This window comes from Schistocerca gregaria, chromosome 8 (genome assembly GCF_023897955.1).
Source record: "Schistocerca gregaria isolate iqSchGreg1 chromosome 8, iqSchGreg1.2, whole genome shotgun sequence".
Classification (NCBI taxonomy): Eukaryota; Metazoa; Arthropoda; class Insecta; order Orthoptera; family Acrididae; genus Schistocerca; species Schistocerca gregaria.
In genome coordinates this window covers 388,355,967-388,644,324 of record NC_064927.1, presented here as the reverse complement: position 1 = coordinate 388,644,324, position 288,358 = coordinate 388,355,967, and the positions used below count along the sequence as shown (strand labels likewise).

General features: G+C 40.2%; 2 protein-coding genes across 2 annotated transcripts; one reads left to right on the top strand and one right to left on the bottom strand.

The window, feature by feature from the left end:
* Positions 1 to 28,841: 28,841 nt before the first annotated feature.
* On the bottom strand, positions 28,842 to 57,923 carry LOC126284074 (actin-related protein 2/3 complex subunit 3). The gene is made up of 4 exons (XM_049982703.1): positions 57,814 to 57,923; positions 57,507 to 57,680; positions 38,774 to 38,969; positions 28,842 to 31,202 (listed from the first exon to the last, which is right to left on the bottom strand). The coding sequence occupies exons 1-4, from the start codon at positions 57,817 to 57,819 to the stop codon at positions 31,045 to 31,047; spliced, it is 534 nt and encodes a 177-aa protein (XP_049838660.1). The 5' UTR covers positions 57,820 to 57,923; the 3' UTR covers positions 28,842 to 31,044.
* Positions 57,924 to 123,967: 66,044 nt separating this feature from the next.
* LOC126284073 (leucine-zipper-like transcriptional regulator 1) lies at positions 123,968 to 261,300 on the top strand. Its single transcript, XM_049982702.1, has 15 exons — positions 123,968 to 124,321; positions 124,443 to 124,582; positions 140,066 to 140,237; positions 140,314 to 140,450; positions 140,552 to 140,666; positions 161,584 to 161,747; positions 172,881 to 173,082; positions 175,870 to 175,980; positions 194,249 to 194,449; positions 207,762 to 207,894; positions 210,082 to 210,146; positions 238,710 to 238,986; positions 240,461 to 240,639; positions 254,833 to 255,117; positions 261,108 to 261,300. The coding sequence occupies exons 2-15, from the start codon at positions 124,446 to 124,448 to the stop codon at positions 261,240 to 261,242; spliced, it is 2,313 nt and encodes a 770-aa protein (XP_049838659.1). The 5' UTR covers positions 123,968 to 124,321; positions 124,443 to 124,445; the 3' UTR covers positions 261,243 to 261,300.
* Positions 261,301 to 288,358: the final 27,058 nt, after the last annotated feature.

Genomic DNA, 288,358 nt, shown 5'->3' with positions numbered 1-288,358 from the left:
AATGCTACACCAGACACTGACTCATAAGATATCCAGCTCTCGCCACCTAGCAGTTCAAAGATCTACTACTCCTACTTTCCAGATGGCAGCACCAGTCCCGAAAATTTTGGATTCTACCTCGCATGGTGTTCCCTTGGATATTACTAAAGGCAGGACATGGTTATGAATCAGGTGTGTGATCGCCACTGACAGCTATACACACTGGGCAACATGCACCCATGCTGACCACAAGGTTGGTAAAGTGTTCTTGCAGTTGGGCGTTCCTCTCATCAGCGGAGTTAACAATAGCTGGCTGACCGTTGGTGCATGTGGACAAGCTGCAGTACATCTTTCCAATGCGTACCACACATGCTCAATAGGATTTAAGTCAGGAAAATGAAATCAGGGCCGAATGCACACCTTAATAATTTTTCCAGGAGCATTAGGTGTTCCCATCTCCCACCATATGAAGGTATACCCAGAATTGTTAAACACGATCATTTTGATGGTGGGGTCTTATGGTGTTTGGATGCACAATGTTCATATATGTGTACTGATCTTCAAATCTCTGAATACAGTACACTCACTGGTCAGCATTATTGTAAAACCATACGCCTATCTTTCCAATGGTGATTTCGGCACTGACTTTTTTTCGGAATGACAGTATGCAAACACATTGACCATTGCACATGGGAAGCTCTTGGAACGAGAGAATATTCGGAGTATGCACTGGTCTATCCATTTCGCCTATTTAAAGCCAATTTAGCACTTAAGGCATGCATTGCCAAGCATCTACATATGCATCAACGACCATTTAGTCATTGTCAACCCTGCCGGTGAAGGAATAAAACACCCCACACAAGAACTCTGTATCAATCTTCTGGGCAGCATGGGGGCACATTGAAGAGTATGCATTGCCATTCAAGGTGATCACACACCCTATTAACAGACCATGTACCTCCTTTTGTAATGTCCAAGGCACCATCACGAATTATGGAACTACAGAGTAATTATTGCCTTTGAACAAAAATATCATTTCTGTTTGTATCATTGCATACTACTTCAGGTACCTCCTGTACTATGCTGCAGCTGTTCTTTCAATGTATGGTCCCAGTTTCGCTAAGCTATGTTACTTGGCAATGGTACATCATGTGAAAGTTTTCTTTTTGCACATCAGTGTACCTTACACCACTTTTCAACAAAGATGAGTGGGAATAAGTAATGCACCCAATAACTTCTCTGGTTTCTCATCACAATATTTTATTTAATGTATCGACAAATAAGTTTCATTTTGTAGTATCATACTAGTCCAGAGACATTAGCTCAAAAAAAAATCACATGGTCAATAACTTCCTGGCAGTGGAACTACCTGGCAGATTGAAACTGTGTGCTGGACCGAGACTTGAACTCGCGATTTTTGCTTCTCACAGCCAAGTGATCTATTGAATGGGCTACTGATGCACAATCAAGCCCCTCTTGCAGCTTTATTACCACCAGTACCTCATCTCCTACCTTCTAAACTTCACAGAAGTTTTGCAAAACTTGCAAGACTTGAACTCGGGGAACAAAGGATAGTGCAGACACACAACTTAGCCGCAGCCAGGGATATGTTTCCAGAGCGAGATTTTTACAACACAGCTGAATATGTGCTACTATGAAATTTCTGAGAGATTAAAACTGTGTAGAAAAACTCATTCTGGAAACATGCCACAAGGTGTGGCTAAGCTGTTTCTTCTCAATATCCTTTCTTCCAAGAGCACTAGACTGCAAACACAGAAGGAGAGCTTCTGTGACATTCGGTAGGTACAAAATGAGGTACTGGTGGAAGTAAAGCTGTATCTGAGGAGGGGTGCTGAGAGCAGTAGGGCAACAGGGACACCACTCCACACTGCATTGTTACCAAATTTATTCAAGATGGCGGCCACAGATGTGGCAACTATGCAGTGATGTCATGGTGGAAAGTTCTAATTTTGGAAGGAAAACAGGTCAATTGGGCTACCTCCACTAACTTAACTAACTCCCCTCCCCCCACCCCACCATTCCTCTTCTCCATCTGGAAATTAGTGGGAAAAGCATTCAATCTGTGATGGGCTGCTGGATAGGATGGATGTAAGTCCTTAATTTGTATGCATTGTATATTTAAACGATTTGGGGTTGTCATATAAAGTAGCTCAGGCCAGTGAGTTCACATTAGGGCCAGAGTCCAACTGACCTAGTTCACAACACCGCCAACAGAGGACCTGTAGGCCACCCTCCTCTCATGTAATCCAAGGTGCTGCACTGCTGAACAAATGGCAGCAAAAGTACTAAGTCTGTGTCTAGCTGGTGAACTGGGTGGACGAACATGGTTGTTTACTGTGTTCGATGGGGGGGGGGGGGGGAGGGGGCGGCTCTGATCACTATGGGACTTAACTTCTGAGGTCATCATCCCCTAGAACTTAGAACTACTTAAACCTAACTAACCTAAAGACATCACACATATCCATGCCAGAGGCAGGAATCGAACCTGCAACCGTACGGTCCCGCGGTTTCAGACTGTAGCGCCTAGAACTGCTCGGCCACCCCGGCTGGCTATGTTCAATGGATGAGATGTCTGAGCTGGAGAAGAAGGAGTTTAATAGATATACTGGCTGCAACCATGCACATGTGGACTATATCAATAGCAGTGATATTTGGTGAAGACAAATACGCTTCATCAAATAATGAAGATGCTGTAGGATGGGGCTAAGTCACAATTCGTAACTCATGTTGATAAATGCGGGTGCTGAAATTGTAGATCATTCGATAAAAGTTAAGTCACTCTTTCGAAGTGCAAGAACCAAGATTTTCACTCCAGTGCGTGTGCTCTGCTGGAAGAGAGGCCATGTGCTGGCTTACCTCATGGCCACACAGTAGCTGCAGGAACAGCTGTATACTTTCTGTCACGTTGGAAATACCATAAGCCTTCCTCTTTCCCACTGCCCGGCGCACAGATACCTTTTGTCATTGAACAAGAACTGCTTCAGGAGTTATCACAGCTGGTGTTGCAAAATATTGTCACATACATAACTTGAAGATGTCACAATAATTAAATGCACCACTGCACAAAGACAGAGAGAGAGCCTTAGCCAGCCACTGTGGCCGAGCGATTCTAGGCGCATCAGTCTGGAACCATGCTGCTGCTGCAGTCGCAGGTTAGAATCCTGCCTTGGGCATGGATTGTCTGATGTAATTAGGTTAGTTAGGTTTAGGTTTTTCTAAGTCTAGGGGACTGATGACCTCAGATGTTAAGTCCCATAGTGCTTAGAGCGAGAGCCTAATATTTACACAACTACACATTTTATAATGAGGAATACCACTACTGTCACACTTCAACATGGCTTCTAAAAAGATCTCTGCCCACATGTGAATCCATTCCAAAGACACTTTGTATGCCTTTGTGACAAATAACTCTGTCTTGAACGCGGGTATTTCAGGTGTTACTAAGTCCTACTGAACATGTCTCTAGGTACAATTTGAAAAAGACCACTGCACAGTAATTTGGTTTAATTTTGTAGTGTATACCACCACACTTGAACATTCACTCTAAAAAAGATGGTGGCACGCTTGTGAAATCATCTCAGAGACACTTCACTCGCTTTTGTGGGAAAGACACTTGTCTTTGAGAACAGGCTGCTTCAGGAATCACTAAAACCAGCTGAATATGTCTCTAAATACACTGTCAAAAAAGATTGTGGCACAGTAGTTTGCGTCAATTGTGCGGTTTATACCGCCACACTAGAACATGGCCTCTAAAAAGATAGCCGTACACATGGGAAAACTCCCTAAGACACTTCACATGCTTTTGTGGGAAACAAATACCGAAACCGATATCACCTGCAATATCTGATTTTACACGTTAAAACGGCGATATTTCTAAAAAAAATCTCTGTAACTCAAAACAACAAGACGCTTACCACTTTTCGAGTTTTAGCTGCTTGCTTGAACGCACTGCCAAAGAGAGAGAAAATGTTCTGAATCCTATAGCTCTTCTAGCGTTCATCACTTTTCTTAAACGGTGAGTGGGCTTAATTTTATATTTGCTGTTGCTGGAGTCAGGGACGTTATTTTTCTCATTTCTCGATGCACAAACTGGGGTCCAAGCATAGACGGGAAAATCAGAACAATTACACAAAGAGAATTCGAAGCACCGTCCAACACACGAGAAAAATGGCTAGAATTTTCAGTGTTCTACAGCTGCTGGTCTTGAAATGTTCCAAAGCCACAATGGTGAATAAGGGAGAGCATCCCACCAGAGGTGGGTGATCTGCTTGGACGTGTCTCTGAACACATGAACAAAGAATACATCCCCCCATTTTGTTTGAACCAGTCTGAAAAGGCTCCTGTGCCCTGCACAAAGGATGTCTCGTGAACGAAGCATTCTGATTGGCTCTTGCTGAATGTACCAGCCAAACTGCTGCCGCTGGTGTGTGAGCACTGTCCACCTTTTCCTGCTGACAGACAAATTACAAGACCTTCAGAGGCTAAAATGTTTTGTACAGATCGGACTGTCATACTGCACTGGCATTTAAACCCTTCAAAAGTGGTCTACACATCATGAAATACGGAAACTACTGCCAAAGACACTTTCTCAATTACACTGCTCTGTTACAGTCTAGGAAAGCTTGAACTTTTCAGCGCAGAGCCAATCTCCAATCAGGGTATACCACTACATACCATATCCATGTAGTAAAAACAATTCGTATCCTGCACCATACAAAATCATCTCTTCTGCATCCTGCGTACGGCTATCGACCACCAGAAACTTGTACATATACCAAGAATACAGACAGATCCCAAAAATCAGAACTTGTACTGTACATACACTACTGGCCATTAAAATTGCTACACCATCAAGATGATGTGCTACAGACGCGAAATTTAACCGACAGGAAGAAGAAGCTGTGATATGCAAATTATAAGTTTTTCAGAGCATTCACACAAAGATGGCGCTGGTGGCGACACCTCCAATGTGCTGACATGAGGAAATTTTCCAACTGATTTCTCATACACAAACAGCAGTCGACCGGCGTTGCCTCGTGAAACATTGTTGTGATGCCTCGTGTAAGGAGGAGAAATGCGTGCCATCATGTTTCCAACTTTGAAAAAGGTCAGATTGTAGCCTATCACGATTGCAGGTTATCGTATCGCGACATTGCTGCTCACGTTGGTCGAGATCTGATGACTGTTAGCAGGATATGGAATCAGTGGGTTCAGGAGAGTAATACGGAATGACGTGGTGGATCCCAACGACCTCGTTTCACTAGCAGTCGAGATGACAGACATCTTATCTGCATGGCTGTAACGAATCGTGCAGCCACGTCTCGCTCTCTGAGTCAACAGATGCGGACGTTTGCAACAGAACAACCATTTGCACGAACAGTTTGACGACGTTTGCAGCAGCATGGACTATCAGCTCAGATACCATGGCTGTGGTTACCCTTGACGGTGCATCACAGACGGGAGCACCAGCAATGGTGTACTCAATGATGAACATGGGTGCACAAATGGCAAAACGTTATTTTTTCGTATGAATCCAGGTTCTGTTTACAGCATCATGATGGTCGCATTCGTGTTTAGCAACATCACAGTGAACGCACAATTGAAGCGTGTTTTCAGTATCGCCATACTGGCAAAACACCCAGCGTGATGGTATGGGGTGCCATTGGTTACATGTCTCGGTCACCTCTTGTTTGCATTGACAGCACTTTGAACAGTGGACGTTACATTTCTGGTGTGTTACAAGCCGTGGCTCTACCCTTCATTCAATCCCTGTGAAACCCTACATTTCAACAGGGTAATGCATGACCACATGTTGCAGGTCCTGTACGGGCCTTTCTGGATACAGAAAATGTTCGACTGCCGCCCTAGCCAGCACATTCTCCAGATCTCTCACCAATTGAAAACGTCTGGTCAATGGTTGCTAAGCAACTGGCTCGTCACAATACACCAGTCACTACACTTGATGAACTGTGGTATCGTGTTGAAGCTGCATAGGCAATTGTACCTGTACACTCCATCCAAGCTCTGTTTGACTAAATGCTCAGGTGTATCAAGGCCGTTATTATGGCCAGAGGTGGTTGTTCTGGGTACTGACTTCTCAGGATCTATGCACCCAAACAATGTGAAAATGTAATCAAATGTTAGTTCTAGTATAATATATTTGTCCAATGAATACCCGATTATCATCTGCATTTCTTCTTAGTGTAACGATTTTAATGGTCAGTAGTGTATATTTACAACACTCTATATTTCCCATGAGATCAATCGGTCATCCACTGAGGCCATTGCTCACGAGTCAATTGCCCCTGCACACATGCTGTCCTGATGTGCAATCAGAGTGCCTGCCACAGACAGCAGTCGCCCTCTGAAGTGTTAAACAAAGGCTCAGCTAGTCCCCTTCCCTCCCCCTCCCTGCACAGAGACTTTCCTGTTTCCAGCCCCAATCTGCTTGCTCGCTGCCATGCTTTCTACACCCATTTCCATGTTCTCGGATTACAAGAACATATGTATTTTCATGTGGTTTGCCAGTATATCATACCATTTACGCGATAGTTCTCGATATCGAGCACATAGCAGTATTGCTTGTGCAGTATAATACCAAATATAAAGAGTGGAAATTATTTCTCTAGAGACGTGAACCTTCAGCGAGGTGAAACGTGCTGCAAACCACTGTGTAATTAGAAACTTATGTCGTCTGTGAAGAACATCAGGGGAAACAAAAAAATGTTAGAGGAAACCGATAGTTCTACTCATACTTTCGTAGAGAATACCAATGTCAATGATATAACAGATTGCAAATCATGTTTCTACTTTCAAAAGTCAAATAAGGTGTTTCTCATGTCTTGAGAACTCTCAAACATCTCTTACACCTGTCTTTCACCGTCTAGATCAGGGGTCTTCAAACTACGGCCCACGGGCTGAAACCGGCCCACAAGAGCCGGCAAACTGGCCCGTGTTAGCTGACCGGATATCCCCAGTATCCGGCCCGCCAAATATTTGAGGTGGTATCTATACTGCCAACAATTGAGTTTCAAGGTCTATCGCGATATTGTTGGAGCTCTATCTTTACAAAGCAGAAGGTCTTGGTTAAACTTATGGATATCCACAATAGACAGACAGACCATTCTCCGTGCGACAGTGAAAAAAAAAGACCTGTTAACAGACTAGTTTGGCGAGTAAAAAAATTCTTTGCATTTTATTCTACTCAAGAGTTTGGTGCAAGTCTTTCAAATGGACACAACTTCGGCGACTAGGCTTAGTAATTAATCATTATGGAAGATACTTCATAAGCAAGGTTTCACTTTCTTTTGATTACGTTGTAAAATACATCTAGCAAGTAAATCGTATAAAATATTTTTATTTAAAGGCAATTTAAAGAAAATACAATACCTGGTGTAGCCTACATAATGATATTGGATATTTTAGTTGTAACTGATGTATAAAAATAACTGTAATTAATTTATATCTTGAAAACTCACAGTGTTAGAGGATTCACGTAAAGAAATTTAACATCTTAGTGATAATTAGTGACTTTTATGTAGCTGTAACTTTCCTTTCATAATTACCTCCAGTTGTCGATCAAGTTTACTGGTAGAGATAATTATCAGCAACTTCAAATGCTCATCACTTACTTTTGATCTGTAAATACTTTTTGCATGTTTCATTTTGGAGAAAGTTTTTTCACAGAACTTAGTAGTGCCAAAAGTGGAAAAAAAGCCACGGTCAAATTTCTGTAAATTTGGAAACTGTGTGGATGGAAGACACATAAAATTCCAGTAATGTTGACTTTGAATGTTATTTTTAAAAATTCGCTGCATTTGCAAATCCATAATTTCAAACTGAAGTTCTGCAGGTAACGCTTCTATATCGACGTCAAAGGGATTTTGAAATATCTTGATATCGTTTGAATTTGCATCGAAACCTGAAAAACGTGATTCAAAATTAATTTTTAAATCGCCCAAAGCTCCAATTCTGATAGTTACAGGAAACGGAAACTCAGTTTGCTGACTGAATGTTTGGCATGTATTAAAATGCAAGAAGCATACTTTGTTCAACTGAGATTGAAACAAAGCAATCTTTTGTCGAAAGGACTTAACATGCGTATATAAATCAGGCAGAAGCTGGTTTTCACCTTGCAATTTTAAATTAAGGTCATTCATATATTTAGTTAAGTCCGTATAAAATGCTAGCTTCCATAACCACTCACCGTTCCTAACTCAGCCAGAGTTCGTTCAAAAAAATTTCAGTTACTGCTCGGAGTTTAAAAAAACGGGTCAGAACTTTACCGCAGCTAAGCCAGCTCACTGCAGTATAATATGGCAAGTCGCTTTTCTCAGTATCTTCAAGAAACTCGCGGAACTGGCGATGACTGAGTGCATGGGATCTGATATAATAAACAACTGAAATAACTGGCTTTAAAACGTCTGACATATCTAAATGTTTTCCACACAAAGACTGTTGGTGAATAATACAGTGCATTACTAATGCTTTTGAGCCACTGTCATTTTCTACGGCGTTAGAATGGAGAGCAACAACACCTTTATTTTTCCCACACATGTTTTTGACACCATCAGTTGTAATACATTTCAATTTATTCCACTGAAGATTGTTTTTCTGAACTGCCCTTTCAACTCCTTTAAAAATATCTTCACCAGTGGTCGTCCCTTGAATACTTTGAACATCAAGGAGCTCTTCATAATTTTTGTCAATCCCTCGAATAAAAAGTAGTACTTGAGCAGTATCTGATACATCTGTTGACTCATCCACGGCCAAAGAGAACCACTCTAAGTCTTGATTTTTGTCAAGCAGTTATGCTGATATATGTTGTGTAATGTCATCTATTCTTCGAGCCCCAGTGTTTGCCGACAAACTTATGTTTTTCGATGAATTAACTTTTACTGGACACATTTCTTCTGCTGTTGCAATATTGCAGTTCTTAATTAATTCATGGTCGGTAAATGGCTTACACTGTTTCGCTACTAAATGAGCTACACGAAAACTCGCACGAGTTGCTGCATGTTGTTCAGCATTTACTTTCTTAAACAGCGACTGCTGGGTTTTTAGCTGGCGTTTCAGAGACTCATACATTTCTAATCGTTTGCATCCTGTAAACTTGGAGTAATTTTGAGAGTGCTTAGTCTCATAATGACGTTTTATATTGTATTCTTTGAAGACTGATATTGTTTCATTGCAAATAATACACATTGGTTTGTTGCTTGACTCCACCACAAAATATCGACATCCCCCTGCTCTTTAAATATTCTACATTCACTGTCAACCTTTCATTTCTTTTCGATATTGGTACAGAACTTCACAAAAGATTGTAACCTGAAAATAAAATTGTGCTATTTAATACTAATAATACTAAGGAATAGTCTGCCTAAATAAAATGCAATGGATTTATTTTAAGGTACTTTAATTACTGAATTAAATACTCACAATTACACCGTAGTTCCACTAAAAATGCAGTGAAAAAATACTCAAGTCGCGCTATACGTGTTTCTCTCTTCGAATTGTCCCACATTTCGTCGTCTCACCTACTAGTACAGCACATAAAACACTAAAAACTCTTGAGACACTCGCAACATAGACACAATCACGCAACAGAACTATCAAATATATGCTCTGGCTCTGCTACTCGCTACAAGACTACATAACTAAACTTATTGTTGCCCCGCTTGAAATAACAATGAGTTGACATACTCTACCTCTGTTCCGTCTTGCAGTAATAGTGTTGCTAACAATAATTTTTAGATTTCGTTAACTTTGCAGGACGCTTTCGTGAAGAATGTGCAGTGGCCTACTTCTTTGTCGGTGAAATTCGTCAGAATTTCGGTGAGGTACGTCCACCAATCAAAATTATGTAATTAAATAAAAATCGTACTTCGTTTCAGTGCTAGCTATTCCCACAACCTTACATTTTTGCGATTTCATCTTTCCTTTAGCCTTACATTACGGTGATCATGGAGTGCTAGGGTGCTTTAATCCCACTAGATAGATCTTGGCCCTTATGACTTCGTGGAGGAGTAAATGTGGCCTGCAGACTAAAAAGTTTGGAGACCCCTAGTCTAGATGAACACACCACAAACGATGTTCTCTCAACCAAATAAAGATGGTAAATGTGTCAGTCAACCACATAATTTTCATGGAAGGAAATAACTGACCCGTGCAAATACATGCCCATATTGAAGCTTCTCAAATTTTCACACACCACACAAGCGATCGTGGGGGCTGCCCAACACATATTGCATATTAGTGCGCTATTCACCCACCTAAAGGGAGACACAGTTAGGTCAGCTGCAACATTGTACTCCGCACTCCCGCATCCAAGAGAGAATGGTCCAAGGAAATGTGATTGGGAAAAAGAGATAATGGTCCTAGGAAATATGATTGGCAAAAACGTGATTTTAGTCCAGCACTCATCTTCAGGACATAAATACCAAGTAGTGCCTGATTCAAGCATTCTTTCCATTTTTATGCTATTTCTATCAGAAGATTTGTTGAAATTTATAGCACTTGAAACGGACAGATTTTTCAGTTTCACCATGGCAAATACGTCAGAATCGGTTCATTGTCGACTGTCCACCTGGAAAGATACAGGTTTTGAGAAAATCTATAGCTTCATTGGTATTTGGATTCTCATGTCTCATGTTAAAAAGTTGAGAATAAAAGTATATTGGTCCAGAGACGTACTTATGAGTACTCCAATTTTTGGCAACGTTATGTCCTGTGAACATTTTATGTTACTTTTGAGAATGTTGCATTTTAGTGATAAATCGGCCAATCGTGGAGATGACAGTTTGATTAAAATTAGTAAAATAATTGATACAGTTCATGTAGGTTTCCGCAGTGTATTTAATCCACACAGAAAACTTTGTGTCGATGAACGCCTATTATTGTTCAAAGGTCACTTATCTTTTAAACAATACATTCCTTCGAAACGAAGTACATTTGGAATCAAAACATTCGTGTTGTGCGACTGTAAAACTGGATACGCCTTGGATTTCATTGTATACACAGGCACAACAACAGAAACTGAAGTCCATAATTTGGGGAAATCTGGTGATATTGTGGCAACACTAATGAAGCTGTACCCTGAACGTGGACATACTCTGTATGTTGACAATTGGTATACAAGTCCATCCTTGTTCCTCTGGCTTCACAACCAGAGAACAGCAGCATGCAGTACTGTACGTAGGAACAGGCGCAACTTCCTGAAGCTACAAAAGAAACTGAAACGATGAGAAGCTGAGTTTATGTCATCAGACGCAATGATTGCCATCTAGTGGTGTGACAAGAGAGAAGTGTTCATGTTGACTACCTGCAACACTACAGAAATGTTTGACATAGGAAAGACAACCTCCCCCCATGAACCATGGACATTGCCATTGGTGGGGAGGCTTGCGTGCCTCGGTGATACAGATAACCGTACCGTAGGTGCAACCACAACGGAGGGGTGTCTGTTGAGAGGCCAGACAAACGTGTGCTTCCTGAAGAGCAGCCTTTTCAGTACTTGCAAGGGCAACAGTCGGGATGATTGACTGATCTGGCCTTGTAACAATAACCAAAACGGCCTTGCTGTGCTGGTACTGCGAATGGCTGAAAGCAAGGGGAAACTACAGCCGTAATTTTTCCCGAGGGCATGCAGCTTTACTGTATGATTAAATGATGATGACGTCCTCTTGGGTGAAATATTCCGGAGGTAAAATATTCACCATTTGCATCTTCGGGCGGGGACTACTCAAGAGGATGTCGTTATCAGGAGAAAGAAAACTGGCGTTCTACGGATCGGAGCGTGGAATGTCAGATCCCTTAATCGGGCAGGTAGGTTAGAAAATTTAAAAAGGGAAATGGATAGGTTAAAGTTAGGTGTAGTGGGAATTAGTGAAGTTCGGTGGCAGGAGGAACTAGACTTCTGGTCAGGTGACTACAGGGTTATAAACACAAAGTCAAATAGGGGTAATGCAGGAGTAGGTTTAATAATGAATAGGAAAATAGGAATGCGGGTAAGCTACTACAAACAGCATAGTAAACGCATTGTTGTGGCCAAGATACACACGAAGCCCACACATACTACAGTAGTACAAGTTTATATGCCAACTAGCTCTGCAGATGACGAAGAAATTGAAGAAATGTATGATCAAATAAAAGAAATTATTCAGATAGTGAAGAGTGACGAAAATTTAATAGTCATGGGTGACTGGAATTCGGTAGTAGGAAAAGGGAGAGAAGGAAACGTAGTAGGTGAATATGGATTGGGGCTAAGAAATGAAAGAGGAAGCAGCCTGGTAGAATTTTGCACAGAGCACAACTTTATCATAGCTAATACTTGGTTCAAGAATGATAAACGAAGGCTGTATAGATGGAAAAACCCTGGAGATACTAAAAGGTATCAGATAGATAATATAATGGTAAGACAGAGATTTAGGAACCAGGTTTTAAATTGTAAGACATTTCTAGGGGCAGATGTGGACTCTGAACACAATATATTGGTTATGACCTGTAGATTAAAACTGAAGAAACTGCAAAAAGGTGGGAATTTAAGGAGATGGAACCTGGATAATTGACAGGAATGGGGGAAAGAAATACAGTAGAAAAAGAATGGGAAGCTTGAGGGATGAAGTAGTGAAGGCAGCAGAGGATGTAGTAGGTAAAAAGACGAGGGCTAGTAGAAATACTTGGGTAACAGAAGAAATATTGAATTTAATTGATGAAAGGAGAAAATATAAAAATGCAGTAAATGAAGCAGGCCAAAAGAAATACAAATGTCTCAAAAATGAGATCGACAGGAAGTGCAAAATGGCTAAGCAGGGATGGCTAGAGGACAAATGTAAGGATGTAGAGGCTTATTTCACTAGGGGTAAGATAGATACTGCCTATAGGAAAATTAAAGAGACCTTTGGAGATAAGAGAACCACTTGTATGAACATCAAGAGCTCAGATGGAAACCCAGTTCTAGGCAAAGAAGGGAAAGCGGAAAGGTGGAAGGAATATACAGAGGGTCTATACAAGGGCGATGTACTTGAGGACAATATTATGAAAATGGAAGGGGATGTAGATGAAGATGAAATGGGAGATACAATACTGTGTGAAGAGTTTGACAGAGCACTGAAAGATCTGAGTCGAAACAAGGCCCCCGGAGTAGACAACAGTCCATTGGAACTACTGACGGCCTCGGGAGAGCTAGTCCTGACAAAACTCTACCATCTGCTGAGCAAGATGTATAAGACAGGTGAAATACCCTCAGACTTAAAGAAGAATATATTAATTCCAATCCCAAAGAAAGTAGTTGTTGACAGATGTGAAAATTACCGAACAATCAGTTTAATAAGCCACAGATGCAAAATACTAACACGAATTCTTTACAGACGAATGGAAAAACTAGTCGAATCCGACCTCGGGGAAGATCAGTTTGGATTCCGTAGAAATACTGGAACACGTGAGGCAATACTGACCTTACGACTTATCTTAGAAGAAAGATTAAGAAAAGGCAAACCTACGTTTCTAGCATTTGTAGACTTAGAGAAAGCTTTTGACAATGTTGACTGGAATACTCTCTTTCAAATTCTAAAGGTGGCAGGGGTAAAATAAAGGGAGCGAAAGGCTATTTACAATTTGAACAGAAACCAGATGGCAGTTATTAGAGTCGAGGGACATGAAAGGGAAGCAGTTGTTGGGAAGGGAGTAAGACAGGGTTGTAGCCTCTCCCTGATGTTATTCAATCTGTATATTGAGCAAGCAGTAAAGGAAACAAAAGAAAAATTTGGAGTAGGTATTAAAATTCATGGAGAAGAAATAAAAACTTTGAGGTTTGCCGATGACATTGTAATTCTGTCAGACACAGCAAAGGACTTGGAAGAGCAGTTGAATGGAATGAACATCAACAAAAGCAAAACGAGGATAATGGATTGTAGTCGAATTAAGTGTGGTGATGCTGAGGGAATTAGATTAGGAAATGAGACACTTAAAGTAGTAAATGAGTTTTGCTATTTGGGGAGCAAAATAACTGATGATGGCCAAAGTAGAGAGGATATAAAATGTAGATTGGCAATGGCAAGGAAAGCATTTCTGAAGAAGAGAAATTTGTTACATCGAGTATAGATTTAAGTGTCAGAAAGTCGTTTCTGAAAGTATTTGTATGGAGTGTAGCCATGTAAGGAAGTGAAACATAGATGATAAATAGTTTCGACAAGAAGAGAAGAGAAGCTTTCGAAATGTGGTGCTACAGAAGAATGCTGAAGATTGGATGGGTAGATCACATAACTAATGAGGAGGTATTGAATAGAATTGGGGAGAAGAGTTTGTGGCACAACTTGACTAGAAGAAAGGATCGGTTGGTAGGACACGTTCTGAGGCATCAAGGGATCACCAATTTAGTATAGGAGGGCAGCGTGGAGGGTAAAAATCATAGAGGGAGACCAAGAAATGAATATACTTCGCAGATTCAGAAGGATGTAGGTTGCAGTAAGTACTGGGAGATGAAGAAGCTTGCACAGGATAGGGTAGCATGGAGAGCTGCATCAAACCAGTCTCAGGACTGAAGACCACAACAACAACAACAGGAAAGACAAATAGGACAACTGGCGAAAAAGTAATGAAGCCACAATGTGTTGTTGATTAAAATGCAAATATGGGAGCAGTAGACCACTCCAATATGCTATGAAGCTCTTTTGCATCTGTGTGTAAATCTATTAAATGGTCCAAATTTTTTTTTTTTTTTTTTTTCATGTTGTGGACCTTTGTGTTTTGATGCTCACACTCTTCATAGATCAGTGACAGGGAGTAAAATATCATTAGCAAATTTTCATTATTTCTGGTAAGAGAACTTGTGGAAAATTTTGCTACAGAACGGAGAAGAGATATGAAAGGAAGACACACTGATGATGAGAATGGAGGAGGAGGAGACCAGTGTTTAACGTCCCGTCGACAACGAGGTCATTAGAGACGGAGCGCAAGCTCGGGTGAGGGAAGGATGAGGAAGGAAATTGGCTGTGCCCTTTCAAAGGAACCATCCCGGCATTTGCCTGAAGCTATTTAGGGAAATTACGGGAAACCTAAATCAGAATGGCCGGAGACGGGATTGAACCGTCGTCCTCCCGACTGTGAGTCCAGTGTGGATGATGAGAATCCTCTCCGCTTTACTGGGAGGCACTTTCCACATGTCATTCCAAGTGACCAGTCCAAGAAAGGTGGACAATGGCGTAGATGTGCAGTCTGTTCGAAACAGAATGTCTGTCAAGAAACGAAATATGAATGCAAAACATGCAATGTACCTTTTTGTGTTGACCCATGTTTTCAAACATACCACAGAAAGAAGAACTTTCAGCCAAGTTGAAACAGCTGGAAGATGAAATGAAGCCCTTACTTCTGAAAAAAATTACGTAAAAATTTAAAAAAATTAAAATTATTACAAAAATTAAAATAATTACAAAAATTAAAAAAAATATTTTTAACTTTACCGTTGCTGGTCCAAAGGCCAGATGAAAAAGAAGGATGGGAAATATCACAGTGCAAAAAAAAAATATCGGCGAATTATCTGAGCTTGAAGAACCTCTCCAGATGAAATACTCTGCTGACAAACTCCTTGTGTGCAAACAAGTGAAATATTCAGTCTGTGCTGACAAACACAGACTGGATGCTTTAAATGTTCAACGGAAGGTGCAAAATTAAAAACTTAGTACAAATTTATGGATTCTTCCATAACTTCTTGGTACAAGTTAAACCTTAAACTTGGTGCAAATATCATTCATTAAACAAAAAATTCTAGCATTATTATTACGACAAAATTGTAGCCTGGGTTGTGGCAAAAGATACTTATTTAAGCAGCAACTAGTTTCGAGCGAATCCCATTTTCAAACCACCAAGTAAAACAAAGACTGCGACAACCACATTATAGCTGTTAATAAAACCATAGAAGATGGATAGCTATCGATATTCTATGGTTTTATTAAAAGCTGTCACATTCCTTTTTGACATGGTTGTTTGAAAATGGGCTTTGCCAGAAACTAGACGCGGCTTAATTTTATCGCAATCCAGGCTACAATTTTCTGGAAACATTCAGTAACGGATTGTTGTCCTATTTTTCCAGGACACTGGATTTGTGAAAAAATTCTAGTCCTACACTTGGAAAGGGCATCTTGGCACACTTTGGCCAGTTGCACACACTCACCTGTTTGTGAAGCACAAAAGGTCATTAGGAATTAAAGGTGACATTTAATTAGATAGTTTAGAAACATGAGTATTTCCTTATCTAATTCTTAAACAAAAGTTATAAATCATTGTTTATTTCTACTGTACAATAAAAATTGCATCCCGTATGAAAATAATTCAGAATTGATTTTTTGATTTTGTTGTTTCCTTGGGGATAATTTATTGGGTTAATGGTCTCAAAATATAGTGATTAGCTTCAAAAGTGTGTCTCAGCATCCAGACACTTCCCTTGAAAGTTGTTTGTGGGCGAATTATTGCGCTAGTACAGAAGAATGTCAATGTTTGGTCATTGCAGATTCTACAGCATTTACATTATAAGTTTTGTACAAAAATCTTATAATTGAGTATCAGTATGCCAAATAAAACACAGATGTATACTGGAACCTTATGACGATTCTAAAGAACTAATTACAAATGAAAGAAAGCATTTGATGAGGAGTTACATGTTAGCAGCATAAGCAGATTCAGTGTACATTAGGTCCGTCGAGCAATTCATCTCCAGATTCAAAGCTATGGAATAAGTATCCAGATATCCTGCATCTATTTGTAATGCCGGTGATCACATTAACTGCAAGACTGTTATGACCACCGTGGTTCCAGAAATACTCAGGCCAGGTTGAGGACGGCCAAGTGGAGAGCTCAGGCACACACAGTAGTCCGCGGAAGTGACTGACAGCGCAGGGACAGAGATTAGGGAGCCCCAAGGGCAGGCTTGACACGCACGGCCAGCTGCATGTGCTGGTGCAGCAGTCATAGGGTTAACTGGAAGGTCCTCCATGTTGTGGTTAGGTGGCAGTCACTGTCCATGTTGTGGCTGTTGTTCTGCTGACATGCTAGGCGGCGACCATGTTGGACCGGGTAAGGTTAGGCGGCTGCCAGTACGAACTGGCGTAAATGACTGTCCACTTTATAACCAAATTCGAAGGAGGTACACTTGTCCACACATGGTCACAATCAGTAGAAAAATGGGGCCCATTACACTTCCACCAAATGTCACAGGTAGATCCATTGTGGTGTAAACAATGCAGCCTGGCATGCATTGTGAGTGAATGATGAAAACAAGTAAAAATAACACTGGATGAGACATCGATGGTGTCGGGATCACAACTGTGATTATCACGGAAGATTGAGAGATAACACACTTCAGTATAAAATACACATTTATTGATCATTCGTACATATAACAATTATGGCTGTTACACTTCTTAAGCACCAAAAGTTCACACAAGAATAAACTAGTCCAAAGAAGAAAAGTGCAAAAGATAGCGGGCACTCTGTGTCACAGATGTGTAACTGGGTAACCTCTTTTGACGCTAGTCAATTGTCAGGATGAGCATTACTGCAAATGGCATTTGATTCTAAAGCATTATGTCAGGGTGAGAAATACTAAATAAATTACTTTTTTCCCCTTAACAACATGTGGGCAGGGTGGGTTCTTCCTTGGCTCAGGTATGAGGTAGAATGAAGCAGCATTTTTACATAAGATAACTTTTATTGAAGATTTGTACAATGGTTTCCTTACTGGATTTTCTGGTTGGGAGAGCGACAGCTGTGTCAATTAAGAAGCCTCTGCTGGGTGAGCGGCGGCAGCTGATTACGCCTGGCGGTGTGTATCTCGCGTCGCCGTTTCGCCCAGTTGACTGGAGACGCACACCGTGCGGGGTGGCCCGTTTAATTATTGAGAACGAAGTCGTGAATCGGATGGTGACACCTTGGATGTGGCGTCCCAGTGTTTCTTTTCTCTATGAGGCTGCATGTGACAGTGTTGTGCGTTGGCCAGCGGAGCGGCGCGGTGGGGGAACGGCAGTGTCCCGGACTCGAACAACAGACTCCAGCTTGCAAGTCTTTGGCTGTCAGATCTTCATCCCAGCTCACAGGTGACTGCTGATGTGAGGCCTCCTCCTTCCAGTCCTCACGAGTCACCGGGTACGAAAAAATCAGACTTCAAATACCTTCTAACTTCTGTCTTCTGGCAGCAAGGCTGCTGCTTGCTATTCCATTACAGCGGCAGACTTGGTGCTTCTGTGTACGATGTAGTCTCTTCATGCATGACTGTCTTCTGCACCAATTTAACTGTACTGGAATTGAACTGAAAAACTACTCTGCCGGGCCCACTGTGTCTCGCGTATTTATTTACTTCAGTTCACTGGACGTGAACGACTTCACGGTCATTGCCGCTTCTGTCACATTGAAAAGCTTCTCGAAGAATCTTCTTAATGTCGGTCATTGGCTCTTGGAATGTAGGCGAGAGCTTTTGATCACATGTGACAAACACGTGAGTCGGTCGGGCGATGCCCTGACGGCTGAATCGATAGTGTCCACTTATGTGGGGAGGGCGATGGCGTCTCCTGAATGTGCTGACTTCACAGTCATTGCCTCTTCTGCTCTGGCTGCTGTCTGTCAGTGTGTAACTATTCTAAACTAAACTAAGTTTTTCATTAATATTCTAATTTCTACTTCACTTTGATTTCACTAATTTATTTACTTAAGCACCACTCCACATTCCTCCAACCTTCGGAGAAATTCGCCCTCAAATTTACCACTCAACATTCCTCCACTCTTCACACGGCATAAGCACTAACACAAGCAATGAAAACTCTAGACTTAGACGATTATGCACAGTTCACATTAAGTATGTTGAAAATACTTCATCACTTTACTAAAGCACTGTACGGTCATGCATCACATAGTGTACACACAAATCGTTGTAGTAAGTGTAATAATCTTTATGACAATGAATAAAACAAAATAGATATTTCACTTAGAAAATTACATAGCAACACCTGTTTAATCTACCCTATATTAATGCAAGAATATCTATTCTACAGTATTGTTTATTTTAATATGAGACTGTTTTATAAAGACTGAAGTACAATAAACAAAATTAATACACTAATGCTCAAAAGTAACCAGTGAAGTACACCAGTTAAGAGAGTGGTATCCAACTAACAGGGATTTGATGAAGTGGTATATTATTATTTGGCTTATTTTTTTTTTTTTTTTTTCTTAAATTAAACAAACTTTACAAAGCAGAAACAGCTACACAAAGGTTCCAGATATGCCCATTCCAAGCATTATAATTTTAGTTGTGTGTTCACTTTTTAACTTTAAAACATGTTGCATCTTAACATTGACATCAGTTTTGCCTTGCTGTCAGTTTATGAACATATCTAATGACTTCAGAAGGGAACTGTCAAGGGAGTCGAGGTAGGATAGGTTTTGTGTAGGAAATGTTTGCATGGCGTTTTCTGCCCAATAAATCAGAGGTTATGGACCTACCAATCTAGTAAAAACAAAAAACAAAAAAAAGAAGGGATACATTGTTAACTAAAAGATCTACATGTTTCTATGTTCAACTTTTTTTCTTAAATAATAAACCATTATCATTTATTAATTATTTACATTTGTATACTATCCACAGCCTATTATGATTCAACTAGGACATTCACACCCTTGGTTGAAGATTGTATGGTGCCATGTCTGTATGTTGTGCTGGTGTGGCCACTCTTTTTCCTTTTCGGGCACTTTCTCCACCCTTCGGAAAAGCAGACACTTTTGTTGAAGGAATTACATCTGGAGCGCCCTTAAAAGGTTTTAAATGACCTGCATGGACAATAGTAGTTTCAGTGGGCAGTTGCAGTTTCTTGCTGACTGGTGACGTGATCTCAATATTTTGATAAGAACCTCTGTAGTTTGTTACTAATTTCTTCGTTTTTCCTTTCGCAATGTATGGGGTTGACAGCATCACCCGCTGGCCGATTTTATAATTTGGAAATTTAGCTGGGGCATTACCTAATCTTTCCTGTCGTTCCAAAGCCTTGGTATTAGATTTTTCAACCCTTTTACATACATCCTTCATCATTGGACAGAAATCTTTTACTGTTTCTCCGACTTTTACGTTTTTCTGCCTGATGACATCAAAAGGGGATGGCATTTTTCTCTCATTGACCACTTCATAGGGTGACATGCCAGTTGCTTCATGCGTTTTGGCGTTGTATACTGACACGATTATTGGTAAATAGGTATCCCAATTAGAATGTTTTTCGTCAGTATAATAACTAAGCATCTTGCCAATTGTCCGATGAACTCTTTCTGTGTGTCCATTGCACATAGGGTGTAACGGAGTTGTGCGTAATTTACGTATTTTTTCTAAGTGGCACAGCTGTTTAATTCAGACATAAAATTAGATCCCTGATCTGTGATAACAGCTTCAGGTACACAAAATTTAAGTATCCAGTTGTTAACTAAAGATTGGGCAACTGTATTTGCTTGCTGATCTGGGAGACTCTGCATATGCTAGATTGTGTGAAAAGTGATCTATAATCATAAGAACATATGTATTACCAGCAAGTGTTTTATGAAATGGTCTGTAGATATCTACTCCACAGATTTGAAACGGACATGAAGCCTCAGCGAATCTCTGTAAGAGTATTTTTAAACGAGAAAGTTGAGCTCGTTGTGCGCACAAAATGCAATTAGGAATGTACTGCACAACGTCATGCTTTCTGGTTTGCCACCAAAATCGGTCTGCTATGTGTCTTTCGGTTGTCCGCTGTCCACCGTGTCCTGCAGGGATATGATAGTGGGCCTCTGCCATTATTTCTTGTCCAAGGTGTTGGGGAACAACAATTCGCGGTCCAGGTTTTGTTTTACCGCATAATACACCAACTTCAAAGCAAAATCGTTTTTGAGTTGCGCATTTTTTGCATTCTGTATCCTCATCTTGTGCCTTTCTCCAGTCCTCAGTATCTTGGCCTGTTGCTTCCATAAGTGCTACTTTCTGACTTAGGAAATCTGCATTCGTGTGTTTTTTGCCTGGTTTATGGATAACTTCGAAATCCATTTCGGAAAGACATAGGGCCCTTGAATTTCCTACCATACAAATAGCATTTAAAGTATTTGATGCCATAAATAACACTTAACAGTTCTTTCTCCGTTGTGAAATAATTTCTTTCTCCGTTGTGAAATAATTTCTTTCTGCCGTTGTTAGTTGTCTCAAAGTGTAGACTATGGGGCGTTCCACGCCATTAATATTCTCATTCAAAATAGCTCCTACTGAATGACCACTTGCATCACAGGATAAAATAAATTCTTTATTACAATCTGGGTAGGTTAATACTGGCTAATACTGAAATGCTGATTCACAATCTTCAGACCAATGAAATTTTCCACCCTTTTTTAATAGTTGGGTTAAGGGTCGGGGAATTTCAGCAAAATTTTGAATATATTTTCGGTAAGACAATGCGAGACCAATGAAACTTTGTACTTCCTTAATGCGTTGTGGTGTTGGAAAGTCCTTAACTGCCGAAATCAATCGAGGATCTATTTTAATTCCTTTTTCACTAATGACATTCCCTAGGTATGTAACCTCTGTCAATGCAAAACTACATTTTTCCATATTTAATGTTAATTTAGCTTTTATAAGTCTCTGAAAAATGTTACGCAGGCGCACACCATGTTCATTAATGTCTTTGTAGAATACAAACATATCGTCTGGATATACACAGCATTGCTGAGTTTTTAGTCCTTGCAATACTCCATCGAGTAGTCTTTGAAAAGTTGCTGGTGCGTTTTTCAAACCGAAAAGCATTCTTTTAAATTGCCAGAGGCCTTCAGGGATAGAAAATGCTGTTTTATGCCTATCCTCAGGTGCAACTTCCAATTGATGATATCCGCTACGTAAATCGATTGTTGAAAAGTATTTACTGTTACCCAAACTGTCAATGATATTTGTAATGTTTGGAAGAGGATAAACATCTGAGATAGTTTGTTTGTTAAGGTGTCTGTAGTCACAACAAAATCTATATTGTTTCATACTGTCAGGAGACTTCTTTGGAATAATTACAATATTTGAATTATAAGGCAAATCAGAATATTCTATAATTCCATCTTTTAGATGCTGTTCTAAAAATTCATCCAGTACTGGCTGTAAGTGATGCGGAACTCAATAAGGCTTCCTATAAACTGGGGGGCTATTTCATGTTGGGATCCTATGCTGTGTGATATCTGTTGCTGGCAGTGGACCTTCTGCATTAAATAAATCTTGGAACTCAACCATAACTGCGTGTACCGTGTCTCTATCATTTCCTTTCGGAAGCTCAATCTTCTGGCATAATGTGGTTTTATAGACGTCTGGTTTCTGACTATCAGTAATATCTTACCAAATGAAATAATCATCTTCAAAAGTACTGACTGTAGCTACTAATATTCCCTTATTCAACTCTTTGTCCTCCACTCTGAAATTGTCAATATGTACCGGTACTTCTCCTACTCCCTCAACTTCTTGAACCCATACAACACTTCTACGTACAAAACAATGTGATACATCTAATTCCTCATTTGCCTCTAGTGGCTCTATTAAGACACACTGTATCTGTAGGTACCTCGGGGTCAATGGTCATCCAGAAAAGTTTTCCTGAGCCAAATGGTATCTTATCCCGTGAGTCAACCTTCAAGTATGTTGCACACAGTGTAGTTGATTTCGCCTTCTGGTTGGGGAAATCTTGCAGCAGCAGTGTCACCTAGCTGAAACACTATTCCACTAAGTTCTACAGTTTGCTGACTGAGGTCGACTTTAGCATGATGTTTATTAAGGAAATCCAGCCCTAGGATCGCGTCGTACCCGTCAGTTACCTTTGTTACCACTTCTACATCATCTTCAAATTGTACACCGTGAATATAGAAAATCAATTATGTACATCCTAATGACTTCACTGTACCTCTTCATACCCCACTCAATGTATACCTTGGAGGGTCATATTTCTTTTCTCCAATGCATTCATTGCTCACTATTGATACGTTTGCGTCTGTATCCACCAGTATCATTGCCTCATTATTCTGTATGGTAGCAGATAACCAGCATTCCACCTTCACATTTGCCGTAATGGCATGAAATTTTATTGGGAACGCCTCGCGGTGGCTCCGAGATTCCCGTTTCAGTTTAACTGATTTCTATTTCCAAAAACTTTCTTAGACCTACATTCCTTGAATGTGTGAGATATTCTTTGACAATTAGTGCATTGAGGTTGTCTGCAGTTTTTTGCTATATGTCCCTGTCGATCGCACCTAAAACATCGTACTCCTGCCGAAAATACATTTCGCTTCTCCTTGTATCTGGTAGCAATGTCTATTTCTTCGAAAACCGTCGCCATAGATACAGCTTCTGCTAAATTTTTAGGAAACTCCGCCCTGACACAATGGGACGTTTCACGAGGTAACCAACTTAAAAATGTATCCAGAGCTCTATCTTCTGCCTCTTGTAAAGTAACTTTATTTGCTTCATCACTAGTTGTCAACTTTCTAATCCTATCTACAAAGCTTTCTAACGACTCGTTTTGCCTCTGAGTGATAGTGTTTAATTTTTCCCGATAAAATCTACAGCTGTTCTGTTTCTGAAAACATTTAAGTAATCCTTTATTCAAATCCTCAAATGTTGGAGCATTCAGTAGTTCTTCATGGTATAATACTTGTACTTTAGCCTCTCCTATCAATCTTAACTTCATCATTTGTAAGAGCTGTTCATCTGACGATGATCCTATCTTTGCAGCTGCTACTAAATCATCAAAAAAGGCTGTTATCTCCTCGCCAGGTTTCCCTGAAAATGGAGTTACCAAGGCTCCTGCTGAGGGATCTACGGTGGGAGGGATTGAACCGGTTTACCTAACCTCAGACAACTGTTTAAATAATGTATTATTATCATTTTTAAGCTGTGCTATTTGATTAACTAAGCTCTGAATAGATTCCTCAGTAGAAACCGCTTGTGGTGCTGACTCTGACTTGTTCGATTTCGCGTCACCATTTCACACACTATTAGTTACACAATCTTACTACACTGAATTAAAAAGATGTTTAAATATTTTCGACAAACTCTTAAAATTATGAGAGAAAATACACTTCTAAATAAAGAAAATATTACAACTGCTATGCAAACCTCTATCCTTCCACACCTTAAACATTACTAGCTGTGGACCTTTAGTGACTGTCATTCACACCTCATATTGAGCCCAGGGTTTTTGCTCTGACACCAAATATAACTGTTTTTTCATTTGATGCTAGTCAATTGTCAGGATGAGCATTACTGCAAAGGGTATTTGATTCTAAAGCATTATGTCAGGGTGAGAAATACTAAATAAATTACTTTTTCTCTCTTTTCTCTCTTGGTGCTTCTGTGTACGATGTAGTCTCTTCCTGCATGACTGTCTTCAGCACCAATTTAACTCTACTGGAATTGAACTGAAAAACTACTCTGCTGGGCCCACTGTGTCTCGCGTATTTATTTACTTCAGTTCACTGGACGTGAACGACTTCACGATCATTGCCGCTTCTGTCACATTGAAAAGCTTCTCGAAGAATCTTCTTAATGTCGGTCATTGGCTCTTGGAATGCAGGCGAGGGCTTTTTATCACATGTGACAATTGAGAAACACGTGAGCCGGTCGAGCGATGCCCTGACAGCTGAATCGACAGCGTCCGCTTATGTAGGGAGGGCGATGGCTTCTCCTGAATGTGCTGACTTCACGGTCATTGCCTCTTCTGCTCTGCCCGCTGATTGTCAGTGTGTAATTCTAAACTAAGTTTTTCTTTTATTTTCTAATTTCTACTTCACATTGATTTAACTCATTTATTTACCTATCGTAAGTACCACTCACCAGATGCAACAAGTACAAGTTTATACACCAACTAGCTCCACAGATTATGCAGAGATTGAAAGAATTTATTATGAGATAATAGGAATTATAGTTAAAGGGAATGAAAATTTAATTGTGATGGGAGACTGGAATTTTAGAATGTAAAAAGGAACAGAAGGAGAGTACAGGAACATGGATTGGGGGACAGAATGAAAGAGGCAGCCTCCTGGTAGATTTTTGTGCAGAGCATAATTTAACTATCACTAATACTTAGTTTACAAAGCATGAATAAAGGTTGTATACTTGAGAAAAACTTGAAGACAAAGAAAGACTTCAAATAGATTACATAATAAAAGACAAGAGGTTTGAGAGATTTTTAACGGCAAAACATTTCCCAAGGACAGATTTGACAATGACAATAATTTATTGGGTATGAACTGCAGATTCTGCAGATTACAGCTGAATAAATTGCAGAAAGGTAACAAATTAATTAGATAGGACTTAGATAAGATTAATGAACCATGGGTTGATGACAGTTTCAAAAGGAGTGTTAGGCAATGATAAGTTGAAAAAGAAGTAATAACACAAAATAACATGGCTGGCTAGCTTTGAAAGAAGAAATAGTGAAGGCAGTAGAGGATCAAATATGAATAAAGACAAAGCCTAGTAGTAATCCTTGGATATCACAGGAGATATTGAATTTATTGATGATTTAAGGAAATAGATATATAAAAAAAACAGCAAATGAAGCAGATGAAAGGGATATGAGACTGACAGAAAAGAGAAGGTGCCAGCAGCCTTGCCAAAGTGGTAACACTGGTTCCCATCAGGTCACCAAAGTTAAGTGCTGTCAGCTGGATTAGCACTTAGACGGGTGGCCATCCAGTCTGACAAGTGCTGTTGGCAAGTGGGGTACACTCAGCCCTTGTGAGGCAAACTGAGGTGCTACTTGATTGATGAGTAGCAGCTCCAGTCTCAAACTGACACATGGCTGGAAGAGCTGACCACATACCACTCCATATCGCCATCCAGTCATGCCTGGGGCTGAGGATGATAATCAGTACAAAGCAAAGAAGGGAATGCTGAAACATGGAAGGAGTGTATAGAAAGGATATACAATGGAAATGAACTTGAAAATAATATTATGGAAAGGAAAGATAAAGTACATGAAGAGGAGTTGGGAGATGTGATACTGCAAAGAGAAAATTTTATGGCGTACTGATAGAACTAAGTCGAAACAGGGCTCCTGTAGTAGATGACATTCCCTCAGAATTAGTGTGATCCTCAGAAGAACCAGCCGTGACAAAAGTATTCCACGTGGTGTGCAGAATACTAGGATACACTAGGCAGGCAAAATATCCTGAAACTTTAAGAATAGTGTAATAACTCCAACTCCAAAGAAGGTAGGTACTGACAGATGAGAATATTTTCAGACTATTAGGAGTGCTAGTTCTGCAAGGTTTGCAGGAGAGCTTCTGTAAAGTTGGGAAGGTGGAGGCAAGGTACTGGCAGAAGTAAATCTGTGAGGATGGGGCGCGAGTCATGCTTGGGTAGCTCAGTCGGTAGAGCACTTGCCCGCAAAAGGCAACAGTCCAGAGTTCGAGTCTCGGTCCGGCACACAGTTTTAATCTACCAGGAAGTTTCATATCAGCACACACTCCACTGCAGAGTGAAAACCTCATTCTATAATTCTGCTCTTTCATTGAGTCTCTGATATTTAGCACTTGCTTAGGCGGTTCTGGAAGAGCTGCAGATATAATAACTGCTGTCAGTAACCAAAATTCTTCGTTTGTTGCATTTGGTTGTCGTCTAGGCTGACTGATTTTCCAATTTTTACTCTCCTTAATTAGCAGTTTTGTTCTGTCACTTGGGCTAGTAATATCATTTCTTTCTATTAAGAAATGATCAAAAACTGTTTGGGGAAGTTAGAAACTGCTTGAACATTTGATACTGAAAGTGCTCACATCTGTAACTGACCCGTAACTTATATTTATGTGTACATCTACATTGACATCCCACAAATCACTGTGAAATGAGTGGCTGAGTTCTTCCCACGTAACTGTTTTGGGCCTTCCTCTCATTCAGTTCACTTATGGAGTGTGGAGAGAATGACTGCTTCATGATACCTATGACTGAGATATATTTGGAGCTGTAGTGTATTTCTACATTCCTTGATTAATACTGATTCTTGAAACTTTGTAAGTAGATTTCCATGGGATAGTTGGTGTCTATCTTTAAGTATTTACCATTCCACATTTTTCAGCAATGGTCACTGTCCTGCCAATGAAATTAAGTCTTTCACCTACCTTATATACTTATGAGCTTATGTATTCATTCTATCCCTACAAATTGTTATGTCTAGGTATTGTCTTACTATTGTTATAGTCATAGGACATTACATTTCTGCGGTTTGTTAGATGCACAGTTTTACATTTTTTTACATTTGACACAAGTTGCCATCTTTACCCAATCTTAAAATCTTATCAAGATCTTCCACATCAATGCTGAACATCAACATACGTTGGATGGTATTCCCCTCACAGCCACATGTGTTGCCATTGCAACCATGTGACATGTCCTCCTCCATGTAATCCAAGGCTGGTGCCATTATCTCTCTCACTGACAGAGCACTAATCTTGGAAACAGCTTTTTCACCACCTCTCAGTTGTGGATGGTGTCATAAAAAGACAGATGCACTTCAAGTTGTTATTCTGGCGGAACTTCATCATTGCCTATTGACTTAGCTCCACCAGGGATCTTGAGTTCTGTTCCGCATGAATCCACTGGTACACCACGATGAGTAATGGCCCAGAATCAATGGTGAGATCAAAAAGACAGTCTAAAGTTGTGCAGCATGTGTCTGGCACCAGGTAGCACCCCCTCAGTCCTTTGCCCACAGGCCTACTCCTCGCCTCCCCTGAGACCACAACCAATTAACAATCATGGTCCCACGGAGCTCCTCCATGGTCACTAGCCTTGGACTATGCTTCATCTGCTGACACTGTCACCTTCACAACCTCGCTCACATCCCTCCCGACATTACCTCTGGCACGGCGGTATGTGTAATACATGCACCTTGGCTGGTCAGAAATGGTATTCGAATGTGTGGTAAAAACTTTCAATGGGAAATCCGTCTGTTCAATCTTGGTCTTCAAATTTTATATTTTTTCTGAATTGCTTATTTACAAACCACATGTATTTTTTTTCCTTTTTTCCCCTCCCAGGGATCTTGTTGAAAACTTATATATGTGAAATCAGATGTTTTGATAGATCCCCAAAAGAGCCAGGTGCATTTATTCCTTCAATCTTACTTCCTATAGATTCTCGGATCACCATGCTCATGTAAAAATAAGAACAGTGAGCATGTAATATGTAGTTTTGACAAGGGTGTCCAAACCCCCTCTTGTAAGTTACTTCCTACTAGGAGTTCAACAATGTAGGGGACAATTTTTCAATCAAGTCTTATGTAAAGGTATGTTGCTTTCATTGCATGCTATTAGTTTGGTTTGGACTGCATGGAAAATTTCTACATCACAGCTATGGTTTTTAAATGTAGTGTTAGGAAATAGGCCACCCTTACCAGTCTTATTTCCATGCTCTCATCTTCAACCAGTGTAGATTTTCACAAATTCCCAACTTCCACATTTATCTCTTGTTTTTTTTTCTAAAGCCAGTCTTCTGCCACATAATCCCTGGCTACTGAGACAAGTCCGATGGACTAATTATGCACCTTATGTCAACTAATCTGCTCGTAAGTAAGTATGAGGTTATTCCTACCTGCATCAAATACTGTGCCTATCAGGTTACAGTTATTAAAATATAGCTACCATTGACACAGATCATACAACATCTGACACAAAATAGTACATTGTGTAATTATGTCACAGTGAACTGCTTTTCACTTGGCAATAATTACTATAAAGTTTAATGAAAAAAAAAATGAAAGTCATCAAGAACATTACTGAGAGTGTGATTGCCAAAACTTGTTACAAAAATTACACAACACTATGACTGAGAAACTCACCTTTAATAACTCAGAACTCTTAAATTTTCAAACATATATCACAAATTTATAAAAAATTTACAAATGATTAACCTTACTCTAGAACTCTGCACATATTTTGGGATGACAGGACACAGTCTTATCAGGCACTCTGTACAGATACTCTGTAACCAAATCCCAAAATCCATGTGATGCATACATCATTAAGTAGATTTAAACAGCAAACTAATACACAACTTACTAAACTTGATGATAGGTCAGCCACACAAATATGAGGATGGTTTGAAAAGTTCTCCGAATCACTATGAGAGGTCAGCAATAGCGCAACTACTTGTTCACATGATATTCATCGGAATGTTGTTTCTAAACATGTGCCACGTCAGCATTCTTGGAAAAGAGCTGTGGTGGTGACGTGGCTCTGTTGTTGTCCCTGTGTAGTGATTTGCAAAGATAGGAAAAAAAAATTTAGATTCAAGCAGTGACTTAAGTACTTCACAAAGAAAGGTATGAAAGCAAAGGACATTCATGCCGATTGGCAACTTGGGTGCACCGCTATACCCCAGGGACGAAACAACAGTCAAGTGGAAGCATACTTATTCCCCACCATCAAAGAAAGCAAAGACAATTCCTTTGGTGGGAAATGTCATGGCATCAGTGTCCTGGGATGCGATGGTGATTCTGTTTGTAGATTATCTCCCCACTGGGTAAACAGTAGTGGAGAATACTATGCTAACCTCCTGGACAAATTTCAACAAAAGATATACAAAACAGGCCATGTTTAAAAAGGAAGAAAGTCGTCTTCCATCAAGACAATGCGTGCCTGCACACGTGCCTTCACCATGGCGAAATTACATGAACTAAGGGATGAATTGTTGCCACACCAGCCTTATTCACCTGATGTGGCTCTGTCAGACTTCCATCTCTTCCCAAAACTGAAAATTTTTCTTGGTGGACGAAGATTTATTTCGAACGAAGAACTGATAGTTGGAGTTGGCAACTATTTTGCAGGCCTGGAGGAATCTCATTTTCGAGATGGGATCAAGGCACTGGAACATCATTGGACCAAGTGCATTAATCTACAAGGAGACTAAACTGAAAAATAAAAAAAGTTTCAGTGACATAAGTACTTTTTTTCTGTTCCATTCCAAAACTTTTCGAACCACCCTTGTACTTTCAATGGTACATTTAAATACTGGCAATGAATATGAAACTACACTACTTTGATTAAAATATTTAGCATCAAATAAACTCAGGAACAAGTATATAAAATCTTTCATTTAAATGAAGATTACAAAACGAAAATGTTAAAAACAAATAAGTGATTTAATGCACAAATGGCGGCAATGGTAGGAGTAAGATAAAATGCAGAGGCAATATAAATAACTTGAAGAGTTAATCAGATGGAAAACGAAGTAGGATAATATAAAATAAGATATTGTGAAGATGGCCAACTGAAAATGGAACCAAAAATGAAAAAGACTGAATGAGAAATGAAATGGTATCAAATAAGTATCTTTTTTTTCCTTTTTTAGATTTTCATGATCATATACATGTATGTTGACATTTTTCCAGAGCTACAAAAAAAAAATAGAAAATAAAAAAAAAATCACAGCACAGAGCACTATAGCTAATGCCCAACAAAGAATACAAGGCAAAATTGAAATAAATAATCTTAAACTCACGGTCACATCTGATATACTTTTTTTTAACTATTAGTCATAAAATAGCAATTTATTCAGAATACAATATGATGCACACTTTTGTACAAATTAATATTTTTGAATAAGATCTGACAGAAAACTGATAGTTACAAAATAATATTGACACATACAGCCAGGAATGCATAATATGGTATTTACTGTTGTATGACGATAATGTAAACTAATGATCCAAGTGACAACACAAAATATAAAAATGAATGCCACAAAAGTATGGTATTCAATGTGCAGCAACAAGAACTTCTGTTCCACCACACACTGTGTTTACCAACAAATTTAATTACCAACATAAATTTAATAACTGATGACCAAACAAACTGAAGCTTGCTACAGTGTGTGCAATTGTACTTTTTTTGTTACTACTTCTGCAACAAGGTCGTTACAGAAGTAAGATACAGGAGAGTACGATAATTAGTTAAAAAGCATACTTAATCAAATGCATTGCTGTCACGGAGCACCTCAAATATGGATCTCATCATGTTCTCTCATCACTGCCCAGGACCAGAAAGGGACTTGTCCATGAACTTCTTCTTTGCGAAGCACAGCCACCACTTTGATGGTTTCCCATCATCACTAGAGAAAACTTTTTCACATACTCTTACACCAGTCTCTTGACGAAGTTGCTGTATATACTGCCTCATCAGGTCTGAAATGGAAATAAACATCTATTGTCCTACATCCAAAATTATATACATGGAAAACTACCGAGTTCTGAATGTAATGACATAGAGTAAAACCTTTCAAAATATAATATGTTTAAAACCTGTTATCTAATAAGTAAGTTCAAGGACAAAGTGATTTACATGCAAACTTGACCAGAACACAGTCTCTCAAAATCTTTCAAGTGCTTAGAGAACGACAATGCCAGTTGTAAATATGAGTGGTTTACTGTTTCCACAGCAAGAATTGCAAGGCAAATTAGAACCAAAAATAAAAATGGACTGTTTAGTTGCAAAAATCTTGTAATCGACTCATCAAAATCTGGAAAAATGGGAAAGAATAATTTTCAACATTTCATTCAAAATGTGTTTCTACCAGATGAAGAAACTATTTCATTACTTTTGTTGAATTCATGGTCTGGACATAACAACACCTCTGGTTTTGTGGAGGATGATGAAAAAATCTGTAGATGTGATGTGGATTCTACCTGGAACTACTAGTGCAATTCAAACTCCTCAGTGGAAAGCATTTTCCAGGAAATTATCAGACAACATAATTTCCGATACCCCCATTTCAGGTTCATCAGTGGAACAGTATTCTTAAGCTCCAGTCATATGTGCATTATCAGTTTTCTTCAGCACGCTTTACGAATTTTATCAAGTATGCCTGGCATGCAGTGCAATATGCAGAACAACGGCCAGGACCATTTCTGACTCCATCCTAATTCTAACTAAATAAAACTAGTGGTTATGTGAAGTGCCAGACTGCATCAATGTTTCCTATGTCCAGTATGCCTGGTGCAAGAAAAATGTTTGTTTTTGTCATTCAATAGACACTTCAAATTTTTGTGATGACTACAGGGAATAGACATTGAACTGTTTCACTGATAGTAAAATGTACAACATTCAAACATATAATTATAAGAAATGGCCTACAGGAATTTTTATAAAATGTAGTGCTGCAGACACATTTTATTTCAACAAATTACAAGTCCTCACTGATGGAAGTAATCTGTGACATCAAACACTGCCATGATTTTATTTTCTCTGCTAGCCACTTTTTTCAGAATTACATGTGCAAGAATTGCAATGTCGATACGAATTTATTCAAACAAATGTTTGTATAGTTTAATCCAGGTTTTCACTGGAGCAAACAAGCTAATAAGCATGAGCAAAAGAGAATTCTGTCTGGTGTACCCGGTAGGCCTCTCACAAGTCTTTCAACTGGATGCCAAGGCAACTACTTGTGTGTCTCTAACCTACCCCAGTTACCTAATTGAACAATGGAGACAGGCAGCTTAACATGGAATTTGAACCACATGTCTTTTGTGGCCACTGCAACATCTGTGAGAAGTGAATCCTCAGTTAAAAATCATAGTGAAAAAGTTGTGGTCTGAACAGGATTTGATCCCATGTTCACTGGATCACAAAGTGTGCGCTTCGCCACTAAATCATCCCCCCCCCCCCCCCAAAAAAAAAAGAATATGTCCATTAGACCTTACACCCATAGTGGAAACGCCAGCTGCGTCACCTCTCGAGATGATGTTCAATGTCAGTAATTAGTGTTCTGTTTATAAATTTCCCTCAATGATAATGAGAGGCCAGGGAAAAATGGCAGCTGACATACAAGGAAAATTTTGGACCAGTTGTAAAGTGCACAATCTCCATGCATGTCACGCTTCCATACAAACAGACACACTTAAATTCTTCCTTCCCTGCACCATTTTGCATACTCTATCACGAACAATGCGCTCTCCATGCAAAATAATCCCAATTGTATAGCAAAATTTTGCATTGCAGCTCTAATGAGATAGAATGCAGAATATTAGCTCCAAAAACTGGAAATTAATAACACAGTGTTCATCGGCGATGTTTGCTATCTCATATTCTCTTCCGTATAAACGATTATACCCCTATACAAGTGAATGATAGTGCATTTTCTGCAAACGCTCACTCGCAAGTGTTCGCTTCCATTCGCTCGATTGTAAACAGGCTTTAGGTGCTTAAAATTGGTGTCTGTGAACTCTGGATAATTCCACTATGTGGCACTGCGTTAGTGATTCACCAAGCCGTATGCTAGGTGGGCGGGGCTGTACAAACCGCTGTTATAAGCTGTTCTTCGAGTGGTAAAAATTTGTAATTTCAACATTTTTTACAAAATACTGGCAGTGTCTCTTAGCAGCTGAAATTTTTACAGTGCATTTCTTCCACTGTCTCCTTCTTGAGTAAAAAATTTCAGTGTAGTTTTCAACATGTCTTATTGGACCATTCCCTTATTAATAGATTATCTTCATTTTCTTGAATTATTATTTGATAACCTGTTTATAGCATTGTATTAAAAGATCTTCTCCGTTGCTCTTTATGCCATAGGTGATATTTTGCTCCCAATCTATGACTAGGATATCTATGCAGATAAGGACACATTCTTGCCCAACTATCAGTGCTGCCAATTGCTTAAACAAGTTATCTCCATCTTCGATTATAATTTTTGTATCTTTAAAAAGAGCTCTTACAGCGTTAATTAGATGAGGTGGGAAGCTTCTTTTGCCATAATCTGCTGCGATAGGTGTCTGTTTGCTTTGTCAAAAGATTTTTCACAACCTACAAACGCTATATGCATCTCTAAGTTAAATTCTTTCCTTTTTATTTATCAGTTGTTGTAGACTAAATGTAGCGAATTTGAAGGAGCATCCTTTTTTTTAAAACCTATATGCTCTTATGATCAAAATGTACTGGAGATAGCGCACAATCTAACAATGGTAAATCCATTATGTAATAATGATGAACATTGAGTGCGGTTTGGAAGGCAACAAGCGAAAGAAGGGAAAGAAGAATGGACATGGAGTATAGTGCGAATGGCCTCTGACAAACTGTGGATAAGAAACAGCTTGACCACACAGTTGCTGAGCATGCTGCACAACACAATGTTCTTCAGTTTCATAACCTGGGCCATCTGGGTCCTTCCTACCAATGCCAGCTTTTCTGGATTGCACGTGTGGAAACTCTCCGCACAATATATCCCGCATTTCCGTAACTCTCCTGGCCTCGAACTTCATTAGTCATTGTCCTCCATGCACCTGTATCATTCCCTGTTCCCGCTTCAACACTACACAGCCTTCTATTCCACATGCTTTTTAACCCTCTCCTTTCTCTCCTCCCCCTCCCCTCCTCTTTTCCAACTGCACCTAGTTGCCCTACACTCTCTCCTCTTCATCACTGTATGCTCCCAAAAGCAGCACTTTATCATCCCCCAATCAAAAATCCTGCTATGCCTCCCCTTTCCCGTCTCAGTCTCCTCCTTCCCTCCACCATCCAGATTGCTTCTCCCAACACGCACAGCTGCTTGCAGTCTGGCTTCAGCAGCCAGACACTGTGACCGTGTGTGTGTGTGTGTGTGTGTGTGTGTGTGTAATCTAATTTGGATGAAGGACTTTCCAGCCAAAGCTTACTTGTTTGATCATCTTTTTGTTGAATCTATCTGTGACTCAATATCTCCACTATATGGTGAGTAGCAATCTAATACTGCCATAGAGCACAGTCTCCTATTGAAGATAATGTTATAGATTTTACAGCCTACATTAATGAGGCTAATTCTTCAAAAGTTGTTTGGGCTGCTTCTGTTGCCTCTCTTTAACATGGGGAAAATTTTAGCCGGATTTCACTCCTCAGGTACCTTACCCATAGTCCAACATATGTTAATGACAGGATAAAGTATCACTGTATACTTAAAATCTTTATATAGGATTCTAAGCAGTACAGAGGTCTTTAACACGATGCTGGCAGATATGAAGCTATAAATTGGTAATTACATAAATTAATAAACTACTGCATTAGCAGCCCTTCATAAAATTTATCTGGTTACCTACATACCCAAACCGAACATTTCATAAACATAATGACAAGTTGCAACGTTGCTTTTCAAACATGCCTGTCAAATATTAAAGTATGGTAGTAGACAAGAAGCAGCTATTCGGTATTTTTTAGAAAGGAACAAAGAGCCTTATCATCAATTGAGGCTCTGCTGTAAATTTTAGTATGTTCACTTTGGTTAGGATGAAGGCAAATGGCATGTAACTGTTCTGTGACTGTAAATTACTAATACACTACACACAATTAGTTTTCAACAGCTGCATCTCTTTGTAAGAGTACACCCTGGTTCATCCCTGATGCCTGAAGGCACTCCAAGGTGAGATCTATGGAATATATTATGTTGGTGGACAAGTTCATAGCATTCTTCCACTAGTTTAATAACCACACAGATACACATACCACAGAATTTAGTCATCAATAACATTTTCTCCTTCACTGTTTACAACAGTCTACCAATGCTGGGGTAACTTCTCAATTCCGCAGTTGAAGAAATCATATGGTTTTGAGGCAAAGAACTTATCATGCCATGTTCAGAGAGCATTTTCATCTGGAAACGAAGTTTCTTTGAAGGTTGTTCAATAGAAAGCAGAAACGTTGGAAATCTGAAGGTGCTCAATTGGAACTATCAATATTCAAACCCTCTGTAGGACTGGAAAACTTAAGCAATTGACTGATATCCTGAATAAACACAAAATTTCAATAACAGCTGTCCAAGAAACCAGATTCACTGATGATATGGCTTTTGAGTTGGAAGGTTATAGAATAATTAAAGGGTAGCTGGCATCTAAGAACACATATGGCTCCAGCGCTTTTGGAACTGCCTTTTTAATAAGACATGATATGATATATTCTGTCATTGGATTCACATCAACTAGCAAACGCATCTCTCTGTTATCCCTAAGATGCAGCAACAAGGGATACTCTATTGTAAATGCACACACTCCAGTTAATAATAACACGAACAACCCTGAAAAGGTACAAAGTTTCTGGCAGATGCTAGAAGACGAGATTAGTAAGATCCCCGATCATCAGGTCAGACTACTGGTAGATGACTTTACCGCTCAACTGGGGAAAGAGCAACAGTGCCAAGACATACGGGGGCCTTACACAACACATAAATGAACAAAGGCTAACGGAAAACTGTGAAGGTTGCATCAGTTGGAGATCATGTCCACAGTATTCCCTTGAAAGGCAAGATACCAGACGACTTGGCAGTCACCAAACACTGCTATTGGATCATTTCAAATCAATCATGTTGCAACCAGTGTAAAGAGTAGGAAAGATATCATGAATGTCGGAGTATGCAAAGGTTTGAATGTTGTCTCTGACCACTTCTTCACACAAATAAAGACCAGACTACTACCTAATCAAAAGGTACCTCCTACCACAATGCTACCAAGGATTGATCTCCAATTCTTTACAGAGTATAAATAACACTTTAAAACTGACATCACGCAAAAAGAAACGAAAGACTGGAACCAACTGAGGTCCACTTTAAGCCAGGCAACCAATACCCTCGGACATCCTCAAAGGAAGCGACATCATAGATGGTGGAATTCTGAATGTGACCTTGCAGATGATGAGTGTGCCACAGCCTGGAGGAAGTGGAACTCAACTGAATGACAAAAAGACTGGGAGAATTTCACAATGCTGCAGAAACTGACAAGCAAGACCATCAGCATTCCTCTGTAACAACACATTTCAAAAGCTGCACTGTTATCAACCATCATTCACTTCCATATAATGTTGCATTACAGAAAAATACATTCAGAAAAGGTAACATTTATATTCATTGTTAACAAAGTTCTCTTCTTCAGGAACACTTACCTTCCTCTTAGCAGATGGCATTTCATGTCCTCTCTACATCAATCATCACCAGTTATTTTTCTGTCCAAACAGCAAAACTCATCTATTACTTTTAGTGCCTACTTTCTAATAATTCCCTCAGCATAACCCTATTTAGTTCATTTTATTTCTGTTGATCTTCAACTCACAATCTCTTTTCATGACATTATCCAACCCAGTCAATCACTCTTGCAATTCCTTTGCAGTCTCTAACAGAGTTACAGTCACTGGCTAGCCTCCTTGGACTTTATTTTCCTTTTCAGATTTCTTCTTGGTTTTCTTTACACCTTGCTCAGTGTGCAGATTGAATAACATGGGCCACAGTCTACAAGCCTGCCTCACTCCCTTCTCAACTACTGACTGTCTCTCGCTCTCATGTCCTTAACTTTTATAAATGCAGCCTGGTTTATCTGTTGAAGTTGGGTATAAACTCCCCCCCCCCCCCCCAATATTTGATCCCTGATAACTTTTTGCTTACCATAAATTTTGTCAACCACTTTCTCTAAATATACAGATGTTATAAATGTGGGTTAGTCTTTATTTAATCTATATTCTAATGCAAGTCATGCTGCTTTAATGTTTTTAAATCTTTCTGAAACCCAAACCAATTTTCTCCAGATTGGCCTTTACTAGTCATTTCATTCTTCTGTACTTCATTTGTTTCAAGTATTTTGCAATCATGACTTATTAAACTGGTGGCTTGTAATACACTTGTGAGCACCTATCAGCCTGGTATTTAGATTAGTGCATTCTTCTTGAAGTCTGATAATGTATTTAACGTGTACATATCTCATGTATGCCAGGTAGAACAGTTATGTCATGGCTCGTTCTCGTAACAGATTTTAATGTTCTGAGGGAATAGTGCATCCATCTCACTGCCGGTCACTTTCTTTTTCCTCTCCATAATGTTGTTGTCAACTTTCTTTCCTTTATTCCTTTCAGCATTTTTCTTCTTTTTTGGTGTTGGTTTGTCATCTGACCTCTTGATGTTATGTTAACTGTTTTTCCTCCCTACAAATGTTCCTTTAATTTTCGATAAACAGCATCTATCTTCCCTAAAGTCATGCAATCTTTTGCAGCTTTGCAGTTTTCCTCCAGTCATTTCTGCTTTGCCATTTTCTACTTTCAGAAAATTTCATTTTTATTACCCTTTTTCCTTGCTTTATTTTTACATTTTCTTCTCTGATCTGTTAAATTTAACATATTGTGTGTTACTATAATATTTCTGCTGGGCCGAATCCTTTTGTCTTGTTTCTCCTCAACTACCCTCAGCCATTTTCAAGAGAATATTATCGTCATTAAACAATGCCGTATATCTTCAAGGAAAATAATGGCTGTAGTTTCTCCTTGGATACCACTCTTCAGAAACCATGCTAGTTTAGCCTCCCTGCAGATGCCTAATAGACATAGTTGAATCAGCAGTTTGCTGTCTCTATCACTGATGCGTGCAAGCCGCCCACTGCACAAAGGAATTCAGCTTGTGTGGATTTAAATACATATACAGTGAAAAGAAAGACAAATATTGGAAAAACAAATAACACTGTTTTGCAGATTCCAACTCCGATATATATTTCACATTTTTATCTGCTTTTCTTTTCATACTATCCTGAACACCTGCGAACTATGTGAGTCATTCTCTGCAACAATATCCTTTATTTCTGGTGATCTGTCTCTAAATGAGAGCTTGTGGACTTCAACCTTAGGAGTGCACATAACTACAGATCACTTAAAGTAAACTTTTCTTTTTAACTGATGCCGATTTATATCAGACAGCAAAATTAATTGAAAATTATGTTAAAACTAATACACTACACAGTTTCATATTGTTGCCGTGTGTACTTACCTGCCTCACTAGGACTGCTAGGTTTGGCATATACAGAATTAAGAGGAAATCCTGGCTCACCAGGGATGTCAAACTTAGATATTGCCAATGCATACATTTCCTGCATCCCTTGCGCTTTAGTACTACATTTTTGTAGCTTCTTCAAACACTCCGTTATATACAAGGTAATGTAAATAAGCACTCTATCAGCTTCATTCTAAATAAGTGAAAAAGAAAAGACATAACTTTAGGTGAAATATATAGTTATTGTACAATTTATGCAAGAGCAAGAAATACTGGCATTAATTTTGAATCATAAAATATCTGAAAGTTATAATTACAGGCACTAAATACTGGTAAGTCAGATTAATGTGGAAATTCCCCAATGTTGACATCATTCGTGAATATCATGATTGATTACATTCAAAAAGTCACGAAAAGCATGATTACAAAATGCAGCAATCCAAGTAAAACATTTTAAATGTTATTTTGTTATGAAGTGGTATATCACCTCAATCCATAGACAACTTCCATTAAGATCTAAACACTAGTTAGCGTTAATGTACCACTGTACAATATTTCAAATATATTCATTATTCTAACAGCAGTTCACAGCAGATTTCTTTACATTCAATACAACAGTTGGCATTTTGGCACAAATGCTTTTGAATGATGTTCAATATTCACGCACTATAAAAAAGGGATAAAAAATTTACACTAAAACACACGGACTGTGTGTGTGTGTGTGTGTGTGTGTGTGTGTGTGTGTGTGTGTGTGTGTGTGTGCGTGCGTGCGTGCGTGCGTGCTCTCAGTCAACCTAACATTGGCCTCGAGCCACACTACAGATCATTATTTTGCCACAATAAAGAGTTCATGTTTATATTCATGTTCTAACCTAACCTAACCTAACCTAACCTAACCTTCCAACTCACAAACAAATGTCACCTTTCAGCTTGATCTATAACTCAGGCTGCACTAGAGATACATCTCACATTCCAAAATATAAGAGGGACACAAGGAAAAAAGTTACTGTCATCATTCTGTTCTCTTCCTGTTTGCACATGTACAACATTACATGCCATATTGTTGTAATGAGATGATGAAAATTTTCAGTATCATTAGGATCAGTTGACCTGAGAGGGAAACATGTAAGCTGCCCATCCAAATCCCACAATCAGCCATCCTGATATCATCTGATTCAGATGACGAGTAGTCATTTGGCTATGGTTGCAAAAATTGGTTGCATGGAGTCAATTGTTGTTGTTGGCTTTGACTCTTGACATAACCGTGTTGTGTTATGTGATGTCTCGGTTGCAGCATTGTATTTGAAATGGACAGTGTTTGAAGTGGATACATGGTGGAGCTCTCTGGGAGTGAGTGTCAAGGTCTTAATGTTGCATTTGAGCATTGCTTTTGAGTGATTGGACTGGTCCAGTGTTGTTTGTCAGGTGTTGTGCAACTGGGATGACTCAAGTCATAGGTTAGTGACACACACATACACGGATAGTGGTAGTATTGCTTACACAGGGTACAGAACAGCAGTGCATTGGTGGAGCTGTCATTTGTACTCAGATGATTCATGTGAAAAGGTGTATGATGTGATTATGGCTGCACAATGCAATTCCATTTGAAAAATCATTAGGAAATTCAATATTCTGAGATCCACAGTGTCAAGAGTGTCTTGAGACTACCAAATTATAGGCATTAACTCTCACCACAGACAATGCAGTGGCCAATTACCTTCACTTAGTGACCAAGAACAGCAGCAGAGTGTATACGCAGACAAGGAAGAAAAATTCCCGGATTACCCGGTTAAAAATACACTTTCTCCCGGGTGAAAACCTATGTCCGTGTTAAGTGACAGTATATTTTCCCTTATCAATCCTTTGAAAGGTTTAAGGTTTTATAAACAGCGTAGAATTTCCCAGCACTTTAGAAAACGAAACTCATAGAAAAAGACACGTTTTGGAAATATCTTTTATATGTTGCGTATTTTCATATTATGAAAGTATAGATTGGAATTCCACCAAACACCGCATCTTACTTTCCAAATCATTCAAATCGAGACTGCGATGCATTTCCATAAGCCAGTCATAGTTCATGTCATGTGATCTCGGCAGCCGATAAGAGCGGATATTCAGAGCATAGGACATGAGATGTAGTCAGCCAACAGGAACATCACTGTTACGTAGCACGAACACAAACAGGGAAAGTTAATAGTTTAAATTAATATACACAGTGTTGCTACAAGAAAAGCAAAGCTTTCAGATACAATATTGGTCTCTGAGGTTAATAAGCTGCAAGAGAAGTTAAGATTTCATATATAATGTTGATCTTTTTGCGAGTTTAAGAATCACACCAATGTGCCAGTAAAATTGTTAATAATGACAAACGTCTGATCTTTAGGGTTTGAAATTCTTCGAAATGGCTCATCATCAAATAGCTGATTTTCAAACGCTCTGTGATTTAAGAAATTCATGGTACATTCTCACACATAGTTCAACTTACATAAAAGGATATTTACTTTGAAAGTAACGCTTTTCAAACCACCATTCGCAATATTTTCCCGTTACCTGTTAGAAATAGGTTCGTTTCAGCAATTGCCAGAGAGCGCAGATAACAGGTGACACAGTGCTTGCACAGCTACCATGACATAGAAAGCCCGTATGTACGTATGTGTAAAAAATTGAAAGATCATACATTATGTCATAAAAGAAACAAGACATCAGAGGATACTCCAAGAGCCTCGGAATTTTGTGAACCATACTAAAATGTGCACATTTAAAGTGCATACTTAAAGTACACATTCGTATGTCCAGATTCCCAATCAAGCAGACCTCGACCTGATATTGAGCTTTTCAGTGTGGTTTTCGGGATGTAAATTTTCTTTGAGCACCAGTACTGTATTATATCATGTTTGGTTCTCTATTATGGCATAATGCCATACGTGCTAGAAGACGAAGATGTGCACTTGTAATGCAGCGAACAGTTGAAACTCGCCAGTACTGTGGAATTAAACATTTCGTTTCAGATACGTTGTTTCAAATACACTGACAGGTTAATAAAAGTCAAATTTCTTTAGCAAACAGACAAAAATAACTTCATTGTTCTGCAGGGTGATTAATGCTCGACAGTCAGAAAGGTGGAAATAAAATAAAATCTGAAACTAATGACATATTTTGGCCTTCCATAATTATGTGAATGTATTTTAATTCACCTGATAGCTCCCGACCACAGATACGTGTTTTGTTTTCATTTGACGTGAGAATAAATGAAGGGTAAACAGCAAAATTGCTAAATGTAAACATGGGCCACATGGAGACTATCCACTGTAACTCAGACTGCTCTGCGCATCAGCCTCGGATCTACGATGTTTGCAAACCGGGTCAATACTAAAAAAAACAACGAATTTTCAAAAATATGTTCATCTTGTAGCACACATCTTTCTGAAAAATCTGAAACATAAAACGTGTGTTCAAGGAAATGTAAGACATGTTATTTGATCTTAAGTGTGCCAAAGTGCAGTGTCACACCTCTTCATAAATCATTCTTCCATCACATGTCGCTGTATTTCGCTCTGTGAAATTGAAACATGTATATTTTGTAATGGATGCCATCAAACTATATTCAGAACAGTGGAAACCGAAATGTACTGTGGTGCCTCTCCTGCTCCCAGTCAGCCAGTTTGACAGCCTGCCCATCTTGTAAAAAAAATAAATCATTCTTCCATCACATGTCGCTGTATTTCGCTCTGTGAAATTGAAACATGTATATTTTGTAATGGATGCCATCAAACTATATTCAGAACAGTGGAAACTGAAATGTACTGTGGTGCCTCTCCTGCTCCCAGTCAGCCAGTTTGACAGCCTGCCCATCTTGTAAAAAAAAAAAAAAAAAATTTTAAAAAAAACCACGCGATTAATAGCGGATGGGATCATTTGTAATCGGGAGAACAAGAACTCTTCAGAAAATTTGCACTCTTTATTGCCTATTAGCTAATAACTTGCTGTTTTGTGTGGCATAAAATTAAATATAGGATATTTCCAGAATGAGATTTTCACTCTGCAGCGGAGTGTGCGCTGATATGAAACTTCCTGGCAGATTAAAACTGTGTGCCCGACCGAGACTCGAACTCGGGACCTTTAACCTTTCGCGGGCAAGTGCTCTACCAACTGAGCTACCGAAGCACAACTCATGCCCGGTACTCACAGCTTTACTTCTGCCAGTATCCGTCTCCTACCTTCCAAACTTTACAGAAGCTCTTCTGCGAACCTTGCAGAACTAGCACTCCTGAAAGAAAGGACACTGTGGATCTGCCAGGAAGTTTCATATCAGCGCACACTCCGCTGCAGAGTGAAAATCTCATTCTGGAAACATCCCCCAGGCTGTGGCTAAGCCATGTCTCCACAGTATCCTTTCTTTCAGGAATGCTAGTTCTGCAAGGTTCGCAGAAGAGCTTCTGTAAAGTTTGGAAGGTAGGAGACGGATACTGGCAGAAGTAAAGCTGTGAGTACCGGGCATGAGTCGTGCTTCGGTAGCTCAGTTGGTAGAGCACTTGCCCGCGAAAGGCAAAAGGTCCCGAGTTCGAGTCTCGGTCGGGCACACAGTTTTAATCTGCCAGGAAGTTTCAAATATAGGATACATAAAACCAATAAAGAAAAGAGACAAGCAAGAAAATACACATTTCTTCAATCCTTAGCTCCTAGCACTTTTTTCCTCTCTAATCTTGCTACAGCTTTACATGGCACACTTACCTTTCTGCAAGAGAATTTATCACCATATCAAAGTTTGTCAAACAATTTGCTACATGAAAAATTGAAATGTCGTTATCTAATACCGAAAAAGCTGTTAAACACAAATAATACCCAAGACCGGTGTCGTTTCTCGACCTGATTATGTCTATTTTATCACTGTCTACTAGATAAAACAAAAGAGGCATTTCTAATATTGGAACAATTTTATAAGACACACCAAATAAACGAGACTGTTTTGGCACAAATGGTCATTTTTATAACACGACAGGGTATATAATTCACGAAGTGCCAATATCAAATGCCTATTAAGCCTATTATAAGCAAAGAGCTTTATGTAAGGAAATAGTTTCACATTTTATTCACACACACCAGCTTCTCAAGCATGAGATCAAAACGTAGTATTAAGAAATTTTTATATAAATTTGGAATCATCTTATTCTTCCATAATTTGTGTGACGTCCCCGTTTCTTCTCCTTCCTCGTTCTAACAAACAATCTTATCATCAATTATACAGCAATTCCTGCCATTGTCAAAATTTGCCGATTAATTTCACTAACCCTGCCAGAAAAAGGTTTAGTTATCCCGCGATTGTTTTATGGTTAAGTGTTATTACGTGTTCGTACAACACGTTTTCCGCGTTACTCCTGGAATAGAACTTAAGCGGCAGCTAGCCGAGGACTGTACAATCTGGTCCTTACTAGTATAGTGACCTGGACAAAAATTTGTCAAAACTTCATTTTCTTCGGTGTACATAATCTTTCTCACCTGTTATTCCTGTCAGTCATTTATTTCTATTCTGGTAGTCTGAATCTATGGATTTCGCTAGTAATTATAACAACGCTGATCATTCGCAAAACCAATCAACCACATAATCAGACAGTGATTGGCATTCATCTGTTCGGCTTTACTCTGCTCAGCTTGTATAGCCCTGTCCCCTTTCGTCTGCAGAAAGTTTATTTCTACATGCGACGAAGATTCTGCTGACAGACATCACATACACTATGCACACTTTCAAAAATGAACTTATGATTAATTCAGTAATCAGCTTAAATTTGTTCAAAAATGTTCAAAAACCAACAGGGATGCATTTCAAAATCATATGAATAATTGATAGACAAACGTGCGCTGGATGCGTAACCAACATGGAGTTGATCCTCTATATCTTGAACAGGGTTTTATTCACCCCTTTTTCAAAGAGAGAAAAACCACTTTATGTTTATCTCATGCTAACTCACTAATGGTATGACTACATCCTGAGTATTATTGACACATTTGACGAATTGGCTTGACTGTACCCCAAAACAACGAGTTCAACAAAATTGCTTGGCATGAGCCAAAAGGATATGCCGACATCATCAGGAACGACGTCATAGCCATATACTCATGTTTCATCAACCTTTGTACACTTCTTTATAAATTCTGGATCACTGTCAACTTCATTCAGCAATTCCCCTTCTCGACCCTCTTTGAAATGTTTATACCACTCAAACTCTTGCCTTACCTATAGTAGATTTGCCAAAAGCCACAATCCACATTTCGAATGTGGTGCTGCACTTTATTCCATTTCTCAAGCAAAGTTTAATGGTAATTCTTTAATCCATATTTTGCTAAAGTAAAAATTTACCAAGCACTGGAAAACACATATAAGAATTAAAACATTCCCATTACTTTTTGATCACACCTTGCATAATTGTGATGTGAGGCTTAATCTGTGTATGGATCTTAACTAAATGGAAGCATGGTATTTTCCCAACATTTCTGTGGTATAGTGAATTAGAGATATGTTGAACTGATAGTGCTGTTTTGTACCATTGTCTGTGTTTTCATCTTTGTCATTGTGATCGTTTCGAAGCTTTTGTTACTGATAATAACTTTACACTAGTGCCTACGAGTTTTAATTTGTACGCTACAGCACTGAAGATGATCTTTATGTGATCGGAAGTCGATTTTGCTGTCAATAAATCATCAAAATTACGGCCAACGCTGACCTTCCTTCTAATTTAACAAATAAATGTTTCAATTTCAACATAAGTCTCAACATACTTCTAAAACATCCGACTGTGAGTTTTCCCAAATTGTGTCAAGATCATATCCGTACCCCACAATCTTAGAACATCCATTACCTTGTAGTTAGTTATGTTGATCTTCAGAGTCAATGAGCACCTTCTCCTCTTGACTGCACTATTGAGCTTTTTTAAACATACAACTGGTGACCCTCTTCTTAACATCATTAACATCTCTTTTTGGATTCTTAGTTTGATTCCTTTCCTTCGTGCATTCAGGCAAGACATGGCCAAATTCACTGCAATTACAGCATCTCTTGCCCTTACTTCTGAGGTTGCAATAACTTTATTTACGGCTGCTTGCACAATAACTGAAACACTACTAGTTCCAAATCAAACTGCACTTTCAGTACTCGTATCAACTGAGTCTTCAGCCTCTTGGTCGCTGATGTCCCTTATAGTTTGATTCCCATAACTACTGTCATTTCCTCATGCAATGACTTCACACTACTTCCATAGTGTCTTCTTTATTTCCTTGCATTTTTTGTTGTGCCACAAAGTATTACGTTGGTGCATCAGTTTGTGGCACTTTTTGTTTTGCCTGTTGGTTCAAATGGCTCTAAGCACTATGGGGCTTAACATCTGAGGTCATCAGTCCCCTAGACTTAGAACTACTTAAACCTAACTAACCTAAGGACATCACACACATCCATGCCCAAGGCAGGATTTGAACCTGCGACCATAGCAGCAACAATGTTCCGGACTGAAGTGCCTAGAACTGTTCGGCCACAGTGGCTGGCTGCGTGTTGGTATTCTGGTTGCTATGGGTTTATTTATTATCATATTTATTTGCAGTTCACTGGCACTACTTGAGTTTACATATTGTCATTTTGTACTTTGAAGATTGTGAGTGGAGCTGTGGGCACTAGAAAAACGGGTGTCAAATGTAGAAATCTGAACATTTCCGACATATTCTTCTGCTCAAGTTCAATAGAGCGGTTACAGCAGCGGAGGTGGCCAGAATCATTTGTGCCATGTACGGGTACAATGCCATTCGACGGAGCACAGCAAAACAATGGTTTACTAGTTTTTAGGAGGACCATTCTGACCTTAGCGACTCGCCACATTCAGGAAGACATTTGGGATTTAACGAAGATTGTTTAAACACATTCATCCACACTAATTCATCGCTGGCAAATGTGACAGTAATCAATCCATGAGTAAGTGATATTTGCATGCAATGAGGAAGATTCAAAATTTGGGCATAAGGTTGAAATTTGGGCGTAAGGTTATTGCATGCTCTAGGTCAAAAATCACAAAAATCAGCAGGTGGCCATATATGTATCTCTGCTTGTTTGTCATTAATTAGCTCGTGAACAATACTGACCATTCCTATCCGATATCATCACTGGTGATGAGAAAACTTATATTGGGCTGGTGCATAAGTTCATAGTGTTTTCTATGAATTTCATAACACAACAGATACACGTAACAAAGACTTTAGTCATTCAATAATATATTCTTCTTCACTATTTACAACAGCCTTCTTGCAGAGGCAACAGACTTCCTGCAGAGGCAATCCAAGAACAGTGACCAGGAAGACTGCATGAAGTGATGCTACGCCACTATAACACCTGCCCTTATTATGCTAGACTGAGAAAAAATGCTATACAGGAGTCGAGTTGGAAATTCCTTCTGCACCCACCTTATTCATCTGATCTAGTGCCCTCAGATTTTCACCTTCTCTGCTCTCTATCAAAAAACCTGCAAGGAAGTTCCTTTCAGATGAAAATGCACTTCGAGTATGGCTTAACAAGTTCTTCACCTCAAAACCACATGATTTCTGCAATCACAGAATTGAAATGGTAGCGCAGCATTGGTAGGCTGTTGTAAATAGTGAAGAAGAATATATTATTGAATGACTAAAGTATTTGTTAAGTGTATCTGTTGGGTTATGAAATTCATAGAAAACACTATGAACTTATGCACCAGCCCAATATAAGTTTTGTGGCTGCATGGTCTCCTACCTCATCTATCATGTAAACGAATGATAAGCCATTATCAATATCTTTTACGTTGGATATCTCTCAGATTATGACAAAATACTTGTGAAGAGAAAGTTCCACCTTTTTCTTTCATTGAGGCAGTTGTTAGTGTATCTCTGTAGCATTGGTCTTCGCATCAATCCTGTGGATGCCACAGGGATAAATAGGTAATAGTAGGAAATTTTACCCAAGAAAGCCTGAAGTTCATGGCAACAACAAGAGACAGGGCAAGTCCTTAATGGCCTTGACGAGACTCACCAGGGGTTGGACACCCTGCCACGATATGGTGTGTACCACGTACTCAAGAGAGGGTTGGAAAAATTTAGACTGCAATGCAGAGCCACGGACTGAAGTGTTTTGAAAAGGGTCCAGAGATTGTGCAGGTGGTAGCTCATAGTACATTCAGTAGCGACAATATCATTTAGATAACTGAAATAGTCTGGAATAGTCAATGTGACTTGTTCTGAACAGCACTGAAATACTGTGGGGCATTTGCCATGGCAAACATTAACTGTAGGTATTGATACAGGCCAAATGGTGTATTAAGAACCATGACATGCTTGAACTCCTCTACAAAGGTAACTCGTGATATGCTTCAGGAAGATCAAATTTGGAGAAGAATTGACCCCTGCTAAGAGTGTGAATAGCTCTTCTGAGCATGGCAATGGGTATGTGTTGAGCACAGACAGTGAATTCATGGTGACCTTAAAATCATCGCAAAGTCACAGTCTACCAGAGGGTTTCATCACAATGACAAGGGGTGTGGCCCATTCAGTAGAGGGAATGGGAACCACAATCCTGAGAGATGCTTGTCAGTCCAGCTCCACCTTGACTTGGGAGTGCAGGGCTACCAGAATCTGCCGAGCAATTCAAAGTTTGTGTGCACCCTACTGCTTCTGCAAAAATATCTTGAAATTTGGAGCACACAGATTCAATTGAGTGATAGAGGACATCTGCAGATAGCAACTGTATGGAGTTCATGACTGAAGAGCCGAAGGCCTGAAAGGCATCAAACTTGAAAAGGTTTGCTGAACTAGCATTGTGAAAAACAATAAAGATAATAAGCAGAATTACTGATCTATAGGTAACATCACTGTACGTTGGTGAAGCAGCGTGATATAGGGGAAGACTGTGGAGGATGTGCAGTGGGTTGACCCAACTGATACTGGACCTCAGCTTTGACATATGACGTAGTGATAAAGTGTCATTTGACATAGTACGAGCACTAACAGATGTCAAATAAAACCATGAGAATATTCTTTTTCCAACTACATTATCATTTAGCATAGAGTGTAGGAGCCCACCAGAAGCACTTCCATATGTGAATATCAGATAGACAAGGAGGTGCATTACAGAAGAGCATTGTGTCTGCTCTGCACAATTGTCTATGTGGTGAATCAGGTGTTCCTGATGTTCTCTCTCATACTATATGATGTAATAAACTCTATGTCTGTTTGTACTTTAGTTCTTCCAAGTCTTGACATTGGTTATGCCACTGTCAGATACTTGGCAGTTGTGTTCCACTCACAGCTGCACCAGCCAGTTCAAAGAAAATTTATTCCCACACTTAATTACTATTCTGCTGTGCAACACTAGGCAGTTCTTGTTGTAGACTAATCTGGAGCACAGCCTGAGGTCCAGGTTACATTGGAATGTGGCACTTCAGTTGTACACTGGCGAAGTCAATCAATGTGGATTGAGACTCTTAGGCGGTGGTAAAGTACTGATCTTCTACTAGATTTAATAATGATGTACAATGCACCTAGCATAACTGTTTTCTGAATGCTGTTCAGAGACAATCTCTGTGGCATAAGGAATATGAGATCAACAACATTTTGATTCGAATTTCAGGGCATACAAAAGACTGGGAAGAACCATTACAATGACATCTAAATCAGTTTTACAGTGTTTATTTGGTGGCACATAAACTAGGCATATAACAAATTTTACACAAATAACTATAGTAACCAGAACTGCTTTAGTTAACACAATATACAAGAACAGACGCCCCTCATATCTTCTGATACAATTTGCTCATACCATGAAAGAGATGTATATGTCTTCAGTAAGCATAAGCAAACAAGGTTGTTTTAACATATTCCAGTCTAAAGAACGATTTCACTCACCAGTGTATTTTTTAAATGTGGCATCATATGTTACATAACTGGAGTCTGCAATGTTTGGCTAAAGAGTGGATTAGGGCCAGTTACAGTGATGTTTCTCTACTGCTTACACGTTGGCAACGCTTGTTTCCTATACCCAATGCAATGTTACTTTCATATAACCAATGAGTGGCAAGAAAGGGGGCAATGAAAGTCTACTGCCAAACTAGGAACCATTCTCTGTCATCATCATCATCATCATTTACGACTGATTATGCCTTTCAGCGCTCAGTCTGGAGCACAGCCCCCTTATAAAATTCCTCCACGATCCCCTATTCAGTGCTAACATTGGTGCCTCTTCTGATGTTAAACCTATTACTTTAAAATCATTCTTAACCGAATCCAGGTACCTTCTCCTTGGTCTGCCCCGACTCCTCCCACCCTCTACTGCTGAACCCATGAGTCTCTTGTGTAACCTTGTTTCTCGCATGTGTGTAACATGACCCCACCATCTAAGACTGTTTGCCCTGACTGCTACATCTATAGAGTTCATTCCCAGTTTTTCTTTGATTTCCTCATTGTGGACACCCTCCTGCCATTGTTCCCATCTACTAGTACCTGCAATCATCCTAGCTACTTTCATATCCATAACCTCAACCTTGGTGATAAGGTAACCTGAATCCACCACCCAGCTTTCGCTCCCAAACAACAAAGTTGGTCGAAAGATTGAACGGTGCACAGATAACTTAGTCTAGGTACTGACTTCCTTCTTGCAGAAGAGAGTAGATTGTAGCTGAGTGCTCACTGCATTAGCTTTGCTACACCTCGCTTCCAGTTCTTTCACTATGTTGCCATCCTGTGAGAATATGCATCCTAAGTACTTGAAAACGTCCACCTGTTCTAACTTTGTTCCTCCTATTTGGCACTCAATCCGTTTATGTTTCTTTCCCATTACTTTCGTTATGGAGATGCTAATCTTCATACCATAGTTCTTACATTTCTGATCTAGCTCTGAAATATTACTTTGCAAACTTTCAATCGAATCTGCCATCACAACTAAGTCATCCGCATAAGCAACACTGCTTATTTTGTGTTCACATATCTTAATCTCACCCAGCCAGTCTATTGTTTTCAACATATGATCCATAAATAATATGAACAACAGTGGAGACAGGTTGTAGCCTTGTCTTACCCCTGAAACTACTCTGAACCATGAACTCAATTTACCATCAACTCTAACTGCTGCCTGACTACCCATGTAAAGACCTTTAATTGCTTGCAAAAGTTTGCCTCCTATTCCATAATCTCGTAGAACAGACAATAACTTCCTCTTAGGAACCTGATCATATGCCTTTTCTAGATCTATAAAGAATAGATACAATTCCTTGTTCCACTCATAACACTTCTCCATTATTTGCCGTAAGCTAAAGATCTGGTCTTGACAACCTCTAAGAGGCCTAAACCCACACTGATTTTCATCCAATTGGTCCTCAACTAATACTCGCACTTTCCTTTCAACAATACCTGAAAAGATTTTACCCACAACGCTGATTTAAGAGATACCTCTGTAGTTGTTACAATCTTTTCTGTTTCCATGTTTAAAGATTGGTGTGGTTACTGCTTTTGTCCAGTCTGATGGAACCTGTCCCAACTCCCAGGCCAATTCAATTATCCTGTGTAGCCATTTAAAACCTGACATTCCACTGTATTTGATGAGTTACGACTTAATTTCATCCACCCCAGCTGCTTTATTGCACTGCAATCTATTGACCGTTTTCTCCACTTCCTCAAATGTGATCCTATTTCCATCATCATTCCTATCCCATTCCACCTCGAAATCTAAAACATTGTTTTCATCTACATTGAGCAACTCTTCAAAATATTGCCTCCATCTGCCCAAGGCATCTGCAGGATTCACCAGCAGTTTTCCTGACCTGTCCAAAATACTTGTCATTCCCTTCTTAGCTCCCTTTCGAAGACTGCTAATTACACTCCAGAATGGTTTTCCAGCAGCTTGACCCATAGTCTCCAGCCTGTTTCCAAAGTCTTCCCAAGATTTCTTCTTGGATGCTGCAATTATCTGTTTGGCTTTGTTTCTTTCTTCAACATAACTTTCTCTGCCTACCTGATTTCTAGTATGTAGCCATTTTTGATATGCCTTCTTTTCCTTTTACAGGCTGCCTTGACTGTGTCATTCCACCAAGCTGTTTGCTTCATCCTACTTTTACAAACTACTGTTCCAAGACACTCTTTAGCCACTTCTAGTACTGCGTCCCTGTACCTTGTCCATTCCTTTTCCAATGACTGTAACTGACTACATTCAACTAATTGGTACCTTTCTGAGATCACTGTTATGTACTTGTGCCAGATTTCCTTATCCTGAAGTTCTCCACTCTTATCCTCCTACATATGGACCTGACCTCCTGCACTTTTGGCCTCGCAATCCCAATTTCACTGCAGATTAAATAGTGATCAATGTCATCAAAGAATCCCCTGAATACACCTGTGTCCCTCACAGCCTTCCTGAATTCCTGATCGGTTATTATATAGTCAATGACACATATGGTTCCCCTGCCTTCCCAAGTATACCGGCGAATGTTCTTATGTTTAAAAAAGGAGTTTGTGATTACTAAGCCCATACTGGCACAGAAATCCAAGAGTTGTTTCCCATTCCTGTTGGCCTCTATATCCTCTCCAAATTTACCCATAACCTTTTCATACCCTTCTGTTCGATTTCCAATCCTGGCATTAAAATCCCCCATTAGCAGAACACTGTCCTTGTCCTTTACTCTAACAACTACATCACTGAGTGCCTCATAAAAACTATCCATCTTATCTTGATCTGTCCCTTCACAATGCGAATATACTGACACAATCCTAATTTTCTTGCTAGACACTGTCAAATCTATCCACATCAGTCGTTCGTTTACATACCTTATTGCAACTACGCTGGGTTCCATCTCTTTCCTGATGTAAAGCCCTACACCCCATTGTGCTGTTCCTGCTTTGACTCCTGACAGGTAGACATTATATTCTCCCACTTCCTCTTCTTTCTCACCCCTTACCCGAATGTCACAAACAGCTAAAATGTCCAGCCCCATCTTACTTGCAGCCTCTGACAGCTTTACCTTCTTCCCAGAGTAGCCCCCATTGATATTAATAGCTCCCCATCTCATTACCATTTGTTTGCCAAGTCGTATCTTAGGAGTCCCTGGTTTGTCAGTTAGAGGTGGGACTCCGTCAACTCCAAAGGTCCGAGGCATTTTGCTCTGATTGTTGCCAGCATCATATTTAAAGTACCAGGGAAGCAGGTTGCTAGCCTTACTTGCCCCAAGTCCCATTGGGTTTTACCCCTAATGGCTGAGGGACTAACCGGTGGATTTGGTAGTCTTTGCCGTATGAGCACAAAGGTGGCCATGACTCAGAATATGTCCGAGATGCCCAGCCTTATTCCAGAGTAACTGGTATCCCGACTGTCGGGACCATTTACTTGGCCACTCATACGTTTCCGTGGTTCATGAACTAGGACATGACTACAGGAAACCATACCATGAACCACCCATTCTCTGTGTTCTTTCTGAAAATTGTAAGGTGGTTGTTATGATAGGATTTAATAGCACAGCTTATATTGCTGCAAGTGACACTAGCAGCAAATTAAACTTTCTATCTTAGTCGACTGTTTCTTCTGAATGTGTTATAATTTCCGAGGCTGTGATTTACTGACATGTGGAAGCCATACTATTCTTTTGACTCTTGTTTCAAAACATGCCACTAGTCAACTGCTCTCATACTGCTTGCTGCACAAAATATTAAGTACTCCAATGACCATGAACTAGACTTTTGATTTGTTTGTATGTCTTAGGTTACAATCACAATTACTCCTACATCAATGGATTCCGCTGCCGACCGACATCGGCCGGAGACGGACGATCTCTTCAAATCAGTATGCCACTATGTGCAAGGCCATAGTACAGCTGGTCTTATCACCTGAACATATGTACTTTGGATGAGTATCAGTGAAATACATTTTTTTTTTTTTTTTTTAATCAGCACACATTCTCGCGCATTAAGTATGAAGTGTGAGAAACTGGTAAGTGTAGTCCAAGAAAGAGTGAGATTGTGGCATCCTGAGGATGAAAATATCAAAATCAGGATATAGCTCAGAATCAAAGGACAGAAATTGCAGGTTTATTCAAAACCTCAAATAGGTAAAATTTTTGGCGTAAATTATAACCTCAAAAAATAATTTGTTCAATGAAAAGGGTGGTGGATCTTACAAGCTTATAGCTACTATAGAAGATTTTTTATTGTGGTAGGTTATCATTAGTTGTCCACAATTATTATTACTGATTACTGGCATTTTATGCCAGCAGTTTAGTGACTCTGTTAATACGAAATGGTTTGGAAATTTAGTGTATGGCACATATTACCATTTCTTTCAGAGTGGTTTGGAAAGATCAGCAGCCCACAGCCAATGTCAGTCATCGGCAGAATCCATCAATATTGGAGCCACTGTGATTGCACCCTTAATTGTAATGTCATTCGTGTCCTTTAACAATATGTAGTTTATTTACTATGGGTGGCAGTTTATATTGTGTCATATACTACACCTGTCAGTATAGGGGTATGGTGGACATGATGTGTGTATTGAAGACTATGATACTGTCATTACGCTTTGCATTTATATTTAATGGATGTTGAGGTGACAGGCTGAACGAGTGCACAGTCTGATGTTTTGGTAAGTTTGGAAGGTGATAGTTAGTTGTTAATTGGTGAAGCTAATAAGTGTGGTGCATTTATTTTATTCGTTTATTTCTTTAATGAAGGCACTGGTGACAGACTGCTTTGCAACTTTTGTTCTTTGTATATACATCACTGTTTCATAGTTACAATAATGTCCATGCTCAAAAACAGTTTTTCCACTTTGGTCTGATATTTTCACTTTTATAATATGTTTCAAGGTCTGTTAGTTCACTGATTTTTGTTTTAATATTGTAGTGACATCACCTATTGGTTGTTTCTTGAGGGTCTTACCTTCACATCTTAAAGAGGTCACTGGTATGTCAGTGCAGTATCACATTATTTACTAATACCACAAAACACACTCGTATCTTCTAACATAATTAAAATAATTCACTTTTTCCACATCGGAGCTGAAGTTACATCAAATAACCACAAGAAGTTGGATAATTCATACCAGGATGACTTACATGAATGCAGAAATTTCTAGAAATAATTTAATTTGTAAAATAATTTTCACAAGGCAATAAATAACCTGGCACTGAAAATCACTCAAACTAGTATATCCTTAAATGAGGTATAGATAGCGTTATTTCTTGGCAGAGGGCATCACAGAGAAGTAACTGTCACACTGTGAAAGTATTACATAAGGTCACCAGATAACAATATTCATATATTAGAAACAACTACTGCTTGATCAAGTAGTGTCTGCCAATGAGCAAAAAAGTTTAAAAAAGAAGGAAAGGAAAGCTAGTGTTACATCTCATTTAAGTCAAAGTTGTTAGGTTTGTGGGACCATCCTATCAGAAAAAGGGAAGTATTCGTGGTCTAGCTGAATAAACAACTATCATTTATTCACAATGATATAACGAAGCCCTGTGTGAGACCCGTGCCTTTATAAGTTAAGACTTGAACCGCACTCCCCAAAACAGTAGTTGCTGTACTGACTTCTGCAATATCTAATTCAAGTATTATCGTAATATACGACTCCAAAAGGATACTGTGGAATTCTTGAAGTGTGTTTCTATCCTGAATATAAAAAGACAATTTACATCAAATGACGTCACATCTACAATAGATTAATGTAGAAGCACCATTCTTTGAAAATATAATGAGGATATTTATGTATTTCCTATAAGGCTTTCAACCTACTGCTTGAAACATTTCATAATCTAAAGCTTCCTTAGAGTTTTACTGAACATCCTAAAACTGTTTACATTATTTATTCCAAACCATTCTATGGTAAGTAGACTATGGAAAAGTGCATAAACAGAATATTAGATAAATAACGCATTTTATTAATGCAATACAAACATTGTTTGACTGGTTGCAATAAACAACTATGAACAGACAAAAGAAACATAGGCCTACATAAAAAACAACAGGAATCACACATTTAGCTGCCATGAGAATTTTTCGGAAGTAACACATTATTTCAAGCCTTTTCAAATATATCCACACAAATGTTTCAAATATATCCACACAAATGAGAAACTAGTATTTTAGTCTTGCTCATGCAGACAAGAGAACAGGTCCTGTTAATTTGTGGAAGACTGAGTCTGTTTCACTACACTGACATTCAGTTGTCCATTGGCTGTAAAATAAACAATGCAATAAGCACTATTCACTTTCTTTATAGGTATTCTCCATGTCCGTGGTACAATGTTAGTTATTATACCAGGACTCCTCTCATACGACAAAACAATCATAGGAAGAGCAAGCTTAGCAGCAGCATTTGCTGTTGCAAGTCAGATTCTCTTACTTATCTTTCCCAACGGAATATACAGATATATTCCTCTTACATGCAATCACTTTTTCCTTTAAGCAGGAGAGGGGAAGGGGGGATATCCAACTTTGTTGCTCACAGACATTTTCATGGGAAGATAAGTTCCATGTTATTCTCTCACTTGAAACTGAATGCCTTTTAATAATTAATGTATATTATTTTCTGCCTTGTCTCCCAGCAGTAATTGGTTCTATTACTACATTTCACTTCTTCCCTCGTGTACACTGTCCAGCAACATGTATTTTACGACTGGATAGTGCAATTTTCAAGCTGAGGAAAGCTGCTGGACTACAATATTTTGTTCATCCTCAGTCAGCGTAGTGGAAGGACCAAACTTGCATGATTTGAGACCTTTCCTGCTTATTTTGTAACACAGTATCACATTTGGCACATCAAACTATTTTGCTGCAAAAGCCATTACAATGCCTGCCTGGACGACTTCTACCCCTTTTGCCATTTGTTCAGGCTTGTAATTTCTCTTGTGCCTCATATCTGGAACAAGATGCTTGTCATTAGAAGCCAGCTGTTCCAGTGACTGACTTCCACTGGAACCACGATGTACAGAAAAAAATTCCAAAAGAGGAACTCATGATTTAATTAATTTTTGCTACTGATAATCTGTTCTGAACTCATTGTAAAAATAAAATCGTTCTACCAGTCACTGATAAGGAGTATCAAAGACCAGATCATGATAAAAACATAATGTAACAGTCTTATAATCCAACCTTAAAATCACCAGGTACAGTTGATTTTTTTTTTAACAGGTTGCTTTACTTCATGCAATATCATGGGTCAGTTCCATGTAATACTATTGCTAAACTTAACTTGTAAATTTCACACACCAGGCAATAAAGAAGAGCTTTACCTTAACATTTGTCTTCATGAAAGTAGGGTAAAATTGCTCTCAACACATCATAAATCATTTTACAATTTATTCTCCCTACAACAAAATATGGTGTTCACGATTTCCTAACCTGCAATGATGCCACATATAGTAAGACATAAAATGTCCTGTAGGGGCTATGTGTATATCAAGGAGGCAGGTTTTACTTTCCTTACTTCACACACCTGAGGTAAGTGTCAATTACAGGAATACTGTCAAAGACTCATTCTTCTACCCCTCTCAGTTTCAGATTTATCACAATTACACACATGAATGAGCTCAGGAATACCTAATTTTCCATTGCAGAATTAGATTGTCACTTTTGATAAATCATAGAATCAAAGGCAGATATGCGATCTATATTTACGTTTATTATTATGCTGTGGATCCCTTTGTTCTTATAACATGTCAACTATTTTAATATTTAAGACTTGGCTTACCTTTATTTCGTACGTCCTAAAAAATACATTTGCTTTGAAGTAGTACAGAGCTTCATCAATGATGTCTGTATCCTTTGTGAATGTAGGCGCTGGTCCTCTAAATTGTGTTTTAAAAGGTAAAATTGCCATATTACCCACGACTTGGCTAAATTCCGTAAAGCCTGAATGATACGCCTGAAAAGTGACAACAACATTGATAAGGTGTCACACCCATTTCTTGAAACAAAAATAAAACGTCGGTTTCATCAAGTATTAATGATGTTGAACATATCGTTAAAGCAGAACAGGAAACAAATTTTTAGTTTACCGGCATTGTGGTGACTACGACTTCAAAATTGCTTTTCAAACTACACAACACACTTCAAAACACACACCTCTTCCGCACATCAACACAATATTCTATATTGATGATCTTTGGCGACGACTTTTGTCTACTCAAAGGTAACAGTGGTAGAGAACAAACAGTGATCTCTGAGAACAAACGATAGGAATTCTGCTGTGAGAAATGAACTGCAGCAGTGACAATGGTTCCCTGAATGTCGATTAATACTTGCAACAGGATAATTTTCAAAAAACTAAGAGTTGAATATTATTAAAAGTGTTGCAACAGTTTTTGGGAACTGGACGCTGTGTTACAGAATACTCTATATTTGGACTGGCACTAACAGTTTTGTGCCTGTAGGCCTACTTCGCAAATATAATTTATGGTAAGTGGTTACAGAGAAATGTTACATCAATCGTATAAAACATCGCTCTGGAAAGAAAATTTGAACAGTAAAAGTGAAGAGGGCTATTCAAGGAAAAATGTGTTGGAAACTATAAGTAAGTGTATTTAAGTCTTCATTCCTAATGCAATGGAACATGAACGGCCAAGATGCAACATATCCTAACGACAAAACCACAAAAATTGACGAGCTGCAAATTATTCTTTTACAAGGAAGAAATATCAACGGACGTTGCCTATACGAAAACTAGCTCACGAAATATTCAATCACAGTTTTAAAGAAGTTAGAAAACTTTTGTTGGAGGAAACGTACTCGTGGAGGCTCCTGTATGTTGATTAACAATTTGTAGGAATATAAAGAAAGAGACGATTTTAAATTTCTAAATGAAGAGCTTGGTTTGAAAGTTGTTGTATAGAGCTAGAACAAGTGAACATCATCATCATCTCTATATACAGAATTCCAGTTAGTGATCTAAATACATTTACAGTGTCTCCTATATAAATCCACTAAAGAAAATAGAGAAAAAATTGTAATTGCCACTGATTTCAACATAGACGCAGCAAACAAAACAAGCGTGTCAACTAAGTTTTTTGACATAATTCAAGAATATGGATTTAGACTAAATTTGACTGACTTCACCAGAGTGAATGAGCGAACAGCAACATGCATAGACAATATTTAAAAAAATTATACTTTTGAGAACACTGCCATATTCTCTTTAAACCTAGGTATCTCAGATAACTCTGCTCTGCTTTTAGAATTAAACTTACAAAAAATAAATAGCAAAAAATGGGAGGAGATGCTTCATGAAAAGACAGTTCACCGAAGAAAACAGATACTTGTTCTTATATCAAGTGTTCACGGGTTGTCAGCCTAGTAGTGTCGTTGTCTCGTAGCAACGTTTCAATGGAATGCGTCTCCATCATCTTCAGGCGAAGTGTCGGGATATCGGCTGCTGCTCTCATCTATTACTTTCCCCTCTTTGGGGAAGTGTGAGGGGAGTTTGTAGCCTTGCGGCTTTTACTCCCCTGTGTACTTGTGTGTGTGATTATGTTTGTACTTTTTGGTGCCTGTAAAATGTGATGATTGTTCTGTGTGTGTCTGGTACTTGCCTGAGGTTTGGCGAGATAATTGTGGTTATTTGGGTAGGAGCAGGATTTGGGAAAGGATATTGGGATTTTCTCTTCGACTTAGTCGTCGAAGATCGTCCTGGGGCGATTGTGCTTATCGCGGGACATGTCATACCGACCTAAAGAGTGGATGAGGGCGTTTCCTGACCTGGAAGAACCTTCATAGAAGGCCCTTGCCAGGTCTTGAAAACGCTCTTTCAGGAGTGGGATTTCAGCAGCGGCATGCAAATCGTCAATGGGGAATCCGAGAGGTAGACGCAGTGCCCTCCTGAGGGCGCGGTTCTGCAGCCTCTGGAGTTTGTCCAGGTGCTGCTTCGCAGCGTATATCCAGAGAGGACACGCGTATTCCATGACTGGCCAGATCAGGGCCTGGTATACGTTCACTTCTACTGAGTAGAGAAGGGAGCTGGATGAGTTGAGGATTGGGTACAGGATGGACATTCTAGCGCAGACCTTCCTGTGGACCTCGCCTATGTGGGGTTTCCACGTAAGGCGAGAGTCCAAGGTTACGCCAAGATACTTGGCGGCTCTGCGCCAGGGGAGTTGGTTTCCATTTAGGTGAAGGTGGAGGGGGGGAGGCCGTTGAGGAGGTTCGCGCCTTCCGAGCCTACGGGTGATCAGCATAACCTGCATCTTTTCGGAGTTGATGGTGATTCGCCAGCGATGGGCCCAAGTTTCTGTGTCATCTAAAACCCTTTGTAGCCTAGGGATGACCAGGTCCTTGTTCGCATTTCTTGTGTAGAAGGCTGTATCCTCAGCGTACTGTGTGGTGTGCACCAGGGGGGGCGTTGGTGTGTCCGCAGTGTAAAGACTGTACAAAACGGGCCCCAGGATCGATCCCTGCGGCACCCCAGCACGAATACGCCTCTTGGTGGAGGCGGCTGTTTCTACTTTGACAGAGAAAGCTCTATTCGAGAGATAGCTTTTGATCTGCCTAACTATGCTCCCGGGGAACCCTTGTGTGTACAGCTTGTAGAGTAGCCCTCTATGCCATACTGAGTCAAAGGCTTTGGCTACGTCTAGTAGCACTATACCGCAGTAGCCTCTGTGCAGTGGCGGCATCCTAGCGCGTATTTTTGTGAATTGTTTGGTTGCTTGCCAAAGTGTGTGATCGTCTACTTTGAGGGCTGTGAGGCGGTTTTGCCATTGCTGGTTTCTGTGCTCATTGAGCGCTACCTTCAACTCTCTCTGTAGACGATTGAGCAGTCTCCTTGTGGCCTGGTTTCTGGTTATCTTCTACTCTTTTGCCACTCTGTTCTTATGTCGAATTTGAGCTAGCAAGTGTTCTGGGACTTGTATTTGAAGCGGCAGGCCATCCCTTTGTGGAGGGGTGGCCTCTTCTGCTGCCTGGAGGAGGGTACCTGTCAGGTCTTGTAGCGCTTGTTCTACTGTTTCGGCAGTAGGTGGCGGAATGCGAGCGATATCAGAGGTGACGGTTTCTCGGTATCGCTCCCAGTTTGTACGTTTGTAAGACGTCTGGTACGGTGGGAGTGCTACCCATTCTCCCACGTCGACCTCTAGAATCACTGGGTTGTGGTCGGAGGACATTCTGTTGATTGTCCTCGCGGTCACATACCCCATAATCCTCCTGGTGAGAGCTATGTCTAACACGTCTGGCCTGCCTCCATTTTTGGAAAATGTGTGGGCTCGACTGGACACCATGTTTCGAAATGATGGTTGCGCGCTAGTTGTTTCAATCTGGCGCCTGCTCTGGAGGCTACTCTAGAATTCCAATCAGGATGTTTGGCATTGAAGTCGCCCCCTATTACGAGTTTGCCTTCGATTTGCCCTAGAGTAGCTATGTCTCCCTCATCTATCTGGTCTTGTGGGGGTCGGTAGATTGCAACGATTGTTAGGGGTCCAGTGGCAGTGGCTACTTCCACCGCCACAGCTTCGATTTTATTGGTAGCTGGTAAGAATACCTGGTGGTGGGGGATCCCTCTTTTTACGTATATGGCCACTCCTCCGCCTTGGGTTGGCCTGTCTTTGCGGTAGCTAACGTAGTTGGGAACTGTCGCTTTTATTCCCGGTTTTAGGTGGGTTTCCCCCATCATGCATATGTCGATGGAGAACTCCTTCATGAGTTCTCTGAACTCGACCTCCCGGTTAACAATGCCATCTGCGTTAAAGACGCACATTACAGGCCTTGGATGTTTGGTCGTCTATCCATAATGGGGTTTTGAAACTACTGAGGAAGTTGCAAAGGGAGCGACCGCTGGACTGCTGCCTGAAGGGCAACGAGGATCTGTGTGCTCTGCTTCTGGGATTCCCTGAAATCCCTCATCATTTCCATGACGAGGTTCATGGTCTGCACCATAACGCCTAACAACTGATCTGAGGGGGGGACTGTGTGTGGGGTTCCCTAGAGCTTCCTCTGTCTTGGTGGACCTGGTCGTTGTTGTTGTGTGTATCCCAGTGTTGTTCTTGTGACGGTGATTGGTGTTGTGGCGACAGGGCCGCGTTTTCATGGTTTCTCAGGGGAGAAACCACTTCTGCGTATGTTGCCCTGGGTGTGTCCGATCTTGGTTTTACCCAGGCCTTGTCTGTGTGTGTTGTTGTATTTTGTTTCCTTGTGTGACTGGTTGGGATTGTCGTGTTTTGTTTACGTGTGTGGGGAGGCGGCCTTTGCGCCCTTTGCCTGCTGTGAGTGTCTTTTGTGGACCTCACAACCTTGGTAACCCGCTGTGTGGTTTTTGCCACACAGCGCGCACCTTATTTGTGGGTCCATACGTTTTAGTATGCATGTCCTAGTGTCGTGGGCCTCGGCGCACTTCCTGCATCTCACTGGCATTGTGCAGTGTGCAGCGATGTGGTTCAGGCCTTACACCTGAAGCACTGCACCGTCTTGTTTTTACGGCGCAGCGGCTCCGTGGTGACAGACACAGCCAGGACCATCTTAATCTCCCTCTTGTTCTGTGGTATGTCAGGGAGTGTTACCTGGTACAGTGGCCACTTGCTGTCGATGCTGCCCATCTGCTGGACCGCCTTGACGACGTACCCCTGGGCAGTCAAGTCAGTTTTGATTGCCTGGGGAGACAGTCGGTTTGGGAGGTCTCTAATAACTATGTTTCTGTTTCGTGTTTTTGTTGTGGGGAATGTGTAGTGAGCTATTTTTTTGTGTTGAATAGCGTTTTGACTGTGTTGTAGTGTTCGAGTGTGTGTACAGTGACTTTTATTTTGCCTGGAAACTGCCTCCCCCGATTTCTGTCTTGAGCAACTCGAAGAGCTCCTCGTAGTTTTGAAGAAACTCTGCGACAGTCTGGGTGGTGGTGGTGGGTGGCTTGTATTTGTGTGTCTGTTGTGTCACGTGTTGTCTCCGGTTCATCAACCACCGCCTGGAGTCTGTTCGGGGTGGGTTCCACTCCCCGGGCCGCCGGTAGCCTCGGCTGGCGAAAGGTCTTTTCGGCCAGCACGAAACCGTCCGAGTCCTGTCCGGTTAAGCAGTTCCCTTCCAGGTCAGTTGATTCCTGGTCCCATTCCAGAGCGACTACAGGTGCTGTCGGGGGCGCAGATTCCTCAGAGAGTGAGGAAGTGGTTGGAGCAGGGGTGGTGGAGTGATTCTTGCTCTTTATTTGCCTCTCCTTGTGGTCCTTCCTTGCACGTCGCTGCTTGGATGAGGTGGACTTGTGTGAGGAGGGGGGGGGGGGATTTTAGGTATTTGGATCGGGTGGAGGGCTGGGTCGAGGTGGTGGGTTTGGGGAGGATTGCGATCGGCTGACGGGTCGTCTGCTTGCCTTTGTTCAGGGAAGCAATGGTGTTAGCAAGCAGGAGCGGACTTAGGAGAGGGGAGGGAGAGGTGGGATTACAAGTACTGACGATGTATGAGGTTGTTGGTGTTCTGTGTAGGATGGCATTATTTGCTGTGTTATATGGCATGTCCGGAGCGGAGAGGGGGGGCGCTGCCAGGGGGGCGCCAGTTACAGCCTTCGTTGACACCGTTAGGTTTCCCAGCTGCATTGCTGGCCCTACTGTATTCGTGGACGTGGAGGTCTGGACGGCGGCGGCGGAAACCCTTCCTGCGGTTCCGCGGTCGGCTTCCAGGTCCTGGCCCTCAATTTCCCTACTCTTGGGGGGAGCAGAACCTGGCTCTGCGGCAGCTGGGGTGACCGAGACGGCCGACGACGCGGCCCGCGGCAACAACAAGACGCGCTTTTTGTCGACAGCGGTTGACCGCTTCGACCCCAAAGCACCACTGGAACTCGACATCCCACAAAACGGAAAGAAACACGACAATTCTGCTGTCGGGCGTCACAAAGTTATGAATCCTGCCCGCCGTTGCTTGCTGTAGACCTGTACGCGAGTTACGCCAATGCTTTAATAAAAGCAGAGCCGAATAAACTCCTGTTTTGTCAGCCGTGCAAGCAGGGGCCTATGGCTGACGGTAAGCGAGTGAGAGGAGCGATTCTCAACCCTCAACTGCTACTCAGCGAGTGTCGGAATATCGGCGGCGCTTCGCACTAAAAATTCCTCTTCTCGAGGGTGTTAAGGAGGAGTTTGTTGTCGTTAGACATTTATTCCACTTAGATGGGTTGAGGTTTGCTGGGACGTTTGGGAATAACTGGGACGTTTGTGCATATTGGATATGTATGATTGCCGGTCGGAGACAGGTGGTAGATCACGTGAATTGACAGGTATGCGTCTGTTAGGGTCCTTTACTTGACTGACCCTGTCGACGAACTGGGACTGTCAGTCAGCGACTGACAGAGAGGATATTTGATGGTGATGATGATGGTGATGGGTGTCGGGTGCGGTGAGGAGGGTCTTCTAAGTCCTCCTGCCGTCAGGGTGCCTCTTCTTGTTGTCCTTCTTCTTCTTCTTGTGGTATGTGTCTGCTTCAGACATTTTTGGATGTGTCACATCCTCCCAGTTGGCAGCTTCGGCGTCTTCGGCGGTCCTCGCCCCTTGTTCTTGACTTGCGTTCTCTTCTTCTTCTTCTTCTTGTTCTATTGAGATGAAGAGAGCGTCCCACTGTGAGAGGAGGGCGGGTGTTGTAGGACCTGAGAGTATCCAAGTGAATGGACACTACCTTCTGCAACTGTGTCTTGGAGAGGGGGCAAGGTGCCTCCTCCATGATGACGATTGTCTGAGCGGCTGCGTCTTGTGTTTCCACCCTCGTGGCTTCCTGTATTACTACAGGTTCAATGGGGGCTGCAGTCTGCGTGTCAGCATCCTTCTTCTGTGCTGGGTGGGGCTGGCTGGCCAATGCATCACGGAGACTGTGCACCAGCAGCCGAGCCTCGGCTAGCTCAGCTTGTAGTGTTGCCCTCCCTTCCGCCATTGCGGCTTTGAGGGCAGTAATTTCTTCATCGGTGAAGGCGCGGACACTGGCGCATGCCTCGCTGACTGCGTCCGGTGGTACAGCCACGTCATCGGCCACCATGGATCCGCCAAAGGCGGGGGGTGGCGAGGACGCAACGGCCTCGGTTGTATCCGCCTTCTTGGTGGTCTAGTGTCTCCGTCTAGCTTTGTCACCGCGGCTCCAGTTCTTGATGTAGCTGCAGCCGCGGTAATTCGCGGCATGAGGGCAGCCACAATTGGCGCAGCAGCGTGTGGCGTCTTTCTTGGAGCAGTGGCGCGAATTGTGTGCTTGCGCACAACGAAGGCATGCCACTGCATTACGGCAATACTTGACAACATGGCCAAGTTTTTGGCAGCGATAGCACTGCTCCTTCCGCTCCGCCGTCTTCTTGCGTTCCCTGTCTTCTGATGCGCCGAGCACGTTGCCCAGCAATTGCAGCAGGGAAGCAGCTTTGCCTCCCTTTCCGCGTCGTCCGTACATGCTGGGGATCTAGCGCCAACATGCAGCGATGAGTTCACCTCCGCAGCCTGAACGGGAATGTCGGGATATCGTCGGTCGCAGGCTGATATCTCTGCTGGAGCGCTCTCCGCTTCTCGCCGCCGGCCAATCACGTGCCTGCATAAACTCCCAATGCGCCTGGAGATGCCGGTGGTGGTGGGGGGGGGGGGGGACGCGTGTGTCGAGTTCGTGTCCCGGCGTCCGTCTCAGTCTGCTCTGTCCGTGGCCCTTGGTGGAACGGAACGTTCTTCTCTGATTTTCCTGGTTGAAGACTCCCAGGCTGTGCTGATATGGTAGCCACTGTCGCAGTTGATTAGGTTGTCGTGTAACCGTATTTCTATGGGTTCTTTGATTACTGAGTCCCCAAAATCCGTTTGTACTGTATATTTTCTTCGTGTCCTCGAAATCGAAGTTGCGCTTCTCATCAATACTATGTTCTGCCACACTAGATGTGTTGGTCTGACCCAAGCCCACGTGCCTCATGTGTTCATTGCAGCGCTGTGAGATGCAATGCTGCGTCTGTCCTATATATTGCATCCCACATTCGCATTTGGCCTTCTACACACCAGGTGCCGTCAGACCTAGTGGATCCTTGGTTGAACTGAGAAGGTCTTTGATTTTTCCTGCTGCACACATACGGTCCTCACTTTATGTTTCTTGAGAATTTTTGCCATCTTGACCGTTGGAGGACCCGCGTATGACAAGAGCGCACAGCCCATTGCTTCGTCATCATCTGGTCGCTCTTCTCTCTTCTTGTGGTCTGTCTTCAGAGCTCTCCTTATTTGTGTCTCACTGTATCCATTTTTCTTGAAGGTGTCCTTGAGGTGTTGCAATTCTCCTGGCAAACTTCCCTTATCGTAGATGGACCTGGGCCTCTGCACTAAGGTGTTGAGTACAGAATTGCAGTGCGCAGTTGTTGGCATTACAATAGAGGTCCGTGTGTCTTTTCTTTGGTTCAAATGGCTCTGAGCACTATGCGACTTAACATCTGTGGTCATCAGTCGCCTAGAACTTAGAACTAATTAAACCTAACTAATCTACGGACATCACACACATCCATGCCCGAGGCAGGATTCGAACCTGCGACTGTAGCAGTCGCGCGGTTCCCGACTGTGCGCCTAGAACCGCGAGACCACCGCGGTCGGCTGTCTTTTCTTTCTGTATACTGTGTGTCCCAGCGTGCCGTCCATGTTTCTTGTGATCAGGATATGCAGAAAGGGTAAGATCTGTTCTCTTCTATCTCCATGGTAAATTTGATATTTCCATGTATACCACTGTGGTGTTGATGGAACTCAAGCAGTTTGTCCCTGCTGTGTGGCCAAACTACAAAAGTATCGTCAATGTACTGTAAAAGGCTTTTCTCTTGTGTTTAGCAGTGCCCAGTGCCTGCTTTTCGAAGTGCGCCATGTATAGGTCGTCTATGCCTGGTGCTAGGGGTGAGCTCATAGCTACATCATCTATCTCTTTATAGAATTTCCCAGCACATTTGAAATAGGTGGCGGTTAGCACATGGCGAAAAAGCTTGATTATGTCCTCCTCACAGTGTTCTTTGAGTAAATCCAGAGAGTCTTCTATTGGTACTCATGTGAATAAGGGTGTCACATCGAAGCTGACTAGTAGGTCTTCATTTTCTAGCCGCATGCCCTGTAGTACCTTCACAAACTCAGCCGAGTTTTTCACATGGTGTGAACCATAACCCACCAAGGGTTTTAGCATCTGTGATCAATTCTTAGCAATACTAACCCAGCACACGCGTCTCCCCCGCCATCGGCCGCTCCAGGCGCATAGGGAGATTCCGCGGGCATGTGATTGGCCGGCGGTGGGAAGCGGACAGTGGTCCAGCAGAGATAACACTCCGTGACCGACGATATCCCGACACTTCGCCTGAAGATGATGGAGACGCATTCCATCGAAACGCTGCTACGAGACGAGGACGCTACTCGGCTGAAAACCTGTGAATACTTCATATATGAAATTCACCGAGAAAGCCTGCACTCATATATAACATACCTCTTTGGGGAGGATATACCTCGCAGTTACAAGAGGCTTCAGAAGCTACAGAGCAAGAAGGGGAAGCTGCTCAGCAAGTTGGCTTTCTTACTCCGATGTCAGGACAAAGAAGTGAGTCCTAAGTTTGCCAACTAGCGGCATCTCGTCAATACCAACAGGACGAGACACATCTTACGACAGCCGAGCGCGTCCCTAGTACGAGGACACAGAGGGTCTCAAGACTGGGACTCGACAAGAACGCTAGACGCTTGCTTCCTTTACACTTCCTATTGGCTTCCTGTCTCCCATAACACACCTGGGACTGGACAGAAAGCAATACCTTTTCCAATGGCGAATGATCCAAGAAGAAAGCCACCAAAAGGCAGTGTAAGAAATTCCTTCGACTTCAGAAAGAAAACAGAAAGAAAAACCGTCTTCCAACAAGGTGGTCATTAATCTAACAAACAAGGAACTGTATGGGCCAACACAAGAGTTGCCGTCCAAGGGCCTAATCTTCGCACCGGTTCCGAAAACCCTGCCGAAACGGGACATCGTAAGTGGGGTAGAGCAAGCCATAAGGAGACTACCTGACGAGGCTGCAGAAGAAGTAAGAAGAGGCGTCTGCAAAGTACTAGGCAAAGCAAAGATGCCGAAGAATAACATTTCGGCGGCAGAACGCGAGGCACTACAGGCACTCAGGGAGGACCAGGACACCGTGGTCTTGGCAGTGGACAATGGGAACGTGAAAGTGCAGCTCAAATCAGAATACTATTGTCAAAAAATCGACATCCTCCTGCAGGATCCTGCCTACAAACGACTAGCGAAGGAGCCCACCACCACAGTGACTTGCAAGACCGTTGAGATGGTCAACAACTCGGGACTAGAGAACAATATCATCAGGAAGCTGTACCCGATGGCACCGGCACCAGCACCACCACGTCTCCTTGGGCACCCAAAGGTCCACAAAGAAGGCGCGCCGTTACGACCTATTTTGAACACTATTAACTCGCCGGCATATACTATTGCTAAGCATTTATCACAGATGCTAAAACCCTTGGCTAGTTACGGTCCACACCATGTGAAAAACTCAGCTGAGTTTGTGATGGTACTACAGGGCATGCAGCTGGAAAATGAAGACCTACTAGTCAGCTTCGATGTGACATCCTTATTTGTACGAGTACTAATAGAAAACTCGCTGGCTTTACTCGAAGAACACTTACGTGAGGACATCATCAAGCTTTTCACCATGTGCTAACCACCACTTATTTCAAATGTGGTGGGAAGTTCTACAAACAGATAGGTGATGTAGCTATGGGCTCCCCCCATAGCACCAGGCATACCTGCCCTATACATGGAGCACTTCGAGAAGCTAGCACTGGACACTGCTAAACACAAGCCAAAAGCCTTCTATAGGTATGTTGATGGTGCTTTTGTAGTTTGCCCACATGGCAGGGACAAACTGCTAGAGGTCCATCAACACCTCAATGATTGTTGTTGTCGTGGTCTTCAGTCCTGAGACAGGTTTGATGCAGCTCTCCATGCTACTATTTCCTGTGCAAGCTTCTTCATCTCCCAGTACCTACTGCAACCTACATCCTTCTGAATCTGCTTAGTGTATTCATCTCTTAGTCTCCCTCTAAGATTTTTACCCTCCACACTTCCCTCCAATACTAAATTGGTGATCCATTGATGCCCCAGAACATGTCCTACCAATCGATCCCTTCTTCTAGTCAAGTTGTGCCACAAACTTCTCTTCTCCCCAATCCTATTCAATACTTCCTCATTAGTTAAGTGATCTACCCATCTAAACTTTACCATTCTTCTGTAGCACCATTTTTCGAAAGCTTCTATTCTCTTCTTGTCCAAACTATTTATTGTCCTTGTTTCACTTCCATACATGGCTACACAGCATACAAATACTTTCAGAAACGACTTCCTTACACCTAAATCTATATTCGATGTTAACAAATTTCTCTTCTTCAGAAACGTTTTCCTTGCCATTGCCAGTCTACATTTTATATCCTCTCTACATCGACCATCATCAGTTATCTTGCTCAATATACAGATTGAATAGCAACGGGGAGAGGCTACAACCCTGTCTCACTCCCTTCCCAACCACTGCTTCCCTTTCATGTCCCTCGACTCTTATAACTGCCATCTGGTTTCTGTACAAATTGTAAATAGCCTTTCACCCCCCCTCCCCGTATTTTACCCCTGCCAGCTTCAGAATTTGAAAGAGAGCATTCCAGTCAACATTGTCAAAAGCTTTCTCCAAGTCTACAAATGCTAGAAACGTAGGTTTGCCTTTCCTTAATCTATCTTCTAAGATACGTAGTAGGGTCAGTATTGCATCACATGTTCCAATATTTCCACGAAATCCAAACCGATCTTCCCCTAGGTCGGCTTCTACCAGATTTTCCATTCATCTCTAAAGAATTCGGGTTAGTATTTTGCTGCTGTGACTTATTAAGTTGATATTTCGGTAATTTTCACATCTGTCAACACCTGTTTTCTTTGAAATTGGAATTATTATATTTTTCTTGAAGTCTGAGGGTATTTCGCCTATCTCATACATCTTGCTCACCAGATGGTAGAGTTGTGTCTGGACTGGCTCTCCCAAAGCTGTCAGTAGTTCTAATGGAATGTTGTCTAGTCCTGGGGCCTTGTTTCGACTTAGGTCTTTCAGTGCTGTCTCAAACTCTTCACACAGTATCATATCTTCCATTTCATCTTCATCTAATAATATTCCATAATATTATTATCCTCAAATACATCGCCCGTGTATATACTTGGAAATATCCAACTTACCGTGTAGATAGAAAGAACAGAAGCTTACCCTTTCTGAACATCCTGATCACAAGAAACATGGACAGCACACTGGGACACACAGTGTGTAGAAAGAAAACACACTCAGAACTCTGCTTTAATACCAACACTACCACCACCCTGTGCAATGCAATTCTGTACTCAACACCTTAGTGCACAGGGCCAGATCTATCTGCGATAAGGCAAGTTTTCCAGGAGAAATGCAACAGCTCATGGACACCTTCAAGAAAAATGGATACAGTGAGACACAAATAAGGAGAGCCCTGAAGACCGGCCACAAGAAGAGAGAAGAGAGACCAGATGATGACGAAGCAATGGACTGTGTGCTCTTGTCATACTCGGGACCTCCAATGGCCAAGATGGCGAAAATTCTCAAGAAACAATATATAGGACAGACGCAGCATTGCATTTCACAGCGCTGCAATGAACACATGAGGCACGTAGGCTTGGGTCAGACCAACACATCTAATGTGGCGGAACATAGTATTGATGAGAATCACAACTTCGACTTCGAAGAAACAAAGAAAATATGCAGTACAAACGGATTTTTGGGACTCAGTAATCAAAGAGTTCATAGAAATACGGTTAAACGACAACCTAATCAACAGCGACAGTGGCTACCATATCAGCACAGCCTGGGAATCTTCAACCAGGAAAATCAGAGAAGAACGTTCCGTTCCACCAAGGGCCACGGACAGAGCAGACAGAGACGGACGCTGGGACACGAACCCTACACATGCGTCCCCCCCACCACCCGCCGCTCCAGGCGCATCGGGAGATTCCGTGGCACGTGATTGGCCGGCGGTGGGAAAACGTGAGCGCTCCAGCATCGATATCAGCCTGCGACCGACGATATCCCGACACCCGCCTGAAGAAGATGGATACGGATTCAATCGAAACGTTGCTACGAGACGACGACGCTACTAGGCTGACGATCTGTGAAGACTTCATATACAAAATTCGTCGAGAACGCCTGCACTCACATATAAACTTTTTCTGTTATAGATTAAATGAGGTAGACTGGTCATTACAGCAAGAGAACTAATGTTCAGTAGAATTTGGTAAGTTTTTAAACAGCTTTCTATGTGTCTTCTATGAAACATTTCCACCTATTGCCTGTCCAAGAAGGCAAACAAATAAACTGAAGTGTATTAGCACTGCATAAAAATATCTAGTAATAGAAAGAGAGAGCTACATGCTTAGCTGAAATCAAATAAGATTTCTGAGTTCAATAATTATATTAAACTGTATAAAAATCTATTTAAGAAGGTTGCAAAACCAGCAAAGGAAAAGGCAAACACCAAATTCATTAAAAACACACACACATAAATCCAAAGCAGTATGGACAGTAGTCAAATCTGAACTTGGAATGAAACCTAGCGACCAGGAAATCTCTAAAATAAAGGTACAAGACAAAGTAATTGTACATCCTACTCAGATATCAGAACATTTTAATAAATTCTTCATAAATGTAGCAAAATCTGCTGTTGATGTATTCTCTTATCAAGATAATATACATTTGTTTGGCTCAACTCAGAGCAAGAAAGAGAGCCTAATTAAATTTAACAAAGCAACAGCAAAAGACGCACAAAAAATATACTAAACCTAAAAATATAAAAATCCTGTGTCCTGCCAATAAAACACAGTCTTTAGTCACCTTCCCCACAACATTTTCTGTGTGTTCCTTCCAATTTAAGTTGTATGTAATTGTAATACCTAGGCATTTAGTTGAATCTACGGATTTTAGATTAGACTGATTTATTGTGTAACCGAAGTTTAACGAGTTCCTTTTAGCACTCATGTGGATGACCTCACAGTTTTCGTTACTTAGGGTCAACTGCCACTTTTCGCACCATTCAGATATCTTTTCTAAATCGTTTTGCAGTTTGTTTTGGACCTGTGATGACTTTATTAGTCGATAAACAACAGTGTCATCTACAAACAACTGAAGACGGCTGCTCAGATTGTCTCCAAAATCGTTAATATAGGTAAGGAACACCAAAGGGCCTATACCCTACCTTGGGAAACGCCAGAAATCACTTCTGCTTTACTCGATGACTTTCCGTCAATTATTACGAACTGTGACCTCTCTGACACGAAATCACAAATCCAGTCACATAACTGAGACGACATTCCATAAGCACGCAATTTCACTATGAGCCTCTTGTGTGGTACAGTGTCAAAAGCCTTCTGGAAATCCAAAAATACTGAATCGATCTGAAATCCCTTGTCAATAGCACTCAACACTTCATGTGACAATCCTTCTTTCCACAAATAATACGAGACTGGAATAGAAGAGAGAACGGATAGAGGTACTCAAGGTACCCTCCGCCACACACCGCCAGGTGGCTTGTGGAGTACGGATGTAGCTTTAGATATAGATGCTCCGATTTCGAGTAATTTTGTAGTGTAGCATGTTTTCCCTGCTTTATGGCTTCTGATAGTGTGGAGTTTAATGTGTTTCAACTGAACATTTCCCTTGATAGTAATTTCATGTTTTTGGTCTCCAGTGGGGACCTGTTCTTGAAAGCAGACTGTTGTATGTTCGTTTCTGGGGTGGTTGTGCCTGGTGTTGTGCCAGTGCAGGATGTGTCTCTCTGTTCAGCTACCTTACTGTTTTGTTTTTCATAGTGACTATGTGTGCTACACCTGTAGACAAAGCAAACTGGTGTAAATAGTGTCTACATTTTGTTGTATCATATTCTACTTGTTGTGCGGGTAGCGTGCAGTAGTCTTCGTTTGTGTTTGCCTATGGTGTACTTTGACACCTTCATTCTCAAGATGTTCAAGAACGTCATTACATTTCTCTGTAATATCTCGTAGTATTTTGTCGTCCACTTCCTCAGCTCGGAGAAGCAGACTATCCTGGAAGACGGCCCAACCAAACGTGATGTTTCGAGTGCCTGACCATTTCATATTCAATTGCACCCTGCAGGCACATATTGTCTATGTAGTGGGTAATGGTGAAGTACCTAAATTGTATTGTCACCCAGAACTGAGGTATTACATTAGTGTTAATATCTGCATTTGGGTGTTTTAATAGCCCAGGAAACAGTTCACCTCTGTCATGGTGTTGATCATCTGTGTGGGCTTGGCATTGTGAGCTTGCTAGACACTGATCTCTGATCACTTGCAGGGGAGCTTGACATGTAGGTAAATCAAGCAATGATTAGAGAGAGGAACAGTCAGGAAGTACAGACAGGACTGTGTCACAGATGTGAATAAAGAGCTAGTTGTGTTTCACAGGAACGATGTTTTCTAATCCCATGTTGACTGTGTGTCAATAGATCGTTTTCTTCAAGGTAATTCATAATGTTCAAACACAATATATGTTCTAAAATCCTGCTGCATATCGAAGTTAACGATATCGGTTTGTAATTTAGTCGACTATTCCTACTACCTTACTTGAATATTGGTGTGACTTGTGCAACTTCCCGTCTTTGGGTACGGATCTTTCGTCGTTCGAACGGTTGTATACAGTCTGGACCAGAAGACTTGGTTTTATTGAGTGATTTAAGTTGCTTCACTACTCTGAGGATATTTACTTCTACGTTAGTCATGTTCGCAGTTGTTCTCGATTCGAATTCTGGGATATTTACTTCGTCTTCTTTTGTGAAGACATTTCGGAAGACTGTGTTTAGTAACTCTGGTTTGGAAGTACTGTCTTCGATATGGTCTCCATTGCTATCGTGCAGAGAAGGCATTGATTGTTTCTTACCGTTAACGTACTTCACATACGACCAGAATCTCTTTGGATTTTTTGCAAGGTTTCGAGACAAAGTTTCGTTGTGGAGACTGTTACACCTTCATTCTCAAGATGTTCAAGAACGTCATTACATTTCTCTGTAATATCTCGTAGTATTTTGACGTCCACTTCTTCAGCTCAGAGAAGTCCGTGCCAAATTTCGAGCTTCTGTAAAAGATTGCCAATCTTGCGGATTTTGCGTCTGTTTAAATTTGGTATTTTTGTTTCGTTGTTGCTGCAATAGTGTTGCAATGTGTTTGTGTACCAAGGAGGATCAGCTCCGTCGTTTGTTAATTTGTTTGGTATAAATCTCTCAATTGCTGCTGGTACTATTTCTTTGAATTTAAGCCACATCAGGTCTACACTTATAGTATTGATTTGGAATGAGTGGAGATTGTCTCTCAGGAAGGCGTCAAGTGAATTTTTATCTGTTTTCTTGAATATCTATATTTTTCGAGGATTTGGGGATTACAGCATTCAATCCCGCTACGACAACTCTGTGTTCACTAATCCCTGAATCGGTTTTGATGCTTGTAATTAACTCAGTTGTTGTATCTATAGCCAGCCAAACTCTGTTCAGCTTAATTAAACCAACGGGAAAGCAAACTTGTGCTCTGCCTTTGGTTGTGGGATAAACTGTTCAAACATCTGCTGTCATAATACCACTTTCCTTTGAGTCACCATCAGTCTTCTGACTTGTTTGCTGCTTGAAGCGGCCCACCATGTATTCCTCTTTTGTGCCAACCTCTTCGTTTCAGAATAACACTTGCAACCAATGTCCTCAAGTGTTTGCTGGATGTATTCCAGTCTCTACCTTCCTCTGCAGTTTTTGCCCTGTACAACTCTCTCTAGAGCCACAGAAGTCAGTCCCTCACGTCTTAATAGATATCCTGTCATCCTGTGTCTTCACCTTGTCAGTATTTTTCGCACACTCCTTCTCTCTCAGATTCTGAACAGAATCTTCTCATTACTTACCTTATCAGTGCACCTAATTTTCAATATTTATCTGTAGCATCACATCTCAAATGCTTCTATTCTCTTCTGTTCCGGTTTTCCCACAGTTCATGTTTCACTACCACACAATACTGTGCCACAAACGTGCATTCTCAGAAATTTCTTCCTCAAATTAAGACCTATGTTTAATACTAGTAGACTCCTCTTGGTCATGAATGCCCTTTTTACCAGTGCTTTTTGCTCAGTCGTCATGGGTTATTTTGCTGTCTGAGTAGTAGAATACCTTAACTTCATCAACTTCCTGAGCATTTGTCATAATGTTAAGCTTCTCGCAGTTCTTATTTCTGCTAATTCTCATTACTTTCACCTTTCTTCAATCTACTCTTAGTCCATATTCCATATTGTTCACTCCATTCAACAGATCATGTAATTCTTCTTCACTTTCACTCATGATAGTAATATCATCAGCGAATTGTATCACTGATACCCTTTCACTCCTGAGCCTTTCTTTTATTTCAATTATTGCTTCTTCCATATACAGATTGAAGAGCAGGGGTGAAAGAATAAATGCCTGTCTTACACTCTTTTTAATCCGAGCACTTTGTTCTTTGTCATCCACCCTCCTTATTTCCTCTTGGCTCTTATACATATTGTATATTACCCATCTCTCCTTATACCTTACACCTATTTTTCCTAGAATTTCGAACATATTGCACCATTTGCATTGTTGAACGTCTTTTCTATGTCGATAAATCCTATGACTATGTCTTGATTTTTCTTTAGTCTTGCTTCCATTATCAATCACAAGGTCAGAATTGCCTCTCTGGTTTCTTCACCTTTCCTAAAGTCAAAGCTGACAAGTGTGATAATTACCACACAATCAGCATCAAAGCTCATGAATCCATTAGACCAGCTAATTATGTCTTCAGTATTTTGTCACTGCGTAGTGTGAATGAAACCTCGACAAATCCTAAACTATCAAGTCATGTTTCTTTGTTAATGATTGTGCCAAACGTTTGACCCATGCATTTCTTATATGAAAATTTACTGGACAGTTAGTTTCACTGTGCCTGAAAGTCATGTCCATGTGAACATGTCATTCATATGTGAGCATCAAAGTGATCTGTGGTATGAAGGCAGCATCATTTTAGTTGAAATACACTGCTAATTTTTGTTTAATAACAAAATATATTTGAGGGGATGTATAACAATGCCAACAAGGAGCCTATCTGCAGCCTGTGACTGTAAAGGCACACTTTGTCATATTGTCATTCCTAGACATTCATTTCATCCAAGTAACTTCATACAGAAACGAAACTATGAATGTAGTTTCAGATATTTAAAGATGAAGAAACTAGCTACTTCAGATCAAATATGGGTGAAAGTCGAATCTCAAATTTAGGTATCTTGTCGACAATGACATAGTCAAAAAGTTTACTTGGTCAGGCCCAGGAAATTCAAAGTAAAACTGCAATAAAACACAATTGCTGGAAAACAATATTTTGTCATCTAACAGGTCTCTTCCTTTTACTTCTATTGACAACTGAAGCATTATTAATCATTTATGAGGAGCCAAAAAATTCTGCTCTTTAATATGGGCCTATATCACACTAAAATCAAAGCACAGTAGCTGTCATTAACATTAAGACAGATTTTTCCTTGAGTTTTTTTTAGAAATTATATATAGTTTGTAATTAATTTATTAAAAATATTTATTTGGTACAAACATGTCTAAGCCAAAATCGTATCAAAATTTCTTTGTTTTCAGCAAGCGGCTTTGACAGTGTTTACTGTCATCTTCAGATCTTCAAAACTTTTGTTACAAAATGTGTTCATTTTGAGTTGTAATCTCATCCACACTGTCATGTTAGTTGATAAAATGTAGCATATTATACAAAAAAGTTTGTCGGAGTGTGTTACATCTTCTGCTCTAAGATGATAATTTGGCATGAGGTTACAACTCGCAACGGACAAGTTTTGTAAAAAAAAAAAGTGAAGACCTGAAAATAATATCAATGTCCTTCAAAACTAGTTGTGGAATATAAAGGAAAATTTATACTATTTCGTCCATTGGAAAGTTTTTACCAAGTGTAACAGATCGAGCCTTCTCATTTCACAACACGATAAAATTCAAAGATTTTTTTTATTGTGTGCAGTATTTTTAATCAATATAATTAATTTCAATAATTTTTTCAGTTGTGCCTCATTTTTTAAAATCTACCCACTCACACTCAACTCGTGTTCTAGCATCCTGTTGCGGTTCTCTTTCTAATTCTCTAACAAACTGAAAGCTTGAACACCCACTTCAAATAACTCACAAATATACCTGTATCAACAATCTGAAATTGCTCTGAACTACACTACACTCGAAACACAGTTTGCAAACTCAGTCTGATGGTAGCATTGTGGCGCTTAACTCTCTTTGGTGTGCAGTTACCTCTGGATCTATTGGCTTCACTATCAGTTGGCACCATGAAAAACTGCAAGCAACATTTGTATCCACTTTAATCGCATTTTTTTGGTTCCTTTCGTGTTCGATACACTCATGATGCAATTATATGGTTCAGATGTAGGGTTTGCATATGTTACAGATATATTATTCATTCTTAGGTACAGATACGACTTTATGGTCAGATTACTACATAAGTAATTATCATGACAAATGCAATAATAATAATCAGGTACCATGTTAATAACACTCACAAACCCTTTCACTGAACACTGTGAAAATTCACTTCCATCATGATACAAGTGCTAAGATATTACATTGCTGACATATACAGGATATTACAGTGACAGCAAGTGGTATCTACAAGTGTCTCATTATTTCAAAATGTGTACAAGTACTCACCTATTGTATTAAGAGAATTCATAGGTTTTTAACTTGTAGTAAGCAGTTCGTTAGTGGTATCACATAATTTGTATTGATTATATGATGCCAAAAAAGTCGAGTAGAAGAACGTTTATAAAGTGTAGTGTTTAAGATGCTTTACAAATCCAGATACATCATTACTATCAGATTTGACATTAGCAAATGTGGATTGTTCACTTTGATTTTTCAGTAACACAGTCCTTTGTGTACATGCTATGCTTTTGTTACTCTCTATATAAACCTTGCTAATTTTGTGTATCAGTTTCATAGCACACACTATTAAATTTGTGTAATTTTTTATTTTTAAAGCGTGGTATTGTGTGATTATAATTAAAGTTAAACTTTCAAACCGCTGTAGAAGTAACACCGCTGGTCACAATGACATCAAATTGCAACGGAATATTATCAGAGAATGGGGAAAATGTATGGCAGAAGAAAAATAAATAGCTACAAAATGTAGCAGTAGATGGCGCTGTAAGCATCATAATTTAATAGTGGTCGACTACAAATGACAAATGAATCATACAACAATGCCTAAGGTGTTCGTTTAAGAATAAACAAACTGTACTACTCAGTGTGCATGGGTGTACAGGTGTGATACTGTTAGTTACGTATGCCCGTCCACCATGGCAAGGTCGTATCACAGCAGATGGGAAAAATCTGTATTTTATTGTTCTGAGGCCAAAAACCGCAGAGAAAGCACTATTCTCATCGGTTTTTAATTGTCCTCACGCCAAAAACTGCATAAAAAGCATCAGTCACATCGGTTTTTAATTTTCCTGAAGCCAAAAATCGCAATAAAAAGGACCAATCAAAATCAATTCGGATTATTAATTTCCCTGTGATTGGCGCCAAACATGTTCAATATGCTGTTCACCGTTTTCTGCGACAAGTTGAAATCGAAACAGTATGTTCAACAACTGATTGAAGTGTTTCCAGCGTTAAGCTCAGAATGTGTTGCACGATGCGTGCCTGCAATGTAACTAAGTTTGCAATTGGAACACTGAACACATCATCTTTCATGTTGCCCACAGTCAGAAGTCACATGGATTAAGTGATAAGGATGGCCAGGATGTAGGGAAAGGGTGGCATTCAAGAAATAGCGCTTCAGTAACTGCTTAACTGGATTTGCAATGTGCGGAGGTGCGCTATCTTGCATAAAAATGATCCCATCCACACATCCACACTGTTGGACAGCTGGAATGGCGTGGTTGCGCAAGAGATTCTTATAACGTGTTCAGCTGTGGTGCTTTGTGTAATCTATGCTGACTTTTTCTTAAGGATTTTATGGTTGTTAATGTGTTCCATACTCTTATTTAGATCACGTTTTCATGAACTTTATAAATATTTCTGCTAGAGACAATGGACAGTGCTTGGAGGCCTACATATAATAACCTTTCTTAAAATGTAATTTAATGGTAACGTATTTGAGTCCATATAGGACCAATCCTTGATTCAGTTACTCACTTAATATATCATACACAACTTGGATTACACATTTATAGCAATGTTTCAGAGTTTCGATAGCTACTCTGGTATCCAAAATTAAAACAACAAACTGCTGTTTCCCCATCCTATGTCTAGTTCACAGCATAGTCATAAAAACTGTCAAAAGATGTCCTTACGCTCGTCTTGTGCACACAATATAGCATTTTGGTCAATGGACAACCACAACAAAGATGGTGTCAGGGCACCTATCAAACATATTAGAGTTTCCTGGGTAGTCTCAGATACACAATCGTTGTGTACACAGTCCCAGACGGTGCAGTATGCCACAGAGAAGACTCCTACCATATTCAGTGTGGTGGAGGGACACAGGAAGAATGGATGCAGGCAGTCGCAAAATGATGTGGCCTGATAGCTTAATGTGAATCAGGCTGGTGTTTCTTGGTTGAGGTGTCAGTTTATATAGACCGAAACTGTATCCTAAAGACCAGGGCAGGCCTTATTATGTGTTGCATAAGAAAGAGAGGACCGTTACTTGGCTGTAAGGGAATGATGGTGTACCCTCAGTACTGTATGGTAACTGGCATCTGACCTCGCAGCATTCACTGGACATGTTGTATCGAGGCAGACGATCTAACCCTGTTTTAAACAATCCGCCTACTAGTAAGAAAGCAATACCATTAAATTCAAACTAATTAAAACCTGTGCACAATAATGACAAATTAGAGGTAAGTACATTCAGATCTACTCGATCTTACTACAGTCTTGTAAATCACAATAAGAACAAAAGTGGTCCCTGTGCGAAAATCCATAAACAGTGTGAAATAAATTTCTTACCTCGCACTGGTGTCACCTTGGATAACATGTTTTTCTGCTCTCAGGACAACTAAACTAACTACAGTTGCAAAAGCCAAAATCCAAGATATTTGACTGAGACATATTTAGAATTTGTTTAAATAAAAACGACTTGAAGGTCTTACTATACTGTGAAACTGACTTGCAATTGTTAAACCATACTGTATCATAAAAATTACATTTACACAAACAAATGATCTTTACAAAAAATACATTAAAAACGTGGGGCTACATACAAACATAGCCACATTTAAATTAGTTCTATAGCAAAAGTGCACAAATACATGACTATTGATTACTTCACAGTAGGCTGGTGTAACAAATGCAGAGAGATTATTCATCATAATAATATTTGTAGCAGTTTGTTAAATAATTTTTACTCCAAATCTTATTTGTTCCATAAAGCATTAATACACAACACTGAAATCATTGCAATGAATATTTAATGTTAAGTGATTGCCCTCTCTGGATCATCACAATAGACACTTCCAGTCTCTGCTACTCCTGAGCAGCCACTGCCCACCTGTGCAACCTAACATAAGATATTTGTTACAAATACTCTGGCTCGGCAATAGCTGCCTCACAGCGTTCTTTCACACCTACATTTTCGTAATCGATATATCGCTTATGTTATTGGATAATATGATAAAAATTATAATTTTTATTATATGCACTTATTTAAACATCTTCACAGAAGGGAAAATCTAGAGTGGAGTCGTCAAAATGTCACCTGGACGATTGAACAGTGGGCCAATGTTCTTTTCACAGATGAGTCCCGATTTGGTCTGGAAAGTGATTCAAGGCCAATTCGCATCTGCAGAGAACTTTGGACACGATTTTGGGACCAAAACATTCTGGAAATAGACTGATATCGAGGATGATCCCTTATCATGTTGGCATGAATCATGTTGACTATTCGAACACCTCTTCATGAACTTGTACGGATTTTAAGCTTTAACTGCTATCATGTATCATGATGAAAACTTTGGACTTGATGTGCAGTTGCTACGAGGTGCTGTAGGCCCAGACTTCGTTTAGTGATGGACGATAATGCTCGATTTCATAGAGCACAGTTGGCTGATGTTTTCTTGGGGCCGATAGTTATTGCATGCATGGTATGATCTGCTCGCTCTCCCAATTTGAATCCGACAGACCACGTCTGTGATGCTCTATGGAGATGGATTTGGAATGCGTCATCATCCGCCAACCACTCTCCAAGACTTGCGAGCAGTTTTGCAGGAAAAATGAGCATTATTGCCTCAGTGCAAGATTGATAGCTTCATCCATAGCATGCCCTGCGGTTATCAGGCCTGTATTGCAGTCAGAAGTGGTCTCACTCCATACTCAACACATCAACCAGTTGTCAGAATGTGTGTGCAAACCTGTTAAGTTGAGAAAACCGAAGAACATTTTTGTCCACCATTACCCATTTTGCAGTTGTTTACATTATTCATTATTTTTGTACTTTACTAAACCTGTTTATAATGTTTTGTGACAAATAGACGCAACCTTGCAAAATTTCCGTTTGTTTATTTAATTTTGGACACCAGTGTATATTGTTCATGCTAGTGGACTTGATGTTTCTCATTTGTTCGATGAATTTTTCTACTTCAGTTCTTGTGATTGAGAGTATACAAATTAAGTTAATTATGTACTGTATTTAATTTGCATAAGGTTAATGGCACTGCCAACCTATTACAAATTTAACCAGTTGCTGCAAACAATGCTTTTTGAAAATAGTAGCAACAATCTCATTCTGGAACATTAACAACAGTTGATCATGCCTCTATTTTTCTATCATCATAACACACTTGTATTTTGTCTGTGGCTTCTGATTCTTTTACCAATCTCCCTGTTTGTTTGCTACCTTCCAAACAGATTTCATTTTATTCTTTGAACTGTCAACTTCAGGGGTAATGAACAAATTCTTTGAGTTTTTAATCCAATTTATTTAGCATATTGCAGTGTCTTTTATAGAGTAACCTGTCCACAAGGTTACTGGAGGTTCTGAGTATATCAGACAACATCCTTTGCTTATAATGAATTTCACTCTGCAGCAGAATGTGTGATAGTTTGAAATTACCTGTCCGATTAAAACTGTGTGCCAGTCTGTGGTTCAAACCTGTGATGTTTGTTTTTCACAAGCCAGCGCTCTATTGATACAGCTATCTAAGCAGAACTCATAACTAACCCACATGGCATTACTTCCGCCATGTACCTCTCTCCTCTCTCACAATCTTCACAGAAACTCTCCTGCATACCTGGTGGAACCAGCACTCCCTGAAGAAAGGTTTGCATGGAGAAATGGCTTAGTCATAGCCTAGGGGGCTGTTTGCAGAATGAATTTTCATTCTGCTCTGTAATGCGCACTGTTTTGAAACTTCCTCGTGTTTTCTTTCATTCCAGGTAGGCGAATAAATAAATAAATAAATGAAAAGAACAACAAAATAATTAGGATTCAGTTTGTAAGGTGGGCATGTCATTTTAATTATTGTAAGTTATTGATGTGCACATCAGATAGAGACAAAGTTATGTTACTTTTAAATAACGTTTGACCTTTTTGTGGCACAGTCTTTGCCTCTGCGCTGTCTGAAACATTCTTAGTTGAAATGTGGTATGTGATGGACGTGTGCAGTAGCGCTGTGTTGGCTTGTGATTTTATCTGTTAGACGATGAAAGATTAATTGTTGTATAGGACAGCAAGGATGAATATATGTATTGCAAGGCAAGAAGAATTATATTTTGAATAATTTTTTTTAAAGAGAGGCAATGTGAGGTAATACTGCAGCATTCTGCAGTTAGTTTGTCAGAATGATTATTGTCAACTAGTTAACTTGCTCATAGCTGAAAGAAAGACCAACCTACTCCCCTGAGTCATGCATTACAATACCAACTGATTAAGCTGTTTCGTTTTTATAGAAATTCTTTATTAACACTGTACCCTTTACAAATCATTATTGACTTTGTAAACATGGTATTGTTCACACCAATGCTATGTGTGAATGTCATGTGAAACTTTACTCTGTCTTTTTGAATGAATACTTCACTCTAAAACCGTTTTCTTTGGATATCATTTTATATGAGTAGCTACCATCCCCATCCCACTGTTTAAAGATTATGCGTTATCACTTGGCACCACATGGTATGCAACAGTTCAAATATTGTTTGGAAATTTTATTTAAAAATAGAAATCTAGCTTTGCCACTGCCTGCTTGCTGTTTACCATTACATTTTCTAGAAATTGGCGACAGTGTTGTTAAGGTATGAGGTAAGTGGAAATTTTGCTTAGGGACAGATAATTGTTTTACTTCAGTTGGGCATTTAATACGAAGACAAGTTGTATTCAGACCAGTACAGTTCAGTTCAGTTTAGGTTTTGAGTAGTCAAAGATTAGTATATGGGTTTGAGTTGGACAACAGTTTTTGGGTACATAGTTTCGGTAATATGTATATTTTTATAGAGTTGGAGGTAAATTTGGGCTTAATTTCATACAGAAACATTTAATGGGGGTTTAAAAGTTTACAAAATTTACAAATGTCCGTACTTGCTAATTTCTAACAAAGAATTACTAGATTTGATCATACCTTTTGTTTGTATAGCTGATGCATGGACGATACTAGTGAAACTGTCCTGCATCTTTGGCTATCAGTACAAATTGTGGTTTCCTCAAGTGATCAGTTTTTGTCGATTGTTAATAGTTATCATAGACTATATAGGGGACAGCACCAGCATTCATTATCTGTGAGTGATCACTATCATGTTCAAAAACGTTGATATTGGGTTGGGTTGTTTTGGGGGAGGAGACCAGACAGCAAGGTCATCGGTCTCATCAGGTTAGGGAAGGATGGGGAAGGATGTGCCCTTTCAAAGGAGCCATCCCGGCAACGCTGATATTCTTGGTAGCAGCAGCAGCATGTAGAATTTGATTAATAGTTTTTTCTTTCAGCTGCTTAAGGTGACCTGCGCTTTCGTTACTACTCTTACTGAGATTTTTTTGAATGAATAGCTGTAGTAGTTTGAGTTGGACAACAGTTTTTGGGTACATAGTTTCGGTAATATGTATATTTTTATAGAGTTGGAGGTAAATTTGGGCTTTATTCATTTCCTTTCTAGGGAGGGTCCAATTTTGCTAATGGAAAGTGGCATTTATATGTTAATGCATACATTCAATTCAAAATTACTGCAATAATATCATCTTTACTGTCTTACTTGTTAAATTTAATAGTTAAATCGTCTCTGGTACATCGAGTGCAAAAACCAAATATTTCGTTTGAACAGACGATTATGTAATTAAAAATTATAACAAGATGTACAATTTATGGAGATTTCTTGCAGTGACATAAATTTGACACTTCACTTTCTAGACACTGTGAGGTCTCCTCATCACAGTACAATTTACTACCTAATGAACTGAAGGTCTATGGAGGCACACAAGAGAATGTTTTAAATTTGTGATTCTCCATCCAGCACATGACTGCAAAATCTTAGTGTAAGACCTAAATAAATGCCCCACTCCCTACAAAGAAGTGACGATTAAATACTGGTGATAAACTGTGAAGCAATCACAACAAAGTTGCAGAGTTTCAGCTACTCCTAAAAAGGAGTGAAGGTCACATAACAGTAGGCACAAAAGTCAGGCTAAACCCATATTTCAGAGCAGCTGACAATTGTAATGTTATAGCAGTAAGACTGTTGTGTCGTTGGGGCTCTTTGGACTACATTTAGCTAGGTTAAATCTAGTGTGGTGACTGGAGTAATGAGTGATTATTTGAGTGTGGAAAGTAGCCAGAGTGCTAAGTAAAGGAGAAGGAGAAAAGCAGGCATGTTTGTTAATAATAAGAAATAAGTGTTCCAGTGAAATAAAATTTTTTGAGTTATCTGTTGTTTCATAGTGTTATGGCTCCCATATTTAAAGTATTAATCAGTGACAGGGCACATGACGATCCAGTTACTGTTACCCCATACCAATAACTTACAAATGCAAATTGAAATCATAATATTACACTTAAAAGTGATCATGCATAAACTGTAGTCTGATACATGAACGATGGAGGTTCACACAGGTCGTGGCATGGATAGGGACTGCATTGTTGCTGGATCGAAGTGACAACTGCAGTTTGTGGGCATTTCTTTAGGTCTTACACTAAGATTTTGCAGTCATGTGCTGGATGGAGAATCACAAATTTAAAACATTCTCTTGTGTGCCTCCATAGACCTTCAGCCCATTGGGTAGTAAATTGTACTGTGCTGAGGAGACCTCACAGTATCTAGAAAGTGAAGTGTCAAATTTATGTCACTGCAAGAAACCTCCATAAATTGTACATCTTGCTTGAAAAAGCATGCAAGCTGCAAACTATCTCTCTCACCTACTTATAAAGAATTTGTGACTTACAATCAACATCAGCGATGACAACTCACAATAACTCATAACAACCAAATTTAATGTTGGCAGTGACTGTGACATACACAGCAGTATGTTCAAAACACTATTGAACACTCATTTGCTGACATAGAAACATGATGTAAGTGTACAGGACAAGCCTAACCTCGACCGCTATCGTTCGTCATTCCAAATATAGAGTTAGGCTCGTTTTACACATATACATGTGCTAGGAGAATAGTGGATGGTACGTAGGTGCCAGTAAGGCATTTTTCTCATTAGGCAGGCTGCCATGTAATGGCGGTGGTAGCTTGTGTAGGCAGTGTCCTACAAGCTGCAGCGATAGTAGCACATCAGATGTCTACTTGTACCTGTATTCCTGAAGTTTGACATAGAATGATGCAAATGGATCACAATAAATTACTACTGTGGGTGGCTTTTATAGATGCATGAAGAAAAGAAGAAGATGTAGGATGTAGTGGATTCATCCAATCAGCATGAGAAGTGACGATGTTGGGGCTTTCTTTACACGTTTTGAGAACTTGAAAAATGTGGGTAATAAATTAGTCAGCAGCTTTAGGACAAGTATGCAAATTTTTGATGACCTGAGTGTAAGAATGCAGGATTCAATCCAAAGCCATAACACATCGATTAGAGAATGTATCCGACCTGTACACGTGTTTGAGTCACTTTCAGATTAGCGAAAAGTGAAACATTTTAAATTTTGTTGTAATTTTTTCCCTGTTCGAACGAAATTTAATAATATTATGTATTTGAAACTTATTCGTACAATAAAATATACAGAAAATAAAAGCTTTAAATATTTAATTTAGAAATTGAATGAATTCAGTGATGAGATTTCGGATTGTTCTGAGACAGTATGAGATGTGCAAAATGTTCCTGTGAAGTGTCAGTAACAGGATACAAAGTATGGTGTTGGCTACCCAGTGCTGAATGGTATTCATGGGATATGCTAGGAGAAGCAAACAGACTTGTATCTATTGATGGTTTTTTGCGTTTTTTAATTTGGGAAACGATTAGTAACACTCTCAGCTGGAACTCTACTACTTCATCGTCTTCAAAACCCACTAACGTCGGAATTAACCCATTGAAAAACGAAATATGGGGCTATGGCATTTGTTTCATTCCCTAATAGTTCACATTCAAATAGGTTTGGTTTCCTTTTTTTCGTTGTAAGTTTTGTCACTTTTTTAAATGTTTCAAATTCTTCCCTGAACATATCGCTTGTAGTAGGAAGATTTGTTTCTTCGGTGTCGTTTTCTAGAAGTGTAACAGGTGGTCTGGTATCGCCTGGAATGTCATCTTCAGTGAGATGGCGGTCCATAGTCCTTTTTAAAAAAAATTCTAGATGTTTCCTCAAAATGTAAGTTTTGGGTAGCTTCTTTGCCCTTCTAAAAAACTTTTTTTTACTGCCCTTTGCTTCATCTCGCGTTTCTGGAATGAGTCAAGAATATTCATAGACTTCTTCATCACGTCTTTCCCCGAGAGAAAATTACTCGTTGTTAGTTTAGACGTGTGATGAAAATGTGTTTTGTTTTGATTTTAATACAGTGATAGCATAGTACTATTATACAAACATTATACATTGCCAAAGTTGGGCAAATTTCATTTCCAGTTGATTTGGAGCGATTGTTTCAGATATGTGGCTGTGGTTGTACACTACTGGTCATTAAAATTGCTACACAAAGAAGAAATGCATACGATAAACGGGTATTCATTGGACAAATATATTATACTAGAACTGACATGTGATTACATTTTCACTCAATTTGGGTGCATAGTTCCTTAGAAATCAGTACCCAGAACAACCACCTCTGGCCGTAATGACAGCCTTGATACGCCTGGGCATTGAGTTATACAGAATTCGGATGGCGTGTACAGGTACAGCCTCGATACTATACCACAGTTCATCAAGAGTAGTGACTGGCGTATTGTGAAGAGCCAGTTGCTCGGCCACCATTGACCAGACGTTTTTAGTTGGTGAGAGATGTGGAGAATGTACAGGCCATGGCAGCAGTCGAACACTTTCTGTATCCAGAAGGGCCCATACAGGCCCTGCAACATGCGGTCGTGCATTATTCTGCTGAAATGTAGGGTTTTGCAGGGATCAAATGAAGGGTAGAGCCACAGGTCGTAACACATCTGAAATGTAATGTCCACTGTTCAGAGTGCCATCAGTGCGAACAAGAGATGACGAATACACGCTTCCAATGTGTGATCACCGCGATGTCGCTAAACACGGATGCGACCATCATGATGCTCTAAACAGAACCTGGATTCATCAGAAAAAAATGACGTTTTGCCATTTGTGCACCCAGGTTCGTCGTTGAGTACACCATTGCAGGCGCTCCTGTCTGTGATGCAGCGTCAAAGGTAACCGCAGACATGGTCTCCGAGCTGATAGTCCATGCTCCTGCAAACGTCGTCCAACTGTTCGTGCAGATGGCTTTTGTCTTGCAAACGTCCCCATCTGTTGACTCAGGGATCGAGACGTGGCTGCACGATCCGTTACAGCCATGCGGATAAGATGCCTGTCATCTCGACTGACAGTGATATGAGGCCGTTGGGATCCAGCAAGGCGTTCCATATTACCCTCCTGAACCCACCGATTCCATATGCTGCTAACAGTCATTGGATCTCGAGCAACGTGAGCAGCAATGTCGAGATACGATACGCCGCAATCGCGATAGGCTACAATCCAACCTTTATCAAAGTCGGAAACGTGATGGTACGCATTTCTCCTCCTTAAACGAGGCATCACTACAACGTTTCACCAGGCAACGCCGATCAACTGCTGTTTGTGTATGAGAAATCGGTTGGAAACTTTCGCCATGTCGGCACGTTGTATTTACATATCACAGAATCTTCTTCGTGTCGGTTAAATTTCGCGTCTGTAGCACGTCATCTTCGTGGTGTAGCAATTTAGTGACCAGTAGTGTACATTCACAGATCTTCACTACTATTACAGACTTGGCATTTTAACCATCAGAAAAACTGTCAGACATATAAGAGGTCCGTTCTAAAAGTACCGGAACTTTGCCCAGAAAATTTTTCTGCACTTACGTTTTATTATTGTGCATGGTATTCTGCAAAACATTCTGCTCTAAAATTGATACTCAAAAGCAGTCTCGGTACGCGTCTTGCTGGGTCATTCAAAGCGCCATCTGCGAATTTTCTTCTTTCTCGTCTATCGTTGCAAATATTCTTCCGCATAGGCCAGGTCTGGAGAGTACACAGTATGAGGCAGCACAATGATTTCGTTTTTTGTGCTCTTCACAGATTGTAAGAAGGAGGTCTATCTGGCCTTGACTCATGAACTGTGGGACGAACTTGGTAGCAACACAGTGGATTCCAAGATACTGTGTCAAGATTTCATGACATGATCCAACTGAAATATTATATTCTTCTGCAATCTCTAGGACAGTAAGTCTTCGATTGGTAAACACAATTTTGTTGACGTTCCTGACATGGGTGCCTTCGATAGACACCGAAGGACATTCTGAATGACGACCATTTTTTAAACCATGCGAATCATTCGTAACACTGAGTACGTCATAAGCACTCATCACAGTAGGCTTCCCGCATCATTTGGTGTGTCTCTGTAAAGATTTCCTTCAGTTTCAAGCAAAATTTAATGCAGATGCATTCCTCCTCTAACTCTGCCATCTCTAAATTCGCAAAATGTGCGACACAAGGTTCTACCCAATAGATCACTGAACAATGACTAACAGACATACAGCAAAGAAGCCTCCGGAAGTTACACATTAAATACAGGTGTGTGCAGGGATGTGAATGGCATTTTGCTGCAACACACTATTGTCGAGAAATTACGAATGTTCTTTAATTTTTCGAAGTGACCTCCTATGTCAGGGTATTAGTCTCTACAGCACTAATGTATCCCAGTACTCACATTTTATCTCTAGAACGAAACTGCAGAAAAAATTTGAACAAGGAGCTAGTTTCCCTCTCTTCAGTGGAGCTGTCGATAAAAAAATATTTTCACTGTCCATCAGAGTAATTCGTCGTATTACAACTACAAGGGATTTTCGTCTGTAGTACTAATGGTTGTAGCAGATTTACAATACAATTTATTTGTATTGATGTTGGCAATTATGAAAAACATAGCGACTCGGTCATATTTTAAGAACACTCTTGTAGATATCGCTCCTGAAGATCTGACATAGACAACCTGAAGATAAAGAAAAGTCTCAAGGTAACATTTTGTTGTTGCTGGTGAACCTTTTGGGCTTCACAAACACCTTCTCCAACCATTTGCTGGATACCATTTGATGACTGCAGAAAGGATCTGTAAGTATTGCCACTCAAGGAGCTAAAGGAATGTAGAATGTCTAGCTGGAATAATAAAAAAATGGAAGATTTTCCACAGAAAAATAAAATTGTATCCCAATCTTGCCATTGATATTGTTAAGGCCTGTGTTGTTTTAATAATTTTGTTATTGAAAGAGACTCTTACAACACAGAGGACACTCTGTGGATGACTGGGCTTCCACATATAAATAGAAGCGAAAGTGTGTGTGTCGGAATTTCAGCAAATAACGTTCGAAAAGTGATGAAGCATTGTTCATTAACACCAATAGGTTCAATTAAATGACACTATTGTAGTATTTCATGTGTCAACAAACCATGTCAATAATTCATTGTATTTAAGACAATATACATACTCATCATATTTGTTTCTTTTGTTTCTATCATTCTCTTCAAAACAGTCGCATAGTTCTTGGAATATTTATAGCCAGGCATTCATTGTCTTTTCTCGTTATAACAATCTTGAGTTTTGTCCCATAAAATGGGCCGATCATGTACTAACGTAATTACTGCTTTCAGTTCTGCTTCCAGCATGATAAAACAAGGTAAGGACTGTTTGAAAAAGTATAGTTTCACAAAACCTAAGAAGCAGTGAAGACTAGAACAACAAATATCAAATGTCAAAAGATGTGAACGCCAACAATGCACCACAGCCGCTGCTACACTGGCTGGCATGGTTTGCCATCGCTGGCAGCCAGCTGTGGCGGTGGGGGCTGCCAGCTTCCGCAGCAGCAGCCTGGCAGCTAGTATCCCATTTAGGTGGCGCCGGTCTATAATGACATGTCTCATACAATGTACCTCCCAACAATCGTGTAATGTCGCCATTTGCCTGGCAGCAGGATAAGTGAAAAACCAATGTTACTCATCAACAAAGGAACTGACTGTAAGGAAGAGGGTACATATTGTTGACTGACAAGTAGCAAATAGCAAGTAGCATAGCCCACCACACAGGCACACCGATGTGTTGAACGAACTATGAAGTGAAAAATGGAATAAATTTTGGCCAAGAAATCACCAAACAGTTTTAAACATTGTGTAGCTTACTACGATGCAAAGCCACAGCAGTTCAAGACAACAAGAAATAAGTGTCAGAAGAATGAAAGTCATAGTTTTATTTAGGTTTGTTGCCATATAATTTCTGGCGGTTACAGAAGTATTTTGGGTGCTAAATAACGTGTGAAGATTTAGAGTTAACTGTTTTGGAGCTGCATTTTACATATGTACTCAAGTTGAGTGGTGACTGTTTTTAAGCTTGTACTGTTACAAAGTACCATTATGGCCGAAACAGGAGAAATCTTTGTGGTATCGCCAAGGACCAAGGTGACAACAAAATGGTGCACTGGGATAAACCTAAGGACTCATGACTTTGAGGTAGTAGTGAAATCAGAGTGGTGGAATAATAGTAGATACAGCAGTATAATATATTAAGGATCTTGTAAAGACCAACAAAAGGAAATAAATGAATAGTTGCGAACTGGGACTCCAAAGCCAACTCAGTGTATTAATAAGTTTAACAATATGGAAAAGAAATACTTCAAAAATTTTTTGAGTCAATATTTCTTAAGTTAGGATACTATATAGCCAAATGTGAGGTCTTAGGAATAAAGAGTCAGGACAGAACTTTTTAATTAGCAGCAGTACTTCAAAACCAATTTGGAACAGCTGCAGCATGTGGAGATAGAAAAACAATAAAAAATATCAATTTCTGGTGCTCTACGTTGCCTTGTAATAGCTTAGCACCCTAGAGTAACGTGAGTAAGATATTCAGTTTGTCACCAAACTGATATTCATACTATAGTTTTTGTTTATTAATTAATCCTGTTTTTATTAACTGCCACGATTCTTGATGAATATATCCTGACTTCCATGTGTTGGATTGATCTGTTTCATGCACTTATATATACAACTGGTGCGTGATCATGAGGTAAGCCATTACAACAGATTTAATTTGTGTGATTTACATCATCATTACCTGAAGAACTTCTCTTTCCCTTTTTTCCAAACTACTGGATAAGTTGGGAAAATATTTAGTGGGGGAACGTAGGGTTATGATAGGAAGATTGCTCTTTCTTTTGAGCTCTACGATTTATGTTTAGTTGAGCTGAAGGTAGCGTGGCAAGTGAAGTAATGTGGTTTGTTTGGGTAAGAAAATTAGCCAAAGTGCTAAGTAAAGGAGAAGGAGAAAAGCAGATGTATTATTAATCATCTGCCATAAGAAACAAATGTTCCTGCTGCGAAATAAATATTTCTGATTTATCTGTTGTCATTTATATGTTTAATGGTTACAGTCTTTAAAGTAGTAATGAGTGCCATGGCACATGACAATTCAGTATCTACTTCTCTGCATTGATACCTCACCCAGGAAACTCAATTTTACAAAAAAAAAAAGTAACGTAAGATCCTTGAGTGAGCATCTGGGTAAGACTGAGCATCAAGGATGGTGATATACTTACTATTCAGTGTGCATATACATCACCAGACCCGCCCCCAAATGTAACATAAAACTTACAGGAAATGGCATCTTGCTAATGCTGGCTCAGTAAGAAGGACAACAAGTTATGTTAGGAGTGCACGAATATCATATGTGAATTAAATTTTATGAGTGGATAGAAAGAATTGTCAAATCTATCAAAAACCCTGAAGTTGGTGGTATCTGTATCATTGCACAAATTCAAGTTGGAGACTTCGACGAATATGTTATTACACTGTTAAATGTAACAACGTTTTTTGTGTTTCAAACCAATGTGCCCAGCTGCATTTCATCGCAGTTAATGAATACAAGTGCAGTATCACAAAAACAAGTTTATTCTCTTGCCAGAATTTTGATAAAGGTAGAAAAGATATGAGATATGGGCAAAGATATGAGAGATGAACAGCTCGAGCATGTCCACCTTTCACCTTTCATTACAACTTGTGCCATATTGAAGTGTTGACTGAAGTCAGTCACAACTTTCATGAAAGGCAGATTATACACAGACTTGGGCTATGACGTCATTTCTTGGGAAATGAAAGCTCACGCCTACATTCTTCTAAATGAGGAAAGGTGATTGTGAAGTTAAGTTATCATTGTGTTTTAAAATTAAGGCAAGAACAGCCGATTGTGTGGGAAATGGTATGCAGTTATGTGCAGCTGGGAAAATGACGAATGGGATGGCTTCACTTGCTGGAGTTGGTTGCCGCCTACTCTCAAAACATGCCTCCCAAAGATGTATTATTGCCTGGAATGCCAGCCACGATTAATGCGCAAAAAGTTATCAAGACAGTGGAAATTATGTTATTCTGTTATTATTAATAAATTGCATAACAGAGGATGAGATCTCATCTTCTAAATAAGATATAAATATGTAAGGGATAGGGTATACCTACATAAGGAGAAAATATATGGACAGTTAATTGAAGAAAGGCTTTTGTCATTTAGCTTTTTCTTTTAGCTTCAGAGTGACGCCTTAACTGCCAGGAGAAGTATGATGTGACATGGCCCTTCAGAACAGAGTAGTTGGTCCGAAGGAGAAGAATTACAATATAGGGGTGGTCAATTTTATTTAATTCAGAACAAAGGCGAGAAAACTAAAGTCTAGACTTACTCCACACCAGAAGTGAGACAGGAGCAGCTTATCTTGGTGTCTGTGGCAGGAACAGGATAAGGCTGTGCCATTAAGAGAGCAAAATTATATTAAGTAGAAGATTTTTATGAAAATGTTGCAAAAATATGCATGGGAGGCACGTTTTTGTCCTTGTTGTTGTTGTGGTCTTCAGTCCTGAGCAGCTCTCCATGCTACTCTATCCTGTGCAAGCTTCTTCATCTCCCAGTACCTACTGCAACCTACATCCTTCTGAATCTGTTTAGTGTATTCACCTCTTGGTCTCCCTCTACGACTTTTACCCTCCACGCTGCCCTCCAATACTAAACTGGTGATCTCTTGATGCCTCAGAACATGTCCTACCATCAATCCCTTCTCTAGTCAAGTTGTGAGACAAACTTCTCTTCTCCCCAATCCTATTCAATACTTCCTCATTAGTTATGTGATCCACCCATCTAATCTTCAGCATTCTTCTATAGCACCACATTTCGAAAGCTTCTATTCTCTTTTTGTACAAACTATTTATCGTCCATGTTTCACTTCCATACATGGATACACTCCATACAAATACTTTCAGAAAAGACTTCCTGCCACTTAAATCTATACTCGATGCTGACAAATTTCTCTTCTTCAGAAACGCCTTCCTTGCCATTGCCAGTCTACATTTTATATCCTCTCTACTTCGGCCATCATCAGTTATTTTGCTCTCCAAATAGGAAAAATTCTTTACTACTTTAAGTGTCCTATTTTCTAATCTAATTCCCTCAGCATCGCCCGATTTAATTCGACTACATTCCATTATCCTCGTTTTGCTTTTGTTGATGTTCATCTTATATACTCCTCTCAAGACACTGTCCATTCCATTCAACTGCTCTTCCAAGTCCTTTGCTGTCTCTGACAGAACTACAATGTCATCGGCGAACCTCAAAGTTCTTATTTCTTCTCCATGGATTTTAATACCTACACCGAATTTTTCTTTTGTTTCCTTTACTGCTTGCTCAATATACAGATTGAATAACATCGGTGAGAGGCTACAACCCTGTCTCACTCCCTTCCCAACCACTGCTTCCCTTTCATGTTCCTCGACTCTTATAACTGCCATCTGGTTTCTGTACAAATTGCAAATAGCCTTTCGCTCCCTGTATTTTACCCCTGCCACCTTTAGAATTTGAAAGAGAGTCAACATTGTCAAAAGCTTTCTCTAAGTCTACGAATGCTAGAAACGTAGGTTTGCCTTTCCTTAATCTTTCTTCTAAGATAAGTTGTAAGGTCAGTATTGCCTCACGTGTTCCATTATTTCTACGGAATCCAAACTGATCTTCCCCGAGGTCAGCTTCTACTAGTTTTTCCATTCGTCTGTAAAGAATTCGTGTTAGTATTTTGCAGCTGTGGCTTATTAAACTGAATGTTTGGTAATTTTCACATCTGTCAACACCTGCTTTCTTTGGGATTGGAATTATTATATTCTTCTTGAAGTCTGCGGGTATTTCGCCTGTTTCATACATCTTGCTCACCAGATGGTAGAGTTTTGTCAGGACTGGCTCTCCCAAGGCCGTCAGTAGTTCCAATGGAATGTTGTCTACTCCGAGGGCCTTGTTTCGACTCTGGTCTTTCAGTGCTCTGTCAAACTCTTCACGCAGTATTGTATCTCCCATTTCATCTTCATCTACATCCTCTTCCATTTCCATAATATTGTCCTCAAGTATATCGCCCTTGTATAGACCCTCTATATACTCCCTCCACCTTTCTGCTTTCCCTTCTTTGCTTAGAACTGGGTTTCCATCTGAGCTCTTGATGTTCATACAAGTGGTTCTCTTATGGCCAAAAGTCTCTTTAATTTTCCTGTAGGCAGTATCTATCTTACCCCTAGTGTGATAAGCCTCTAGATCCTTACATTTGTCATCTTGCCATCCCTGCTTAGCCATTTTGCACTTCCTGTCGATCTCATTTTTGAGACGTCTGTATCCTTTTTTTGCCTCCTTCAGTTATTGCATTTTTATATTTTCTCCTTTCAGCAATTAAATTCAATATTTCTTCTGTTGCCCAACGATTCCTACTAGCCCTCGTCTTTTTACCTACTTGATCCTCTACTGCCTTCACTACTTCATCCCTCAAAGCTACCCATTCTTCTTCTACTGTATTTCTTTCCCCCATTCCTGTCAATTGTTCCCTTATGCTTTTCTGAAACTCTGTACAACCCCAGGGTCTTTCAGTTTATCCAGGTCCCATCTCCTCAAATTCCCACCTTTTTGCAGTTTCTTCAGTTTTAATCTACAGGTCATAACCAATAGATTGTGGTCAGAGTGCACATCTGCCCCTGGAAATGTGTTACAATTTAAAACCTGGTTCCTAAATCTCTGTCTTACCATTATATAATCTATCTGATATCTTTTAGTATCTCATGTTGTCCTTGACAACGTGACATGACAATGTCAGTAATGCGCAGCATGAACATTATCAAATTAAACTGCCAATTCCTGCAGACAGACTATATTTGAGTTGAGCACTAAACTTTATTTTTACTCATCATCATCATTATCATTTAAGACTGATTATGCCTTTCAGTGTTCGGTCTGGGGCATAGTCCACTTACAAAATTCCTCCATGATCCCCTATTCAGTGCTAGCATTGGCGTCTTTTCTGATGTTAAACCTATTACATCAAAATCATTCTCAGCCGAATCGAGGTATCTTCTCCTTGGTCTACCCCGACTCCTCCTACCCTCTACTGCTGAACCCATGAGTCTCTTGGGTAACCTTGCTTCTCCCACGCGTGTAACATGACCCCACCATCGAAGCCTGTTCGCGCTGACTGCTACATCTACAGAGTTCATTCCCAGATTTTCTATGATTTCCTCATTGTGGATACCCTCCTGCCATTGTTCCCACCTACTAGTACCTGCAATCATCCTGGCTACTTTCATATCCGTAACCTCAACCTTGTTGATAAGGTAACCTGAATCCACCACCCAGCTTTCGCTCCCAAACAACAAAGTTGGTCGAAAGATTGAACGGTGCACAGATAACTTAGTCTAGGTACTGACTTCCTTCTTGCAGAAGAGAGTAGATTGTAGCTGAGTGCTCACTGCATTAGCTTTGCTACACCTCGCTTCCAGTTCTTTCACTGTGTTTCCATCCTGTGAGAATATGCATCCTAAGTACTTGAAAACGTCTACCTGTTCTAACTTTGTTCCTCCTCAATCCGTTTATATCTCTTTCCCACTGCCATTACTTTCTTTTTGGAGATGTTAATCTTCATACCATAGTCCTTACATTTCTGATCTAGCTCTGAAATATTACTTTGCAAACTTTCAATCGAATCTGCCATCACAACTAAGTTACCTGCACATGCGTGACTGCTTATTTTGTGTTCACATATCTTAATCTCACTCAGCCAGTTTATTGTTTTCAACATATGATCCATAAATAATATGAACAACAGTGGAGACAGGTTGCAGCCTTGTCTTACCCCTGAAACTACTCTGAACCATGAACTCAATTTACCATCAACTCTAACTGCTGCCTGACTATCCATGTAAAGACCTTTAATTGCTTGCAAAAGTTTGCCTCCTAGAACAGACAATAACTTCCTTCTAGCAACCCGGTCATATGCCTTTTCTAGATATATAAAGCATAGATACAATTCCCTGTTCCACTCATAACACTTCTCCATTACTTGTCGTAAGCTAAAGATCTGGCCCTGACAACCTCTAAGAGGCCTAAACCCACACTGATTTTCATCCAATTTGTCTTCAACTAATAGTCACACTTTCCTTTCAACAATACGTGAGAAGATTTTACCCACAACGCTGATTAAAGAGATACCTCTGTAGTTGTTACAATCTTTTCTGCTTCCATGTTTAAAGGTTGGTGTGATTACTGCTTTCGTCCAGTCTGATGGAACCTCTCCCGACTCCCACGACATTTCAATTATCCTGTGTAGACCTGACATTCCACTGTATTTGATGACTTCCGACTTAATTTCATCCACCCCAGTCGCTTTATTGCACTGCAGTATATTGACCATTTTCTCCACTTCTTCAAACGTGATCCTATTTCCAACATCATTCCTGTCCCATTGTACATCGAAATCTGAAACATTACTGATCGTATTTTCACCTACATTGAGCAACTCTTCAAAATATTGCCTCCATCTGCCCAAGGCTTCGACAGGATTCACCAGAAGTTTTCCTGACCTGTCCAAAATACTTGTAATTTCGTTCTTACCTCCCTTTCGAAGACAGCTAATTACACTCCAGAATGGTTTTCCAGCAGCTTGACCCATAGTCTCCAACCTGTTTCCAAAGTCTTCCCAAGATTTCTTCTTGGATGCTGCAATTATCTGTTTGGCTTTGTTTCTTTCTTCAACATAACTTTCTCTGCCTACCTGAGTTCTAGTATGTAGCCATTTTTGATACGCCATCTTTTTCCATTTACAGGCTGCCTTGACTGTGTCATTCCACCAAGCTGCTTGCTTCATCCTACTTTTACACACTACTGTTCCAAGACATTCCTTAGCCACTTCTAGTGCTGTGTCCCTGTACTTTGTCCATTCATTTTCAAATGACTGTAATTGCCTACATTCAACTAACTGGTATCTTTCTGAAATCACTGCTACGTACTTGTGTCTGATTTCCTTATCCTGAAGTTTCTCCACTCTTATCCTCCTACATATGGACCCAACCTGCTGCACTTTTGGCCTCACAATACCAATTTCACTGCGGATTAAATAGTGATTAGTGTCATCAAAGAATCCCCTGAATACAACTGTGTCCCTAACAGCCTTCCTGAATTCCTGATCTGTTATTATATAGTCAATGACAGATATGGTTCCCCTGCCTTCCCAAGTATACCAGTGAATGTTCTTACGTTTAAAAAATGAGTTTGTGATTACTAAGCCCATATTGGCACAGAAAATCAAGAGTTGTTTTCCATTCCTGTTGGCCTCCATGTTGTTCTTGTTGTTGTGGTCTTCAATCCTGAGAACATGTCCTACCAACCAATCCCTTCTCTAGTCAAGTTGTGCCACAAACTTCTCTTCTCCCCAATCCTATTCAGTACTTCCTCATTAGTTATGTGATCTACCCATCTAATCTTCAGCATTCTTCTGTAGCACCACATTTCGAAAGCTTCTATTCTCTTCTTGTCCAAAATATTTATCGTCCATGTTTCACTTCCATACCATACAACTACTTTCAGAAATGACTTCCTGACATTTAAATCTATACTCGATGTTAACAAATTTCTCTTTTTCAGAAACGCTTTCCTTGACATTGCCAGTCTACATTTTATATCCTCTCTACTTCGACCATCATCAGTTATTTTGCTCCCCAAATACCAAAACTCCTTTACTCCTTTAAGTGTCTCATTTCCTAATCTAATTCCCTCCGCAGCACCCGACTTAATTCGACTACATTCCATATTCCTCGTTTTGCTTTTGCTGATGTTCATCTTATATCCTCCTTTCAAGACAGTATCCATTCCATTCAACTGCTCTTCCAAGTCCTTTGCTGTCTCTGACAGAATTACAATGTCATCGGCGAACCTCAAAGTTCTTATTTCTTCTCCATGGATTTTAATGCCTACCCTTAATTTTTCTTTTGCTTCCTTTACTGCTTGTTCTATATACAGATTGAATAACATCGGGGAAAGGCTACAACCCTGTCTTACTCCCTTCCCAACAACTGCTTCCCTTTCATGTCCCTTGACTCTTATAACTGTCATCTGGTTTCTGTACAAATTGTAAATAGCCTTTCGCTCCCCGTATTTTACCCCTGCCACCTTTAGAATTTGAAAGAGAGTATTCCAGTCAACATTGTCAAAAGCTTTCTCTAAGTCTACGAATGCTAGAAACATAGGTTTGCCTTTCCTTAATATTTCTTCTAAGATAAGTCGTAAGGTCAGTATTGCCTCACGTGTTCCAACATTTCTACGGAATCCTAACTGATCTTCCCCGAGGTCGGCTTCTACTAGTTTTTCCATTCGTCTGTAAAGAATTCGTGTTAGTATTTTTTAGCTGTGGCTTATTAAACTGATTGTTCGGTAATATCACATCTGTCAACACCTGCTTTCTTTGGGATTGGAATTATTATATTCTTCTTGAAGTCTGAGGGTATTTCGCCTGTTTCATACATCTTGTTCACCAGATGGTACAGTTTTGTCAGGACTGGCTCTCCCAAGGCTGTCAGTGGTTGTAATGGAATGTTGTCTACTCCCGGGGCCTTGTTTTGACTTAGATCTTTCAGTGCTCTGTCAAACTGTTCACGCAGTATCTTATCTCCCATTTCATCTTCATCTACCTCCTCTTCCATTTCCATAATATTGTCCTCAAGAACATCGCCCCCGTATAGACCCTCTATATACTCCTTCCACCTTTATGCTTTCCCTTCTTTGCTTAGAACTGGGTTTCCATCTGAGCACTTGATATTCATGCAAGTGTTTCTCTTATCTCCAAAGGTCTCTTTAATTTTACTGTAGGCAGTATCTATCTTACCCCTAGTGAGATAAGCCTCTACATCCTTACATTTGTCCTCTAGGCATCCCTGCTTAGCCATTATGCACTTCCTGTCAATCTCATTTTTGAGACGATTGTATTCCTTTTTGCCTGCTTCATTTACTGCATTTTTATATTTTCTCCTTTCATATATTAAATTCAATATTTCTTCTGTTGCCCAACGATTCCTACTAGCCCTCGTCTTTTTACCTACTTGATCCTCTGCTGCCTTCACTACTTCATAACTCAAAGCTACCCATTCTTCTTCTACTGTATTTGTTTCCCCCATTCCTGTCAATTGTTCCCTTACGCTCTCCCTGAAACTCTGTACAACCTCTGGTTCTTTCAGTTTATCCAGGTCATATCTCCTTAAGTTCCCCCCTTTTCACAGTTTCTTCAGTTGCGGACAGAGTCCACATCTGCCCCTGGAAATGTGTTACAATTTAAAACCTGGTTCCTAAATCTCTGTCTTACCATTCCAGATTGTATACCGATTAGGTTCCTTTCAGATTACGCTGATACTATAGCTCCCTACTTAGCACTCATATACAACCGCTCGCTCACCGATAGATCTGTACCTACAGATTGGAAAATTGCGCAGGTCGCACCAGTGTTCAAGAAGGGTAGTAGTAGTAATCCATTTAACTACAGACCTATATCATTGACGTCGGTTTGCAGTAGGGTTTTGGAGCATATACTGTATTCAAACATTATGAATCACCTCGAAGGGAACGATCTATTGACACGGTATCAGCATGGCTTCAGAAAACATCGCTCTTGTGCAACGCAGCTAGCTCTTTCTTCACACGAAGTAATGGCCGCTATCGACAGGGGATCTCAAGTTGATTCCGTATTTCTAGATTTACGGAAAGCTTTTGACACCGTTCCTCATAAGCGACTTCTAATCAAGATGCGGAGCTATGGGGTATCGTCTCAGTTGTGTGACTGGATTCGTGATTTCCTATCAGGAAGGTCGCAGTTCGTAGTAATAGACGGCAAATCATCGAATAAAACTGAAGTGATATCAGGTGTTCCCCAGGGAAGCGTCCTGGGACCTCTACTGTTCCTGATCTATATAAATGACCTGGGTGACAATCTGAGCAGTTCTCTTAGACTGTTCGCAGATGATGCTGTTAATTTACCGTCTAGTAAGGTTATCCGAAGACCAGTATCAGTTGCAAAGCGATTTAGAAAAGATTGCTGTATGGTGTGTCAGGTGGCAGTTGACGCTAAATAACGAAAAGTGTGAGATGATCCACATGAGTTCCAAAAGAAATCCGTTGGAATTCGATTACTCGATAAATAGTACAATTCTCAAGGCTGTCAATTCAACTAAGTACCTGGGTGTTAAAATTACGAACAACTTCAGTTGGAAGGACCACATAGATAATATTGTCGGGAAGGCGAGCCAAAGGTTGCGTTTCATTGGCAGGACACTTAGAAGATGCAACAAGTCCACTAAAGAGACAGCTTACACTACACTCGTTCGTCCTCTGTTAGAATATTGCTGCGCGGTGTGGGATCCTTACCAGGTGGGATTGACGGAGGACATCGAAAGGGTGCAAAGAAGGGCAGCTCGTTTTGTATTATCACGTTATAGGGGAGAGAGTGTGGCAGATATGATACACGAGTTGGGATGGAAGTCATTACAGCACAGACGTTTTTCGTCGCGGCGAGACCTTTTTACGAAATTTCAGTCACCAACTTTCTCTTCCGAATGCGAAAATATTTTGTTGAACCCAACCTACGAAGGTAGGAATGATCATCAAAATAAAATAAGAGAAATCAGAGCTCGAACAGAAAGGTTTAGGTGTTCGTTTTTCCCTCTCGCTGTTCGGGAGTGGAATAGTAGAGAGATAGTATGATTGTGGTTCGATGAACCCTCTGCCAAGCACTTAAATGTGAATTGGAGAGCAGTCATGTAGATGTAGAAGTAGATATAATCTATCTGATACCTTTTAGTATCTCCAGGGTTCTTCCATGTATACAACCTTCTTTCATGATTCTTAAACCAAGTATTAGCTATGATTAAGTTGTGCTCTGTGCAAAATTCTACCATGCGGGTTCCTCTTTCATTTCTTAGCCCCAATCCATATTCACCTACTATTTTTCGTTCTCTCCCTTTTCCTACTGCCGAATTCCAGTCACCCATGACTATTAAATTTTCATCACCCTTTACTATCTGAAAAATTTCTTTTATTTCATCATACATTTCTTCAATTTCTTCGTCATCTGCAGAGCTAATTGGCATATAAACTTGTACTACTGTAGTAGGTGTGGGCTTCGTATCTATCTTGGCCACAATAATGTGTTCACTATGCTGTTTGTAGTAGCTTACCCGCATTCCTATTTTCCTATTCATTATTAAACCTACTTCTGCATTACCCCTATTTGATTTTGTGTTTATAACCCTGTAGTCACCTGACCAGAAGTCTTGTTCCTCCTGCCCCCAAACTTCACTAATTCCCACTATATCTAACTTCAACCTATCCATTTCCCTTTTTAAATTTTCTAACCTACCTGCCCGATTAAGGGATCCGACATTCCACACTCCAATCCGTAGAACGCCAGTTTTCTTTCTGCTGATAACGACATCCTCTTGAGTGGTCCCCGCCCGGAGATCCGAATGGGGGAATATTTTACCTCCGGAATATTTTACCCAAGAGGACGCGATCATCATTTAATCATACAATAAAGCTGCATGCCCTCGGGAAAAATTACGGCTGTAGTTTCCCCTTGCTTTCAGCTGTTCGCAGTACTAGCACAGCAAGGCCGTTTTGGTTATTGTTACAAGGCCAGATCAGTCAATCATCCAGACTGTTGCCCTTGCAACTACTGAAAAGGCTGCTGCCCCTCTTCAGGAAGCACATGTTTGTCTGGCCTCTCAACAGATACCCCTCGGTTGTGGTTGAACCTACGGTACGGCTATCTGTATCGCTGAGGCACGCAAGCCTCCCCACCAACGGCAAGGTCCATGGTTAATGGGGGGGGGGGGGGTTGGCCTCCATATCCTCTCCAAATCTACCCATAACTTTTTCATACCCTTCTTTTCGATTTCCAATCCTGGCATTAAAATCACCCATGAGCAGAACACTGTCCTTGTCCTTTACTCTAACAACTATGTCAGTGAGTGCATCATAAAAACTATCCATCTTAGCTTGATATGTCCCTTCACAATGCGAATATACTGACACAATCCTAATTTTCTTGTTAGACACTGTCAAATCTATCCACATCAGTCGTTCGTTTACATACCTTGTTGCAACTATGCTTGGTTCCATTTCTTTCCTGATGTAAAGTCCTACACCCCATTGTGCTCTAACAGCTAAAACGTCAAACCCCATCTTACTTGCAGCCTCTGCCAACTCTACATTCTTCCCAGAGTGGCTCCCATTGATATTAATAGCTCCCCATCTCGTTACCATTCGTTTGCCGAGTCGTATCTTAGGAGTCCCTGGTTTGTCAATTGGAGGTGGGGCTCCGTCACCTCCAAAGGTCCGAGGCACTTTGCTCTGATTGTTGCCAGCATCATATTTAAAGTACCAGGGAAGCAGGTTGCTATCCTTACTTGCCCCGGGTCCCATTGGGTTTTACCTCTAATGGTTGAGGGACTAACTGGTGGATTTGGAAGTCTTTGCTGTCTGACCACAAAGGTGACGACGACTCAGAATATGTCCGAGATGTCCAGCCTTATTCCAAAGTAACTGGTATCCTGACTGTCAGGACCACTTACTTGACCGTTTTAAATTACAACTTTCAAGAATTTAACAGTTTATGATTTGGAAGGGAGAGATAATGCAGTTCATACACCTTACGACTTCACTATGGGGCGACTGACTGCACAGGTACGACACAACCCGACAACACTACAGCCTTGAGAGCAGCTTCCACAACACACATCGTGACGTTACCACGCGAGCACAGCAGCAGACGACATAATCACATATATCGATCCCATAAACTGTACCAGCGATGAGTCATTTATTTCTTTTCTAATTTTTTTTTTTGACGTTATGTGGTGTGCATTATCAGTCTGGAGTGATTTATAGAAATAGTTACCTTATTTTGGTGGATGCTGCACCATAGTGATTTAGGGACTATATTGAAAAATCAAATAAGCAGTTTTAGGGGTCGAAGGATAACATACAAGCTGTTAAAAGTAGTATCGAAGCACAAAGAATAGCACTGATGCCATAATAAGAAGATTGCAGCACTACATTGATACCAGTGTTCATCACTTCGAACACCTTCTGTAAATGGTCGTTCATGCCACCTTTTTGACCTTTGTTGACAATCCAAAAACCTTACTGTTACACATCATTTGATTCGTCTCGATAGCCGCTATCAGAAAATAAGTTCCAAACTATAGCATCCCATTAAAAAAAAAGAAACAAATTTGACCTTCATATCTCTGAAGCGACCCTACCCAGTCACAAAAAACCAAAATCATATTATGTGTCCTATTATCCCACGCAACACCTGTTCCAACAACTTTTCAGGTCATATCATACTTTCAGAATTAGTCTAGGCGACAATAGCTAAATATACACTCCTGGAAATGGAAAAAAGAACACATTGACACCGGTGCGTCAGACCCACCATACTTGCTCCGGACACTGCGAGAGGGCTGTACAAGCAATGCTCACACGCACGGCACAGTGGACACACCAGGAACCGCGGTGTTGGCCGTCGAATGGCGCTAGCTGCGCAGCATTTGTGCACCGCCGCCGTCAGTGTCAGCCAGTTTGCCGTGGCATACGGAGTTCCATCGCAGTCTTTAACACTGGTAGAATGCCGCGACAGCTTGGGCGTGAACCGTATGTGCAGTTGACGGACTTTGAGCGTGGGCGTATAGTGGGCATGCGGGAGGCTGGGTGGACGTACTGCCGAATTGCTCAACACGTGGAGCGTGAGGTCTCCACAGTACATCGATGTTGTCGCCAGTGGTCGGCGGAAGGTGCACGTGCCCGTCGACCTGGGACCGGACAGCAGTGACGCACGGATGCACGCCAAGACCGTAGGATCGTACGCAGTGCCGTAGGGGACCGCACCACCACTTCCCAGCAAATTAGGGACACTGATGCTCCTGGGGTATCGGCGAGGACCATTCGCAACCGTCTCGATGAAGCTGGGCTACGGTCCCGCACACTGTTAGGTCGTCTTCCGCTCACGCCCCAACATCGTGCAGCCCGCCTCCAGTGGTGTCGCGACAGGCGTGAATGGAGGGACGAATGGAGACGTGTCGTCTTCAGCGATGAGAGTCGCTTCTGCCTTGGTGCCAATGATGGTCGTATGCGTGTTTGGCGCCGAGCAGATGAGCGCCACAATCAGGATTGCATACGACTGAGGTACTCAGGGCCAACACCTGGCATCATGGTGTGGGGAGCGATCTCCTACACTGGCCGTACACCTCTGGTGATCGTCGAGGGGACACTGAATAGTGCACGGTACATCCAAACCGTCATCGAACCCATCGTTCTACCATTCCTAGACTGGCAAGGGAACTTGCTGTTCCAACAGGACAATGCACGTCCGCATGTATCCCATGCCACCCAACGTGCTCTAGAAGGTGTAAGTCAACTACCCTGGCCAGCAAGATCTCCGGATCTGTCCCCCATTGAGCATGTTTGGGACTGGATGAAGCGTCGTCTCACGCGGTCTGCGCGTCCAGCACAAACGCTGGTCCAACTGAGGCGCCAGGTGGAAATGGCATGGCAAGCCGTTCCACAGGACTACATCCAGCATCTCTACGATCGTCTCCATGGGAGAATAGCAGCCTGCATTGCTGCGAAAGGTGGATATACACTGTACTAGTGCCGACATTGTGCATGCTCTCTTGCCTGTGTCTATGTGCCTGTGGTTCTGTCAGTGTGATCATGTGATGTATCTGCCCCAGGAATGTGTGAATAAAGTTTCTCCTTCCTGGGACAATGAATTCATGGTGTTCTTATTTCAATTTCCAGGAGTATATATATATATATATATATATATATATATATATATATATGTGTGTGTGTGTGTGTGTGTGTGTGTGTGTGTGTGTGTGTGTGAGACCCACACAAAAAGTTGGGACTGAGAAAATACATGCAAGGGCACTATATCTGTCAGTAGTATCTGAGACAGCGTTGATTCAATCTCTGAGGAAAGGGTGTATCTGATTATTCCTACAGATGCAGGTAAATGTGAGTTTTGAGGCATGCTCCAAAGTGACAAAGTAGATAAATCATGTGGATTGCATAATCACTTTTATATGTTATTTAATTAAATATACAGGGTGTTAGAAAAAGGTACGGACAAACTTTCAGGAAACATTCCTCACACACAAAGAAAGAAAATATGTTATGTGGACATGTGTCTGGAAACGCTTACTTTCGATGTTAGAGCTCATTTTATTACTTCTCTTCGAATCACATTAATCATGGAATGGAAACACACAGCAACAGAATGTACCAGCGTGATTTCAAACACTTTGTTACAGGAAATGTTCAAAATGTCCTCCGTTAGCGAGGATACATGCATCCACCCTCCATCGCATGGAATCCCTGATGCGCTGATGCAGCCATGGAGAATGGCGTATTGTATCACAGCCGTCCACAATACGATCATGAAGAGTCTCTACATTTCTTACCGAGGTTGCATAGACAAGAGCTTTCAAGTGCCCCCATAAATGAAAGGCAAGAGGGTTGAGGTCAGGAGAGCGTGGAGACCATGGAATTGGTCCGCCTCTACCAATCCATTGGTCACCGAATCTGTTGTTGAGAAGTGTACGAACACTTCAACTGAAATGTGCAGGAGCTCCATCATGCATGAACCACATGTTGTGTCCTACATGTAAAGGCACATGTTCTAGCAGCACAGGTAGAGTATCCCATATGAAATCAAGATAACGTGCTCCATTGAGCGTAGGTTGACGAAACTAAAATGAGCTCTAGCTCTGGACACATGTCCACATAACATCTTTTCTTTATTTGTGTTTGAGGACTGTTTCCTGAAAGTTTGGTCGTACCTTTTTGAAACACCCTGTATAATAAAGAACCAAATATCTGAGCTTTGTATTCTAGTAATGAGTTATGGGGGGGGGGTTAAATAAATATAGGAAGACATACAGTAAGCTGTTAAATTTAACTCTTAAGTAACTCTTCTGGTTAGGGCAAAAGTCCTGAAAGAATGAAGTTGTTAAGTTTTTTAAACAATTATATTAGATGTATTTGTATTTTTAGTAACTTTCACTATATTGTTGGGATTAGAGGAGATGTGTAAAGAAGGTTAGCTTTGCTTGAGAGGTCCTAACAAAACTCCCTTCCTAACCTACAATATCTTGTTTTGTGAGATCAATGCAGAGGTAAGATGATAAAAAGACACTAAATGTTGTAGAAGTACAATGAAGCCTGCATTTTACATTTTCCATAAATGCGATTTTCTGAGGCTAAGAGACACAATAGATTCCAATATATTAATAAAGTGATCATGCAAAGACATTTTAGGCTATTCAGGTAAGACTCAAGTCAGATGTTAATGAATTATGTAATAGTTGAAGATTAAGTTAGCTTTCATACAAAATACAAGATGCTGATGCAAAATTTGTAGTGGCAAGAATTGATTGAAGTTAACAAGGAAGAGACAGTTATGTTGATTTAATTTAAATGTATTATGGGGAAAGTTTTAAAAACTATTCAAAATGCTATAACTGTTTTATTCTATAATGTTAACTTTCATTACATCTTTCCACTTCGTGGGGAAATCTAAGGTGTGAAATGTCATTTCAGGGAAAATGATAGGTCACGTCTATGTTTCTCTAAATAAGGAGAGATGATCATGAAGTTTAGTCATCAATGTATTTGAGAACTAAGGCAAGAACATCCCAATGTGTGGGAAATGGTATGCTGTTATGTGAAGATGTCACAGGCTTCATGGGTAAAGCATATCGGCTAATAAAATTGACAAATGGGGTGGCACCACTTGCTAGAGTGGGTGCCGCCTACTTTTGGAATGTGTATCCCAGAAATGTGCTATGGCCATGGAATGCCAGTCACAAATAATCCACAAGAAATTATCGACACAGTGGAAATTATGTCATTCTGTTATTATTAATGAACTGTGTAGCAGAAGATGAGTTCTTGTCTTGTGAACTAAGATATGCCTACGTAATGAATAAGATATACCTATATATGGAGGAAATATGTGGACAGATAACTGAAGAACTTTCATCATCTAGTTGGTTCCAGAAGATAAAAGTCTTTAACTTTTAGCTTTAGAGTGCAGCCTATTAAACTTCCAAGAGAAGAATTTGTTGTAAGGTGGCATATTGTAACAGAGTTTCTGGTATGAAGGATGAGACTTACAAGATAGAGACAGCCGAGTTTAATAACTTCCATTAAGGAACATAAGCCAGAAGACTACAAAACTAGACTTATTTCACAATAGGAGCAGGACAGAAATAGTTTAGACTCATCGTATCCATTGGCAATAAATGGGTTTACACCACAATATTAGGTTAGTGGAAAACATGTAGTCCCTGGGTATTGGGGAAACTTTCAGATGAGAATAAAGCAGGGTGAACGGCATGGTCTCTCCAGTACTTAACGCAGTATCAGACCAAGGGAGTACCACTCCTTTCAACGTATACTAACAGAAAACGAAACATGGGTTCAACATTATACATTGGGATCAAGAAAGCATCATTGTCATGGAAACTGCCCTCATCCCAACCCCAAAACAGTAGCATTCGCAAAGAAAGTTTTGTCACAGTCTTTTGGCCAAACAGTGTGTGCTGCTATGTCTTTTCCTCTTCAATAGAGAGATCATGAATGATATCAGTTGTTTTCGCTCGATGGAACCGTTTCAGTTGACCATTAGGAGGAAATGACTGGAAATCCTTTTGAAAGTCTTATTGCATGAAAATGTTGCTTCTGATGCACTGTATTGAGACACAAACCACACAGTTTGGATCGCGCACCAAGCGATTTTGGCCTCTTTGGACCATTAAGGAACGTTAGCTGAAAGACACAGTGGTTCTTTGTTTTGAAGGTGTTAATACATCAAAAGTCGCTAAACTCGTACTCTGTTATTGGTAGGCATTTATATCAAACGTTCTGTGTGCCAGTGAACAAAGTCCGCAGCTCGTGTTCGTGCGGTAGCGTTCTCGCTTCCCACGCACGGGTTCCTGGGTTCGATTCCCGGCGGGGTCAGTGATTTTCTCTGCCTCGTGATGACTGGGTGTTGTGTGATGTCCTTAGATTAATTAGGTTTAAGTAGTTCTAAGTTCTAGGGGACTGCTGACCATAGATGTTAAGTCCCATAGTGCTCAGAGACATTTTGAACCAATGAACAAAATGAGGAAGCAAGGTTGGCTCATTTTTTGTGTTGTCCATTTTATTGGGGTATTTGAACAATAATTTCATACGTGAATGTGTATGAGGCAAAGTGTAGTGCACATAGAGTAATAGACCTCTATGACTGCATTGTAAACTGTGTGGCATTGCCTTAACTACCCACTGTAAATGCACTATTTTCTAATGGATGTTAATAGCTTCCCTTATTCCTGTATTTTTTCGTGTTCAGAATTACTTATTTCGCTGCTCTATTTCCAGCAGGTTATGGGCTCAGCCACCAGTGAAGGCCTTCACAGTAAGTATTCTGACATATAGAAGAAAATATCGTCGTAATAGTCCTGAAGTATGTAGTGGGAGCTACCCCCAACGAGCCGACTGCGACGTAGTTTAATATTGTCTTTAATACCAGTAAAAGTAATTATGAAAAAGTGTGTGGCACAAATATAGCAAATAGAGAGACTTGTAGGTCGCGAGGACTACGCTACATGGAAATTTGCTGTGGAAGCATACATACACTTTGACGATTTATGGAACATAGTGAGTGGTACACCAAAGCCCATTGAGAAGTTTGGGACAACTGATAGAGACGATTTGGAGACAATCGTCTTACAAAAAAGTCGGATTACTACGTGAACTTATAACCACTTGACTGGATAACTGCAAGAACATGGACGAGTATATCAACAACATATTATCCACATCGAATCGATTGAGGAACATTGGGTTCGAGATTGGCGATGAGTGAGTAGGCACATTATTGTTAGCCTGTCTGTCCGAAAAATATGCGTCTATGATTAAGAGGTCTGAAACTTCAAGGCATACCAATTACGAGAGACAGCATACAAGTGAAGATCATGGAGGTCATGAAAACAGTACGTCAGAGTGTCTTACTTCAGAGAAGGAAACAGTTATAGCACTTTGTTCAAAGCAGAAAAATAAGAAACAAGTCAAATATTACAGTTGCTAGAAGATGAGTCACATCGCCTTCCAATGCCGCCAAAGGACAAGTACAAAGGAAAAAAAGGTATGACGCAAATAGTCTACAGAGGAGAACTACTGATCAAGGTAATGCACTCTCCATTTATTACCCATTTGGAGTAACAAGTAACAGAGAAGCAGAATGGATATCAGATTCAGGAGTACCAGTACATATTATTAGAGACAAAAAAGCTCTTTATAATTTTACTAATAAAACGCATATGGGTATGTATACCTACAGTGGATGGTTCTAAGTTACAGTGCGAGTTTCTGGGAAAGGTGCTCTTAAGATAACTGTTAATGGAGAACAAGAAAATATTGTTGCACATGACGTTAACTATGTAAAAGATGTTGCAGCTAACTTGTTATTTGTAAGAGAAATAGTCAAGAATGGAAAGGAAGTAACCTTCGACGTAAATGGAGCAAAAATAGTTAACCAATATGGGGAAGTTATAGCTATGGTGACAGATGAAAGGGGAATTTTCAAGTTAGATAGTACTTAGGATGTAGATGAATTTGTAAACCATTCTATATACTCTGCAAAAGGTTTCTTATAGCACAGAAAACTTGAGCACCCAAACAGAAAAGGCATATCATTATTAAAGGAAATGTTGACAGGATTGAAAGATTGCAGTAAAGGTAAAGAAATCTGTGAAATATGTGTACAAGGGAAACAGACTAGACTGCCCTTTAAGCCTACCAAAAGCAGAAGTACAGACGTCTTGCAGTTACTGGTAAAATAATACTAGAACAGCTAAATGAAGCAAGAAAGCAGAAATGGATGGACCTGACGTCTAGTTTAAATTTCACTCATTCATGCAGAAAGGCATGGGGATTATTAAGAAAACGTGGCATTGCAAACAACGTCTGCAATCAGCAACTGGAAAAAACGCAATGAGGACTGGCACCACACATAAAATCACAATTCCTGTAGACACAACCATGAAATAAAAAGTAAAGAACGAACTGAATGAAGTCAATAGGAACCTTCATGATAACACAACACTATCAGACCCCTTTTGTGAAAGAGATGTAAATGAGGCCATTAAAACATTGAAAATGTGAAAAGCTGCAGGACTGAATGGCACATTCCCTGAATTTATAAAACGCATAGAGGAACATGGAAGAGCTTGGCTGAACAAGTTCTACAAGACCAGAAGGGTGCCTCAACAGTTCAAGATTGCACACACATTAGCAATATTCAAATCTGGAAAGCCAGTACATGACCTTTCAAGTTACTGGCCAACTGCGCTGCTGAGCAAGTGCTTCAAAGTACTAGGACGACTCATCCATAACAGAATACAAGGAATAATAAACAATATAGCCTCAACATATCAAGCTAGGTTCAGAAGCAAGTGGAGATGCTGTGAGCAGGTAAGAGCCTTGACATCCTACATTGAGGCTGGTTCCAAAAGAAATTAAAGCCATCAGTGGCGTTTGTTGATCTGTCAGCAGCATATGACACTGTGTGGCTAGATGGACTCCTGCTGGAGTTAAAAAAGCATGTCCCAAGTAAGAAACTGATGACGCTTGTGGGAAATATCTTAACCAATCATTACTTCAAGGTTAGTGTTGTACAAAAACAGAGCAAGCAATTTACCTTGAAAACGGGGCTCCCCCTAGGGTCCATCTTAGCATCCCTACTTTTCAATCTGTACACCATTCACATGCCAAATACTGCTAGTGAAACGTTTTCATATGCCGACGACCTTGCCATAGCCGTACAAACCAGCACACTTCAGTAAGGAGAAGCTATGTTGTCTATAGACTTAGAAATTCTCAATACATACTACAATGCATGGAGACTCCATCCAAATGCAGCAAAGACAGAAATCTGCGCATTTGATGTAAACAACAAAATTGCAAACCAGCAGCTGAATATGAGCTTCTGCGGACAAAAGATTAGACATAATTTTCAGCTTAAATACCTTGGTGTCACACAAGATCGGTATCAGACATATAAAAAAACACTTATAAAAAAGCAAGCCAAAAACTAAAGACCTGAAACAACATTGTAAAGAAACTAGCTGGTGCAAAATGGGGAACTAGTGCCTAGATTCTACATACTGCAGTACTTATGCTGGTGTACTCAGTTGTCAATTACTGTCCTCCAGTGTGGCAAAATAGTGGAGGAAGCTGGATGTACACCTGAAAGAGTCAATAAGAATTATCATGGGCACATTAAAATCTGCCCCCAATCACCTGCCTGCACACTATCAGCAACATCTCACTACCTCAAATACGACGCCAAGAAGCAATAAATCGAGAATGGAGGAAACTACACCACCCCGACTACCCTAAAGACTCCCCAATTTATATAGTCATAAACAACCCTCCCTCAGACCGCTTAAAATCTCGCAATCCTCTGTGGTTTAATGGAAGGAACGATAAGAAGTTTGACATTAAAGAAGAGTGGCGCAAGAGGTGGAATGCTGCAAGTATAGCACATCAAGGTGTCCAAGACACAGCTGCCAGCCTACCAGGATTTCATCTGCAGAGAAGTGAGTGGACAAGGCTGAACAGAATAAGAACTAGCCACACCAGGTGCAATGCTGTGGTGCACAATTGGGGACTCCGAGATCCTCCAGCCTGTGATTGTGGGGCACAAGAACAAACTGTTCAACATATTGCTAGAGACTTTCCTCAGAGGAAGTATCCTGGACCATATAAAATGACTTTATTAATGCTACTCCCACTGCTGTTAGTTGACTTCAATCATTAGATATTGAACTATGATTAAATGTATCTGCCTTTTGCAATTATATCAGTTAAAGTAGTCAGTAATATTAAATTAGTAATTTTCACAATTTAAAAAGGTCAGTAGAATCTGTGCCAAAAAGTAAAACTAAACTGTACATAAATATTTAACAAGATATACAGGTAAAAATAAACTTTATGTACCTGTCAATGTTTGCTGTTGTTGCCATACATTAAATAAATAAATAAACTTGCAATTAATACATACATTTGTTTGTGGAACAATGAAGTGTGAATCTATAAAAGGAAGCCTTATTTTGTTACATTTATATACGACTAGGCAAGATATAACCAAGTTCATTTTTTAAGTTCTAAAGATAGAGTAAGTGATAATTTTGAAAACTTTCGTAATGCGGTAGAAACAGAAACGGAAAGAAGGTTAAAATTGTCAGATCTGGTAATGGGACAGAGTATAACAATGAAAATGTTTGGAGGAAATAGGAATTAGACTCCAAACAACCATCAGATACAGTCCAGACGAGAATGGAACTGCAGAGATAGAGCAAATAGGACTACTGTTGAAAGAACAAGAAGTATGTTTTTGTGATGCTGGGTTACCTAAATGTTTGTGGGCAGAATCGGTATCGACGATCAATCGATTGCCTACCAAAGTGGTAAAAATGGAACACTGTGCTAAGTGTGAACAGGGCAGAGGCCAAATCTAAGCAACTTAAAAGTTTTTAGATGTGAAGCTACAGTACAGATCCCAAAATAACTGAAGGGGAAAATGGGACCCAAAGTCTAAGAAACATATTTTTGTAGATTTTTGTGAAGACTTGAAGGGTTACCAACTTATGAAGCCTATGAATAAGGAGTTACTGACTAGTAGAGATGATGGATTTCTTGAGAATAAAACCAACGAAATAAAAGAGGATCATCAAGAGAATACAACCACTTCATTAACATCGTCAAGTTCAAGAAATACTAATTCTGGAAAAGAAACAGAAAAGATGAAGGGGAAGAAGAAGATGGCGATGAACACTTCTACATTCTATGAAGACGAAGTTCTAGAGGATTAACAACAAGAAGAAAATGGTTTTTTTCTTTTTGTGTACTTAAACCTAATGAATACGCTGATTATGAAATGTATACAGCCCAATCTTTTAATGATGAACCTACAATAATGTCGGAAAGGAAAAAATCTTTACAATCACGATGGGTGTTAAGGATAAAAAATCGTGACTGTGCAACACCAAAATATAAAGCACGACTTATAGGCACCTTTCAGCCCTGGCAATGTACATAAAGACATCTTACTTAAATGGGAAATAAGATGAAGAAATATATATGATCCCACCAGAAGAAGTTAGAAAAATTCGTCTAGAAAAATGGAAGATTTGATGATTGAAGGAAACTATTTAAATTGAAACAGAGTGGCTGTTGCTGGAACAGATGTCTGCATGGAACCTTATTAAATAAGGGTATGAAACAGTCTAAGGCAGAGCCTGAACTCTACTATAAAAAGAAGTAATGAAGAGGTCATAATAATGGCTATGTGGATGGATGATTTCTTCATTCTATCTGAAACTGAAGAACAGATGAACAATTTTAAAAACACTTAAAAACCAAATTTAACATGCACGACTAGGGAGAGGTAAAACAGTACTTGGGTATGAAGATTTTAAAAAATAAAAAGACAGAAGAGTTATGGATAGATCAATCGTCATACATGAAGAAAATTTTGGAAGTTTGGGATGAGTGACTGTAAGCATATTTCTACACCACTGGAACTAGAAGCCATGGGAATGACCAATGAAGAAGATGTACTGTGGAATAAAAATATACTATATTTGGAGATGATAGGGAGCCTTTGTATTTGTCACAAACATCAAGGCCTGATACTGCTTTCACCACAAATGCTGCAAGCAGATTCTGCAAAAGCCAAAGAGAAAAACACTGGAGAGCCATTCAAAGGATGTTTCGATATCTAAATGGAGCAACAGACTACACATTAAGATATTGTAAAAAGGGAAATATAAAGCTCGAGGTCTATAGTGATGCAGATTGGGAAAGTGAGTTGAAGTGCTGACATTCCATTACTGGATATTGATTTAGATTAAGGGGAACGACTTATATCCTGGTCCTGTGAAAGACAGAAAACAGTAGCCTTGAGCACTGTAGGAGCTGAGTATATGGCTCTGTCACACACAATAAAAGATGCATTATGGATCACGACTCTAATGATTGATATAGAGCCTAATATTTGTATGGGACCCACGAGGATATTCTGTGACAACAAAGGAGCTATAAATTTAGCCAAAATTAATTTTACTAGCGCCAGAACTAAACACACTGACGTAAAGCACCATTTTATAAGGCTTCATGTAGGTCAAGGGAACACTGAAGTAGATGATTTATGCATAAGGAGAAATATCGGAAGGTAGTGGGATAATACGATTTGACTTGTGAAAGTGACACCCAAAATGTCTATTCAGATTTCGTACTTGAATGTATATGCAGCAAAGTGGAGACCACGGAAGGTAATAGACCTCTATGACTGCTTGGTTTACTCTGTGACATTACTTTAACTACCGACTGTAAATATGCTGTTGTATGCAATGGATGTTAAAATATAGCTTGCCTTATTTCTGCAACCAGTCACTGTGGCCGAGCGCTTATACGTGTTTCAGTCTGGAACCATAAAACTGCTATGGTCGCAGGTTCGAATCCTGCCTCGGGCATGGATGTGTGTGATGTCCTTAGGTTAGTTAGGCTCAAGTAGTTCTAAGTTCTAGGTAACTGATGACCTCAGATGTTAAGTACCATAGTGTTCAGAGCCATTTGAACCATTTATTCCTGCATTTTTCGTGTTCAGTATTACTTATTTCGCTGCAATAGTTCCATCAATTTTAGGTATGACTTTAGACTTGCCAGTAAGTTCCTTGTATTGCATGTGTATCAAATAGCGTTTGTTAATGCTTTTAATGGTATTATTATTGATTTCATTGCCCTGTTATTCTTTGCATAACTTCTCCTTCGTAACAAACTGCACAGGAGGGTGAAATGACATACCATGAGTAAGGATAAATTTAGCCTGATAAACTGATCTAATAAAATCATCTAAAATGTTTAAAAATACATTTCAGTAACATTGCTAAGACCAAAACCACAGAATTTGGCAATGAATACTCATCAGCTGCACTATTTGTTTTTACAGATGGTCGGGACTTAAGTCAGAAAGACTACATACCTCTCGTGGGATGAGACAGCCGTGGAAAGGGCCACAGTAAACAAGAAGGAAATGGGCTGGTTAAGAGCAGCCAAACAGTTTGGTGTAACGTAAGCAACGTTAAAAAGCCTTGCCACAAATGGAAATAAATTATGAGTGTTCAAAAAGGCTTTGGCAGGTTTCATTGTACATTTAACCAGGGATTCGAGCACGAAGTAGTCACTCATTTAAAGCTACTTGGGTCTCACCTGTTTGGTGTGACTTATACTGACCTAATGAAACTAGCTTACCATGCTGCAGAACAAAATAATATACCTCACAGACGTAATATGGAAAAGAAATTGGCTGGCTGGGACTAGCTGAAAGGATTTCGGACACCCAATCTCTACTTGTCTTTAAGGAAGCCGGAAGCTACTTCTTTGGCTCATGCAGCAGGATTCAATAAAGTTCAAGATGATAAATTTTACATGATGTGTGAGATATCCTCAGTAAAGACGGAATTACGAATGCAAGAATTTACAATGCGAATGAAACTAAACTTTCAATGGTGCATAACCCTCAGAAAGTATTCACAATGACTCAGAAAAACAGGTCGGTATACTTACAAGTGCTGAAAGGTGGTCGCATGTTACATTGGCTCTGGAAAAACTGGAAAAGGGAATTAACTGATATTGCGCATATGGGATCTCCAGATGTACTGCTAGAAAGTGGATGGATGACTGGAGAAATTTTTCTCAAGTGACTGCATCATTTTATTAGTTTCGTTAAGGCAAGTAAAGACGATAAAGGGTTGCTCATTGCTCATGACCACTAGAGTCACAAACATGTTGACATACTGAACCACAGCAAGGCAGATGGAGTTTTACTATTCTGCTTACCCCCATTTTAACCATTAGACATTTCCTTTATGGGTCCATGAAGATCTGTATAATCAAGAAGTTTCAAAGTTGCTGAAACACAGAGGGCTAATGGTCACACAGCACCAAGTAAATGAGACTTTTGAATTATTTTTTTTACACGGCGTCTCGTATAGAAGTAAATTCTGTGCGTCTGTAAAGTGTATGTTGTGCAGCGGAATTGTTCGTAAAGGGAGCAGAATTTGTTCTACATTCAAAAAATGGTACCATACAGAATGTTTCGGCGTTAGTACCTTTAGAAACTCTATTAGCGAGTGTGGTGTGTTGTCGTGCAACGGTCGTCAGGCGACAGTCAAAATGCTTACCGAGGGACAAAATGAAAGTGTTTGGACTTCTCTGCAACGTGATATGGAAATGTGTGAACGGTATTCAGATATATTTAAAAAAATATGATGAAAACCCTTCATAGTAATTACGACAATATGAGAGACGGTAACAACTGTGAATATGTTAATACAAATGACACCAGCAACTTTCAGCATATTAGGCATTATACAGTAGTAAACAGTCATCTCGGTGCACGCGAAACAGAAATAAGTGCACAGAAGACTGAAACATATACTGATAACTTCGCAAACTCCCAGACATAATGTGACTATACACTCTGATAGCCATGGACGTGGCGTTGCTGAAATCTTACGCGATGATTATTGTGTAAACGCTTCTACCATTGTAAAACCAAGGGCACCCATGGCGGAAATCACAAGGAACATAAATGATGAAAAATTCTCCAGTTCGAGTCAATACGCAGTCATCATTAGGGCCGCTAATGATGTGTACATGAACGAGTTATTCAAAGCCACTAAAAATTTGAAAAAAACTTTGAGCACTGCAAGAATAATACCAGCAATTATTGTTGTTGTAATTCCACATAGGAACGACCTTATGAATGCTTCTATCGTGAGTAAAGAGATCACCAAGGCCAATCGACAGTTTGGGAAGATCTGCAAAGCATTCCAGAATTCACGTTTCTTGTCTATAGATTCCCTGGAGTGAGAATATTTCACACAGCATGGTCTACATCTTAACGGCAAGGGAAAACACTACTAGGACGGAAAATTCAAAACTTACTTCACTCATTAAACAGATGCATGAACAGTAAACCTTTAGCTGTTCTGCCTCTGATCGACCAGTCCACAGTATCTTCTGCAACACAAAAATTGTCATCAGAAACGGAACAGGCTATACCAGCAGTATCAGCAATGACAGTATCTACTACACCTCCAGAAGTTTTAGAAATCACCTGCCCTTTGAGCACCAGGCCTATCTGAAGGATTTTTTATTCAAGATAGGCAGCAACCAAACGATGAGGTGAGCAGTGTGAGGGATTCGAAAGACAACATATAATTAGCTATATTATATCAAAATGTCCAGGGTCTAATTAGTAATATTACTGAACTATATGTGCTTTTGATGGATCAATTAAAGGATGTTTCGGTTTTATGTATATGTGAGCACTGGCTAAAAGGAAACAGGCTTGTACAGCCAGAATAACAGGATTCGAAATGATCAGTAGCTCTTGTAGAGAGGGAGGAACATGTACAAATGTGAAGCAAGGAATTGAATATAAATAAATTAAACTCAGTAAGATAAAACACACTGAAAAAGAGTTCGAATACAGTATGTGAAAACTTATAGAATCCAATATAATTATTGTGTGCATATATCGTTATGACATTTTTAGACAGTGTTGAAAGACTTTTTAGTGAATTAAGACATTTTAGAGAGAGCATTATTGTACGTAGTGATTTCAGTGTCAACTTTAAAATGAACTGTCAAAAACTATCAAAACTAAACCATTTGTTATATTCACCATCTGTCTATGAATTCACTAGATGTGGAAAACACTCTCAAACGATAATAGATCAAATATTTTTTGACTTGAAAAAGCTAGATCATGTTATTGAAGTAACTTACACAGGGTTCTTGGACCACAGAGCAATAAAACTCTATATAAATAATGTACTGGGCACAAATTCTAGAGTATGTGAGAAATTTATCTACAGAAGATGTATCAATGAGGAAAATATTAGGGATTTTGATTATTTATTAAAAAACTGAGACTGGGATTTAGACCAACTCGACACTGTGGATATGAAATTTGAGTCATTTTAACTTGTTATAAACATAACTATGAAACTGCATTCCCTCTCAAGAAATTAAAATAAAAAGCAAGCCTAATACTTGGGTAACGCAGGGGATACTGAAATCTGGAGAGCGACTTAGAAAGTCAGGCTAAATCCAGCTCTGAAACAGTATGTCATTAATGCAGCAAAAAAAGTTACATAATGACTCATACATCAGTAGAAGCAATGGTAAGAAGAAAATGAAATCAGTTTGGACTGTGATAAATACAACTGTAGGCAGAAGTAAGAGACAGCAGCTTGTTATTAAAAGTGAGGACAAAACTATAAGTGGTCCTTTACGTATTGCCAATATATTCAACCTTCATTATGCAAGAATTGTACAAAGCCTCATAAAAACCCAATGACAAACAAAGATTAAACATAACATCTCCACAAATCCTAAAACTATGTTCTTATACCCCGTAAGTGTACAAGAAGTACAGATTGCAATCAACACACTAAAAAATTAATTGTCATGTGGCATTCATGGCATTCCAGATAAAGTTGTACACACATCAGCAATATTACTCATTCCCTTGTAGACATAATTAATGCCTCTTTCAGCACTGGCACTTTCCCCAAAGAACTAAAGCTGCCATAATAAAACCATTATACAAAAATGGTGATCCTCATAATGTAAAAAGAACTACAGACCCATATCCTTGATATCCTGCTTCTCAAAAGTTATTGAAAGAATGATGCATCAAAGACTCTCTGCTTTCCTGAACACAAGTAGAATATTAGTCAGTGAGCAAAATGGCTTCAGAAAAAATAGGTCAACTGAAACAGCTGTATATAATTTCTTAAAACTTCTCCTGATCTCTATAGATCATAAGGAAGTAAACTGTGGGGTGTTTTTAGATTTATCAAAGGCATTTGATGTTATTGATCATGAATTATTGCTATGGTGTATGTGGTACTGTTCACAGCTGGTTTAAATCTTACCTGTCAGACATATACCAGAAAGAAGAAATAGTTCATGAAGGAACCTCTTAATTTTCAGAATATAAGGAAGTTAGCAATGGAGTGCCACAAGGTTCTGTGCTGGGACCCCTCTTGTTCTTGATTTTCATAAATGATCTACCAAACTGTTTAACACTAGCTAATGCTGTATTGTATGTGGCCGATACAAGTCTTTTTATTAAAGCTCAAAATCAGACTGACTTGTAAGACAAAGTAGAAACAACAAAAGAAGAAGCAGGAAAATGATTTAGAGTTAACTGTTCATTTGTAAATGAGAAAAAAACAGTATCGTTGAATTTCAGCCATGTATCGAATAAAGTAAAGTCCAATATAGTTTTGAAACTGGGTGAACAGAAGATTTTACAAACTTCAAACACAAAATTTTTAGGTATCTGGTTTGAAGAGCATCTAAAGTGGGATAAACATATTAAAATGCTCAATAAAAAGCTAAGTAAATGCTGCTATATATTCAGAATGCTGAGAAACTGCTGTAGTGAAAAAACAGTAATATGTGGTTATTATGCTCTTATGCATAGTCTCTTGCAGTATGGTGTCTTATTTTGGGGTAATTCAAGTCTGGAAACCGGTCATTCATTATTAAAAAGACGAGCATTAAGAATAATGAATGGGGCTGCACAAGAGAGCCCTGCAGGGAAATTTTCAAAGAATTTCAAATAATGTCACTTCCATGTTTATGTATCTCCGAAAGTATCTGCTTTTTCAAATCTCACCCCCAATTTTATTCTTTAAATAGTGAATGCCATGGCTACCCAACAAGACACACGAATGATTTCCACAGAGAAACACACAAAACAACCGAATATCACAAAAGTGGAATATATCACCCCAAAATCCTTTTTAGTGCTCTTCTGTTAAGCACAAAAAAGATAGAAAAGTTTTACATTTTTAAAAATTAGCTTAAAAATGTTATTAAGAGAATGTTTTTACAGTGTTACAAAGTACATGGATTTTCAGAGCATAGTGGCATAGTGGTCAATGATAATGATAATTCATATTTGAACAAATGTATGAAATACTCTGCCTGTACACACTCTAATTAATTAATTATTGTTTTCTCTGTTATTCTCTACTATAGTGGTCAATGATAATGATAAGTCATATCTGAAAAACAAATGTATGAAAATAGTATGCACTATAAAGAATTCATTATTGTTTGTTTTGTTATTCTCTACAATACACCGCATGAGATATATATTTATATATGTTTTACCACCGTAGACCTATGTTATTAATTTACTGTGTAATTATAAACTAATACACTCCTGGAAATTGAAAAAAGAACACATTGACACCGGTGAGTCAGATCCACCATACTTGCTCCGGACACTGCGAGAGGGCTGTACAAGCAATGATCACACGCACGGCACAGCGGACACACCAGGAACCGCGGTTTTGGCCGTCGAATGGCGCTAGCTGCGCAGCATTTGTGCACCGCCGTCGTCAGTGTCAGCCAGTTTGCCGTGGCATACGGAGCTCCATCGCAGTCTTTAACACTGGTAGCATGCCGCGACAGCGTGGACGTGAACCTTATGTGCAGTTGACGGACTTTGAGCGAGGGCGTATAGTGGGCTTGCGGGAGGCCGGGTGGACGTACCGCCTAATTGCTCAACACGTGGGGCGTGAGGTCTCCACAGTACATCGATGTTGTCGCCAGTGGTCGGCGGAAGGTGCACGTGCCCGTCGACCTGGGTCCGGACCGCACCGACGCACGGATGCACGCCAAGACCGTAGGATCCTACGCAGTGCCGTAGGGGACCGCACCGCCACTTCCCAGCAAATTAGGGACACTGTTTCTCCTGGGGTATCGGCGAGGACCATTCGCAACCGTCTCCATGAAGCTGGGCTACGGTCCCGCACACCGTTAGGCCGTCTTCCGCTCACGCCCCAACATCGTGCAGCCCGCCTCCAGTGGTGTCGCGACAGGCGTGAATGGAGGGACGAATGGAGACGTGTCGTCTTCAGCGATGAGAGTCGCTTCTGCCTTGGTGCCAATGATGGTCGTATGAGTGTTGGCGCCGTGCAGGTGAGCGCCACAATCAGGACTGCATACGACCGAGGCACACAGGGCCAACACCCGGCATCGTGGTGTGGGGAGCGATCTCCTACACTGGCCGTGCACCTCTGGTGATCGTCGAGGGGACACTGAATAGCGCACGGTACATCCAAACCGTCATCGAACCCATCGTTCTACCATTCCTAGACCGGCAAGGGAACTTGCTGTTCCAACATGACAATGCACGTCCGCATGTATCCCGTGCCACCCAGCGTGCTATAGAAGGTGTAAGTCAACTACCCTGGCCAGCAAGATCTCCCCATCTGTCCCCCATTGAGCACGTTTGGGACTGGATGAAGCGTCGTCTCACGCGGTCTGCACGTCCAGCACGAACGCTGGTCCAACTGAGGCGCCAGGTGGAAATGGCATGGCAAGCCGTTCCACAGGACTACATCCAGCATCTCTACGATCGTCTCCATGGGATAATAGCAACCTGCATTGCTGCGAAAGGTGGATATACTCTCTATTAGTGCCGACATTGTGCATGCTCTGTTGCCTGTGTCTATGTGCCTGTGGTTCTGTCAGTGTGATCATGTGATGTATCTGACCCCAGGAATGTGTCAATAAAGTTTCCCCTTCCTGGGACAATGAATTCACGGTGTTCTTATTTCAATTTCCAGGAGTGTATAATGTAACATGACAACTCCTATATCATTGTATATGATAAAATGGATGCTCAATAAATAACAATAACAATAACAATGCACACAGTAAAGCTATGGTAAGGCTAATGCTAAGAATAGATGTGCTAAGTTGGCCCTTTGGCCATTTAATCACAGATGCTATTGAGATACATCGGTTTGCTCTTGCTTAGACTACCAACAAAACAGATGCGAACCTGTAGATACTGAACAAAATTCGCCTGCTACTAGAATGAGTGCGAAGAGGGTGTTTCCCTGGATTTTCACACGTTTTACAAGAATTTCACCACCTGCAGAGAAATCTGCTCCCACATCCAGCTTTCAGAGTCCTAGAAGAGCTAGTCCTAAATGACAGAAGACATCTGTCGATGAAATGTTTCTAGTTCCTTTAACAAGGTCATGCTCTTCAAGAAGCATAAAACAATTCAAGGTTCTTCAGGCCTTCTGAACGCCATCCCAGCATCAAGCTTCTAGAAGAGAAAGTGCATCATAAAAAAGTAACTGAGGAATACTGGTCACCTAGACAAGGACAGAAAAACGTTAGAGTTCAGCAATGGAGAAGCCTAGAACTCAGATCACAGTGCAGATGAAGTTGACTGTGTTTTTTTTATACTGCAGTGATACATTCTGGCATTCAAGGCAAGGGAAATATGGATTAAGTGTACTAGATGTAAGATTTGAGCTCGCAGTGTGCGTAATGATGTCCAAGCAAGGAGAATTTTGTGTGGGGTCTTTGTGAACCATAGAAACATGTGAGAGGGCTCAAAATTTTTGCATAGTGTATCACGTTTTTCTGAAAGTTATGAATTGGCTTGTTTTACCCACATAGTAAATATAAACTGACATTGGCATAGCTTCTTTTTTAATTTTTTTAAGAGTTTAGTGTGTTTTCGAATCGTTTATGCGCGCATACAACGTCCAGCTTTTACAAGCATACTCGCAATAAAATTAAGGAATAAAACATAGAAGAAAAAGCAAAAAATACAAGTCTTCTGTCATGTTAGGCACTTTTCCCCTATTGGGTTACAATTAATGGTAGCGTGTTAATACTATAATCATAAAGTGAAGTAATTTCATTTTACTGCAATCGAGTGAAATGTACATACCGCTACAGTACTTTTCTCCACATCCCAGGGATCCGCCTCCGTGGGCTGCATAAACACTATACATTGGATGTAATTATGCTGGCCTCAGGCGCACACTTGGCTTGGCCAATAAAGCCACTAAATACGCTAGCCACAATGAAATAAACTGTAAAAGCAAGTACAGCTGATTAATAAGCAAAGGGAGCTAAGACAATTTAATTAAGATTTGTGTATCAGACTAACGAATTTAGTGAAAATATGAATGTCGATATGTCAGAGATTATAGTTCAAACGACAGTGATTTTAATATAAAGTGCCGTGTCGGTGTTATCCTGTTTGAGCTTTGACAGGAGCGTTGTTGTGTACGTCGAGAAGAAGGAAAACTTGAATGAATGAATGAAGAAATGCTTGTGTATAATTGTCATATAGCTATTTGATAGGGCTAAAGATAGTGTATATACGCTATTGTCCTCGGAGATGGACACTATCATAGCGTACGCAAACAACTTTAATTAAGGATGTAAAAGTTATAGTATGGCAGCCAGTCCTAGCTCGCATATATATCACGAAAAATCATTAAAATACCTTTCTGTTTACTAGACAGCCATTGATATGATTTTACTGAAGCGGGAAGGTGAGTACTGGGCAGCCCTAGATATGCCAGTGTTTCCCACCTAGATGGATTGTTTCATTTGGGGCGTAGATATGTGCTTCAGGAAATTGTAAGTAATCTCACAGAGCACATGTTTTCCCAGGACATGGCTGTAGCGCAACCTGTGAATATTGACCATTCTTATCCGGAAGCAGCTGAAGCCCTCACTCTTGACTTTGGCCCTTTTGAGACCGTGCACAGATGGGTTCGTATGCCCGAATGTGACGAGTTTGTAGGAGCAAGGTACGTCTTCGCTCTATTCGTTAACATACCAGCTTTGATAAAAGAATATTATAAAAAAAAAGACAATGCTACAGGGTATAGGTTTAATATTTTCGAGATTAGTTGTACGAAGTGGAAACATTCCCTTCCGTAAGCTGCTGGTGCAGCGATTTGCATAAGCGAAATGTAAACATTTAGTTATTCATAAACATATTTTGCAGCATGTGTGATAACAAAAGTGCTACTTTGTATTTTTTACTGTAATTACCATATGGTATTTGCTGCTGTAGCTGGTTTCGTGGTAGTACCCGTATTTTCCTGGGCAGCCTTGTGTGGAAATGTGTATGACTGAAAATTTTATTGCAGACATGTTAACTGTTGTATCAGTTCTGGAAGGTAGTAAATATGGTGATTCTTCTTCATAAAAAACCAAGAAATATTGTTTCTGCTTGTGTCTAGATACCAACTGGTGGGGTTTATAAGAAAGTTTGATAGTACAATTCCTCATCTTACAAAGTATAAGAAAGTAAATGAACATTTTCTGGAAATGTTGTATGTAATCCAGAAGTTCCATCACGGAGTGTGGATCCTGCCACAATTGGATGGCTTGTGTGCTGTAGCAATACAGCCTACTGTAGCACAGATCCAAATAAATTGGCATTGCTGGCTTACAGCCGAAGCGTCACAAGCTGCCACTTGGGACAACAAACTAAGAGGGGCACTAGAGATGCCATGACTCTTAAGATTTTTACGCAGGTTATATGACAATTAGCAATGGCTGTTTGGGGTGCCAAGCTGAGAAGGGTGCCCACTTGCAAGATTTGTGTGTGTTGTTCACCACAGTGAAGAGTGGAAACTGACATGAGGTTGTTTATGTGATAAGATGTTCTCGAATGGGCTCTAAACATTGGAGACGTAATGTATTAATCACTACATGCATAATAACTATGTCCTCAGGAACACAAAATCAACACGGAGTAAAAAAAAAAGAAAGGCCCTTGACATGCCCCCTTACACTGGCATCAGCACACAGTACGAAGTCTAAATGTACAATCACTCCTTCACTTATTTCACTAGGGCACAGTTTCTTACACATGTTTCATGTCTGGCACTGCTAAGTGCTTTTGTGAAAGCATCGATTAACATTCCTTCAGAAAATAAGAAGGCAGAGCTTCAACATTAATAACACCTGACTTAGAAAATAATACTTTGTCTCTATGCTTGGATCTAGAGTTTGTCACCAGATTCTTGGATAACTGAATATCTCCTTTATCATCACAATGTACTGTAACTGTCTTTATGGCACTGCTTGTTCGTAGAGTTATAAAATTACTTGGAGAATGTAAAAATACACAGCACATATTCAAACAGTTTGATTACTTGCAAAAGCAGAATAAATGGAGGCAAGCACAGTTGTGAAATGAAATGAAATGAGTAAACATTGAAGTTGAAAGCAAAATCATTTGCAACAAGTAGTTTGAATTTTCCTGGGAATTTTGAGACCATTAGTATTGTCCGTGCACTCCTTTGATACTGAAACTGAAATCTAAGATGATAAAGTGAAGGCCAAAATAGAGAACTGTATTTTCTGAAATTGTTAAATTGAAAATGATTGTACTGCAGTTCCTCCTTTATCAACACACATACAGAAATGGCAAATGATTTATGGTGGAATAAAAAAGCAGCTGACATTTCTCAGTTGAGAGAAGGGCAGTGGTCTTGGAGGGAGTACCGGATTATTAATTATGCATGCAAACTGTCCTCCTAGCAGCAGTCTGTTGTATATTTCTGGTTCAAGATAGCATACCATGGAATAGCAGAAGAATGCAAATTGACTTTTTTTTAAATGTTGACAGAGGCAAAGAATACAGATATCTGTTGCTACTTCACGTGTTGTTGTAAAATTGTGGAGCATGCGTGACATTCATGTAAGACACCTTCCTTGGAGGCTAAACAACTATGATGGAAGAATTCATACACATTGTGCAAACATCAATCATGTGAAAACAAGCTTTTACTCGCAACACAAAAAATGCTCTAGATAACAGTCCAACTTGATATAATGTTTCTTAACTTGTGAAAAGCCTCTCTCTCGTCTTGGAAATGCAAAATAATACACCATGTAACAGTTGGATTAAAGACTTCTTTGGATGCGGAATTTAATCTACCATTCTCAGTGGTCAGGTATAGTGAGAAGTGAAAGTAACTTTGGACTTGTCATAGTCCTGATAGTGTTACTTTTATTGGAATCTGGCTCAACTATGTAGAGGTATTAATTTAGAATGGTTCAAAGTGCTATGGGAATGAAGTTGGGTAACAAAGTTAAGAGTTTACATTTATATCTACACTCTGCAAATGACTGTGAAGTGGACTCATACCTGTCATGTCACCTTACATTGTATGGCGGAGGGTACACTATATCACTACTTGTCAGTTCCTTCCCTGTTCCAGTCAAAAATTGAGAGAGGGGAAAAAGACTATCTATATGCCTCCTTACTTTCTATTACCTTGTTGTCACTGCTCTTAGGCAAAATGTATTTTGGCAGAAGTAAAGTCATTCTGCTGTCAGCGGCAAATGCTGTTTCTTACAAGTAACAAAGTTAGCAGAATGCGTCGTAATTGGTTCTCTGTATTCCTGTAATGTGACCTAGTATGGCTCCCAAACACTTGAGTAGTACTCAAGAACTGGTTGCGCTAAGGTACTCTGTGGTCACCCTTACAGATAAGCTAAGCTTTTCAAGAATTAACTCAGTAAACAGAAGTCTTCCCCCTATCAACCTTATGCGTGTGTTCCATTTCATGTCACTTCGCAACTTTACACCTAGCTATTAAACACTGCAACTGTCTAGCAGCACCCACTAATATTGTATTTGAATATTACAGGATTCTTTTATTTTTTTAATTTTATTTTTTTGCATTAACTTACATTTTTAGCAGGCTGCTGTTTATCACATCAAATAAAAATTCTATGTATGTCATCCTTTACTGTTCTGGTGACTCAACAACTTTCTGTTACACTATGTCATCAACAACAAATAGTCACAAAGTTCTGCTCACTCTATCCATCAGATTATTCATGTAAACAGGGAATGAATAATCCTGCCACAATTCCCTGGAGCACTCGTGGTGATACCCTTTGTTTCTGATGAACTCTCATTTGAGAAGAAAATGATGAGTTTGCTACTTCGAGAGTTCTTCGAGCTACTCAAATATTAGGGGACTTATTCCTTATGCTTGGCCCTTCGTCAGGTCTGCAGTGGGGCACCGCTTTCTGGAAATGTAGGAGTATGGAATCAGATTATTGCTCCCCCTTTATGATATTAAGGATATGGATCTGTAATTTTGCAGGTCTGTTCTTTTATCCTAATTATATAGCAGAATTATAGAATATATAGTAGAAGAAGAATGGGTAGCTTTGAGGAATGAAATAGTGAAGGCAGCAGAGGATCAAGTAGGTAAAAAGACAAGGGCTAGTAGAAATCCTTGGGTAACAGAAGAGATACTGAATTTAGTTTATGAAAGGAGAAAATACAAAAATGCAGTAAGTGAAGCAGGCAAAAAGGAATACAAACGTCTCAAAAATGAGATCGACAGGATGTCACAAATGGTTTAATTCATACTTAACTGGAAGAATGCAGAAAGTTGAAATAAGTGGTTCATGTAATGTTAATACAACAGCTGATTCCTCAAACTGGGGGCCTATCAAGCACGGGGTCCCACAGGGTTTGGTCTTAGGTCCTTTACTGTTCTTGATATACATTAATGACTTACCATTCCATATTGATGAAGATGCAAAGTTAGTTCTTTTTGCTGATGATACAAGTATAGTAATAACATCCAAAAACCAAGAACTAAGTGATGTAATTGTAAATTATGTTTTTCACGAAATTATTAAGTGGTTCTCAGCAAAGAGACTCTCTTTAAATTTTGATAAAACACAGTATATACAGTTCCGTACAGTAAATGGCACAACTCCAGTAATAAATATAGACTTTGAACAGAAGTCTGTAGCTAAGGTAGAATTTTCAAAATTTTAAGGTATGTCCATTGATGAGAGGTTAAACTGGAAGTAACACATTGATGGTCTGCTGAAACGTCTGAGTTCGGCTACGTATGCTATTAGGGTTATTGCAAATTTTGGTGATAAGAATCTCAGTAAATTAGCTTACTATGCCTACTTTCATTCACTGCTTTCGTATGGTATCATATTCTGGGGTAATTCATCGTTGAGTAGAAAAGTATTCATTGCTCAAAAACGTGTAATCAGAATAATTGCTGGAGCCCACCCACAGTCATCTTGCAGACATCTATTCAAGGATCTATGGATCCTCACAATAACCTCACAGTATATATATTCACTTATGAAATTTGTTGTTCATAATCCAGCCCAGTTCAAAAGTAATAGCAGTGTGCATAGCTATAACACCAGAAGAAAGGATGATCTTCACTATGCAGGGTTAAATCTGACTTGGGCACAGAAGGGGATAAATTATGCTGCCACAAAAGTCTTTGGTCACCTACCAAACAGCATCAAAAGCCTGACAGATAGTCAACCAACATTTAAAAATAAATTAAAAGAATTTCTAGATGACAACTCCTTCTACTCATTGGCTGAATTTTTAGATATAAATTAAGGGAGGGAAAAAAACTAACTTAAGCATTAGTGTCATGCAATATTTTGTGTAATGTAATATCTTGTACAGACATCTTTCATTAACCTGACACGTTCCACATCATTACGAAGTGTCGTATTCATGATCTATGGAACAAGTATTAATCTAATCTAATCTGTGCAAAATGGCTAAGCAGGGATGGCTAGAGGACAAATGTAAGGATGTAGAGGCTTATCTCACAAGGGGTAAGATAGATACTGCCTACAGGAAAATTAAAGAGACCCTTGGAGAAAAGAGAAACACTTGCATGAATATCAAGAGCTCAGATGGAAACCCAGTTTTAACAAAGAAGGGAAAGCAGAAAGGTGGAAGGAGTATATAGAGGGTCTATACAGGGGCGATGTTCTCGAGGACAATATTATGGAAATGGAAGAGAAGGTAGATGAAGATGAAATGGGAGATATGATACTGCGTGAAGAATTTGACAGAGCACTGAAAGACCTAAGTCGAAACAAGACCCCAGGAGTAGACAACATTCCATTAGAACTACTGACAGCCTTGGGAGAGCCCGGCATAACAAATCTCTACCATCTGGTGAGCAAGATGTATGAGACAGGCGAAATTCCCTCAGACTTCAAGAAGAATATAGTAATTCCAATCCCCAAGAAAGCAGGTGTTGGCAGATGTGAAAATTACCGAACTATCAGTTTAATAAGTCACAGCTGCAAAATACTAATGCAAATTCTTTACAGACAAATGGAAAAACTCGTAGAAGCTGACCTCGGGGAAGATCAGTTTGGATTCCGTAGAATTGTTGGAACACGTGAGGCAATACTGACCCTACAACTCATCTTAGAAGAAAGATTAAGGAAAGCCAAACCTACGTTTCTAGAATTTGTGGACTTAGAGAAAACTTTTGGCAATGTTGACTGGAATACTCTCTTTCAAATTCTAAAGGTGGCAGGGATAAAATACAGGGAGCGAAAGGCTATTTACAATTTGTACAGAAAGCAGATGGCAGTTATAAGAGTTGAGGGGCATGAAAGGGAAGCAGTGGTGGGGAAGGGAGTGAGACAGGGTTGTAGCCTCTTCTCGATGTAATTCAATCTGTATATTGAGCAAGCAGTAAACTAAACAAAAGGAAAATTTGGAGTAGGTATTAATATCCGTGGAGAAGAAATAAAAGCTTTGAGGTTTGCCGGTAACATCGCAGTTCTGTCAGCCACACCAAAGGACTTGGAACAGTAGTTGAAGGGAATGGACAGTGTCTTGAAAGTAGGGTAGAACATGAACATTAACAAAAGCAAAACGAGGATAATGGAATGTAGTCGAATTAAGTCGAGTGATGCTGAGGGAATTAGATTAGGAAATGAGACACTTAACTTAGTAAAGGAGTGTTGCTATCTGGGGAGCAAAATAACTGATGATGGTCGAAGTAGAGAGGATATAAAATGTAGACTGGCAATGGCAAGGAAAGCGTTTCTGAAGAAGAGAAATTTGTCAACATCGAGTATTGATTTAAATGTCAGGAAGTCGTTTCTGATAGTATTTGTGTGGAGTGTAGCCATGAATGGAAGTGAAACATGGACGATAAATAGTTTAGACAAGAAGAGAATAGAAGCTTTTGAAATGTGGTGCTACAGAAGAATACTGAAGATTAGATGGGTAGATCACATAACTAATGAGGAGGTATTGAATATAATTTGGGAGAAGAGCAGTTTGTGGCACAACTTGACTAGAAGAAGGGATCGGTTGGTAGGACATTTTCTGAAGCATCAAGGGATCACCAATTTGGTACTGGAGGGCAGCGTGGAGGGTAAAAATCATAGAGGGAGACCAAGAGATGAATACACTAAGCAGATTCAGAAGGATGTTGGCTGCAGTAAGTACAGGGAGATGAAGCTTGCACGGGATAGAGTAGCATGGAGGGGTGCATCAAACCAGTCTCAGGACTGAAGACCACATCATCATCATAATCATCATCTGTTGATTCTTGATGCTAAGGATATCTCTTACAATTTCCTCCATACAAGATTTTTTGCAACGGTCAAATGATGGTAAATTTTTGTGGTCCTGTGTGAACAACTATTTAAATATTAAAAATGTAATACTGCAGCCTTTCAAACAGTGGAAACCCCCAGGTAGGAATTTTCTGCGTAACATAAAGATGACATGCTAAGTAGCAGACAGGCCCAATTAAAGTACACTTAAACAAATGCTTTCGGGTACAGCATTCATTGGAAACAGAGAGAGAGAGAGAGAGAGAGAGAGAGAGAGAGAGAGAGAGAGACCATTCATTCACACAAGTAAGCACACGTCGTGCACAACTGACTGCCAACTTCGGCAGCTCCAGTCAGAATCTGGCAAGAGCTGGCGCTCATCTGTACATGAGGTGTGCTTGCTTGTGTGAATGAATGGTGTGTTTTTCTCTTTTTCTGACAACACTGTGGCTGAAAACTTATGTGTAAGTGTCTTTTAATTGTATCTGTCTGCAACTTAGTGCCATCTTTATGGTTCTGCAACTTTGAGTGTCATTTTTATGGTAATTAGTGCTCTATCTTTTCCTATATTGTTGAAACTTGAGCTTTTATTGAGCTGTCTCCTATTACCACAACATACTAGTTCACAAATGACTGGATAGATTCTTTTGGCCACCTTAATAATTTTACTTAGGACAAGAATTTACTCAGGTTCTAGGCAAGATCTTTTATACAGGTATGGCTGTGGAATTTCTCGTGTACTTCACACATTTATATTTTTATAGATGCATGATTTCCATTGCTTTTTGCTTTTTGACATTTCTGCATTCTTTTTTGAACCAGGAGAAACAATCTCTGTTTCCTCAGCAAACCATAGTGGGTCTTTTCTATCACTAGTCCACTTACTTGGCACATACTTTTCCACTGCACAGTGTACTATCTGTTGAAACTTTACTCATAATTTCTTAGTTTCCATCATATTCTAACTCAATGACATCCATTCATTGACAAAGTAGAATGCTAACACCTGGTTATATGCTCTCTCCAGTATAAATATTCTCCTAAAATTCTTGATGGATTTGTTAGCTATGGTAACTATTGTGGCTATATCATTATGATCACTGACACGTCTCTCTGTATGCTGACACTGTCCATAAAGTACTTCCTATTGTCCCACATTGTAGGATTCTATCCCATTCCATCTGTGTCTGGAGTGTGTGAGGAATAGCTGTTGACTTGTCTGCGTGTGCTGTAATCAGTCTAATCTTGAAATGTCTTAGTAGGTTAAAACTATTTGCTGGACTGGGAACTGATCTCTGGAACCTTGCCTTTCAAGGGTGATTCTAGAAACAGTCCCTTAGGCCATGGCTAAACCATTGCTCTTCAGTATCCTTTGTACTGTGAGTACTAGATGAACTAGTTATGCAGGAGAGTGTCTGAGATTTAGGGGTCAAGAGTAATGTTAGATATGTGTCGTATGCTTTCATCAGTGACATAATGCTAATGGATGTTGTCACATCCCTTTTTTGTGTGTACATTTACAGTTGTGTTGTTAGCTTGTGTAGCCAACGAGTATGAAGGAAGGAAAAAACTGGTTGTAGTAACAGATCAACTTGTAGCTTTGCCTGAGGTCTAGGTTAAGTTTGAAGGTGATAGTTTGGTTGCAAGTTGGCAAAGCCATCAAATGTAATATTTAAAAAAAAAAAAAAAAAAAAAAAAAAAACTTGATTGTGGTGACAGACTGAAGTGTAGGGTAGCCCATTTGAAAAAATTGCCAATAACACCACGCTACATTTGCCATAATCATGGCATTTGTCGCATATTTCCCATCTAAGCATCTATATCGAATATTCTTGTATATCCAAGTTTGAAAGGTAAGACAGAAGTATTGGCGTAAGTAAAGCTGTGAGGGTAAATTATGAGGCATGGCAGTATGTCACACAAGTCTTGTACTAGCATTCTCTCTTGTAGACTTATTTCATATTTCCGGACTCCTACCAATGAATCAAAGTTTGCCACCTGCTTTAATTACTGCTGAGCCAGTACGATCATTTAATACCATATCCTCACAAATTGTTGCATCCAGGTATTTCCAGGAGTTGTGATTCCAGTTGTGTGTCATTGATATTGTAGTTTTAGGATAGCAAATGTTTGTGTTTTTTGAAGTGTGCAATTTCGTAATTGTGAATATTTAGAGCGAGTTGCTGGTCTCCACGTCTCTTTTGAAATACTGAGGTGTTGCAACGCTTTTTGTGTTGCTCATTAGATTAATATTTGGGCAGAGCACTTCATCCACAAAGTTTGCTCACAGAACTCTTGTGGCCAGTTCTTGACTATTGCTTGTCAGCTTTAGTCTATCCCACATGCACTTTATCACATGTTCATTTAGTCACAGAAATAGTGGGCAGACTGCTGTTGTGTATGCTGCTAGAAAGACATTATGTACCACAGAGAGGTTTACTCTTAAAATTCAGGGGGTAGATCTAGATTGGTCACGAAATATATTACTTCCTTTTTACAAATATTTTCTATAGTTATCAAAATACTAAAATTAGAAAATTTAGGCTCAGTTAGATATGTGCTGTCAGTTGTTCTTAACACTCCAGTACTAAGTTAGTTGGAAGGAAGAGATGTACATGACACTATGTATTGTCCACCATAAATCTTAATATTTTGCAGAGTATAAAAGTAGGTGTTAACAATGTCTATTGGCTGTTTATAACACATATCCACACCCATTCTTTTGAATAAAGATAACCACAAAATTATGCCAAAGATCAGCTCACTGCCCTTATGCAATAAGGAGAAAGAAGAAAAATATTAAGGTAATGAGCAACATCAGTGTGTGGTAAATTGTATGTAATTTATTTATTTATTTTTATTTTATGCATCTAATTCTGTAGGACCAAATTGAGGAACAAATCTCCATGACCATGGAATGTATCAGTATGTGAAATTGCAATAGAAAAGTAATAACAGATTAAGAAAATCTTTATTAATCCTAAAAAGACATCAAGCTATAACTTTATTTAAATGCAGTCAACAATGCAACACAGGATTCAGCTTAATTTTTCGAGGAACTCCTCGACAGAATAGGAGTGACACATGAGGAAACTCTTCAGTTTAGATTTGAAAGCCCATGGATGACTGGTAAGATTTTTTAATTCCATGGTGGGTTATTGAAAATGGATGCAGCAGAATACCGCATGTCTTTCTGCATGGGAGCCAAGGAAGAAGTGTGATCCAAATACAGATTGAATTTCTGTGTTGTATTGACTGAGTGAAAGCTGCTAATTATTTAGAGTAAGATGACATTGTCAATAAGAAATGATAGTGAAGAATATTTATATTGAGAGGCCAGTGTCAGAATACCGCGACTAATGAACAGGGGTCAACAAGAGGTTCACAAACTTGCACCACTTATTGCCCGAACATTCCGTTCCTATAGACCTTGAACATGATCATTCCATAACAGTTTACTGTGTATCTGAACACCTATAAATTGGAATTGTTCAGTCTCACTAATCATATTTCCATTCGGTGTCATTAAAATATCTGGTTTTGTTGAATTGTTTGTTAAAAGCTGCAAAAATTGAGTCTTATTGTGATTTAGTGGTGGTTTATTTTCTACGTGCTATGAACTTATGCCTTGAACTGCACTATTCGCAACAGTGCGAAAATTGTATGCAGCAATCTTTACTATCAAGCTAATGTCATTAACAGGCAGAAATATTTTAGAATCACCTGTAATGCTAGAAGACATATCATTTATGTAGATAAGGAACGCGGGTGGCCCCAGCACTGATCCCTGGGCACCCTCTCACCCCAATTTAACCGTGCCTCACATGGACCCCACATCACTATCATTCTCAATACTGTGTGAAATGACCTTTCGTTGCCTGTTCTTCATGCAAGAGGTGAACCAGTTGAGAGCTACTCCCCATATTCGATAAGTCCAACTTCTATAGCAATATTTTGTGATAAACACAAACAAACACCATAGGTAAAAAAAAAAAAAAGCCTAGTGTTCGAAATCTTTTGTTTAATCCATCCAGTACCTTACAGAGTGAGGAGATAGCAGCATTTTCAGTTGTTAAACGACTTCTAAAACTAAACTGTTCATTTGACAGCAAATTTTGAGAAATGAGATGATCAGTTATCCTTATATACACAGCCTTCCTAATGACTTTCGCAAACACTGATGGCATGGAAATAGGTCTAAAATTGTGTATATTATCCCTTTCTCCATTTTTATAAAATGGCTTTACTACTGAGTACTTTAATCATCCAGGAAACTGACCATTCATAAAGGAAAAATTACGAATTGGCTAACATGTGCAGCACAGGACTTAAGTATTCTGCTAGATACTCCATTGTATCCACGAGAGTCTTTAGTCTTCAATGCTTTAATTATGACTCACTCTCCCCCTTGTCAGTATCACAGAAGAGTATTTCAGATATCAGTCTCGGAAAGGCATTTTCCAAGGGAGTTACATGATTCACTGTTAGAAACTAAGTTCTTAATTAATTCACCGGCTATGTTCAGAAAGTGATTGGTCAAATCTGTTGCTAATATACAAAGTACAACTGTCTGAATATCTCCTCCTAGCTCTCTTCTTACCAACTGACAATTCCCATTCCCCAGCACTCTTCTCCCTCCTCATCCTATCTAGTTCCTCCCTTGTGTTTTGCAACTGCACCTGTACGCTCCTGCTAGTCTATTAATTTATTTCTGCTACAAATTCTGGATTTGCAAGAGAGGATAATGCTAGAATGCCCAATGGCTTTCCCGCTACATCACTACAACCCCCCCCCCCCCCCAAAAAAAAAGAAAATATTTTGAACAAATCTCACACCATGACCCACCACTCACAAACCTTCGACAAAGCCCACACTTCTCACTCATGGTAAAGTGTGAATTACTGAAAAAACACCAATCATATACATTACCTAGTTACTACAGTAGAAGGGTTTAAAGAACTAACAATAGTGATCCTGAATTTCCCCTCTACTAAGAAAGCAACTACAGTGGAACTTTGATTTTAAATTCTCCGATTTTACATTTTTCACGATTCTACACCCTATTTTTGTAGCCCCTGTGAAAAACTCATAAGGTCAATGCTAAAAATGTCCTGATTTTGCATTTCTTCCTAGTAATGTTTAACTTGATTCTAAATTCTTACTCAACGTTTTGCTTGACTCCATCCCACTTTCTTCCTACTGCCATGTGGTGTGACTGATCAAGTTGGAAACAGCTCAAAAGACAGATGGTTCACACTATGGGGTGTGGCAGAATTAAGATAATATTTTAGGCCATTGTGGAGAGGGGAGATGTGAGAGAGGAAATGCTGATTTAGTCCACGATCTTTGTTGCCAGCACATCTTGCAACATTTAGCTTCACCATGCAGTTATGATAAAACTACTGCTAGGTTGCAGCAGCAATGGAAAAACAAGACAGCCGACATGAAATGTTCCATACTGAGCCAGTATATGATGAAGCGACCTAGCCACCACTTTTTCTTGTACCACTTATAACTCAGTCTCATCTTTTTGCTTGTATTTCCGATGTACTGTCCATAGTGGCAATATGTCGCTGGCCTGTTAAATTCAAACAATGGGCCTTGAAGAATATGCTCAGTCATAATCAAGAAAATGTCACCCATTTCTGGCTGGCTAGTGAACTCTTATTGATTGGCGACTTAATAAGTCACCCAATACTCAATGCAGCCTCTAACACCACAATAGCACATGTAACCTGAGCTCACCTGTTGGACGTGTGGAGAAGGGAAGTGGCCCTTCAGCGAGAGAAGTGCAGGTAGGGGCGAAAGCATTTTGTGAAATGCTGAAAATAAACTTTTTGCGCAGATGATGCCCTGTGACAGAGGTGTGACGTGGAAATAGAACAAGGGTTTTGCGATAACACATTTTAAAGACTTTAGTGTTCAAATCTGACATGATAGAGTTGCAACAACAACATGCACTACTCACGTATTTACTTTGCAGCAGACACTGTAGATCGTAAAGATTGGCAGAAGTGATAAAGGGCATGAAGCAAAACTTAGCACCTGAGCTTTCTTTCAGATTTACTTTTTACACCATGTACAGAAATTCACTGAGACAACTTCTAATAAGCTTGTGACGTCAATTGGAGAAGTAAACTCATTTTTTCACGTCTCTGTTTCTCTCATCATGTGTAAAATAACACTTTAACAGTGGTGAGCATATCAAATGCTGCTCGTAAGAAAAGGATTAAACAATAACAGCAATGCTGACAGAGTATGTCATTAAGCAGGTGCCTGCATTTATGCTCATGCTTTAACCCCTTAGCTGCTGCTTTTGGTTTAATTCAACATGTTCATCAATTTTTGCTTTTTTCTGTGTGAGCACAAAGGATGATCTCCCAAAAATGCGTGTTTTATATGTACAATTTGTACTCGTATCATGTCTGGAAGCAGCACAATTACCTTGTACCCAGATACCAATTTCAGTTTTTTGATGAGTTTTTACTTGCTGTTACACATCTGTCACTTTTTAAGAATAGATGAAATACATTACCACAAATTATTGTGTGGACATCGTATTATACATTTAATTTCCTTCACTTCAACAGATTTTATACAAAGTATTGGAGAGGATTGCGAAGTTTAATCATATATGCCAATTGTGTGTTTTTGCTTATACCTTGGAGGTTTTCAATATTTTCCTCAATTCTGCACTTCATTTCCTCAATTCTGTTCTGTACTTTCATCAATTCTGCACTTTCCTCAATTCTGCATTTTTTAAATGTGGACTCCAAGAAAACGTAAAATAGAGGTTTCACTGCAGTTCCGTTAATACTAATAAACTACAGTTAATACCAATACCACAAAACTTCATACAATTTTTAATCTAAAACCGAAAATTCAAGTGTCAACTGGAACACTGTATGAAACTAAACTCAGTGAATTAAAGTTTTTACTGAAACAGTAATAAATGTCAGCTGAAAACTTCTGTATCAAATTTAATAAATGACTACAATACACAATGCACAATCAACTTTATAAAACACAGTGAGCAAAAGTCTATTTTACTGTTATTTCACCAGAAGCAGCATGTGACACCATTGAAAACTACTAAATTCAGCAACTGAATAACAGTACACAAACATCTTGGTCAATACTTAAGAACCACTACAGCTGCAAGCGCATGCCGCAAAATGTAAACAAACTGTTAATATTTGGATGAATATTTGAAGACAACTAAACTTAATAACCAAATAAAGTGCACAAACATCCTTGTCAGTAATCGACCTTATAACCACTACAGCTGCAAGAGCACGCTGTGAAATATAAACACATCATTGAGACTTCGATGAACAATATAAGCACACTCAAGAATAACAGACCACTCAAATCTATAACATAAAAAGCAAGTCTGAAATGACTGAAAATCCACTTATAAATTACTTTTACAGCAAATTTTAACAGTGATAGTCATTAAAATAAGTATTTGAAATCTAAAACTTTATAAAATATTGGTGAGCGATTTGAACAGCAATCCAGCACATATTATTTGGCCAGCATCAGATTTTTGTCATTCATTTCCCATGGTCACACACCAGCAGTTGTTCAAGCTGTTTCCCAGTAATGCATTTGCCTGACATTCAAAAAACATAGTCGCCTGTCATTCTGAATGAAGATATTTTCCAGGAGTTTTACTTGTTGATAATGTTGACATGTGACAATGGTCATATGCTGTAATGTAGTATCCACAGCATGTTTTTTTCTGGGTTCCTCCTGCTCCTGAAGCTCTTGCCAATTTTTTCCTCGCAGCAAGTGCTCAGTATTGAATGATATCCCTTTTCCCCGGCTTGAGTCTCTTTTAACATCTAGCATACACAACAGGTAGTATTTTTATCAAACAACAGAATATCCATGATGGAATAATGACAGTATTACAGAAAGGATAGATTCATACTCTCCATATAGATGAGTGTTTCTCATAATATTGTAACTATTTTTATTTAACAATATTATGACAAGGAAAGTTGCTACTCAGCATATAGGGGAGACTCTGAGTCACAGATAGGTACAACAACAACAACAAAAAAAGACTTTCACAAAATAAGCTTTCAGCCAACAAGGTCTTTGTCAAAAATAGACGATCGACACACTCATGTGAACTCAACTTGCACACACGACTATAGCCTCTGGCAGCTGAAGCAGTGCATAATGAGAGAGTTGTGCACTGATGATGCTGCTGGTGCAGCAGCAGCAGCAGCTGTGTGTTTGTGTATGTGTGTGTCAGTCATCTATTTTTGACAAAGGCCTTGTTGGCTGGAAACTTATTTCGTCACAGTTTGTTTGTTGGGCCTATCTGCGACTCAGCATCTCCACTTTATGGTGCGCAGCAACTGTCCTTTTCATAATATTGTTACATTCCATTCTGGATTTCCATTGTTTAAATATTTTAACAGTTCAACAAATACATTGTAATGAAAAGTCCTGCCACCAGAATGAGCTTGGTGGAGTCATAGTCACATTCCAATACCATGTACCTGCTGCCACTCCCTTCCAGATGTCAGCTGCTCTTTCCATTCCCCTCTCCTCCTCCCTGTCTCCTTTCTCTTGGCACTCCCTATGTGTTCAACTAATCTTCTGTTTAGTGTAAGTGTCAAAATGAAAGTAAAGTTTTTTGTTGTTTTTTTTCACATGTTGTGAATGGGGGTCCATTTCCATTTGTTATGGCTTTATTTTATTAATATATCCATAAATTAATATGTGACTACTTAACTTACTTCACTAAAAATTTTCAGTGAAGAGCAAATGGGTGTAAGTTATACATACATGTCTAATACTTTGAGTACTGTGGAGAGAAATTCAAAGGCTTTAATATTTGTGACAAACAGCAATATTCTTTTGTAATATTTCAGGCGAAGTAAACACACAGTTGTAGCATATTCAGATGCAATTTATGTATTTGGAGGAGACAACGGAAAGAGTATGCTTAATGATTTGCTCAGGTTTGATGTAAAAGAAAAGTCTTGGGGACGTGCCTTCTCTACTGGAACACCACCTGCTCCTAGATACCATCATTCAGCTGTAGTAAGTTATTGTTTATTTACTTCCTTAGATGTTTTAAAGGGTGATTTTTAAAGTTAATTGTTGGTTTCGCTTTCAGGTACACGAGTCATCCATGTTTGTTTTTGGAGGTTATACCGGTGACATCCATTCAAACTCAAATCTTACAAATAAGAATGATTTATTTGAGTACAGGTTTGGCAGTGGACAGTGGATAGAATGGAAGTTCTTTGGCAAGTAAGTTTGAAGACAGTATTTGTTGTACAGAGAAAGAAGCCAACTAACCTGTGACAGGTAGTGTGCAAAAGCTATATATATTATTGTTTTGACTGTTTGAGGACACCTGTACCGCGGTCAGCCCATGGGGCCGCTGTATATGATGGAAAGTTATGGATCTTTGCTGGTTATGATGGAAATGCGAGACTAAATGACATGTGGACTATATCACTTGTGGTGAGATATTCACATTCACTCTGCTGTACGTAACTGAAACATACTTCATATAATTGGACAGTGGGTACCTAGAAAGAAATACATAATTAATGTAAGTTGCTAATTGACTGCTAACTGAAGGTTATATGAACCAGTCATTCCATCCCAGTAAATGGAATATTCAAATATAAAACATAACTAAAGCTTTTATTGTGTACTGTAGTTTCCCTGGTAATTAGGACCCGTGAGAATTTTTACTAGTATTGTTAATACTCATAAGGCACTTTGAAGTGATTTCATCTAGCACAATTTCATAAAACCTTTCTTTCTTGGCTTGATTTACTTTGCTCATTATCATTTTAAAGCAGATTATTTCCTGTTCTTAAATTGATTGCCCATTTAATTTGTGGAGTTCTTACTGTCACTGAATTTGCCCTATTTTTCCTTCACAATGAAAACTGTGTTGTGGAGTACAATAGTATTGTGCTGATAGCTCCTTAGATATTATAATATTTTGAACATTAATTATTTCATTGTGTTCTGTAGGTTTTGTAAAAAGTGAACCTTGAGGAACAGGTCAAGGTACAGATTAACAAAAGATGGGCAAATTGCAGAAAACTGACCTGTGCACAGCATTAGAAATAAACTGTCGTTATAGTGTTTTCTGTTTACCTGTATGCACAGTCCTGCAGCATTTTAGAAACAGAACTGGTATTAAATGTATTTATTTACTGTAATCATGCTTTTGATGTATTATGCCATTTTATAGTGGTAGCTGTAACAACATAAATTGCTTAGTCCAGTTCAATTTTAAGAACACATTTTCCTCAAAATTTATATAAAAGCAAACTCTTTCAAAAATTATTGTCATTGTGCCTATAGGTCTTTCAAAAAATTATAGCTCTTCCTACTTTATTATGATTGACCCAAGAAGAGTGTCCTCTTTAAAGGAATGATGCACTGATGCACTTCTGGTGTAGATAGGTCACATCAACCATGTAAAGCATGATCTTTGAACTTTTAATTGCTCTGACGAGCCACCAGCCTTTGTACCTTGTACAGTGCAAACGTGTATCTTTCTTTGTGCTGAATGATGTATGTATAGACAATGATGGGAACAGTTTGTTGCATATACAGTTATCCATATTCCCATTTCCCATATTGGTGACCCGACGTTTCTACATTTTCCGCAATTACCGCAATGGCTGTGTGGAAGCAACAGGTTTTACGTTCATTACCATGGCTGCTTCACTCAATGTTTTATACGAGGATTTGGAGGCTCAGCTACTACTACCAGGCCACTCTAAACCCCTGCCAAAGGTTGTTTCACCACTAACGGACAGTGATTCGCGATCTCAAACAAAGTTAACCTCAAACTTTGCAGCTCTAAAATGGCCGAGTGTTACGCCATTACCTCAATGGACACAGGTTTCATGTCGCCAGACTGTGCACACCAACGTGTGAAAGATGAAGTGGGTGATTTCCAGAATCTTGTAATGATTTATCGCTCATGTAGTATTCAAAGGGATCCAAATTTTCGCACACGTGCTTTGATCCTGTACGTGCCACAGCGTCAGTTACAGTAGGGCCATGTGCAACGCCACCATTTGTGCAAAACGCATAATCGGTCAATTGCTATCAAGCTATGCCTGTTTTGCTTTCCTCACAATTTAATAATGGACATTTTTATAAATCATGTTCGCCAGGCTCAACCACCAGATATGTTGCCCAGTTTCTCGACCACATGGGTTTGAGCATACCCAACGGCGCTTCGCCATCCAGGAATGTTGTACCATGACAATTTGACCACCAGCAGGTTTCACCAGTGATTCATTGTCCTACCACTCAGGGTGCATCTCCGATGTGCACAGAAAACTCTCGCTGTTGTCACACCAAGTACCAACCCCCTCCCCCCCCCCCCCCCCCCCCCCCCAAATCCCCCCTTCCCCTCACTGACAGGGGCCCCGATTCTAACCATACAGCTGCTCGCTCCTTCCGCAGTACCATCTGCGCCTGCCGTCCCGGCCTTCTGCCTCATTTCCAAGGTGGACAATTTAAGTTCTGTGCCTTTAACCTCCGGTCCAGTTTACAGGTCTATCTCACATGCCACTCACCCGTTCATTCTCACGGTACCGATCGTGCATGCCACATTGTGCTTGCGTGACTCATCAGAGACATTGTAACTGGCTGTTGTTCGGGATGTGTTTGCTAGTAACACGCCCACACCAGTAGTGCTGCGTCACAGTACAGCCTATCCTACCACGGGACAGCAGGCCTTCCAACATACGCTGACCCCTCCCCCCTCCCCTCCCACCCCTCCGGCTGCCTGCCGAAGCTACCTCCTTTATACGAGGACAACCCAGTTTCATGGTTTACACTTGTGAAGCACCTTTTAAAGTTACATCAGGTGACCGACGACAACTCTAAATTTCTATGTCTCGTCATGCACCTCCATGACCACTCAGATTTAATTTGTGACCACCTCCTTTTGCCACTGCCGCTGCCAAAATACAAATTCGCCAAGAAGACAATATTGGACCAACTCGCCTGCTTGCCACAGGAATTAATAATCAACATCCTGTACACGGAACACTTGGGGGACTGCACTCTGTCACAACTCTGGTGCTGCCTTTGGCTACTTGTGAGTGAACACACGATGCCGGATGTTACCCTGTGGATGGTATGGTCTGCCAAGTTACCTACCAACTTGCAGATACACCTGCTACTGCACTCCTTTGAGTCTATCAGCTCTTGCCTTTGCATCGTAGATCAGCTGTATGCACTACTGCGACAAAAGCAACCAGCTCACCTCTCATCGCTGGTTGGCACTATGCCGCCTGTTTACTGGCTGTCTGTGGACAGAGACAGGGCTTGTTCCGCCTCCCTGCCATCTACACCACCAGGCAGAACTCATCTGCTCTCTTCTCTTTTTGAACATTCAAGAACTGCGCATGCACCATACATCCCAGTCTACCTTCCAGAACAGATTGAGGACAAACCTCATCCACTGTCACAATCACTGCCACTACCACATCCAGCTCATCCGTATTGTTGGTACCACAAGATTTTCAGGGATGAGGCCAAGAAGTGCAGATTACCTTGCCAGCACCCAAATGTCGACCGCAGGATCTAAAAGATGCCAAGTTCTGCAGGGAACTTCACAGGTGTCGTCAAACATTGCACTCCATCCACTCATCCTCTCAGCCGAGTGGTTGTTTATACGTGACCGACATTTCGTTGTGACACAGATGCTGACGTGTCCATCGTGCCTACATCGTTGGCTCCTCCCATTTTTTCACCGATGAAGTCGCTTCTGTGTGCTGTCAATGAATCAACACTACAAACTGTCAGCTCTGCTAAAGTTATTGTGCATTTATCTCCTTCTCTACATTTCCCATGGACTTTTTACATTCCCAACGTTGACGAACCAGTTCTCGGTATGGATTTCTTGTCCCATTACAAACTCACCCTGAACATAGTCCAAGGTTCAGTGCTACTGTCAAACCTGGGCATGCAGCTGCATTTCCTGTCAACGCAACAAAATTGCAACCCCCCCCCCCCCCCCCCCCCCCAAGGACGTTTTCGTCATGTACATATTGACCTTATCGGATCTCTGCCGCCGTGTCAGAGGGCAGGGCTACAGATATATCCTCTCCTCTCCAAAATCGGCCACATGTTTCATTCTGTGGAAGCTGTTCCTTTACCCAACATCACAGCAGAAACCGTGGCCAAGGGATTCATCTCATCATGGATCACTAGGTTCAGTTGCTCGTTCATCATTACCCCTGACCAGGGTCGACATTTCGAGTCTGCACTTTCCATGATTCTATATAACCTTTGCGGTATTAAAAAAATTCATACAACAGCCTACCACCCGCAAAGCATTGGTTTAGTGGAACGATGGCACCCCACCCTTAAAACAGCACTCAGGTGCCATGACTGCCTCTGGTCTGAGATGCTTCCATGGGTGTTACTCGGTCTCCGTTCGACCTTTAAACCTGACTTACAGGGAACCATCTCTGAATTCGTTTTCAGTGAGAACCTGGTTCTACCTGGGGAACTTACCCTGCCTCAAGCACCCGAGGTTTTCCCCACCTCCCCAGACTTTATTAGTAGAATGCACACCCACTTTAGACAAGCACGGCTACACCTGCCTGTCAGTCATTCCCTGCCGGACACTTACATGCCAACCGCACTCAACACATGTTCCCACGTTATGCTCAGGAACGATTCCCTGCAACCCCCATACCTCGGCCCCTTTGAAGTACTCCGGAGGGGCGAGATGGCGTTCGACATGATGGTTAAAGATTGCCCGCAGACCGTTTTGCTACACAGGCTCAAGCCTGCTTTCGTGGACTCCGATGCCCCTCTGCCATCCCAGTCGGACCATCTGGAAGAATTTTCCATTGCCGAGCCCAATAATGAGTTAGCTCATTCCATGGTAGGGTCTTCTCCTTCTGATGATTCGTCACCACAGTTCGCAGGTTTCCGAAACATGTCGTCATCATCCCCAGTTAGTTAGTTAGTTAGTTAGTTAGTTAGTTAGTTAGTTATATTACTTGTTCCATGGATCATGAACACGATTCTTTCGTAATGATGTGGAACGTGTCAAAGTACAAAAGATTCATTTATCCCAAATAATCTTTGTTAGTCTTATATACAGTACAATTGTTAATACTTACTGTATTTCTTTAGCCTATGTCTAAAAATTCATCTATGGAGTAGAAGGAGTTGTCATTCTGGAATTCCCTCAACTTACTTTTGAGTGCCGATTGGTTGTCTGTCAGACTTTTGATATTGTTTGGCAAGTAACCAAAAATCTTTGTGGCAGTATAATTCACCCCCTTTTGTGCCAATTTCAAATTCAGTGAACGGTAGTGAAGGTCACCCTGTCTCGTAGTATTGTAGCTGTGGACTGTGCTATTAATTCTGAAGTGATCTGGGTTACTAACAACAAATTTCATTAGGCTGTATATATATTGTGAAGCTACTGGCAATATCCCTAATTCTTTAAATAATTGTCTACAAGATGATCTTGGATGAGCCCCAGACATTATTCTGATAACACGTTTTTGTGCAATAAATACGTTCTTTCTTAGTGATGGATTGCCCCAAAAGATGATTCCGTAAGAGAGCAACGAATGAAAATATGCATGGTAAGCTAACTTACTGATATGCTTGTCTCCAAAATTTGCAATGACACTAATAGCATAGGTAGCTGAGCTCAATCGTTTCAGTAGATTGTCAATGTGTGTCTTCCAGTTTAAATTCTGATCAATACAGACACCCAGAAATTTTGAACAATCTGCTTTAGCTAAAGATTTTCCCCCACACTCCGGTGTTATGCCTTTCCCTGTACTGAACTGTATGTACAGTGTTTTTCCAAAGTTCAATGAAAGTCCATTTGCGGAAAACCACCTAATAACTCTTTGAAAAACATTATTTGCATTTTCCTCAGCTGATTCTTACTTTTTAGGCTTGATTACAATACTTGTGTCATCTGCAAAGAGAACCAAGTTTGCATCTTCATGAATATAATTAGGCAAGTCATTAACATATATTAAAAACAATAAAGGCCCCCGAGACAGAACCCTGTGGTACCCCATTCTTGATACATCCCCAGTCTGAATAATCTGATGCCCTTTGTGTACTATGTGGGTTTACTGTTTCAACCTTCTCCATTCTACCAGTTAAATATGAAGTGAACCATCTGTGTATTGAACCATTCATTCCATAGTACTTCAGCTTATCTAAGAGGATTTCATGATCCACACAATCAAAAGCCTTAGAGAGATCACAGAAAATCCCAATTGGTGATGTTCTACTATCCAGAGCATTTAAAATTTGATCAGTGAAAGCATGTATAGCACTATCTGTTGAAACACCTTTCTGAAAACCGAACTGACATTTTGTTAAAACGTTATTCCCACTGATGTGTAAAGTTACTCTTGAGTACATTACTTTTTCAAACACTTTTGAGAAGGATGTCAGAAGTGAAATAGGACGATAATTGTTGACGTCTGTCTTGTCACCTTTTTTTATACAAGGGTTTAACTATGGCATATTTCAATCTGTCAGGAAATATTCCCTGATTCAATGAGCTATTACATATGTGGCTAAGAACTCGACTTATCAGGTGTGGACCCATGTGCAGGTTTTGATGATTCATCTACTGGAGGCACTTGCTCAGGCACTTGCTCTCCAACTTTCAACTTGCGCTGCAGCATACTACCTAACTGCGTCAACGACGTGTCAATTGTTGCTTTCAACGACCATGTGCTTGTGCTCCTTACGGACACTGCAGACTCGGCACTCAATGAGGAACTAGATGTCAAGATAGTGCATAACCTGCCCCTGCCCCAAGAGTGCGATCCATCAAGAGTTCGTGTGTTCATCTCCTCGGATGGCTCAATCTGCATTAGGGACAAGCACGCTCGTATGCCACACCCCTCCCCACACCTCTACTGCTGGGCCGGGCGACCCATCATCCGCCCCCGCTGGCTGTCTGATTATGATGTGGACCTGCAGCTCGTCACCGCACCTTCGCCCGCTGCCCTGACTGAGGTGGAGCTTCCAGTTGTGCGCTTGTCGCCTCTCACTACTCACTCTGAAGCCAACGCCCATACGACCTCCTCACAGGCCGTACTGCGGAGGGGGGAGGGGTTCTGTGTGGCGTTGATAGGTCACATTGATCGCGTAAAGCATGATCTTTGAGCTCTGACTGCTCTGACGAACCACATTGTTAATGTTACAGTCAGCCTTTGTACCTTGTGCAGTGTACATGTGTTTGATGCATATACAGTTACCCATATTCCCGTTTCTTATACACTTCATAATCAGGTAAAAAGAATTATATTTTTTTATAAAATAATTTGAGAGCACAATGTATTTTTAAAGTTGAACTGGTCATTAAGCAATTTATATTGTTGTGGTTACCACTTTAAAATTGTATAGTAAGTCGTAATCATGATCACAGTGAATAAATTCATTTAACAAGAGACCAGGTGGAAAATGTCTTCATTGGAATTCACTACAAGGCCCACTGCTCACTGTTGTTCACACTTGTACTAGCTAAATGTAACTAAGTAAAAAGAAAGCCGCTACTCTGAAAAAAGCTACAGGTTCTTCAGTTATATTTTACCTGATGCTTTATGTCCTATTGATAGTTTAATATTTACTTGATTGCGTAACAACCTACACGTGTAAATACAGAATCCTGTGTTTCTACTTGTTATGCACTTTTACAGTGAACGCTACTACCTAGCTTTTGGCTAACAAACCTTTTCAATTCTTGGATCTCAATATTCAGATATTTTTGTAGATTTATGTATTTAGTTTGTGGTGCTCTTTGACAGTCGTAAATATCATCACATTAATGACTAGTAGTTATAGTAATAGTTCTGTTTACCTGTGAAACACTTGTACGAGGATATTGGGCATGCTGTGGTATGAAAATTTAAGAACAAGAAAGAAAAGTATAATTCATGTACAAGGCATGGGAATAAAGAAACCATACTGGTTGTTCTGCACATTTCCAGCTATGCCGATGACAAGGAGACACGTGTACAAAATTTCATGCCACTTTGTTGGTTAGTCTGACTGTGAGCAGACTTAGAAGTGGGTTGTGTGTGTGAGCTCCATTGGAATTATGCTATGCTCTAAAGTGGAACAATGCGTTAACATCAGATCTATCACAAAACTTGGAAAATTTGCTACAAAAGCTTACAATTTGTTGAACCAAGTTGACGGTGGTCAGTATCTATCTCGTACACAATTTTTTGTGTGGGTTAAGAGGTTTGAGGATGGTAGAGAAGATATCAAAGGTGTTCCAAAATTGGGCCATCCTTCCACTCTGAAAACTGAAGAGAATGTGGAGGTGGTCAGTAGAATTGTTCGAGGAGACAGCCACTTGAGCATTCGAGCAATTTCAGAATTTGCCTGCATGAATATGAGAACGATTAGACAGATTTTGCATGATGATCTCACCATGACAAAGTTTGTGCTAGAGTGGTGCCAAGAATCGTCACAAATCAGCAAAAGCAACATCAGTGAACTGGTGTGCTGAAAGTCATGAAGACATTGAAAATGATGCTGATTACCATAGTGAAGTAATTATGTGATATGAAATATGAATATTCCAATATAATCCAGAGACTAAGTGACAGTCCATGCATTGGAAGAGCTGTCAATGCCCTAGGAAGAAGAAAGCGTATGTGAGCAAATTAAAATTCAAAGCAACGGTGATTGTTTTTTTCGATATCCAAGGGGTTGTCTATATTGATTGGGTGCCTGAAGGTCAGACAGTCAATCAAGCTTATTATTTAACTGTTCTGAAGACCCTCCATGAATGTATGCGATGAAGGAGACCAGATCTGTGGAAGAATCGCTCACAGATTCTTTGTCGGGACAACATGCTAGCCTGTAATCCAATGTCCGTGAAGAAGATTTTGGCAAAAATCAACATTCCAATGGTGGAAAATCCACTGTATTCGCCTGATTGAGCACCATGTGACTTCTTTCCCTTTCCAAAACTAAAGTGTGCTCTCTAGGAACCAGGTTAGAGTCCAAGGATGTAGTTAAGGAAAAATCAACAAGCCTCCTCAGCTGCATAATGGAAAAAGACTTGCAGCACTGCTTCCAACACTGGAAAATTTACATGAAACAATGCAGAGATCAGGGAGGGGCTAATTGAAGGGGACAACATTTCAGTTGTGTGACGTTTTTTAATAAAGTTAGAGTATGAGTCCAGTTTCTTTATTGCCACAACTCGTATGCAGGCATTTACATAGTTCCAGGATTAGTTTGACAAGGAAGAGACAGGTAGTCAGCAGTAGTCTCATAATAGGAACCGTCCCAGTGTTTGTCTGAAGTAATTTAACGAAACCAACGAAAACTTAAATCAGGATAACAGCTGGAGGCTGGAGCATCTATATTTGTAAATAAGAGGTGTTTCTCTTTAAAACAGCACTATCTCCTTTGGTTTATCCGTACTGTATGATACAGGTTTGCAAAGAAGTTATAGAATAAAGTATAAAGCTAGTACCACACTGTTTGTACCTCACTGCCAAACACTATACATTCATTTTCGTAATGTAACATTGCCCTCACACAGAGTTGCCTGACATCAGAACCATTAATAACGATGTTGGGACCAATTTTGTATATCACAACTTCCCATTTACTTACCAGAAAAATTGAGTCAGCATCCCTCTACAATGAGTGAGATACTGAAATCAGAAAGAGGCTAAGGTGTTAGTCTTTACACTGCAAAGCTTTGAGAGAGGGTTTTCCAGGATAGAAAAAAAGCATTATAGTGCAAAAGTGTTTGATGAAATGATAGATATTATTATTATTATTATTATTATTATTATTATTATTATTAACTTCGTTACATTTTTTATCAAACCCCTATTCCTTGTTAGTTAAGTAATCTTTCACTATACAGAACATAGTGATTAACAGGCGTTATTCACTGCATTTTTAAATGTGTTTGTTTTGGTAATATCTTTACTTTCCTTGGACAATTTATTGTAAAATTTATCCCTTGGTGGAAACTGCTGTTCTGAATTCTATGTTTATTCTTTCTTGGCAAACATATGTTCAGTCTAGCTATTGTCCCATGACTGTGGATAGAGCTGTTATCTTGGTAATTATCAAGGTCATTTTTGATTTGCATAACTAATTGGTCAGTGTATTCACATGGTATAGTTAAAATTCCACATGTTTTGGAAAAAAGTTTTACAATAAGCTCAATTGCTGTTGCTGATTAATATTCTTATGATTATTTTGTATAGTTTGAAAACTGTACATTTACATTCCAGAAAAGAATTTCATAAGTAAGTGTTGTAATTAGGTATAAGTACAACATGACCAGCAGACTGAACACAACTTTAGTCCACAGAAGCATTAACAACTTGAACACAGTGTTTAAGTAACATTCTGCAGGATCCAATTAACTACACAAAGAGCTATAGCAACACAAATAGAGGACTGAGATTCAGTGTGGCTCAGCTAACCTTAAATAACTGGGGCCCATGGCGAGCTCTGATGATGGTGATTCTCTCTCTCTCTCTCTCTCTCTCTCTCTCTCTCTCTCTCTCTCTGCAGATGATACAGGACTGACACACACACACACACACACACACACACACACACACACACAGCCTTTTGAAGGTAAACACACTTCACCGCATTCCTCCTGTCTTTGGGAGATCGTGGGTTCTCAAGACATCCATGCTGTCCTCCTTGTCCTCTGGGCTCTGGTTACAGTGGATTGCTGCAACGTCAGTGTACAGTCTCTAGTGCTTCGGGCACAGGCACATTCTGTGCCTGCCTTCCCATTTCAAACCATACGGTGATACTGGGCTGTTTCCATGTCAACCTCAGGCATCGCCTATGGTGATGGTGCTTGCAGTGCTGCGGATACTAGTTTCAGCAGTTCCTCAGAACTGGGTGCTGGAATCCCTTGTGATGGTGTCAGAAGCAATAGAGGAACTGCTGGTTTGTCCACTGAGAACAGATTCCCTGGCCCATGTGGAGCTGGGGAACTGGCACAGTAGGTAATGTGACACTGAATGTGAACAGGCTGAGGTGAATGTGTAACATCAGGGGGTGCCTGGCCATCCATGCGAAGGTCAAGCTGTTAAGCAGAGGACATCCTCTGTGTGGATGTTACAGAAATGCTGCCCCTCGAATCTGGTGATGTGAGCTGGAATCCGTTTAGGGTGATATCCAAAACTGCACTATGCATACTCTGCCTCAGCGTTATATTGTGGATGGAACAGCAGTGCAATGATGTGACGAAGACCATGGGAATCACAAAATGCTGCAAACACGTGATGAAAATTGTGGGCAATTGTCAGACACTAACATTGTGGGCAAGTGTTACAGTGAAAATTTTGGACAAGCCTGCAACGGTGCCAGCTGTGGATGTGGAAACCACAATGAATGACATACACAAAAGGAGGAGATGTTTCAACAACCAACAGGCAATAAGTATTGAGAAAGGGGCAGCAAAATCCACATGTATCTGGTCCCATGCGTGCGACGGCATCAGCCAAGGAGACGACTATGCCCAGGGAGCTGGTTGGTGTGTCGCACTCTGTGAACAGGAGGAACATGGCTGGTTACATCTCCGTCCAAGCCAGTCCAAAACGTGTTGATGGGCCAATGCTTTTGTGCGAGATAAACCCCGGTGATCTGCATGTAATAAATGCAGAAACTCTGAACGAAGTGCTGAGGGGATCACTACTGCTGGAGAGGGCAAGTAATCTGTGCCTAAAAGCAAAACACCATCGACAACAGAGACTCTGTGGTGAGAGATGTAGTAATTACAGAGGGGCCGGACGCACGAGAAGGTGGTGAATAAGACCAACTATGTTGTACAAATGGTAGGACCTTCTGCAAAATGGGATCCGAAGCTACAGCCTTCTCAATCCTTCTGCGAGTTACAGGAGAACTATCAACCATCCACTGTGCAGTGATGTCAATCTCAAAACAAAGCAATTCCTCATCATCAAATCCTCGGTCTGAATCTGCTGGAAGACAATTTGGCATTTGCATATTGGTTTGTAGGACGGAAATGAATCTTGTAGGTGTAACACAAAAGGGGAAGTAGCCCAACGTTGAATGTGATGTGCTGCTTTATCTGGTAATGATACAGGAGAATTGAATAAGGAAACCAATGATTTGTGATCGGTGACTGTGTGGAATTTAGTACCATAGAGAAAAACATGAAATTTCTTCACAGCATATACAATGACCAATGCTTCATTTTCTATCTGAGAGTACCTAGTTTGATCAGGAGTCAGCATTTTTGAGGCATCAGCAGTTTACCACTTAGCACCATCAGGATATCTATGAGCCAGTACCGCCTTCAGTCCGCACTGTGAAGCATCTGTTGCAAGGATCAAGTGAAGGGGCTGGTTGGCACACACTAAGCAGGCCACAGATTGCAGCATGGTCTTCAGAGTGGAAAAAAATGGTTTCACTAACTGATGACCAGCAAAATTGGGTTCCTTTGCACAGCAACATATGTAACAGCTGCATGATTTTCATCACCCTACGTAAAAATTTATGGTAGTAGGCAACTTTGCCTAAAAAAACTGAAGTTCTTTGGCTGACGTAGGGCATGGAAGTGAAACATGTTTGAGACCCTTGTGAGGAACTTCAAACCCAAGGTAAATGATAGAAGGTTGAAAAATTGACATTTTTGTAAATCACACTTCAATCTGGCCACTTGGAGAACAGAAAAAGAGTACAGAGATTTTGTAAATGTTCCTCAGTGGAGGCACTAGAAACTACAATTTAATTCAAATAGTTTGCATAACCCGGCAAAAAAAGTTGAAAAAATAGCAACTCCAAAAGGCAATGGCAAGTATTGGTACATTCCAACAACTAACATGTGTCATGGCTCTGTATCTAAAGGGAGATGTAAAAAGACATCTGAGAGGTCAGTTTTTGAGAAATATTGACCTCCTGATAACTTTGCAAAGAGTTTGTCCAGGCATGGTATTGGGTATTTATCCACTACAGATCATGCATTCACAGAAACTTTAAAATTGTCATAGAGGCAGGACCAGCCTGTGTGTTTCTGTACTGTAATTAAAGGGGTAGACCATTCACTTGATACAGTAGGCTGAACAATACTGGATTCCATGAGGTGATATAATTCATCTTTGACTTGTTCCCTGAGTGCCTTGGGAACCAGACAGGTTCAGAAAAAACAAATCTGGGTGGAAAGTTTCGTGGTAATGTGCACTTGAAAATTGTTGACACACCACAATCCAGGAAAGAATAAAGTGGAAAGCTAGGGACATAATACATCTGTGTATATGGCACTTGTTCAGTTACTACATTCATTTAATTAGAAATGGTGAAACCAAACAACTTAAAAAGATTCTCTGTTAGTGTGTTATCTATAACAAGAAATGTATGTGACAGGACTACTGACTTGTCGGTCACTGGGGCAGAGTATTTGCCAAGAATAGGAATAGTCCATTTATTGTAATTTACTAACTGTTGTGATGTAGAGAGAAGCAGAGGGAAGTCAAAATCCATATAAGTTTGTTAGTTTAACAATGTTACCACAGCTCCTGTATCCATTTGCATGTGCAGAACTTTACGAAAAACCAAAACATCAATGAAAATCTTGTTTGGCACAACAGAAATAGCTGATAAAATGTTTACATCCATATCCCCATCAAGATCATTGTGTTGAATTTTTGCCTTACAAAGCAGAAGCAATCTGACCTTGTTGTTGGAATTATGACAGGTAGCCCAGCATTTTGGGCAGTCTGGGTACTTATGGTTAATGAAACAATAAAGCAGGATGGAACATGGAACACATGCATTCCTGTTTACTGACTTGTTTACTTTGTTTGTGTGGCTGCTGCTGGGAGCGAGGCCGGCCACCTTGAAGATGTGATCATGTGCAGACCGCCATGATCATGTCGTCCCCCCTGCGAACTGTCTGAAGCTTGGTGTGGAAGAGAGGGTTGGATTGCTGAAACCTTATACCATGACTCCATTTGGTTACCTGCAGCTCATGACACCTTGAATGACTGTGCAGTATTTAAAACATCAGAGAGGGGTGGTTTTTCATACTGGAGGTAATGATATCGCACCACACAATCTGGAGCGAAAGAATTTGATAGCATCTCTCACCATCTGATCAGCATGTGGTTTTTTTGCATACCTTGGCCACTAAATGACGACAATGACAACTTAACTCATGGAGTTAAGCCAGCCATGCTCAATAGGATTGATTGTGGTTGCTTCCTACAGTCATAAAATTCAGCCCAGGATGTGATAACATTGGTGTGCTTACAGTAATATTTTGAAAGGAGGTCACACATTGGGTCAAACAGTAAAATAGATTGATTCTGCAAAAGGGTGAGTTGACAGAGGACATGATACATCCTTGGCAATATCCAGGTAAAGAACAAAGCACAACATAAAATAGCATTAGTAATCCCAATTGTCACAGACATTTCTTGTATGCATCCCATTCCTCAACAAATTCAATGTATGTAGAAAAAGGCGGTAGATAAACCATGGGGCCTCGGAGAACAAAATAGCAGGAGACAAAGACAGAGGAGCATGCTGACTAGACAAAACAGTAGCCAATAATTGGTGGGGCAATGCCATGGTGAAAGATTTTTGCTGTTTGTCCAACCAACATCAAATGTCCTCCATAATACCATCAGCCATTGTGAGGATAAACGGAGAACCAGAGAACAGGACCACACTTATTGTGAATCGTGTTGTAATTAGGTATAAGTACAATATGACCAGTAGACTGAACACAACTTTATTCCACAAAAGCATAAGATTGTGGCTCATGGTGGACTGTGATGTCTCTCTCTCTCTCTCTCTCTCTCTCTCTCTCTCTCTCTCTACACACACACACACACACACACACACACACACACACACACACACACACACACATCTGAGGCACCCTTTGCGGACAAGGTAACACTGTCGTATGTGTGGCCTTTTGAAAGTATGCGCCTGTGTCACTGCAGTAAGCATTGGCTGTTCATACAAACAGCAAGTAACTAAAAAGCACTGGCTATTAAACACTTATTATAAGACTCAGAAAGCATAAAATGCTTGCAGGTATCTTTAGGCGTCCACAACATTTCAACTGAAAAATCAATATTTATTTGTAGAAATTTTATGCTTGTAACACAGTCTATGGATGCACTTTATACACTTATTTTTGCAGTGTCATTTTCTAAAACTTAAATTCATGGCATATGTTTTCTTTATGTTGACTGTAACTTTATTGCCTATTGGCCCATCATAGACTTCCTTGAGCATTTCATTTGTTTTCTCTGCAAGGACTTCTTTTTTGTCTGTGTCTTTAATTCTTTCTCCATGACTGACATAATCAAGAAACTCATTGATGTACATCATGAACAGTACTGCCCCTAATTTGTTATTCTGGGGAATTATAATAGTAATGTATTTCTGTTCTTATTAGTGTTTCATTAAAAATTTAATCTTATTTGAGGTTAGTGCTATTGCTAGTCTTTGTGCACTGCATGCTACCTATGATCAGAATCAGTCATTAGCTATGCCTCTTGTTCCTAATGATTCTACTTTGGTTAGCTGTATGAAAAGCCTTAGGAAGGTATAATTATGTACCTGTTGCACACACTCATTCCTTGTCAAGAGCACAGATTACCAAATTCATGAATTTTACTATTACTGAACCTGTACTTCTACCACTTCAAAACCCAAACTGTACCTCTGTTAAAAGGTTGTATTTATTCAAGCAATTAATCAATCTTTCACAATTTATTTTACTATTTTTGAGCTGATCACAGCATGGAAATGGGGCTGTAATTTCATGTTTTCTGCAATAACTTTCCTTAGCGGCATCACAACTCTTGCCTGTTTCAAATGTTCTTGAAAGTTATGTGATGTGTGTGACTCATGTATTGTGTTTGGAAGGGGAGCTGGTATGCTCTGTATGCATTGTTTCAGTGCAAATATTAATACCTCATCTAGGACACGTGGCTTTATTTTTTTAGGTTGTGTGTAGTTTTACTGACTTCATGCTCTATAGTTGGTAATATTGTCATTGTACGTAGTGTATAATTATTGGAAGAAATTTGTTTCAATGTCTCTGCAACATCTGAATGCTAATTTACTAAGTTTGTTGGCTGGTGAGCATAACTTATTCACCCTTATCTGCTTGCTTTCTTATTGTTATGGCCTCCCCCTCCTCTTCCCCTCTCCCCCTCTCCCCCTCCCCCACTCCCCCACTCCCTCACCTCTCCCCTCCCCTCCCCTCCCCTCTCCCCACTCCCCCTCCTCCTCCCTCTCCCCCCTCCTCCTCCCTCTCCTCCTCCTCCTCCTCCTCCTCCCCCCCCCTCTCCCTCTCCCCCTCCTCCCTCATGTGCTCAGCTGCCACTTTTGTCATGCTTGGCCTCCCAGACCCCAGTCCGTGCAATTATTGGCTTTGGGGTTACCTGAAGTTGCAAGTGTATCATGATCAACTGACATCTCTAGGGATGCTGTAAGACAACATCCGACGCCAATGCCTCTCCATAACTCCGGACACGCTTTACAGTGCTGTTTGCAACATTCCTCGACTACAGCTATTGTTGAGAAATGATGGTGGACATCTTGAGCATTTCCTGTAAAGAGCATCATCTTTGCTTTGTCTTACTTTCTCATGCTAATTATTGCTATTCTGATCAGATGAAGCACCATCTTTCGGACATTTTTTGAACCACACACACTTGCTTCACCTACCTATGATGGCAGGTATTTAATACTATGTTGCCCAAGTTTACTCCCTAGTGGGTTGGTTAGTTTCATGTTTCACAGATTATTTTGTATGATAAATTGTAATGTATGGAATGAGACATTTTACATTCGCTTTACAAATTAATTTGTAAATATCTTCTGGTGAAGATGATGGGTAAAAAAACTCATTGAAACGTTATGACAAGACAACGCCACCATTCGGCTGATAACCCGAGAAGAATTCATCAGAAAAGGAATAGTTGTCAAGGAAAAACTTTTTCAATTAGTTTTCAAATTTCACTTTACCGTCTATTAGACATTTTATATCCCTTATTAAGCAATCAAAAAATTAATTGTGGCATTGTGCACCCCATCTTTGTGGTAAAGACAACCTTGAGGTGAAATAATGAATGACATTTTTCGTTTTGTTATTGTTATTATGTGTGTAATGGTTCCTTCTGAACCGCAGTGGATTGTTTACAAAAAACTACACGATGGAATATATACTGTGAAGCAGTAGTCAGTCCTTAAACAGGTGTCTACAAGAAGATCATGGGTGAGCACCACATATTATTCTTACAGCACTTTTTAAGCTATGAAGATTTCCATTCCATGACTTGAGTTGTTCTCGGAGTTCAAATTCTCATCAGCATCTACACCTAAAAATTTTGAAGTTTCCACACTATTATTTGCTCATTGTGTGTTACACTTATCATTGGTGTAGATACCTCCAGATGTACAGAACGGAATGTGTTGTGTCTTTCTAAAATTGAGAGTGAAACATTCACACACGACCAGTCGAAGATACTCATAAGAACATTGTTTGTCTTTTCTTCTGTTGCTATATGTATGTTTGGATTGATTACAATATTAGTGTCATCTGCAAAAAGAAATAATTCTGCTTGTTGTATGTATTAGTCAGAAGTGCATTCACATATGTGAAGAACAATAGAGGACCTAAGACTAAGCTTTGGGGAAGCCCATGTGTGATTTCTCCTCAGTCAGAGGAATGTCCCTGGACAATGTTAGTTGAATTATTAAGTACTACTTCCTGTATTCTTTTTATGAGATATGAGATTATCCATTGATTGGCTATACCAGCAGTTCCAAAAAACTTCAGTTTATCTAGGAAAATACTGATCACACAATCAAATACCTTAGATAGGTTACAGACAATACCATTCGGCAAAACTTTATTATTCAGTGTTTGTAAAATTTGGTGAGTGAACATATAAATGGTGTTCTCAGTACAGCAATACTTCTGAAATCCAACCTGTGTTTTACTTGGGATGTTATTGTTGCTCAGGTGGAATACTATCCCATCACCTTCTCAAAAATTTTCGAAAATGTCAGCAGTGAAACAGTAACATCTCTCCTATCACCTTTCATAGACAGGTGTTTAACAATGGCATATTTCAGTCTCCCTGGAAAAATGCCTTCAGTTAGTGATGCATTAACTATTATACTCTCATGAAGCAGTTGTATCAATCTTCCCTTGCCAGTCCTGTGTAGCTGTAGGTTGTGCATAGTGAAACTCCAGCCGATAGTCCAGACTGGTACCAAAGCAACATGTACAAAGTCTTTTTAAAAGAATGGACTGTGTATTATTATATTTATCTTTTGTACTCTCGAGATTTTGGATTTTATGTCATTATCAAGTACATTGTTAAAAGTTGTTAGACCATTATTAAATCACGTCTGTTAAGACAGTTGAAGCAGGTAAACCAACTGCCTTAACTGACACGACTTAATAATGGCCTAACAACTTTCAGCATTGTACTTGATAATGTCATAAAAGCTGAAATCTGGATAGTATAGAAGATACATTTAATAATACACAGTCAAATGGCGGTTTACTCTTTTAAAAAGTATGACTGTGCCCAATGCCATCAAAAACTTTTTATGTACAGAGTCAGCTACCACCAATGCTATTTCCAACACCAAAAAAGTAATTATAAACAACCATTTCTTCATAGAAAGATTGACTAATAAGGTATGTTTCAAATTTTCTTTCAAGTTGGGTGGGATTTGCAGTTTATTTTTTAGTACTGGGTAAGATTTTATTGAGACCTTTGCACTAGAGTATGTAACTCCACTCTGAACTGTAGACAAGGAGGGCAAAGTAAACATGAAAATTATTCTGGTGTCTTATACTGTAATTATCTAGATCATTGTTGAGCTGAAACTGATTTTTATTTGCAGAAACAAAAACCATCAAGAATTGAGTGTAAGAACTCTAAGATCTGTAGAAAAATATATGCAGTATGTAGTTTTCTACTTTACAACATACTCTTGCTGTTCACTTCTGCTGAAAAATCACTTTATCTACTTTAGATGCACTGAATTATTCCATAAGATAGCAGGCAGTGCAAATATACAGAATAAACCAACTCACCTGTCTTTAGGTCAGCAAATGACAAAGCACAAAATATGCTGAAATCAGCTTCCTTATTAGTTTATCTGTGTGTTTGGCTCCATTTTAACTTTGTATCCAGCTGGATTCCAAGCAGTTTTACTTATGGTGTTTCATTTAGTGTATGTCCATTAATGTCAACTTCTGCTGCTAGCAGGTCATTCTGTGAGCCATGCATACAACACATTGTTAGCAGTTCTCTTTAAATGCCAGTTATATTTATTATGTAATAAGAATTATTAGTGAAAGTCTTGTTTATAACATTAATAATTGCCTTTACCATTTAGTCACCTGTTTCCACCCACAGCAATGAGTTTCTGACAGCTGTTCTTTGACAGCTTCATAGTATTTGTGCTCTGGCATTCATTCGAATTGAGCTGCACAGGCACAAATGACATGTTTTGTTGTGTACAGCATATTTATTGTTAGAGTATTTAAGACTGGAGGTATATGTGCAAAGCAAAAGAAATACGTCAACTTAAAATTAGATGTTTAGGAAGAAGTAGCAGATCATTATTCTTTGTCTGAGCAAAATTTAAAACTGAACGGGCTTTACCTGGTACTGTCCCTTCATTAAATTATCTTAGCATTCTTTGAGATGGATTTAAATGTGTTGTTCATTGGAGAGAGATTGATTTCATTCTGTGCTCATTAATAATCTTTATCTGGAACATCCATCCATTTGATTTTTCTGATATTGATCCAGGCATTAATAGAAAAAATAGTGACTCATGAAGAGTTCAAACCAAGCTGAGAAATAATATTAGATGTTTTAGCATTGATTAGAACCCATTAAATTGTTATTGATGCTTCATTTGGGTTCACACTGTAGTGCATAAAGGCAGATTTCATTCTGGAATTGTAATGGTGTTAGTGCTTATCTTAAAAACCTCACGAAGCACTGAGACCTGACACTGCAACCATCTTCAGATGTTGGAATTGATACTTGACTAAGGTTTGGACAAGTCAGTGTAGCAAACTAAATTTAAAATTGTGCCCACAGAATTGAAATAGGTGTCAAGAAGTGATGATATCAAAAGAATGTGTATACTTTCAGAATTCTGAAATTTTGGTATTGCTCTCTGTTACACATCTTATTACAAAACTTATTAATGATAGATCCCAAAACAATGGAAAAGCATTGTGGAGAGTCACATATACTTGACATTATCAAGTTAGGGGGCAATCTAGATTAATGTGGAAACAGAAGTACATTTCAGACAGCCAAGATCTCTATTTTACGGCATTTATTGTGATGACCAGTTTCAGCAGACTATGTAACCATCATCAGATCTTCTGCAGTACATTCAGTTAAATGTACTGCAGAAGATCTGATTATAGCAACGTAGTTCCCTTGAACCAGTCATCACGGTAACTGCTGTGCAATAGTAATCATGGCTGTTTGAAGTTGTACTTCCATTTCTAGGTTAGATGAGTGATGCATCGTACTAGACATGGCAGATGTCCAATACATTTGCATGGTCCTGGTAAATGCCAGCTGAATGTTACTCATCAGATAGTGTTGATACCATGGTGGAATTTGCTGGAACTGTTTGTAGGTGAGTCTGTCTGATTTGATAATCCTTGACAAGTTGTGATTCTTCAAACTGTTGGTAGAGAAATATGTTTGGAAATATTGGATGCTGCATAAAAAAGTTGAAACTGGCCACTTTTATTTTCAACATGACAGAGCTCTCATTCATACAATTAATGCCACTGCTGTAAAACTGTACAAATAGGAGAAAAATGAAATAATGAAGCCAGAGCACTATTCTCGAGGCTCTTCGAAACGAGTTTCAGCACCAGTTGACAGCCAGTTGACACTGCCATAACATGGTACAAAAAAGTTAAGCATGTGTTGAAAAGAATGGCATGGAGTAGTTGTACATATCTACCACCATTAAATGGAAAGTGTTTGTGAAATGGTAAATGGTGCAATAGCAATTAAGGGTGTACCTACAAAAATATATCAGCTTCAAGCAAGCATTTTGAAGTGGGACCCAGTAATTACTGTCATTGTAGAGTTTGTTGCTCACCTTCTCTGTTTTGCTGTGGAGGTGGCAACCTACCTGTGTGGATCTTATTTACACACAACTCTATTTGAATAAGATGGTAGAAAACAAAACATAACACTGAACATACTATGTAATTGTGTTTTATTTTCATGTTGCCTGTATTTGACTGAAAATGAATTGCACATATTACAGTGTAATCGCAAGTCATAACATGTGTTTTCTGTAAATGTATACTCTTTTCTTTTAGGGAGACACAAAGCTTTGGGAAGAAGTAGCACAAATTGGAGACTGTCCACCTACTTGCTGCAATTTTCCTGTGGCCGTAGCTCGTGAGTCCATGTTTGTATTCAGTGGCCAGAGTGGGGCAAAAATCACTAACAGCCTTTTCCAGTTTCATTTCAAAGAAAAATGGTGAGGCAAGAAGTTAATCGTAAATTTATTTGTCACAGACAAGTTTAATGCTTAATGTAAACATTTAATACAAACCACATAAAGGTGTTGTAATTCTCCTTTGCACTACTACATGGCCCTCTCCATTGATCATCTTTTTTATAACTCCATTTTCAGATGATATTTTAAAACTATTTTTCTGATTTCAAAATTTTACAGCAATTATCAATTTGTGTGGAAATTACTTGTATCTAATGCATAGTGTTGTGATTTGTCAATTTGTGATGGCATGTTTGTTTTTGTCTACAGCTCCCAGTGACTTGTCCTTCCCTTTGGCAAATTTTTGTTTTTTGTCTTTTCCTTTCTTTATTTCTTAGAAATATCAACAATTAAATGTATAATCATCAAACCACTATGAAGTACATGGCAGAAGGTATGTTCCAGTGTACCAGTCATTAGGGTTTTTTCATGACTCCATTTACATATGGAGCATTGGAAGAATGATTGTTTAAATGCCTCTGTGCATGCTATAATTAAACTATTATTATCCTCAGGATCTCTGTGTGAACAATACACAGGGGTTGTAGTACACTGATTAGCGAGAGCATTATGACCAACTACTTCATAGCCGGTATGTTCACCTTTGGCTTGGATAACAGCATTGGTGAGTTGTGGCATGGGAGCACGAGACCTCGATAGGTCACTGGAGGGAGCTGGCACAACATCTTCGCGCGCACACACACACACACACGTCAATTAATTCCCACATTCAATCAAATCTCAGATGTGTTTGGTCTCAGATCTGGCAGGTGGGGGGTCAGCACATCAAACAGAAATCACCACTGTGTTCCTCGAACCACTCCATCACACTCCTGGCATTGTGACATGGCATATTATCTTGAAAAATGCTACTACCATCAGGAAACATGGTCGTTATAAACAGTGTACGTGGTCTGCATCCAGTGTACAATAATCCTTGGCCATCATGGTGACCTGCACAAGCTCCAGTGGATCCGTGGATGCCCTTATGTATGTTCCCCAGAGCATAATGGAGCTGCCACCAGCTTGTTTCTGTCTCTCAGTGCAGGTGTCAGTGACTTGTTTCCCTGGCAGACGACGGATTTGTGCCCTGCCATTGGCATGAAGGAGGTGGTATCAGGATTCATCAGACCACACAACGCTCTGCCACTGTGCCAATGTCTCATGACCATTTCAGCTGTAGTAGCCAATGTTGTGGTGTTAACATTGGCACACATATGAGTCATTGGCTGAGGCGGCCCATTGTTAGGCATGTTCGGTGCACTGTGTATTCAGATACACTTGCACTCTGCCCAGCATTAAGATCTGATGTTAGTTCTGCCACAGTTCACCACCTGTCTTGTTTTACCATTCTGCCCGTCCTACATCATCTGACATCTGGAATGAGGGGTGGCCCTCTGGATGTGGTTTCACCTTGGCTTTGTCACGTGTTGAAGACATTCTCCACAGAACTTCTCGAACAGCCGACAAGTTGTGAGTTTCCAAAATGCTTGTGCCAAGCCTCTGGGCCATTACAATCAGCCGTCAGTCAAACTCAGATAGATTGCTCGCCTTTCCCATCCTAAGCATGGACAACACACTCACTGATACTACAATCACTGTGCATGGGCCTGACTAGCAGTCATTCCTCCTCAAGCGATGTTGCAATCGCCTGTATGAGTGTATATCAACAGTAGGTCGGTGGTAATAATGTTCTGGCTGATCAGTGTATACTCATAGAGTCATCATTTATGGCTGCTTCTTGAAACTTTATAAGTAGGCTTTCTTAAAATAGTTTTTGTCGATCTTTAAGAGTCTTCCACTTCAGTTTCTTCAGCATCTCTTTGACACTTTCCCATGGGTCAAACAAATCTCTGGAAATTCATGCTGCCCATCTCTGTAAGTGTTCACTTTCCCCTTAGTCATATTTGGTACAGGTCCCACACACTTAAGCAGTATTGTAAAATGGTTTGTACAAGTGATATGTAAACATTTCCTTTGTTGATTAATTGCATTTCCTCAATATTCTACTAATAAACCAGTCTTCCACCTGCTTTGCCCACCACTAAGCCTCTGTGATCATTCCAGTTCAAGTCCCTACAATGTGTTACACTCGGGTATTTGTAGGAGTTGGCTGAATCCAACTGTGACCCATTGGTATTATAGTCACAGGAGACTACATTTTTTCACTTTGTGAAGTGAAGTGCCCAATATTACATCAAGTTGCCAATCAGTCAACCACTTTGAAATCTTATCAACATCTGATTGAGCCTGCTGCATGCGCTCTCTCTCTCTCTCTCTCTCTCTCTCTCTCTCTCTCTCTCTCTCTCTCTCTCTCTCTCTCTCTCTCTCACACACACACACACACAAATTGGTCTATCTGCGCCCTTACGTAAGTAGTTATTCGGCTTGGCATTGACTGACAAGGTTGTTGGACATCCTCCTCAGGGATATTGTGCCAAATTCTGTCAAATTGAAGCATTAGACCGTCAAAATCCCAGGCTGGTTGGAGTCCTACCCATAATGTTCCCCATTGGGGAGAGATCCGGCAACCATGCTGGCCAAGGCAGGGTTAGGAAAACACGAAGACAAGCAGTAGGAACTCACCCCATGCGTAATACTTTTTGGAAATGAAGAAATTCTGCATCTGCCTGACTACCTTGATCCATAGTTTTCAGTATGTCACATGAGAAAAATGTGGTTCGCGTTCTGCATGACCAGTATTTTCAGAATTCGTGCCAATTAACATGGAAGAGATCATTCTATTAGAGATACCTTATTGTTTGAGTTATACTGAGAGAAAAACTTCAAGGCTGGGTGTTCAGGACCAAATGTTATCTCTCGCCTTTTGCTTATTTTTATTAACTGTCTGAATGGCAACCTTAACTTATTTAAAATGCAAAAGTCTTGTATGAAGATTGGCTGCGTGCGAGTCACTGCAACTGAATCAAATAGAGTATTGCAGGTGGCAACACAGCAACTGCCTTGTTCCCAACATGGGGAATTTATGCCATATCTCTTTGAATACAAGCTGGAGATTGCACTAAAATTAAGCCATTTCTTTTTGAATGTGTGCTACTGCACAAACAAAATGGACAAAAACATGTTTTGTAGCACTCTCTCCACAGTAACTAGAGACCAGTGCCATGTGCTGAAATGATGGTCAGCCGTGACATGATCAGCTCAAGAGAAGGGATGGAGCTGTCTGTTTTGGACTGCCCATGCTCTGATGTGAGGTCATCACTTCCAGCACTGAATGCCACATTGCCACATCCCCAAGTCAGTAGTTTTCTAAGAAAGTTCATCTAATTTATTAAGCAAGTGTAGAGAGTGGAGGACTTTTGAGGAGCACTTTATGTAACAGTGCTGTGGCAGAGTGGTCAAGTACACTGACTGGCAATCCGTTGGCCCTGGTTCAGATACTGCTGCTACCATCATCTTATCTGTCACAATGTTAAATGACTGATTGATTGATTGATTGTTGTTGTTGTTGTTCTTGTGGTCTTCAGCCCAAAGACTGGTTTGATGCAGCTCTTCATGATGCTCTATTCTGTGCATGCCTCATCTCCGAATAACTACTGCAACCTACATCAAAAATGGTTCAAATGGCTCTGAGCACTATGGGACTTAACATCTGTGGTCATCAGTCTCCTAGAACTTAGAACTACTTAAACCTAACTAACTTAAGGACATCACACAACACCCACAACCTACATCCCGCTGAATCTGCCTAGTGTATTCATCTCTTTGTCTCCCTCTATGATTTTTACCCTCCATGCTTCCCTTCAACACTAAATTGGTGATCCCTTGATGCATCAGAATGTGTCTTACCAACTGATCCATTCTTCTAGTCAGGATCTACCACAAATTCCTCTTCTCCCCAATTCTGTTCAGCTAAGCTTCTATTCTCTTCTTGTCTCAACTATGTATCGTCCATGTTTACTTCTGTACATGGGTACACTCCATATGAATACTTTCAGAAAGAACTTCCTGACACTTAAATCTATACTCAGTGTTAACAAATTTTCTTCAGAAACGCTTTCCTTGCCACTGCCAATCTACACTTTATATTCTCTCTTCTTTGACCATAATCAGTTACTTTGCTCCTCAAATAGCAAAACTCATTTACTACTTTAAGTTTTTCATTTCCTAATCTAATTCCCTCAGCATCACCTGATTTAATGCGACTACATTCCATTATCCTCGTGTTGTTTTTGTTTATGTTCATCTTATATCTTCCTTTCAAGACACCGTGTATTCTGTTCAACTTCTCTTCCAGGTACTTTGCTGTCCCTGACAGAATAACAATGTCATCAGCAAACCTCAAAGTTTTTATTTCTTCTCCATGGATTTTAATTCCTACTCCAAAATTTTCTTTTGTTTCCTTCAGTGCTTGATTGATAAAATTTAATTATATTTCAACAGTTCAGTTTACATATGTAAAATTAATATATTCAGTTTAGTTAATATTACTGCACTTGTAAGTCAAAAGGTTATAGACTACCACATTATAGAAAACCGGTAAAATTTTGCACAAGCTGCCACTGCCACTGCTCATTTGACAAGAGAGGTGAAACAAAAAGCTAAGAAAAGATAGCCTGTTAGTGGTAGAAGATAAACGTCTCTGGGACTGTGAATAAGAGAGCATAAAAGAAAGTAAAACTAATGGTTGAATTTAATATTTAAACAATTTCATAGTTACAGACATTCTGACAGAGAGCTGCAGGTGCTTGTAATTGAAGTGTAATATGACTAAAGTGTTTAGCTTAAACTTTTCCTGAGAAGTAAAATTTCTGTCTTCTCTATGCTGATATTCTGTACTTTGACATGTAGCTTGCATGTATAAAGTGACTTTGAAACTTCATTATAAAATGAGGTAAAAATCGTCAATATGCCATTTAGTTGGTATTACCACCACTCCCTGAAGGTTGTTGGGATTTCTTTTACTCCTCTGGGTATTTTTGTTGACACATCAATTACCAAAGAGTCCAGTCATTCCAGAATGAAATTTTCACTCTGAAATGAAGTATTCATGCATATGAGACTTCGTAGCACATTAAAACTATGTTCTGAACCGAGACTCAATTCGGGACCTTTTTCTTTCAATTTGGGACCTTTTTCTTCAACGAGCGAGTGCCCCACCGACAGAGCTACTCAAGTACAACTCATAACCCATCCTCACAGCTTTATTCCTGCCAGTACCTTGTCTCTTACCTTCCAAATTTCTTAGAAGTTCTTCTGCAAAACGTGTAAGACTAGCACTCCTAGACAAAAGGATACTGTGGGGACACGATATAGCCAAAGCATTTGTGATCTTTCCAGAAAGAAACTTTCACTTGGGAGCAGAGTGTGTGCCTGTCTGAAATTTCTGGTTAGGAGTCATGTTGGGTGGATCAGTTGGTTGAGCACTTGCCTGTGAAAGTTAGAGTTTCGGACTGCACACAGTTTTAATTGGCCAGAAAGTTCCAGTCCAGTCAATATAAGAAGTTATCAAAATAACTGAAAAATCTAGGGTTATGGCATTGTTGTTGTACAAGGTGTGGCTATAAAATAATGGGACTGTTGCTGCAAAACATTGTATTTCAACTCATACATACTAAGTTATTGTCACCCTCAGCATACTCCCCTCCTTTATCCCTAAAACACTTCATGTGAATTTTCCATTGGTGGAAACAGTGCTGGAAGTCTTCCTTTGTGAGCTCCTTGATGATGCCAACTGAGTTTTCGTTTACTGCTTCAAAAGACTGAAATCTTGTTGCTTTTATTGCAGATTTAACCTTTTTCTCATCTTTCCTTCTCATCACATCTGGTAAGTCTTCCCTGACACGAGGTTCTGGGTGACTTTTCTGAACTGTACCCCTTTCCCTAATCCTCTCCAGTCCTTTTCCTTCACCCCTTTCCCTCCCCCTTCAACTCTCCTGCCAGGAGAAGGAGCCACTGACTCCAAAAGCTTGTAAAAGTTAAATCCTTTTGTGTGTGTGTGTGTGTGTGTGTGTGTGTGTGTGTGTGTGTGTGTTTCCCTGCCATCACTTGGTGAGTAGATTTCTTTTATCTACCTATTTACATTAGATTTGATCTTTGTGAATAAATAATCATATGGTGCTAGGTTAGGAAAATAAGGTGAGTGGTCTTAACATTGGGATGCTGTATTTTGCTAGAAACTTCTTAACAGACAATGAGGTATGAGCTAGTGTGTTGTCTTGATACAGAACCCGTAATTTGTTCTTCCACAATTCAGGTCTTTTTTTTTTCTTATTATCTCACTGATTTGAGCAATAACCTTGACTAATCGTTTAACATTCACGAACCCTGTGAAGATAGGCAGTTCCCTGAGTACTGGAAAAAAATAACAGTCATTGTGTCTTTGAATCTTGATTTGCTCATTCAACCCTTTTTTGCTCTTGGTGAAGTTGGGCCATTCCAGTGCATGTGGTGGGGCTTAGTTTCTGCATCATAACTGAAAAACAAAGATTTGTCACGTGTTGTCATTCTTTCCAAGAAATTGGGATCAGTGGTAATCCAAGTGTAAGTACAAACATTTTCACAAACTTCATTTGCTTGATCGTGAGAGTTTTTGGCACCAGTTTCTCACACACTTTTCTCATGTTAAATTGGATACGTAAAATTTGCCGTATGAATTCTTTGTCAGTTCCTACAGCTCAGCAATCAGATACTCCATCAACAGTCAAATTAAATCAGAATTCCATACTTTTTGATATTTTCATCTGTTTATGTCTTTTTCAACTTCTCGGCCATCTTCAAAATGCCTGAACCACAGAAAAACTTGTGTATGCGATAAACTGTCTAGACACATTTCTTTTAGTGACAAACATTTTTCAGAAGCTGTTTTTCCAAGTTTCACATGAAACTTCTTGACAGTTTGCAGCTCTGTTATACTTATCATTTTTCCAGCAATACAAAATAACAGCTCTTACTCAAATGAAGGCAATGTCCATACTGATTTGTCTACAGACATCAGAGATGCTGCATTTGGCTGAGAAGGCATCATGCTTCACAGCTATTAGCCATTTATCTTTGACACATGCATACTTACCCTGCGACAGCATCAGTCCCATTATTTTCTTGACTCAATTCCTATACCTTAATTGTATCATACTAAAATATAATTTTGGAGATGCTGAGTCGCAGATAGGCACAACAAGAAGACACTCTCAGTTAAAGCTTTCAGCCATTAAGGCCTTCATCAACAATAGACACAAACTCACTCACCTACAAGACCAAGCTGATTGTTGGTGTAGCATCTTATGACCCACATTACTCCTGCCAATCTAATTAAACATATACTTTCAAATTGATCACTCTCCCTGCATCATTTCCCACATGTTTGCTTGTTGGTTGCCACACCTTTCTGGTGTCAAATGATCTTGTATCTCATCATACAAACGCCTCACCCCCCCCCCCCCCCCCACTCTTTCTCTGTTCTATCCCAGTTCACACCCACTAATTCCACCATCCAGTCACATCTGCCATTCCCCTTCTTCACACTTATCTACTACCCTCAGACCTGCTACCCACAATAAAATACTTTTATTTGCTATTTATTCTTTACTTTGATTCTTGTGACTTCTCACCATTTTTAGTGAGTTTTCGCCCTTCACTATCGTTGACTCTCTCAGATTTCATCTTGTTCCCCCCTTTTGTGTCCAATTCTTCCTTCTCATGTATTTTCACATGTATTGGATGTAATTTTGCAAAATTTTCAGACGTAATTCTACATTATTTGCGTAATTTTTCACATTTTTTTCCGCCACCATGGCACCTTGCTCCTTCCATCTGCATCAGTATAGAAAAGTTTCCTTATCCCTATCCAGTTCCCAGTCCCACATACTTTTTCTGCATTGTTACTTGGCTCATGGAATCCCCCCTAATGGCCTTGCCATCAAACTACCCATCTCTGACTGCCACCCCTCTTTCCATAATGACCTCCACCTGTTCAGATTCTGCCAATCCTTAGCCCTCACCAACATAGTCCTGCAAAACCATATCAACCAAGCACAAACCTCCGTGCATTACCTTCTCTCCATCTGCAAAATTCTCCTGCTATGCAATACCAAATTCCTGGAACCTTAAACACACATTGAAACTCTTGCCTTGGAGGAACTTGAGCAACATGCACACCACCACCTCAAGAAGCTCTTCATCCTGCTCACTTCCTACTCCCACCTTGGAGTACCACTGTCCACCACCTCTACAACAACCTCCAAATCTCCCCCACATCCACTGATAGCTGACAAACCCTGTCTTGCAGACCTGCTACTCTTATCCCACCCTCCAAAACTCACTCCCACCACCACCACACAGAACCCAGAACCTAAACAGATCCACAACACATTCATGAACGTATCCTCCAGAAGCCTTAGCCCCACAGAAATATCAGTCCTTCCAAAGATCTCACTTTTTGCTCCACTCCAAAATTCAATCATGCAGGACTTTTGAAAGACCTTGTCTCCTTCTCCCGTTCCCTACAGTGGAAACACTTTTTCGCCACCAACCCTACTAATCAGTTCAACCAAAGACCAATATTGAACCTTGCCTACATTCAGTCCTCCAGCCAACTGCGATCCACCCCCACTGCCCCCATATCACCCCCTCTTAACTTTCCAAAATATCTTAACCTCAAACCTTGCCTCACCATCATTACCCAAACCCTTCAATGTGCAAACTAACTTACATCTACAGAAAGAACCGCTGTCCACCATCTAAAAACTGATCCCGACCTTATAATCCTACATGTGGACAAAGAGTCCACCTCTGTTGTTTTGAACCGCAAGGCTTACCTGGCGGAAGGACTCCACCAGCTGTTAGATACTTCCACCTAAAAACCTTGCCACAATGATCCCATTCAAGAAATCCAGCAGGATCTCCAGTCAGTACCCAAATCCTTAGGCCCATTCCAGAACCTCTCCACAGAGTCCACCTTTCTACTCACTCCTCCTACTCCCTACATTCCCACCTTCTACATGCTTCCTAAAATCCATAAACGTAACCACCCAGGACGCCCCATTGTGGCCAGTTACTGTGCCTCCAACTAGAGAATCTCTGCTCTCGTAGACCAACACCTTCAACCTATTACCCGGAACCTACCCTCCTATATAAAAGATGCCAACCATTTTCTCCACCAACTCTCCACAGTTCCTGTCCCTTTACCACACTGTGCCCTACTCGCCACTATTGATGCCACCTCCCTGTACAGTAACATTCCTAATGCCCATGGCCTTACCGCTATTGAACACTAACTTTCCCAACGCCGTACGGATTCCAAACCAACAACCTCCTTCCTAGTCACCATGACCAACTATATCCTCACCCACAATTACTTCTCCATTGAAGGCATTACCTACAAACAAATCCAGGGTATGGCTATGGGCACCCGCACGACATCATCCTATGCCAACCTATGCATAGGCCATCTAGAGGAATCCTTCCTAGAAGCCCAGAATCATAAACCCCTCACCTGGTTCACATTCATTGATGACATCTTTGCTATTTGAGTTGAAGTTGAGGACACCCTATCCACATTCCTCCAGGACCTCAACAACTTTTCCCCCAATTACATCACCTGGTCTTACTCAACCTATCAAACCACCATTCTAGATGTGACCTCCACTTTCAAGATGAATTTTTTTTTTCTACATCAATATCTCCGGCCATATCAAACCTACTAACCACCATCAATATCTCCACTTTGACAGTTGCCACCCATTCCATATCAAGAAGTCCCTTCTATACAGCCTAGCCACTCTTGGTCGTCGCATCTGCAGTGACAAGCAGTCCCTCCCGAAACATGTCGAGGGTCTCACTGAAGCCTTCATTGAGTGTAATTATCCTCCTAACCTTGTGAAAAACAAATCTCCCATGGCTGATCCTTCCAGTCTCCCACAACCTCCCAAAGTCCGGCCACAGAGGAGCCTTCCCCTCCTAACTCAGTACCACTCAGGACTAGAGCAGCTGAATTACATTATCTGCCAGGGTTACTGCTTCACAGTCTGTGCCATATGGATCCTTGACACCAACACCAGCTGTTCTGAATTGCACAGGTGAGAACTTTCCCTGCAATACGTCCTTTGTTCCTGTAACCCTCTTGGCCTCAACGTTCATCACTCACTGCTCTCACCCATCCAGTCCCTTCCCTGTTCCCATTCCAGCACTACACAGCTGTCACTCCACCATCACACACTGTCTTTTTATTTCTGTCGTTTTCTGCTACTTCCCTCTCCTCCCCTCCCCACCTCTCCCCTACCTTCCAACTAACCTGCAGCACTTCACTGTCCACCACACTCACCGCACTATCCCTCCCTCTCCCTGACTCAGCCTCCTCCTTACTCCCACTTAGTCGCCACTCTCATCATGCACTGGTGCTGCTGCTTGCAGTGTGGTTTCAGTTGCCTCAGACTGCAGTTGTGTGTGCGAGGGGTATTTGTGTGTGTGTGTGGGGGGGGGGGGGGGGGGGGGGCGCGTGGGGTGGCTTGGTGTGTGTGTGTGTGTGTGTGTGTGTGTGTGTGTGTGTGTGTGTGTGTGTGTGTGTGTGTGTGTGTGTGTGTGTGCGCGTGCGTGCACGTGGCGTGTGTGCGTGCACGTGGCGTGTGTGCGTGCACGTGGCGTGTGCGTGTGTGCGTGTGTGCGTGTGTGCATGTGTGCGTGTGTGCTTGGCGTGCGCGTGGCGTGCGTGTGTGCGTGGCGTGCGCGTGTCATCTATTGTTGACGGAGGCCTTAATGGCTGCAAGCTTTAATTCTGAGAGTCTTTTTGTTGTGCCTATCTGCAACTCAACATATCCACTATATGGGGAGCAGCAACTTTCACAATATTGTTACATCCCAACCTGGATTTTCCATTGTTTGATTAAAAAATAATTTTGTATTAAGAATTGTAATTAGGCAGTATTAGTGATGGTTATTTATCGTTATAATATGGACTCTCTCCAGTATTCTATTCAACTCAGTCTTATTTTAGTCACTTTTAAATAACCTGTTATACTGCAATGGCAACAAAGATACTGTGGTTAAGGTGTTAAGAGACTTTCAATAATTCATAGCTTCAATTCATACTAACAGATGAAGTATGCTATATTTATTAGTAACTGGGAAACAGTTTGTCACATTATATTTCTTCCTCAGCTGGACTCGTATATCAACAGAGCACATACTACGTGGTGCACCTCCACCTCCTGCCCGTCGGTATGGCCACACCATGGTTGCATATGACAGACACCTGTATGTCTTTGGAGGAGCTGCTGACAGCACTTTACCAAATGATCTGCATTGTTATGATCTGGATACTCAGACATGGTCTGTTGTAATGCCAGCTTCAGATTCACAGGTATGTAAATTGTACCCTTTTCTGAAGAGCCCTTGATGTAAAATGTCAGTATCGATTGGAAAAATGTGTGTAGTGACACATTCTATAGACGTATTTTTTTAAAAGATATTAAAAGTGGCTGTGAATTATTTTAAGGGGGTATAATTACTTTGGCATAGCCCTGCACCTGTCCCTCTCCCTCACCTCCTGCTCCCCTCCCCCATTCCCCTCTTCCAGCTCCCGCCAGTTCCAACCAGCTCCCGCCTCCCGCAACCCCCCCCCTCCCCCCCGGCACGCCCCCATTTGCTGCTTGCTGCCCTTCCCCCTTCCCGCTCGCTGCCCCTCTTCCTCCCCCTCTCCATCTCCCTCCTCTCCCACCCCAATCTCCAGCCCCCTCTCCCTTCCCTCCTCCCCTTTTCTTTTATCTCTGGAACTTTGATTTCTTGAGACTGCAGTCGTGTGTGTGTGTGTGTGTGTGTGTGTGTGTGTGTGTGTGTGTGTTTTTCTTCTAATTTTGAGAAAGGCCATACTGGCCGAAAGCTATATTCAGGACAGTCTTTTCCTTGTGCCTATCTGCAACTCAGTGTCTCCACTATACAGAGTGAGTCACTAACTACTGCCACATAGGCCACCTAGAATAACTCCGAAAGTATGATAGTAGCTGAAAATTTTGTGGGGCAGAAGTTGCATGGGACAGCAGGGGCCATAATATGATGGTGGTTTTTGTTGCTAGGTGGGATTGCTTCAGAGATATGTAGGTCAACTTTTTTTTAAATGCGATGCTCTAGTTTGGTACTTATATTCTGATAGCAGCTATCAAGGCGAATCCAATTATGTGTAACAGTAAGGTCAACAAAGGTCACAAAGGTGGCATGAACATCCATTTACAGAAGGTGTTCGACGTGATGACCTTTGGTATCAATTCAGTGCTGCAATCTTCTTAGCATGGATTGAGTGGTATTCCTTATCACTTCGGCACTTATCGAAGCACATGCTCTGACAATTCTCTCTCATATATTGTGCAAATAGTAAATACTTTCCGAATACGGCGTATCCATCTAACGTTCCATTGATATGTAAACGTCATTTGACAGTTTTGCAAGACAACACTAATAGGAGCGGTAATACTAGTATTGTCGAATCAAGTGAATGTGAATGACGTATTCCTCCGAAGAACAAGTCAATATGCTTCTCATTTATAGTGAATGCCAACGAAATTCAGTGAGAGCTAGAGACTTTTATGCTGAAAGATATCCTCAATGTACTCACCCTACATGTAGTACATTTAAATATCTGCATGACAAATTGAGAACAACTGGATCTTTAATGCATCGGAAACATATCCGCCAAAGGAAAATTACTAATGAGGAAACGGAAATTGGTACTCTTGACACTGTGGTTCGAGATCTTTGTGTTAGTTCGCGTCAAATAGCAAGGGAATCTGGAATGAGCCAGAGTAGTGTTGTTCGTGTTCTGCATCACCATAAATTTCACCCTTACCATATCAGTCTCCACCATGAATTAACTGGTACGGATTGTATGCGTCGCATTGAATTCCGCCGATGGGCTTAACTTTAGCTTCAGATGGATGACACAGTTATTAATTTGATTTTATTTACTGACGAGGCTACATTCACGAACCATGGAAATGTTAATTTATATAACATGCGTTATTGGGCAACTGAAAATCCTTGTTGGCTGTGGCAAGTTGCATAACAAAAACCGTGCTCGGTGAATGTATGGTGTGGGATTCTGGAAGATAGAATTATAGGCCCCTACTTCATCGAAGGAAAACTTAATGATAGGAAGCACACCACATTCCTGGAAAAAACATTAGGTCTGTTATTGGAAGAAATACCTTTAGGAACAAGGAACAGAATGTGGTATCAATATGATGAGTGTCCAGCACATTTTTCGTTGATGGCTAGAAATGAATTGCAAAGACAGTTCCCAAATCATTGGATTGGACGCCGAGGAGTTGTCGTGGCCGACTTGTTCGCCAGATTTGACGTCTCTGGATTTTTTCTTGTGGAGATTTGTAAAAGACATTGTCTATAAAGGTGTTCCAACTACATCTGAAGATATGCAAGAGAGAATTGTAAGAGCATGGGCTTCGATAAGTGTTGAAGTGATAAGGAATACCACTCAGTCCATGATAAGATTGCAGCACTGTTTTGATACCAATGGTCATCACTTGGAGCACCTGCTGTAAATGGATGTTCATGCCACCTTTGTGGCTTTCGTTGACCTTCAAAGACCTTACTGTTACACATCATCGGATTCATCTCAGTAGCTGCTATCAGAAAAAAGTAACAAACTATAGCATCCCATTAAAAAAAAAGTTCACCTTCATATCTCTGAAGTGACCCCACCCAGCAACAAAAAACCAGTGTCAAATTATGGCCCCCATTGTCCCATGCAACTTTTGTCCTGCAAACTTTTCAGCTTGTATCACACTTTTGGAGTTATTCTTGGTGGCAATAGTTACTGACTCACCCTGGATAGCGAGTAGCAATTTTCCTTTTCACAATATTGAAACTTTATATTTTGTTACGTGATGTTCAGGTGGTGCTCCGTAGCTCTTAAATATGTAAAAGTGATACGACAAGCTTGCGACTGTCTGGATGTGAATTATTCATGGATAGTTTAGTCAGTGTTGAGAAAATAAAAAATGAAGCCTAAAGTATTATGTTCAGTTTGAATAAATGTTTTCATTTAGAGTACAAATTTCTGGTTGTGAATACATAGATGATGAAAACATTTGTAAATGTCAAATATTACAATTAGTCTTATTTTCTGCTGTTGTAGGTTCCTTCGGGACGATTATTCCATGCTGCTGCTGTTATTGGTGATGCGATGTATATTTTTGGAGGAACTGTTGACAATAATGTACGCAGTGGTGAGATGTATAGGTTTCAGGTAAGCACCAAATAATTATTTTATTATGACATAATTATAGATCCCTCATTCAGTCTCTTAAAGATATTGACAGAAGATAAGTAATTATGCGCAAAAGATTTTTCATTATTTGGTTGTTTTCATACATACTACCAAATTCTTTAGATGTCTTGTGAGAAAGTTCAAAATTATATTCACAGAATTCCATAATTGGGATTTATTTTACCTTCTTCAGATGATTGCTATTATGTCTTCATCAAAACAGAAGTATTATCCATCCAAACAAATGACAGATGGGGTGATAAAAGGTTTCAACATTCTATTGAGATCTCAACAATCATACAAGCAAATTAAGCTTTAATTTATCAAATAATATACTCAGTGTAAAGGAGAGCATAGTTGATTCACTTAATCTGTGCAATATTACTGTTAGAAATTCGCCACAATCGCTGCAGTGTAACTTTGATCATGTTTTCCCATAATTTATCATTCATGTCTATGTGTTTGAACAAAACTTCAACATCAGAATGCCATGAACAAACAGAAAGGTATTTCATCCTCTCTCACTTGGGAATTTTTTGCTGACAGTTTCAGACTAACTTGGTTTAGCCCAGTCAAACAATGGGAAGACCACAATTTTTTTTTAATGATTCCCGAGTTGCTATCAGTCACCTCACAATAGTCTTCTTCTTCTTCTTCTTCTTCTTCTTCTTCCTCTTCCTTCTTCTTTTAGACATGTTCCTCGGAAGTTTTGACAGCACATGGTTAATTAAGACATTTAGGTGAGTCATACATTGCATAGTACCCTGTACACCAATATTTTTATTAGACATGGTAGTTACCCTTGAAAGTTCCCAAAAGTTTTTATTTATTGCAGCTGGAAGTCTCAATAAACATGTAAATAAGCTTCAACTACAATCCTAAACAATTATGCTAAGCCTTGTACCCATGCTGGTATTACAGATACAAAATAAAAATGTAATACTTTTTGTGTGCACTGTATATTAGGTAAGATTTACACTTAACACTGTCATAATGTGCATAAAATATTTCATTATGGACAGTAGATGCAAACCTTGCTACGAAAATATAATTTATTTATTTTATGGGGTGGCTGATGAAAGTTTTAGGTCACTGTGAATGTATTAATGTTCTTATTATTGTCTGAATTGTTCTGATTTCTGGCTGTATGCAATGCAAAGTAATTGTGGAAAATTAGTAGGCACCTACATTATCTGGCTAGCTGCAGTGAAAATTTAAAATAAAAATAAAATAAAGTCACCTAAAAATTTTTTAAAAAAATGCCACTATCTACATACTGCTTCCCGTGGAGTGCATTCTTCATTCATATGAAAAGATGGAAGTCAGAAAGTGCAAAATCTGGATTGCAGGGTGGATGAGGAGCTTTTGTGATCTCCTCTTGGGTGTGCAGACTTGTGTGAGGCCTTCTGTCATGGAAGAGGAGAAGTTTGTTTGCATTTCTGTGGTTCTTCAGTTTCCTGAGGGTAATGCAGTACACTTCGAAGTTGATCATTGCAGCATGAGGGAAGACATCAAACAGAATAGCCCATTCAGAGTCCAGAGGACCATTGGCATGACTTTCCAGCTGAGGGTGGAACTTCGAACTTTTTTTTCGTAGGGGTGATGTGACAGCATTTGATGACTTACTGGTTTGTTTCATAACCTTTGACAATTTTTGGCAGAATCTTGTCATGATCAGCCTTGTTGGCACTTTGTTGTTCTTTATGGTCTTGTGTTAAGTGGCGAGGAACCCAGCAGGCACACACTTTTGAGTATCCCAACTGGTGGATGAGTGTCAGCTCTGTCAACAGAGATGTCCAATTGTGCAGTGAGGTGCTGGACTTGACTCACTGATTGCTGCAAATGAGCATGTCTGCACATTCCAAACCTTTAGGAGTCACAACTATGTGCAGTTGGTCAGCATGTGGGAGATTGGACAGGTTTCCGTGACCTTGTTGCGATGGTGACAGACATCTCGCCCAGTGACTTTCAATACTTCTGTTCACTGCCAGGTCTCTGTAGACATTCTGCAAGTACCTGTCAGTATCAGTGATGCTCTGGTTTTCTGCCAATAGAAACTTAATGACAGCTCTCTGCTTGGAATGCAGCTCTATTACAGGTGCCATTTTTGAAGGAAACATAATGCTCCATGATCTGTTGGGACTACATGAAGCTATAGGGACCGAAGCAGGAATATTCTGTGATATCATACAAGTTCCACATTTTTTCAGCTGAAATAGGCCAAGAAAAAAAGTGTTGCATTAATTATTGAATAATAATAAAATAATAAAGCACTCTGTCTTCAGGCCACAAGTGGCCCATCAGGGCCATCCGACCACTGTGTCATCCTCAGTTGAGGATGTGGATAGGAGGGGCATGTGGTCAGCACACCGCTCTCCTGGTTGTTATGATGGCTTTCTTTGACCGGAGCTGCTACAGTTTGGTCGAGTAGCTTCTCAATTGACATCACGAGGCTGAGTGCACCCCGAAAACTGGTAACAGCGCATGGCGGCTGGATGGTCATCTGCCCAAGTGCCGGCCACGCCCTACAGCACTTAAATTTGGTGATCTCATGGGAACCGGTATATCTACTGCGGCACGGCCGTTGCCATTAATTATTGAATGACCTTCATATTTACGATACCGGTTTTTTAAGTAAGGTCCGTTTGAACATAAGTACCCAACAAAAGGTTATTTCAAAAAAGTAAAATTATTTTTAGAAAGTACATATTTCACTCTATTTTTCAATACAGTTGCCAAGTTTGTTGAAACAAGTATCATACCTCTCAACCAATTTTAAAATACTCTCTTCATGAAAACTTGCCAGGAGTTCACTGCCGTTTTCACATTGTCGTCATTGTAACAGTTGCCACTGAGGTGTTGCTTGTAGTGGAGCAACTGACGGTAATCGCTCGTTGCAAAATCAGGATTGTAGAGTGGGTGGTCTAAAACTTCCCAGCCAAAACTGTCTAATAAATCGCTGGTCTGACCTGCAGAGTGAGGTTTTGCATTGTTATGGAGAAGAACTATTCCATTTGTCAGCAAGCTGCGTCTTCTGTTTTGAATTGCTCTGCATAGCTTTCTCAGGGTTTGGCAGTATGCTTCTGCATTGATAGTGTTTCCACGTTGCATGAAGTTGACCAACAAAACACCATGCTTATCCCAAAACACTGAGGCCATGATTTTGTGCTGGGACAGAGTCTGTTTGGCCTTCACCTTTACATGCAGGTGTGTGTGTCTCCATTCCATGTTCTGTTGCTTCAATTGGGGTGTGATATGCAAAACCCATGTTTCGTCTCCAGTTACTATCTGACTCATGAAGCCGTCACCTTCTTCATGATAATGAGTCAAGAACTTCATCGCACACTCAAATCTTTGGTTTTTGTTAGGAGTTACGGGACCCAACAGGAACACAGCTTCCTAAACTTAAGGTGTTCAGAAACAATGTTGTAAAGCACTGATCTTGACACATCAGGAAATTCATTTGAGAGACCTGTTATTGTGAAGTGCCTGTTCTCACGAATTCTTGCTCCAACTGAAGCCACCAAATTGTCTGTAATCAGAGAAGGCGACCGGAGCAGTCCTCATCATGGACGTTGTCATGGCCATCTTTGTATTCTCGTACCCAATTACGCACTTTGCTTCCACTCATAACAGTATCACCATACACTTTGAAAATCTGTCGAATTTCTGCAGCAGACAGGTTCTTTGCTGACAAAAACTGTATCACTGAGTGAACGTCACGCGCAGTGAGCGAGTTGATAGTTTTAAACATTTTGAAAGCACAGAACAGAACCGTACAGGTTAGCTACAGAGCTGAAACTGGGCACAGTTGATTCCGAGGCATGCTGGTACATGACGCACATGCTTGTTGCAGTATGTGTGTGAACTACTAGTGTCTACAGCAATATGGACTTTACTTAAAAAGCACACCTCTCAGACATCAGTATTCATAATGAGAGATGTTCATAAATTATTTCCATAGCAGATGGTATGGAAGTAACTTACAAACTAAACAATAAATATGGCTACATTGAAAAAATCTGAACAGTAATAAGATAAATACTTAATAATTTTACCAATATTATGAAACGGAGGGATTGCTGCTTACCAAATAGTGGAGATGTTGAGTCACAAACAGGTATAACAAAAGACCACTAAACATGTCAACATTCACTCAAGGAAAGGTCATACACGCATGACCACTGTCTCTAGCCACCAAGCCCAGACTGCACACAATGGGAGAAGCAGTCTGGGTGGTAGGGGGAAGGAGGCGGCTGGGGCAGAGAGGGGGAGGATAGTAGAGGGGTGGTCGGTGTCCATAAAGTGCTGCTTGTGGAAGCATTAAGGGACATGTTGGGGACTGGAGGCAATGTAGGACAGCTAGATACAGTAGGGACTGGGAGCAAGGAAGGGGATAGGTGGGTGAAGTACAGTGACTATCGAAGGCTGAAGCCAGCAGGGTTATGGGAAAGTAGGATGTATTGCACAATTCAGAAAAGCTGGTGTCGGAAGGAAGGATCCAGATGGTGCAGACTGTCAAGCAGTCATTGGAGTGAAGAACGTTGCGTTGGGCAGCATGCTCAGCAGCTAGGTGGTCCAGCTGTCTCTTAGCCATAGTCTATTGGTGGTCATTCATGTGAACAGACAGCTTGTTGGTTGTCATGCCCATGTAGAATGCAGTACAGTGATTGCACCTTAGCTTGTAGATCACATGAATGGTTTCACAGGTAGCCATGCCTCTGATGGGATAGGTGATGCTTGTGACCATACTGGAGCAGATGGTGGTGAGAGGATGTAAGGAACAGATATTGCATCTAGACCTATTACATGGATGTGAGCCATGAGGAAAGGGGTTGGAAGAAGGGATGGACAAGGATATTGTGTAGGTTCGCTGGTCAGTGGTCTACCACTGTGGGAGAGATTGGAAGGATGTTGTTGTTGTTGTTGTTGTTGTTGTTGTTGTGGTCTTCAATCCAGAGACTGTTTGATGCAGCTCTCCATGCTACTCTATCCTGTGCAAGATTCTTCATCTCCCAGTACCTACTGCAACCTACATCCTTCTGAATCTGTTTAGTGTATTCATCTCTTGGTCTCCCTCTATGATTTTTACCCTTCACACTGCCCTCCAATACTAAATTGGTGATCCCTTGATGCCTCAGAACATGTCCTACCAACCAATCCCTTTTCTAGTCAAGTTGTGCCACAAACTTCTCTTCGCCCCAATCCTATTCAATACTTCCTCATTAGTTATGTGATCTACCCATCTAATCTTCAGCATTCTTTTGTAGCACCACATTTCAAAAGCTTTTATTCTCTTCTTGTCTAAACTATTTATTGTCCATGTTTCACTTCTGTACATGGCTACACTCCATACAAATACTTTCAGAAACAACTTCCTGACACTTAAATCAATACTCGATGTCAACAAATTTCTCTTCTTCAGAAACGCTTTCCTTGCCATTGCAAGTCTACATTTTATATCCTTTCTACTTCAACCATCATAAGTTATTTTGCTCTCCAAATAGCAAAACTCATTTACTACTTTAAGTGTCTCATTTCCTAATCTAATTCCCTCAGCATCACTCGACTTAATTCGACTACATTCCATTATTCTCGTTTTGCTTTTATTGATGTTCATCTTATATACTCCTCCCAAGACACTGTCCATTCCATTCAACTGCTCTTCCAAGTCCTTTGCTGTCTCTGACAAAATTACAATGTCATCGGCGAACCTCAAAGTCTTTATTTCTTCTCCATGGATTTTAATACCTACTCCGAATTTTTCTTTTGTTTCCTTTACTGCTTGCTCAATATACAGATTGAATAACATCGGGGAGAGACTACAACCCTGTCTTACTCCCTTTCCAACCACTGCTTCCCTTTCATGCCCCTCAACTCTTATAACTGCCATCTTGTTTCTGTACAAATTGTAAATAGTATTTCCCTCCCTGTATTTTATCCCTGCCAACTTCAGAAATTGAAAGAGAGTATTCCAGCCAACATTGTCAAAAGCTTTCTCTAAGTCTATAAATGCTAGAAACATAGGTTCGCGTTTCCTTAATCTAGATTCTAAGATAAGTCGTAGGGTCAGTATTGCATCACATGTTCCAATATTTCTACAGAATCCAAACTGATCTTCCCAGAGGTCGGCTTCTACTAGTTTTTCCATTCGTCTGTAAAGAATTTACATTAGTATTTTGCAGCCGTGACTTATTACACTGATAGTTCGGTAATTTTCACATCTGTCAACACCTTCTTTCTTTGGGATTGGAATTATTATATTCTGCTTGAAGTCTGAGGGTATTTCGCCTGTTTCAGACATCTTGCTCACCAGATGGTAGAGTTTTGTCAGGACTGGCTCTCCCAAGGTTGTCAGTAGTTCTAATGGAATGTTGTCTACTCTCGGGGCCTAGTTTCGACTCAGGTCTTATCTCCCCTTTCATCTTCATCCACATCCTCTTCCATTTCCATAATATTTTCATCAAGTACATTGCCCTTGTATAGACCCTCTATATAATCCTTCTGCCTTTCTGATTTCTCTTCTTTGTTTAGAACTGGGTTTTCATCTGAGCTCTTGATACCCATACAAGTAGCTCTCTTTTCTCCAAAGGTATCTCTAATTTTCGTGTAGGTAGTATGTACGCCTCTACATCCGTACATTTGTCCTCTAGCCATTCCTGCTTAGCCATTTTGCACTTCCTTTGGATATCATTATTGAGACATTCGTATTCCTTTTTTCCTGCTTCATTTACTTCATTTTTATATTTTCTCCTTTCATCAGATAAATTCAATATATCTTCTGTTACCCAAGGATTTCTACTAGCCCTTGTCTTTTTACCTACTTGATCCCCTGCTGCCTTCACTAATTCATCCCTCAAAGCTACCCATTCTCCTTCTACTGTATTTCTTCCCCCAATTCCTGTCAATTTTTCTCTTATCCTCTCCCTGTAACTCTGTACAACCTCTGGTTTAGTCAGTTTATCCAGGTCCCATCTCCTTAAATTCCCACCTTTTTGCAGTTTCTTCAGATTTAATCTACAGTTCATAACCAATAGATTGTGGTCAGAGTCCACATCTGCCCCTGGAAATGTCTTACTATTTAAAACCTGGTTCCTAAATCTCTGTCTTACCATTATATAATCTATCTGAAACCTGTCAGTATCTCCAGGCTCCTTCCATGTATACAACCTTCTTTTATGATTCTTGAACCGAGTGTTAGCCATGATTAAGTTACGCTCTGTGCAAAATTCTACCAGGCGGCTTCTTCTTTCATTTCTTAGCCCCAATCGATATTCACCTACTTCGTTTCCTTCTCTTCCTTTTCCTACTACCGAATTCCAGTCACCCACAACTATTAAATTTTTGTCTCCCTTCACTATCTGAATAATTTCTTTTTTTCAATATACATTTCTTCAATTTCTTCGTCATTTGCAGAGCTAGTTGGCATATAAACTTGTACTACTGTAGTATGCGTGGGCTTCGTGTCTATCTTGGCGACATTATGCGTTCACTATGCTGTGCATAGTAGCTTACATGCACTCCTATTTTTTTTAATTCATTATTTAACCTACTCCTGCATTACCCCCATTTGATTTTGTATTTATAACCCTGTATTCGCCTGACCAAAAGTCTTGTTCCTGCTGCCACGGAACTTCACTAATCCCCAATATATCTAAATTTAGCCTATCCATTTCCCTTTTTAAATTTTCTAGCCTACCTGCCCGATTTAGGGATCTGACATTCCACACTCCAATCCGTAGAATGCCAGTTTTCTTTCTCCTGATAACGACGTCCTCCTGAGTAGTCCCCGCCCGGAAATCCGAATGGGGGACTATTTTACCTCCGAAATATTTTACCCAAGAGGACGCCTTCATCATTTAACCATACAGTAAAGCTGCATACTCTCGGGAAAAATTACGGCTGTAGTTTCCCCTTGCTTTCAGCCGTTCACAGTACCATCACAGCAAGGCCGTTTTGGTTAGTGTTACAAGGCCAGATCAGTCAATGATCCAGACTGTTGCCCCTGCAACTACTGAAAACGCTGCTACCCCTCTTTAGGAACCACACATTTGTCTGGTCTCTCAACAGATACCCCTCCATTCTGGTTGCACCTACGGTACGGCTATCTGTATGGGACTTGGGGCAAGTAAGGCTAGCAACCTGCTTCCCTGGTACTTTAAATATGATGCTGGCAACAATCACAGCAAAATGCCTCGGACCTTTGTAGGTGACGCAGTCCCACCTGTAACTGACAAACCAGGGACTCCTAAGATACGACTTGGCAAACAAATGGTAATGAGATGGGGAGTTATTAATATCAATGGGGGCTACTCTGGGAAGAAGGTAGAGCTGGCAGAGGCTGCAAGTAAGATGGGGCTGGACATTTTAGCTGTTTGTGACATTCGGGTAAGGGGTCAGAAAGAAGTGGAAGTGGGAGAATACAAGGCCTACCTGTCAGGAGTCAAAGCAGGAATAGCACAATGGGGTGTAGGGCTTTATATCGGAAAGAAATGGAACCCAGTGTAGTTGCAATAAGGTATGTAAACGACCGACTGATGTGGGTAGATTTGACAGTGTCTACGAAGAAAATTAGGATTGTGTCAGTATATTCGCATTGCGAAGGGACAGATCAAGATAAGATGGATAGTTTTTATGAAGCACTCAGTGATGTAGTTGTTAGAGTAAAGACAAGGACAGTGTTCTGCTAATGGGGGATTTTAATGCCAGGATTGGAAATCGAACGGAAGGGTATGTAAAGGTTATGGGTAAATTTGGAGAGGATATAGAGGCCAACAGGAACGGGAAACAACTGTTGGATTTCTGTGCCAGTATGGGCTTAGTAATCACAAACTCCTTTTTTTAAACATAAGAACATTCGCCGGTATACTTGGGAAGGCAGGGGAACCAGATCTGTCATTGACTATATAATAACAGATCAGGAATTCAGGAAGGCTGTTAGGGACACACATGTATTCAGGGGATTCTTTGATGACACTGATCATTATTTAATCTGCAGTGAAATTGGGATTGTGAGGCCAAAAGTGCAGGAGGTCAGGTCCATATGTAGGAGGATAAGAGTGGAGAAACTACAGGATAAGGAAATCTGGCACAAGTACATAACAGCGATCTCAGAAAGGTACCAGTTAGTTGAATGTAGTCAATTACAGTCATTGGAAAAGGAATGGACAAGGTACAGGAACACAGCACTAGAAGTGGCTAAAGAATGTCTTGGAACAGTAGTATAAAGTAGGATGAAGCAAATAGCTTGGTGGAATGACACAGTCAAGCCAGTCTGTAAAAGGAAAAAGAAGGCGTATCAAAAATGGCTACATACTAGAACTCAGGTAGGCAGAGAAAGTTATGTTGAAGAAAGAAACAAAGCCAAACAGATAATTGCAGCATCCAAGAAGAAATCTTGGGAAGACTTTGGAAACAGGTTGGAGACTATGGGTCAAGCTGCTGGAAAACCATTCTGGAGTGTAATTAGCAGTCTTCGAAAGGGAGGTAAGAAGGTAATGACAAGTATTTTGGACAGGTCAGGAAAACTGCTGGTGTGAATCCAGTGGGTGCCTTGGGCAGATGGAGGGAATATTTTGAAGAGTTGCTCAATATAGCTGAAAATACGATCAGTAATGTTTCAGATTTCGAGGTAGAATGGGATAGGAATGATGATGGAAATAGGATCAAATTTGAGGAAGTGGAGAAAATGGTCAATAGATTGCAGTGCAATAAAGCAGGTGGGGTGGATGAAACTAAGTTGGAACTCATCAAATACAGTGGAATGTAAGGTCTTAAATGGCTACACAGGATAATTGAAATGGCTTGGGAGTCAGGACAGGTTCCATCAGACTTGACAAAAGCAGTAATCACACCAATCTTTAAACATGGAAACAGAAAAGATTGTAACAACTACAGAGGTATCTCTGTAATCAGTGTTGTGGGTAAAATCTTCTCAGTTATTGCTGAAAGGAAAGTGCGAGTATTAGTTGAGGACCAATTGGATGAAAATCAGTGTCAGTTTAGGCCTCTTAGAGGTTGACGGGACCAGATCTTTAGCTTACGGCAAATAATGGAGAAGTGTTATGAGTGGAACAAGGAATTATATCTGTTCTTTATAGATCTAGAAAAGGCATATGATCAGGTTCCTAAGAGGAAGTTATTGTCTGTTCTACAAGATTATGGAATAGGAGGCAAACTTTTGCAAGCAATTACATGGGTAGTCAGGCAACAGTTAAAGTTGACGGTAAATTGAGTTCATGATTCAGAGTAGTTTCAGGGGTAAGACAAGGCTGCAACCTGTCTCCACTGTTGTTCATATTATTTGTGTGTCATATGTTGAAAACAATAGACTGGCTGGGTGAGATTAAGATATGTGAACACAAAATAAGCAGTCTTGCATATGCGGATGACTTAGTTGTGATGGCAGATTTGATTGAAAGTTTGTAAAGTAATATTTCAGAGCTAGATCAGAAATGTAAGGACTATGGTATGAAGATTAGCATCTCCAAAACTAAAGTAATGTCAGTGGGAAAGAAATATAAACTGATTGAGTGCCAAGTAGGAGGAACAAAGTTAGAACAGGCGGACAGTTTCAAGTACTTAGGATGCCTATTCTCACAGGATGGCAACATAATGAAAGAACTGGAAGCGAGGTGTAGCAAAGCTAATGCAGTGAGCGCTCAGCTACGATCTACTCTCTTCTGCAAGAAGGAAGTCAGTACCTAGACTAAGTTATCTGTGCACCGTTCAATCTTTCGACCAACTTTGTTGTGTGGGAGCGAAAGCTGGGTGGATTCAGGTTACCTTATCAACAAGGTTGAGGTTACGGATATGAAAGTAGCTAGGATGATTGCAGGTAACTAGTAGATGGGAACAATGGCAGGAGGGTGTCCACAATGAGGAAATCAAAGAAAAACTGGGAATGAACTCTATAGATGGAGCAGTCAGAGCGAACAGGCTTAGATGGTGGGGTCATGTTACACGCATGGGAGAAGCGAAGTTACCCAAGAGACTCATGGGTTCAGCAGTAGAGGGTAGGAGGAGTCGGGGCAGACCAAGGAGGAGGTACCTGGATTCGGTTGAGAACGATTTTGAAGTAATAGGTTTAACATCAGAAGAGGCACCAATGTTAGCACTGAATAGGGGATCATGGAGGAATTTTTTAAGGGGGCTATGCTCCAGACTGAATGCTGAAAGGTATAATCAGTCTTAAATGATGATGATGATGATGATGATGATGATGATCTTGATGATCATGATCATGATGATCATGATCATGATCATCATCATCAAATGGTATTTAATTTATTTGTAATGTAATTTGTATGTTTGATCCATCTTAGATGTTCTTGGATCCATATCCCAAGAAACTTTGTAGAGCTTACATTTTTGAGCAGATTCAGAAGGGTGTAGGTTGCAGTAGGTATTAGGAGATGAAGCAGCTTGCACAGGATAGAGTAGCATGGAGAGCTGCATCAAACCAGTCTCAGGACTGAAGACCACAACAACAACAACAACAACAACAACAATAACAACATTTTGAGGGTTCTAGAAACAACTCTGTCTGGTGCTAGTGGACATTTATTTTGCACTGTGTGTATATGTATTGTAACAGACAACAGCTTAAACTTAATCTTACACTCACTCATCTTATGCAATTCCAGACAAATAAAATTGACTTAAAGGAACCAAAAGTAGGGATCATTAAGTTCACACTAGATGAGGTTCGATGTGTGCAGTTTCTGTACGTCCAGGTGGATAATAAATTGAGGTAGCATCAACATAAAGAGAAGTTAACCAAAAAGTCCAGTTCTGCCTGCCATGCACTGTAGACTTGTATTGTATTGAACCGCAGACTTGGTTGCTAGCATTCTTTGTCTGCTGTTACTCGGTTTTGTCCTATGTTATAATCTTCTAGGGTTCTGGAGCTGAAACAAAGAAAGTATTTATTCTACCGAAGTGTTTGACAAAAATATTGTGTAAAATTGATAACCAAAAATCTTGCAGAGACCGCTTCAGGACCCTTAATTCTTATGCTTAGACATTCCTTAATGGTATTTGTGATTAATAAAAAAGTGAATTTAGGATGAAAACAACTTACAACCACAATAGTAGATGTAGAAATAATTTCCATATAGACTATGCGTACCTCTCTAGGGTTCAGACTGCAGTATTCTATTTGGGTGCAAAAGGCTATAACAGGTTGCCAATGGATATCAAACAAGAAACTGGAAATCTCAAAATATTTATAACAAAATAAAAGATTGCCTCATCAAGCAATACTTCTAAAATTTATCAGACTGCTTGGACTCAGAAATGTAAATTTCATGCAGCTTTAATACTTGGATGATAGATACTGTCTTGGTCAATATATGGACAATCAATAATGTAAAATTACCTAAATGCTTGGTTGTAAATAGTAGATAAAAACATCAGCTGAGTAGTGTGTGAGGAGCAACAGCCTGTTTCAGAGTAACTGTTTTCCTCATAACATAAGTACATTCCTGGAAATGGAAAAAAGAACACATTGACACCGGTGTGTCAGACCCACCATACTTGCTCCGGACACTGCGAGAGGGCTGTACAAGCAATGATCACACGCACGGCACAGCGGACACACCAGGAACCGCGGTGTTGGCCGTCGAATGGCACTAGCTGCGCAGCATTTGTGCACCGCCGCCGTCAGTGTCAGCCAGTTTGACGTGGCATACGGAGCTCCATCGCAGTCTTTAACACTGGTAGCATGCCGCGACAGCGTGGACGTGAACCGTATGTGCAGTTGACGGACTTTGAGTGAGGGTGTATAGTGGGCATGCGGGAGGCTGGGTGGATGTACCGCCGAATTGCTCAACACGTGGGGCGTGAGGTCTCCACAGTACATCGATGTTGTCGCCAGTGGTCGGCGGAAGGTGCACGTGCCCGTCGACCTGGGACCGGACCGCAGCGACGCACGGATGCACGCCAAGACGTAGGATCCTACGCAGTGCCGTAGGGGACCGCACCGCCACTTCCCAGCAAATTAGGGACACTGTTGCTCCTGGGGTATCGGCGAGGACCATTCGCAACCATCTCCATGAAGCTGGGCTACGGTCTCGCACACCGTTAGGCCGTCTTCCGCTCATGCCCCAACATCATGCAGCCCGCCTCCAGTGGTGTCGCGACAGGCGTGAATGGAGGGACGAATGGAGACGTGTCGTCTTCAGCGATGAGAGTCGCTTCTGCCTTGGTGCCAATGATGGTTGTATGCGTGTTTGGCGCCGTGCAGGTGAGCGCCACAATCAGGACTGCATACGGCCGAGGCACACAGGGCCAACACCCGGCATCATGGTGTGGGGAGCGATCTCCTACACTGGCCGTACACCTCTGGTGATCGTCGAGGGGACACTGAATAGTGCACGGTACATCCAAACCATCATCGAACCCATCGTTCTACCATTCCTAGACCGGCAAGGGAACTTGCTGTTCCAACAGGACAATGCACGTCCGCATGTATCCCGTGCCACCCAACGTGCTCTAGAAGGTGTAAGTCAACTACCCTGGCCAGCAAGATCTCCAGATCTGTCCCCCATTGAGAATGTTTGGGACTGGATGAAGCGTCGTCTCACGCGGTCTGCGCGTCCAGCACGAACGCTGGTCCAACTGAGGCGCCAGGTGGAAATGGCATGGCAAGCCGTTCCACGGGACTACATCCAGCATCTCCACGATCGTCTCCATGGGAGAATAGCAGCCTGCATTGCTGCGAAAGGTGGATATACACTGTACTAGTGCCGACATTGTGCATGCTCTGTTGCCTGTGTCTATGTGCCTGTGGTCCTGTCAGTGTGATCATGTGATGTATCTGACCCCAGGAATGTGTCAATAAAGTTTCCCCTTCCTGGGACAATGAATTCACGGTGTTCTTATTTCAATTTCCAGGAGTGTATTTGAGAAGTAATGTCAATAATTATAAAATTGAGTAGATAAGTACTAGTCATAATTTGTTGTTATTAGTATACCTTACAGAAGTAGCCAACAATGCTTGCTTCTGCATGTTTATGTATAAATTGACTCACGCCACATCTGTCCATTAGTGAATTAACAAAACAGTGTGTGAATGGATAAACAAATATAATCGTACAGAAATAAAATGAATACAGTCATGACAGTATACAAACCAGCATAATCCTGAAATAATTGTAGTCACATTACACACTGTTTATGACAACAATTCAGAAACCGGAGTTCATTATAATGATACATTATCTGTCAAACTCAAATTTACAAACTCATCAACCAAATAAAAAGAATAATATGACAAAACTACTGTAATTTAGACAGGAAAAAGAATTTCTTGTTTCCCAGGCTTTTGAACCCTGTGTGAAGCAAGTTCAAGATTTTGATGCATTAGTGCATTAATGACAAGTTTTTTAATTATAATGGAGGTTGTTCTTGTATCTGGTGTCATTACTGGACTTTTAAATTATTGTCATAGAGTTTTAGGTTTTTTATTACAAAACACACGAGGGAGCAGCACGAAAGCAGCAGTAGTATTCCCAAATTCTGAACATTTTGAAGCAAGAGGTTCTTGGAATTAGTCTACATATCATTCTAATTACCTCATTCTGTACAATGAATACTTATTAAGAAGACAGTTTCTTCAGAAAATGATTCATACCATACTGCAGAGAGAGAATAAGCTGATTTTGTTACAGATTGATTTTAATATGTGGCATTGTTTTTATTTCAAAAACAGCCAAGTTTAATCACTTAACAGACTGCAGTATATTTTGTGTTTTATACTCAGTGCTTTTTTAGTAAGATTGTGTCATTTGGCACATACAAAATGGGCACAAAATCTTTGCTCTTAACATTTGAACTCACTGCTCAGTGAATTTGACAGAAGTTGATCAAATAAGTGTTACACCTTGTGAGTATTTCCATGACAACATTCACTCCTAGCTACAGTAAGTGTGTGTGTGTGTGTGTGTGTGTGTGTGTGTGTGTGTGTCAAGAATCTGCAGTCTTTCTTTCTAATCAACTCTTGTACATGCACTGCTGTCTCCTCTCATCCTGCAGAAGTTTTACATGTCTATGATACTTCTCTAACTAAAGAAACCTACATTCCTGCCACTCCTGTTTTCTTTCCACATTACAAGTGTAATGTGATGCTATTATGTCTGTGTAGAAAGAAGGGTATCTTCTAGCACTATGTACCATGTTTAGCATTCTGTAAGATACATTTTGAAATTGACAGTTAAAAAAGAATTAAAATAAAAAAGCATGTCCATTAGAAAGGTCATGCAGTAAGTTGTGATAAATATTGTTTTGTGATTTACTTTGACGGTATTCATTACTTGCTATCCTTGCCTTCAGCCAGTATACATGCATAGCACCAAATGTGTTTTGACTCCAGAGTGAGGATAATAGGCTACTCATATCTAGAAACACTGTAATCATTGACAATCCATTCACTTTACATAAACTAGCATTTGATTTTGTACTCAACAGCCAGAACATCTTTATTGCCTACCAATTAGCACAGTGAGTGCACAGCAGACACTTAATAATGCACCATCATTCAACGGAATCAGTTCACTGCAGTCTTCAAACAACTGTGGTACATTTTGATCTTTTGGCACAAACAGTTGTCCTATTAGAAAACACTTCATTTAGTGAGAACACAACAACATGAAGGGATACTGATGATCAGAAATAATAGTGACTAAATCTAAAGCTTTGAGTGTCATCTATAATAACCACAGATACTAGTGGGACCCAGGGCATTTTCACAATAATGTTAAACTACAGTACCTGACAAAAAAAAAATTGAAGTACCCAGAAGTCAGTCAGATGTCAGTGTAATGTCATACACATACATGTCATTCACACTAATCCAGATTACCATCACCAGTAAGTGCGGTGGCAACCTGGGAGAGGTCCCATTTTCCAGTGATTTGGAGAGGCAAAGCAGTGATACTCCTGATTTCATAGTGTGGGGGGCACCATTGGGTACAATTTCAGATCACAGCTGGTAGCAACTAAGGGAACTCTGTCGGCATAATACGTCATGTATCCTAATGTGCTACTTTTCATGCAACAGTATTGTGGTGCCAATTTTCAACAGGACTGTGTTTTTCCACACACAGTGCATGTGATGGAATGTCTGCAGGATGTTGAGGTACTCACATGGTCAGCAAATTCATAAGATCTGTCCCCAGTGGAACATGCTCGACAACAGCTCATACATCAACTCTGTCCCGGTGCCAGTAGCCAGGATATCAATGTCCAGTTGAGAGAGTTGTGGGCCAGCTGGTCTCAGGAGAGGATACAGCAGTTTTATGATACCTTTCCAAGCCATTAACACATGCGTCCAGGCAACAGGGGTTGCAACATCCTACTGATAACTGGATTCAATTTTTTTTTATAAATTTGACTTGATTTTGTAATCACTGCAGTGAGGTTCCATTTTGTTTCTTCCCCCACTTCTGAGTGCTTCCCTTTTTTATCAGGCATTGTATATTTATCAGCAGTGTACATTCCATGTAAATTAACCAAACCGTCATATAGAAGGTGACGTACCTTTGCAAGACCACTGGCCAAGAATATTTCTCCATTTACATGTTCACAGTAACATAAGTGAACAGGAACTATGACAGCATCTAGAAAGAGTAAAATGGTATTGGGCAATTTGCAGTCAAAGGTGTATGTAGTAGCTGACACTGTAATCTATCACTAGGAAGACTATAGCATATTTCGCTGTGAAAAAGCCTTCTGACTGAAATACCCACATTTTTCTAAAAGCTGTCCAATTGTCAATATGAAAACAAATTTCTTAGGAATATTTGGGGCATTTTAAAAAGAACCCAAATAATTTTTTACACTCATTTGAGTCTGTGATTGATATGAGTCAATCACTTCATACTAGATATGAAAGCACAATCAAGATAGTGTGTGGAAACTCCTGGCCTTGCATTAAAAAACAAACAGTTGATTTATAGATTTCATCTGGTGCAATGGTTATGCCATTCATTTTCAGAGGCACAAAAGGCATTATTCATATTTGTTTCATCTTTGCAAAGTAATAGTTATTGGAGAATATCGCACAAATTTTGAGGGTGGTCTAGACGAAAATATATGTGAAAAAAAAAGTCTAAATTGCAAAAGTAAAGAGAATTGTCTTCCTTCAGATTAATGCATCTGCCCACACAGGTTTTTTGTCATGGGGAATCTGAGATGCCTGAAGTATGAATTGCTGGAACCATCCATCTTCTTTACCAAATTTAACATTATGGCTTCCAGCCAGTCCACATCTAAAGAAACTTGCCATTGTGAAATATATAGATTCCAATGAAGAGGCTGTCACAGCAATTTCTAGGCCTTTCGGAATAATATTTAAGCAATGGAATCCATTAATTGGAAAAAAATGTTGGACAGAGTTCATTGATCTAAAAGACATTGCTAACTGAAAATTTTCTCAAAAATGTTTTTTATCATCAGGCTGTGACTCTTTATTATCCTTGTAAAAGAAAACTTGATTTACCTGACCAAGCAATTGATCTTGATTCAATTACCATGTCTCCATCCACTCTGCAGTCATTATTGATCATATTGTTGGATTAGTGAGGCCACATGTTAACTCATTTGGGCAAAAGCTAGTGTGCGATAATTAATGGTGTACATTATGCAGCTGTGCTCTGATCTTTGTTATGGTTAATGGCCAGACTGAAAAATACCCAATGATAGACAAGCATGCTTCTTAAGTACAGTTTTTTTATGTTTTGAATTTACACAAAAAGTTTTCCTGTTATGTAACTCACCACTGTCTCCACAACTGTTACCATTTGGTTAAGTTCTAGCTGCTTACTGCTGTGCTCTGTCCTCATCTTTGGCTACATAGATCCATAGGTACTCGTGTCTCCCCCTGAAAGACTCAATGAATTTTTGGTTCAGAGTCTTGTCTAATTTAGGTCCACTTCCTTCTTTATGCCTTGTTAATATCAAATAATCACCCACTGTTATGGTAGGGGCAAGATTAGCTGGATTTCAGGAAAAATTTTAATGGCAGATTTTCACGTCATATGACATTGACAGTACATGGGGACAGTTCACAAAAAAACAATCTTTTGTTCCATAAACTAACATTCTAAAAATGTGACTACAGGGTGAATGTATTTGTTGACTGGTGGGGAAATAATTATGAAAGGTATCAAATATGTTAATGCAAATACAGTCATGTATATTCTATTAATGCTAAATTTCTCCATTAATGTAATTTATATGCTTACAGTTCTCATGTTACCCGAAGTGCACACTTCATGAAGACTTTGGTAAGCTGCTAGAAAGTCGACAGTTTTGTGATGTTGAGTTTGTTGTTGGGACAGAAGAAGTGAAGATTCCTGCTCACCTTGCAATGGTAGCTGCACGTTCCCAGTGGCTGAGGGCCCGTATCAGACAGGCTCGTGAAGCCCGTGACAAACACCTTGAAAAGGTAACAACTTTTGTGTACTGAATAAATAAGGTGGGGATAAAAAAGGAAAAGGGTATTTTTTTATAAACTATGTATTTTAATTTTTTTACAAAACCTATCTTTCCAGTAATTTATTAATTAAGGTTTCTGCCAGATTGAAACAATATTTTTATTTTTGACTAGTTTCGAACATTTTCTTTCATTCTCAAATAATTGCCTACATTAGAAGGTACAGTGTTATCAACGAAACATGAAATACAAAATGTTTGGTTACATAAATAATTTTTTGAGCATTTTGTGTGAACAAATTACAGTAGTGCACTAAATCTTGTATGACATTCCTACAATTGTAATGTTTGACTGAACATAATAGATCTTCTTTTACAATACGTCGAGTTGCTGATCTTGGTGCCAACAGAGTTGAAATTACATGACTATCCTATTAACTTAGAAGTAGTTCCCATCATATACAGCATATCTAACTAATCTGTGAATCCATTGTTGGAAACATTTTTTATATTCTTATACAGTGACTATTGACAGCTCTTACCCCATTCTTTCCTAGTCCACTTACCCATAACCAAATCAATGTCCTCTCATGCCTGTATTCAGGTGAAAGCACAAGAAACTAAACGGAACTACACCAATGGGCCAGAACATTATGACCACTACCCATTGTCAGAAATGAATGCCACCTGACAGCATTATGGGCACGTGACGTGGTAAGGAGAGGATATGAACGGAACAGAGATGATGGGGAATCATTCCAGTGATGATAGGGGCTGCAAATGGGTAAATCCTCTAACATCAGCAATTTTGACAAAGAGCAAATTGTTATGTCCCTGCCCCTGGGGACAAGCATCGCAGAAATGGAGAAGCTGTTTGCATGCTACTGTCATCAGCATGTATGGAAACGGATTGAAGGACAGTGGCAAGGTGTTGGATATTCACTCTTCATCGCAGAATGTGAAGGTTTGATGCTTGCCAGCTCTGTAAAATGGGATAGGTGGTGGTCTATGGCATCTTACAATATTGGTGCAGGCTCAAGTGTATTGGAGCACACCATTCGGTGTACATTGTTGAATGCGGGTCTCCACACTGGATGACCCCATACATCCCATGTTGACCCAGTTTGTAATTGCAGTGGGCACAATATAACTGATAATGGACCATGGATCACTGGAAACATATCGCCTTGTCAGATGAATGATGTTTCTTGTTACAACTGGTCAATGGTAAGTCCAGATACTCCATCATCCTTCCGGGTCTGTGCACCCACGTCTCCCTGGTGTATGCCCCGGCCGTCCATCCACCTGGACTTGGCACGGGAACCCAAGGACTCGGTTCTGCCTGTGGCCCTCTGTCGCCGTTTCCTTGCGCTCCTCGCCTCATTTTCAGGCTGTGAGCCTGTCTACACTGATGATTCCCTGGTGGATGGTCGTACTGCCTACGCTTTTGCTCACGCTGCCCATGTTGAACAGTGCTCCTTGCCGGCTGGCTGCAGTATTTTTACTGCAGAGCTGGTGGCCATATTGCGCACTCTTGAGCATATGCGTTCCTGCTCAAGTATGTCCATCGTCATCTACATTGACTCCCTGAGCAGCCTCCAGGCTATCGACTGCTGCTATACCTCTTCTCCTCTGGTATCTTTTATTCAGGAGTCTGTTTTTGCCATTACCCGCTCTGGTCGTTCGGTGGTCTTTGTTTGGATGCCAGGTCATGTTGGCATCCCGGGGAACGAACGTGTCGACAGGCTGGCCAAAGGGGCAATCGACACCCCCACTTTGGAAATCGGCCTCCTGGCTCGTGATCTGCAGCTGGCATTGTGTCTTAAGGTGCTTGGGATGTGGCATGATGAGTGGCGTAGCCTGACTTCGCCAAATAAACTGCGGGCTGTTAAGGAGACGACAGATGTGTGGCGGTCCTCCCTGTGGGCTTCTCGCAGGGACTCTGTCATCCTGTGTCGGCTCCGCATCGGCCATACCTACCTGACGCACAGACATCTTTTGTGTCAGGAGGATCCCCCCCCCCCCTGTGTCAGTGTGGAGTGTCCCCGACTGCACACCCTCCGGCAGTCTTTTAATCTCCTGGGCACGTTGCCTTTGGTTTTAAGCGACGATGCCTCCATGGCTGACGACGTTTTAAATTTTATCCATGGTAGTCCTTTTTATGGTTCCATTTAGGGGGGTCCTGCCCCTTTCCCTTTCTGTGTCTCTTGTCCTCGAGTCTCTCATTGGTTGCAGATTTTAGTGTGTATTCGGATGGTTGACTCTTTCCCTTTTTTTTGTTCTCATGGTCAGTCAACCAGTCTCCGGCCCTCTTCTTTTCTTCCATTTCTTTCTGTCCGGTGTTCGTCTGTACTCTTCTTGTCTCTAGCGTTCGCTGCCACATTAGTGTTCTTTCAGTGACTGGGGGGAGGGGCGTCTCCTCCCCCCTTGGGGTTTCACCTGCTCCATAAATTTTCGTCTCGCCTGTTTTTGGAATGGGAGACTGATGACCTTAGCTGTTTTGTCCCCTTTAAACATCCCAACAACCACCACCACCACCATCCAAATGAACAGCTGCTTGAACCATACACCATTCCATGGGCAAAGACCGATGGAGGTAGTGTTATGCTATGGCGGACATCCTGATAGTAACCAAAGGCACTGGACAGCTGTGGATTATGTGCATCCCTTAATGCTTGATGTCTTCCCAAGTGTGATGCCATTTTGCAGCAGTATAACTGTCCAGTTCCCAATGCTAGGATCAAGCTACAGTGGTTTGAGGAATATGATTGAAAACTCATGTTGATTTCTTGGCCATCAGATTTGCCTGATCTGGACCCAATGCAATAAATCTGGTATGTTATCAAGAATCGACTCCACACCCACAAACTATTGATGCTTAATTTATAGTAATTGTGTGATCTGTGCATACACATCTTGTGCCACGTATCTCTGGCAACCAACCAAGGACTTTGTGAATACATGCCACACAGAATAACCGCCATATTGCATTCCAAAGTGTACCAACATGCTATTAAGCAGGTGGATGTAATGTTTTAGTTCATTATTTCAGATCAGATGAATAAGCTGTGTAGGGTAAAGTAGTCGTGCAGTTTCTGGCTAGAAAGGGACACTCTGAGAGGGGTATGTGACTGAGAATTGTCATGGTGGCAGAACCAGTTTATCATGTGCCATAGATTGAGCCTTTTTTTTTCAGCACACAGTAATGCAATTTTCTCATAGCTCCAAGTAAAAAACTTTATTAACAATCTGATCTATTGAAAGCAACTATGAATGCCGTATCCCCTCTCACATAATCAAATATATTGGCAAATCAATGGAACATGTTTTTTATGAGTTTTCAGCAGCCCATAAAGCTGTGGTGTGGTAGCACAACTGAATGGGTTCACCACCCATTCCAGTGCTAAGGTCTTGACAACACTACTATGACCACATGTGAGCCAATAAAATTTACATCAAGAATGTGGCACATTTCATTAGTAAATTAAATGGCATAGTTGTTCACCAGAGGACATGGTTCTTAATTTTCATGTGCTATCACTGTTTACCACAGTTTTGCTTAATGAGGATGTGTTAGAACAGTTGAATCGAATTTTGCCTCCTTAACTATTCAAGTATTGTATCATGATCTCATACTACAAATAGAACATTAGGTTCTGTGGGCAGACTCGTGGCATAGCTACGGGGTGTGCCTTCAGCCTGGTGATTGCAAGTTTTTACATGGAGTAATTCGAGAAACTGCCAACAATATGTGGTTGTGGAAACGCAGCAGAAAGGAACTATATAATTTTCATGCACATCTGAATGAGATTAATCTGATGTTTCAGTTTACTGTGAAAGAGAAGGTACATAGAAGATTAAATCTTCTTGATACACTAGTCTTCAAGAAAGAGGGTGGTTGCTTATGTCACATGATGTTCAAAAAACCCACGCACATATACTGTTACACCAGAATTCAAATTACCGCCCACAACAAAAGCAGGGTGTTATAAAACTGATAGAGCCAGGATCATATGTCAACTAGAACTGCCAGACACAGAATTGGAATGTTGTACCAGTGCAGTGCTCAAGAATGGGTGTTCTTCCACTGAGACACAGAGTGTTAAGACAACCACAAATAGATTACAAGGGTGTAAGATATTTTTGAAAGCTAAGCTTTTCTTGCCAGTAGTGACTGCATAGAAAGGAACTTGATGTAACAGATTATCACTGTAATCTACAAACCCACCTGGAAGATACAGGAACACCTAAAGTCAGTCAAGGCAGCTTGCAAACCATCGAAAAAACACAAATTTACAATATTCTATATAGTTCTGGAGATTTTTACATGGGTACTAACAACAGAATAGTCGAAAAATGAATATGAGAACAAAGGGCAACCGTAGAAGGGGAGAAACAGACACATGAGCTATTGCAGAATGTACTTTGCATCCAAGTGATTGCCGGATTCTATTTGATAAAACTCAAGTACTGGTAGCCACAAACTGTAATGTGACCATTCAGGTGGGCCATAGAAAATGCTGAATAACCCAGTAATTGTAATCAGAAAGAATATGTAAAACTGAATGATATCATGGTTCTGGTGCTGAAAAAGATGTACATTAGTCTTCCACCATGGGGTGATTGCAACAGCAGGTGATGACAATCAACAAAGGCCTGCTGTGGTTAAGTAGTCAAAATACAGTGTATTTCAAAACGAGTGACCTGATTTTAGATGGTAATAGATACAAAAATTGGGACATGCTGGCAAGGAAATATGGGTTGTTCCTATGGGCGTGGTCTGCAGTTTCAGAAAATCGCAAATAGACATCAATCAGTGCATCTTCTCAGTTTTCAGTCAGTCAAAAGTAAGATGGCATGCACTACAAAGAGTGTAGTTTGGAAAGAGTGAGCCAGTGTGCTTGTCCAGTGTGCTTTTTGGCAGCATTTTGGCATTGATCCTCCTGCTCCCAAAAAAACTTTCATCATTGGTATCACCAATTTGAAGAGACAGGATGCTTGTGCAAAGGTAAGTGTCCAGGTCAATCTCACGCTTCTGATGACACGGTGGACAGAATTAGGCGAACGTTTGAGCAGAGTCCACAAAAGTCTACTCATCATGCTAGCAGAGAACTGGCAGTGCCTTACACGATTTTCTGGCGAATGTTAAGGCATTGTTTGGTCTATAAACTATACAGACGACAATTAGCACAAGCTCTTCAGTTTAGCGACAAAAGGAAATGGGTTGACTTCAGTAATTCTCTGCTGGAGGACTTAGGAGATGATACGTTTTTACCATAGTAAATTTTCTGTAAGCAACATTTTATGTTAGTTGTAAAGTAAACCAACATAACATGAACAAGATGATGTGGGTGCAGGACGACGTAGGTCACCATCGCCGCAAGCTAACTGCTGGAGAGGACACTCCCCAACACACCGATCAGGGTCTCCATCGCTGTTTAGAAGCTCCAGCTGATCACCTAGCTGCCGCAACATGGAAAACTAAAGGGTGCGACCTTCCTTGGAGGTAGGGCCACCGAAGAGAGTTATCCTCTGCCATCAATCACAACAAAAATGATAGGAAACGACATAGATATCCTCATGGATGGTCTGCCAGCCCAAGCTCTTGTGGACTCTGGAGCATTGTATTCAGTTATTTTGGAGAAGTACCATTGCCAGTTGAAGAAAACCTTATTCATCAATAGCTAAACATCTCTGCTGAAGATGGCTAATGGGAAATATGTAAAACATACAGGAAAATGTCATTCATGTGGACATAATTGGCCATACACAACCCATAGAATTCATCATCTTACAAGAGTATAGTCATGATGTCATTCTCGGATGGGAGTTTTTGAAAGCTTCTCAGATAATTATAGAGTGTGGTTGCTCAAAGATTATTCTAGACGAGATGAGATACTGTGCCCAGGAAGATGCGCATCCGAGTGTGTTGAGACTGTGTGCTGGATGAAGTAATCATTCCTGCAGTCAGCGCTAGAAAGGTAACTGTCACGTGTCATGCCATACATCAACCCATGGATCTTGTAGTGGAATGTAAGAGAAGCATACCACTGAAGAATAAGTTGGTCATCCCAGCCTCTGTTGTCTCATTTAAGAACAGATTAAGTGAATTGTGGATAGTTAACTGTGACCGAGAACTGCAGATCCTTCCAAGATGCATGTGTGTAGCAAATGCTGAGCCATTACTTGAAGGACAGCTGAGCATCATAGGAATCTCCCATGCCGAGTTTGTGGGCGAAATTAGTGCTGCCATGATGAAACAAAATCTTCTAGCTTGACTATCACCAGATCTCACTAAGGAGCAACAGAAGAAGCTACTTGCCATTCTTCAAGAGTTCTCTGAATGCTTCAATCCACAGGTGAAGAGAAAATTAGACAAATTGATGGAGAAGCACCAGATTAGCACGGGAGACAATCAACCAATAAGCCAGAGAGCATACCGTGTATCAGCAATGGAATGTTGAATAATTCACAACTAGGTAGAGAAAATGAAGAAGAATGACATCATTCAGCCTTCGCAGAGCCCTTGGTCACCACCAGTGCTCCTCGCCAGGAAGAAGAATGGCAGTTGGCGCTTTTGTGTTGATTACAGGAAGCTTACTAAGATAACTAAAAAGGGCGTTTACCCTCTTCCACAAATTGACAATACACTAGATTGTCTGAAGGGGGCTAAGTTTTTCTCAACCATGGACATGTACTCGGGATTCTGGCATATTGAAGTAGGTGAGGCTAATCGTGAGAAAACTGCATTCATCACCCCTGAGGGCCTGTATGAGTTTAAGGTAATGTCGTTTGGTTTATGTAGTGCACTAGTAACTTTTGAACAGATGATGGATAATCTTCTAAGTCACTTGAAGTGGAAGATGTGTCTTTGTTATTCAGATGACATTTTAGTGTTCTCAGAGACATTTGATGAACACGTAAAAAGACTGAGGGCCGTTCTTAAGTGTCTCTAACAAGGCGGACTGAAACTTAATCCAAGAAAGTGTCTCTTTGGAGCAAAAGAAATCAAAACACTTGGACACATTGTGTCAAACGAAGTCTATATTAGATTTCCTTATTCCTAAAAGTATCAGAGATGTGAGAAGCTTCCTTGGATTAAGTTCTTATACCGTTTTATCAAAGACTTTTGTGTCAGAGCCAGGCCACTCTAGTTGTTAAAAGCTGATGCTAAATTTATCTAGGTTGGTGCTCAACAAGATTCTTTCAATGTGCTGTGAAAAGCTCTGACTACTGACCCTTTACTTGGTCTGTGTGATGAGAGAGCACCTACAGAACTACACACAGTTGCCGGCAGGTATGGGATCGGTACTGTTCTGGTGCAAATTACAGATGGAAAAAAGGAGGTTATAGCCTATGCTTCTAGGACACTTACAAAAGCCAAGAAAAACTACTCAACTACAGAAAGAAAAGGCCTTGCTGTGATCTGGGCCATGTGCAAGTTTCGGCATTGTCTCTATGGAAGGCCATTCACAGTTGTTACAGACCATCATTCACTTTGTTGGTTGACAGGTCTTAAGGATCCAATAGGATGACTTGCCAGGTGGGCACTATGTCTTCAAGAGTATGACATAACAATAGTGTACAAAAGTGGAAGAAAACAACAGGATGCTGACTGTTTCTCAAGAAACCCTGAGCAAGACCATCAAGACTTTGATGAAGACATTGACTGTCTCACTGCACTCTATGATCTCTCAGCGGAGCAGGAGGACGCCAAGGTATCTCAAATTATGCTTGCCTTAAATTGGTCAGAGGATGTGAAAAGACAATTTAATGTAGCTAATGGATTACTCTGCAAGAAAAACTTTGATTCCTGTGGAGGCTACCACTGATTCCTAAACACATGCGCTTAGATGTTCTACAGATATTCCCTGACACACCTGAGGCTGGGTATGTAGGTTTATTAAGACATATGACTGGATCCGCATGAGATTTTTCTTGTCAGTTTTATTTAGGAGAGTCCATCACTATGTGTCACACTGTTGAGAGTACCAGAGGAGAAAGGCAGTTCCTCAGAAACCACCAGGCCGACTCATACCATTTCCACCAGCTGAAATGCATTTCCAGCGTGTTCGGACTGACCGTGGAAGATTTCCAATGTCTGCTAGTGGCAATCAATGGATTATTGTTTGCACTGATTATCTGATGCGCTACGCCATTACAAAAGCCGTGAAAACATCTGAAGCATTCGAGGTAGCTAAATTCATTGTGGACGACATTGTATTGAAACACGGTGGCCCAAGATCGTTAATTATGGATAAAGGGAAAGATTTTCAATCGAATTTTGTGACAGACATAAACCGTCGGTGCAACATTACTCATCACATGACGACTGCCTACCGTCTGCAAACTAACGGGCATACTGAATGCCTTAATAAGACCTTGGCCGACATGTTATCGATATTCACCAATGTTGAGCAGTGCAACTGGAATGAGGTGCTACCTTTTGTGACATTTGCCTACAACACCACCAAAACGATACACCACAGGATTTATGCCATTTTCCCTGGTGCATGGGTGTGTGGAGACTATGATGATGGACACTGTTTCTGTCAAATCCTGATGACGTGGATGATGACTACATCGGCCAGGCGTTAACCAGAGCTGAGGAAACTCAGCAGTTAGCTCGACTCCGCACGCTGCAGGCTCAAGAAAACAAATGCCAAAGGTACGACGCGAGCCAATGCCCTGTTGTGTACCAGCCTGGTGACCTCGTCTGGATCTTCACTCCTGTTCGGAAGGTTGGTCTCTCTGAGAAGCTCCTTAGGCACTACTGTGGACCTTGTAAGGTAGTAAGACAGTTGCCTGATGTTACTTACAAAGTCGAAGATTTCGACCCCGACAGAAGATGACGAAAGATCAGAGATACGGTCTACATCCTTCGAATGAAGCCCTATAAAGATCCTGAAACCTAGGGTAAATTTGAAGGTCCAGCAACAGGCAACATGCGGAAAGGTGATGAAGAGTGTAGCCGCAAAAGAAGTTCTAAAAAGATCACCGCCAGGGCAAGAATCAGTCACGAGGAGTTTGAGTGTGCAGGACCGATGACTTGTTCCCGGACTAGGAGGATGTAACATTGAGGCACTGTTCACTTAAGGAGGGAGCAATGTCGCAGAAGAAGCTGAATAGCACCGTGATGTAGTGGTTATAATACTAAAGTGTTGCATGAAGGGTTTGTGAGTTCAAAACTCAACTGGACTCCACAATTTTAATTTCTATATTTGGTTCGAGTACATTCTAGAAGTATCCACAAATGTCAAGAATCATTGTACTGGAATGTTCTGTAGCTGTATATATACTGTGTGTGTTCTGGCCAGAGACAGTTCACTCCGCGCTCTTGTATGTGCAAGTGGTGAATAAACCTTCGTTAAGTGAAGTTAGTGTTCATCATTCATCTAATTACACCTCCTTCTACATGACAATATGACAGCCTAAACAGGAATAAGATTCTCCAAAGTTTGAAGGATTTTAGAATCTCACTAAAATTAGTGAGGTGGACCAAAATGACAATGAAAGAAACAGTTTGCAAGGTTGGAATAGAGGGGAGGAGGCTGCAGCTGGGATATGTGGTGTCATTGCTGCTCTTTACCTTAGCACTACAGAAGGTAATTCAACAAATGACAACAAACCCAGAGGGAACAATATTTAACCAGCACGTCCAGGTGGCAGCACACACTGATGATGTAGCATTAATTGCAAGGAATATCAGAGCTTTGAAGTATAGTTGTGCTGCAATTGAGGCAGCACCATGGAAGTTAGGACTGAAAGTGATTATAGGCAAAACAAAGTGTATGATGGCGGGAGATATTGGTGGGGTAGAGGAGAGACATCAGTAAAAGTAAATGGGAAAGAGTACCAAAGACTGAAAATTTGAAATATCTAAATTCTATAGTAACAGAAGAGATAACACTGCAGTAGAAATTCAAAAAAGGATAGAAAGTGGAAACCAGTGCTATTATTCATTGCAGAATGTATTCAAGGCAAGAAATGTTAGTTGGAATACAAAATTCCAAATACATTTGACTGTATTATGACATATAATAATGTATGGATCACAAGGCTGGTTGATTATTGGAAAGGAGGGAGACTGGTTATTAATGTGGACAAGGAAGATTTTGAGAAAAGTATGTGGAGTAGTGACAACAGATGAATATTGTACTGAAAATCTAGCAAGGAAGAGTAAGATGCTCTGGTCACTTATGAAGAATGCCAGAAACTCAGTGTTTCACAGAGGAAGACTACACTCTAGTTCCTTCTCTAGATTGTCGCACAGACGACAAAATGGTAGATATCGAAATAGACGACAGAGGGATAGAGAAACAATTAAAATCGCTCAAAAGAGGAAAGGCCGCTGGACCTGATAGGATACCAGTTCGATTTTACACAGAGTACGCGAAGAAACTTGCCCCCCTTCTTGCAGCGGTGTACCGTAGGTCTCTAGAAGAGCGTAGCGTTCCAAAGGATTGGAAAAGGGCACAGGTCATCCCAGTTTTCAAGAAGGGATGTCGAACAGATGTGCAGATCTATAGACCTATATCTCTAATGTTGATCAGTTGTAGAATTTTGGAACATGTATTATGTTTGAGTATAATGACTTTTCTGGAGTCTAGAAATCTGCTCTGTGGAAATCAGCATTGGTTGCAAAAAGACAGTCATGTGAAACCCAGCTCGCGCTATTCGTCCACGAGACTCAGAGGGCCATAGACACGGGTTCACAGGTAGATACCATGTTTCTTGGCTTCCGCAAGGCATTCGATACAGTTCCCCACAGTCGTTTAATGAACAAAGTAAGAGCATATGGACCATCAGACCAATTGTGTGAATGGATTGAAGAGTTCCTAGATAACAGAAAGCAGCATGTCATTCTCAATGGAGAGAAGTCTTCCGAAGTAAGAGTGATTTCAGATGTGCCGCAGGGGAATGTCGTAGGACCATTGCTATTCACAATATACATAAATGACCTTGTGGCTGACATCAGAAGTTCACTGAAGCTTTTTGCGGATGATGCTGTGGTATATCGAGAGGTTGTAACATTGGAAAATTGTACTGAAATGCAGGAGGATCTGCAGCGAATTGAAGCATGGTGCAGGGAATGGCAATTGAATCTCACTGTAGACAAGTGTAATGTGCTGCAAATACATAGAAAGAAAGATCCCTTATCATTTAGCTACAATATAGCAGGTCAGCAACTGGAAGCAGTTAATTCCATAAATTATCTGGGAGTAGGCATTAGGAGTGATTTAAAACGGAATGACCGTATAAAGTTGATCGTCGGTAAAGCAGATGCCAGACTGAGATTCATTGGAAGAATCCTAAGGAAATGCAATCCGAAAACAAAGGAAATAGGTTACAGTACGCTTGTTCACCCACTGCTTGAATACTGCTCAGCAGTGTGGGATCCGTACCAGATAGGGTTGGTAGAAAAGATAGAGAAGATCCAACGGAGAGCAGCGCGCTTCGTTACAGGATCATTTAGTAATTGCGAAAGCGTTACGGAGATGATAGATAAACTCTAGTGGAAGACTCTGCAGGAGAGACACTCAATAGCTCGGTACGGGCTTTTGTTGAAGTTTCGAGTACATACCTTCAACGAAGAGTCAAGCAGTATATTGCTCCCTCCTACGTATATCTCGCGAAGAGACATGAGGATAAAATCAGAGAGATTAGAGCCCACACAGAAGCATACCGACAATCCTTCTTTACTCGAACAATACGAGATTGGAATAGAAGGGAGAACCGATAGAGGTACTCAAAGTACCCTCTGCCACACACTGTCAGGTGGCTTGCGGAGTATGGATGTAGATGTAGATGCAGATGTTAAGAAAGTGTCTGTAGGAAAGTGCAAAGAGAGAAGGGAAAGATAATAACACAGAAAAAGGTGGCTTGAAGATATGGAGAAGTATCTCAAAGCTATGGGAGTCAGGATTTGAGAAGGCAAGTTGTGGACAGAGAGGAATGGAGGTAGGTGATAAAGGATCCCAAGATTCTGCAAGGACTGTCATGCCAACGAGTTGAGTTGATTCAAAATATGTGCCATCATATCTCTACTCGTATGCAGGTATAAACAGAATTTCATTTCAGTTAGTGGCAAGGCAGGGAGTGAATTGGACCTTGAGTAAGTTTTGTGAAAGTAGATAGGTACCGATTTCATAGTTATTAAGAAAACACTTGATTTAAATGTGTGTTCATGTGGCAATAATATGTTATTGTGTGATTCTGCGTTACAAAAATTTTAGATAAAAAAAAGGAGACTGGTCAGGCTTTGTTCTCCTTCTTGTTAATATCTGTCTCGTGAAAGGTTTCAACTGAAGGCTCATTATTATGTTCTGAACATCTTCCTTTGACTGTTTGTGTGTTCATCCATGTATAATCTTGTCCATCATTCCAATTCTTTTCCTATCTCTTCCTCCCATTCCTTCCATTTTTGCCTCTATAATTCTTTGTTGTAGACAATTCATATGCAGTATACATCTCAGCCAGGTTTTCCTCTTTCTGGCCACTGCTAAATAATCTTATTTCTTCTTCTGTTTTCTTCATTACTTCTTCATTCCTAACTCTTTCTGTCCACTTCACCTTAAGCATTCTTCATAGCTACATTTCAAAACATTGTAAATCTCTTTCTTCTTCCTTTTTGATGGTTCATGATTCACTATCCCTAGGCTCAAGACATAAAATATAGCAAATCTTATCCTCTGCTCAATTTGAATTATTCTGTTGGAAATTGGTTCACATTTTTAAATGCCTTCTTTCCCATATATATCATCCTTATTTCTTCTTCTACATGTCATTAAACTTACCAGGTACAGAAATGATATTATCTCACTTCTGTCTACAAATATGTTAACTGATTCTTCCTTAGAGCCTGTTCCCTTCACTTTTGTCTTTCCTATTTTTATCTTCATTCCATACCCCTAACCCTTGCTTGCAGTACCCAAAAACATGTACGTTAGCTCCTCTTCTGATTCCATCAGTGTGTTACTTAATCATCTGGATATTTTACAGTTCGTATCCCTTTTCCTCCAGTTACACTGCCTCCTGTCCTCTTTGGCCTTACCTATCAGTTCTTATTCAAGTATGTCAGTCTTATTCAGTTTTCAAGGCTCAATGCCTTTACTGTTTGCTGATTTATTAACTTTACTCCTTACATTATTTTCTTTACATCAGACATATTCACTACCATATTTATATTCAGTTTTGTTTTTTGAGTATAATCCTATCACCCGGCTTATATATTATGCACTTGCATTCTAACATTTGAAATATGGAATTATCTCATAAAAAATTATTTTAAATATTCCAGCATATTAATTTTTACGTGATTGCAGGTTTTTGGCACAACACAAGTATCATTTAAAGACTTACCACTTCTGGAAGTGAGACTGCGTGATGCAGTTCCTGAAGCTTTCGAAATGGTCTTAAATTACATATACACAGATAGAATTGATCCAACCAAGAAAAGTGAGTAGATTTAAATAATAAAAAGCTTAACTGTTATGAATACCAATGATTGATATGTGATAATAAGGACACAAGCATTTGCAGTACATCATGAACATCTCTGTCACTCATGTGTTTGGTGGTTATTTTATGCTTTATGTAAAATACGAGTTTTCTTATCAAATGCAATACAAAGCATTACTGTTACACCTTTATGATATGACAACTCAGAAACAGATGAGTACAATTCAAAGAAAATAAAAGTACTGGCATGTCATCATGTGGTCTCCAGCATAAAGGCTGGTTTGATTCAACTCTCCATGTTAATCTGTCTTTGCAAGTGTCTTCAGTACTGTCTAACTATTGAAACCTACATCCACTGGAATCTGCTAGTAAATAGCAATTTTGGTTTCACTCTGTAATTCCCCTCTCATTTCCTTCTCTCCTATAACCCCCCCCCCCTCCACGATGTACTTTATCCCGACTCTATATCCTTCACCCCCCTCTATGTCCACTCCCCCACCCATGTCCTTTAACACACACTCTCCCCCATCTCCCTCACACCCATCTATCTCCCCCCCTCCTTCCCTCCATCTATCACACCCACCCACCCACCCACCCACCCACCCACCCTCCCTCCATTTAGCTACATCTTCCTCCTTTCACCCTCCTCTCTTTTCCATCACTCCTCCTCCTCCTCCTCCTCCTCCTCCTCCTCCTCCTCCTCCTCCTCCATTCCCCCCCTCCTCCTCCTCCATTCCTTCCTCATTCTCCTCCATTCCCCTCTCCTCCTCCTCCTCCTCCTCCTCCTCCTCCTCCTCCTCCTCCATTCCTTCCTCATTCTCCTCCATTCCCCCCTCCTTCATTCCCCTCCTCCTCCTACTGCTCCACGTCCACCTCCTCCTCCTTTCCCGCCCTCCTCCTCCTTTCCCGCCCTCCTCCTCCTTTCCCGCCCTCCTCCTCCTTTCCCGCCCAGCTCCTCCTTTCCCCGCCCAGCTCCTCCTTTCCCCGCCCAGCTCCTCCTTTCCCCGCCCAGCTCCTCCTTTCCCCGCCCAGCTCCTCCTTTCCCCGCCCAGCTCCTCCTTTCCCCGCCCAGCTCCCCCTTTCCCCGCCCAGCTCCCCCTTTCCCTGCCCAGCTCCCCCTTTCCCCGCCCTGCTCCCCCTTTCCCCGTCCTGCTCCCCTTTCCCCACCCTGCTCCCCCCTTCCCCACCCTGCTCCCCCCTTCCCCGCCCTGCTCCCCCCTTCCCCGCCCTGCTCCCCCCTTCCCCGCCCTGCTCCCCCCTTCCCCGCCCTGCTCCCCCCTTCCCCGCCCTGCTCCCCCCTTCCCCGCCCTGCTCCCCCCTTCCCCGCCGTGCTCCCCCCTTCCCCGCCGTGCTCCCCCCTTCCCCGCCGTGCTCCCCCCTTCCCCGCCGTGCTCCCCCCTTCCCCGCCGTGCTCCCCCCTTCCCCGCCGTGCTCCCCCCTTCCCCGCCGTGCTCCCCCCTTCCCCGCCGTGCTCCCCCCTTCCCCGCCGTGCTCCCCCCTTCCCCGCCGTGCTCCCCCCTTCCCCGCCGTGCTCCCCCCTTCCCCGCCGTGCTCCCCCCTTCCCCGCCGTGCTCCCCCCTTCCCCGCCCTGCTCATCCCCTCCCCCCACTACTTCTTTTGCGCCAGGGCTCCTCCGATTCCCCCAAGCCCCCTCCTCTGTCTCTTCCCCGTGCCGCACCTGCTCTGTCTCTTCCCCGTGCCGCACCTGCTCTGTCTCTTCCCCGTGCCGCACCTGCTCTGTCTCTTCCTCGTGCCGCCCCAGCTCTCTCTCTTCCCCATGCCGCCCCAGATCTGGTTCCCCCCCCCCCCCCCCCTGGCATGTCGCCCCAGCTCTGTCTCTCGCCCCTATGCCCCCTCCTCTCCCCTCCCCCTTGATGCCAGTTCCCATGCTCCCTACTCCTTTTCTGCACATACGCAAAATTAATTAGTAAAAGTTTGATTGAAATTATACTCTTGTGTTGCTATCTGCAACATCTGGTGCAACCCTATTTTTTCCCAAGAATTGTGCATATTGTCAGCTGTATCATAATTATTTGCTGGCTGTGTTCTTTAGAAGTGAGCTTATAATCAGATCAATGGACGTTTATTTACACACATTTCTTGTCAGCTTTACTGCATAAAACGGAAAAAATAATAATAAGTGTTATGTTGTATGACTGCTTACTTTTCTTTTTCATTTTGCAGTTGAGGATCCAGTTTGCAACAGAGTTGTTTTGTTGATGATGGACGTGTACAGACTTGCAGTGCAGGTAAACACTTCAACAACTGTGTCCATGGCACTATTTCTATGATGCTATGCTAGTTAACCTTTTCATAAATTCTTCATAGCATTAATATATTAGAGTCCTGAGTATCAGAAAGATTAAGTTACAGAATCATTTAAAAAAAATATGTGGTTCAAAAATGAAAATGTATGTGTATCAGATCTAATATATTGTCTTCACACTGCCATTACAAATACTTAGGCTGGAGAAGACTGAAATTAAACATGTCATGCATGATGTGTTATGCTGTTTGTCTTGATTTTAAAGTGACGTAATCGCCTCAAAGCCTCTTCATTCTCTCATCCCTTTTTCATGTGCACAAAATATTTTTATTTACACTGCAAGAAATGAAGAACAAGACCATCCAGAAATGGAAATGATTAATATCATGGATCTTGTCGCACTTGCTATTTATCTTGAAACTTCACTCAACAATTTTTTGTGCATGAAATCATCATTGAGTTTCAGATAAGTGTGCAGCAGTTTATTTCCTGTCTTTCCCCAGAGTCCACTCTATGCTTTGCACCTGGTTTGGGAAAACTGCATTCTCATCTACTAAAATTATTTAGCTTTCAGTGTTGAAGTATCTGTCAGCAAACATAAATGACCTGTTTAACGTATAAACTTCCTATGTGTGTAAATGCTTTGGGCATCTCTGAGAAAGATTTTCAGATATCATGTATTAATACTGTAAGTTATGCTGGCTGCTTGAATATAAAAATGGCATTTTAAATCTCACGGTTTCATGGACAGTAGAAATTAATGGATAGCAAGTTCATGTAAATTTTTGACCTTGTGCAGTATCATATGAAGCTTACCTACTATAGGCAGATCTCTGTGATGATGATGATGATGATGATTATGATGATGATGATGATGATGATGAAATATGTGATTTCAATTCTAGAAATGCAAAATAAAAGGGCCAGACTCAGGATTCAGGATCCAAACACATAAAGAAAAATGACATACAAGCAGTTGGAAATAAACTGACTATTTGTTGTGGCAGTTTGGTAATTGCAAACAGTTCAGGCAGGATGTTGAGTGCTCTGATCGGAGGTAGACAGCTCCAATGTGTGTCAAATAACAAGTAATTTTAATGAGATTGTAGCAACATGACTTGTAACGCAACTAAATACTCAAATGTGCACAGCCTGTTGGGTAGGAATGCCATTATTATAGGTGAGGTGTGCATTTATGTGTTATGTTAATGTCTGCAGATACAGAGACGGTATGTGTAATGTGTCTGCAAACATAGAACTATGCAGAAAACCTGTAATTTTCAAAGGTATTGTAATGTGAAGATGAACAAACAATTCACAGGCAGATGTTATTTTGTGCCCCCATACACAACTTGCACTATGCTGAGAGAATAAATAATTAACTTGTTTTTGCTTGCTTCATTCTCTGATGTCTTATTATGGAGGAGCACTAGCTAAAGATAGAGCACCAGAATTGGATAATCAGTGCTTAGAATATACCAGTATATGGAATAGCAGCTTATGCAGTATACATTATCATGCAGGATATTTGTGTGATACCATCCCTTTGCACATTAAGACTGTAAAGATTGAATTATACCCATTAGAATGTGAATGAGATGGATATTGTACTTATACTATCTGTCCTAAAAATCTATATTTTAGACTTTCCTCTCAAAACTTTTTGTCCATTTGGAGGCCTGTACTTTCTGGTCAGTGTGCAATTTGTTGAGAGACACTGAGCATCCAGACACACAATCCTTGCACTTTTATGTATTTTGGGCACAAAAAAAATTCCATTCACTCCTGTAGAACTGTAGTCTCTATTAATCGTACATGCATTCACCAACTGCTTTAATATAGAAAAATGCCATGGTGCTATGAATCAAACTTTACACTCACAAAATACTAAAATAAGTGCTGCAGTGGTGGTGCACAGAGATATTCCATTATAGAATCACATTCAATAGGTGTATAAAGAGAAAGAAAACACTGTGGCAGCACCTGCACAGCTGTTGGATCTAGAACTATGCACAGTTGTATACCTTTCAGACTGCATTGTCTACATTAGACTGTTCCAACTCACATGCCCATGGGTAGGCAAATGGGTGACATGCAGGCAGTCTTGCAGCCGGGCTGTTTTATAGGTGATTGTTCTCCACTAACCACACACTTTGGGTGGGGATGGCCAAGCACCCCCTCCAGGGGATTCACATCTCTTATCTCTTTCGTATGTGCTTGCCCACCACGGGACAGCCACCCGTATAGCATTACTTCCCTCTCAGTGCTGCAAGTCTATCCTTCTACTGTTCTCTTTTCCTTGCTGCCTTTGTGCCGATTGTGCTTGGATCTGTTTGTGATTTTGCTCACTCGTTTTCTTCCCATCCAGCATTCTAAAAGTTTTCAATTTTGACTTATGGTCTTGGGTCTTGAGTTTGACTTACTACTCCATTTCCAAATTTTATAGAAGTGTGGATTGTGCAGTGTATATTCTACCCTTTCTGCTATTCTCTCTTTGCATCCTTCCTTACTTGCAAATGTACTATGCCTCAATCCTAGCAGGGTAGCAGTTCCATTATTTGGTGGGGGCAGGAGGAAGGGGGAGGGGGGGGGGGGTGTTCAGGTGCATGCTCGTTGGAAGCCCCCTGACCATACAGTGATCATACTGTTGGTGGATGGGCTGGAAACTCCCCACACAAGCCAAGGAGTATATGCCCTTCATGTCTGGGTCACGGGGATGCCAGATAACAGTTTACAGGCCAGATAACCATTGCTGTGGCTGCGTGGCACATGTGGGGAGAGCTCCCATTCAGAGTATGTGGTACCACAGCAGAAGATTTACACAGGAAATGAATTAAACTTACTTCTGCTGGTGGCTGCATGGCTCCAGCAGTTTCTTCAGATGGGAAAGAGAGATGTGCCACCACGATGTTTCCTCCTCTTCTCCATGGGAAGAGGGCAAGCCAGATGTCTGAATGCGAAACACATTATCCAATACTTTGTTTGTACTTGGGCTGATGGGGATACTTTTATTGCAATGAAACCATTATTTTTTTGGAAACCATCAAAGACATTTTCTGAGAAAAATGCAAAGTGGTTCTTTATTAATTAAAACTTCCTCTGCTGGCCAATCTGCAGTTCTTCAGGAATGTGATCATGTATGTGACACATTTGTGCCCACTGCACCACACAAAACTTTGAACATGGTCCAAGGAATCTTGTTCCACAGAGAGTTTACACTCCAAACAGATCAGCAGCAGCTCTGAACTAAGCTTCACTGGCAAGGCATACATTTTATCAGACATGTGCAGAAAGGGCCCAGGCATGATTGTATGGATGTAGGCAGCTTTAGCTTAATCTTTGAAGGGAATGTTGGCCCAGAGAAAGTTAAGGTCATGGTGTACAGGTAGGATGTGAAACCTTATGTCCCACCACCTATTGTATGTTTCATATGGTTTTACATTGGGCCTAAATCATCTCGCTACACGGCAGACCCAGAATATCACTTCCAAGGAAGATCACTTCATGAAAGTAGTCCTTGGGAACATCGATCTTTTTGTGTCAACAAGGCAGAACACCACACTTGTCCGCCAGTCTGCCACTTTACAAGAAAGAGGTGACTCTATTGACCGCCTGTCTTATGCAAAGGCATAGAAGAGATATGAATGCCTACATTTCATGATTATGATGACCATTGCATTAATGTCATGACTATTGCACCCCCCTCCCCCTCCAAGAAATCAACTACCTAATCAAAATCACACCCTCCTCTCATCACGTGGTTACTGTGGTGCTTTCTTTGAAAACCACTTCCTGCACCAGGTTAGAGAAGCATTCTCATTCCTTGGTGTGTGCTGGTGACAGGGCTTCCTCTCAGGATCCCTCTGCCCAGCAACCCTCAGACTGGAGTCCTGACATCAAATACTGGCTGAAGGAGCCCCAGCTTGTGGGTCCCCGTGCTTCATTTGTCCCCATGCTCAATGCAGGTGCCCCCTTGGATGAACCTTTCCCTCAAAAGATTATGAAGAGGAGGAGGAGGAGGAGGAGGAGGAAGAAGAAGAAGAAGAAGAAGAAGAACTGTGACAAGAGTTCTCCATTTCCCCCAGACATCAAATCCCCTCACGCAGTCAGATTCTGAGCTGATGTTTGTGGATGTGGTTCCATCACAAGCAGTGACCCCGTGGTGTGGCCAGTCCTTCTGGCCCCTTCACACCTAACTATCAGTCACATGATCATTCGGTGGAATTCTAATGGGTATTATCATCACCTGCCAAAACACCACCACCTTGTTTCCTCTTCTGCAGTTTGCATTGCTTTCCAAGAAATGCACTTTGATACTATTCTCCAACACTTCATGGTTATTGTGTGTTGTGCTGGAACTGTGCTGGTCCCAGGTGGGCATCTGAAGGGTCTGTAGTTTGTTTTGTACAGATGTCATCAGTGAATGGAGTCCCTTTCATACCTCGTTAGAGGCAATAGCTGTGCAGGTGCACATAACCTCAGTGATTACCGTTTGCAGTGATTACCTACCTCCAGACAGGCCACTTACTTACGTTGAATTGATCACATTAACCCAACAATCCCTCCCCTCCCCTCCCCTCCCCTCCCCTCCCCTCCCCTCCCCTCCCCCCTCCTCTCCCCTCCCTTTGTTCCTACTTCGGGTCTTAATACACACCACCCCCTCTAGGGGGGCGGGGGGGGGGGGGGGGAGTACCACTTCATTTGGTAGGAACCTTCTAATTGATGAGCTTGTCACAGACTGTGATACATGCCACCTCAACAAAGGTTCTCCAACCCATTTCAGTGCCACCTATGCCACCTTTTCGGCTATCAATCTAATGATCTCTTCTGCTAATCTTTGGCTTTGCTATATTGGTCACTACACAGTGACCTTTGTTTCACAGAGCTATCAGGCCTTTGTATGCCTCTGCTGTTACATGTTACATTTGCTGCCTCTCTGTTGGATAGTACTGATGAGGTTGTGCGAAGCATCTCAGATGCAATCATTCACACTGCTGGAACTGCCATTGCCCTTTCTATAGCTTCCGTCTGCCATCAATTGATGCTGTGGTGGATTAAAGACATTGTAATAGCTCTTTAAGGTTGCCAATGAGCCCTGCAATGGTTCAAATGACACTCCTTGCCGACCAACTTGACCATGTTTAAGTGACTTCTTGCTAAAGGTCACACCCACAGTAAGAAGGAACACTGGCAGTGCTATGTCTCCTCCCTGGGGATGTATTTCTCTTCATCTCAGGTGTGAGCCAAGCTCTGTGGTTTTACAGGCCACCGACGACTGTCAGCTGTTCTGGGTCTTGTTCTACAATCTCCTTTTTTTTTTTTTTTTTTTTTTTTTTTACTCGTTTATCAGTTGTTGCAGAACACCTTGTGACCCACTCTGCGAAAGCATTGGTGTGCTTTTCCTATCTGGCTACCTTTGAAGTTAAAGGCATCCCCGTATGTTTCACTCCCCACCAAGTTAAATCCTGTAATGAACCCTTCACTGACTGGCAACTTCAGTCTCATTCAATTCAGCCAGATGATCCATCACCTAAATATTCCCCAAAGGCAACATCTCCTCTGGGTTTTCAACTGTCTTTGCCTCTAAGATGCCATCCCTTCATGATGGAGAGATAGCATAATTGTCCCAATCCTTAAGCCAGGCAAGAACTCAACACCTCTTTACAGTTACCGACTGATTAGTCTGACTACCATACTCTGTAAGCTGCTTGAAAGGATGGTTTCCCACAGATGATGCCAGTTTTTGAATTGTGGGGCATTCCCCCTCCATCATCCCCCCCCCCCCCCCCTATCAATGTGGTTTCTGGAAGGTATGTTCCACAACTGACCATCTGCTTAAGTTGGAAACAGCAATCCAACAGGTTTTTTCCTAAATGTCAACACTTTATCACAGTCTTAAGACACCTCTTGGCATCACCACATTTTACATATCTCTATGACTGGGGCTTTCAAGGCCCCCTACTGATTTTTATTCATCAGCTTTTATCCCACCGGTTGTATCAGGTTACAGTCGGCACTTCACTCAGCTCCTCTCAGATCCAAGAGAACAGCATCCCACAGTGTCTCACACCCTTTCTCATCACCATCAGTGGGTTAGTTACCTCTGTTGGGCAACATGTCACCCCTATGTTGTATGTCAATTATTTTTGCATTTCGTATAGCTCCCATTTGGTAGCCTCTGCTGATTGCTGTCTCCAAGGTGCCATTCAGTGGGCCTTTCCATGGACTTTTTACCATGGTTTCCAGTTCTGTGCTGCAAAAACTCAGGTCACCCCTTTCTGCCATTGCACAATGGTCCATCCTGAACCATAACTCTACTTAAGTGCCCAGCACCTGGGCATTGTAGCACAGTCCCATTTCTTGAGTCCCCTTTTTAATAAAAAGCTGGTTTGGCTGCCCCATGTTCATCATCTGAAGACAAGCATGCAGAAGCTTAATTCTTGTTGCTTCCTTGCCCACACATCTTGGGGTGGGGATTGTGCTAGACGTATCTGTATTTACCCGGCCTTTGTTTTGTCCCGATTGGGCTATGTTTGCCAGATTTACGGCTCAGCAGCTCCTTCAGCCATGAGGCTGTTAGACCCGGTCCATTATCATGGCATGCATACTTCCTGTAGTAATACATTTTATGACACAACACATAACAAGTGTTCAATAACATTTATCACAATAATAATGTAAGCAAGATACTGATTGTAAGGCTGCCAAATTGTGTAGGAGGTACAATATTTGGTGTGGTGACTACCATGTGTAATACCTAGTCTTTGTTAAAAAATGGTCAGAATCAAATAGAATCTCTACGTAACATTGTGCCAGTAATAATAACTGATGTGACAGTGATTGGAAAATATTTCACACAAATTTACTGTCTGCTGTGAAGTTCTGTACAGTAGCGTAAAAATTGAAAAATGTGGCAATAATATTAACTTTCACAAACTTGGCTACAGCTTGAATTCACTTCACTTTATAAATCGAACAGTTACCGTCTGTTGCAGTGTAATTCCTGTAGCTTCGTATACGTATATGAGACAGTTTCAAGTGAACAACACTTCGGTTCAATGTTTGTTAAAGGTCTGTAGGCAATGGATGATATAAATCATTGGTTTAATATTCATCAAGTTAACATGATTAGCTGTAGAATGTTATGATTCAAAACAGCACAAAGGATACTACTTTGTAAGTGTGGATTATGAAAAGAAATGACCACATGAAAATTCATAGCACAGTTTTCGCTTAGTAGTATTCCAAATAACCACATAATTCAGAAAGAGCATTTGGCTCTGCTAATCATATAACTACTTATCTTAGGTTGTAGTATACCGTTAATCACTTTGTCAATAACTGCTTGAAAGAACCCAAGATGAATCTTGCCGTAAAAGCTATCTTTCCTGCTGGTTCACTGATACAGAATAACCATTGCCTAAACTATTTCCTCCCCACTTCAAACTGTTTTTCTTGTAAAGAGTTGCAAGTTAGCCAGTACAACTGGTTCCATTTTTCCAGATGTCTCAAGCCAGCAGTATAATTTGCCACTGTGTTTTCCTTATGGTGTGTAGAAATGACTCCAGAACTCGAGAACAGTCTGAGATTAGCTTTTCACTGTAGTTTTACTCTATCAGTGGGCCAGTGCTTGCAATAGCATCAGAACTCTCTTCTGCTTGACTCAACTGAACTCACTTAAGTGAAGGCAGCTCTGTAAAACTCTTGCTCATGGACTTCTGTAGTTGGTCATAAATGTTTGGTGTACAAAATTATTGTTACAATACACACTACAAATTTTTATATGACGACTCCATTGTACATATAATGTTAAGTGTTTACAAATGTATTACCTGTACACATTCTACTCATTAATTGTTAATGAATATTACATACAGTTAACAGTATTTCAGCAGTGAGTGAGCAGTGCTGCTGCACAACAGACAGGCAGTGCTCAAACTGCTGGACTACTGGTTATTCGTCATGTTATGTTGTCCCTGTTAATACATATTGATAAAATAGATACGGTATTGCACTTGACTGGTCTGGGACCTCTCTATCAAACAAGAACATAAAACTCCACTTTAAAAATTAATTTTGATTGTAATGGGGATCAAATGAACCCTTTCCGTTAGCACTGGACGTTGAATGAAAGACGTGATGAGTAGTATTTGTTTGAGCTGATTCCAGCTACACACTGCAAAATGAAATTGCAAATATCTGCCAAAATACTATAGAAAATGCACCTGGTGACTCTTCAGATGGTCACGTTGTACACAGTAAGTGCATGTTACAGATGTATTTAAATATGGTATCTGAGGTATTAAGAGTCCTTTTATATTAGCCTCTATGGCCTGACCACAAGTTACAAGCTTTCACCCCATGACAATAGTGTCCAACACAACCAAGAATTGTGATGGTTCAGCATTTGACAACTATAACACATTTAAGCAACAACCTGTGTACCACACAGATAAGACACACAATGCACCCTATGGTGATCACATATATTTGATTATAATTAGACTTTAAATATCCATGGAGTTTTTTAGATCTACTCAGTTTTCACATGATTAAGATACACAAAACATGTAAGTATTCTTATATTTCTACTGTAATATATAAATGGTTCTTATGTTCAAAGATTGATATGTATACATTTATGTTTTTGTACTCTGAATCAAATGCCACTGACGGTTGGCTGTATGATCAAATACTGGTCTGTCAATTAAATATTTTTATGTGAAGGTTGTGGTGTACAGCAATATGTCTTCTTATGAAGTTGTAAGGTTTTGTAAGCACAAAAAAAGGCTTTTCTCTGATTAGTAACAAGCAGTCAGTTGTAAGACATGTCATGGAAAAACTTGTATCCTTGACAATTCATACCCTGCTTTTCCCTTACTATGATCTGTATCTGCCATCTTATGCTGCATTGGTTCACTCAGCTCTATCAGTCTCTGTCAGGCCTGGCCAAGATTTGCACTTCCAGAGTGCACTCGCGTCCTGCAAGTCAAGCTGTATCTGCGCAACACTCTGGCTTTCCCCACCCCTGCAGGATTATGAGCAGGTATATGTGTGAATGAATATAATAAACTGCATGTATGAGAAACTTGGAAGATTTGTTTGCAACACAGTGTGAGTGCTGTTGAAAGGTGAATAATGCAGCATACCTTTAGAAGCAGGATTTTATCACTAGTGTTTATTTCTAACCTGTTATTTTTCTATCAAAGCAGTAACTTTACTGGTTAATTCAGTAATAACAGGAGGCAGTGCTTGCACAGTGAGCGGATCTATAATAAACTTGACTGATGACCATAGTGCTCATAGCCATTTAACGAACTTCACTTACACATATTTGTGATTTTTAATATATCTGGAACTATGGCTTGTGATACAGTCAAACTTGTGGAATTTTGTAGATTAAAATCTCTTAACCTTGAACATTGGTGAGACTTTGTTAGCTATAAACAGAAAAAAATTGTTTGCAAACATTGAAAAAACTTCAGTGATTTGTCTCTGCACTTGAGGCTAATACTCTTGAGGGTAACATTTTATAACAGTCTTGTAAATTCCAAGATTAGACAAACAAATCAGTCAATTAATTGCTACACTTTACATCTATCTGCTCAATTTTGAGATAATGAGGAGGTACATCAGTAGCAAAAAGTGTGAACAGTCAGTCAGATAAATTAGAATTGGTCTTCAGACTGGGTATGTATCAAGAATGGGGTACCACAGGGTTCTGTCTCGGGGGCCTTTATTGTTTTTAATATATGTTAATGACTTGCCTAATTATATTCATGAAGATGCAAACTTGGTTCTCTTTGCAGATGACACAAGTATTGTAATCAAGCCTAAAAAGCAAGAATCAGCTGAGGAAAATGCAAATAATGTTTTTCAAAGAGTTATTAGGTGGTTTTCCACAAATGGACTTTCATTGAACTTTGAAAAAACACTGTACATACAGTTCAGTACAGGGAAAGGCATAACACCGGAGTGTGGGGGAAAATCTTTAGCTAAAGCAGATTGTTCAAAATTTCTGGGTGTCTGTATTGATCAGAATTTAAACTGGAAGACACACATTGACAATCTACTGAAACGATTGAGCTCAGCTACCTATGCTATTAGTGTCATTGCAAATTTTGGAGACAAGCATATCAGTAAGTTAGCTTACCATGCATATTTTCATTCGTTGCTCTCTTACGGAATCATCTTTTGGGGCAATCCATCACTAAGAAAGAACGTATTTATTGCACAAAAACGTATTATCAGAATAATGTCTGGGGCTCATCCAAGATCATCTTGTAGACAATTATTTGAAGAATTAGGGATATTGCCAGTAGCTTCACAATATATATACAGCCTAATGAAATTTGTTGTTAGTAACCCAGATCACTTCAGAATTAATAGCACAGTCCACAGCTACAATACTAGGAGACAGGGTGACCTTCACTACCGTTCATTGAATTTGACATTGGCACAAAAGGGGGTGAATTATACTGCCACAAAGATTTTTGGTCACTTGCCAAACAATATCAAAAGTCTAACAGACAACCAATCGGCATTCAAAAGTAAGTTAAGGGAATTTCTGAATGACAACTCCTTCTACTCCATAGATGAATTTTTAGACATAGGCCAAAGAAATACAGTAAGCATTAACAATTGTAGTGTATATAAGACTAACAATGATGATTAGGGATAAATGAATCTTGTGTACTTTGACACGTTCCACATCATTGTGAAAGAATCGTGTTCATGATCCATGAAACAAGTAATATAACTAACTAACTAACTAACTAAACTTCAGTGTACAAAGACTTGGAAAATTTGTGAGAACTCATGATGAAATGTCACTTACTGACATATAGTCAGTCGTGTCTGGTCCACAAATGACTGGCTTGAGTTTTGGGAAATGTACCATGCCTCCAAGAAGCAGATTTTTTTAAACAGAAACAGCCTTCATTAAATTATTGACAATATAATGTAAATAGACTGATAAAAAAATCTACTCACCAAGCAGTGCCAGAGGTACACACACACACACACACACACACACACACACACACACACACACCAGAAAAAAAAGGACTGAACTTTCAACTAACTGATGATGGTTACCATAAAAGATTTTGTCACTGCTCTGTTTACCCTTAACTTGGTTTTTACCTATTGGTTGCCATAAGTCCAGCCAGCATTCACTCTCACTCCAGAAGACAAGTGCATCATATCATCTTTGTGGCTGATGTTGTAATGATGATTCATTGAATGTATGTCCAGCACATAATAGTACGATGGCATATTAAGCACTACACACAACCTTCAAACTGTTGTTGTTGTTGTCGTCATCTTCAGTCCAGAGACTGGTTTGATGCACCTGTCCATGCTACTTTATCCTGTGCAAGCTTCTTCATCTCCCATTACCTACTGCAACGTACATCCTTCTGAATCTGCTTAGTGTATATTCCTCTGTGGGTCTCCTTCTATGATTTTTACCCTCCACACTGCCCTCCAAAACTAAATTGATGATCCCTTGATGCCTCAGAACATGTCCACCAACCGATCCTCTATTCTAGTCAAGTTGCGTCACAAATTTCTCTTCTCCCCAATTCTATTCAGCACCTTGTCATTACTTATGTGATCTAGCCATCTAATCTTCAGCATTCTTCTGTAACACCACATTTCGAAAGCTGCTATTTTCTTCTTGCCCAAACTATTTATCGCTTCCATACATGGCTACACTCCACACAAATACTTTGAGAAAAGACTTCCTGACACTTAAATCTATACTCAGTGTCAACAAACTTCTCTTCTTGTGATAATTCACAAGTTGAAAGTATTTTTAACAATCACTTTCTGAATGTAGCAGCAAAAATATGGTTCAGGGGTTCAGTTGGAGAAGCAAAAAAATATGTTAAAAATGTCATTCCCCAGGACTTTAGGCCTTTAGAAATAGTGCCAACATCCCCCACTGAAATTAAGGGATTTATAAATATACTGAAAAACAGGAGCTCATGTGGTGTTGATGGAAAGTCTAACAGAATTTTTAAGTGTTGTTCTAATTTAATAAGTGGAGTCCTTAGCGATGTATGTAATGCTTCGCTGTCATAGGGAATTTTTCCAGACAAATTGAAATACGCAATTGTCAAACCTCTTCATAAGAAAGGGGACAAGAGTGACTTAAATAATTATAGACCAATCTCATTGCTGACTTCATTTTCTAAAATATTCAAAAAAGCTATGTATTCAAGAGTAGTCTCAAATTTAAGTGGAAATAATGTACTCAGCATGTCACAGTACGGATTCCGGAAGGTTTACTTGACTGAGAATGCTATCTACACATTTACCCATCAAATAGTACAAGCCCTAAATAACAAATTACCACCAGTTGGTATTTTTTGTGATCTCTCCAAGGCATTTGACTATGTGTGTCTTGTCACACTCTTAGAAAAACTCAGGTTTTTTGGAATTGAAGGCTATACACACAATTGCTTTGAATCATACTTAATGAACAAAAAGCAAAAAAGTTGTGCTGAATAGCACAAATAATGTTGGGAGGGTGGTAAATTCCAGTTAATGGGGAGTTATCACAAAGGGAGTCCTACAGGGTTCAATTTTGGGTCATTCATTGTTCTTTATTCATGTGAATGACCTCTCACTTAACGTTCAGTGGAATTAGTACTTTTTGCAAATGACATGAGTGTTATGATAAATCCCATTCCAGAAAAAGCTGCTGAAGATATTATTAAGGATGTCTTTCAAAGAATTATTAAGTGGTTCTCAGAAAATGGACTCTACCTTAATTTTGAAAAAACTCAATATATCCAGTTCTGTACACCGAATAGAGTCATACCAGCAATTGACGTAGCAAATGAACAGGGTAGATTTCTCCAAATTTTTGGCTGTTCACATTGATGACAACTTGAACTGGAAGAAACATATTACTGAGCTTCTCAAACAATTAAGTTCAGCTTCTTTCATTCTTCGTATTATCGCTAGTCTTGGTAATAAACAGCACAGTCTCCTAACTCACTTTGCATATTTCCACTCAATAATGTCTTACGGAATAGTTTTCTGGGCTAACTCACCACTTAGACACAAAATATTGATTGCACAAAAGAGAGCAGTGAGAATAATTAGTGGGGTTCACCCAAGGACGTCATGTAGGTACCTTTTCATGCAGTTAGGTATTTTAACTGCACCATCAGAGTACATAGATTCGGTAATGAAATTCATTACAAATGTGTTGTGGTTGTGGTCTTCAGTCCTGAGACTGGTTTGATGCAGCTCCCCATGCTACTCTATCCTCTGCAAGCTTCTTCATCTCCCAGTACTTACTGCAACCTACATCCTTCTGAATCTACGTAGTGTATTCATCTCTTGGTGTCCTCCTACGATTTTTAGCCTCCATGCTGCCCTCAAATGCTAAATTTGTGATACCCTGATGCCTCAGAACATGTCCTACCAACCGGTCCCTTCTTCTTGTCAAGTTGTGCCACAAACTCCTCTTCTCCCCAATTCTGTTCAATACCTCCTCATTAGTTATGTGATCTACCCATCTAATCTTCAGCATTCTTCTGTAGCACCACATTTCGAAAGCTTCTATTCTCTTCTTGTCCAAACTATTTATCGTCCATGTTTCACTTCCATACGTGGCTACACTCCATACAAATACTTTCAGAAACGACTTCCTGACACTTAAATCTATACTTGATGTTAACAAATTTCTGTTCTTCAAAAACACCTTCCTTGCCATTGCCAGTCTGCGTTTTATATCCTCTCTACTTTGACCATCATTAGTTACTTTGTTCCCCAAATAGCAAAACTCCTTTACTACTTTAAGTGTCACATTCCCTAGTCTAATTCCCTCAGCATCACCTGACTTAATTCGACTACGTTCCATTATCCTCATTTTGCTTTTCTTGATGTTCATCTTATATCCTCCTTTCAAGACACTGTCCATTCCCTTCACCTGCTCTTCGAAGTCCTTTGGTGTGTCTGACAGAATTGCAATGTCATCGGCAATTCTCAAAGTTTTTATTTCTTCTCCATGGATTTTAATACCTACTCCAAATTTTTCTTTTGTTTCCTTTACTGCTTGCTCAATATACAGAGTGAATAACATCAGGGAGAGGCTACAACCCTGTCTCACTACCTTCCCAACCACTGCCTCCCTTTCATGCCCCTTGACTCCTATGAGTGCTCCCGCATCCGGCCATCCTGATTTAGGTTTTCTGTGATTTCCCTAAATCACTCCAGGCAAATGCCAGGATGGTTCCTCTGAAAGGGCACGGCCGACTTCCTTCCCCATCCTTCCCTAATCTGATGAGACCGATGACCACGCTGTCTGGTCTCCTTCCCCAAACAACCAACCAAATCCTATGACCGCCATCTAGTTTCTGTACAAATTGTAAATACCGTTTTGCTCCCTGTATTTTACCCCTGCCACCTTCAGAATTTGAGAGTATTCCAGTCAACATTGTCAAAAGCTTTCTCTAAGTCTAAAAATGCTAGAAACGTAGGTTTGCCTTTCCTGAATCTAGCTTCTAAGATAAGTTGTAGCGTCAATATTGCCTTACGTGTTCCAGTATTTCTACAGAATCCAAACTGATCTTCCCCCTGTCGGCTTCTACCAGTTTTTTCCATTCATCTGTAAAGAATTCGCTTTAGTGTTTTGCAGCCGTTCAGTAATTTTCATCATCATCATCATTTAAGACTGATTATGCCTTTCAGCGTTCAGTCTGGAGCATAGCCCCCTTATAAAATTCCACATGTTCCCCTATTCAGTGCTAACATTGGTGCCTCTTCTGATGTTAAACCTATTACTTCAAAATCATTCTTAACCGAATCCAGATACCTTCTCCTTGGTCTTCCCAGACTCCTCCTACCCTCTACTGCTGAACCCATGAGTCTCTTGGGTAACCTTGCTTCTCCCATGCGTGTAACATGACCCCCACCATCTAAGCCTGTTCGCCCTGACTGCTACATCTATAGAGTTCGTTCCTAGTTTTTCTTTGATTTCCTCATTGTGGACACCCTCCTGCCATTGTTCCCATCTACTAGTACCTGCAATCATCATAGCTACTTTCATATCCGTAACCTCAACCCTGTTGATAAGGTAACCTGAATCCACCCAGCTTTCGCTCCATACAACAAAGTTGGTCGAAAGATTGAACGGTGCACAGATAACTTAGTCTAGGTACTGACTTCCTTCTTGCAGAAGAGAGTAGATCGTAGCTGAGCGCTCACTGCATTAGCTTTGCTACACCTCGCTTCCAGTTCTTTCATTATGTTGCCATCCTGTGAGAATAGGCATCCTAAGTACTTGAAACTGTCCGCCTGTTCTAACTTTGTTCCTCCTACTTGGCACTCAATCAGTTTATATTTCTTTCCCACTGACATTACTTTAGTTTTGGAGATGCTAATCTTTATACCATAGTCCTTACATTTCTGATCTAGCTCTGAAATATTACTTTACAAACTTTCAATCAAATCTGCCATCACAACTAAGTCATCCGCATATGCAAGACTGCTTATTTTGTGTTCACATATCTTGATCTCACTCAGCCAGTCTATTGTTTTCAACATATGATCCATAAATAACATGAACAACAGTGGCGACAGGTTGCAGCCTTGTCTTACCCCTGAAACTACTCTGAACCATGAACTCAATTTACCGTCAACTCTAACTGCTGCCTGACTATCCATGTAAAGACCTTTAATTGCTTGCAAAAGTTTGCCTCCTATTCCATAATCTCATAGAACAGACAATAACTTCCTCCTAGGAACCCGGTCATATGCCTTTTCTAGATGTATAAAGCATAGATACAGTTCCCTGTTCCACTCATAACACTTCTCCATTATTTGCCGTAAGCTAAAGATCTGGTCCGGACAACTTCTAAGAGGCCTAAACCGACACTGATTTTCATCCAATTGGTCCTCAACTAATACTCGCACTTTCCTTTCAGCAATAACTGAGAAGATTTTACCCACAATGCTGATTACAGAGATACCTCTGTAGTTGTTACAATCTTTTCTGTTTCCATGTTTAAAGATTGGTGTGATTACTGCTTTTGTCAAGTCTGATGGAACCTGTGCTGACTCCCAAGCCATTTCAATTATCCTGTGTAGCCATTTAAGACCTTACATTCCACTGTATTTGATGAGTTCCAACTTAATTTCATCCACCCAAGCTGCTTTATTGCACTGCAATCTATTGACCATTTTCTCCACTTCCTCAAATGTGATCCTATTTCCATCATCATTCCTATCCCATTCTACCTCGAAATCTGAAACATTACTGATCGTATTTTCACCTATATTGAGCAACTCTTCAAAATATTCCCTCCATCTGCCCAAGGCACCCACAGGATTCACACCAGCAGTTTTCCTGACCTGTTCAAAATACTTGTCATTTCCTTCTTACCTCCCTTTCGAAGACTGCTAATTACACTCCAGAATGGTTTTCCAGCAGCTTGACCCATAGTCTCCAACCTGTTTCCAAAGTCTTCCCAAGATTTCTTCTCGGATGCTGCAATTATCTGTTTGGCTTTGTTTCTTTCTTCAACATAACTTTCTCTGCCTACCTGAGTTCTAGTATGTAGCCATTTTTGATACGCCTTCTTTTTCCTTTCACAGGCTGGCTTGACTGTGTCATTCCACCAAGCTGTTTGCTTCATTCTACTTTATACTACTGTTCCAAGACATTCTTTAGCCACTTCTAGTGCTGTGTTCCTGTACCTTGTCCATTCCTTTTCCAATGACTGTAATTGACTACATTCAACTAACTGGTACCTTTCTGAGATCGCTGTTATGTACTTGTGCCAGATTTCCTTATCCTGTAGTTTCTCCACTCTTATCCTCCTACATATGGACCTGACCTCCTGCAGCTTTGGCCTCACAATCCCAATTTCACTGCAGATTAAATAATGATCAGTGTCATCAAAGAATCCCCTGAATACATGTGTGTCCCTAACAGCCTTCCTGAATTCCTGATCTGTTATTATATAGTCAATGACAGATCTGGTTCCCCTGCCTTCCCAAGTATACCGGTGAATGTTCTTGTGTTTAAAAAAAGGAGTTTGTGATTACTAAGCCCATACTGGCACAGAAACCCAACAGTTGTTTCCCGTTCCTGTTGGCCTCTATATCCTCTCCAAATTTACCCATAACCTTTACATACCCTTCCGTTCGATTTCCAATCCTGGCATTAAAATCCCCCATTAGCAGAACACTGTCCTTGTCCTTTACTCTAACAACTACATCACTGAGTGCCTCATAAAAACTATCCATCTTATCTTGATCTGTCCCTTCGCAATGCGAATATACTGACACAATCCTAATTTTCTTCGTAGACACTGTCAAATCTACCCACATCAGTCGGTCGTTTACATACCTTATTGCAACTACGCTGGGTTCCATTTCTTTCCGATGTAAAGCCCTACACCCCATTGTGCTATTCCTGCTTTGACTCCTGACAGGTAGGCCTTGTATTCTCCCACTTCCACTTCTTTCTGACCCCTTACCTGAATGTCACAAACAGCTAAAATGTCCAGCCCCATCTTACTTGCAGCTTCTGCCAGCTCTACCTTCTTCCCAGAGTAGCCCCCATTGATATTAATAGCTCCCCATCTCATTGCCATTTGTTTGCCAAGTCGTATCTTAGGAGTCCCTGGTTTGTCAATTGGAGGTGGGGCTCCGTCATCTCCAAAGGTCCGAGGCATTTTGTTCTGATTGTTGCCAGCATCATATTTAAAGTACCAGGGAAGCAGGTTGCTAGCCTTACTTGCCCCAAGTCCCATTGGTTTTACTCCTAATGGCTGAGGGACTAACCGGTGGATTTGGTAGTCTTTGCCGTATGAGCACAAAGGTGACCACAACTCAGAATATGTCCGAGATGCCCAGCCTTATTCCAAAGTAACTGGTATCCCAACTGTCGGGACCACTTACTTGGCCACTTATACATTGCCTGTGGTTCATGAACTAAGACATGAATACAGGAACCCACACCATGAACCACAACTGTCAAAACCAGTTTACTTTGGGATTGGAATTATTATATTTATTCTTGAAGTATGAGGGTATTTCGCCTGCCTCATACATCTTGCTCACCAGACGGGACAGTTTTTTGAGGGCTGGCTCTCCCAAGGGTATCAGTAGTTCTGATGGAATGTTGTCTACTCCTGGGGCCTTGTTTTGACTTAGGTCTTTCAGTGCTCTGCCAAACTCTTCATGCAGTATCATATCTCCCATTTCATCTTCATCTATGTGCTCTTCCATTTCCATAATATTGTCCTCAACTACATCGTCCTTGTATAGACCCTCTATATACTCCTTCCACCTTCCTGCTTTCTCTTCTCTTCTTTTCTTAGAACTGGGTATCCACCTGACCTCTTGATATTCATAAAAGTGGTTCTCTTTTCTCCAAAAGTCTCTTTAATTTTCCTGTAGGCAGTATCTATCTTACCCCTAGTGAGATAAGCCTCTACATCTTTACATTTGTCCTCTAGCCATCCCTGCTTAGCCATTTTGCACTTCCTGTCAATCTCATTTTTGAGACGTCTGTATTCCTTTTTGCCTGCTCCATTTACTGCATCTTTATATTTTCTCCTTTCATCAGTTAAATTCAATATTTTTCCTGTTCCCCAAGGATTTCTGCTAGCTCTCATCTTTTTACCTACTTGATCCTCTGCTGTCTTCACTAATTTCGTCCCTCAAAGCTATCCGTTCTTCTTCTACTGTATCTCTTTCCCTTATTCCTGTCAATCATTCCCTTCCCTAATGCTCTCCCTGAAAACTCTCTACAACCTCTGGTTCTGTCAGTTTATCCAGCTCCTTAAATTCCCACCTTTTTACAGTTTTTTCAGTTGTAGTTTAGAGTTCATAATCAATAGATTGTGGTCAGAGTCCACATCTGCCCCTGGATATGTCTTACAATTTAAAACTTGGTTCCTGAATCTCTGTAATCTCTGTCTTACCATTATGTAATCTATCTTAAACCTTCCAGTATCACCAGGCCTCTTCCATGTATACAGCCTTCTTTCATGATTCTTGAACCAAGTATTAGCTATGATTAAGTTATATTCTGTGCAAAGTTCTACCAGACGGCTGCCTCTTTCGTTTCTTACCCCAATTCCATATTCATCTACTATATTTCATTCTCTTCCTTTTCCTACTATCGAATTCCAGTCACCCATGACTATTAAGTTTTCGTCTCCCTTCACTATCTGAATAATTTTGAATAATTTCTTTTATCTCATCATATGTTTCATCAATCTCTTCGTCATCTGTGGAGCTAGTTGGCAAATAAACTTGTACTACTGTGGTAGGCACATGCTCCGTGTCTATCTTGGCCACTATAATGCATTCACTATGCTGTTGGTAGTAGCTTACCAGCACTCCAATTTTTTTTATTCATTATTCGACCTACTCCTGCATTACCTCTATTTGATTTTGTGTTGATAACCCTGTATTCACCTGACCAGAAGTCTTGTTCCTCCTGCCACCGAACTTCACTAATTCCCACTATATCTAACTTTAACCTATCAATTTCCCTTTTTAAATTTTCTAACCTACTTGTCCTATTTAAGGGATCTGACATTCCACACACTATTCCGTAGATCACCAGTTTCCTTTCTCTTGATAATGACATCCTCCTGAGTAGTCCCCACCCAGAGATCCGAATGGGGGACTATTTTACATGTGGAATATTTTACCCAAGAGGACACCACCATCATTTAACCATACAGTTAAGATGCATGCCCTCGGGAAAAATTACGGCTGTAGTTTCCCTTGATTTCAGCCATTCACAATACAAGCACAGCAAGGCCTTTTTGGTTAGTGTTACAAGGCCAGATCAGTCAATGATCCAAACTGTTGCCCCTGCAACTACTGAAAAGGCTGCTGCCCCTCTTCAAGAATCACACGTTTGTCTGGCCTCTCATCAGATACCCCTCCGTTGTGGTTGCACCTACGGTACGGCTATCTGTATCACTGAGGCACGCAAGCCTCCCCACCAATGGTAAGGTCTGTGGTTCTCTGTTTATGAAAAGAGAAGCAATTCCCATTCAGCACAGAATGACATGGCTTCTCCACTTTTTCTTTATTTTGGACAAATGTGTAAATGCCATTGTGTTCCTCATGCAGAATGTAAATCTAATTTATCAGAATTGGTATTGTTCACAAACTGTGACAAGCTGACTGTTTCCCTGTAGCAGCATCCAACTGCAGTCTTTTCCTGTTTCACCTCAACCCTACTCTCCACGGAGCTCAGAACAGTAGGGAGGAGTTCCGTTTGAGCACTCTCAGAGTACTGTTTGGGCAGGCATGGGCTAAGTTATGTATTTTGTGACTCTATATCACATAAGCTAAGAAACAGCTGCATCTTCTGCAGGTTGTTCAAACTGTTGTTTCTCTTGATGAAGATGTGTGGATTTTGTTATTTTGCTGAATGCTTTGATTTTGATTTCACACTTATTCTTGCACAAGAGCATAGTAATTATGAGCATATTGCTGGATCATGGTGTAAAATCATAGTAAAGATGATTGGTGCCAGACATTCATGAGCTTGTTTGACATAATCTGTTGAGAATGTATTGCACATGGATAAGTCAGTACTGTAAGTGGAGGTGGAGTGGCAGTTGAATCTGTCTTCTGCCTGTTACCAATAGAATATTCCAGTAAAACCATCAGATCATTCCTACATTGTTAAGTGCAATATGAAACCAGTTGTGTTTCCAGCAAATATGTGATATAAATTATTATAGGATTTTGTTTGGATATTTGACTTGCATTCTGCAATGAGACTGTCTTATGTTTTCAGCTGACTGATGATGAATAATGATCTGCTGTAACAAACTTTTTCACAATTACACATCTTCATAGTAGCCATCATTGTGGAAAACTGTGGGCATACTCCAGTCACTTACTCGTTGCTCCATCTACACTGATTTCAGGTCCAGCTCCATGTTTTGCCTTCCATATGTCAAATGGAATGTCTCACATAATTAATTAATTAATTAACACATTAAGGAGAAACTTCAGGGATGTGGAACATGTCAAGTTTCCCATCAACAGACAGAACCAGTCACTGCAGGCTATTTCTGTAGAATGCACTAGTAACAAATTATAAGTAAATTAGCACTATACTCATCATGATAATTATGGGCATTGTTTGTAATTACTTTATATATGTTTATATACACTGATGAGCCAAAGTATTATGATCAGTGTCCATCATGAGATTTAATGGCACCTGGTAGCATTGCAGCCGTATACACAATGCGGAAAATATATAGGCAGAGCAGAGATGAATATAAAATCATTCTAGAGACAATAAAGGCTGCAAATGAAGAACTCCATTGAAATAAGCAACTTTGGCAAAGCACAGATTGCTATGGCATAAATACTCAGAAATGAGCTACTTGGGAATGGCAAAACTGGTTGGTGGTTCTGTGAAAGGAGATGAAACCGCTTGCAGTTGACAGTGTTGGATTTCCAGATCTCATTGCAGAACACTGAGGCTGGAGGCATGCCCACTCTGTAAAGCAGAATAGGCTGTTATCTGTGGCAGATAAGATGACAGTGGACAGTGTTCGTACAGGCATAAGTGTTTAGTGAACATGGGTCTCTGCAATAGGCAACCCCTACATGTCCCTTGTTTACCCAATGACGTTGTCAGTTAAGAATACAGTTGCCATTAGCACCTGGGCTTCCATGGAATCTTTGATGGTAATCAAAGGCACCATGACAGCTGCTGAGTACATGAACATTATTGCAAAACACTGAAATCTCTTCATAAGTAATGTCTTCCTTGGTGGCAATGGCATCTTCTTCCATCAGGATAACTGTCTCTGCCGCACCACCAGAATTGTGTTACAGTGGTTTGAAGAGCATGACAGTAATCTGAGCTGTGTAGATTTGGCCATACAAAAAGCAACTGACACTTAAGATCCACACTCGCAACATGCAGCGTCTAGCTTTGTGCTTTGTTTATGGTCGTAGTATAACGTAAGCTTGCTGGGACTTGTACACGTTTGAAGTGAAATGATACATTGTTAGGAATAAAGGGGATTCGGAGTATAAAAACTCACTCGTCTGTGCCACTTACCATCCAAATTTACACTTACATGATATTACATTTGAGAGAAGTTACTGTAAGCCTCTGTGAGTGAAGGATTCTGAGGAGTGAGATAATGCGTGATGATCTTGACCAGAATTAAGTCACTCCTCACTTACAGGAGCGAGTTAAAGCCCGAAGCTCTCAAGCAGCAACAAGTCTTCATTGGAGTTTGGAGACAGTGTAGTCCTCAGTCTTTTAGCCATTCTACATCTACATCTACATGACTACTCTGCAATTCACATTTAAGTGCTTGGCAGAGGGTTCATCGAACCACAATCATACTATCTCTCTACTATTCTGGTGTATTCAGAAAGATTAAAACATTTTCTATCCATTTTTATTTGTAAACAAACCAAAATCAAAATATAATGTGTAGGTACTAGAATCACAAAGCAAACTCAGTAATGTGAGATTTAACACAAACTCAGTAAAGTCATTTTTCGTAACAGAGAATATAAATAGAACAAAGTGCAATCAATAAATCCATATACCCTAATCAGGGAAATTCTCTGTTGGCTTGTATTCATAAAGATTGCAGAACTTAATTCTGTGTGTGTGTGTGTGTGTGTGTGTGTGTGTGTGTGTGTGTGTGTGTGTGTGTGTACTACACTGTGATGATTAAACATCCAAACTAGTAAGCTGAGCAGATTGTTTTAGATAAATCTTTAAATTATATCTTTTTTCCCCATATTCCAATTTTGATAAAATGACTACTGTATGTTGTCCCAAGCTATGCTCAAGATACCTATGAAAACCATATGGAAGTTTTTCTAGCAGGTTTGGAGATTAGTATGTTCAAATAGATGGACACAACCGTTCCACTGTTTCATTATAAGGATAGATGAGGAAACATAGGAAGCCACCAATCAAAACAGAACTAAACCAAAATGTAATAAGGTGAAATATCCCCTTCGCTCCAGGTTTAGTAGCACGCCGTCATCATCCAGATTCAGTGACCTTATTTTTTGCAGTATGTGGAAAATGGATGCCTAATATAAATAGAAAAAAGTGTATTTTCGTGGCACCAAGAGTACACCTCTTTACTTTTACCATCTGCACTCTCAGACAGAAGGCAAAAGGCTATTTGCTTTACACCATGGTGCACAGTTTGCACAGAATCCTGGAAAAATATACTTCAGTGCAGAAGTGTATTACATAAATGGGGCAAATGTGCAGTAACTGTTTGAAGTATTCATTGGCTCACAAGAAGTTATAACTAGCAGAAAAATAATCTGCAAACTCTGTGTATAATTACCCATTTCTCACATACTTGTTCGATTCTAGTACCTGTGTAAATGCATGTACAGGGTGATTGAAAAAGAAAGAATAGATTTTAGGTGTTTATCACAAACAAACTATAAGATTTATACACAGTGCACATGTCACTGGATAGAGGAAGATTGAAAGTTCTGACACAGCTATACTGTTGTTCGTTTGTAGCAACACAGAGACTACACCATGAGAAATCATTTATGTTGGAATTTGTGTGAAATCAATCCATTGTTTGAGTGCAGTGTACATTCTGCTGTCGATTCAGCAAGAAGCTGCCTCTGCATAAACAGATGTATGACTGGCATAAAAAATTCTTGGAAGTTGGTTCCATATACAAAGGGAAGAGTGCTGGTTGGCCGTGCATCTCTCACGAAAATGTCTAGTATATCCGGGATGCATTCACTGGGTACTAGGAACTTCAGCTTCCTCAAAGAACAGTGTGGTATGATGCCTGTATATGAAGCCTTACAATTTGCACTTACTTCAGCAATGACCACAACAGAAGTTCTCCAGGATATGACAAAGGAAATTTTTTCTGAACAGCTCATCTTCTTGGATGAATCAACATATCATCCCATCTTCAATGATGAAAGAGATTCACCAAACTAAACATGTTTTGTGCCATTTCTGTTTAGAGAATTTATGGACCTCTCTTTTTTGTGGAGGAAACTATGATAGGAATGTCATAGTTGGACAATGATTTCACTTTTATCCATGATGGCACCCTGCCTCACTTTCACTTGAGGTGTGATGTTATCTTAACAAAACCATCCCACAATGTTGGATTGAATACATTGGCGACAAGATCTTGTTTATTGCTTTTGGCCTGCCAGGTCAACACACCTCACACTTAGACTTTTTTCTATGGGGAGTGCATAAACGATAGTCTTTGTCCCACCAGTTGGAGCATCCACATCCACATCTGCACCTACATGGATACTCTGCAAATCACATTTAAGTGTCTGACAGAGGATCATCAAACCAAGTTCAGAATTCTTTATATTCCAATCTCATACAGCACGGAAAAAATGAACACACACATCTTTATGTGTGAGCTCTGATTTCCCTTATTTTATTACGGGGATCGTTTCTCCATATGTATGTTGGCATTAACAAAATATTTTCACATTTGAAGGAGAAAGTTGGTGATTGAAATTTCGTGAGATTATTATGCTGCATTGAAAAACACCTTTGTTTTAATGATGTCCACCCCAGATCCCGTATCATTTCATTGACACCCTCTCCCCTATTTTGTGATAATATAAAATGTGCCACCCTTCTTTAAGCTTTTTTGATGTACTTTGTCAGTCCTGTGTGGTAAAGATCCACATTGTGTATTCTAAAAGAGGACAGATGAGCATAGTTTAGGCAGTCTCTTTAGTAGATCTGTTAAATTTTCTAAGTGTCCTGCCAATAAAACGCAGTCATCGGGTAGCCTACCCCCACAACATTTTCTGTGTGTTCCTTCCAGTTTAAGTTATTGGTAATTGCAATTCCTAGGTATTTAGTTGAATTTACGGCCTTTAGATTTGACTGTTTTATGGTGTCATTGAAATTTAACGGATTCCTTTTAACACTCATTTTGATGACCTCACACTTTGTTATTTAGGGTCATTGCCAATTTTCACACCATACAGATATCTTTTCTAAATCGTTTTGCAATTTATTTTGATCTTCTGATGACTTTATTAGTCGATAAACGACAGTGTCATCTACACCCACCGAAGGTGGCTGCTTAGATTGTCTCTCAAACCATTTATATCGATAAGGAACAGAAAAGGGCCTATAACACTATCTTGGGGAATGTCAGAAATCACTTCTGTTTTACGCAATGGCTTTCCATCAGTTACTACGAACTATGACCCCTCTGAAAGGAAATCACGAATCCAGTCACATAACTGAGATGATATTCCATAAGCATGCATCTTCTCTACAAGCTGCTTGTGTGTTAAGTGTTGAAAGCCTTCCGGAAATCCAGAAATATGGAATCAATTTGAAATCCCTTGCTAATAGCACTCAACACTTCATGCAAGTAAAGAGCTAATTGTGTTTCACAAGATCGATGTTTTCTAAATCCATGTTGGCTGTGTGTCAATAGACTATTTTCTTCGAGGTAATTCATAATGTCTGAACACAATATATGTTCCAAAATCCCCTGTTTATTGACGTTAACAATATGTGCCTGTAATTTAGTGGATTACTCCTACCAGCTGTCTTGACTTTGGTGTGACCTGTTCAACTCTCCATTCTTTGGATTCAGATCTTTCGTTGAGCAAATTTTTGTATAAGAGTGGTGAGTATGGAGCTATTGTATCAACATACTCTGAAAGGAGCCTAACAGTGTGGAACAGAAGAGTTGCTTTTGTTAAGTGATTTAAGTTGCTTCACTACTCCAAGGATATTTACTTCTATGTCACTCATGATGGCAGCTGCTTTTGATTCGCATTACTTTGTCCTCTTTGTTTAAGGAATTGTGGAAGGCTGTGTTTAGTAACTCTGCTTTGGCAGCACTGTCTTTGATAGTATCTCTATTGCTACTGCACAGAGAAGGCATTGATTGTGTCTTGCTGCTAACATACCTCACATATGACCAGAAGTTCTTTGGATTTTCTGCCAGGTTTCGAGACAAAAGTTTCATTGTGAGACTATTATAACATCTCGCATTGAAGTCCGTGCTTTATTTTGATATCTTTATGATTTTGAGAAATCAAATTGTTGAATCTGTTGATTCAGAAAGGACCTGCTTAGTCATGTGTGGAATGAAGAGGCTGCCTGTTTTGATGTTGCTTGAGCAATCCGTGGTGCTCATGTCAAGTGCATGGTGTAGTGTTTGTGCAAACATAAAACTCTGAACCTTCCTCTACTCAGTAACATCCACAATGTATTTATCTTTCTCAGTTTTTCTATAATTAACAACTGAAATCTGTTCTTTCTTTTTGACTCTCACTTTATTATATTTAAACATATATGTCTAATGTAATGTGGAGTGTAATACGCAACAAAGATGATCTACTTTGTTGTGTATTGCTCGATTTTGCTCTTCAGGTATGTAAAACAGTTTCCTGAGTCTTTAGAGTAATACATATCATGAAATATTTATGAGCTTTCAGATGAGAACATATTTTATACAACAGTAACAAAATGGAAAGGGAAGGAGCATTTGTATTACAGTGTTCTCCATTTTCATCTCAACTTGTAAAGTCCTTTCCACAAGTCAGATACATGTGTGAAACAGCAGACATTTCCTTGAAAGATATCAGTGTTTCATTTAAGAATAGTCTATGTGATACTTGCAGATTACATGTTGAATTATACTACCAGATGTTTTCCTGCATGAAAAAGTGTAAAATTGTGATTAGGTAAGGAGGCCATTCTTTAAAACAGACTTCTAATTGCAGGTGGTCTGTATACTGGTACCTGAACAGGTAGGTTGAAACTTAGTATTGGATATTTTTCCAAAATTTCGGGTGTCCCTGTAATCAAACCTTCAGATCGTATGTGTGTCATTGGACATTACCTTATCTTTATTTTTACTGTAGGGTGCAATAATTTCCACAGTACAAATATTAGTTAGGGGATGCTGTCACTGTATACAATAAAATTCTAAATGATGAAATGTGGAAAGAAAATGATAAAATTATGAAATAGGAAACTGTGATTCTTCAGTTTCTCCTGGCGTATTTCCTGCTCGAACAGTCCACGGGTGTACTGCCGTTCCATAGTGTCCGACGGGCACTGTTGGACACTGTGGGCCGACTGTACACCTTTGGACTGTTCGAGATATAGGAAACTGTTTCTTATAAAGCATTAAGCAATGAAGGTATTTTCAAAAAATAGAAATGTATTTATTTTTGTTAAATAGAAGTTCATTCAAAAGAGAATTGCTAAGGAAGTAAAACCATTCCAGAAGCTGTCTTAATGGCCAGATTTTTCTGTTCTCTGTTTTGAAACAGTTTTTCTGCTTTGCTGCTTGCTTGTATCTTTTGTTCCTTCTCTTTTAGTGATAATAGTAATAGTAATGATAATAATAATAATAATAATAATAATAATAATAATAATAATAATAATAATAATAATGTCAGTAGGATTAATTTTAATCAAGAATGTTTTGGAATTTTTTTAAATGTCATAATGCCAATTTTGTTTCAAATATAGCACAGTTACTTTTAACGTCAATCAAGTAGGGCATCTTAATCTTTCTTATACTCATCCTTAGTATTATTTTTCCTTTACCGCTTCATCTGGTGATATTCTAATTTATTGTTTATCAGCTTTAAATAATTAGTTATTTGATATAGATATGTTGAAGGCGGTGACAATTTTAATTCATAAGACAACATCCAGTGTGTTACTATCCCCGGTATTACACAGTAAACCTGTTCAATTAAAGCCCTAGTATATTTTTAAATGTGCACAGTTCATTTTTCTAAGACATTGTAATTGCATCAGGTGATAAGGTACTTCATTGTATTGGGAAGCGTGACAGTTCAGATCTGCATATGGCCATAAAATTTGAAGTTTTTACATAGGTTCCAGAAATCCCATAAGGCAGGTGCCAATGTGGTTCCTTTGAAAATACATGATCAGTTTCCTTGCCCTACCTCACCTTTGTGCTCTATTACCAATAATCTCATAATCAAGATGGTAAAGCCTAACATTAGTTTTTTCTGACATTGTGTTTAGAGTCAGATTAAATCTGAAGTTTTGACTTGCTTTCATTTTTGGGGAGGGGTTCAAAATTTCCCTGCAATGAGAAGTTGAAATTCTTTCTGTACATTTTCATTGCATATACTGGAATGTATTCTCCCCCCATTCCACAATCAATTGAGGTAAATTTTGTGCTGTGTGGTATATTTCTAGGAAGCTATGCTTCAAAAAACATATTTTATTGATTAAAACCATGCGACAGAAGTTTGATGTCTAGGATGATTATTTTTCTTTCATAATTTCTGTTCATTCAAGATGTCTGATATTCAGAATGTCGTAGCATTGATTTTTTGGTTTACTTTTCATATGACCACCTCTTTATTCATTTTGTTTGTACTTTATTTTCACTTTTCCCGTTGATCATAATACGTGTTGCTCTACTTTTTATTTATTTTTTTAACTAGTTGTTATTTTCAGTTTTCTCCTTATCTACAATATTAGTGCCTTAATAACTTTTTGAATTTTTCGTAGTTTCATATGCGTAGACTTGAGCAGCTCTGTGTGCAGTACCTGGAAGCGACTATCAATCATCGGAATGTTCTTGAAGCTCTTCATAATGCATCTGCTCTGAAGCTATACTTCATAAAAGAATTCTGCCTCAAATTTGTAGTGAAGGAGAGCAACTACAATCAGATTGTGATGAGCAAAGAATTTGAGAATTTAGACAAATCTCTCATGGTTGAAATCATACGCCGAAGACAAATGCCTCAATCAAGGCCACAGCTTGACCAGCCTTTTGATAATTCAGGTCCGTATTTATCATTATTTTTTGAGAAATGTAGTTTGATGAGTTTACTTTAAAAATAAATTTTTGCCACATATTTTGTATTTTTGTAATCATTGGTTTCTGTATATAATGTTAGTATATCAGTGAAAAGACAAACAATTAGATACTGTTAAAAAATAAATAATAAATTGCTACTCACCATAAAGATGACCCATTTTGTTGCAGACAAGCACAACAAAAAGACTTCTACACATTATAGCTTTTGACCTAGGCATTCTTCAGCAAAGAATGTGCATGTTCTCCCTCTCCCTCTCCCTCTCCCTCTCCCTCTCCCTCTCCCTCTCCCTCTCGCTCTCGCTCTCGCTCTCGCTCTCACACACACACACACACACACACACACACACACACACACACACACACACACACAAACCAAGCATACCTCACACACACATATGACTGCTACCATCAGCAGCTTCTGCTGGAATGCAACTGTCACATGAATAGCTGTATGGATTGGCTCAGGAAATGGCAGGGATAGCAGGGTATGGGTGGGTGGAAAGAAATGCTCTGTGTGGCGGGCGCACGGGAACTAGATTGTCAGGCACAGGGTTGAGAAGTGGGATGTAGGGGAAAAGGAGGGGGGCAGAAAATGGGAAAGGACAGGTGGATACATTGGCAGTGGGTGATACACAGTGGGTGAGGGAATGTGGAAAGGGAGGAAGTGATAGGACGTGGGGGTAGAATCTGTCTGGTGGAGGGTGTGTGGATGGTAGGTTGTCGTAGGTTGAAGCTGGGATAATTTCAGCAGTATAGAATATGTTTCTTACCCACACTCCATCTCCCAATACTGTGCCTGGCAGTCTCTAGTCCATCTACATGCCACCAGACAATGCTTTTCTCTACCCCATCCAGCACCCTGCTGTCCCTCCCCCTTCCCTGCCCCACTCCACATTACTATTCAAGTGGCTGTTGGATTCAGTTAGAGCTGGTGGTGGTAGTGGTCATGGGTGCTTCCTGTGTGTGTGTGTGTGTGTGTGTGTGTGTGTGTGTGTCTGGCTTTGCTGAAGAAGGCTTTGGCCAAAAGCTATAATGCCTTTTCATTGTTTCTGTCTGTAGGTCAATGGGTCATCTTTATGGTGTGTAGTAATCTACCTTTTCATTATTGCTGTCTGCAGGTCAAGGAGTCATCTTTATGGTGTGTGGTAATCTATTTTTCCTAATACTGTTGGTATTCCAGCCTGGAGTTTCCATTGTTTGAGAAACTATTAAAAGTAATTCATGCTGACAAAAATGTCAAGGTTCTCTTACATTGTAATCTTTATTATTTGATGTACTTAACTCGGAAAAGCTGCTTCATTTGGTTAAAAATGTCTTCACAGTTCTCATGAAATTTAAAATATTTCATTGCACTGTGGAACATACTTAATTTCTATTTTATTTTTTGTGTTGAGGACTAAGAGTATGTGTGTTTTCTTTTTGATAATTTTCCACACAGGTACTACACTAGAACAGGATATGGAAATGTTTCTGAAAACAGGTGGCAGAGAGTTCTGCGACATCATTCTCATGTTAGATGGATTACCCATACCCGTTCACAAAGCTGTGCTTGCTGCTCGCTGCAGTTACTTTGAAGCTATGTTCCGTTCATTTATGCCTGAAGACAATGTTGTACAGGTAAATATCGATAAAACTTAAAGTTTGAGGCACCAGATTGTTATTTAATAGCATTTTCCACATAATTGAGTTCAAAGCAATTGATTGCGAACATCAAAATGAAGTACTTCAGTAATTCAGTGCATCACTATACAGTATACCTCTGAAAAAGGAATAGGCAATGTGATAATATTCTGTTGTAAGAGAGGTAGTGAGACAGAGGCAAATCCAATGGCCCATTAGTGACAGTTTTGTGTGTTTCACTCACAGCACTTGCATCTTTGGTCATACATAGTAATACTTGTAAGAAAAGCTGCTTTTAATTACAAAGTTGTTCCCAGTTTGTGCTGAAGAGTCCCCAGATGCCCCACATATTTCCTGTCAAGTGTATGTCAGTGGATGTGCATTGTACAGGGGAAATGTGTAAGATTTCAGAAGTTTTACATATTGAAAAGTACACCATTAGTAGTTTTATTTTGAAAATTGTGTCAGATTTCAGAAGTTTTACATATTGAAAAGTACACCATTAGTAGTTTTACTTTGAAGTGGAAATTCAGGAAATAACTAAAACAAACCATCATTTTCATATGCTTAAGAAGTTAACTGCCATAGACAGCTAAACTCTACAGTGTACTGTGTGTACCATTCTTCAGACACCCTTCTGAACTATCATAAAAAACTTTTATTGCAGCTAAAGTGCAGAGATCATAACAGAATGATATGTTATGTGATGAAAGGCCTTCATTTAGATGATTGTGCTGCTGTCCATAAACCATAGTTGCTCAAAACATGTTAATAGTATAGTAGTGTCCCGTGTTACAAGCTATACACTGCGTTAAACATAAATGTTAGAATTATTTCTTTCACTGGAAATAGTTATCTAGGGGCTGAAACAATCTTTGAGTTTCCAATAATGAGATCCAGGTTTTTCTTCATTTTAGACTGAAACAATTATTCTGTTTTTCATTCCACAGTTTATTTTGACATTTCCATCCAGAATCATGTTACAGAATAACATTAATTATTCATAAAGCATTTCCCAGAAAGAAGACACATTTTCATAGCAACTCATTCAAAGTACTGTATACAAACAAGTTGACTCAGAGACTAAACAAACTTTTGACACTCTGGCTCACCAAATTTACAAACTTGTTTGGGGTGCTTCGCATAAATGTAAATAATCGTATCACATGCTGGACATTCCATAGGACATAGCTTCTGAAGTTTTTTAGAAAGAGTAGATACAAATTATTTGAAGTGCATGTGTGTCTTTTTCTGATATTAAAATTTATAATTACAAAATAGGGGTATTTTTATTTTAATTTAACTTTGGTTTTTGTCATCAAACTTTATCAAGTGAATGGCTGTTTCGATATTTATTTACAATTGTATATTTTGTGTCTAGCTTTAAACATGTTATTTGTCACATTAATGTGGAAAACGTAAGCTACTCAAAAAGCTAGTACCTATAAAAACATTTTTAAAATGATAATATTGCCCTACTATTTATAATAAGGGCTCTTCTCTCTCTCTCTCTCTCTCTCTCTCTCTCTCTCTCTATGGGAAAAATATATTAAAAATAAAAGATTCGAAGACTTACGAAGTGGGAAAGCGCCGGTAGACAGGCACAATAAATAAAAAAAAACACACACACATACACACACACAGCATTTCTAGCTTTCATAACCGACAGTTGCTTCTTCAGGAAAGAGGGAAGGAGAGGGAAAGACGAAAGGATGTGGGTTTTAAGGGAGAGGGTAAGGAGTCATTCCAATCCCGGGAGCGGAAAGACTTACCTTATGGGGGGAAAAAGGACAGGTGTACACTCACGCGCACACACACACACATGCGCACATACACAGACACAAGCAGACATTTGTAAAGGCAAAGAGTTCGGGCAGAGATGTCAGTCGAGGCAGAAGTACAGAGGTAAAGAAGTTGTTGAAAGACAGGTGTGGTATGAGCGGCGGCAAATTGAAATTAGGGGAGATTGAGGCCTGGCGGATAACGAGAGGAGAGGATATACTGAAGGGCGAGTTCCCATCTCCGGAGTTCTGACAGGTTGGTGTTAGTGGGAAGTATCCAGATAACCCGGACGGTGTAACACTGTGCCAAGATGTGCTGACCGTGCACCAAGGCATGTTTAGCCACAGGGTGATCCTCATTACCAACAAACACTGTCTGTCTGTGTCCATTCATGCGAATGGACAGTTTGTTGCTGGTCATTCCCACATAGAAAGCGTCACAGTGTAGGCAGGTCAGTTGGTAAATCACGTGGGTGCTTTCACACGTGGCTCTGCCTTTGATCGTGTACACCTTCCGGGTTACAGGACTGGAGTAGGTGGTGGTGGGAGGGTGCATAGGACAGGTTTTACACCAGGGTCGGTTACAAGGGTAGGAGCCAGAGGGTAGGGAAGGTGGTTTGGGGATTTCATAGGGATGAACCAAGAGGTTATGAAGGTTAGGTGGACGGCGGAAAGACACTCTTGGTGGAGTGGGAAGGATTTCATGAAGGATGGATCTCATTTCGGGGCAGGATTTTAGGAAGTCATATCCCTGCTGGAGAGCCACATTCAGAGTCTGATCCAGTCCCGGGAAGTATCCTGTCACAAGTGTGGCACTTTTAGGGTTCTTCTGTGAGAAGTTCTGGGTTTGAGGGGATCAGGAAGTGGCTCTGGTTATTTGTTTCTGTACCAGGTCGGGAGGGTAGTTGCGGGATGCGAAAGCTGTTTTCAGGTTGTTGGTGTAATGGTTCAGGGATTCAGGACTGGAGCAGATTCGTTTGCCATGAAGGCCTAGCCTGTAGGGAAGAACCCGTTTGATGTGGAATGGGTGGCAGCTGTCATAATGGAGGTACTGTTGCTTGTTGGTGGGTTTGATGTGGACGGATGTGTGAAGCTGGCCATTGGACAGATGGAGGTCAACGTCAAGGAAAGTGGCATGGGATTTGGAGTAGGACCAGGTGAATCTGATGGAACCAAAGGAGTTGAGGTTGGAGAGGAAATTCAGGAGTTGTTCTTCACTGTGAGTCCAGGTCATGAAGATGTTGTCAATAAATCTGTACCAAACTTTGGGTTGGCAGGCCTGGGTAACCAAGAAGGCTTCCTCTAAGCGACCCATGAATAGGTTGGCGTACGAGGGGGCCATCCTGGTACCCATGGCTGTTCCATTTAATTGTTGGTATGTCTGGCCTTCAAAAGTGAAGAAGTTGTGGGTCAGGAGAGAAGCTGGCTAAGGTGACGAGGAAAGAGGTTTTACGTAGGGTGGCAGGTGATCGGCGTGAAAGGAAGTGCTCCATTGCAGCGAGGCCCTGGATGTGCGGGATAGTTGTGTATAGGGAAGTGGCATCAATGGTTACAAGGATGGTTTTGGGGGGTAACAGACTGGGTAAGGATTCCAGGCATTCGAGAAAGTGGTTGGTGTCTTTGATGAAGGTTGGGAGACTGCATGTAATGGGTTGAAGGTGTTGATCTACGTAGGCATAGATACGTTCTGTGGGGGCTTGGTAACCAGCTACAGTGGGGCGGCCGGGATGTTTGGGTTTGTGAATTTTAGGAAGTAGGAAGTAGGAAGAAGGTAGGAGTGCGAGGTGTCGGTGGGGTCAGGAGTTTGATGGAGTCAGGTGAAAGGTTTTGTAGGGGGCCTAAGGTTCTGAGGATTCCTTGAAGCTCTGCCTGGACAACAGGAATGGGATTACCTTGGCAATCTTTGTATGTAGAGTTATCTGAAAGCTGACGCAGTCCCTCAGCCACATACTCCCGACGATCAAGTACCACGGTCGTGGAACCCTTGTCAGCCGGAAGAATGATGATGGATCGGTCAGCCTTCAGATCACGGATAGCTTGGGCTTCAGCAGTGGTGGTGTTTGGAGTACGATTAAGGTTTCCTAAGAAGGATTGAGAGGCAAGGCTGGAAGTCAGAAATTCCTGGAAGGTTTGGAGAGGATGATTTTGAGGAAGAGGAGGTGGGTCCCGCTGTGATGGATGACGGAACTGTTCCAGGCAGGGTTCAATTTGGATAGTGTCTTGGGGAGTTGGATCATTAGGAGTAGGATTAGGATCATTTTTCCTCGTGGCAAAGTGATATTTCCAGCAGAGAGTACGAGTGTAGGACAGTAAATCTTTGTCGAGGGCTGTTTGGTTGAATCTGGGAGTGGAGCTGAAGGAGAGGCCTTTGAAAAGGACAGAGGTTTCGGATTGGAGAGAGGTTTGGAGGAAAGATTACCTACTGAATTGTGGTGATGTGGTTCCAGATAGTGTTGATGGGAATTTTGAGGTTTTGGAGGGAGTGGAGCTGGAAGTGGGAGATAGAGTAGATTGGAGAGACTGGGTTTGTGTGCAATGAGAGGAGGTTGAGGTTTGCTGGAAAGGTTGTGAAGGGTGATTGAGTTGCCTTTCTGGAGGTGGGAAACCAGGAGATTGGATAGTTTTTTGAGGTGGAGGGTGGCATGCTGTTATAATTATATATGTGCGTTGGTACATTGATAGAAACAGTAACAAACACAAACATACACACAAATTTCAAGCTTTCGCAATCCACGGTTGCTTCATCAGGAAAGAGGGAAGGAGAGGGAAAGACGAAAGGATGTGGGTTTTAAGGGAGAGGGTAAGGAGTCATTCCAATCCCAGGAGCGGAAAGACTTACCTTGGGGTAGAGGGTGGGGAAGGGACAGGTATACACTCGCGCATGTGCGCGCGCGTGCACACACACACACACACACACACACACACACACACACACACACACACACACACACACATCCGTGCGCACATAACAGACACAAGCAGACATGTGTAAAGGCAAAGAGTTTGGTTAGAGATGTCAATCGAGGCAGAAGTATTGCAGCAAAGGTGTTATTGAATGACAGGTGAGGTATGACCTGCAACAAACTGTTCATTTGCATGAACAGACACAGGCAGACAGTGTTTGTCGGTAATGAGGATCACCCTGTGGCTAAACATGGCTCGGTGCATGGCCAGCACATCTTGGCACAGTGCTACCCTGCCCAGGTTATCTGGATGCTTCCCACTGACACCAACCTATCAGAACTCCGGAGATGGGAACTTGCCCTTCATTATAATCTCTCTTTGCATTAGCCACCAGGCCTCAACCTCTGCTAATTTCAAGTTGCCGCCCCTCGTACATCACCTGTCATGCAACAACATCTTTGCCTCTGTACTTCCGCCTCGACTGAAATCTCTGCCCAACCTCTTTGCGTTTACATATGACTGCCTGTGTCTGTATATTTGCGGATGGATATGTGTGTGTGTGCGCGCGCGAGTGTATACCTGTCCTTTTTTTCCCCCCTAAGGTAAGTCTTTTCGCTCCTGGTATTGGAATGACTCCTTATCCTCTCCCTTAAAACCCACATCATTTCGACTTTCCCTCTCCTTCCCTCTTTCTTGATGAAGCAACCGTGGGTTGCGAAAGCTTGAAATTTGTGTTTATGTTTGTGTTTGTTATTGTTTCTATCAACGAACCAACGCTTTCATTTGGTAAGTTACAGAATCTTTGTTTTTAGATATATTTTTCCCACGTGGGATGTTTCCCTCTAGTATATATATAGCCTATAGCCCCCTCCCCCCTTTATTCCCCCCACCCCAATGCGTATAAACTACCAGCCACAATCTTACCAGTCCAAGTTATCTGCACATGGTCTTGCCCTGGCATAATATAATAGCCACCACGAGCAATGGAAATACAGAGACTGCAATGATAATGTGAACACATGGATGGAAGATGAACACCTGCACTTGCGTTTGATGCTAAAGTCTGCCCTTTTTTAAAGTCAGGAGCATGGAGACAGAAGTACGACCCTGACCTATGTTTCATTTCAACAGACAATAATGACCAAACCCCAGCACTCTCATGAAAAGTCCTCAATTTCCCATGTAGCCAACACTGACTGACCAATAATGATAGGAGGAGGAATGCAAATTCCTGTAATCACGTCTATCCATTTCGCAAGGTGGAATGTAAAGATAGTCACCTTCCTTACAGAACAACAAACACTTAGGTTGGACATCCCCTACCACCAGCAACTATAAAGATTTTTCGGCACCATAATGAGGACTGCCGAAAAGTTTATACCAAGAGATTACTGATAACAATAAATCCCTAGCTGGTCCTAAAACTGTGAGGAATTGTATCAAAACTTCTCGAAAGTGATCCAGAAATAGAAAATGGACTACTACACAGTGTAGATGCAGCAAGATGCCAAAAGTGGGAGGAAACATTAGAAAGCCTGAATTTTCTGACATTGTGTAGACAAGCATGGAGGTTAGTGAGGAAACTAGGAATCACGACTCCCACACAAAGGAGTAAGACAACAATCACTCCCAATGACATTGCTTCTCATCTAGTTGTAACATCCAGAGCACCAGAAGACAGAGCACCTGCATGAAATGAGAACTTCACTTATGATGCAGTCTCAAGAGTGCTAAAATATTTTGAGCCAGGAAAAGCTCCAAAATTTGACAGTATCCACACTGAATTTTTAATAAACTGTGGCAAATACAGAAAAGTATGGATGGCTTATTTCTTCAGATATTATGCTAACCAGAAAAATACCACAAGAATTAAGTCTCTAAGATAACTGCTACATTAAAATCCTGCAAGCCAGCTGGTAACCCCAATAGCTACAGGCCTATACCTGTGCTGTCTGTGACCCACCCCAAATGGTATTTGTTGTATATATTGTGGTACCTATGACAACCTTAAGTCAAATCCTGGGAAGATGCAGGTCTATGTCTTTGACCTGAGAAACTGGGGGGGGGGAATCAAATATTTATCTGGAGAGAGCAAGAACTACTACAAAACTCCAAAATACCTGGGAGTAGAGTTGGATTGTAGTCTCACATTGACATTATCAAGAAAAAGCTAAAGGTATCTGCCTGGAACATTATCATCTGTAAACTTTCTGGCACCACATGGGGCTCGCAGCCAATTATGCTCCATACATCTGCCCTGGCACTATGCTCTACAGCACCAATCTGGCGAAATTTCAAGCAGATGGTTTCGGTGTTGAATGAAACTGGACACATTATGACTGTCTGCTTAGACCAGCTCATCACCAAAATTTACCAGATTATGGCAACCTGACATAAGCAGAAGAGTCACAGAAATGAAAACAATCAGAAAATGGCTCCCAGACACTGCAATTCTTGGAACTTGCTGAACAGTGGTATGACAAAATTCATAAACCAGAATGGTTGGGAGAACATCAGAGAGGAACCTGCTGTGGGGTTTCATCGGCCATAGTGACACAGGAGATACTAAACTGATTGAAGACAGGGGTGTCATGATGCAAGACAAACCTCAGGAAGTGGGGCTTCACGACTGAAGATCAGTGCTGTGAATGTGGTGACTGCAGGACCCACACAATCTCCTGGTCCATGGAAATCTGCCCAATCCTTACACTACAGAAGATCTATATGCAGCAAGTGATAAGGCCATTAAAGCAGTGAAATTCTGGAGCTTACAGTTCATCTAATGGAAGATCATCAGTGGCTGTGAGAATTTTATCATTTTTACTATTTTGCATTATCTAATTCCTGGACATGTAAAATAAATAAGTGAAATTGTGTTGAGGCATGTTTTTGTTTTTCTTATTTTGGACTTGTATTATTAGTTCTCGCCAATGGTAAAATGAAAGTAGGGTCTGATAAAAACTTTTAATAAAGTAGCAAGTTCCACCAGTGTGATGAATGTTTAGAATTGGATCTTTGCTCCTGTTCACAAAGTTTGTTACTTATGCATCATGATTTAAAAAATGTAGGGTTGGTTTATTGGAAGGTCATACTTATAATTGCAGGCTATATTCCCAGTGAACATTTTTGGGATGAACTTAGAGTGCAAGTGTTATCTTTATTATTCTGGAACAGAGATCATATGTAGAATTTCCCTGGAACATTTTTGTGTTTAACAAATTATTTCTTGAGGAAAGCGCATAGAGTAAGTGGATCTCATAAGGACTAAATTGAACAAAAATGAAAATTTGTAATTTTTTAAGCAAATTAAGACATTTGTAACCAAATGATTGGTTCGAGGACTATAGTGCTTAGCTAGATATATTCTTATTCGGTGTTAATATCACCTTGGCATTCTGTTACTTGTAAAAGATTTAATAGATGTAGAAGGCCCCAGTGTTGAATGTGGACTCTGAACCGCAATGCAATACACATTTCATTTCCAGAGGTGAAAGAAGTGTTGAGTGACACAAAGAAATTATAGTACTGAATGAAAGCATTTTTTAGCTGGACATTTAAATTTGTAGTCTGACATGTACTCACTTATTTACCAAGCTGTTTTTTTAATAGACACTAAAGAAATTGCACATGATATCAAAAATCTAAACCTTTTTTGATTTACAAGTGATCCCTCCACATTTTGTTAATGGTTATGGCACTATAACTAAGAATAGAGGTGAAATTGTACAACTATTTGCAGATTTTTTAATGTTTGTAGCATTAAAAAGATGAATCAGACACAGTGGTTAATTATTAAGGAAAATGACACCATTGTGGAAGTAATGCCAGAAGAGGTGTATGAAGTAATTTAAGACGTGATGAAAGCAAAGCCATCTGGGAATGATTGGTGTTCCATTATAAATGATTACTCTGGAGACAATGTAATACTAAATGAGCTTAAAGAAATTATTTGCAGAATTTCAGTGGAGGAAGAATATACCATGAAGTTGGAGCAAAACTGTCACTCTTCTACTTAGCAAGAAAAGAGACACTTGCAAGACATAAAAAGGCAGTACACCTATCAGCATGAACTAAGAGCCCTTTAGAAGCAAAAATATTTTTAACATTTCTCCAAATGTTGATCATATCTAATTAAATTGTTGGTGACATATCTATAAGGTAATTGTATAGATAAAAGATACACTCACTAAGCAGTGGTAGGGGTAGAAAATACACAAAAGTTAAAGAAGTGTGCAAGCTTTTGGAGCCAGTTGCTCCTTCTTCTGGCTGAAGTATTGAAAGGGAAGGAAGTGGGAGGAGGGAAAAAGACTGGCAAGATTTAGGATATGTAAACAGTAACAGAAAAGTCGCCCAAAACACAAGGTCGGGGGAGACTTCTTTCTCATACCATCTGGTAACTCTGCAGCCACAACAATTGCACAGTGCATTTTTCAGCTCTTTCCATCCGATTGTAAGAGGCATGCTGTTATCTTGTGGGATATAATTTCTGGGCTATTTGTATATCGGGAGTCACATTTTATACATTATCAAGTTTCACCCACACAATCACAATACATCTCACATCAACCATATAAAGCCATTTTCACAGGCTTGTGTATGTAACCTTGTTTCAAGCTAATGACAAATGCAACCTGGGAACAACTGTTCTCGGAGCATCCAAACACGTATACGTCTGTCATGATGCTGTAGACAAAACCATGACACAACTGAAAATACATGGTGACACCCCTGTGTGTGGTGGGCACACCACTGCAGTGTGTCTGTCTCTGCTGCTGCAGCAAAGACAACTGCAACAGTTTTTGTGGTTCTAACAGATCATGGCACTTCAAAAACTAAAAATATCAGTAAGTTTCTCATGTGTTTATAATGTTTAGAGCAATTTTCATGTTTTCCGCATTATGTACATTAAACACCAATTGAAAATTACTTCTAAATTCAGTTTTTGGTTTTGGTCTGAGTTTTTATGCAGAAATATCAGAAAATTGCCTGCAGCTGCGGTGTTAAACGATCTCTGACAATCCTAGAAAATTCAGGCCCCTGAGCAAATTATTAAGCGTGTTCAAAGCTTTCATCCAGTCACTTGTCAACCAGTCTGGTTTGGAAATAGAAGACAGAAAAAGAAAAGCAATGTCTAAAATTTCTCATTCTACAAATTTATTGACACAGGAAGATCTAAGAGGTACCACTGTCTTATTGCACAAACTTTCAAATGTATGGCATAGAAGTGTGTCCCATATGCTGGAGAATAACTGAAACAATTAAAAGGTAGCAACGTGGTAACTTCAGCACCCTGGACAGATGCACTAGATTTCTCAGTTGAGGATCTGTGGCGTGAACAGCTCAATTGAGGTTGTCCCGCAGCTTCTTAATTGGTTTTAAGTCTGGGGAGTTTGGTGTCCAGGGAAGTACAGTAAACTTGTCCTGGTGCTCTTTGAATCATACATGTGCATGGGGAGCTGTGTGATACGTTGCATTGTTATACTGGTAGAAGCCATCATGATTAAAGAGAGACTGCATGTAGGCACTCACCAGATAGCAAAGATGCTGAGTTGCAGATAGCACAACAAGACGGTCACAATAAAGCTTCTGGAAAAGTAAGGACTTTGTGAAAAGTAGACAAGACACACACACACACACACACACACACACACACACACACACACAAGTGCATGTGTGTGGGGTGGGGGGTCTGTTTTTCACGAAGGCCTTACTGGCCAAAAGCTTTATTTGTGACAGTCTTTTTGTTGCGCCTAGCTGCGACTCAGCATCTCCGCTTTATGGTGAGTAGCAACTTTCCTTTTCATAATATTATTCTGGATTTTCCATTGTTTGAAACTGTGTATAGGGGTCTACATGATCTCCAAGGATGTATGCATACTTGTTTTGATCCACTGTGCCTTCCAGAATGACGGGATCACCCAGAGAAAGGCACAAAGACATTCCCCAGACCGAAATGCTCCCTTCTGGTTGCAGACTGTTTGCTTTCAGATGTTTCGTGTTGTACATGTCAATGGCCATCTGCGTGATCGAGCATAAAATGTGAATCATCTGAAAAGGCCACCTATCGTCACTCAGTAGGTGTCTAGTTGTGGTATCAGCGTGCAAATTCCAGCCTTTGCTATCCACGAACGGCAGTCATGGGTACATGAACCAGGTGTCTGACATGGAGACCCATACACAGCAATGTTTACTGCATGCTCGTTGAGGAGACAGTGTTGGTACATCCTTGGTTCATCTGGGTGGGCAGTTGGTCAACAGTTGTATGTTTAGAACTTGGACTGAAACTTGCACATCCCTAAAGCTATAGTTATCTGAACTGGATGGAGAGTCGCACAACCTAAAAAATCATCATGTGCATCTCACACACAGCCCGCTACCTGGGCAGAAGTCTTTGATGTGAGATACACACCTGACATGGTTAGGAGGACTCTACAGTTCTTAACCCTATGCTGCAAAGCCTAGATTGTCACACACCCTTCCAAGTCTCTGGTTCAAGCCTTCCACTTGACTTGGAACCTGCTGCCAGGATCAGTGCTGGGGACAATGCTGGAGACTCTTGAGCTTTGTTGAAACTCTGTGAGCATGAGGGCTATTCTCAACCTTCTCTGCCAGTTTTTAGAATGATCCAAGCATGACCTCAGAGTCCAGGCAATAGGCATATTTTGTTCCCTCAGGATGTTGCGTCCTGTTCCTTCAATGACTGCAAGAGCAGCCAATTCAACATGTTGAATGACGTCCCAGGCATATGCACTGAGTGCACCTTCCCATCCCTTGCTGTCATTTCCAGAGGGGGGCACCCTTATTTGTGGTATATTTGTACCGCTAACAATTAATAGACCCCCCCCCCCCCTTTTTCCTTTTGTATTGCCTTCTTTTGACACATTTTTCAACAGGTGAAGTGAGTTATTGACTCAGACTCGAACTTGCTGGTTAGGGGGATTGGTGTAACAGCCTCAATTACCCCTGGTCTTTGTCACCTTGTACAGCGTGCCTAGCTCTAACACTGACATGTCACTCAAAGCCAAGTGGACAAGTAGTGATAGATCCTCTATATCCTGTAGAGGAGACAGGATCCACAGGAGAGAATCATACTTAAGGTACCTTATTGTCTCTGGTACAGACTCAACACACTGGTTCGCAAAAGCATCCAGTCACTTGAGAGTAGTCAGAATTGTTCCTAGCTGCTTATGAAGGCCAGCTAACCCATCTCTTGCCCAAGAACAGTGGAGCTTGTCAATTGTGCATTGAGGCTGGTGCAGTATTTTATGGAACATTTCACTAAGCTTGCTGATCCTCTTTTAATGTATTGGTAACATATGCTTGAAGTATATATGTTTGCCTTTAGGAACCAATGAAATTAACAGCCAAAAAGTGATATATATTATGACAACAGAAAAGCTTGGGCTAAATTTTCTATATAAAAACTTGAAAATAGCATTAATTTGTGATAGGTGGAGACAACATATTACCATTTTCAAAGAGAAAACAAGAACTAACACAATGTTAGTTGCAATATATGCTACAGTAACTATATATGATAAATGCCGATTTATTACAAAGTAAGTTTTGCACAACACTCATAACTTGAAAATTCTCAAAAATATACATTTACTCAAGTAGATGTGTACTGTAACTTGGATGAGTTTTTTTTAGTGAGGATACCATTGATAAAACTGTATAAAGCAGAAATAATAGCAAGTGTCCGAAGATATCGAAAAAAAAGTCTTCCTTCATGTGAATATATGATGATGAAGTTGTGGAACAATTGTTTTTGAATGAGTTTGCTGTTGCCAAAAGTTTCTTAAAAATGCTAATTATGTTTACATTCGGCAAGTTAATAGTAATTCATTGTGACACTTAAAAAATTCAAACCTACAGAATATATCATGATATACATGAGGCTTGACACAATCAAAGAAAGTTTACATGAAAACAACATGAACAGTAAAAATTAGAATCTGGAAATTCATATAGACCTATCTGGTGCATGTTATCACAGACAAATGAATATTCAGAATGTGGGTTATCTATGTAAATAACACGAAATGCATGGATCTTTTTTAGATGAATTTGTGACATGTTGTACACTAGTGTGCTGAAAATAAAAACTGCAGTGTCAGTTTCTCAGTCAAAATCGTGGAAATATGGTGCACAAACACAGCCTGTCTTCTGCTGTCTAAAAATGGAAGTCATGGATGTGGAGTCCATATTTGTAGAGTTCTGGAAAACATTTGGTATTGCATGTTATTTACAAAGATCTGAGAACCAAGGAATTGGTTCTCAGTTATGACTTGATTGAACACTTTTAGAATGATAGAAACCAGTATGTTGCCCAGAATGGTGATTGTCCATCAGAGACAAAGTTGGAAGTCTTGTTCTCCATACAGATCAATAAATTGTCAGGCAGGGTGATTGGCAATCTAAGGCAGCTTGCTGGTGACTCTTACTAATGGAAATACATCATCAATGAATGGCTATAGTGGGTTTAAATGACTTGGGCTGAATTTCTGTTTGAGACATTAAATGGCTTTTTTTTTTTTTTTTTTTTAAAAAAATTGGGGTAACCTGAGTTGATGCAAATGAGTGACGGAAATGTTCTTGTGGTATTCAAATCTGGTACACTGTTTGACTCAGTCATGTTGATTAAATATCTATTGTAGGCACGACATTGTTTAACAGCATAAAATACAGCTAGTGCACATAATCAGTTTAAGGTAACATGAACTGCCAGGTTCAGTGTATTGGAAGAATCTGGGAAAGTACAGCACTTCTATAACATAAACATCTATAAAATACTCTCTATAGAATGTTTGGAAGATTCATTTTTGAATACTGCTGTTGTGTTGAAGATCCTCAGCAGTTTAGAGTAAAGGTAGACATTAAAGAAATCCTGAGAAAAGTTGCTAGATTTATTCCTGATCAACTTTATCAGTACAAGAGCATCACTGGAATGGTCTGCAAACTGCAGTGAAAATCTTCGGAAGGAAGGTGGTGCTGTTTTAATTAAACACTGTTGAGGAATTTCAGGGAATCAGCATATTTGTCAGACTGCAGAACACTTCTACAGCCTGTAATGTACGTCTCATATAACGGCTGCCTGGATGAGATGAGAGAGATTGGGGCTTGTACAGAGATATACTAGCAATCTTTATCCTGTGCCCCATTTAGAAGTGGGACATGATAAGCAGTGACTCATTATGCACAAAGTACTCTCCACCATGCACTGAGTAGTGGCTTATGGAATAAAGGTGTAGGTGTATTATGTTTTATAGTGCATAAACTATGTGACAATATATTGTCTAGGCAAACCAAGCAACAAGCAATATTCAAAACCTTCAAAAATTCCAAAAGAAAGTGAAACAGTTTTTAGGGAAACTCAGAGGAAAAAGATTTATTTGATGTGCTTGATGAATGTGATTTGAACTTTCAGTAGAGAAAAAAACTGTTACCTTTTTTCTTTTTTGTATTCTTCAGATTTCATAGATTCACTTCACTTCTTTTACAGATTCAAATTGGTGATATCATCCCATCGCGGCAATCATTTGATTCACTTCTACGATACATATACTATGCTGATGTTAATATGCCACCAGAGGACTCCTTGTATTTATTCAGTGCGCCTTACTTTTATGGGTTCACCAACAGTCGACTTCAGGCATTTTGCAAGCAGAACTTGGAAATGAATATCACATTTGAAAATGTTATTCAAATTCTTGAAGCTGCTGATAGAATGCAAGCTACGGACATGAAAAAATATGCCCTCAGCCTTATTGTGCATCACTTTGCAAAGGTAAACAATTCTTTAAAAATAGGTTGGAATGATTTCATTAGAAGTATATTCATTTCATGGCAGAAAAGAGAAAAACTAATTTTGTTATACTTTTTTTTAGCATACTATGAGAATTTAGTTTTTAATTCTTTTATTATGCTTAGAAACTAATTACACAACATCAGTAGATACATTTTGGTAATAGAATGTGGTGATGCGTTATTAGTGAATGGCCTACAAGGGGAGAAATGTATTACTCCTATTTACATCGGTTCCATTATGTCTCTAAGAATAATCAGAAATCTGATTAATCTATGATGATGTCTTGATTGGTTTCCTCTCTCCATTTGTTATCATTAACATTAAATCCAAATACTTCATCAATTTTTCAACAAAATAAAAGGTACCAGTATCGGTTTCATACGATATAATAGTAGTAATAATTCTGTATGCCATCTTGCTTTCATCAATGAAAACAAGTTACTTTCTCTTCAGTCATGTCCAATAATACAGACATTAAAAAGCTTATTGTGATTACATGACAACTAGTACCCCTATCAAATAATGGCCCGGCATTTATAATGACAATGGAAGGCTGTTCAATACATCACAGCATCCATTTGTTTTCTTTATAAAAGTAATTGTAATTTATTGATTCAGATTTCCATCAGAGTTGCAAACAATATATTAGTGAGCTTCAAACGTTTTTGTTCATTCTCAAACCATTACCTGCATCATAAAGTGAAATGGTTGTGCAATAAATATTTTATGACATACCTGCATTTGTAAGGTTTTGCTATAGTATAATACATCACAACTATATAACAAATATTACTTGGCTGTATTACAATTGTCTTGATACATTTGAAATTCAAGAGCATTTTTAGTTGTTTGTACATAAAAATTTGTCAGGCACCTTCAGTTATTGGGCATCCACATGCACACTCTCAGAGAGTAGGTGCCATACTGGTGAAGGTCATGAACATCACTGCATTATTTTATAAATTGCTATTATGTCATAAGATGACAGCTTTACTGAATCGTGAATCAATTTTTTAAAAAGGACAAAAAATTGTTGTATTCAAATTCAGACTATCCATTCAGTACAGTGATGACTCCTTTTTCATCTGTTCATATATTTTCCATTCTTAAAGTATGTCTACTTCATTCCTTCCAGTGCCACATGTAAAATTTTCATGGCACTCTCAATACCATCCTCTGTTTTCTTTCTTTCTTTCTTTCTTTCTTTCTTTTTTTTCCCCCTTCACAAATGATGGCCATAAGGAGTCCTGTTGTTGGGGCTGATATGTTCCTTGTACCTAGTTATAAAATTCTCACCAGTTTGGCATGTATAAAAAAAATCACATTCCACAGTGTAATATCTGTACAGCAGATGCTTAATACTTTCATTTAATTTACAATTTTGTGTCTTAGTTTAAACCTTAATTGACCTGCTGTTTGTTATTTTGTACTGTTCAGGGAAAGTGTGCACTAACTTTTCCCCACACAGCCATTATATTTCAAAGTAATAAACTTTTTTCATCTTCACACTTTTTCTTTTCTTCTTCCTTTTTTTTTTTTTTTTTTTTTTTTTTTTTTTTTTTTTTTTTTTTTTAAAGTATCTGTGTAACTAATTTTTCCTTAAAGCCATTAGCTACTGCTACTTGTTTTAGGATGCATAGCTCCTGCCGTATTTGAGTTTGGCAGCTTACATAGCTGAGCTACCATAGCAAAGAAATACATCTTTTTATGTTGCAGTAGGGGGTTGCAGTCATCCCTTATGATTGCATATGAGTATGTTAGTTTATGATAAATCGAAAATTCCAACTTATTTTTGGCCCCTGATATTTTTGAATCTAAGAAGTCTTTTGGGCTCTTTTTCTTAAATGTATTTAATATGGTGATACTACTGGTTAAAAGTCATGTTCAGGGCATGCATGTCATCCTCCCTACCCTATATTACAGTAAATCTATGTAGCATTTGTACATAACTATCTTCTGTGTCAACAGTGGATTATTCTGAAACTATTGTGTATGTATTGTTGATAGATATGTCCACTGATAACCCTGAGAGGTGAGAGGCAATTGCCCATTGCCAGACCATGTTTCTGTTGGTACACTTTCTCTTCAAATTCAAAGTAATTAAAGCTCAGACTAAATTCCTTAGCTCAAGTAATTCTATTAGTCTCCCCTTTCCCATGGTGCTATTGCATATTAAATTTCTTATTACTGTTATAGTTTTGTCTGTTGGTACATTACAAGGGTGAATCAAATATAAATGGGATTTTCGTTCCCGAGCACTTCTAGTATTGTTGGGTGACGCCGGTAGGAGTAGGCCTTATATACAAAGCTTTGTCAATCATGCTCATGAAGTTGGAGCAACAGGTGCACCACTCCACACCACTGCGCAACATATAATTATAAAATTTCTTGCTTGTAAAAGAATGCAATGGAAATTTTCCAGAGACTGGCTGCACAGTTCAGGGATCAAACACTGTCAAGGATACACGTGCTTGCCTAGCATAAAGAGTTCAAGGCAGGAAGAGAACTTCTGAAAAAACACCAACAACAGTCACTGTCCTCAGACCAGATGATGACATTTATGCAATTTGAGACATTCTTGAAGGCAATCAGCAGGCAAGAGTATCAGAATTTGCACAATGTGTCAGAATACATTATGGGCACTGTCAAGCAATCATCACAAATGACCTACAGTTTTCTAAAGTGTGTCCCATATGGGTCGTTCGCCTTTTCTTTGAAAATTAGAAGTTGAGATGTTCAGAGATCTGTCAGTGACATGTAGCAGGGTGTGAGAAAGAAGGTGATGCATTTTTGAGTCAGATCATATCCTGTGTCAAAACTTTGCTCAGCCACTACACTCCCAAATCCAAAAAGGCTGTGAGTAGTGGCAGAGAAAAAGGGAGGGAGCCACAGTGAAAACTGAGACCTGACTGTCACCTGGCAATATTCTTTCGACCGGTGAGGCATTTTGCTCATAGATTTTTTGGATGAGCAACGCACAATCGATGCTGTGTACTACTGCAAGCTGTTGAAGAAGGTGAGAAATGGGCATTGCTGCAAAAGACAAGACAAACCAACTCAACAGGTCTTCGTTCTCCATGACAGCACCAGGCCCTATACTGCAGCTCTAAGTGCCTCCAGACTACAGGAAACACAATGGACTCAACTTTGTCATCCTTCTTACAGCCCAGACCTATTTTCCTGTGATTTCCAGTTGTTTGGACCACTTAAAAACGCTCTAGGAGGATGTCTATTTGAAGATGATGAGGGTGTGGAGGAATTGGTGTGCAACTGGCTCCTGATGCAACCAGCTTCATCCTACTATGCTGTGATAAAAAAAAAAAAAAACTTTCTTCTTACATATTTCTGAAGTGGGGAACCACGTGGAAAAAATATTGTAGCTGCCTTTTGTCTTTCAATAAATCGTTTTGTAGAACAAAATCCTGTATATATTTGATTCACCCTGGTAGTATATAAGCTTACTGTGTCAGCTGGCACTAGTAGCATGTCATCAATGACCAGCCAATCTTAAGCTTCATTCACAAAAGCTACACTGCTTGGTACATTATGCTTAACTGGCAATCTGAATGAATTAAAAGAAGAGAAAGCAATAACAGTAAGAGCTGACAGAAGCAGTACTCTGGTTGTAGTTACAGAAGATGATTACAGTACAAAAGTACTACAGTTTTTTTTGTAGTGAATGATGCTGTAGAAGTTGACAGAGACACAATGAAATCATTTCAAGGTATCCTTAAGAAAAAGATTGAGAGTATGGTATTTTTGTTACTTGAATCCCAAACTCCAGTGAGTCAGTGCCTTAATAAAACTGCACAGAGAGAGCAAAGGTATATGTGTTGTTATTGATGGATAGAGGTTCAAATGACAGATTGAAATAGGTTTTCATTTTAAAAAACTGTCAAGTTTGTGGATAATTTTGATATTTGTGAAGTGTATTTGGAACAAATACAACAGTACTCATTGGTTACTGGGAACTCGACTAAAAGACAAAATAAACCTGCAGTGGATTGGTAGATCGTACATACCCACACAAAAAACAACAAAATTGTGCCTTATGTAGTGAGAACTATCATACATGAATTGTTTTTCTGAAACCATGATAGAACATTTGAGAAGTTCAGCAATGGAGTAGAAAGGAGATATCAAAATTCTAGAGGGAAGAAGCATAGGTTTTCTTTAGCAGCGTCCTCATATAGAAAATGCCATCACTGAATCTGAATCTGAACTACGTAAGGGGTGTAATATGTTGAGTGTTTAGGAAGAACAGCTGTGTATGGCCCATTGAAAGGTCAGAATAGGAAGGTGCTATGTGAGTACCCATAGCAGTTTTATGCATTTATTTTGCCTCCAAGGTAGAAATAACTGTGGTCAGAATGTGCTTAGCCAAAAAGATTAGGAATGGCTTGTGCATCAAAAGGATTCTGCAGAAGGTAGTGTTTCATGTCAATAAGACCATGAATATTGGGGATATTGGTGTACCCGGAGGTAGCATCCACTGTGACAGGCTGGGGTAAGTAGTGAAACTGAAACTCACATTAGCAGAGACGTGACTCATGTCTGGACTGTGGTAAGCAGTGTTGCAGAAAGTTGTTAGGAAATGCTGTGTACCAAGGCCAAGGTTCTTTGAGTGTGAATATTGTGACTTGCCATGATGGGATGATTGATAGAAAGACCAGTGGAGTCAGATTTATGGAGCTCTGAGACCACATAAAAGGTTGTTGTACATGGGGCTTACCAATGTCAGGAGGAAGATGGTGACAGGTTCTGTGATGGGCCAAATACTTTAATTAGCTGTTTGAAGGTCATATACTTCAGGGACAGTGTCATAGCCATAATGTATATAAGCAAAGGTGTTGAAAAGCGGTGACAATCAGCTACGTAATAACTACGATTGATGACAAGAAGAAGAATAAGTTCAGAATCTGTTTGTGGGTCATTAACAGCCCTTTGTTCCATAACTGTGACACTCATTGGAAAAACATTTGGAAATGAAGGCTGACAACAGGTTGAAAGTGCAAAATTTCTGTAATGGTAACAAGGTGTGAAAAGGGTAGAGGGGAACAGAAGGTTTTTGCAATTTGTTAGGATAAGGATCAGTGTGTGCTTCAGATCAGTTGTGGTCAGTTGGTGCTGATGAAATGCTTCCACTGAAGGAAATTAGTACAAAAAAACTGGTCCATAAAATGTGTTCTATGGTCAAATGACTCCCTGTTGTTTTCAAATTCATTCCTTCTTCCTGTCATCTCTTCCCCACTCTCATCTCCCAACCTGTATATCTGCAGCCCTCTGCCAATGCACCTGCCCATAGTTCCCCACTCCTTTCTTTTTTTGTTCCCTTTTTTTCCAACCTCCCTGCCTCACAACCTCCTGACACTGCACTGGTTGGCAGTCTAATCTGCGCACACTCCACCAGACAGCACTCGTCTCTCTCTCCACCTGTACACTATCCTATTATCCCTTCCCCTTACTCTTCCCCCACCACCTCCAGATTGCTGCTTGCATCCCACGTGATGCTGCATTCTGGTCCGAGATGCTGGAGTTGGTGATCATGTGCGTGTGAGGTGTGCTTGCTTGCTTGGGTGTGTGTGTGTGTGTGTGTGTGTGTGTGTGTGTGTGTGTGTGTGTGTTTGCCGATGAAGGCTGTGGCCAAAAGCTATATGTGAGTGTCTTTTAATTTCTATGTTGTTGACATTCCTACCTGGAGTTTCCACTGTTTGAAATACATGTATAATATTTGTATGTTGAACTTTTCTGAAATCCATGCAGTTTAATTTATGGCTCTATCAGCATTTGGAAAAAAATCCAAAAATTGTTAGGTTTAATCTGACTAACTACTAAGAATCTAAGTGTAGCAGCTTATATCTAGTATAACAATCTGATGTGAACTTGTCATTAGCTATTAAATTCTATAGATGATTAGAAATTTTAGTTTTGACATATTTTCCTGTTGACATACTCCATAATTCTTACAGGTTGCAAGATTACCAAAGATGCGGTCTCTTGGTCGGGAATTGCTTCTTGATATTCTGGAAGCCCTTGCTGATGACATGAGTGATTCTAAGCTTTGCCAGGATATGACAAGTGTTAGTCTCAACAGTGACACTTGACTGTATGATTAATTATTTCTTTCTGTGAAATAAAGTTTGAAGAAACTGTCACATCATTTTCCCTTGCTTTTTTACTTAAATATTACAGTGAGAGAATTTAGTTCGGCACAATAACATACTTGAAATTTTTAGTGGGGATTTTGCTTACAGAAATGTTACTACAGTTGAAATAAGGTAAATAAAACATGAATTGTTCAACCTGGCTAAAATCCTACACCTAAAACAGCAGGTGATGGTTTTGGATGATAACAGCAAAGCAGGTGAGGGGTAGAGTCTTGACTAGGGCACTTGTGGCAGTTTCTGGTGACTATAGGAAGCCGTGTGGTGCTGGTGTGCAAGACTCACATGTCGCCTTCATCATTGGACTTACTTGGAGGTGTTTTGCCGATCTTCTTTTCAGGATAGCTGGCTGTGTCGATCTCCCCAACTTCTTCTCCGAAAAATATAATGCTGTTTGGAGGAATTTTCTCAGCTCTCAAAATGTTTCTGTACACTTAAGATACTTTTAAATCAATGCCACTATATTTTCACTTCCACAAACAGAACACCACATAATAGTTTTTGCATAAACAAACAATATTTCGTAAGCCCAATGACTCGCAGGCCGTCAGAACTATTAAGTATTTTACAATAAATTCAGTTCCAGAAATCTCCCATAGTTCTGGCAAGCCCACCCTCAGAATCTCAAGAGAGTAAGTAAGTAAGTAAGTGAGTGAGTGTCTTTCTTTTCTTGTAACATAATTCAACTATTCACAAATTCACAATAATGACTGATGTAGCACCGTCACAGAGTAAGACGTGCTTGCTCCTTGTGCTGGGCATATATCTCCTGTGGTGAGTGTGGCAACCACTTGCCCATGTCAATCAACTGTCCACATTGTAGCATTCTCCTGATACACATCCACCCTATGCACACAGAAAACCGACACGAGGTAGACACTCTCCCGTCTCTCACACTCGTACGTAAAATATCGGGTGTTCGAGACAGTGGAAAGCCGAGAGTCTCTATAACTGGTGTCAAAATTTTTGATGCACTACACATTGTACTCCATGGAGTCACCATGGGATTTGTCCTTGGCCCACTGCTGTTTCTCTGTATATACACAAACACACAAGAGGTGTGTGAGGAAAGTAATGAGACTGATTTGTTACCTACCAAAGTTGTTAATTTTTTTAAACAATCATATTGTCTTTTTCAAAGTAGTTTCCTTCAGTAGTGTTACACCACTGAAGTCATTTCCAGTCTTGGTAGCAGCGCAGAAAGGCTTCAATTGGTAGGGCCTTTAACATGATGGTCACATTCTTTTGAATGTTCTCCAGAGTTCCAAAATGGCTTCCTTTAATGACATTTTTCAATTTTAAGAAAAGAAAGTCACATGACCTCAGACCAGCTGATTACGAGGACTGTGTAAGTACAGGAATGCCTTTTCAGTGCAAAAATTCGGTGATTGAAGTGGCCGTGTGACATGGGGCATTGTCACGATGCAGCATCCACCTGGCTGTAATCTCTGGTCTCACTTGATTCACCCTTTCCCTGGGCCTTTCTTTATAAAACACTTGGTTGACAGTTTGTCTTGGAGGAACAAATTCTTTATGCACAATACCCTATTGTCAAAAAAGCATTGTTTTGATCTGATTTTGTTCATTTAGCTTTTTTCAGACAAAGAGATGTCTCAGTGTGCTTCTCTTCACTTTGCTGCTTTGTCTTGGGATCATACTAAAAAATTCAGGATTCATCACATGTAATCACATGACTGAACCATTTGTAGTCATTGGCAATCCTCTCAAGAAGACAAATGCATACATTTCTTCAGTTACCCTCTGCTCAGTTGTGAGACTTGTCAGCCCCATTTTGACACAAATCTTTCACATGTTTGAAACTTTTGTCAAAATTTTATGTATGATGAAAGCGTTTCAGGTTAACAGTTTGCCTGTCATTGTTATTGTTAAACATTGGTCTTTTCTCATAGGAGCACAAACAAGTTGGATGTTTTTGTTGGTTTTTGAAGCTGAAGGTCTCCCTGTACAGCCTTCCAAAACTGATTTGCGCCAGTGAAAAACTTGTGCTCTTGATGAGCAATGTTCCCCATTGGCCTGTTTCAACTTTTCAAAGGTCTCACTCATGGATCCCCCAAATTTAACACAAAACTTGACCGAACGAGATAGTGCAGTGGTTAGCACACTGGACTTACATTCAGGAGCATGGCAATTTAAACCCGCATCTGGCCATCCTGATTTAGATTTTGCGTGGTTTCCCTAAATCGCTACAGGCAATGCCAAGGATGGTTCCTTTGAAATGGCACAACCGACTTCCTTCCTCATCCTTCCCTAATCCCATTTCACCAATGTCCTCGCTGTTTGGTCCCCTCCCCCCAGATCAACAAACCAACCACAAAACTTGATGGCATAGTGTCGTTCTAAACTATGCTGTTCCATTTTTATAGCACACTACAAAAATACAGCTTCACTAATGACAGATTTAAGAATCACATGAGGGCTGTACGGAGATGGTTCTTGGACTGAGCATCTAAAAGGGATGAACATGCTGGTCTAGACAAGCAGAACAACACAATGTTGCCAGATCAATCACAGTGTTGCCATTCTTATTACTTTTCTCACACATCTCTTAAATATCTTATCTTTGTCAAACAAAACTTTGAAGGTCACCTTTTTTTCTGATGTTAATAGCGTTGTGACAAACAACAAACAGTCCACCGACAGTTTACCGATCTAGATGCTCTAAGCAGTAGCAGAACTATTCTGGTATTTTGTGTGTAAAATCCCACATGTTAGCTTATTTTGTATGATATTCCACTTGAGTCGCTAGTTTGTCACAGTTACGTTGGCAAGATGATTGCTTTCAGGTAGTGGTTTCCAAGAAGGTTTCTTGAATTCTGATGTGATGCACATTTATCTCTGATTTGATATTGATACTGATGTATACAATCATAATTGAGGGACACAGGGCCTCTAAAATATAGTATGTTTTTACCAGAGACATTGGGTACTTATTTTCTAACCAACCAACCTGTTTCTACATTCAGAATTTCATTCAAAGGTTGTGCATGTACCATTAACGCAGGTTACTTTTTGGTACGGACACAAACCAAGCAGCAACAATCAACAGGATGGTTCGCACTAGCACAAGATTACGTGTGCATGTAACTCAGCCAGCGACAACTGCAGAGAGTTCTTTTCTGAAGAGACATTGAATGTTTCATGCTTTTTCAGTTAAATTATAAAAATCAGTATACAGTACAAGTATTAACTGATAGGTGAATAAGTTACAGTTTCACACAGATGGATTATGGAATATGTACATAAATAAAATAAATGTATGCAAATAAAAATAAATATGTTTAAAATGTATGAAATGGGTGTGTCAATCTGATGTAGCACAAATTTCAACATACAGTGCAATATCGCTACACAGTGATGGGTAGCCCTGTTATGGAAAAGTATCATTTTGAGAATTATAAATGCTGACTGTTATATTTTGCAGAGAGAATTTCCTGAATAAACAATGGGAAACGTTAACCCAGGGCGCATAGTAGATGTGAAATTTATTCCTTCTTAAAAACTATTTTCACAACAAACAGGTCAGGGGCAATTACAGTGGAAGGGGAAGAAGAGGAAGGGGCCTAACATTTAAGATCAAAGTATCTTGGGCTAGGAAGAGAGAGCTTTATTTAGTGCAGAGAACTAACTTTAATCAATAATTAAAAGCATTCTACTAACTGTATCAAAAAAATTCCTTAGCATATTATCAAGGAAGCAGAATCCATGTTCTATGGACAAAAAAAATCCAAGATCAAAGCAAAGGCAGTTTTAGGGTATTATCAGGCATATTACAAATAAATTTGGTAAGCCGAGTGATATTAAACTCCTTGACGACATCAGCAGTGAGGAAAATGATGCCGAATTAAAGTCATTGGCCATTAAATTCATTTATTTATTTATTTCTAACAGTAGCTGAAAACACAAGGAGAAAAAACTGGCCACTGAAAGCAGATCAATAAGACTTTCTTGGACAGAAATCAAATATTCCACCACCAGACATCAGTTTTTCCAAATGATCTCTTGAGAAATTATAAAAATCAGTAGGTTTTTGAAAGTCGGGGTGGCAGCAGAAAGGGCATCCGGCCACCCCTTAAAACCAACCTTGCCAAATTTGTTCCCAACCGTGTCGACCCTGTGACACCGTGGGACAAGGCACCAGCAAAAGAAAGAAGAAAGAAAGTAGGTTTTTGATAGTAATACCTGTTCTGGTTACAATGTGAATATCTCCCATAGCATAAAACTATACCTACCAATCTGTATCCAAGGCGCAGCGCACATTTCAAGCAGCCGTTCGACTGGATGGTGGCGTATCTGGGCACAATCACACTTGGTTAACAAGAAATGTGAGTCACCTGATTAGGCAAAACTGTTCTACTGATCCATAGTCCAACCTCAATGATCCCATGTCCGTTGACATCATAATTGAGGATTTTACTTGTCACCTTGGGATTATGTAGCAGACATCTGCTGCAGAGCTCCTTGTTCACCAATGTGCACTGTAGTTCATACTCTGAAATGTTTATGCTGAAATGTAGCATGTTTAAGCCAACCATTTAACATGCTACAGCGAACCATAATTATTATCATAAATACAGAATCATGATCACAACTTAAATGTACATGTATTTGTCAGCTTTTCTATATCGTAAAAAAATCCATATCTTTACTACCCCAGTTACAATTTGTCCAACCCTGAACAATGCTTTCACTTAAAGTTGGTTCAGGAGTTGTCATGGTTTGAAGACATTGTACATTCATTACTATACAAAACTACATGTGTCAAAATTGGAGGCAGCTTTGCAGACCTATTACTCCTGATTCAGAGAAAGTAAATGGTTTATCTTAAATTTCCGTAGTTTGAGAGTTGTGAATTAAGATACACTTTCAAAATACACCCATTTTTATGTTGTAACATGTTTCTAAAATCTGTTTTGATAATATTGAAGCCTAAAATTCTCTGACCATGGTAATGTTCTTAATTTCCCATATTTTGAATTTTAATGGGAATATTAAAAATTTAAACCTTTGTTAAACCTTTTGTTGGTGGTATTCTTTTGGTATCAATTGTGGTAATTTTATTTTGTGATTTAGGACCAAAAACTATGGTTGTATATTTTGGCACCTTTGTGAGCTGTTAAAACTATGGTGGTTAATAGATTTTCTACTTCCCTTTTGTGAGCTGTTGTGTGTTGCTATTGAAGATATATAGAATTTTTTTTTTACTTCAATAATATTTACTTTTCATGTTTACAAGTGGTTTATGTTCAACATTAATAATTTAGTGCCCATAAACAATTAATATTTCTTTCTGAAACAAAATTTCAAATGATCATCATGATCTTTTTTTAATTTTCCTTGATAGTCTCAGAAGCGTGGCTCAATGCGCAGGGGTAGGCCTACTCTGCAGAAGCAGCATATGTATTGTGTTCTCGTGTCTTGAGCTTTTGTAATACACTTTTAGCATGTCTATATGTTTTGTCCAAAATAGGCATATGGTTTCCTACTTTTGCTTGTTGAATATGATCTGGTATGGTGTCCTTCTTAGATAAAATGGTTACTGTACAGCCTTTCTTTGTGCAGGATGTGAATTCTTCTTCTTCTTCTTCTTCTTCTTCTTCTTCTTCTTCTTCTTCTTCCTTTCCAAGTCTTAATCAGAAGTTCAATTGATCTTGGTATCAATCTTTTCCTTCATTCATTTTGTACAGTGTAAGGGCATTTACAATTGCCAATTCTAGTAGGAAGTATGGAGTCCCATCACACCACTTACAAGAATATTGACCTACTGCTTAATGTTCTCTAAATTGATCTAAGTGATCTGCATCTCCCATTATATCATTGTATGTTGCCACAGCTGTTCAGCATGTAATACTGCTCATAGTATCATCCTTATCCTTCTCTGAGACAAGTGTGGTGTCTCTAGGATTGTCTGAAGCAGTAAAAATAGAGACATGTTTGTTGTCCATCCATAGCTGTGATATCACATTTGAATTCAAACTGAAATTCTCCTATTTTAAACGTACATTTCTCTTTCATTACTGAAGGCAGTCCTTTCTGGTTTGCTGTCACAGTGCTTATTGAATAGATACCATTGTTCAACAGCAGTGTCATTAAATTCACAGTGGTGAAGAAGTTGTCAAATGCTACCACACTGTCGCCAAGTTTCATATTTTGGATGAGGCTAATGACTATCCATGCCCCCACAGAATTTACCATAGATCCATTGCCTTATTTTATGTGTAAATATCAGATTTTGTGACATAGTCTGTCTCCGAGTCTGCGAAACACCACCCCCTGTATCCTCATTTGATTGGTTTCAAAGGCATGTATTGCTTGAGTTGTTGAAATGTAGAATATTTTCATCCACAACAAATACCACACTGGCAGTGTATGGCTTATGAATTGTGTTGCGCAAAAAAGTCATGATTTGGATGCCCTCTTGGAGGATTCAGTATATTGTCATTTATGAGAATCTTTTTGAAATGTTTGTATGTCATAGGGTGACCTAGAGCAAGTTCTGAACTCCAGTAGTCCATTACTCTTGGCAACATAACAATACCCATCAAGATATTTACCTGTTACTCTTCTACAGATAAATCATTCCAGTTGTTTGTCACCTCACATATAGTCTGACCAGATTTACCATTTTTTGTTTCAGTTTCTCTCCATACAGGTTTGCTTCTGAGCCATATGCTCTAATACCTAATTGGCAAATAAAGAAAAGGAAGTAGTCTATCTCTGTGCTGTGTTTAGTCAATAGGTGACTGACAACTGGTTCTCCTTGTATATCAATGTTACGCAAGTTTCAAAAAATAGTGTCACCTGACCATTCCCCTTCTGCTGACAGATCTTCTGCATTTATGGAACCATCACTAGAAATCTTGATCTCCACAGAACACAAACTGTTTACATTACTATTTAATCAGACTGTGGAATAAAACACAGATTAGGGCCCTGCATAATGTCTGAAACAGAATTCATTTTCTGTAACTTCATGTCTTTCTGTTTAAGAATCCTCAGGACTGTTAGGTACTGAAAATGGCAAATTTTTGTGGCATGTATTTCATTCTACAGACTTCTTGACATTTTACTACAATAGATAATCAGCAATTGTTATATGATTAATAAATAATAAACTAATTTTCAGATTATTTTTCGGAAAACTAAAAAAAAAAAAAATCTTACACATATAAGTTTTAATTGATAAAAGTCATATTATTGCTGAGCCATAAACTAAAGAAAGAAATCTGTTGGACATATTATTCAGCCATTTTTAGTATTTATGACCTCTTTTAACAAGATACGAAATTTTGCAATATAACATTGTTATCATACAATAAGATAAGAGTTCTTATATTCAAGTAGTTTTCAATGTTACTGACAGAGCATAGCTTACAAACACATAAAACAAATATAATTTAAAATTGAAGCCTTACCACACAAAAATTAAAGTTATAGAAAAGCTCTTTGTGGTTTTTGTGCAGTTTTCTTGACTTTCTTTGCACATAAGACCTTTGTAAAAAGGATGACAACCTCTCAGAATAACTGATTTTTGATTCATTAAATCATGATGCTTTTGTGTTTAAATTGCAACTGATCCAGTGCACATAATGTGTAATTTTTTTTTACATACCTGACAACTGGATTGAGGAGTCTTGGAAGTAACCACCAATCCACCTCAAAATCCTGTTTACATTCATTGCCCACACATAGATCTCCTACTTTGTCATACAAAGTGATTTGTGGTACAGAACTCAAGAAAATCTTTAAAAATTCGTGAGATACGTTCTTTATACTGGCCCCATTTTACTTTCTTTATCACATTAAAATAAATAGCTGGGAATAGAGTACCCTGTTCCTCTTTCTGCATCATTTGACATTTCCTGTCTTGTCTTCCCTTTCTTCATCTGGTGAGCATTGTATTTGACCCTCTGGAGTATTATGTAACTTGTTAGAAAAACAGATCACAGCTCATCTTTTTCTGGATAAAATAAAGCCATGTTATTTTCTTTTATTTCGTTTACAAATGAATGTCTTCCAGCAAGTGGTTCAATAGCAGGAGTCACTTTTGAATGGTCTGTACATTTTCACTAAATGATGAAAAATGTGGCTCTAAATAAAGCTTGGAAGTAGATGCTTGGCAATAATGCGATGGAAACTTGGGAATTTTATCTAAAAATTTGCGAACATATTCCATCAGTGTATTACTTCTTTCCAGTCCTCTCCTCTTTACTGTGTTTAATCGAACAGCTGAATGAAAATCATCGTCTTCTACTTTTAAATTGTACTGAGAACAACTTTTTCTTCTTGATACTCGTACATTGGTTTTTTGTTTAAATTCTTTCCTGTGAACTAAGGTAGCAGCTTACTAGTATACTTTGTGTTGTCCCCTGTTCACATTTGACCAGAATGTATTAAATATTTGACTACCATTCTCCTCAGCATTGAAGAACTGATTATCTTCTTCTTTGATTTGCAAAAGAGTTTCTATGAGCATCATGGACCCACTTTTATAGGTTCTCTTGCTGTTTCAATTTATTCTCGATTTTTCTTACCCACAGTACTTAACATTCTTTGCCTTTCATTCCAGAAATTTTTGGAACATTTCTTCTCCATACACAAGATTCTGCTGTACATCTCTTTGCACACTTTCTTGTTATTTCATTATTTTAATTCATAGGTTCTGCAATGTGCTTGATGTGACTAGTCATTAGCTACATCTCTTTTTCTGATTCTAACTTATTTAGTGGAACTTTACAGTCAACTGTATGACAAATGGCAGAACAACACACTAATAAGAGGTATTACAGTTTGCAAGCTATCAGACCCACTGGCTGAAAACTTGCAAACTATAATACCTGTTATATGTGTGTTCTTCTGCCGCTTCTTGGTGAGTAGACTTTATATACCCAGTTACATTATATTTTCATAAATTGATTATTTTCATTGATAAAAAGTATCAAAAGAAAAAAAAAAAGTTTAAGGCACCTGATCCCTGTCTACAGCATCAACTACCACTTTTTTTAAAGTCTGTTATGGCTTATTCTCATGGAAGTCTGCAGACATTTTCCAAACCAGGGTGATATTGTAGAATTTCTGTCTTTTATATAAGTGATATGGTTAGTTTGAGAACACATATTGCCCCAAGAACTGAATCAGGCAGGAATTCCATAAAACAATTAATAGTCATCCATCCAATGTTTCTTTAGGTAGAATACTAAGATAGCAAAATAGTAAATGTATTTCATTAGTATAAGTTCAGCCAGATGCCCTCACTTGTCCTGTTTCAGAGGAAACCTCTCAGTGAGCAAGATTGGCGCAGTCACAGAGGGTGGGATTATTGGTTGTTGGGACCTCCTATGTTAGGTGTGTTTCGGGCCTCCTTAGGAACATGGCTGCCGAGGAGGTGAAGAAAGCCAGCATGCACTCTGTGAACATACCAGCAGGAGTCATTCCGGATGTGTAAAGGGTCTCTCCAGATGCCACGAAGAGCACAGGATGCAGCCAACTGCAGGTGGCGGCTCATGTTGGTACCAATGATGTGTGTTGGTTTGGATTGGATGAGGTTCTCTCTGGTTTTGAGCAGTTATCAGACATATTAAAGGCTGCCAGTCATGCTTGCAAGATGAAAGCAGACTTCAGCATTTGCAGGACCAATTGTGGACCTCTGGTACAGAGCTCAGTGAAGGGTTTGAATCAGAGGCTCAGAGGGTTTACAGATTCCTCAGTTTACGCCATATGTTGGTGGGGTTTTCGGTTCTGCTAAATAGATCAGGAGTTCATTACATGCAGGAGGCAACTACATGGGTAGTGGGGGCTGTGTGGTATGGACTGAGTGGGTTTGTAGGTTAGAGGGACTTGGGGGGAGCACTAAGAAGGGTTTCAGTCTCAAAGGGTGCAGATTGAACACAGGAAGAAGGTAGACCTAGAACCATCAGTATAAAAGTTGTAAATTCTCATAGCTTTGTTTGGAAAGGACCAGAGCTCCAAGTGCCGATATAAAGCATGATGCTCAAGTCATTATAGGCACTGAAAGCTGGCTAAAGTGGAGATAAGTTCAGCTGAAATTTATAGGAAGGATCTAACAATGTTCAGGGAAGACAGGCTAATACAGTTGACAGTGACCTGTTTGTTGCTGTTAGAAGTAGTTAATCTCTTAGCAGAACTGAAGTAGGTAGTTTTTGTGAGTTGGTATGAGTAGAGATTATTCTTAGCAACTTGAATAAAATAATAATTGGATCCTTTCACCAACCTCCCAACTCAGATGATAAAATTGCTGAAAGGTTCAAAGAAAACTAAAGTCAAACTTCAAACACATCCCCAGTTCCATAGAGTTACAGTTGGTGGAGACTGCAATTTCTCCTAAATATGTTGGCAAAAATAATGTTTAAATCTGGAGGTACACATTAAACATCAACCAAAATTTTGCTAAACCCATTATTTGAAAATTATTTTGAGCAATTAGTTCATGAGCCCACTCCTGTAGTAATTAAAAAAGCATGCCAAATTGAAACGAATGCAAAATCCCCAAGATTGATTAGCTTTTACAGAAACTGGAAATTTAGCATGGACTACAATGCAAGAAGCTTACAATAGTTTCCGCAACAAAACTTTGTCTCAAATCCTGGCAGAAAATCCAAAGAGATTCTGGTCGTACGTAAAGTATGCTAGTGACAAGACACAATCAATGCCTTCTCTGTGCAACAGCAATGGAAATGGTATCGATGACAGTGCTGTTAAAGCAGAGTTGCTAAACACAGTCTTCTGAAATTACTTCGCCAAAGAATATGAAGTAAATATTCCGTTATTTGAATCAACAACAGGTGCCAACAAGAGTAACTTAAAAGTACAAGGTGAGGCAGAATGGACTCCCTAGTTTCTAACAATCACTGAAGAGTGCAAGGTGTGAGTGGAAGTATTAGCATTAGGTGGGGAAAACGACACGATTTTCAGTAGTCACCATGCCGGCGCCTAGTGAGCATAAAAACTTCATAGTATAAACATTCTTTAAAAACAATTATAGTGTGATGGCAATTCAGAGAGCATTTTGTAGGTGGTTTGGCTTGAATCGTCATGAAATTGTTCCTGATGCTAAACTCATTAGTAAATGGATTACTAACATTAGGGTGACAGAATGTGTACTTACTAGAAAACCAGCTGACCAATCTAAAAGTGTGAGGTCACTTGAAAACATCATGGAAGTGAGAACATCCATTGAGTGGTCTCTGTCATGCTCTGTGTGGAAACATGCTGCGACTTGGAGTATTGTCCAGAATGGTAAGGCGAATTTTACACTCTGGCCTTCACTTACACCCCCCACTAGTTGATGGTTGTTCACGACTTTAGTCCAGAAGACTGGGTGAAATGCACAGATGCTTGCAATGCAATCTTAGCTTTTGTACAACCCGACACTATCCTGTGACCTAGCAATGAAGCACATTTTTGCCTATCCAAAGCAGTAAATAAGAAACATTTTCGTTACTGGGTGACTGAAAACCCTCGTGAGATGCATGACAGACCTCTGCACAGCCACAAAGTGAAAGTTTGATGTGCTGCATCCCCAACAGGCATTATTGGAATATTTTTGAATCTCGAGGTGCAACTGTTACTGCGAGCTCTGTGCACTATAGTGAGATGGTGGAGAAATTTTTACTCCCCAAAATGCAAGAGTATGGTGAGGAATATGACCCAGAAGCAGGATGGTGCCATGGCTCATACTCCATTGTTCACACCAAATCCTGCAAGAACGGTTTCCCAGCTGCCTAATCCCCTTAAGAGGGGATGTTCCGTGGGCCCCTTGCTCTCACGATTTGAGCCCCTGTGATTATTTCTTCGGAGGAAACTTTGGGCACAGGTTTACAAAGTTCAACCAAGGACCTTGGAAGGTCTTAAGGGGTCAATTACAAATGTCATCACAGGAATAACGCAAGATATGCTGAGAAGAATTCTCAAAAAGTTTTTTGAAAAACTTGGTAAGTCACATCATCTTTGTTTTTAGATATATTTTCCCCACGTGGAATGTTTCCCTCTATTATATTCATATCATTAATTTGAACCCAACAATTACGTTTGTTTTTGTCACTGTTGCATTTCAAAATCTTTTCTGTCGTCTTATTTTCCTCTTTCTGTTTTTGCCAGTAGTTTCACTTTGTGTTCACCTTATCCTTTTTACCGTAATCTACTATACAATTTTATCCCGCCTATATATACTCAATAATACGTAACCCACTTCCAAACCATAACCAAAAAATTTTATTCCGCTTTCAACACTAACGCTGCTATAAAATCCACCGTTTCTGGTTCACAAACAGTTCCTTTCATCTATTAAACAACCATTTTGGCTAGTTCTAATAACTTTTGCTTTATTTCCATTTCAGTTTTTCCCACATCACTGATCTTTTTAGCCGCTTCCCACAGGTTTTAACGTCATTATTTCTTCGTCAGACAATTGTTAGCCTCATTTTCATAATCTGCCACCACAAAGCCACTCCTTTTAATACATTTACACGCAGTTTTTTCGAAATTTTCCCGAATATATCCACCCTTTAACGTATTTTGGCGGCAACACAACCACCTAACCTTTATGCACATCGTTGTCTACCAACCCAAGTTCACAACAGGATCAACATAGCCCAGCTTTAACCAACACTTTTTCGCCTTTTTTCACACCAGATCTTTGCTTTCTAGTTCACCTTTATCTCTCCCCATATATTTTTATTTCCATTTTCATTTCAGCCTCATGTTACACTTTCCACCTAATACCATGTCACCCTCACAACACCCTCACAACACCCCAACAACGACCCCATTAAATTTTATTTACATTCCCTCCGCAAACACGCCTTCGCCCTAGCCAGATTGCGCTCCCATATCTTATTTTTTCAGGCTTGTCCGACATTTGGCATTACCCCCAAATGCCTCACACTTAAAGTTCCCATCTCTGGCTGCAACCCTTCTTTCCATCAGTCCCTACACCAGTTCCAAAGTGAACAATCCATTGCCCTCACCCACCTAATCCTTCACCTACACATCAACTCAGCAATGAACACACCCGTCAACTCCTATCCTTAATAAAAGTCCTCAATCTTTCCTCTCCCACATCCACACCGGCTGTTCAGAGAATCCTCCTACAGGCCAACCGCAAATTAGAACAGCATGCCACCCTCCACCTCAAAAAACTATCCAATCTCCTGGTTTCCCAACTCCGGAAAGGCAACTCACTCACCTTTCACAACCTTTCCAGCAAACCTCAACCTCCTCCTCGTTGCACACAGACCCAGTCCCTCCCATCTACTCAATCTCCTACTTCCAGCTCCACTCCCCCCAAAACCTCAAAATTCCAGTCAACACAATCTGGAACCACAACACCCTAATTCAGTAGTTAACCTTTCCTCCAAACCTCTCTCCCAATCCGAAACCTCTGTCCTATCCAAAGGCCTCACCTTCAGCCCCACTCCCAGATTCAACCAAACAGCCCTTGTCAAAGATTTACTATCCTACACCCGTACTCTCTGGTGGAAATATCACTTTGCCATGAAGAAAAATGATCCTAATCCTACTCCTACTCCTAATGATCACACTCCCCAGGACACTATCCAAATTGAACCCTGCCTGGAACAGTTCCGTCCTCCGTCACAGTGGGACCCACCTCCTCTTCCTCAAAATCACCCTCTCCAAACCTTCCAGGAATTTCTGACTTCCAGCCTTGCCTCTCAATCCTTCTTAAAAAAGCCTTAATCCTGCTCCCAACATCACCACTGCTGAAGCCCAGGCTATCCGTGATCTGAAGGCTGACTGATCCATCGTCATTCTTCCGGCGGACAAGGGTTCAACGACCGTGGTACTTGATGATCATGAGTATGTGGATGAGGGACTGCGTCAGCTTTCAGACAACACTACATACAAATTTTGCTAAAGTAATCCCATTCCTGATGTCCTGGCAGAGCTTCAAGGAATCCTCAGAACCTTAGGCCCCCTACAAGACCTTTCACCTGACTCCCATCAACTTCCTGACCCCACCAACACCCCGCACCCCTACTTTCTTCCTAAAATTCATAGATCCAATCATCCCGGCCGCCCCATTGTAGCTGGTTGCCAAGCCCCCACAGGACGTATCTCTGCCTACGTAGATCAACACCTTCAACCCATTACATGCAGTCTCCCATCCTTCATCAAAGACACCAACCACCTTCTCAAACGCGTGGAATCCTTACCCAATCTGTTACCCCCGGAAACCATCCTTGTAACCATTGATGCCACTTCCTTATACACAAATATTCCGCAAGTCCAGGGCCTCGCTGCGATGGAGCACTTCCTTTCACGCCGATCACCTGCACCGTACCTAAAACCTCTTTCCTCATTACCTTAGCCAGCTTCATCCTGACCCACAACTTCTTCACTTTTGAAGGCCAGACATACCAACAATTAAAGAGAACAGCCATTGGTACCAGGATGGCCCCCTCGTATGCCAACCTATTTATGGGTCGCTTAGAGGAAGCCTTCTTGGTTACCGAAGCCTGCCAACCCAAAGTTTGGTACAGATTTATTGACGACATCTTCATGATCTGGACTCACAGTGAAGAACAACTCCTGAATTTCCTCTCCAACCTCAACTCCTTTGGTTCCATCAGATTCACCTGGTCCTACTCCAAATCCCATGCCACTTTCCTTGACGTTGACCTCCATCTGTCCAATGGCCAGCTTCACACATCCGTCCACATCATACCCACCAACAAGCAACAGTACTTCCATCAAAAGGTCCCTTCCCCACAGCCTAGGTCTTCGTGGCAAACGAATCTGCTCCAGTCTGGAATCCCTGAACCATTACACCAACAACCTGAAAACAGCTTTCGCATCCCGCAACTACCCTCCCGACCTGGTACAGAAGCAAATGACCAGACACACTTCCTCATCCCCTCAAACCCAGGACCTCCCACAGAAGAAACACAAAAGTGCCCCACTTGTGACAGGATACTTTCCGGGACTGGACCAGACTCTGAATGTGGCTCTCCAGCAGGGATATGACTTCCTCAAATCCTGCCCTGAAATGAGATCCATCCTTCATGAAATCCTCCCCACTCCACCAAGAGTGTCTTTCTGCCATCCACCTAACCTTCATAACCTCTTACTTCATCACTATGAAATCCCCAAACCACCTTCCCTACCCTCTGGATCCTACCCTTGTAACCGCCCCCGGTGTAAAACCTGTCCCTGCACCCTCCCACCACCACGTACTCCAGTCCTGTAACCCGGAAGGTGTACACGATCAAAGGCAGAGCCACATGTGAAAGCACCCACATGATTTACCAACTGACCTGCCTACACTGTGAAGCTTTCTATGTGGGAATGACCAGCAACAAACTGTCCATTCGCATGAATGGACACAGGCAGACAGTGTTTGTTGGTAATGAGGATCACCCTGTGGCTAAACTTGCCTTGGTGCACGGCCAGCACATCTTGGCACAGTGTTATACCGTCCGCGTTATCTGGATACTTCCCACTAACACCAACCTGTCAGAACTCCGGAGATGGGAACTTGCCCTTCAGTATATTCTCTCTTCTGGTTATCCGCCAGGCCTCAACCTCTGCTAATTTCAAGTTGCCGACGCTCATACCTTACCTGTCTTTCAACAACATCTTTGCCTCTATATATCTCCCTCGACTGACATCTCTGCCCAAACTCTTTGCCTTTACAAATGTCTGCTTGTGTCTGTGTATGTGCAGATGGATGTGTGTGTGTGTGTGTGTGTGTGTGTGTGTGTGTGTGTGTGTGTGCGTGTGCGTGTGTGTGCGCGCGCGCGTGTATACCTGTCCTCCTTTCCCCCTAAGGTAAGTCTTTCCACTCCCGGGACTGGAATGACTCCTTACCCTCTCCCTTAAAACCCACATCCTTTCGTCTTTCCCTTTCCTTCCCTCTTTCCTGAAGAAGCAACCTTTGGTTGCGAAAGCTAGAAATTTTGTGTGTGTGTTTGTGTGTTATTTTATTGTGCCTGTCTACTGGTGCTTTCCCGTTTGATAAGTCTTGGAACTGGAAAGCTGCACAGGTCACACCAATATTCACGAAAGGCAATGGGATAATCCACTAAATTACAGACCTGTATCATTAACATTGGTATGCAGTGGGATTTTAGAACATATATTGTGTTTGAACATTATGAATTACCTCAGAGAGAATAGTCTATTTGTGAGCTAACATCCCATAGATGTTCGGGCTCATATGTCGTTCCCCTTTGTCGAAATGTCATGGCTCAAATTTGTCTAGGGGTGGAACCACACATGTTGCATTACATGCCCTAAATTTGACACTTGTGACCCTTTGGTTAAATTGTCTGGCTGATGGCAAGTTTGTAAAATTGTATGAAACGAAGTTAATTTAACATATAATAACAGTAATAATAATATTGGGAACTGAATTAATGGCCCATAATTGATGTAGGCCACACAGTAGTGATTTGGTTAGAACAATGTTTACTCAGAAAGCAAACTAATACCAAAAGTGGTCGTTCTTAGAGTTACTGTTCCTCTCTAGGGCATACGCATTTGATACAGTTCGATCATTCAAAACCCATCCTAAACAAAGAAGGGAAAGCAGAAAGGTGGAAGGAGTATATAGAGGGTCTATACAATGGCTATGTACTTGAGGGCAATATTACGGAGATGGAAGAGGATGTAGATGAAGATGAAATGAGAGATGATACTGCGTGAAGAATTTGACAGAGCACTGAAAGACCTAAGTCAAAAGCAGGCTCTGGGAGCACACAACATTCCATCAGAACTACTGACATCCTAGGGAGAACCAGTCATGACAAAACTCTCCCATCTGGTGAGCAAAATGTATGAGACAGGCGAAATACTCTCAAGAAATATATAATAATTCCAATCACAAAGAAAACAAGTGTTGACAGGTGTGAAAATTACCGAACTATCAGTTTAATAACTCACGGTTGCAAAATACCGACACCAATACTTTACATACGAATGGAAAAACTGGTAGAAGCTGACCTTGGGGAAGATCAGTTTGGATTCCTTAGCAATGTTGGAACACGCAAGGCTATACTATCCGTACAACATATCTTAGAATATAGGTTAGTTTCTAACATTTGTAGATTTAGAGAAAGCTTTTGACAGCGTTCACCAGATTACTCTCTTTCAGATTCTGAAGGTGGCAGCTGTCAAATACAAGGAGTGAAAGGCTATTTATAATTTGTACAGAAATGTGATGGCAGTTACAAGAGTCGAGGGACATGAAAGGGAAGCAGTGGTTGAGAAGGGAGTGAGACAGGGTTGTAACCCATCCCGATGTTATTCAATCTGTATACTGAGCAAGCAGTAAAAGAAGCAAAAGAAAAATTTGGAGCAGGAATTAAAATCCATGAAGAAGAAATAAAAACTTTGAGGTTTGCTGGTGACCTTGAAATTCTGTTGGAGACAACAAAGGACGTGGAAGAGCAGCTCAGTGGAATGGAGAGTGTCTTGAAAGGAGGATATAAGATGAACATCAACAAAAGCAAAACGAGGATAATGGAAAGTAGTCGAATTAAATCAGGTGATGCTTGAGGGAATTAGATTAAGAAATGAGATACTTAAATTAGTAAATGAGTTTTGTTATTTGGGGAGCAAAATAAACTGATGATGTTCAGAGTAGAGAAGATATAAAATGTAGACTGGCTATGGCAAGGAAAATGTTTCTGAAGAAGAGAAATTTGTTAACATTGAGTATAGATTTAAGTGTCAGGAAGTCTTTTCCTAAAGTATTTGTCTGTAGCCATGTATGGAAGCGAAACATGGATGATAAACTGTTTAGACAAAAAGAGAATAGAAGCTTCCGAAATGCGGTGCTACAGAAGAATTCTCATGAGTAGATGGGTAGATCACATAACTAATGAGAAGGTAGTGAATCGAATTGGGGAGAAGAGGAAGTTGTGGCACGACTTGGCAAGAAGAAGGGATCGTTTGGTAGGACATGTTCTGAGGCATCAAGGGATCACTAATTTAGTACTGGAGGGAAGCGTGGAGGGTAAAAATCGCAGAGGGAGACCGAGAGATGAATATGCTAAGCAGATTCAGAAGGACGTAAGTTGCAGTTGTTCTCCAGAGATGAATAGGCTTGTACAGGATAGAGTAGCATGGAGAGCTGCATCAAACCAGGCTCTGGACTGGAAACCACAACAACAACAACAACAACAACAACAACAACATGGAAAATCATATCAAGTGTGTGATTGGATTAGTGATTTCCTGGCAGAGATCTCACAGTTCACAGTAACTGATGGAAAGTCATTGGGGAAACAGAAGTGATTCCTGGCACTCCCCAACGTAGTGTTATAGGCCCTTTGCTGTTCCTTATCTATATAAATGGTTAAGGAGACAATACGAGCAGCTGTCTTAGGTTGTTTGCTGGTGACAGTATTGTTTAGCATCTAGTAAAGTCATCAGAAGATGAAAGCAAATTGCAAAATAATTTGGAAAAAAAAAGCTGTATGATGCAAAAATTGTGAGCTGACCCTAAATTATTAAAAGTGTGCGGTCATACACATGAGTGCTAATAGCAATTTGTTAAACTTCGGTTACACGATTAATCAGTCAAATCTAAAGGCTGTAAATTCAGCTAAATACCTAGAAATTACAATTACAAACAATTTAAATTGAAAAGAACACATGGAAAATGTGGGAGGCGCATGTGATTTCTCAAGGTGCCTGTGCTATACTTCTGCCACTTTGGAATCCAAACTGTGATGCACTTAGCAGGTTGTATTTATTCAAGTAATTCATTTCTCTTTCTTTCATAACTGATTTTGTTATTTTTTGAGAATGATGATAGCATGGAAATGAGCATATACAGCGTGTATGAGATGTCCCTGTACTCTTAGGTTAAAACAGTCTGTGATGTACTGGAGAAATTAAATATAAGAAGTATGTACTCAGCAGATCTCTGTTTCCACCATAATGCCTTACACAGAGGTCTATGCATCTCCAGAAAAAAGGGTCCAACAGGTATAGTGACGACATTCCAGCCCACATCCTAATATGAAGCAGGTTCCTTTCCAGTTCTTATACACAATGGAAATTTTCTTAGGCTAGAAAACCACTTTTATTCTAAGTGAACTGCGATAAAGCACACGTTTATCAGAAAATATGAGTCTCGAGTGTGCCATGTCATTAGGAAACTGTGCCAACAAAGCATTGCAGGTTGTAAAAGTCACTGCTCCATGTCAATGTCACTTAATGTATTCACAAATATTGACGTACATTGTCAGTGTCAAAGTAGGAAACAATAAAACAACTATTTATTTCTCCTGTTGTACAAAATCAAGATAAGTACAAGGATTACAAGACCTTGTAGTTTTCTGTCTTCTGCATCACCATTCTGCAAGAGGGGCACAGCTCTTGCTTGTTTTAAATGCTGTGGAATGTTCTCTGATGTGGACAATTCATTCATTTTATTCGTATGCTCTGTGTGCATTTATTTAAAACACATATTGCTGCTTCATCTAGGCCACCTGACTTTTTCTTCTTCTTTTTTTAGCTTTTGTACAACACTTCCAATGGTATATTCTGTGGCTGGTAGTAACATTTCTGTACTTATTACATAATTATATATGCTGTTTTAGAAATGTTTGCTGCAATTTCACTGCAATACTTGAAACAAATGCTAATTCACCAAGTCTGTTAGCTGGTGTGAACTATTTACTACCCCTTACTTATTTGTTGTTGTGATTTTGTTTGTCTCTCCCTGTTACCTGTTCTATAAAGCGTAGACTGATTTGGTTTTATTCTCTGCTGCTGTCTATTATTTTGTTGTAAAATGTCTTTTTTGCAGCAGTATCAACTTTTGACAGATCCTTTTGCACTGATGGTAGAAATTGATGATACCTTCTTGAGATCTGCGCAAATATTCATGCGAAAATTCTTACATTACTATGAGAATTAATGCTGTCTGTCAAGTCATTACACATAAGGTGGACAAGGTTTGAAACACACTTCTCTGGGGAACAAGTGAAGTTACTTATACATCTCTGCCTGAGATATGATACTGTGTCCTCAACACCAAATAATCAAAATAATTAATGGAAAATCTCATATAAAGATGTGAAACAAATACTAACAAAGAGATAGAGGGGCTGGCCAGTACTTACCTCAGCTCAATACAGCCGATAGATACACAAAAAACAACCGAAAATTTACGTTCCTAGCGTTCGGAATAAATGTTCCTTGATCAGGGAGGAGAGAGGGGAAAGAAAGGGAAGAAGGGAAAGTGGATTTAGTTACTCACAACCCAGGTTATGAAGCAACAGGGAAAGGAAAACAGGGAGGGTAGCAAGGATGGAGGCATGGTTGTCAGAGGGAAGCCAAAGATATTCTATTGTAAGTACTGTGCCAGCTTCAAACCAAAGAGGATGCATACAGAAGTAAAGAGGTATATAGTATAAAGATGTAGGATGAAAAGATGCATTAATGGCTAAAGAGGAAAGGGAAAGAGGAGAAGACTGAAGAGTAAATGGGAGTGAGGTTGTTTAACGTAGGTTCAGTCCAGGGGGATGGCGGGATGAAAGGATGTGTTGGAGTGCATGTTACCATCTCCGCAGTTCAGAGGGACTGGTGTTGGGTGGGAGAAGCCAAATGGCACATATGGTGTAGCAGGTTCCTAGGTCCCTAGAATTATGCTGGAGGGCATGATCCGCTACTGGGTATTGGACGTCTCCTAGGCGCACAGTTCGTCTGTGTCTGTTCATGTGCTCAGCCAGTTTAGTTGTTGTCATACCAATGTAAAAGGCTGTGCAGTGCAGGTATGTCAGCTAATAAATGTGACATGCGTAGTTTCACACGTGGCCCTGCCTTGAATTGTGTATGATTTACCAGTAGCGGGGCTGGAGTCGGTGGTTGTGGGGGGATGCATGGGGTGGGTTTTGCAGCGGGGTTGGTTACAGGGGTAGGAACCGCTGGGTAGAGAAGGTAGTCTGGGAATATTGTAGGGTTTAACAAGGATATTACAGAGGTTAGGGGGTCGACGAAAGGTAACTCTGAGTGGTGTGGGGAGAATTTTGTCAAGGGATGATCTCATTTGACTAGAGAAAGTCATATCCGTGGTGGAGTAATGTATCGATGTATTCGAGGCCAGGATAATATTGGGTGACAAGGGGGATGCTTCTGTGTGGTCTGAGGGTAGGAACATTGTTGTTGAATGGGGAGGAATGTATTGCTATGGAGATCTGTTTGTGGACAAGGTCTGAAGGATAGTTGCGGGAGAGGAAAGCACTGGTCAGGTTATTGGTGTAATTGTTGATGGATTCGTCACTGGAGCAGATACGTTTGCCACGAACACTTAGGCTATGGGGAAGGGAGCGTTTGATGTGGAATGGATGGCAGCTATCAAAGTGAAGGTACTGTTATTTGTTTGTGGGTTTGATATGGACAGAGGTGTGGATGTGAGCTTCAACAAGATGAAGGTCAACATCCAGGAAGGTGGCTTGGATTTTGGAGAAGGACCAGGTGAAACTCAGATTCGAAAAGGAGTTGAGGTTATGGAGAAAATTAAGGAGTGTTTCTTCACCATGAGTCCAGACCACAAAGATGTCATCTATAAACCTATACTAGGGCAGGGGAAGCAGCTGTTGGGTCTTCAGGAAAGGCTCCTCCATGCGGCCCATGAAGAGGTTGGCATAGGACGGAGCCATCCTGGTTCCCATGGCCGTTCCCCTGATTTGTTTGTAGGTCTGTCCTTCAAAAGTGAAGTAATTATGGGTGAGGATGAAGTTGGTAAGTGTGATAAGGAACGAGGTTTTTGGATGGCGTTGGGAGAGGTAGTGCTCAAGGGCAGAGAGACCATGAGTGTGTGGGATGTTTGTGTAAAGGGATGTAGCATCTATGGTGACAAGAAAGGTTTCAGTGGGAGAGGAGTGGGAATGGATTTGAGGCGTTCTAGGAAGTGGTTTGTGTCCTTGATGTAGGATGGGAGTCTGCGGGTGATAGGTTGGAGGTGTTGGTCTACCAGAGCTGAGATACGTTCTGTTGGGGCTTTGAAGCCTGCTACAATGGGACGGCCAGGGTGGTTCTCTTTGTGGATTTTGGGTAATAGGTAGAAGGTAGGGGTACGTGGCTCAGGTGGAGTGAGTAAGTCTATGGAAGCCGTTGTGAGGCCTTGTGAGGGACCTTGGATTTTTAGGATTTTCTGCAGCTCAGTCTGGATGGAGGGAATGGGATCCTGGGTAACAGCTTTGTAGATTGAGGTGTTGGGGAGTTGACGCAGTCCTTCTGCCACATACTCCACACGGTCAAGTACCACAGTTGTGGAGCCTTTATCCGCCGGGAGGATGGCAATAGAGTGGTCTGTTTTCAGCTCCTTAATGGCACGGGATTCAGCTGGGGTGATGTTGGGGGTTGTCGGGATGTTCTTCAAGAAGGACTGGGAGGCAACACTGGATGTGAGGAATTCCTGAAATGTCTGCAAGGGATGGTTTTGGGGGAGGGGAGGAGGATCCCTTTGAGAAGGTGGTCGGAACTGTTCTAGACAATGTTCAACACTAGGTCTAGTATTTGGGGGCTGTGTTTGGGTAGTGAAGTGATATTTCCAGTTGAGGTTCCAGGTGAATGAGAGGAGATCTTTAACCAGGGCAGTGTGGTTGAATTTAGGTGTGGGGCTAAAGGTTAAGCCTTTTGATAGAACAGATGTCTCTGGAGGAGAGAGGGATCTGGATGAGAGGTTTAGAACTGAATTGAGGTTGGTGATATGTGGCATTTGACTGTGGTTATAGTTGAGATTTGGTCTGTGTGGGGTATGTGCTGGGATGGGGAGATTGAGTAGTGTGGCTAGGCTGGTTTGTTGGCTATGAGGGGGGTTTGTTGACGGTTCTGTTGTGGTTGGTGTTTGTGAGGGATAGGGAGAAGAACCCCACTTCTTAGGTGTTGCACTAGGACTGTGTATAGTTTTTTTCAGGAGGTGTGTGGCATGGGACTCAAGTTTGCAGCTGGCTTCTAGGATGATGTTCCTGAGAACAAAAACTACCAAAGACTACCAAATAATCATTAACACAGTCACAAACATCATCTGATACCTCATATGAGCATACATATAGTAAAGATTAGTGTTGCATTCAGTCAAATACTTCTCAGAAGTCATGAAATACTGAATCAATCTAATTGCTTTGATCCACACTTTCTGTGTGACATGTGAGAAAAGCACAAGTTGGTTTCACAATAATAGATGTCTTCAGAATCATTGCTGGTTATTATGGAGGAAGTCATTCTGTCTGAGATACCTCAATAGTTCCACAATTTTTCAATAGATCAATGTCAATGATATTGGATGGTTATATCACTTTTGCTTTCTTGTAGATGGGTTTGACCTGTGCTTTCTTCGAATGACATACATTATTGGTTGAGGATCTATAGTAGAGATGTAAGACTGAATGAAGAATTCTTACATGATAGCTGCGTAACAAAACTTGGAAGCAACTCAAGTCTTGAGATGCAGACAGTTATAACAAAAAGACTGTTACACATAGAACTTTCAGCCAAATCTTTTTTCAGAAAAGAAAACACACATACATTCACACAAGCAAGCATAAATCACACACAAATGACTGCAATCTCCAGCCACTGCAGGCAGAATGCCACTGTCACATTTAATGAAAGCTGCTCTCCAAAGCGCAGTGGGAAGGGGGAGGACACCACTGTTCTACATTCACATATGTAGAAAATTAGAAAGCAGTATGAATCAAAAAACATAAAAATGGAGAGAAAAAAAAACACGCACCACGAATGTAAACCAAAATGTGTATCCAAACTTCCATCAAGAAAAAGTTGCCTGACCTGGAGATCAACAAATCACTGCAATAAACAAATCACAGCCCTTAGCACCATGATTTTATTTCCTTTGTACGTTAAACAGAAACAAGAATTACTTAATTATTACATTAGAAAGTTTATCATTCCATAAAAATTCATACAGTGAATTTCACTACTTCACAAGTAATATATGTATTTACATGCTGATTGTGGTGCATTGCACACATGACTTGCTGCAATGACAACAAAATTATTTTACTACCCACATTTCATTACTCATTGATGCACTGTAGTTGTGTGTCTGTTGTACATTACAGTCTTTGAATTATGTGACATAAGTATTTTTCATGCCACACGTATGGTTCATGGATTCACATTTCACTGTCTAAAAAAGTTCATGGAACAAAACTACTTCTTACTAAATTCTAAGACTGTGTTGGATCTCACCTACTATGTACAAAAGCATATATGTATATGTCCAGTTCATTAAAACAAAATGCTCATCTTCTCTTACTGGCTAGCCCTGTGTAAGATGTACAAAGCTTGTACATAAGTGTAACTGTTTTGGCCGTTTAATCCAAGAACTTTTCTTACTTATATACTATGATTTCTTGGCGTAACAAAATATAACACATATAAATAGGGAATATGTACAAACAGCCATATGCTGCTCATATTTCACTCATTGAGAGGGGTGGCTTCTGAGGTAGTGCCGCTGTGCCAAGGCACCACTTGTATGAAAAAGAAAGAAAGAAAGAGAAATCTATGCGAATTGTGCATAAAACATTGTTTCAGAGTATGTATTTTCTGATTTGGAGAGGCACATTTTGCCCCACACGCTCTCGCGGTAGTTTTCTGAAGCTTGGAGCCAACTGCAGATTGGCACCCTCTGTTTTCATAAGCACTGTATAAAAGGCTCGGCAGTCAGTTTCTACATGCTTCTTACGGTAGAGATGGAGCCACAGCTAGTCTGACTCAGAGTTTTACATTCCTTCTGCCAGAGAGCAGTAAAGTGCAGCATCTACAGAGGCATGATCTGCTATCTAGTGATCATGTTCGACTGTATCAGGACACAGATTGTTTGTAATCCAGGTTTACAATCTTCCTGCAAGTTAGTGCGAATGCATTCCTAAATGCAAATTAATGGTTAATTAAATTGAATACACAAATAATACACTTAAATATATATATATATATATATATATATATATATATATATATATATATATATATATATATATATATATATTGATGTAAATAAAATAGAAAGAAACTTCCACATGGGAAAAATATGTTAAAAACAAAGATTCCAAGACTTACCAAGCGGGAAAGCACCGGCAGACAGGCACAATGAACAAAACACACAAACACACACACAGAATTACTAGCTTTCGCAACCGATGGTTGCTTCTTCAGGAAAGAGGGAAGGAGAGGGAAAGACGAAAGGATGTGGGTTTTAAGGGAGAGGGTAAGGAGTCATTCCAATCCTGGGAGCGGAAAGACTTACCTTAGGGGGAAAGGAGGACAGGTGTACACTCGCACACACACACATATCCATTCGTACATACACAGACACAAGCAGACATATTTAAAGGCAAATTTAAATATGTCTGCTTGTGTCTGTGTATGTGCGGATGGATGTGTGTGTGTGAGTGCGCAAGTGTACACCTGTCCTTTTTCCCCCTAAGGGAAGTCTTTCTGCTCCCGGGATTGGAATGACTCCTTACCCTCTCCCTTAAAACCCACATCCTTTCGTCTTTCCCTCTCCTTCCCTGTTTCATATATATATATATATATACCCTTAGATTTTGAAACCAAGAGGCATTATTTCAATATTGGTATATTTCACAACAGTAGGATTATTGCTACAGAACAAAAAAACTAACATATTCACTACCTATTGAGCATCTGTTTTCCAAACAAAGGTGTAGTATTTCTGTTTATACTCATTACATTTGTGTAACACATTTCTGTACAAACAAGTTGTAGTTACTGTGAGGACAGGTAATTGACCATATCATAGTGTTATCTGTAAGGAAAGATTCAGTTGACTGTGAAAATAGCAAACATCAACAAAGTAATAAATGAAAAGCACCAGTTTGCGTTTGTTCTACAATATTACTTTTATTGTTAAGTCGAAAATCGGTTAATAATAAAAGCAATATGTAGAACAAAAGCAAACTGGTGGTCTGCATTTATTATAATGTTGTTCTACCGAGACCCGACGGAAGATTCTGTTAACATGAACAAAGTAAATCAGTTGTTAAAAATGCCATTTGGCATCAGGACTCTCAGCGAAAAAATTCAGATAACAAAAAAAAAAAAAGACGCTAGGTAGCCCACTCCTGAGTGTGAATCTGCAGCAGCAAACAAAAAGTCGATGCCATAAGTTCAATCCAGAAATTTAACGAAAGAACAAATAGATTTGTGGTTGCAAAGAAAGCAATGCTGTTTTTTTTCTTCCTTGTGTGTTATTGGAGGAGATGTTCATTGGTGTAAGACAGGAATAATTGATATTTGGGCATATATGGTCTAAAATGAAAGTACATGAAATGTCAACGCAACACAGAATAATATACTTAGACTTTCATTTGTAGGTAGAACCAACATTCAGCAGAAATTAGATTTGCAATATAGACAAACAGTTGACAGCCACAACAAATGTGTAGAAAAGAAAAGATATATATACTGAATTTAATTGTAAACTGTATTTGGTACTGTGGTGTTTTGGAGCTGGCTATCAGGAGCCACGATGAATCTGATGCCTCTGAAAATAAGGGGGCTTTTCGTGAGCTAATTCAGTTTGTGAAACTAAGGGGGCTTTTCGTGAGCTAATTCAGTTTGTAACACCAATATCAATTGTAAGTAGTTTATACAGTGTAATTATGGGTATGTGACTATGAAGTGGTTGTTCTTTACTAGTTAAGATCTTTGAATTGTCAGAGGGAATTTGAAGTTTGTAATGAACTTATTATAAAAAACTTAATAATGTTTAAAAGTAATGAAACTTTATAAAATATGAATGTTAAGAAAGAGAAATGTGCATGTAAAAAACTGGTTCATGCTTAGGGATCTTGAATTGTATAGTAAAAAAAGTGTAGGGAATGCCCTCCGCTACGGAAGTGGCCCGCTGCACGCTAAAAAGTGGATTTGGCGGTCGATCAGGGAGGCTGCTGGGGCAGGAGCATAAGTTCTGGATGGCTGATCAGTGGAAACAAATCATATGGTCTAACAAGTCAACGTTTTCATTATTTCTCACATCGCGTTGGGTTTAC

Excerpts from the sequence above, each read along its gene's own strand:
- LOC126284074 (XM_049982703.1), bottom strand. Across the intron at positions 38,970-57,506 it reads TTAGGACGTACGAAATAAAG|AATGAAGCTGATAGAGTGCT; the intron begins GTAAGCCAAGTC and ends TCACTTATTTAG. Across the intron at positions 31,203-38,773 it reads TAGCAGTCCTAGTGAGGCAG|ACCTGATGAGGCAGTATATA; the intron begins GTAAGTACACAC and ends TTTCCATTTCAG.
- LOC126284073 (XM_049982702.1), top strand. The coding sequence starts at position 124,446 with ATGGCTGTAGCGCAACCTGTGAATATTGACCATTCTTATCCGGAAGCA. Across the intron at positions 140,238-140,313 it reads GATACCATCATTCAGCTGTA|GTACACGAGTCATCCATGTT; the intron begins GTAAGTTATTGT and ends TTTCGCTTTCAG. Across the intron at positions 140,667-161,583 it reads TGTGGACTATATCACTTGTG|GGAGACACAAAGCTTTGGGA; the intron begins GTGAGATATTCA and ends CTTTTCTTTTAG.